Source organism: Callionymus lyra, chromosome 10 (assembly GCF_982586985.1).
Source record: "Callionymus lyra chromosome 10, fCalLyr1.hap1.1, whole genome shotgun sequence".
Lineage (NCBI taxonomy): Eukaryota > Metazoa > Chordata > Actinopteri > Syngnathiformes > Callionymidae > Callionymus > Callionymus lyra.
The window spans coordinates 2,722,501-3,000,000 of record NC_141827.1 but is presented as its reverse complement, the minus strand read 5'-3'; the positions used below and the strand labels follow the sequence as shown (position 1 = coordinate 3,000,000).

The 277,500-nt window shown below is 40.2% G+C and overlaps 19 protein-coding genes and 1 pseudogene across 32 annotated transcripts; 6 read left to right on the top strand and 14 right to left on the bottom strand.

The window, feature by feature from the left end:
- Nucleotides 1-42,416: 42,416 nt before the first annotated feature.
- mst1rb (macrophage stimulating 1 receptor b) lies at nucleotides 42,417-62,784 on the bottom strand. Of its 2 annotated transcripts, XM_087801007.1 has the most exons (21): nucleotides 62,678-62,784; nucleotides 59,410-60,684; nucleotides 54,742-54,918; nucleotides 54,570-54,689; nucleotides 53,632-53,802; nucleotides 53,394-53,554; nucleotides 50,993-51,128; nucleotides 50,804-50,940; nucleotides 50,385-50,564; nucleotides 48,604-48,703; nucleotides 48,320-48,538; nucleotides 48,113-48,259; nucleotides 47,296-47,449; nucleotides 47,111-47,200; nucleotides 46,841-47,056; nucleotides 46,705-46,785; nucleotides 45,889-46,070; nucleotides 45,724-45,833; nucleotides 45,477-45,642; nucleotides 45,289-45,425; nucleotides 42,417-43,975 (listed from the first exon to the last, which is right to left on the bottom strand). In XM_087801007.1, exons 1-21 carry the CDS (start codon nucleotides 62,750-62,752, stop codon nucleotides 43,747-43,749), a joined length of 4,263 nt encoding a protein of 1,420 aa, XP_087657133.1. In that variant the 5' UTR covers nucleotides 62,753-62,784; the 3' UTR covers nucleotides 42,417-43,746. The 2 variants fall into 2 exon arrangements, with proteins under 2 accessions (XP_087657133.1, XP_087657132.1); XM_087801006.1 differs by having other exon boundaries at nucleotides 46,841-47,200.
- Nucleotides 62,785-64,356: 1,572 nt separating this feature from the next.
- On the bottom strand, nucleotides 64,357-71,640 carry mon1a (MON1 secretory trafficking family member A). The gene is made up of 6 exons (XM_087801314.1): nucleotides 71,498-71,640; nucleotides 71,066-71,213; nucleotides 69,692-70,042; nucleotides 67,975-68,740; nucleotides 65,363-65,510; nucleotides 64,357-65,303 (listed from the first exon to the last, which is right to left on the bottom strand). Exons 2-6 carry the CDS (start codon nucleotides 71,184-71,186, stop codon nucleotides 65,163-65,165), a joined length of 1,527 nt encoding a protein of 508 aa, XP_087657440.1. The 5' UTR covers nucleotides 71,187-71,213; nucleotides 71,498-71,640; the 3' UTR covers nucleotides 64,357-65,162.
- Nucleotides 71,641-72,798: 1,158 nt separating this feature from the next.
- On the top strand, nucleotides 72,799-82,204 carry traip (TRAF-interacting protein). Of its 2 annotated transcripts, none has more exons than XM_087800535.1 (15): nucleotides 72,799-73,062; nucleotides 73,128-73,185; nucleotides 74,069-74,152; nucleotides 74,225-74,264; nucleotides 74,400-74,527; nucleotides 74,602-74,696; nucleotides 74,764-74,877; nucleotides 74,934-75,021; nucleotides 75,084-75,173; nucleotides 75,239-75,327; nucleotides 75,695-75,838; nucleotides 81,305-81,344; nucleotides 81,427-81,531; nucleotides 81,642-81,692; nucleotides 81,864-82,204. In XM_087800535.1, the coding sequence occupies exons 1-15, from the start codon at nucleotides 72,965-72,967 to the stop codon at nucleotides 82,002-82,004; spliced, it is 1,365 nt and encodes a 454-aa protein (XP_087656661.1). In that variant the 5' UTR covers nucleotides 72,799-72,964; the 3' UTR covers nucleotides 82,005-82,204. The 2 variants fall into 2 exon arrangements, with proteins under 2 accessions (XP_087656661.1, XP_087656660.1); XM_087800534.1 differs by having other exon boundaries at nucleotides 81,427-81,553.
- Nucleotides 82,205-83,990: 1,786 nt separating this feature from the next.
- grm6b (glutamate receptor, metabotropic 6b) lies at nucleotides 83,991-116,665 on the bottom strand. The gene is made up of 11 exons (XM_087800425.1): nucleotides 116,550-116,665; nucleotides 110,933-111,475; nucleotides 99,044-99,260; nucleotides 97,735-97,870; nucleotides 97,518-97,672; nucleotides 95,461-95,601; nucleotides 94,975-95,175; nucleotides 88,481-88,620; nucleotides 86,564-87,187; nucleotides 85,565-85,876; nucleotides 83,991-84,227 (listed from the first exon to the last, which is right to left on the bottom strand). The coding sequence occupies exons 2-11, from the start codon at nucleotides 111,455-111,457 to the stop codon at nucleotides 83,991-83,993; spliced, it is 2,688 nt and encodes an 895-aa protein (XP_087656551.1). The 5' UTR covers nucleotides 111,458-111,475; nucleotides 116,550-116,665.
- A 907-nt stretch (nucleotides 116,666-117,572) lies between these two features.
- Nucleotides 117,573-127,646, bottom strand: comtb (catechol-O-methyltransferase b). Its single transcript, XM_087801447.1, has 6 exons — nucleotides 127,603-127,646; nucleotides 126,116-126,287; nucleotides 121,039-121,156; nucleotides 120,754-120,947; nucleotides 120,571-120,702; nucleotides 117,573-117,957 (listed from the first exon to the last, which is right to left on the bottom strand). Coding segments are annotated over exons 1-6 (798 nt in total). The 5' UTR covers nucleotides 127,605-127,646; the 3' UTR covers nucleotides 117,573-117,777.
- A 2,147-nt stretch (nucleotides 127,647-129,793) lies between these two features.
- Nucleotides 129,794-138,117, bottom strand: LOC148069911 (SRSF protein kinase 3-like; annotated as a pseudogene). Its single transcript, XR_015712898.1, has 14 exons — nucleotides 137,835-138,117; nucleotides 136,018-136,304; nucleotides 135,852-135,960; nucleotides 135,699-135,786; nucleotides 135,049-135,136; nucleotides 134,877-134,983; nucleotides 134,661-134,817; nucleotides 134,553-134,578; nucleotides 134,432-134,488; nucleotides 132,931-133,264; nucleotides 132,764-132,861; nucleotides 131,076-131,183; nucleotides 130,945-131,014; nucleotides 129,794-130,886 (listed from the first exon to the last, which is right to left on the bottom strand). The product of XR_015712898.1 is annotated as an SRSF protein kinase 3-like (transcript).
- A 2,551-nt stretch (nucleotides 138,118-140,668) lies between these two features.
- ccdc120b (coiled-coil domain containing 120b) lies at nucleotides 140,669-162,742 on the bottom strand. 2 transcript variants are annotated; one of them, XM_087800195.1, is made up of 11 exons: nucleotides 162,655-162,742; nucleotides 149,716-149,840; nucleotides 149,561-149,653; nucleotides 148,329-148,459; nucleotides 147,195-147,296; nucleotides 146,387-146,489; nucleotides 146,273-146,332; nucleotides 145,435-145,588; nucleotides 145,277-145,378; nucleotides 143,217-144,239; nucleotides 140,669-140,825 (listed from the first exon to the last, which is right to left on the bottom strand). In XM_087800195.1, the coding sequence occupies exons 3-11, from the start codon at nucleotides 149,604-149,606 to the stop codon at nucleotides 140,735-140,737; spliced, it is 1,812 nt and encodes a 603-aa protein (XP_087656321.1). In that variant the 5' UTR covers nucleotides 149,607-149,653; nucleotides 149,716-149,840; nucleotides 162,655-162,742; the 3' UTR covers nucleotides 140,669-140,734. The 2 variants fall into 2 exon arrangements, with proteins under 2 accessions (XP_087656321.1, XP_087656322.1); XM_087800196.1 differs by lacking the exon at nucleotides 145,277-145,378.
- A 3,370-nt stretch (nucleotides 162,743-166,112) lies between these two features.
- On the bottom strand, nucleotides 166,113-179,290 carry mbd1b (methyl-CpG binding domain protein 1b). Of its 3 annotated transcripts, none has more exons than XM_087801353.1 (17): nucleotides 179,113-179,290; nucleotides 178,731-178,810; nucleotides 178,350-178,650; nucleotides 177,631-177,771; nucleotides 176,710-176,842; nucleotides 176,379-176,644; nucleotides 176,219-176,301; nucleotides 176,112-176,152; nucleotides 174,753-174,893; nucleotides 174,586-174,675; nucleotides 173,574-173,672; nucleotides 169,817-169,978; nucleotides 169,590-169,754; nucleotides 169,476-169,532; nucleotides 169,348-169,416; nucleotides 167,335-167,439; nucleotides 166,113-166,734 (listed from the first exon to the last, which is right to left on the bottom strand). In XM_087801353.1, exons 3-17 carry the CDS (start codon nucleotides 178,631-178,633, stop codon nucleotides 166,270-166,272), a joined length of 2,301 nt encoding a protein of 766 aa, XP_087657479.1. In that variant the 5' UTR covers nucleotides 178,634-178,650; nucleotides 178,731-178,810; nucleotides 179,113-179,290; the 3' UTR covers nucleotides 166,113-166,269. The 3 variants fall into 3 exon arrangements, with proteins under 3 accessions (XP_087657479.1, XP_087657480.1, XP_087657481.1); XM_087801354.1 differs by having other exon boundaries at nucleotides 178,731-178,783; XM_087801355.1 differs by having other exon boundaries at nucleotides 173,574-173,666; nucleotides 178,731-179,290.
- Nucleotides 179,291-179,828: 538 nt separating this feature from the next.
- Nucleotides 179,829-184,739, bottom strand: cxxc1b (CXXC finger protein 1b). 2 transcript variants are annotated; one of them, XM_087801276.1, is made up of 14 exons: nucleotides 184,612-184,739; nucleotides 183,857-183,972; nucleotides 183,681-183,781; nucleotides 183,459-183,604; nucleotides 183,119-183,268; nucleotides 182,813-182,959; nucleotides 182,643-182,750; nucleotides 182,395-182,573; nucleotides 181,304-181,511; nucleotides 181,133-181,243; nucleotides 181,023-181,072; nucleotides 180,864-180,960; nucleotides 180,657-180,809; nucleotides 179,829-180,111 (listed from the first exon to the last, which is right to left on the bottom strand). In XM_087801276.1, the coding sequence occupies exons 1-14, from the start codon at nucleotides 184,612-184,614 to the stop codon at nucleotides 179,965-179,967; spliced, it is 1,716 nt and encodes a 571-aa protein (XP_087657402.1). In that variant the 5' UTR covers nucleotides 184,615-184,739; the 3' UTR covers nucleotides 179,829-179,964. The 2 variants fall into 2 exon arrangements, with proteins under 2 accessions (XP_087657402.1, XP_087657403.1); XM_087801277.1 differs by lacking the exons at nucleotides 183,459-183,604; nucleotides 183,681-183,781; nucleotides 183,857-183,972; nucleotides 184,612-184,739 and adding an exon at nucleotides 183,354-183,441 and having other exon boundaries at nucleotides 183,119-183,274.
- An 8,495-nt stretch (nucleotides 184,740-193,234) lies between these two features.
- On the bottom strand, nucleotides 193,235-200,231 carry tfe3b (transcription factor binding to IGHM enhancer 3b). 2 transcript variants are annotated; one of them, XM_087800001.1, is made up of 9 exons: nucleotides 200,060-200,231; nucleotides 197,671-197,894; nucleotides 197,105-197,329; nucleotides 196,261-196,356; nucleotides 195,561-195,672; nucleotides 195,439-195,495; nucleotides 195,299-195,374; nucleotides 194,983-195,130; nucleotides 193,235-194,906 (listed from the first exon to the last, which is right to left on the bottom strand). In XM_087800001.1, exons 2-9 carry the CDS (start codon nucleotides 197,860-197,862, stop codon nucleotides 194,451-194,453), a joined length of 1,362 nt encoding a protein of 453 aa, XP_087656127.1. In that variant the 5' UTR covers nucleotides 197,863-197,894; nucleotides 200,060-200,231; the 3' UTR covers nucleotides 193,235-194,450. The 2 variants fall into 2 exon arrangements, with proteins under 2 accessions (XP_087656127.1, XP_087656126.1); XM_087800000.1 differs by having other exon boundaries at nucleotides 194,983-195,139; nucleotides 200,060-200,230.
- A 230-nt stretch (nucleotides 200,232-200,461) lies between these two features.
- On the bottom strand, nucleotides 200,462-209,092 carry gnl3l (G protein nucleolar 3 like). The gene is made up of 15 exons (XM_087799999.1): nucleotides 209,043-209,092; nucleotides 208,923-208,966; nucleotides 208,096-208,188; nucleotides 207,906-208,022; nucleotides 207,756-207,839; nucleotides 207,549-207,684; nucleotides 207,381-207,484; nucleotides 205,332-205,476; nucleotides 204,331-204,418; nucleotides 204,087-204,264; nucleotides 202,769-202,911; nucleotides 202,548-202,684; nucleotides 200,919-201,082; nucleotides 200,668-200,839; nucleotides 200,462-200,541 (listed from the first exon to the last, which is right to left on the bottom strand). The coding sequence occupies exons 1-15, from the start codon at nucleotides 209,053-209,055 to the stop codon at nucleotides 200,477-200,479; spliced, it is 1,683 nt and encodes a 560-aa protein (XP_087656125.1). The 5' UTR covers nucleotides 209,056-209,092; the 3' UTR covers nucleotides 200,462-200,476.
- A 4,351-nt stretch (nucleotides 209,093-213,443) lies between these two features.
- On the top strand, nucleotides 213,444-216,740 carry opn1sw2 (opsin 1 (cone pigments), short-wave-sensitive 2). The gene is made up of 5 exons (XM_087801778.1): nucleotides 213,444-213,822; nucleotides 213,902-214,070; nucleotides 214,136-214,301; nucleotides 215,552-215,791; nucleotides 216,636-216,740. The coding sequence occupies exons 1-5, from the start codon at nucleotides 213,444-213,446 to the stop codon at nucleotides 216,738-216,740; spliced, it is 1,059 nt and encodes a 352-aa protein (XP_087657904.1).
- Nucleotides 216,741-221,828: 5,088 nt separating this feature from the next.
- On the top strand, nucleotides 221,829-224,151 carry opn1lw1 (opsin 1 (cone pigments), long-wave-sensitive, 1). Its single transcript, XM_087800067.1, has 6 exons — nucleotides 221,829-221,965; nucleotides 222,035-222,331; nucleotides 222,394-222,562; nucleotides 222,620-222,785; nucleotides 223,746-223,985; nucleotides 224,050-224,151. The coding sequence occupies exons 1-6, from the start codon at nucleotides 221,863-221,865 to the stop codon at nucleotides 224,149-224,151; spliced, it is 1,077 nt and encodes a 358-aa protein (XP_087656193.1). The 5' UTR covers nucleotides 221,829-221,862.
- Nucleotides 224,152-225,887: 1,736 nt separating this feature from the next.
- hcfc1a (host cell factor C1a) lies at nucleotides 225,888-242,517 on the top strand. 2 transcript variants are annotated; one of them, XM_087800066.1, is made up of 28 exons: nucleotides 225,888-226,069; nucleotides 226,996-227,199; nucleotides 227,751-227,899; nucleotides 228,375-228,535; nucleotides 228,618-228,826; nucleotides 228,913-228,997; nucleotides 229,077-229,183; nucleotides 229,256-229,435; nucleotides 229,512-229,754; nucleotides 229,837-229,982; nucleotides 230,052-230,234; nucleotides 230,298-230,519; nucleotides 231,774-231,878; nucleotides 231,964-232,180; nucleotides 232,283-232,416; nucleotides 232,500-232,635; nucleotides 232,711-232,931; nucleotides 233,852-234,677; nucleotides 234,770-234,924; nucleotides 235,399-235,533; nucleotides 235,597-235,801; nucleotides 235,890-236,162; nucleotides 236,226-236,332; nucleotides 236,401-236,535; nucleotides 236,610-236,795; nucleotides 239,214-239,511; nucleotides 240,020-240,080; nucleotides 240,537-242,517. In XM_087800066.1, the coding sequence occupies exons 2-28, from the start codon at nucleotides 227,004-227,006 to the stop codon at nucleotides 240,574-240,576; spliced, it is 5,115 nt and encodes a 1,704-aa protein (XP_087656192.1). In that variant the 5' UTR covers nucleotides 225,888-226,069; nucleotides 226,996-227,003; the 3' UTR covers nucleotides 240,577-242,517. The 2 variants fall into 2 exon arrangements, with proteins under 2 accessions (XP_087656192.1, XP_087656191.1); XM_087800065.1 differs by having other exon boundaries at nucleotides 229,834-229,982.
- On the bottom strand, nucleotides 242,177-251,468 carry LOC148069902 (ras-related protein Rab7). Of its 2 annotated transcripts, none has more exons than XM_087800068.1 (5): nucleotides 251,386-251,468; nucleotides 250,424-250,562; nucleotides 248,744-248,980; nucleotides 245,564-245,689; nucleotides 242,177-242,464 (listed from the first exon to the last, which is right to left on the bottom strand). In XM_087800068.1, exons 1-5 carry the CDS (start codon nucleotides 251,436-251,438, stop codon nucleotides 242,381-242,383), a joined length of 639 nt encoding a protein of 212 aa, XP_087656194.1. In that variant the 5' UTR covers nucleotides 251,439-251,468; the 3' UTR covers nucleotides 242,177-242,380. The 2 variants fall into 2 exon arrangements, with proteins under 2 accessions (XP_087656194.1, XP_087656195.1); XM_087800069.1 differs by having other exon boundaries at nucleotides 250,436-250,562.
- A 2,075-nt stretch (nucleotides 251,469-253,543) lies between these two features.
- On the top strand, nucleotides 253,544-256,822 carry gata1a (GATA binding protein 1a). The gene is made up of 5 exons (XM_087801297.1): nucleotides 253,544-253,989; nucleotides 254,543-254,947; nucleotides 255,008-255,153; nucleotides 255,209-255,334; nucleotides 255,394-256,822. The coding sequence occupies exons 1-5, from the start codon at nucleotides 253,788-253,790 to the stop codon at nucleotides 255,655-255,657; spliced, it is 1,143 nt and encodes a 380-aa protein (XP_087657423.1). The 5' UTR covers nucleotides 253,544-253,787; the 3' UTR covers nucleotides 255,658-256,822.
- A 3,080-nt stretch (nucleotides 256,823-259,902) lies between these two features.
- LOC148069900 (bcl-2-like protein 1) lies at nucleotides 259,903-264,006 on the bottom strand. 2 transcript variants are annotated; one of them, XM_087800391.1, is made up of 4 exons: nucleotides 263,899-264,006; nucleotides 263,424-263,464; nucleotides 261,968-262,536; nucleotides 259,903-260,417 (listed from the first exon to the last, which is right to left on the bottom strand). In XM_087800391.1, the coding sequence occupies exons 3-4, from the start codon at nucleotides 262,475-262,477 to the stop codon at nucleotides 260,286-260,288; spliced, it is 642 nt and encodes a 213-aa protein (XP_087656517.1). In that variant the 5' UTR covers nucleotides 262,478-262,536; nucleotides 263,424-263,464; nucleotides 263,899-264,006; the 3' UTR covers nucleotides 259,903-260,285. The 2 variants fall into 2 exon arrangements, with proteins under 2 accessions (XP_087656517.1, XP_087656519.1); XM_087800393.1 differs by lacking the exon at nucleotides 263,899-264,006 and adding an exon at nucleotides 263,537-263,842.
- Nucleotides 264,007-265,415: 1,409 nt separating this feature from the next.
- adnpa (activity dependent neuroprotector homeobox a) lies at nucleotides 265,416-269,904 on the bottom strand. Of its 2 annotated transcripts, none has more exons than XM_087800389.1 (4): nucleotides 269,675-269,904; nucleotides 269,122-269,234; nucleotides 268,246-268,338; nucleotides 265,416-268,172 (listed from the first exon to the last, which is right to left on the bottom strand). In XM_087800389.1, the coding sequence occupies exons 2-4, from the start codon at nucleotides 269,227-269,229 to the stop codon at nucleotides 265,890-265,892; spliced, it is 2,484 nt and encodes an 827-aa protein (XP_087656515.1). In that variant the 5' UTR covers nucleotides 269,230-269,234; nucleotides 269,675-269,904; the 3' UTR covers nucleotides 265,416-265,889. The 2 variants fall into 2 exon arrangements, with proteins under 2 accessions (XP_087656515.1, XP_087656516.1); XM_087800390.1 differs by having other exon boundaries at nucleotides 269,122-269,231.
- A 702-nt stretch (nucleotides 269,905-270,606) lies between these two features.
- LOC148069898 (DEP domain-containing mTOR-interacting protein) lies at nucleotides 270,607-272,844 on the bottom strand. 2 transcript variants are annotated; one of them, XM_087800388.1, is made up of 9 exons: nucleotides 272,754-272,844; nucleotides 272,517-272,695; nucleotides 271,820-271,943; nucleotides 271,577-271,755; nucleotides 271,280-271,503; nucleotides 271,104-271,221; nucleotides 270,956-271,026; nucleotides 270,794-270,898; nucleotides 270,607-270,732 (listed from the first exon to the last, which is right to left on the bottom strand). In XM_087800388.1, the coding sequence occupies exons 1-9, from the start codon at nucleotides 272,834-272,836 to the stop codon at nucleotides 270,607-270,609; spliced, it is 1,209 nt and encodes a 402-aa protein (XP_087656514.1). In that variant the 5' UTR covers nucleotides 272,837-272,844. The 2 variants fall into 2 exon arrangements, with proteins under 2 accessions (XP_087656514.1, XP_087656513.1); XM_087800387.1 differs by having other exon boundaries at nucleotides 271,104-271,235; nucleotides 271,291-271,503.
- A 1,376-nt stretch (nucleotides 272,845-274,220) lies between these two features.
- Nucleotides 274,221-275,675, top strand: mafbb (v-maf avian musculoaponeurotic fibrosarcoma oncogene homolog Bb). The gene has a single exon (XM_087801508.1). The coding sequence runs from the start codon at nucleotides 274,328-274,330 to the stop codon at nucleotides 275,330-275,332; it is 1,005 nt and encodes a 334-aa protein (XP_087657634.1). The 5' UTR covers nucleotides 274,221-274,327; the 3' UTR covers nucleotides 275,333-275,675.
- Nucleotides 275,676-277,500: the final 1,825 nt, after the last annotated feature.

The following is a 277,500-nucleotide window of genomic DNA, read 5'->3' as shown; positions in this document are numbered from 1 at the left end:
CATTAGTGAACATTAGACATTAGTGAACATTAGACATTAGTGAACATTAGACATTAATGAACATTAGACATTAGTGAACATTAAACATTAGTGAACATTAGACATTAGTGAACATTAGACATTAGTGAACATTAGACATTAATGAACATTAGACATTAGTGAACATTAGACATTAGTGAACATTAGACATTAATGAACATTAGACATTAGTGAACATTAGACATTAATGAACATTAGACATTAATGAACATTAGACATTAGTGAACATTAGACATTAATGAACATTAGACATTAGTGAACATTAGACATTAATGAACATTAGACATTAGTGAACATTAGACATTAATGAACATTAGACATTAGTGAACATTAGACATTAGTGAACATTAGACATTAATGAACATTAGACATTAATGAACATTAGACATTAGTGAACATTAGACATTAGTGAACATTAGACAGTAATGAACATTAGACATTAGTGAACATTAGACATTAATGAACATTAGACATTAGTGAACATTAGACATTAATGAACATTAGACATTAGTGAACATTAGACATTAGTGAACATTAGACATTAATGAACATTAGACATTAATGAACATTAGACATTAGTGAACATTAGACATTAGTGAACATTAGACATTAATGAACATTAGACATTAGTGAACATTAGACATTAGTGAACATTAGACATTAATGAACATTAGACATTAGTGAACATTAGACATTAGTGAACATTAGACATTAATGAACATTAGACATTAGTGAACATTAAACATTAGTGAACATTAGACATTAGTGAACATTAGACATTAGTGAACATTAGACATTAATGAACATTAGACATTAGTGAACATTAGACATTAGTGAACATTAGACATTAGTGAACATTAAACATTAGTGAACATTAAACATTAGTGAACATTAGACATTAGTGAACATTAGACATTAATGAACATTAGACATTAGTGAACATTAGACATTAATGAACATTAGACATTAGTGAACATTAAACATTAGTGAACATTAGACATTAGTGAACATTAGACATTAGTGAACATTAGACATTAGTGAACATTAGACATTAATGAACATTAGACATTAGTGAACATTAGACATTAGTGAACATTAGACATTAGTGAACATTAAACATTAGTGAACATTAAACATTAGTGAACATTAGACATTAGTGAACATTAGACATTAATGAACATTAGACATTAGTGAACATTAGACATTAATGAACATTAGACATTAGTGAACATTAAACATTAGTGAACATTAAACATTAGTGAACATTAGACATTAGTGAACATTAGACATTAGTGAACATTAAACATTAGTGAACATTAGACATTAGAGAACATTAGACATTAGTGAACATTAGACATTAGTGAACATTAGACATTAGTGAACATTAAACATTAGTGAACATTAGACATTAGTGAACATTAGACATTAGAGAACATTAAACATTAGTGAACATTAAACATTAGTGAACATTAAACATTAGTGAACATTAGACATTAGTGAACATTAGACATTAATGAACATTAGACATTAGTGAACATTAAACATTAGTGAACATTATACATTAGTGAACATTAGACATTAGTGAACATTAAACATTAGTGAACATTAGACATTAGTGAACATTAGACATTAGAGAACATTAAACATTAGTGAACATTAAACATTAGTGAACATTAAACATTAGTGAACATTAGACATTAGTGAACATTAGACATTAGAGAACATTAAACATTAGTGAACATTAAACATTAGTGAACATTAAACATTAGTGAACATTAGACATTAGTGAACATTAGACATTAATGAACATTAGACATCAGTGAACATTAGTGAACATTAGACATTAGTGAACATTAGACATTAGTGAACATTAGACACTAGTGAACATTAAACATTAGTGAACATTAGACATTAGTGAACATTAAACATTAGTGAACATTAGACATTAGAGAACATTAGACATTAGTGAACATTAGACATTAATGAACATTAGACATTAGTGAACATTTAACATTAGTGAACATTAGACATTAGTGAACATTATACATTAGTGAACATTAAACATTAGTGAACATTAAACATTAGAGAACATTAGACATTAGTGAACATTAGACATTAGAGAACATTAAACATTAGTGAACATTAAACATTAGTGAACATTAAACATTAGTGAACATTAGACATTAGTGAACATTAAACATTAGTGAACATTAGACATTAGTGAACATTAGACATTAATGAACATTAGACATCAGTGAACATTAGTGAACATTAGACATTAGTGAACATTAGACATTAGTGAACATTAGACACTAGTGAACATTAAACATTAGTGAACATTAGACATTAGTGAACATTAAACATTAGTGAACATTAGACATTAGAGAACATTAGACATTAGTGAACATTAGACATTAATGAACATTAGACATTAGTGAACATTTAACATTAGTGAACATTAGACATTAGTGAACATTATACATTAGTGAACATTAAACATTAGTGAACATTAAACATTAGAGAACATTAGACATTAGTGAACATTAAACATTAGTGAACATTAGACATTAGAGAACATTAGACATTAGTGAACATTAGACATTAGTGAACATTAGACATTAATGAACATTAGACATTAGTGAACATTAGACATTAGTGAACATTAGACATTAATGAACATTAGACATTAGTGAACATTAAACATTAGTGAACATTAGACATTAGTGAACATTAGACATTAGTGAACATTAGACATTAATGAACATTAGACATTAGTGAACATTAGACATTAGTGAACATTAGACATTAGTGAACATTAGACATTAGTGAACATTAAACATTAGTGAACATTAAACATTAGTGAACATTAGACATTAGTGAACATTAGACATTAATGAACATTAGACATTAGTGAACATTAGACATTAATGAACATTAGACATTAGTGAACATTAAACATTAGTGAACATTAGACATTAGTGAACATTAGACATTAGTGAACATTAGACATTAGTGAACATTAAACATTAGTGAACATTAGACATTAGTGAACATTAGACATTAGTGCACATTAAACATTAGTGAACATTAGACATTAGTGAACATTAGACACTAGTGAACATTAAACATTAGTGAACATTAGACATTAGTGAACATTAAACATTAGTGAACATTAGACATTAGTGAACATTAGACATTAGTGAACATTAAACATTAGTGAACATTAGACATTAGAGAACATTAGACATTAGTGAACATTAGACATTAGTGAACATTAGACATTAGTGAACATTAAACATTAGTGAACATTAGACATTAGTGAACATTAGACATTAGAGAACATTAAACATTAGTGAACATTAAACATTAGTGAACATTAAACATTAGTGAACATTAGACATTAGTGAACATTAGACATTAATGAACATTAGACATTAGTGAACATTAAACATCAGTGAACATTAGACATTAGAGAACATTAAACATTAGTGAACATTAGACATTAGAGAACATTAAACATTAGTGAACATTAGACATTAGTGAACATTAGACATTAGTGAACATTAAACATTAGTGAACATTAGACATTAGAGAACATTAGACATTAGTGAACATTAGACATTAGTGAACATTAAACATTAGTGAACATTAGTGAACATTAGAGAACATTAGAAATTAGCAACTAAAAGAGTCAGAAGGAGTGAAACTGTAGGAAAAATCTCTGAATGTAGACCCAATGTTGACAATTATAATTGGAGGAAAATCACAGACATGGCAAAAGAAAGAACAAAACCAAGCAAAATAAAACGAAAAGAGTGTAGTCGGTGTGGTCGGAAGAACAAACACTCATGGAAAGACTGTCCAGCAAGAGAAGTAAAGTGCCGGAAATGTCAAAAGAAAATAAATTTTAACTAGTTTCTGGCAGTAGTGACGCTGCAGGGTCACGTGAAGTGACAGGAAACCACAATGATGACGCCTTTGAGGATAGTGTGTTCTGGGAGAAACTGAGACAGAGAGGTCAGAGCCCTGGGTTCAAAACACCAACTCAAATGGGGAAAATATAGAATTCAAACTTGACACAGGGGCAGATGTCACATCTATTCCAGAGAAAATGTATAGACCAGGCAGGGATTGCAGGCTGAGAAAGCATAGAATGAAACTACTAGGGCGAGGCAGTTACCCACTGAAAGTAAAGGGATGCTTTGGGGCAAAGCTAGTAGCAAAAGGACGCAGCACAGTACCAGTGTCTACCTTGTACCAGGTCTAGTACAGCCACAGGGAGCTGTACCTGTAGACCTGTCTGACATGTTCAGGTATCGTCGGATTCCCAGAGCAGATAATAAGCCCCCCAGAACATGAATGGACCTCACACCCCTCAATACAGCAGTAAAGAGGGAATGTCATATTCTCCTGTCAGTGGACCAAACATTAGCAATGATGAACGATGCTAAAGTTTGCACAAAGCTCGATGCTCAACCCAGAGTCAAGGTCCCTCACAACATTCATCACACCTTCATGAAGGTTCCAGTTCAAAAGACTTCCATTTGGAAGGAGGATGTCACAGATGCTGGAGGACTGTCAAGCAGATGATGTTCTTGTCGATGGCAGAGACTGGAGCACGACAAGAGACTTCACTGTGTTCTCAAAAAGTTCCCGGAGGTTGGACTCACTCTTAATGAGAAATGTTGGAGTTTTCCAAAAGTGAAATTTCCAACTTTGTAGGACACAAAGTTTCTGCTCACGGCATCAAGGGTGACCCAAATAAGGTAAAAGCAATACAAAGACAACCACAACCCCAGTCTGTGGAGAATGTACCGTCTCATGGGTATTGCTAACTATTTAGCCAAGTTTGTTCCACAGTTAGCCACCGTTACCACACCTTTAGAAGAACTGAAGAGAGAAAGAAACGAGTGGATTTGGGCAGAGGTACAGGAAAAGGCTTTCCAGACTCAAAAACAGATACTTCGCTCGTCTGAAGTGTTTGCTCAATACTCAGCGGACACAAGAGAAGCAGCAGACGCATCACCATATGGTTTTGGAGCTGGACTTACACAGAGACAGTCTGATGGTTCGTGGCGACCTGTAACATACATCTCCAGAGGACCCAGTGACACAGAGAAGCTCTATGAGCACATAGAGAAGGAGGCGCTCGCAGTCAGGTGGGCGTGTGAAAGACTTTCTTCTTATCTAATGGGACTTAGGTTCACCTTCCTTGGCAGAACGTTGGCATGAATCTGTTTGAGTGGTTCAGAAACAGTTCATTCTGATCGTTGATCACTTCTCCAGATTTATGGAGATAGCTGACCTGAAACATACGTCAGCAGAGTTCACTGTAAAAGCAGTGAAAGAAGCTTTTGCGAGACATGGAACTGCAGAGACTGGTAACAGATAACGGGCCGCGGTTTTCTTCGGAATAGTTCAAGCAATTTCTAACAGACTACAAATTCAAGCATGTTACGAGCAGCCTCAGGTACCCCCAAGCCAGCGGTGAGGCCGAGCTGCTCGTACCATAACGGGTTCTCGCCAGAACAACTGCTTATGGGAGGAAACCTGTGCACCTTCTGACCTAAAAACACAGTCAAACTTTTTCCTGAGTGGCCAGACTTAAATTCATTTCGTAAAAAGGATAACCAGGGGAGACGTGAGCAGGCAAAACACTACAACCTGAGACATGTTGCCAGACAAGAACTGATGACAGGCCAGAAAGTGTGGATTACATCAGATTGAACCACTGGAGTAGTTGTTAGACCTACTGAGGCTCTCAGATCTTATGTGGTAGAAACTGAAAGAGGTTTCCTCGGGAGGAATAGAAGTCACCTGAGACCAACCGGGACTGTGACTCAGTCTGGTCTGGTGGTGAGACCTCCAGAAAGAAAAGTGTCATTGTTCATGATGCCAGTGTTTAATATAGTATTATGTAGCAGAGGTTAATATCTGCAGGCTGTGCAAGTTCAAAGAAAAGATATATATATATATTAGAAATGCTCCTGTTATTTAGTGCAGTACATTTATGTTAATTTGTGTTGTTTAAGTACTTTAAGAAGGAACATGAGTTTAGTTAAAAGGAAGAGGTGCAGTGGTAGACTACATTACCCACAATGCCTTGCTCCGGGGTCAGAGTAATAGTACTTTTTGTGTGCCGAATGAAGGCTGCTTGGATCTGAGTCTACCGAGTCTCGACAAGTCATTATACAATTCCAGAAAACTTTGATCTCTTGTGAACATCAAACTGTACAAACTCTCTCTGTTCTTTGACTTTAAGTATGTTTTTTATATTTAATCTTTGACGATATAAACCAAGTCTCTTGTTTTGAATCGTCTCCTAAGAAGTGAATCATTCTCTGAGCATATTTAAGTGTGTGAGTGACTCATGGTTCCTCCAGGATCCAAAAGCCTCTCAGCAACGAGAGATTCTGATTCAGAAGGACTTTAACAACCATCAGATCATCCGGTTGAGAAGAAGCAGGTTCAGAAACGATTGAATCCTTCTTTAATTCCTCGTCACTGAACCGAGAATAATCGTGTTCTTGAGTCACCAAGTAAACAGGCACGAGTCATGTTGGCGAGAGAGTCACATGATGACGGGGAACATGTCTGAAACAAAAGTTTCCAACTTCAAACTCATGGACCTTCAGAAGACTTTAGATTGAACTTTGATTTTCAACTCGAGTTCTAACCTGAACTGATCTTTGAAGCTCTTCTTTGAGTAATGAAGACAAAAAACCTTCACTTGTTTCAGCAGCTTCTTGTCTTCAAGACGTGTTGACCGGGTTGACCAGGTGTGCAACACTTCCTGTGTCAAATGGTGTCAGAAGTAGGATGATTTACTGCTGAGTAGCAACGGATGATGACATCCTGAAGATGAGATCTTTGAGGAGCTTGTGATGGAAGGTACTGAAGGTTTCACGAAGAGATGCTGCATGTGCTACATGATGGATGAAGTCGTGGATTCAGTGGCTTCTTGTCCTGGACCATGGCACTAACGCTGAGGTAGGATTGTCGGAAAAGACAAAATTGTACTTTGATCTTCATTCATGCGTCAACACAACCGTGGTTCCATTTGTGGGATGTATTTTATTTATTATTTTAACTTTGATAGCAGCCGTCCAGTGCTTTGTGCGTCACCTCTGTAGAGCAACACATCATCAGCATAGAGACAAACATTAGCATACTAAAGTGTTGTGAAAATAAATCCATAAATGTGTCGACATCATCAGGGGTTACACACCTGAGACGACTAACACAGTAGGTGGATGATTGACAACAATTAACAATACAACTTTCAAACTTGTCCAGGGTGTCCCCTGCCTCTTGCCCTGAGCAGCTGGGATAGGTTGGATCCTAACAAATAGTGGTTTCAGCATTTACCAGTTTTTCACATGCGTAGTCGAGGGTTGTAACCGCTGTGTAACCGGTGACACGCAATTGCACTATATAACCACTAGAAGGTTCTAGGTTCTGTCTCCCATTAGAACACCTTTGAATCCCATCACAACAAAGCCCTTCAAGTAGAAATAACCATTTATTCTTCTAGACTTCAAATACTAAATTATAGTCAATATAACAGATCACATCACACAACTTTGTTTACTGTGTTTTAATGACTTAATACTTTCATTTTCTACAAAAATAAACATTACTTTTATGAGCCATATTTTTACTTGACCTTGAACTGTGACACCACGGTCTGAACCGATGACCAAAACACAGACGCCTCATTGGTCAACAGCAGCTCCTAGTCGCATGTTACAGAGAGAATCAAATGTTTCAACGTTTGTGATTCGATGTCCATGTAACTGTCGACACCTGAACCACTCATCGACCCACAATGACAAATCAGTGGAAATAAATGGACATTTGATGATTGAAACGGCTCAAATATCAGCTGATGTTCCTCGACCCGTCGTCGCTTCCTTCATCAGAGTCATCGACTCATGGTGTCACCTGTTGAGTCTTCGTTCAAGGGATGTCAGAGTCGAGAGAGAGAGTCGTAGCTGGAGGATAGAGCACGAGCTGTCAGTCATCAGGTCCCTGTGAAGAACCTGCCTCGGCGTAAAACCGGCTCCACGGGGAGCAGCGGTGTCGGGGCCTCGTGGCGAGACACACTTCAGCGACGCTAATGAAGGCAGAAATGTTCCTGATGCTCCCGGGATGTTGCTCAACACACACATTCATAACCAGAGTTACTGTAGTCCTGAGAACATCCTCGTCCATCACCTCCCATTACTGCGGATCCCCGAGGACGCCCAGGGATCCAGCGCCGGCTCACACTAATGTGGTCGTCTTACTCTTTCATTGACCACGGCTGTTTACCCCCCCGGCTTTCCTGGAACTCCACAAGCTCTGGTCCAACTTCCTTTTGTCCAACAGAGACACGTTCAGATAAACTGTGATGGTCGTAACGACTGATCTGTTTCCTGTTATTCAGGTTCTTCCAGGAAGAAATGTGACGTCTGTCAGACAGAAGTCCCACTGAAGAGTCAGAACCTGAATCCTCTTTGCCCTTTGGCTCAGCTCAGTTTGAAGCTGATCCTACAATAAAGCATGTTTTGGATACGATGCAGGACTGTCTCGTGTTTTCTTAACTGAGCTCAATGAAGGATTCCAACCGTCCTGACCTGGATTCACTCTTTCTCCGGAGCTGTCTGCGTCTAATAGAAGCTGATAATGAGGACGAGCGAGAGCTGGAGTCAGAACGGCGTCTTTAACACCGAGGGCTAATGAGCAAAGTGTTTTTCGAGAGACGATGCCAGACCCGTGGGCAGATGATAAACATTTGTTGCTCCGGCAGATTTGTGTGTCTGAAAATAGACAGAAACCAGCATTTCAAGACAGTAGATGTTGCAGTTTTACTACGACTTTCTGAACACGTGGCTTTATTTTGACTTCATGGCTGTTGAAGTTTTATATAATGTGTCTTATCGTGACTCGAAGTCACCGTCGGTTTTGACTGTTATAGTTTAAATGATACCTTTATTTGAAACATGTTATAACATGGTAAAAACCTTAAAGAGAAAAATATATATATATATTTTCTACTCATGTCGACTGTGTTTCATAAAGTATTCATTTCACAGAGTAATCTGTGTGTTAGAGGTAGAAATATATGTTTAAAGATACAACATCCAAACACCTCCAAACTGCTCGTCTGTAACGTCCCTCTTGGATTGAAGCCCCAAATGAAAAGAATTCATCAGAAATAAATTAAATAAGTCTATATTTTAAGTTGTTGTTAACATCCACTACCAAAAATCTTAAAATATGGATTTATTTCTGAAACGACTCTTACTTGACCTTTCATAACACCCCTGTTCTTTATTCATAGTTTCACGAACATGTTAATAAATGGCGTCTAAATCCATGGACACGTCCTTCCACGTCACAAACTCCTCGGGGGAAATAACAATGACCTATAAAAAAAAGCCCAAACAAACATGGCCGCCGTGGGTGGTCGCTGCTCCAGGTCTGAATATGAATTCTGTCATGAACCCCCAGTGTTTCTCTCCAGAGGTGGCTCCACTGATGGACCTGAAGGCGAGAGAACATGGAACTCCTGCTTTGACAGGCAAGACCTCCTGCTGGCTCTGACTGTTCATGGGGGGACATTAGAAGCTGTTGTTACGTTAGTCACTGTTTGTGACGTTGGTTCTTATCATGGTCATGGTTTGAATCCATCGTCCAGAGCACAAGCACCAGCTGTAATGACATTGATTGATTCACTGTGCAGTAATCTTTACCCATGAACATGTCATGGACACACCATTGACATGTCATGAACATATCATGGACACGTCATGGACATGTCATGAACACATCATGGACACCTCATGAATATGTCATGGACATATCATGAACACATCATGAACATGTCATGAACACATCATGAACACATCATGAACATGTCATGAACACATCATGGACACGTCATGAACATGTCATGAACATATCATGAACACATCATGAACATGTCATGGACATGTCATGGACACATCATGAACATGTCATGAACATGTCATGGACACATCATGAACATGTTATGAACATGTCATGGACACGTCATGAACATGTCATGAACACATCATGGACACGTCATGAACATGTCATGAACATATCATGAACACATCATGAACATGTCATGAACATATCATGAACACATCATGAACATGTCATGAACATGTCATGGACACATCATGAACATGTTATGAACATGTCATGGACACGTCATGAACATGTCATGAACACATCATGGACACGTCATGAACACATCATGGACACGTCATGAACATGTCATGGACACATCATGGACTTATTATGAACATGTCCTGAACATATCATGGACACATCATTAACATGTCATTAACATATCATGGACACATCATGAACATGTCATGGACACATCATGAACATGTCATGAACATATCATGAACACATCATGAACATGTCATGAACATGTCATGGACACATCATGAACATGTTATGAACATGTCATGGACACGTCATGAACATGTCATGAACACATCATGGACACGTCATGAACACATCATGGACACGTCATGAACATGTCATGGACATATCATGGACACATCATGAACATGTCATGAACATATCATGGACACATCATGAACATGTCATGAACATATCATGGACACATCATGAACATGTCATGGACACATCATGAACATGTCATGAACATATCATGGACACATCATGAACATGTCATGGACACATCATGAACATGTCATGAACATATCATGGACACATCATGAACATGTCATGAACATGTCATGAACATGTCATGGACACATCATGAACATGTCATGAACATATCATGGGCACGTCATGAACATGTCATGGACACATCACGGACACGTCATGAACATATAATGGACACATCATGAGCATGTCATGAACATATCATTGACACATCAAGAACATGTCAAGAACACATCATGGACACGTAAAGAAAACATCATGGAGATGTCAAGAACATGTCATGAACATATCATGGACACATCATGAGCATGTCATGAACATATCATTGACACATCAAGAACATGTCAAGAACACATCATGGACACGTAAAGAAAACATGTCATGGACACGTCATGGACACGTCATGGACATGTCATGAACTAACTCATTGATATACTTTCAACGCTCAGGACCAGAGGAGAGAAATCTTTTCAGGCTGTTGCTCCTAAGCTTTGGAACGATCTTCTCTCTCTTTGACTTGATGATCTACTGACTCCTTTAAGAAACATCTTAAGACGTTTCTATTTGTTCAGGCTTTTCCTTGAATTTCTGGAACTCCTGTGTTGTTCTCGGTGTTGTCTTGATCTTTGAAGTATGTACTGTTTTGAGTATTGTTTTGATTGTTAAAGCGCTTTGTGACCCTGGTCTGGAAAAGCGCTATATAAATAAATATTACTTACTTACTTACTTACTTACATCATGAGCATGTCATGAACATATCATTGACACATCAAGAACATGTCAAGAACACATCATGGACACGTAAAGAAAACATCATGGAGATGTCAAGAACATGTCATGAACATATCATGGACACATCATGAACATGTCATGAACATATCATGGGCACGTCATAAACATGTCATGGACACGTCATGGACACGTCATGGACATGTCATGAAAACGTCATGAACATGTCATGGACACGTCATGAACATGTCATGAACTAACTCATTGATATACTTTCAAGATCATCTTGTCAGTGAAGATATTTCAAGTCATTCTGTCTCAGTAACTTCAACACGAGGAACACAATCATTTCTCCGACTGTAACAAGCAAACATTGAAGTTAGTTCTTGTCGACAGGTTTATGAATCTGCTGAAAACATGTAGAAACACAGACAATGTTCTCATAAAAAACACCTTTTATTAAAAAACTCATTTTCACAGCCGCGTCTGTGAAGAGAAACTGATCCTGAATAAAAATCTCCTTCATGTGACGACGTGATACATCAACGACTGCTTCAAACCCAGTTACTCTCGTATAAATACATTTAAAACCTTGTGATTCTAACAATAATCAGAGTATTTCTCAGGAAGAAGTGAAAACCGATCCAGAACAAACCAAGAAGTCCAGCTGTGAGAAGACCAAGAGTCAGATCTGGTTCGTCCATCACGATCAACACAAGAGGAACAAACAAGTTTGAATAAAGAAAACATAGAAAACAAGAATCTCTCTAAACTTCCACGAACCAAAGCATCCAGTGAAACACGGAATGAAACAGGAAACAAAAGGAAACAACAATGTTCCTGGAACCAGAAAGTAAAACATGAAAACACATCATAAAAAATCCACTAAACCAACAACAGAAATCATCCAGGGAAGGAAACAAAAAACAAACAGACGCAGGAGCATCAGAGTTTGATGTCTGGAGAAATAAAAGTGTTTTAAAGGTAAAAGATAATAATAAGTATACGGAAGAGAAGATGCGAAAAGTGAAACTGAGGAAAGAAAAAGAAAATTGTGTTGAATTAAATGAGTAAATGTTTGTATGTACAAGGATAATAATCATAATAATGCCGTATGTTTGTGTATATCAATGTATTCAGAAGCTTATCTGCTGAGTATATACATATATCATGTAGTATAATATAGTCATATAGTATGTTTGTCATAAATTGTAGTTCCATTATTACTTAAATACAGTGGCGGGCCGTGGATTTCACACATAGACCTTCAGTGGTGCAGGTTTGAATGATCCACCTCTCAAGAACTACTTTAAGGTTCTTTATACACCACAGGGATCTGAGCGTGAACTGTTATAAAATACTTGAACAGTTATAAAAATGCTTTTAAGACGTTTATCATCAAATGAACATCAGTGCATTATATCAAAATATCACTCCCACTACAGTCTGTGTGGTTTCCATGGCCACGACACAAACACTGTTCGACGCGACCAGGACGTTGCGTCGCCAACTCGAATCTGATTGGTTAACACAATCCTTCGGCTGATTTCAACGGACAAGAGCCTTCTCTGAAGCGACTGAAGGCCTCGGGTAACACGTGACCGGCTGCTCAAATATGATTGGATGAAGCTCTCACATGATCGTACAATCCTGGAAGCAACAAGAGGAAAGAAAAGACTATGAGGAATAATTGAATACATATTTATTAAAAATAAACCATTTTTTATTTAAATAAATAAATGTATTTTCTGATTATGTTTAGGCCACTGCTTCAATATTATGTTTTCCTCTAACTATCTGTGTCAAAATATCCAAATTTGACAATTTGCTACAAACTGAAGAAAAGTATTTTTACTTCTTAGTACTTCTTGATTGACTCGTGATATTCTCCCGTACTTCCTGTTCATATCTTGTTATTCTTTAAACTTCAGCCTCAAACATTAAATATTAATTTATTGAAGTATTTATCGATCAATTCTTCATGTGGAGCTTCAATAACAGACGTTACAGTCGAGCAGTTTGAAGGTGTTTAGATGTTTTTAAGTGTCTTTTTGGACGAAGACTCCATGAACAACATGCTTCAAACATGTGTCAAACATGTCGTTCATGAAGAATCCGTGATCATCAGTTTCATCCTCGAACACATGAGCTTCACCAGCAGCTGGAAGTTCTTTTCAAGCAGACTCGAGGCTTCATTGACTGAGGAGACGAGCAGCCAAAAGTCACGAGTGAACATCTGCCCAGAGATTCTCGTGCAAGTATTTGATTTTCTGCCGGGATTGTTTCCTCCGCAGACTCTTGCTCCGTGGCTGGTTGCCATGGCGACAGCAGGCGGTGGAAAACACAGCTGAAAGTATGAATAAATGAACAAAATGAATCTCCTGCTATGGGGAGAATCTCAGCAACATCCTGCACGAGGGAGTGAACAGAACGCGTGACGAACGACAGAAGAAAGACTTGATTTACAGTCACTGTTGAACAAAAGTCATGTTTTGAAACTTCCAGCAACACATGTGAGATAATGAACTATTTATGAGCCTCGAGTCGTTACTGATGATCACCTGAGGAACTATCATGCATTATAAATACTTATAATAGATCGTTTTTCATTATAGTGGAAAATAGTTTGATTATAGTTGAAAATTGTTTGATTATAGTTGAAAATTGTTTGATTATAGTTTAAATTGTTTGATTATAGTTGAAAATTGTTTGATTATAGTTTAAATTGTTTGATTATAGTTTAAATTGTTTGATTATTGTTGAAAATTGTTTGATTATAGTTGAAAATTGTTTGATTATAGTTTAAATTGTTTGATTATAGTTTAAATTGTTTGATTATAGTTGAAAATTGTTTGATTATAGTTTAAATTGTTTGATTATAGTTGAAAATTGTTTGATTATAGTTTAAATTGTTTGATTATAGTTGAAAATTGTTTGATTATAGTTTAAATTGTTTGATTATAGTTGAAAATTGTTTGATTATAGTTGAAAATTGTTTGATTATAGTTTAAATTGTTTGATTATAGTTGAAAATTGTTTGATTATAGTTTAAATTGTTTGATTATAGTTGAAAATTGTTTGATTATAGTTTAAATTGTTTGATTATACTTGAAAATTGTTTGATTATAGTTGAAAATTCTTTGATTATAGTTTAAATTGTTTGATTATAGTTTAAATTGTTTGATTATAGTTGAAAATTGTTTGATTATAGTTTAAATTGTTTGATTATAGTTGAAAAATGTTTGATTATAGTTGAAAATTGTTTGATTATAGTTGAAAATTGTTTGATTATAGTTGAAAATTGTTTGATTATAGTTTAAATTGTTTGATTATAGTTTAAATTGTTTGATTATAGTTAAACAAAATCCTTTAACTACATTAGAAACGATATATAATTTCTCAGTTCACGTCATTTTCTGCTTTGATGTTTTATTATTTATTATCCACAGACGAAGATGAAGTTCTGATGCAAGATAGTTTCAGATGAAGGAGAATAAAAACGTCTTCATGTTCTCAATAGAATAAGGAATTGAAACGTCTCAGGTTTGATATGATGAATTGATAATCTTTTGACTCGTTTTCACTATTCACAGAGAGTGAGAGAGAGAGAGAGAGAGAGAGAGATTAGAACACATATATTTTATTATATCGACAGTTTGATGTTATACACGACGCTGAGAAGTCTTTAAAAATGTTGGTTAACTATGAAGCCACAACACTTTTACTCGTAGGAAGATTTAAACACTGTATAATAAAAAAAATAACGATGAGGTCAACAGCAGCTCAGCTTCATACGCTTGTTTCTATTGATGCACTTTAACCCCTGTCAGGGTGACCCGAAGGCCCAGAAACGAATGTGTTTGTGGTATCCCTTGTGTTGTCCCTAGGTCAAGGTTAACCAAAGGCCCAGAAACAATTGTGTTTGTGGTATCCCTTGTGCTGTCTCTGGGTCAAGGTGAACGACGTCAGCAACATATGTATTTATTGAAGCCAGTTTAAGGATATGACAACTTGACTTAAAGGTGACCTTTGACCCAGAGACAACACAAGTGTTAATGATGGTTCAAATTTCCATCTGGATCCACTAATTATTTGAAGATTTGCCCAAAACAAAAAACCACAAGAACTGAACTTAAAAAATCAAACACAAAACTTTATTTTCAGTGGTTTACATATTTCAGTAAAATTTAAGAAAAAAAAGAAAAAAAGTTTGTGGCCCTTGACTTGTGTTTGACATTTTATTTAAAACAAAAGTTTTATTTTGTTTATACATATCCTTTTTAAATATTCACTCATGTTTTATTAAGTTCACTCTGAGCTACTTTCCTTACTCGATCTAATGAAAGACTGGACAAGAGTTTGCAATTACAGACACTCTCTTGTACTGGGGCCCCGGGGACGACCGGCCCCAACTCCCACTCACCTTTAATGTTGAAGAGACACAACTGCATTATTCAGCTTCTCTTGAGGAGGTGAAGGTGCAGCAGTCAGATGAGAGGATGATGAGGAGGACAGAAGTGTTGTGTGGACAGAAGTGTTGTGAGGACAGAAGTGTTGTGAGGACAGAAGTGTTGTGTGGACAGAAGTGTTGTGAGGACAGGAGTGTTGTGAGGACAGAAGTGTTGTGTGGACAGAAGTGTTGTGAGGACAGAAGTGTTGTGTGGACAGAAGTGTTGTGAGGACAGAAGTGTTGTGTGGACAGAAGTGTTGTGAGGACAGAAGTGTTGTGTGGACAGAAGTGTTGTGAGGACAGGAGTGTTGTGAGGACAGAAGTGTTGTGTGGACAGAAGTGTTGTGAGGACAGGAGTGTTGTGAGGACAGGAGTGTTGTGAGGACAGAAGTGTTGTGAGGACAGAAGTGTTGTGTGGACAGAAGTGTTGTGAGGACAGCAGTGTTGTGAGGACAGAAGTGTTGTGAGGACAGAAGTGTTGTGTGGACAGAAGTGTTGTGAGGACAGAAGTGTTGTGAGGACAGGAGTGTTGTGAGGACAGAAGTGTTGTGAGGACAGAAGTGTTGTGAGGACAGAAGTGTTGTGAGGACAGAAGTGTTGTGAGGACAGAAGTGTTGTGAGGACAGAAGTGTTGTGGTGAGGACAGGAGTGTTGTGAGGACAGAAGTGTTGTGTGGACAGAAGTGTTGTGAGGACAGAAGTGTTGTGAGGACAGAAGTGTTGTGAGGACAGAAGTGTTGTGGTGAGGACAGAAGTGTTGTGAGGACAGAAGTGTTGTGAGGACAGAAGTGTTGTGGTGAGGACAGAAGTGTTGTGAGGACAGGAGTGTTGTGTGGACAGAAGTGTTGTGTGGACAGAAGTGTTGTGTGGACAGAAGTGTTGTGAGGACAGATGTGTTGTGGTGAGGACAGAAGTGTTGTGAGGACAGAAGTGTTGTGAGGACAGGAGTGTTGTGTGGACAGAAGTGTTGTGTGGACAGAAGTGTTGTGTGGACAGAAGTGTTGTGAGGACAGAAGTCTTGTGAGGACAGAAGTGTTGTGAGGACAGAAGTGTTGTGAGGACAGAAGTGTTGTGTGGACAGAAGTGTTGTGAGGACAGAAGTGTTGTGTGGACAGAAGTGTTGTGAGGACAGAAGTGTTGTGTGGACAGAAGTGTTGTGAGGACAGAAGTGTTGTGTGGACAGAAGTGTTGTGAGGACAGGAGTGTTGTGAGGACAGAAGTGTTGTGTGGACAGAAGTGTTGTGAGGACAGGAGTGTTGTGAGGACAGGAGTGTTGTGAGGACAGAAGTGTTGTGAGGACAGAAGTGTTGTGAGGACAGAAGTGTTGTGAGGACAGCAGTGTTGTGAGGACAGAAGTGTTGTGTGGACAGAAGTGTTGTGTGGACAGAAGTGTTGTGAGGACAGAAGTGTTGTGAGGACAGGAGTGTTGTGAGGACAGAAGTGTTGTGAGGACAGAAGTGTTGTGAGGACAGAAGTGTTGTGTGGACAGAAGTGTTGTGAGGACAGGAGTGTTGTGAGGACAGGAGTGTTGTGAGGACAGAAGTGTTGTGAGGACAGAAGTGTTGTGTGGACAGAAGTGTTGTGAGGACAGCAGTGTTGTGAGGACAGAAGTGTTGTGAGGACAGAAGTGTTGTGTGGACAGAAGTGTTGTGAGGACAGAAGTGTTGTGAGGACAGGAGTGTTGTGAGGACAGAAGTGTTGTGAGGACAGAAGTGTTGTGAGGACAGAAGTGTTGTGGTGAGGACAGAAGTGTTGTGAGGACAGAAGTGTTGTGAGGACAGAAGTGTTGTGTGGACAGAAGTGTTGTGAGGACAGAAGTGTTGTGTGGACAGAAGTGTTGTGAGGACAGAAGTGTTGTGTGGACAGAAGTGTTGTGAGGACAGAAGTGTTGTGTGGACAGAAGTGTTGTGAGGACAGGAGTGTTGTGAGGACAGAAGTGTTGTGTGGACAGAAGTGTTGTGAGGACAGGAGTGTTGTGAGGACAGGAGTGTTGTGAGGACAGAAGTGTTGTGAGGACAGAAGTGTTGTGTGGACAGAAGTGTTGTGAGGACAGCAGTGTTGTGAGGACAGAAGTGTTGTGAGGACAGAAGTGTTGTGTGGACAGAAGTGTTGTGAGGACAGAAGTGTTGTGAGGACAGGAGTGTTGTGAGGACAGAAGTGTTGTGAGGACAGAAGTGTTGTGAGGACAGAAGTGTTGTGAGGACAGAAGTGTTGTGAGGACAGAAGTGTTGTGAGGACAGAAGTGTTGTGAGGACAGAAGTGTTGTGAGGACAGAAGTGTTGTGAGGACAGAAGTGTTGTGGTGAGGACAGGAGTGTTGTGAGGACAGAAGTGTTGTGTGGACAGAAGTGTTGTGAGGACAGAAGTGTTGTGAGGACAGAAGTGTTGTGAGGACAGATGTGTTGTGGTGAGGACAGAAGTGTTGTGAGGACAGAAGTGTTGTGAGGACAGGAGTGTTGTGTGGACAGAAGTGTTGTGTGGACAGAAGTGTTGTGTGGACAGAAGTGTTGTGAGGACAGAAGTCTTGTGAGGACAGAAGTGTTGTGAGGACAGAAGTGTTGTGAGGACAGAAGTGTTGTGAGGACAGAAGTGTTGTGTGGACAGAAGTGTTGTGAGGACAGAAGTGTTGTGAGGACAGAAGTGTTGTGAGGACAGAAGTGTTGTGAGGACAGAAGTGTTGTGAGGACAGAAGTGTTGTGAGGACAGAAGTGTTGTGAGGACAGGAGTGTTGTGTGGACAGAAGTGTTGTGTGGACAGAAGTGTTGTGTGGACAGAAGTGTTGTGTGGACAGAAGTGTTGTGAGGACAGAAGTGTTGTGAGGACAGAAGTGTTGTGAGGACAGAAGTGTTGTGAGGACAGAAGTGTTGTGAGGACAGAAGTGTTGTGAGGACAGAAGTGTTGTGAGGACAGAAGTGTTGTGAGGACAGAAGTGTTGTGAGGACAGAAGTGTTGTGAGGACAGAAGTGTTGTGAGGACAGAAGTGTTGTGAGGACAGAAGTGTTGTGAGGACATAAGTGTTGTGAGGACAGAAGTGTTGTGAGGACAGAAGTGTTGTGAGGACAGAAGTGTTGTGAGGACAGAAGTGTTGTGAGGACAGAAGTGTTGTGAGGACAGAAGTGTTGTGAGGACAGAAGTGTTGTGAGGACAGAAGTGTTGTGAGGACAGAAGTGTTGTGAGGACAGAAGTGTTGTGAGGACAGAAGTGTTGTGAGGACAGAAGTGTTGTGAGGACAGAAGTGTTGTGAGGACAGAAGTGTTGTGAGGACATAAGTGTTGTGAGGACAGAAGTGTTGTGAGGACAGAAGTGTTGTGTGGACAGAAGTGTTGTGAGGACAGAAGTGTTGTGAGGACAGAAGTGTTGTGAGGACAGAAGTGTTGTGAGGACAGAAGTGTTGTGAGGACAGAAGTGTTGTGAGGACAGAAGTGTTGTGAGGACAGAAGTGTTGTGAGGACAGAAGTGTTGTGAGGACAGAAGTGTTGTGTTGTGTCTTCACTTCACTCCCATCAGAGGTTGTTGTTAAAAACTATAATCCGTTCATTTTTTCATCTTAAAAACCAGTTTGTGTCATAATTGAGGATATTTATCTGAAGGTGTTGCTGAAGCTTTTCTCGCTGCACTTTCACACGTCTTTCATTCCCAGAATCACACATTTGTCTCCTCGACTGTTTCCTGCCGCGGAAGAAGAAGTTTCACATCGAGTGTTATTTACCGACGATGAGAAACGTGACGAACATCAGAGCTTTTTGTTCATGAAAGCGAGTGATTCGTCTGTCGCTGCCAATATTTGACGTTGGAAACAACATCTCGTGACCAAAGCAGGTTCTGATGAAGGACGTCCACACAATACTCGCTGGTGCTTATTCATAATTCAGATTCTTCTGCTCAGCTGCGGTTTGATCTGTTTTCACAGAGAATTCCTTCAGAAGTCGATGTTGCATCTACTTATCAGAGCAAACTCTGACAACAGTAATGAAGCTTCACTCCTGCATCCTCAGCTGTTACCATGGTAACAAGATCACCACAATAAGGGCACGACGGGAGACAAACGGTTTATGTTATTTACTGAAGAGACTCACACCTTCACTCCTCTCACTCCTGTCACACCTTCACTCCTCTCACACCTTCACTCCTCTCACTCCTCTCACACCTTCACTCCTCTCACACCTTCACTCCTCTCACACCTTCACTCCTCTCACACCTTCACTCCTCTCACACCTTCACTCCTCTCACACCTTCACTCCTCTCACACCTTCACTCCTCTCACTCCTCTCACACCTTCACTCCTCTCACACCTTCACTCCTCTCACACCTTCACTCCTCTCACACCTTCACTCCTCTCACTCCTCTCACACCTTCACTCCTCTCACTCCTCTCACACCTTCACTCCTCTCACACCTTCACTCCTCTCACACCTTCACTCCTCTCACTCCTCTCACACCTTCACTCCTCTCACACCTTCACTCCTCTCACACCTTCACTCCTCTCACACCTTCACTCCTCTCACACCTTCACTCCTCTCACTCCTCTCACACCTTCACTCCTCTCACTCCTCTCACACCTTCACTCCTCTCACACCTTCACTCCTCTCACACCTTCACTCCTCTCACTCCTGTCACACCTTCACTCCTCTCACACCTTCACTCCTCTCACACCTTCACTCCTCTCACACCTTCACTCCTCTCACACCCTCACTCCTCTCACACCTTCACTCCTCTCACACCTTCACTCCTCTCACACCTTCACTCCTCTCACTCCTGTCACACCTTCACTCCTCTCACACCTTCACTCCTCTCACACCTTCACTCCTCTCACACCTTCACTCCTCTCACACCTTCACTCCTCTCACTCCTCTCACACCTTCACTCCTCTCACACCTTCACTCCTCTCACACCTTCACTCCTCACACATCTCACAACTTTCACACCTTCACTTCTCTCACTCCTGTCACACCTTCACTCCTCTCACTCCTTCACTCATCTCACACCTTCACTCCTCTCACACCTTCACTTCTGCAGGAATAAATAATTGGTTTCATTATTAACAAGGTGAGAGCAGAGAGATGCAGTTCACGGTTTGACCAGCAGGGGCAGATATTTTTCCTGATGACCAGATCAATGTTTCTGATGAAAACATCCAAACTTATCATGTTGGGAGACGTTTTGAACATCCTGGACCAAATTAAAACTCCTTTGAAGGTTGAACGCTAAACTCAGCGACAACGATACAAGAATATTAATAGTTTATTAATCAGAAATTATGTTTTAATTTAAAAAACTTTTTTATTTATTTTTCTTTTTTGAAAACTTAAAATTCCAAATTCATTCGAACTTAAAATAAAAAAACACTTTTTTTTTTTTAAATAGTAGATAAATCTTAAACACAAGAATGTTCGACCTCCGATGACTTTGGTTTGATAAGAAGCTCCTGATACTGTGAGTGACATCAACAGATCCTATAGAAACATAAACATGTCGGTTTCTGCAGGAGTCATGAGATCTTATCGCATTAATCTCAACCGAGGACGTGAAACAATCGTGGGTCTAATCCCGGTCTGTGTGTCACCATGAGGACAACATGTAGAAAGACTGTCATGAAGCCGTCATGTTGTAATTACACTCTCGCGCGACGACACTTTCATGATCTCGTTCGTACACTTTGCTCTCGCAGAAACACATTTGTCGAGTGCGACGCGTTGAGATTCTGCTCCGAGATCCCAGTGTCAGCGAAGGTTCAGTGGATATAATGACGAGGAGGAGAATCTTCACGATAACATCAGCAATGTTTCATTGTTTTCAAGTCACAATTGTTTCACTGATATCTCTGAGCACGGTTTCATGTTGACGGTTAACGTGGCAGCAGGAAGGTTGTGGGTTCGAGTCCAGCTTGAGAAACCTGCCTCAGAATATAATCAGCACCAAAGAAATCAATGAAATCAGATTCAATCCGTTTGAATTCTGGTCCATCCGTGACAAAGGAGTGAACCTCGTCGTGACCTTGAACTGTCTCAGTGGATCAGAATGTTAGGAGGTCAAACTCTGACCCCCAACTCGAACCAATGACTCTTCCTGTTCAAACCAACTTCTCCACGAATCAGAAGAAGCTCCTCGAGGTCTTTCCTGAACTCATGTTCTAAACGTACATCATGGTCTCCTCGAGCGAGACAAACGCTGGAACCATAGCTCGATATCATTGGTCCACGATAACGTCACGATCTCTGGGACAGTCTATATATTGTAAGACATTTCATCAACGATAAACATTACAATATATTTGACCTAAAAGTAAAATACTGATCAAATGAATGAGGAATAAAGTGGTTTTAAATATAAAAACATTAAACACATTGGTTGGAACAAAAACCTGAACCACCCGAACCTTTGAGGACCGGTCTGGAGACCCCTGGTCCAAAACATTAGTCTTATCTGATGATTTTATTTTGAAACTTGTTTTGCATGTATATATATTCATATACTTCCAGGTGTATTTTCAGCAGCAGTAGGATGATGACACGACTTCGCTGCTGATATCAGCTTAAATATATCGCAAATATTTTGATTCTCTTATTTTTTCTTTATTTCTTTTTCCAAACTTGCAAAACGTGCTGCCAGCAGGTGGCGCTAGTGTTCCTACAGCTGGTTGAAACCATCGTTAAATAGAAGTAGAAGAAGAAGCTGTCGCGTCATTTCCTGTTAGTGTGTAGCAGCAGAGTTTGATTTGAGACATACTATCTGTGGAGGATTAGTTACTAGTTAGTACGTACACTATCCTGATGATACTAACTTCTAGTATACTAAGAGAAGTATGTTTGAGACATACTATCTGTGGAGGATTAGTTACTAGTTAGTACGTACACTATCCTGATGATACTAACTTCTAGTATACTAAGAGAAGTATGTTTGAGACATACTATCTGTGGAGGATTAGTTACTAGTTAGTACGTACACTATCCTGATGATACTAACTTCTAGTGTACTAAGAGAAGTATGTTTGAGACATACTATCTGTGGAGAATTAGTTACTAGTTAGTACGTACACTATCCTGATGATACTAACTTCTAGTATACTAAGAGAAGTATGTTTGAGACATACTATCTGTGGAGGATTAGTTACTAGTTAGTACGTACACTATCCTGATGATACTAACTTCTAGTATACTAAGAGAAGTATGTTTGAGACATACTATCTGTGGAGGATTAGTTACTAGTTAGTACGTACACTATCCTGATGATACTAACTTCTAGTATACTAAGAGAAGTATGCGATTTGAGACATACTATCTGTGGAGGATTAGTTACTAGTTAGTACGTACACTATCCTGATGATACTAACTTCTAGTATACTAAGAGAAGTATGTTTGAGACATACTATCTGTGGAGGATTAGTTACTAGTTAGTACGTACACTATCCTGATGATACTAACTTCTAGTGTACTAAGAGAAGTATGTTTGAGACATACTATCTGTGGAGAATTAGTTACTAGTTAGTACGTACACTATCCTGATGATACTAACTTCTAGTATACTAAGAGAAGTATGTTTGAGACATACTATCTGTGGAGGATTAGTTACTAGTTAGTACGTACACTATCCTGATGATACTAACTTCTAGTATACTAAGAGAAGTATGTTTGAGACATACTATCTGTGGAGGATTAGTTACTAGTTAGTACGTACACTATCCTGATGATACTAACTTCTAGTATACTAAGAGAAGTATGTTTGAGACATACTATCTGTGGAGGATTAGTTACTAGTTAGTACGTACACTATCCTGATGATACTAACTTCTAGTATACTAAGAGAAGTATGTTTGAGACATACTATCTGTGGAGGATTAGTTACTAGTTAGTACGTACACTATCCTGATGATACTAACTTCTAGTGTACTAAGAGAAGTATGTTTGAGACATACTATCTGTGGAGAATTAGTTACTAGTTAGTACGTACACTATCCTGATGATACTAACTTCTAGTATACTAAGAGAAGTATGTTTGAGACATACTATCTGTGGAGGATTAGTTACTAGTTAGTACGTACACTATCCTGATGATACTAACTTCTAGTATACTAAGAGAAGTATGTTTGAGACATACTATCTGTGGAGGATTAGTTACTAGTTAGTACGTACACTATCCTGATGATACTAACTTCTAGTATACTAAGAGAAGTATGCGATTTGAGACATACTATCTGTGGAGGATTAGTTACTAGTTAGTACGTACACTATCCTGATGATACTAACTTCTAGTATACTAAGAGAAGTATGTTTGAGACATACTATCTGTGGAGGATTAGTTACTAGTTAGTACGTACACTATCCTGATGATACTAACTTCTAGTGTACTAAGAGAAGTATGTTTGAGACATACTATCTGTGGAGAATTAGTTACTAGTTAGTACGTACACTATCCTGATGATACTAACTTCTAGTATACTAAGAGAAGTATGTTTGAGACATACTATCTGTGGAGGATTAGTTACTAGTTAGTACGTACACTATCCTGATGATACTAACTTCTAGTATACTAAGAGAAGTATGTTTGAGACATACTATCTGTGGAGGATTAGTTACTAGTTAGTACGTACACTATCCTGATGATACTAACTTCTAGTATACTAAGAGAAGTATGTTTGAGACATACTATCTGTGGAGGATTAGTTACTAGTTAGTACTGTCAGGGAATGGTGTTCCGGTGAACACCGACCCCTCCCCAGCCTCGTACGTGGTGGTGGACAAGAAAGACACAGACACAGTATTGAGTTTAAGAGAAATAATGCTCGTTTAGTGAATTATGCAAAAGTCAGAGATAAGAACTTACGTGATCACGGGCGCTAGCAAGCAGAGAGATCTATCGCAGACGTCTTCGAATGCCAGAACGCAACGATCAGACAAAATGGTGGATCTTTATAGTAGAATCTTCAGGTTAACACCTCTAGTCAAATGTGAATGTAGGATTGGTCAGTAACTGTAAACACTTGATTCTAAAATGGCCGGTCGCACGTGATCGTAGTGGAAATTTACCAAAGTTGTTTTCTTCTCGAATCTGTTCCCAGCGACTTGTGTCCTTCAGAGTGAATTCTCAGACAGGTGTCCAGACTTCCTGGAATCTGGGATTGTTTAATCTTTCTGTGTGTGTGAGGCTTTGTGACCTCGGCCTTTGAGTTGTGAACCTGAGTTTGGTTTAAGTGAATGCACTGCAAGACAATGATGATTTAATATGAATTAAATATGAAAGATCATCAGTTAATCAAGTGACTATTTGAAATGTGTGTTAAATCTAGATGATTGATTACAGTAAAGTTGTCATTTCCTTACAGTACGTACACTATCCTGATGATACTAACTTCTAGTATACTAAGAGAAGTATGTTTGAGACATACTATCTGTGGAGGATTAGTTACTAGTTAGTACGTACACTATCCTGATGATACTAACTTCTAGTATACTAAGAGAAGTATGTTTGAGACATACTATCTGTGGAGAATTAGTTACTAGTTAGTACGTACACTATCCTGATGATACTAACTTCTAGTATACTAAGAGAAGTATGTTTGAGACATACTATCTGTGGAGGATTAGTTACTAGTTAGTACGTACACTATCCTGATGATACTAACTTCTAGTATACTAAGAGAAGTATGTTTGAGACATACTATCTGTGGAGGATTAGTTACTAGTTAGTACGTACACTATCCTGATGATACTAACTTCTAGTATACTAAGAGAAGTAAGCGATTTGAGACACATCACTGGACTTTGATTTGTTTGTGGAACTATTGTGTCTTAACATTTATATTTGTCTGTTTTTGTCTTTTGTTTACACTTGAGTCGAGCTCGAGTCCAAACCTCACAGAGTTCCAATGAAGAAGTGATTGAAGGATTAATAGAACGTTCACCTGCTGTGATCAATGAACGTCTCTGTTCTCAACATTAGTTTTTACTGAGTCTCTAAACTTGTATCTACGTCCAGGACAGTGTTTGTTGTGTGTTTTCACATCAAGTTGGTAAATGTTGAAAACTCTGTGGAGGAAAACTTATGTAATTAACTCCCAGTACTTCACACGACAGACGCTGAAACTGTGTCTGGACGGAGATGAAAGTCGTTCTGAGACGACGTCCGGATGTTCAGGAGCGACATGTTGAGATGAATGAAGCAGAAACAGGTTCTTGATTGACAGGAAGTGAGCGAGCAGGCGAGATGACGGACGTGTCGCCGAAGCTCCAGATGTGAGGACGACACTTCGCTGCTGGTGTGAATCGTTTCATCTGATGCTGTCGATCTCACGTCACGAGCTGAGACGACTTTATGTTTATTTTTTATTATTATTATTGTTATTATTGTTGTTATTGTTATTATCTGGTGTGAGATCACGTGACCGAGCTGTTGTGTCCTAAGGTCACCAGCAGGGGTCGAGAGGTCAAGTTTCAGGGAATGAAAGAGTGAGATTATAAGAAGAAAAACCAAAAACACTTTTCCACGTCTTTGTTTTCTGTACTTTAAAGACTTTTAATTAATAATGAAGTTTTATATAGAAATAATGAAATTACACGAAACACGAAACACAAAACACAACGAGTGAAGTTTGTGGTTCGGAATCATCGCGTTAAAATGATTTGAAGCGTTCGTCAGCATTTATAAAAATATATGTTTCAAAATGATTTGATTTTTATTTAAACTCATAACAAATTAAAGTCTGAGACAAGGATGTTTTTTATAATAAATAAAGTAAATTTCTTTAGGTTATTTATTCAAATCTTGATCAATAAATCTCAAATTTTCTTCTTCTCATGGGAAAGACATCTTTATATTATTTAAATATTAGCACAAACATTTTTATATTATTTAAATTATAACACAAACTTTTTATATTATTTAAATTATAACACAAACATTTTTATATTATTTAAATTATAACACAAACATTTTTATATTATTTAAATTATAACACAAACATTTTTACATTATTTCAATTATAACACGAACACTTTTATATTATTACAATTATAACACAAACATTTTTATATTATTTAAATTATAACACGAACATTTTTACATTATTTCAATTATAACACGAACATTTTTATATTATTTCAATTATAACACAAACACTTTTGTATTATTTAAATTATAACACAAACATTTTTATATTATTTAAATTTTAACACAAACTTTTTTACATTATTTCAATTATAACACGAACACTTTTGTATTATTTAAATTATAACACAAACATTTTTATATTATTTAAATATTAACACGAACATTTTTATATTATTTCAATTATAACACAAACATTTTTATATTATTTCAATTATAACACAAACATTTTTATATTATTTAAATTATAACACGAACATTTTTATATTATTTAAATTATAACACGAACATTTTTATATTATTTAAATTATAACACGAACATTTTTATATTATTTAAATTATAACACAAACATTTTTATATTATTTAAATATTAACACGAACATTTTTATATTATTTCAATTATAACACAAACATTTTTATATTATTTCAATTATAACACAAACATTTTTATCTTATTTCAATTATAACACAAACATTTTTACATTATTTCAATTATAACACGAACATTTTTATATTATTTAAATTATAACACAAACATTTTTATATTATTTAAATTATAACACAAACATTTTTACATTATTTCAATTATAACACAAACATTTTTATATTATTTAAATTATAACACAAACATTTTTTATATTATTTCAATTATAACACAAACATTTTTACATTATTTCAATTATAACACGAACATTTTTATATTATTTAAATTATAACACAAACATTTTTATATTATTTAAATTATAACACAAACATTTTTATCTTATTTCAATTATAACACAAACATTTTTATATTATTTAAATTATAACACAAACATTTTTACATTATTTCAATTATAACACGAACATTTTTATATTATTTCAATTATAACACGAACATTTTTACATTATTTCAATTATAACACGAACATTTTTACATTATTTCAATTATAACACAAACATTTTTATATTATTTCAATTATAACACGAACATTTTTATATTATTTCAATTATAACACGAACATTTTTATATTATTTCAATTATAACACAAACATTTTTATATTATTTAAATTTAACACAAACATTTTTATATTATTTCAATTATAACACGAACATTTTTACATTATTTCAATTATAACACAAACATTTTTATATTATTTAAATTATAACACAAACATTTTTATATTATTTAAATTGAACACAAACATTTTTATATTATTTCAATTATAACACGAACATTTTTACATTATTTCAATTATAACACGAACATTTTTACATTATTTCAATTATAACACAAACATTTTTATATTATTTCAATTATAACACGAACATTTTTATATTATTTCAATTATAACACGAACATTTTTATATTATTTCAATTATAACACAAACATTTTTATATTATTTAAATTTAACACAAACATTTTTATATTATTTCAATTATAACACGAACATTTTTATATTATTTAAATTTAACACAAACATTTTTATATTATTTAAATTATAACACAAACATTTTTATATTATTTCAATTATAACACAAACATTTTTATATTATTTAAATTGAACACAAACATTTTTATATTATTTCAATTATAACACAAACATTTTTATATTATTTAAATTGAACACAAACATTTTTATATTATTTCAATTATAACACAAACATTTTTATATTATTTAAATTGAACACAAACATTTTTATATTATTTCAATTATAACACAAACATTTTTACATTATTTAAATTATAACACGAACATTTTTATATTATTTAAATTATAACACGAACATTTTTATATTATTTAAATTATAACACGAACATTTTTATATTATTTAAATTATAACACGAACATTTTTATATTATTTAAATTATAACACAAACATTTTTATATTATTTAAATATTAACACGAACATTTTTATATTATTTCAATTATAACACAAACATTTTTATATTATTTCAATTATAACACAAACATTTTTATCTTATTTCAATTATAACACAAACATTTTTACATTATTTCAATTATAACACGAACATTTTTATATTATTTAAATTATAACACAAACATTTTTATATTATTTAAATTATAACACAAACATTTTTACATTATTTCAATTATAACACAAACATTTTTATATTATTTAAATTATAACACAAACATTTTTTATATTATTTCAATTATAACACAAACATTTTTACATTATTTCAATTATAACACGAACATTTTTATATTATTTAAATTATAACACAAACATTTTTATATTATTTCAATTATAACACAAACATTTTTATCTTATTTCAATTATAACACAAACATTTTTATATTATTTAAATTATAACACAAACATTTTTACATTATTTCAATTATAACACGAACATTTTTATATTATTTCAATTATAACACGAACATTTTTACATTATTTCAATTATAACACGAACATTTTTACATTATTTCAATTATAACACAAACATTTTTATATTATTTCAATTATAACACGAACATTTTTATATTATTTCAATTATAACACGAACATTTTTATATTATTTCAATTATAACACAAACATTTTTATATTATTTAAATTTAACACAAACATTTTTATATTATTTCAATTATAACACGAACATTTTTACATTATTTCAATTATAACACAAACATTTTTATATTATTTAAATTATAACACAAACATTTTTATATTATTTAAATTGAACACAAACATTTTTATATTATTTCAATTATAACACGAACATTTTTACATTATTTCAATTATAACACGAACATTTTTACATTATTTCAATTATAACACAAACATTTTTATATTATTTCAATTATAACACGAACATTTTTATATTATTTCAATTATAACACGAACATTTTTATATTATTTCAATTATAACACAAACATTTTTATATTATTTAAATTTAACACAAACATTTTTATATTATTTCAATTATAACACGAACATTTTTATATTATTTAAATTTAACACAAACATTTTTATATTATTTAAATTATAACACAAACATTTTTATATTATTTCAATTATAACACAAACATTTTTATATTATTTAAATTGAACACAAACATTTTTATATTATTTCAATTATAACACAAACATTTTTATATTATTTAAATTGAACACAAACATTTTTATATTATTTCAATTATAACACAAACATTTTTATATTATTTAAATTGAACACAAACATTTTTATATTATTTCAATTATAACACAAACATTTTTACATTATTTAAATTATAACACAAACATTTTTATATTATTTCAATTATAACACGAACATTTAAACATTAATTTTCAGGTCTTTTTAAGGATTTTTCAGGTTGAATAAATAAAACAATAGATTAAACACCAGATAGACAGTGAGTCTAGGTTTTACGCACCGCCTGTGGGCTCATGAGTTCAGATCCGGTCTCTTTCACCCGCAGGACTCCTTGACGACAAACCGGATCCCAAGAAGTGTGTTTCCTTGGATGCACATCTCCTGCCTCACCGCGAGGCCGAGTTAACGGCGAAGGCGAGCGTGTAGAACCACTGGGTCAGACGGGACGTCTCGGTCTCACTGGAGGTCTCGGCAGAGGTGGAAAGCCACAACGCTTGATCGGACCCGCTAAGTCCGGAGGAACCGTCCGCCCGCAATGGGTGGGGTCCCTCCGATGGCGGGTCACGTTGGCAGATCGGTCATCGGTGTCGGTGGAATCACAGAACGTCCATGACGCGCGAAGGTCGGCGTGAGCCTGAGCTCTTTCCCCGCCGCCTGCGCTGGAGCTCGATACTCTGTCCAAGTATCCTTCGCTCCTATTAACCTCTAGGTGGTTGCGCTCGTGACATCAAAAAGACCACTTTTTGCAGAGCAGTCACACTCGGAAAAAATTTCTTTCGTCTGGCAAAAGAACCAGAGTTCTCAGCGGTCATCCAGTCCAACCTTGTCCGACTTTGAGGCACCATGGTCGGCCACAGTCCGAGCATTCCCCCACCGACCTCACTGGTCCTCAACACTTACTCGTTTTTTCCACTCCTTCCCCTGTTATACTCGCTCCCTATTAACCTCTAGGCGGTTGCGCCCATGACATCGAAGTGGCCACTTGGGCTGAGCAGTCACACTTGGTGGAAAATCTCTTTTTGAGAACCAGAGTTCTCAGCGGTCATCCACTCCAACCTTGTCCGACGTTGAGGCACCGATGTCGGCCAAGTTCTGAGCGTTCCACCGCCGAATGTTACTGGTCCTCAACACAGCGGACTTCCAATCCAACCTTGTCCGACGTTGAGGCACCGAAGTCGGCCTCAGCCCGAGCATTCCCCCGCCGACCTCACTGGAGCCCGCCATCCAGGGACCGGCGGAGGTCGCCCGCATGACTGAAACAAAGTGTCTCAAAGTCGGGCACGACCGCTCGAGTCACCCGTCAACCTGGTCCGGGGCACCTCTGGGGAGCGGTGGAGGTCGCTCGCATGACCGCGACAAAGTGTCTCAAAGTCGGGCACGACCGCTCGAGTCACCCGCCAACCCGGGGGCGACGAAGGCCATCGCCCCGACTCTTCCGAACGGCGTTCGCCCCTCTCTTAGGACCGACTGACCCATGTTCAACTGCTGTTCACATGGAACCCTTCTCCACTTTGGCCTTCAAAGCTCTCGTTTGAATATTTGCTACTGCCACCAAGATCTGCACCCGCGGCGGCTCCACCCGGGCCCTAGGCTTCAACGGCCCGTCTCCGGTTGACAGTCGAACCAGGGGCGGAGGGGCCCCGTCCCCGCCGGAGCAGGGAGGGCGCAGAGTGGCACTGATCACGCGGCCCTGGGGAGCGGCGAGGTCGGAGGCGGGGGGGCGCTGTAGAGCACGCGGCAGCCAGGGCCGAGTGCCACCTTCGTCCCCGAGCCCTTCCAGGCCGACCCAGAGCCGGTCGCAGCGCACTGCCAGGCGGAGGAAGTGCGCTCGGCGGGAGGCCGTCCGGCCGCGGGCCCGAGCGGAGGCCTGACCCCCCGGCCGAGTTGAGTCCTCCGGGCGGACTTGGCGGACCCGTTTACCTCTCAACGGTTTCACGCCCTGTTGAACTCTCTCTTCAAAGTTCTTTTCAACTTTCCCTTAAGGTACTTGTTCTCTATCGGTCTCGTGCCGATATTTAGCCTTAGATGGAGTTTACCTGCCGCTTCGGGCTGCATTCCCAAACAACCCGACTCCGAGAAGACCGTACCCCGGCGCGACGGGGGGCACTACCGGCCTCACACCGTCCACGGGCTGAGCCTCCATCAGAAGGACTCGGGCCCCCGATCGACGCTGGGCTCTTCGCTCTTCGCTCGCTGCTCCTGAGGGAATCCAGTGGGATCACTGATAGATTAAATCTATTTAAAAAAAACTCTTGTTAGTGTTTAAAAATACAATAGTTTTGCTGAAGCTTCTCTGCTGCGTTTGATGACGTGTCAAGAGTTCAATCATGTTCTCCACAAGTGTGTGTGAAGTGGACCAGGAGCTGCTGAGTGAAGAGCTCTTCATCTGGACCATCCTTCTGAAGTGATCCGTGTCTTTTTATACTTTTGTTTTTCCACCATTGTTACCTCACCTGACCTCGGTTTAACGAAATAAATGTTTGTTCCTCATCGCTAAGACAACGTGTGTCACCACAACCTCCAAGGGACTCGTTGTATAAACAAAGTTTGATTACAGCTGGAGGAGGAGTGAAGCCATTATTACGTCATCATGGACTCTCGTAACCTCTCGTTCGTCCAGATTTCAGAGCAACTTTATAAAGTAATAAAGTGTAAAACATGGTCATGATGAGAAGTTACAGCATCTTGAAGAACATGGACAACATGAGACACGTTGACGCCGACAGTGTCCACAGGTTTCCTGCTGAAGGTCTTGTGTAACAGCAGCTGAGGGTCCAGAAGAGCTGAGCCAGGATCTATTTCCGCTCTCGAGCGGCTCTTATCTGGAGCCCACGTGAAACATGGTGACGCGAGCGCCAGAGTGACGGAGCCAGAACAGAATCTGGTTCCGTCTGGATGTGATTGGCAGATATTGATGATGTGAAGTGACGACAAGACGTCTCAACATTTGCATGATCGATGGTTTCTTTCCTCGGCTGAGGTGTATACTCTTGTACTCAGCAGGAAGGAGATGAGTGACGATGATGGACGAGAGATGAAATCTTCTTCACAGCTGGTTCTGAACGCTGACTCACCCTTTGATCAGAAGCTTTGATTCAGGAAGTATTTTGCTGACTCATGGAAAGTGTGGAGGGAAATGAAAACTGTTTTAAAAGTGAAATCTTTACATGGACCAGAAGGAACCTGGAGTTGTTGCGGTTTTTAAGGATACAAAACTTTATAACATATTTTAAATTGGAAATACAAAGCAATGTCATTCAGTTAAATGTTTATTTGTTAATTCAACATGTTTGCATGAACTCAAAATATTTATTTTCCAGACAATCTTGATAGAATCTGGAAAAATAAACGAAAAGATTTTTATAAATAACTTGCTTTATATTTGAGCTACAGATTTAATTTAGTTTAAAACTTAAACTTCATGGTAACGAGACAAAGACTATAAACAGCTGTTTAAACTTTAATTAATTAATAAAATCTCTGCAGCACCGTCAGTGAACCAGGCTGTTATAATAATAATACTTATTAATTAATGTACTTTAAATAATAGTTTATCTTTATTTTATGTTTTATTTCTATAATGTTTATCATCACACGTGAAATATTCCAATCGTAATTAATATTATTGTAGCTTTAATATGGAAAAAAGAACAAGAAAAAATATATTTTCTTAAAATAAATGAAATTGTTGAACTAAATATTTTGAAAAGTAGAATTTATATTTATTGGAGAAAAAACAAATATTTTTAAATGAAGTAAGAAAAAGAACCAGAAAAAATACATATAAACAAATGAAATGAAAAATCCTGTAATTTCCTAAATATATATATTTTAAATTAAGATAATTTGACTAAACTAAATTAATTATTCCACTAATGAATAAATGAATATTTTTGAAATGAATATCAAATGTTATTAAATTAACCAGATGTATATGTTGTCAGTATTACGTTGTTATTATTATAGTTATTAAAGTAAACGTTAATGTTGTTAACGTCTCCATCACGAGGTCGTTGAACGAGGAGTGAAAATAAACGTGTGAGTCAGTGAAGTGTGTTATTAACGTGGTAATTACAGTCGCACTAGAGCTTTTGTGCGTCAGTGTTTCCTGCTCGACAACTCAGTGTCGACACAACAAAGAAAAATCTTCAGCAGCAACAATGTGTGTCACACGTGTGTGTCGTCGAGTGTTGAAGGTCCAACAATGTGTGTGTCGTCGAGTGTTGAAGGTCCAACAATGTGTGTGTCGTCGTGTGTGTCGTCGTGTGTTGAAGGTCCAACAATGTGTGTGTCGTCGCGTGTTGAAGGTCCAACAATGTGTGTGTATTCATGTGTTGAAGATCCAACAATGTGTGTGTCGTCGTGTGTTGAAGGTCCAACAATGTGTGTGTCGTCGCGTATTGAAGGTCCAACAATGTGTGTGTCGTCATGTGTTGAAGGTCCAACAATGTGCGTGTCTTCGTGTGTTGAAGGTCCAACAATGTGTGTGTCGTCATGTGTTGAAGATCCAACAATGTGTGTGTCGTCATGTGTTGAAGATCCAACAATGTGTGTGTCGTCGTGTGTTGAAGGTCCAACAATGTGTGTGTCGTCGTGTGTTGAAGGTCCAACAATGTGTGTGTCGTAGTGTGTTGAAGGTCCAACAATGTGTGTGTCGTCGTGTGTTGAAGGTCCAACTATGTGTGTGTCGTCATGTGTTGGAGATCCAACAATGTGTGTGTCGTCGCGTGTTGAAGATCCAACAATGTGTGTGTCGTCGTGTGTTGAAGGTCCAAAAATGTGTGTGTCGTCATGTGTTGAAGATCCAACAATGTGTGTCGTCGTGTGTTGAAGGTCCAAAAATGTGTGTGTCGTCATGTGTTGAAGATCCAACAATGTGTGTGTCGTCGTGTGTTGAAGGTCCAAAAATGTGTGTGTCGTCATGTGTTGAAGATCCAACAATGTGTGTGTCTTCGTGTGTTGAAGATCCAACAATGTGTGTGTCGTCATGTGTTGAAGATCCAACAATGTGTGTGTCGTCGTGTGTTGAAGGTCCAACAATGTGTGTGTCGTCGCGTGTTGAAGGTCCAACAATGTGTGTGTATTCATGTGTTGAAGGTCCAACAATGTGTGTGTCCTCGTGTGTGTCGTCGTGTGTTGAAGGTCCAACAATGTGTGTGTCGTCGTGTGTTGAAGGTCCAACAATGTGTGTGTCGTCATGTGTTGAAGGTCCAACAATGTGTGTGTATTCATGTGTTGAAGATCCAACAATGTGTGTGTCGTCGCGTGTTGAAGTTCCAACAATGTGTGTGTATTCATGTGTTGAAGGTCCAACAATGTGTGTGTCCTCGTGTGTGTCGTCGTGTGTTGAAGGTCCAACAATGTGTGTGTCATCGTGTGTTGAAGGTCCAACAATGTGTGTGTCGTCGCGTGTTGAAGGTCCAACAATGTGTGTGTATTCATGTGTTGAAGATCCAACAATGTGTGTGTCGTCGTGTGTTGAAGGTCCAACAATGTGTGTGTCGTCGCGTATTGAAGGTCCAACAATGTGTGTGTCGTCATGTGTTGAAGGTCCAACAATGTGCGTGTCTTCGTGTGTTGAAGGTCCAACAATGTGTGTGTCGGCGTGTGTTGAAGGTCCAACAATGTGTGTGTCGTCGTGTGTTGAAGATCCAACAATGTGCGTGTCTTTGTGTGTTGAAGATCCAACAATGTGTGTGTCGTCATGTGTTGAAGATCCAACAATGTGTGTGTCGTCGTGTGTTGAAGGTCCAACAATGTGTGTGTCGTAGTGTGTTGAAGGTCCAACAATGTGTGTGTCGTCGTGTGTTGAAGGTCCAACTATGTGTGTGTCGTCATGTGTTGGAGATCCAACAATGCGTGTGTCGTCGCTTGTTGAAGGTCCAACAATGTGCGTGTCTTTGTGTGTTGAAGATCCAACAATGTGTGTGTCGTCATGTGTTGAAGATCCAACAATGTGTGTGTCGTCGTGTGTTGAAGGTCCAACAATGTGTGTGTCGTAGTGTGTTGAAGGTCCAACAATGTGTGTGTCGTCGTGTGTTGAAGGTCCAACTATGTGTGTGTCGTCATGTGTTGGAGATCCAACAATGTGTGTGTCGTCGCGTGTTGAAGATCCAACAATGTGTGTGTATTCATGTGTTGAAGATCCAACAATGTGTGTGTCGTCGCGTATTGAAGGTCCAACAATGTGTGTGTCGTCATGTGTTGAAGGTCCAACAATGTGCGTGTCTTCGTGTGTTGAAGGTCCAACAATGTGTGTGTCGTCATGTGTTGAAGATCCAACAATGTGTGTGTCGTCATGTGTTGAAGATCCAACAATGTGTGTGTCGTCGTGTGTTGAAGGTCCAACAATGTGTGTGTCGTCGTGTGTTGAAGGTCCAACAATGTGTGTGTCGTAGTGTGTTGAAGGTCCAACAATGTGTGTGTCGTCATCTGTTGAAGGTCCAACAATGTGTGTGTCGTCGTGTGTTGAAGGTCCAACTATGTGTGTGTCGTCATGTGTTGGAGATCCAACAATGTGTGTGTCGTCGCGTGTTGAAGATCCAACAATGTGTGTGTCGTCGTGTGTTGAAGGTCCAAAAATGTGTGTGTCGTCATGTGTTGAAGATCCAACAATGTGTGTGTCGTCGTGTGTTGAAGGTCCAAAAATGTGTGTGTCGTCATCTGTTGAAGATCCAACAATGTGTGTGTCTTCGTGTGTTGAAGATCCAACAATGTGTGTGTCGTCATGTGTTGAAGATCCAACAATGTGTGTGTCGTCGTGTGTTGAAGGTCCAACAATGTGTGTGTCGTCGCGTGTTGAAGGTCCAACAATGTGTGTGTATTCATGTGTTGAAGGTCCAACAATGTGTGTGTCCTCGTGTGTGTCGTCGTGTGTTGAAGGTCCAACAATGTGTGTGTCGTCGTGTGTTGAAGGTCCAACAATGTGTGTGTCGTCATGTGTTGAAGGTCCAACAATGTGTGTGTATTCATGTGTTGAAGATCCAACAATGTGTGTGTCGTCGCGTGTTGAAGTTCCAACAATGTGTGTGTATTCATGTGTTGAAGGTCCAACAATGTGTGTGTCCTCGTGTGTGTCGTCGTGTGTTGAAGGTCCAACAATGTGTGTGTCATCGTATGTTGAAGGTCCAACAATGTGTGTGTCGTCGCGTGTTGAAGGTCCAACAATGTGTGTGTATTCATGTGTTGAAGATCCAACAATGTGTGTGTCGTCGTGTGTTGAAGTTCCAACAATGTGTGTGTATTCATGTGTTGAAGGTCCAACAATGTGTGTGTCCTCGTGTGTGTCGTCGTGTGTTGAAGGTCCAACAATGTGTGTGTCGTCATCTGTTGAAGGTCCAACAATGTGTGTGTCGTCGTGTGTTGAAGGTCCAACTATGTGTGTGTCGTCATGTGTTGGAGATCCAACAATGTGTGTGTCGTCGCGTGTTGAAGATCCAACAATGTGTGTGTCGTCGTGTGTTGAAGGTCCAAAAATGTGTGTGTCGTCATGTGTTGAAGATCCAACAATGTGTGTGTCGTCGTGTGTTGAAGGTCCAAAAATGTGTGTGTCGTCATCTGTTGAAGATCCAACAATGTGTGTGTCTTCGTGTGTTGAAGATCCAACAATGTGTGTGTCGTCATGTGTTGAAGATCCAACAATGTGTGTGTCTTCGTGTGTGTCGTCGTGTGTTGAAGGTCCAACAATGTGTGTGTCGTCGTGTGTTGAAGGTCCAACAATGTGTGTGTCGTCATGTGTTGAAGGTCCAACAATGTGTGTGTCTTCGTGTGTTGAAGATCCAACAATGTGTGTGTCGTCATGTGTTGAAGATCCAACAATGTGTGTGTCTTCGTGTGTGTCGTCGTGTGTTGAAGGTCCAACAATGTGTGTGTCGTCGTGTGTTGAAGGTCCAACAATGTGTGTGTCGTCATGTGTTGAAGGTCCAACAATGTGTGTGTCTTCGTGTGTTGAAGATCCAACAATGTGTGTGTCGTCATGTGTTGAAGATCCAACAATGTGTGTGTCTTCGTGTGTGTCGTCGTGTGTTGAAGGTCCAACAATGTGTGTGTCGTCGTGTGTTGAAGGTCCAACAATGTGTGTGTCGTCATGTGTTGAAGGTCCAACAATGTGTGTGTATTCATGTGTTGAAGATCCAACAATGTGTGTGTCGTCGCGTGTTGAAGTTCCAACAATGTGTGTGTATTCATGTGTTGAAGGTCCAACAATGTGTGTGTCCTCGTGTGTGTCGTCGTGTGTTGAAGGTCCAACAATGTGTGTGTCATCGTGTGTTGAAGGTCCAACAATGTGTGTGTCGTCGCGTGTTGAAGGTCCAACAATGTGTGTGTCCTCGTGTGTGTCGTCGTGTGTTGAAGGTCCAACAATGTGTGTGTCGTCGTGTGTTGAAGGTCCAACAATGTGTGTGTCGTCATGTGTTGAAGGTCCAACAATGTGTGTGTATTCATGTGTTGAAGATCCAACAATGTGTGTGTCGTCGCGTGTTGAAGTTCCAACAATGTGTGTGTATTCATGTGTTGAAGGTCCAACAATGTGTGTGTCCTCGTGTGTGTCGTCGTGTGTTGAAGGTCCAACAATGTGTGTGTCATCGTGTGTTGAAGGTCCAACAATGTGTGTGTCGTCGTGTGTTGAAGGTCCAACAATGTGTGTGTCGTCGCGTATTGAAGGTCCAACAATGTGTGTGTCGTCATGTGTTGAAGGTCCAACAATGTGCGTGTCTTCGTGTGTTGAAGGTCCAACAATGTGTGTGTCGGCGTGTGTTGAAGGTCCAACAATGTGTGTGTCGTCGTGTGTTGAAGATCCAACAATGCGTGTGTCGTCGCTTGTTGAAGGTCCAACAATGTGCGTGTCTTTGTGTGTTGAAGATCCAACAATGTGTGTGTCGTCATGTGTTGAAGATCCAACAATGTGTGTGTCGTCGTGTGTTGAAGGTCCAACAATGTGTGTGTCGTCGTGTGTTGAAGGTCCAACAATGTGTGTGTCGTAGTGTGTTGAAGGTCCAACAATGTGTGTGTCGTCGTGTGTTGAAGGTCCAACTATGTGTGTGTCGTCATGTGTTGGAGATCCAAAAATGTGTGTGTCGTCGCGTGTTGAAGATCCAACAATGTGTGTGTCGTGGTGTGTTGAAGGTCCAAAAATGTGTGTGTCGTCATGTGTTGAAGATCCAACAATGTGTGTGTCGTCGTGTGTTGAAGGTCCAAAAATGTGTGTGTCGTCATGTGTTGAAGATCCAACAATGTGTGTGTCGTCGTGTGTTGAAGGTCCAAAAATGTGTGTGTCGTCATGTGTTGAAGATCCAACAATGTGTGTGTCTTCGTGTGTTGAAGATCCAACAATGTGTGTGTCGTCATGTGTTGAAGATCCAACAATGTGTGTGTCGTCGTGTGTTGAAGGTCCAACAATGTGTGTGTCGTCGCGTGTTGAAGGTCCAACAATGTGTGTGTCGTCATGTGTTGAAGATCCAACAATGTGTGTGTCGTCATGTGTTGAAGGTCCAACAATGTGTGTGTCGTCATGTGTTGAAGATCCAACAATGTGTGTGTCGTAGTGTGTTGAAGGTCCAACAATGTGTGTGTCGTCATGTGTTGAAGATCCAACAATGTGTGTGTCGTCATGTGTTGAAGGTCCAACAATGTGTGTGTCGTCATGTGTTGAAGATCCAACAATGTGTGTGTCGTAGTGTGTTGAAGGTCCAACAATGTGTGTGTCGTCATGTGTTGAAGGTCCAACAATGTGTGTGTCGTCATGTGTTGAAGATCCAACAATGTGTGTGTCGTAGTGTGTTGAAGGTCCAACAATGTGTGTGTCGTCATGTGTTGAAGATCCAACAATGTGTGTGTCGTCATGTGTTGAAGATCCAACAATGTGTGTGTCGTCATGTGTTGAAGATCCAACAATGTGTGTGTCGTCATGTGTTGAAGATCCAACAATGTGTGTGTCGTCATGTGTTGAAGATCCAACAATGTGTGTGTCGTAGTGTGTTGAAGGTCCAACAATGTGTGTGTCGTCATGTGTTGAAGGTCCAACAATGTGTGTGTCGTCATGTGTTGAAGATCCAACAATGTGTGTGTCGTAGTGTGTTGAAGGTCCAACAATGTGTGTGTCGTCATGTGTTGAAGATCCAACAATGTGTGTGTCGTCATGTGTTGAAGATCCAACAATGTGTGTGTCATCATGTGTTGAAGATCCAACAATGTGTGTGTCGTAGTGTGTTGAAGGTCCAACAATGTGTGTGTCGTCATGTGTTGAAGATCCAACAATGTGTGTGTCGTCATGTGTTGAAGATCCAACAATGTGTGTGTCGTAGTGTGTTGAAGGTCCAACAATGTGTGTGTCGTCATGTGTTGAAGATCCAACAATGTGTGTGTCATCTACTCATCATCTACTCATAATCCTGTCTTCTACTCATCATCTACTCATAATCCTGTCATCTACTCATCATCCTGTCATCTACTCATCATCCTCTCATCTACTCATCATCCTGTCATCTACTCATCATCCTGTCTTCTACTCATCATCTACTCATAATCCTGTCATCTACTCATCATCCTGTCATCTACTCATCATCCTCTCATCTACTCATCATCCTGTCATCTACTCATCATCCTGTCTTCTACTCATCATCTACTCATCATCCTGTCATCTACTCATCATCCTGTCATCTACTCATCATCCTGTCTTCTACTCATCATCTACTCATCATCCTGTCTTCTACTCATCATCCTGTCTTCTACTCATCATCTACTCATAATCCTGTCATCTACTCATCATCTACTCATAATCCTGTCATCTACTCATCATCCTGTCATCTACTCATCATCCTGTCTTCTACTCATCATCTACTCATAATCCTGTCATCTACTCATCATCCTGTCATCTACTCATCATCCTGTCTTCTACTCATCATCCTGTCTTCTACTCATCATCTACTCATAATCCTGTCATCTACTCATCATCCTGTCATCTACTCATCATCCTGTCATCTACTCATCATCCTGTCATCTACTCATCATCCTGTCATCTACTCATCATCCTGTCTTCTACTCATCATCCTGTCTTCTACTCATCATCTACTCATAATCCTGTCATCTACTCATCATCCTTTCATCTACTCATCATCCTGTCATCTACTCATCATCCTCTCATCTACTCATCATCCTCTCATCTACTCATCATCCTGTCATCTACTCATCATCCTCTCATCTACTCATCATCCTCTCATCTACTCATCATCTACTTATCATCATGTCTTCTTCTCATCAGTCCATCTCTTTAGTCACATTCCTCTATCATTCATTCATTCATTCATTCATTCATTCTTCGTCCTCTCGCTCCAGGGACATGAAATGTTCTTTGAAAGAAAGTTCAAGAGATAAAAGAAAGAAATTGTCGCAAACTGATCCTAAAATAATGAAGTTTCTTCAACTGTTGCTTTTCTGTTTATTTAAACGTCGGCCATCTTTGTATCCTTGGTCTTTATATTTAAGTTATTTATTAAGTTTGAGGAGATGTTTCCACGTTTCTCCCTCAGTTCTGATCACATTTAGATTTAGTTGTTCATTCACAGTCAGGAGTGTTTTCTCCCTGAAGGTGAACCTGAAGGCATCACAGAACATCCTGTTCATGTCGACTCAGGTGCAGATATTAAAACTTGAATTGAGCGCCTGTTGTTTATGTTTTTATTCATAAATACTGTTCCACAAATATATTTGCAATGTGTCCAGAAGTGTGTATTATATGTTTATTGATTGTTGAACCGGTCAAACGAGTTTCCTCTTTGAAAGGTTTGTGTTTGTGATGAAATACTAAATCATGAAGATGAAGTTTAAAGATAAAATCTTGTGTTTGTGTTTTTTTTTTTTATTTCTGTGTTTTGTTTTCGAAAACAAACGTCCCACAGATTCTCTTCGTTAGACAATGCTGCCACCCAGTGGAATTAAATCGTAACTTCAAGTGAAAAAGTTTGGCGGGAAATAGTTAGGTTACGTAGAACTTTATTGATCAATTTGTAACAAGTATTTTAACGTTAATCGCTATTTTGAGAAAAAATGTTTTCATCATAAAATAATGACAAGTAAATTAAAACTATTTCTATTCTTATTTAGTGTATTGTGAAACTATAGTTTATATTAAGTAAATTCATGGAGACAGTTAACGAAAATATCATAGATTCGGTTAAAATAATTGGAAAGAGAAACGATTGATTTTAAAATGTTGTTAAATGAAACCAAAAAAATCTAGGATAAAAATAACATTCAAACACATCTGTAAACAAATAAATACTTTAATTTACGACACTTTGGTCCAGTTACGGTAACATGGTTTGACAACAGAGAGAATCGACGCACGAGCTTCACGTGTCTCTGTGTTTAGTTTGTGTTACTTTGTGTTTCTTTGTGTCTCCAGGAGTTTGTTTAACAATTACTTCATTGTTTTAAATCGGTATCATTCAGTCACTTTAAAATGGTTTAAAAATAACGATAAAGTGCAAAATGAAACAAAAACAGAAATAAAAAGTTGCACAAACTTAAATGTTACGATAAATATCAAGAAATTACATTAAATTATTCATATTTTGCTAAAGAAGAACATTTGACACAAATACACAAGTGACGCTCACACACACACATGCATGCACACATTCACAAAGACTCACACATGCATGCACACTAACACGCACATATATACATGCACACACATATGCACACATACATATGCATGCATGCACACACTCACACATACACACACATGCATGCACACATTCACAAAGACTCACACATGCATGCACACTAAGACGCACATATATACATGCACACACATATGCACACATACATATGCATGCATGCACACACACACACATACACACACATGCATGCACACATTCACAAAGACTCACACATGCATGCACACTAACACGCACATATATACATGCACACACACATGCACACATACAAATGCATGCATGCACACACATACACACACACATGCATGCACACATTCACAAAGACTCACACATGCATGCACACTAACACGCACATATATACATGCACACACAGATTCACATACACACACACAAATGCATGCACACACTCACACAGATACACATATACATATGCATTCAGACACATATGCATGCACACTAACATGCACACACACAGAGATACACACACTCACACATATATGCATGCACACACACACACAGATACACACACATATATATGCATGCACACACACACACAGATACACACACACATATATGCATGCACACACACACACAGATACACACACACATATATGCATGCACACACACACACAGATACACACACACATATATGCATGCACACACACACACAGATACACACACACATATATGCATGCACACACACACACAGATACACACACACATATATGCATGCACACACACACACACATTCACAAAGACACGTTAATGAATAAACGCTGACTCAGCTGAACGTAACTAAAGTAACTAAAGTAACTAAAGTAAATCGACTGTCAATCATTCTCTTTCGACGCCACAGTTTCAAACTGTCGATGATTGACTTCCATTTAAATCAAACTCCTGGAGAAGGAGTTTCTCTGAACGTGACTCGTGACTCATCAGGACGAGTCCGAGTCCGAGTCCGCGACCGAGGACTCGGACTCGTCGGCCGACTCGGTCAGCGCCGGGTACGGCCGCGGCTGGTCCAGGTTGACGTAGGTGACGTTGAGGCTGATGTAGTGTTCCCCTTCCAGAGTGGAGATGATGCCGGAGACGTCGGAGGCCAGCGTGGTGAAGGCGGGCCTGAGGTCCGGCTCGGGGTCCCAGCACTGCAGCATGATGTGGTACCTGCGCAGAGAAGACCCTCAGAACCGCCTGCTCCTGTCCGCCAGAGGGCGCCAGGCGCACCTGTGACCAGGTGACTTATGACTGACCTGGTGAATCATTTGTCAACTAATCCTCAAACAACAAAGTTAGTTCAAGCAAACATTCATTCTAGGAATTCTTCGTCTGTTTTATCAGCTCTTGTTAAAGTATCAGAGAGTTGTCGGTTCAAATATATCTTCAGTTTTAGCAAAAAAAAACGTCATTTTACTTTTGAAACGTCTTCATGAAAAATGTATTTTAGTTTTTAACAAAAATCAATAATCTCCTCTAAAAAATTAGCCGCTAAAGGGAGTATTTAATTCTGCTGCTGACTGAGGACGAGAGGATACAGTGAGTCCAGCAGTTTTTAAAGCTGAAGTTTGGACATATTTTGGTTTGAAAACAAATGAAAGTAGTTACGACTTCATCAAGAGTCATGTGGTCTGTAAATACTACAACACCAGAGTCAAGTACTGGACAATACTACATATACATACTTGTTACTACAGTATCACAACACCAGAGTCGAGTACTGGGCAATACTACACATATACACTTGTTACTACACTATCACAACACCAGAGTCGAGTACTGGACAATACTACACATATATACTTGTTACTACACTATCACAACACCAGAGTCGAGTACTGGACAATACTACACATATATACTTGTTACTACACTATCACAACACCAGAGTCAAGTACTGGACAATACTAAACATATATATTTGTTACTACACTATCACAACACCAGAGTCAAGTACTGGATAATACTACATATACATACTTGTTACTACACTATCACAACACCAGAGTCAAGTACTGGACAATACTACATATACATACTTGTTACTACAGTATCACAACACCAGAGTCGAGTACTGGACAATACTACACATATACACTTGTTACTACACTATCACAACACCAGAGTCGAGTACTGGACAATACTACCCATATATACTTGTTACTACACTATCACAACACCAGAGTCAAGTACTGGACAATACTACACATATATACTTAGAAGTAAGACAGATAGACTAGTTCCTCATGTTTGTTACGAGGTGACAAATAGTCTCTACAGGTCACATGACTTCATGAAGTTTGTTGGTTGATAAACGACTCATGTGTTCATAGTTGAGTCGAGAACAAGCGAGAATATTAACTTTGTTTGAGAACGACTGGAATGGTTGATGTATTGTGTTTACACTGACACACACATTAACTTAAACAACACACACCACTCAACACACACATTTACTTAAATAACACACTCTACACACTCACAGAGGGTCCGGGCAGAACTGGGGCTGAGGAAGTCTGCGTCCCTTCAGGAGGTAGTGGGTCACGTCGTAAGGATCCACCTCGGGGTAGGGACTGGCTCCTCTGGTCAGCATCTCCCACATCAACACACCGAAGGACCACTGCAAGAGCAGGGTTACGACCTTGACCCCGTCACGGACCCTGAAACTCACCACGTCGGACTTGGACGTGAACTTCTGCGTCTGCAGGCTCTCGATGGCCATCCACTTGACCGGCAGCTTGGCCTTGCGGTGGTCCTGGACGCTGTAGTACTCCTTGTCGAACACGTCCCGGGCCATGCCGAAGTCGGCCACCTTCACCGTGTACGACTCGTCCAGCCTGGGGAGACAGGAAGTGGACGCAGGAAGTGGACACCCGAGCGTGGCGCGGCGGCGGCGGCGGCGAGGTCACGTGACTCACATGCAGTTTCGAGCCGCCAGGTCTCTGTGGACGAACTTCTTCTGGGCCAGGTACTGCATGCCTCGCGCCACCTGCAGGCCGAAGCCGATCAGGTCCTTGACGGTGGGGTTCTGAGGGGGTCACAGGGGGTCAGAGCAGAACGAGGACGGGGTTCCGGGATCTCACCCTCTTCTCGCAGCGGATGAAGTGTCGAAGGTCACCGTGCTTCATGTACGGCAGCACCACCAGGGGGAGCCCTTCCTGCGGCAGGAGGATGCCGAGCAGCGACAGGACGTTGGTGTGATGGAACCCCTTCATGATGATGCCCTCCTTCAGGAACTGCTCCACCTCCTCCACGTCCGTGATCCCTGGAACCAGTAGAGCTGGATGTCATCAGCAAAAATGTGCAGCAAGTAAGTAAGCAAGCAAGTACAGCAAAAACAGTAAAGGACCCAGAACAGAACCTTGAGGGACTCCACACAACAGATCTGCCGATTCAGACCTCATTTGATTGACAGATACACTAAAACTGGATATTATTAAGAAGATGGTTTGTAAGAACATCGTTAGTTTATAAGACATTGCTTTTGTTGAGGCTCCTTTAACGAGCAAGATATATATATATATATATATTTATATGTTATTTTACTTTGTACGGCTTCACTTAACGTTCAAATATGAGAATAATTCATGTTTGTCATCAAAAATATGACAAATATTCAAATAAATACTATTTCTAGCTTTAATTGTTGCTTGTGACTCATGTCCATCAGTTCTTATCATAAACTGTGGCACAGATGTCCAGGGAACTGGACGAGCCTGCTGTACGAAGGTGTGAGAAGACAAGAGTTACAAGAAGCTTCTTTCATGTCAAGTCTTCTTCAACCTGGAGTTTGTGGAGCTTCATGATCGTGAACTTTCAGAGAACGTCGACGGATCAAACAAAAGTTTTCTCAACAAAAGTTCAGAAGTTCTTGTGAGAATCTTTTGAAACTGACTCACGGTTCAAGGACTTGACTGCGCAGTGGATCTCTCGCTGGTTCTGGTCCGTGAAGTATCCGTGGTAGACGGTTCCGAAGTGACCTGCAGGACACGCGTGTGGTCAGAGCCTTGGCAGGTTCTCGCCCGACAGACTCACCTTTTCCTATGATGCGATGGTGCTGCACCAGCAGCATCTCTGAGGGAATCAGGACGTCCTTCACTTCCTCCAGCAGTTCTGGTCTGAAACTGGAGATGGAGATCTTCTCCGTGGGCATGAGGGGGGTGAGGGTGGAGTCCCGACCGGCCGCGGAAAAGCCCCGCCCGGGGAACCCCACGGGTCCCACCATGGGAGTGGGAGGACTCAAGGACACGACTGGAGAGAGAGAGTCATGAGCGTCGCTGTCAGAGAAGATCCAGAAGGTCCAACCTCTCCTGTAGTCTCCCACCGGCGACATCTCCACGTGGTTGGTCCTGGAGCGGCTGACGCTGTGAGACAAGCGTGTCTCCACCATGGAGGCTGGAAACACAAGCTTTTCTAAATCGTCCTCAAAGATCTGACGAGAGAAGACGTTCTGCTGAGGGACTCTCTAGACTCCGCCCCCTCACAGGTACCTTTCTTCTTCTTCCTCAAGTGCTTCATGACCACGAAGGCCAGCACGGCTCCGGCCACCAGCGCCGCCAGGATGCCCAGGATGATGCCCACCATGTAGTGGTTGCTCACCCGCACCACCGTCCCCACGTGGTGGACCTGCCCGTTGATGGAGATCTGTGGACGTTTGAGTGACACATGGAGCCTGAATATGACTTTATTTGACTAAACATTTTTTTTTTTTTAAATTCACCCAAAAAAGTTAAAAAAAAAGTGTTGAATAAAAATTAAATCATTTAAAATATACATTACTTTGACCATCATGTATGTTGGTTTCATCAGAATATTGATTTAATGTCACTTTTTTTATTGAAGTGGATTTTTTAAATATTGAGTTATTTTTTTGGAAAGATTTAATTAAAACATTTGAAACTTTGACAAATAACTCAGCCACGGTTTTTATATTGAATTTAAAGGCCTTGCATGAAAATGTATATTTAAAATGTTAAATGTTTTATTATTATATTAAACTCTATGTATAAAAAAGATCAATTTTTTTAGAAGACAAAAATATAGAATTCATATATAATTATTAAATATGTTTATTAAATATATTAAATTCAACCTTTCAATATGTAAATTATTGAAATCAATTATTGAATAAAACAAATTAATTAAATTAATATATTAGATTATAGAAATGTTGAATAAAATTATTCAAAAATATAATGAAATGCTTAAAAACGACGTTTTGAAAAAGTTTCAACAATGAAAGAACTAAAATGATGTTGAAGACATTCAGAAAGATCTTCATCAGGATCAACGATCTGAGGAACCTACCTTCACTGGGAGCCCCTCGCTGGGGATGCTCATGTTCTTGGGGATCCTGCAGGTGATCTCGTTGTCCAGGACTTTGGCGTCACAGTCGACGGCCGCCACGGTCATGACGATGGTCATGCAGGAGCTGACCAGGTTGAGCTTCTGGTGCTGCGTTCAGGAGCACAGGTTACATCCCGGCAGGATGTGACTGGACTCGTCGTGACTCACGTGCAGCGAGACTTCGTCGAAGCCCGGGTACAGGCTCAACACCTGGCCGTCCGTCTCGAAGGGGATCGGCTCTCCGTAGGGATGGTAGGAAAACTCCTTGTTCCAGAGTCCTAGAGCTCCGTCCATGTCGAAGGACAGCTCTCCCTCCTCCGTCTCGTCTCTGCTGAACACCGGCGAGACGCACTCCAGCCTCGTGGACGAAGACCTGCCGACGCACTCCTGGAACCACGTTTTGTTATCTTGTGTGACGAGTCCTTCTCTGAAACTGTTCCTCCAATCTTTACCTTCGTCACGGCCTTCAAGTGGCTCTCGTTGGGTTTGAAGCGAACAACTGTGCGGTAGACAGAGTCCAGGTTCTCTCCTTCAATGAGGATCTTGGAGCCTCTGAAGACGAAAGAACAGGCGAAGAACCAGTGAAGAACCAGTGAAGAACAAGTGAAGAACCAGTGAAGAACAAGTGAAGAACCAGTGAATAACTAGTGAAGAACTAGTGAAGAATCAGTGAAGAACTAGTGGAGAACCAGTGAAGAACTAGTGAAGAACCAGTGAAGAACTAGTGAAAAAATAGTGAAGAACTAGTTAAAAAACATAGTGGAGAACTAGTGAAGAACCGGTAAAAAAAAAAACTAGTGAAGAACTAATGAAGAACCAGTGAAGAACTAGTGGAAACAATAGTGAAGAACTAGTGAGGAAACAATGAAGAACTAGTTTAAAAAAAATAGTGGATAACTAGTGAAGAACCAGTAAATAACTAGTAAAGAACCAGTGAAGAACTAATGAAGAACCAGTGAAGAACTAGTGGAAAAATAGTGAAGAACTAGTGAGGAAACAATGAAGAACTAGTTTAAAAAATAGTGGATAACTAGTGAAGAACCAGTAAAGAACTAGTAAAGAACCAGTGAAGAACTAATGAAGAACCAGTGAAGGACTAGTAAAGAACCAGTGAAGAACCAGTGAAGTACTAGTGAGGAAACAGTGAAGAACTAGTTTTAAAAAAAAATAGTGGAGAACTTGTGAAGAACCAGTGAATAACTAGTGAGAAAACAATGAAGAACTAGTTAAAAAATATAGTGGATAACTAGTAAAGAACCAGTAAAGAACCAGTGAAGAACTAGTGAAGAACCAGTGAAGAACCATTGAAGAACTAGTGAGGAAACAGTGAAGAACTAGTGAATAACCAGTGTAGAACTAGTGAGGAACTAATGAAGAACCAGTGGAGAACTAGTAAAGAAGCCGTGAAGAACTAGGGAAGAACCAGAGAAGAACTAGTGAAGAACTAGTGAAAAAATAGTGAAGAACTAGTTAAAAAACATAGTGGAGCACTATTGAAGAACCGGTAAAAAAAAACTAGTGAAGAACTAATGAAGAACTAGTGGAAAAAATAGTGAAGAACTAGTGAGGAAACAAAGAAGAACTAGTTTGAAAAAATAGTGGATAACTAGTGAAGAACCAGTAAAGAACTAGTAAAGAACCAGTGAAGAACTAATGAAGAACCAGTGAAGGACTAGTAAAGAACCAGTGAAGAACCAGTGAAGTACTAGTAAGGAAACAGTGAAGAACTAGTTTTTTAAAAATAGTGGAGAACTAGTGAAGAACCAGTGAAGAACCAGTGAAGAACTAGTGAGGAAACAATGAAGAACTAGTTTAAAAATATAGTGGATAAGTAGTAAAGAACCAGTAAGAACTAGTAAAGAACCAGTGAAGAACCAGTGAAGAACTAGTGAAGAACCAGTGAAGAACCAGTGAAGAACCATTGAAGAACTAGTGAGGAAACAGTGAAGAACTAGTGAAGAACCAGTGTAGAACTGGTGAAGAACTAATGAAGAACCAGTGAAGAACTAGTAAAGAACCAGTGAAGAACTAGTTAAAAAAAATAATGAAGAACTAGTGAAGAACCAGTGGAGAACTAGTAAAGAAGCCGTGAAGAACTAGGGAAGAACCAGAGAAGAACTAGTGAAGAACTAGTGAAGAACTAGTGAAGAACTAGTGAAGAACTAGTGAAGAACTAGTGAAGAACTAGTGAAGAACCAGAGAAGAACTAGTGAAGAACTAGTGAAAGACTCACCTGTCGAAGCTGCAGTCTGGACGCACCGCTGTTATTCTTGGGTTCTCTTTGTAGTAAAAGACTTTGGTGTTGAGGACCGAAGACTTGTCGATGTAGACGCTGAGGGGGACGTCCCTGACCTCGGAGATGGGCTGAGACAGACAGATGATGGACGACACGTTGGCTCTCGGCTTCGTGACTCTGAAGAAGAGAATCGTTTCCATCATATGTTCTAGTTGTTCAGTCCATGTCAGCTCCGTAGTTAATAAACTATAGTGTTTGTTGACACTTCAGGTCTTCTTCAGAAGTCAGGCGTGACGTCTCCAACAATCTCTTCCATCTCTTCAAACATCTCGACGCAGCATCAAGTCAGAGCGTGTCGCTCGTAAAAGTGAAATGTTTCTCGTCCACGACGCTCCGAGGCTCCGAGGGTTCCTCACCTCTTGATGGGACACGGAACATCGTTGAGCGTCACGCGTCGTGTCCGGCCCGCGTCCAGATGGCGTCCGGTCACCGTGATGAGAGTTCCTCCCACGCGAGGCCCGTAGTTGGGCTGGACCTCCGTGATGTAGGGGATCTGAGGAAACCAACGTCAGCAAACTATCTGGAGAACCAGAGACGAGTCGCACCAGGAACGTGAAGCCTGGAATCTCTGCCTTCCCGTCGATGGAGTATCGTCCGTCCACCTTCCCCTCGTGCACGTCCACCGTGATGTTGAGCGGCTTCAGCAGGTCCGTCTCCCCGGAGCGGATCTTACACACCAGGCTGGAACCAAGAAGATCAGACCTGAGGCTCGTGGTTGAATTTAAAGTTTATCATTGATCACTTTCAAGGTTATGTTGATATTCTAGATCTAGATCTCTGTTCTTCACTAGTTATTCTCTGGTTCTTCACTGGTTATTCTCTGGTTCTTCACTGGTTCGTCACTAGTTATTCTCTGGTTCTTCACTGGTTCTTCACTGGTTCGTCACTGGTTCTTCACTGGTTATTCTCTGGTTCTTCACTAGTTCTTCACTAGTTCTTCACTAGTTATTCTCTGGTTCTTCACTAGTTATTCTCTGGTTATCCACTAGTTCTTCACTGGTTCTTCACTAGTTATTCTCTGGTTCTTCACTAGTTATTCTCTGGTTCTTCAATAGTTATTCTCTGGTTCATCACACGTTCTTCACTAGTTATTCTCTGGTTCTTCACTAGTTCTTCACTAGTTATTCTCTGGTTCTTCACTAGTTATTCTCTGGTTATCCACTAGTTCTTCACTGGTTCTTCACTAGTTATTCTATGGTTCTTCACTAGTTATTCTCTGGTTCTTCAATAGTTATTCTCTGGTTCATCACACGTTCTTCACTAGTTATTCTCTGGTTCTTCACTAGTTCTTCACTAGTTATTCTCTGTTTCTTCACTAGTTCTTCACTAGTTATTCACTGGTTCTTCACTAGTTATTCTCTGGTTATCCACTAGTACTTCACTAGTTCTTCACTAGTTATTCTCTGGTTCTTCACTAGTTATTCTCTGGTTCTTCACTAGTTATTCTCTGGTTATCCACTAGTACTTCACTAGTTCTTCACTAGTTATTCTCTGGTTCTTCACTAGTTCTTCACTAGTTATTCTCTGGTTATCCACTAGTACTTCACTAGTTCTTCACTAGTTATTCTCTGGTTCTTCACTAGTTCTTCTCTGGTTCTTCACTACTTCTTCATTAGTAATCCTGTGGTTCTTCACTGGTTCTTTACTAGTTCTTCACTAGTTCTTCTCTGGTTCTTCACTAGTTCTTCACTGGTTCTTCACTAGTTATTCTCTGGTTCTTCACTAGTTCTTCACTAGTTATTCTCTGGTTCTTCACTAGTTATTCTCTGGTTCTTCACTAGTTCTTCATTAGTTATTCTCTGGTTCGTCACTAGTTCTTAATTAGTTATTCTCTGGTTATTCACTAGTTCTTCACTAGTTATTCTCTGTTTATCCACTAGTACTTCACTAGTTCTTAATTAGTTATTCTCTGGTTCTTCACTAGTTCTTTATTAGTAATTATCTGGTTCTTCACCGGTTCTTTACTAGTTCTTCACTAGTTATTCTCTGGTTATCCACTAGTACTTCACTAGTTCTTCACTAGTTATTCTCTGGTTCTTCACTAGTTCTTCTCTGGTTCTTCACTACTTCTTCATTAGTAATCCTGTGGTTCTTCACTGGTTCTTTACTAGTTCTTCACTAGTTCTTCTCTGGTTCTTCACTAGTTCTTCACTGGTTCTTCACTAGTTATTCTCTGGTTCTTCACTAGTTCTTCACTAGTTATTCTCTGGTTCTTCACTAGTTATTCTCTGGTTCTTCACTAGTTCTTCATTAGTTATTCTCTGGTTCGTCACTAGTTCTTAATTAGTTATTCTCTGGTTATTCACTAGTTCTTCACTAGTTATTCTCTGTTTATCCACTAGTACTTCACTAGTTCTTAATTAGTTATTCTCTGGTTCTTCACTAGTTCTTTATTAGTAATTATCTGGTTCTTCACCGGTTCTTTACTAGTTCTTCACTAGTTATTCTCTGGTTCTTCACTAGTTCTTAATTAGTTATTCTCTGGTTTTCACTAGTTCTTCACCAGTTTTTCACTAGTACTTCACTAGTTATTCTCTGGTTCTTCACTAGTTCCTCACTAGTTTTTCAAAATTTCTTCTCTTGTCTTCACTAGTTCTTCATTGGTACTTCCCCAGTTCTTCCCTGGTTCTTTACGTTTCTGCACAGATTCTCCACTGGTTCCTCACTAGTTCTCCTATGGTTCTACTACGGTTCTTCTCTGGTTCTTTCCTGGCTGATCACTGGTTCTTTCATCTTCAGAGGTTCCAAGATCCTCATGGAAGGAGAGAACCTGGTCTACCGCACAGTCGTCAAACCCAACGAGAGCCACTTGAAGGCCGTGACGAAGATAATGATTTGAGGAACAGTTTCAGAGAAGGACTCGTCTTCAGATAAACATTTGAGTAAAATAACAAAAGTCATCTGAGAGTGTTGAGCAGGAAGTGTTACCATGGCAACACGACTCACTGGGTGCTGTTGCTCTTGGCTTGGATGACGGTGCAGGCCGTGGAGCCGATGCGGACCTGGTGGGTTCTGGAGGTGATGGCGGGTCTGACGGGCGACTGGAACTCCCAGCCACACACGGTCAGCTCTGTTTGACCATCGGGGGGGGCAGTCCGGGGAAAAAACTGCGTCAATAGAGCAGAGTTTGTCGCTCGCGCTTCCACTGACACGAGTGTTTGACGCGACACTGAACAAACCTCACCCCAGAGATTCCCGGCGGACACGACTCGTTCTTCCACGGACGCTCGCACTCGCTCTCCCAGGAACACACGCCCGAGCACCAGCCGCAGCCCACGAACTTGGGCGCCGTCAGGCACGCGGCGCAGGTCATGAAGTGTTGGCAGCCTGGACCTCTCTGAGGGACCTGGATCATCTGGACCACATCACAACACCGTGAGGATCTGAGAGCTCATGTCTGTGATCCACTAGATCCATTAAATCTGTTTTAGATCTTATATTATGTTGGTGTAATCACATCAAGAAGGTTTGTTTACATTTGGATCTACTTTTCAAGATCAAAAGAATAATAATATAATAATAATTGTTTTTATTATGAAACAAGAAACACATTTAACATTTGATTAATAACTTTTTTAAAGATGAATGTGTGTGTTGTGCAAGCGAGTCGAGTAAAAACACCTGATTAGACTTCAAATGCTAAAATAGTGTCTAATTATTAAAAACATAAAATGAGGTCAGAAATGTAATTATGTGTGAAGATGTTAAATGATTTATTCTCAGTTCAAACTGCTTCATAACGTATCGTTATTATTATTATTATTATTCTATTATCAATGTATTCATCATAGTTTCCATAGTAATAACGAGCTTATAGAAGTTACTTTAATATGTGTTTAGGTAACGTCCACTAAGTTCATTCAATCCATCGCTTCAGGTTGAGATTCGAGCGACAAAGTAACAAATAAATCAACTGTAATGAAGACGATGTTAAATAAAGTTTCAGAGTGAAAGTCATATTAATTATAATTATAATATTTTATATTCAACAATAAATCTGTAGATTTGTTGGTTGAATTATAACTTTCAGCTTCTCATTAAAAGTATTGATTCTATTGACCTTCAGGGTCAGGAGGTCATTGAGCTTCAGGCAGAAGAGAAGGTTCAAGAAACCGGTCGAACCTTGTCTCCGATCACGAAGAGAAGGTGCTCGGAGTGGACGGCGGCGATGGCCGACACCCTCTGGTCCTCGGCCAGGGAGTAGTTGGCGAAGATAACGGGGCTGGATCTGGTCAGCACCAGCTGCAACAGACGGCGTCAGAGGCAGGATCCCAGAGGAGTGGGCGTGGCCTACCTGCAGCAGACGCCCGGTGGACGTGCCGATGTGAGCCACCGTCTTGTTCTCGATGGTGGTGACCAGCAGGGAGGTCAGCAGCACGTCCGTCATCTGCCGGTTGAACAGGTCCACCCTATAGTAGGGCTTGGACACCATGGTGGGATGGTCTCGGCAGGTGGCGTTGTTCTCCATGCTCTGGACACCAGGAGACACCAGAACATGTTCATCTGGAGTCGACGACACTCGTCACATTATGTGTTTATCTATGATTATAGTTACTGTTTTCTTTTAATTCACCCTCCATTTAATGCTCATTTAATGTCAAAGGTCAACAACCTTCACCACTGCATATGTATTTATGGAAGCCAGGCAGGTCATTGACCTTTGACCCTAAGAAATTTTAATGTCTATATCTATTTAATAACTAAGACTAAATTGATCTTTTTTATTTTCCTTGTTGTTTGTTATTTGTTTATCTGAGTTTATTTATTATACATTTATTTTTTAAATAGTTATTACAATTTTTCCAAAATTGATGATTTTATTTCTTCTTCCTCATTATTTAAAAAATCATGTTTATTTATTTACTACTTTTAGCTCATGATTGTGAATAATTCATATTCTTTAAAAAAAATGTAATGTCTTCATTTCCATTTATATTAATTCTCTCATATATCGATTGATTTATATCGACAGTCAATCAATTGTTCATAGAATATTGTACGTTATAATTAACCTTATGTAACTAATGAGTTATTAAATAATAAGAATATGAAATAACTGTGTACAAATGTGACCCAATCATTCTGAGGATCCTCACAACATCGTTAATGTTATAACAAATCAATAATAAAGTATATAAAGTCAATATTTCTCACGTCATCATATTTGTCGTCAGTTCCTTATTAGTCGATTTAGAGACGTTTTAAAAGACACGATATAGTTTGTCATCACGGTTGTGTCGTGAAAACAAACCTGGAACTAGTCGCTGTGAACACGAACACATCATCGACACAACATTACATTTATGATCGTGTAATAACAAGCGCAGGGTCTTTAAACACACACTTGATAACGTTTGTTGAACGTCGTAAACGTTGTTCCGCATTTGTAAACTACACAATGAAGAAGTTGACACCGAGTTAAAGACGTTCACACATAAATGAAGAATATAAAGATTTAAATTTACTTTCTGCAGATGAAGGTTTCATTCAAATGTGTTTGAATCTCTATTGAAAAAACACACATTACTTCATAAATATAGAATATTATTGACTTTCTTGGAATTCCTGACGTTAGTTTTAGTCAAACTTTAATTTGCTTTTGATTAAAAGAAAATGGCGTTTGTTTGTTTGTCAAACAATTCAATCAATAAAGTTCTATCTATCTATAAAATAGAAAATAAAAACACAGATGTTTGTCACAAACAAAAACAAATAAACAAATCAAAGTCTCCATGTTAGGGCTGAACAGAAAACATCCTTATAAACACATGAGATTTCTATCAGAAGCAAACGCACAAACTTCCCACTGATTTATGGCGACAAACCACTTGTCTGTCACTGGAGCTTTAGTTTCCTTATAAGGCAACGAGATCAGATCAGATATTCAGGGTCAGAACATGTTCGACTTCATCACGACACAAAGAATGACTTCCATCTTCACTGTAACACAACATTTGACAAACATGCAAGTCACTAAGTCACTGTATTTACTTATTATATTATATATTATTTTAATATTTACACACAAGGAGGTTGTAAAAGTAAAGTTTCATCAAAGTTTTATAGAGTTTTCTCATTAAAAACACAATTTTGGTTCCAGAACCTTCAGACTGTCCTTCAGCTCATGAATGAATATAGTTAGTAACCTTTAGTCCAGTATCTTGTCGTGTCTTCACAGGTCGTTCTCAGCTGTGAGTAAATGATAAATGATCTTATTTATTCAGAGCTTTTCTGTGATTTCCAGCTTCCAAAGTTCTTCACACACTTAGTCATCCATTCACACACACAATCACACACTGATGGCAGTAGGCCGCGACGCAGCTCCAGCTCAACCCCGGGGAGGGTTAAGTGTCTTAACACTAACCAGCAACCTTCAGTCAACAAGAAAACCAACAAGAAAACCGAAAACATTTTTCATTTCTTCCTTTTACCACCTGATGTTAAATTGTCTCCTGGATTAATAATAATAATAATAACTATTATAATAATAATAATAATAATAATAATAATAATAATAAAATGATAATATTAATAATAATACCGATCATAATAATAATGATAATAAAATGATAATAATAATAATAGCAATAATAAAATGATAATAATATTAATAAAAATAATAATATTAATAATAATAGCAATAATAAAATGATAATAATAATAATAATAATAATAATAATAATACTGATAATAATAATAATGATAATAAAATGGTAATAATAATAGTAACAATAACAATAATAACAACAACAACAATGATAATAATAAAAATAATAATATTAATAATAATAGCAATAATAAAATGATAATAATAATAATAATACTGATAATAATAATAATAATAATAATAGAAATAAATACATACATAATTAATACGATTTAAAAGTGTGACACTAAACTTCTGAACCTTCTAAAATAAGGAATATCGATTATAAAAACAAATGTTTTCTTTGATAGACATTGCATTGATGTATTAAAGTTCATCTCCAGAAATACTCTGATCTACTTCCTGTGAGCTTCAGGGACCTCCTCGCGTCAGATAAATATAAAACTGACACAGGAAACAACAAGATGTTGTCAATCATTGATGGATGTGTTTCGGGAGAAGAAGAGAAAACACAGGAGTCACAGCTGAGGTTTCACTTTCATGATCAGACGTCAGGTTGTTCTCGCTGCTGCTCCACGGAGAGTAACGTGTTGTTGCAGTCGGTGAAATACAAATTCATCTCAGGTCTGTTCGTGTTCAGACATGATTCAATGAAACATGTCATTGGCTTGTTTCATGGATCAGACTCAAGTTCGTCAAACTCTGAACTCAAATCTTATTTTAGTTTCAATTCTCGCTTCTTTAGTTCCAATTTCTCGTTTGCGATAATGAAACAAAAAACACTGATTTTCACTTCATTTCTATTCCTTTTGAAACATGTTCACCCTTTTATAACCATTTTTACCAACTCTCCTTAGTCCTTACTCTACTCTTCTCTACTCTATTCTATTCTACTGTATTCTATTCTACTATGCTCTATTGTGTTCTACTCTACTGCATTCTACTATACTCTACTTCCCTTTATTATATTCTACTCTATTCTACTATGCTCTACTCTGCTGCTTTCTACTCTACTTTACTGTATTATATTCTACTCTACTCAGCTCTACTCTAGTCTACTCTACTGTATTCTACTCTACCCTACTCTACTAAATTCTACTCTACTCTACTTTTGTGTATTCTACTCTACCCTGCACTACTGTAATCTACTCTATTGTACTCTACTCTGCTCTACTGTATTCTACTCTACTTTACTTTTCTGTATTCTATTCTACTCTACTCTACCCTGCTATACCCTGCTCTACTATACTCGACTCGACTCTTCTCTACTGTACTCTATTCGACTATACTCCATTTTACTGGGCTGTACTCTAGTTTATTCTACTCTAAAGTACTCTGCGATGTTATACTATACTAAACTATTCTATACTCGACCAAATTTTTGTTTTTCCAGCAGCACAGTATGAAAAAGCAGATACTAGTACCTGCTCCGCTCTGGTTCCAAGCGAGCCGAGCCGGTACTTAGTAAGTAAGTAAGTAAGTCATTTTTATTTGTATAGCGCTTTTCCAGACCAGGGTCACAAAGCGCTTAAACAATCAAAACAATATTCAATAAAGTATATACTTTAAAGATCAAGATAAAACTGATAACACAACAGGAGTTCCAGAAAATCAAGAAAAGCCTGAACAAATAAAAATGTCTTAAGATGTTTCTTAAAGGAGTCAGTAGATCATCAAGCTGTCACAACATGATCTGGAGCTTGTAATCCATGCGTTTGTGTCTTCACGCCTGGACTATTGCAACAGTTTATTTTCATGTCTAAACCAGAAGGATGTGTCTCGTCTGCAGTTCATACTAAACTCTGCAGCCAGAATTCTGAGCCGCTCTAGTAGAAGAACTCACATTTCTCCTTCAAACTCTTCACTGGCTGCCAGTTTCTTTCAGGATCATTTTAAAAATTCTGGTTCTTACTTTCAGATCTATTCATGATCAGACCTTCCATCAGTGATCTGATCCAGACTTACACCCCAGCTCGGGCTCTGAGGTCTGTGGATCAGAATCTACTGAAATCCTTCCAGACTGTTGCTCCTAAGCTTTGGAACCATCTTCCTCTACTTAGAAGGTGACGTCGACTGTCGGCTACAGATCGGTCAGACAGCGGCGTCACTGAAGACTCAGCAGCTCCCGACACATGAAACAACTACACCAAGTTTTAGCCTGGAAGTGTGTGTTGAATCTCTCACTAACTAATCTCACCTGGTTAAGAAAATAATGAACATTTGTATCTCCAGCCAAACACACATATTTTAATATCAGGGCCAGAAAACAATCACCTGTGATGCCAGCTTTGACCCTCAAGCCATAGATCTGCTGGACGCAGATGTTCCAGCAACAGACCTGTGGGTCGGACTCACCTCGTGTGGACAGCTCTCGCAGGACTGGAAGTGGCAGAGTCCTCTGGACAGCTGTTCAGGTCCAGACTCGCAGCAGTCGTCGACGCCGTCACTGATGGCCTTGTTCACGTTGTCCATGGGGAAGGCGCACATCGCCGAGTCATGCTCCGTCACGCCGTCGTCGCCCGTCACGGCGAACACGCCGTAGAGAATGTCGTCCTCCTCCTCGGCCCCCAGCTCTTCGGCCAGCTCCCGGCCCGCCTTGCCAAAATGTGCCGCCTGGACCACGTTATACACGACGTCCTTGTACGGTTCGCTGGCGACGTTCCTCTTCCTGCGCTTGGGTTCGAAGCGACACTCCAGGATCACCTCCCGGTACCGCTTCATCTCCCACTCGTTGCGTGGAAGGCGACCCAGACGGGTTTGAAACGGGGACAGGTCCAGATCAGGACTTTCTCGTTGAACGGAGAGGAAGTAGACGAACTCCTGAGTGAAGAAGCTGTAGACGTACTCGATGTTGTAGCTTCTCCTCAGGCCCGGCAGGACGGTCAGGCCGCGCACGTCGCTGTAGAACCCGTCCTCCGTCGCCAGGGGGCGCCGGACGGAGATGGACTTCCTACCGTAGCGTTGAGTCACACTGTCGTTCACCGTGGCGGCGACGAAGAAGTAGACCGTCTGACCCTCCTCCACCATGGTGACCTTGGTCCCGAGACCACTGGCCACGCAGTCGGGACAGTAGGCGGCGGAGTTGGAGTCCTTCCTGAACAGACACTTGGAGAGAGAAGGTGGATCTCCGTCGGGCTTGAGTTGGTGGAAGTAGCACACGCCGTACTGAGAACTTCCACACGAATACAAGTACATGAAGAGGTTGTCCAGCAGCAGGACCTGGTTGTTGGTGTCCTCGGGGAAGTTGGGATCCTTGTCGATGTGACACAAGTCGCACACCTCGCACTCTGGACTTCCCACCGGCCCGGTTCTGAGCTCCCAGACCTTCTCCAGGCTCCTGTTGACGGCCTCGATGACGTTCTGCGAGGCGACGTAGACCTCCTGAAACAAGGTGTTGTTGACTATGTTCTGGATGGGCCCGCGGGCCTGGAAGACGGGCATGGTGTAAACCACAGAGTAGTTGACCGGGCTCGGGGTGTGCGAGGGACAGTTGGCTGAGGCGAAGACCAGCAGAGTCTGGAGCCAGACACATGTCCCGACCTGCCAGGTCCAGTGGACCATCTCAGCTGGTGACGTCTGGTTACCTGAAGGTCCGACGTGGAGGCAGAAGCATCCTTGGATCGGAAGATCCTGGAGACACAAAGAATAGTTTCAAGACAAGCAAGAAGAAAGTTAACGTTGTGTGTTTGTAGGAGCCATGAACGCATCACAACTCTGATCATCTACTACACAATAACAAATACTCTTAACCCCTATTGTTCAAGTTTTATTTATTTGAATGTTTTATAATGTTATTTAGATATAACTCTAACTCTTTTTACATTGAAATACTTCTTATTCATTATTTTTCTTAATATTTTTTTCATTTTATTTTCATCGTTCATTTGATTATCTTTTCATTTATTGCTAATAAAAAAAATATATATATATTTTTTCATTCGCTTTTTTCCTCGTCTTCTCTGTGACGACAATAATAATTTTTCAACTTACTTTTTAATGAGTTATTAACTGATCAATAAAAATGATGACATTCATACGTTGAGTAATTCTAGTTGATTTTGTGTCATTTATTCAACCTTTTTTGAAATTCAATAGATTTATTTTGTCGATAAAAGCTCTAAAAAGTGTTTTCTCTCTCATCCTGACTGATCTCGTGGAGGACGACAGAAGATGCTCCTGGACCAGGCGAGGCAGCCGGGAATCGTACCGTTCAGAGACAACCTTCCCCGTGAAGCCTGGACCTCTCGGTGAGTCACAGCAAACAGGAAGTGTCATTAAACAGGAAGTGTCATTAAGGCTCAGGATATTTGAGATGCGTGGCTGCAGGTCAGTCATGTTGATTCTGTTAAACGTTTCTTCAGCCGCACATGCGTCACACCTGAGGGACGACGACAGAGACGCCATCTTGTCTCTGCATTGAGATGAGTTTGAAAAGGTTTGTGGATCATTAACGTGGCCGTCGTTGTCACGACCTCTGCTGCCTCTACTTGACATTCATGTCACAGAGGAACGTGCCCAGCGGCCGGAAAGACGTCCACGGACGGATGGTCGGCGTGTCCCCGAGGATCAATATCACCTGATCGTCTTCTTATTGTCTCCCTGGCTTCATGTCTCTGGAACCACGAGTCGTCAATAATTCATGGAACGATGTGTAACAATGTAACAGTTGCAGTGAAACAGTCTGGACGTGTGTGAACATAGAAACGCTCCATTAGCTCTTCATGGTTAATAAAACAAATGTGTTTCCGTGATGCTCGGAGCCGACGCCGCTTACAAACACCTTCATTTCCAAACTCTTGGCCTGTGACGACACTTTCTGTCGTTTATCATCTGAAGCCTCTTTGTTTTGCTGCAACACCAGTCAATACTTTTATTCCCGCGGGGAAGTCGAGGAGTCAGAAGGTGAAACATCCCATAATATCCCAGCGTGATTGTTCCCAGAGGACCTGATAGTGATTTAAAGAATATGACTGTGGAACCGTTCAGTCGTTTCTTTGGTCGCTCAACCTTTATAACGACAAAATATTCACTTTATCATCGTCAACTTTCCTTTTTGACGGAATGAAAACAAACATTTGATTTGAAATGTTGGTCATTAATATAAAGGTAAATAACTTTATATAGTAAGTAAGTAAGTAAGTCATTTTTATTTATATAGCGCTTTTCCAGACCAGGGTCACAAAGCGCTTAAACAATCAAAACAATATTCAATAAAGTATATACTTTAAAGATCAAGATAAAACTGATAACACAACAGGAGTTCCAGAAAATCAAGGAAAAGCCTGGACAAATAAAAACGTCTTAAGACTATATAGATCACACCTTAAGTAAATTAGAGCTATTTTTAAAAGAACATTTAAAACAACATAAAATGTGTTTTTATAAACTGTAATCTTTATTTAATGATTTTGATTCCAGTAATGTGACGTCATAATAAATCATCTGGAAATAATCGTGATTCAACAAACAAGGATCTGAAAAACATTTTAAAAGCCATTAAAGGTTACATTGACTCGTTCTTTCGTTACTTAAATAAAATAAAAATAAAAACATTTTCATGAATCTGACTTGAATAAAAACAGTAAAGACTTTTGTAATTTGTTATTTGTTGAAGTCAACGTACCTGCGCAGGTGAGTCGAGCACGAGTCTCTGTACTTTTAAACGTGGTTCAGATGAAGTCTTGAGGCTCTGGAGCATCAGCGGGTCGCGTCTCTCTCGCTCCCCGGACAACGAGTGTTTTCTTGGGCTCGAAGTTGTCGAGTGAAGCCGCCGGTGTGATGCGTTAGCCACGCCCCCTCGACCATTGACGTCACAAGAGTTATGACAATAAACTACAGTTTTTCTGTCTCGCTGTGTTTTTAATGAATCTTTCGTGTATTTTCAAGCAAGTGCTGATTCTCGCGGGTGTTGACTGTAAACACTCTTGTCATGCTGGTCAAATATAAACGTGTTCACTCACAACAGAGAAAATATTGATATATTTAAACTTTAATCAATTGAATATTTATTATTATTCAAATTACTTTGCAAAATTTTTATTTTTTGTTTTTTATTTATGTTATATTAATCAATCTATTTCAAATTATATTTTATCTTTCAAACTAAACCAAACCCCTTCATTTGTTTTCATTTCAATATTTTTTTTAACTTTCCTCAAATATATTTGATTTTAACGATTAAAACCCAACACTTAACCCTCAACTAAAGTTTGTCAATTCATTTTTTTATTTTATTTTGCAAATCTCTTTTGAGTATTTTCTAACTGTTCCTAATAATAATACTTTTAATATTCATGAGCCTTCAGTTTTGAAGTATTGAGTGATGAATAAAAAATAAAATAAATACTTTGATCTTATATGAAGTAATTTGTCTGAACACTTGTCTGTAAAACAATTACAATAAGAGAAAGAAAATGATTTGGATTTTGTCGTGTAGAGCAAGTCATTGTTTCATAAACAAATGATACACTCGGTCAAATATATTTTAGTATAGTATAGTATTTAAAGTATATATGTATAAGTTTATAATAAGTATATAGAAGTTCAAAAGTTTTTTTCCTTATCTTGCATCAGAAAAGCAATAGAACATGCATTATAGTGTAATATATCTTATAAACACACACAGAAATGAATGACGAAATATACAAAGATGGAATATATTGAAGTATATAATGTTTTCCAAATATATATTAATTTGGTTTTTATTTTCTTTATTCCAATTATAATTATTATTGACATGTTTCTAGTCAACACCAGTTGAATCCTCTTTAATGTTTATAATAATAGTCTATAAAACATATTAATGTCTGTTATTCCAGCTTTTGATCATTAGTTTTAAACATTATAATTAATGTTAATGTTATATTTAACACAATTAAACACTTGAAATCATTTCTGCTTGAAGATGTTAGTGAACAACCACAGGTTTGAATCCAGTCATTAAAACGTTTTATTTGGTCGAAATGTTTGAAGACTTCAGGCATGAGAAGAACAAAATGTTTGAAGACTTCAGGCACGAGAAGAACAAAATGTTTGCAGACTTCAGGCACGAGAAGAACCAAATGTTTGCAGACTTCAGGCACGAGAAGAACAAAATGTTTGAAGACTTCAGGCACGAGAAGAACAAAATGTTTGAAGACCTCAGGCACGAGAAGAACAAAACGTTTAAAGACTTCAGGCACGAGAAGAACAAAATGTTTGCAGACTTCAGGCACGAGAAGAACAAAATGTTTGAAGACTTCAGGCACGAGAAGAACAAAATGTTTGAAGACTTCAGGCACGAGAAGAACAAAATGTTTAAAGACTTCAGGCACGAGAAGAACAAATGTTTAAAGACTTCAGGCACGAGAAGAACAAAATGTTTGAAGACTTCAGGCACGAGAAGAACAAATGTTTAAAGACTTCAGGCACGAGAAGAACAAATGTTTAAAGACTTCAGGCACGAGAAGAACAAAATGTTTGAAGACTTCAGGCACGAGAAGAACAAATGTTTAAAGACTTCAGGCACGAGAAGAACAAAATGTTTGCAGACTTTAGGCACGAGAAGAACGAAATGTTTAAAGACAGTGTTTGTCATCCGTTGTAAAATCACATGTTTTTTAAACATGAAATCACTAAAACAAGAAAGTAATAAATTGAAATGTGTTTTTCGTGCGTATTCAGTAAATATTTGATAAAATCTTCATTTAAAGTAAATGCATAAAAAGTAATTATTGGTCACTTTGAGGAACATATGGAGTCAAATGAATAAATTAAGGCACAAATACATCATCAATGATTTAAATAATGACATAAAAAGAGATTTAGCACCAGATTAACCTGAACGTGTTTCTGATTCACCAGCTGGTTCTGGATTATTGCAGCACGAGCAGGAGGTCCAGGAACGAGAGGAGAAAAGGAGGAAAAGATCATCAGGACTGAAGCTCAGCAACAGGTTTGTTCACTGATAGCAAACTTTGAGTCTAAATCACGGCGTCCATGATTGACAGGAGTGTTGACGACACGATAAACCGAGGCACAATCAACGGAGATGATTCTGTTGAAGGTGGATTTAAAAGATGGAGATGAAGTCGTCCAGAGAGGAGTGTCGTCGGTCCAGGGTCTCCAGACTAGTAGGTCAGCGGGCTGAGGATGAAGAGACGATCCTCCTCCTTCCGGATCCACTTCAGCAGCTTGTTGACGGACGACACCGCCAGCGCCTTGGTGCCCAGAGGACTGAAGCAGAGGTAGAGCTCGAAGCCGCTCGTCATCTGAGAGCAGATCCATCGTCAGTAAGACATTCTCTCATGACGTTCAGAGTCTCGCTCACCCAAGCCATCAGGTTCTCGCTCGCCCCGACGCGGTAGCAGGAGCGCAGGGGTCTGGTGGGGTGATGCAGGCAGCTGTGCAGGGTCTGGTACGAGGACAGGAGGCGCTGCTGCTCCTCGTCCGACGCGTAGACCGACGGGAACTCTGGGCTGAGAGAGTGAGACGGTTAGAGTGGGATGGTGTCGACAGATACACGGATAAGAATCAAAAAACTTTAGAAAAAAAAGTGCTTTTTTCTCTCCGTTCAAGTGACAAACATGTTGACCAATGAGGCGAGTGTGTTTTGATCATGTGATGGACCAGTGGTTTGAATGAATCCTCTCAACCTCTCAATAACTACTTTAAGGTGATTCATACACAAGTAGATCCGAGCGTTGTCTTAGGTCCAAGACGTTTAGATCATCATCACATCAGTGCATCACTGAAAACATCACTTCGACTAGGAGTCTGTGTGGTTTCCATGGCAACACAACACACTTCCTGCATCAAACGTTAGTAAACACAACACAAACAAACAACAACCACAGCCAGCGTTCAATGAGCAGCTGCGTCACATTAAAGATTAAATCAATGATCAACACAATAATGCAGCGTTTGACTCCCAGGAGTGAGAACCGTGTGGAGTCAATCCTCCAGAGTGACATATTGACCATTTAAAGAAACGTTTATGCAGAAAGAAGTAGAAAGAGCTGTTGCATCACAGATACTTGTGTGTCCGGAAGAAATGCCTTTCGTGAGGAAACAAAATCAAGTGTCTTTACACTGAAGCTACAGCTGTGACACTCAGAAAAAACATCACTAATAACATCATAGAAGCACAACTTTATTTAGGAAAGTTGCATTTACTCAAGTAGTTCATGGATTAAAAGTGGTTTGAACGAGTTCTTTGAACAACGAAAGGCTTTTGAAATATTATAGACAAACCTCCAAGTTGTCTTAACTTTCTTAATAATGTGCAGCTTTTCTTCTAAAGTCCTTCTTGAAAATGGCTTCGATAATAAATTAATTTCTCCTTCTCCAGCCATCGTGGACGTAAATCAACACACGTCGTCAACTCATAATCTGATTGGTTGGAAGCGCGACCAGGAGGTGGAGACATTTGTAATTATTTATTAAGTAGCTACTCATGGGAAATATGATAATACCTTTACAATTATTTGAATTCAAATAAGTCTGTGATTCAGATATTTTTCTCAGGCAGTGAAGGCCCTGATGACTGTGATGGACAAGACACTGTGGTGTCAATAAAGTTTTGATACTTTGAGAGCCACGACTCACAAGATTTTATGAACAAAAGTACAACAATATTATCCATACATACGTGTTTGTTGTACTTTATATACTTTTATACAGTTTAAAATGATCATAAATTACTAAATAAATATACTTCACATGCCATAGTGAGTAATACTAAAAGACTAGTGAAGTAATTCCATGAGAATCTACAAGAATCGTAGGGTAATACTATAAGATTTATGTATTATTACTACACTGTTTGAGGTAGTAATATTACAAGAGTCGTGGAGTAATACTACAAGAATGATGCAGTAATACTATGAGAATTATGCAATAATACTACGAGAATTGTGGAGTCATAATACAGTGGTTAATGTAGTAATACTACAAGAATCACAGAGTAATATTACGAGCATCATGGGGTAATACTACAGAATCGTGGGGTAATACTACGAGAACTATTGAGTAGTAATACAGGAATTGCAGAGTTATATTAAAAGAGTTGTGGAGTAATACTTCAGTGTTTAATGTGGTAATACTACAAGAATAGTAGGGTAATACTACTCTGTGTCATGGTGTAATACTACCGTGACTCGCAGAATAATACTACGACAATTGTTGAGTAATACCATGAAATAAATACCAGAAATAAACATCAGACAGGTGAGACTCGTGAGACAGGTGAGACAGGTGAGACATGTGAGACATGTGAGACAGGTGAGACAGGTGAGACAGGTGAGACAGGTGAGACATGTGAGACATGTGAGACAGGTGAGACTCGTGAGACAGGTGAGACAGGTGAGACAGGTGAGACATGTGAGACAGGTGAGACAGGTGAGACAGGTGAGACATGTGAGACAGGTGAGACAGGTGAGACAGGTGAGACATGTGAGACAGGTGAGACTCGTGAGACAGGTGAGACAGGTGAGACATGTGAGACATGTGAGACAGGTGAGACTCGTGAGACAGGTGAGACAGGTGAGACATGTGAGACATGTGAGACAGGTGAGACAGGTGAGACATGTGAGACAGGTGAGACATGTGAGACAGGTGAGACAGGTGAGACATGTGAGACATGTGAGACAGGTGAGACATGTGAGACAGGTGAGACAGGTGAGACAGGTGAGACATGTGAGACAGGTGAGACAGGTGAGACATGTGAGACATGTGAGACATGTGAGACAGGTGAGACATGTGAGACATGTGAGACAGGTGAGACAGGTGAGACAGGTGAGACAGGCGAGACATGTGAGACAGGTGAGACAGGTGAGACAGGTGAGACATGTGAGACAGGTGAGACAGGTGAGACATGTGAGACAGGTGAGACAGGTGAGACAGGTGAGACAGGTGAGACAGGTGAGACAGGTGAGATCGTACCTGGTGTACAGGCCGGAGCTCTTGGACTTGTACAGGAAGTGTCTGAGCTCTGGAATCCCGACCTGGTCTACGGAGTAGCTGGGACATTTGAGCGCCTCCTTCAGGGTCTGATAGGCACTGCGTTTGCTGAGCCTCTCCAGAAACTTCTGCTTGCAGTCGGACATGTTGAAGAAGTCCTCTCGGTCCGTGGAGACCAGGATCAGGCAGAGCTCTGACGCCGGCTCCAGGTAGGAGATGTGAGCGTGGAAGAATCCTGCCGTGTTGAACTTTGGCAAACAGATGGGCGTCCAACCTTCGCCCTCCCGGAACGAGGACGAAGACCCGACCAGGTTGAAGACCAGATGCAGATCTATGTGGTGCAGGAACTGTTCCTTCTTCCTCACCAGAGACACCAGGCGGTCTCCGGCCAGCAGGATGGAGAAGACCAGGTTCTTGGACTTGGCGGCCTGCAGGCTGGAGGAGACCACGTCCCGGGCGGAGCTGGCCACGGGCAGGCAGGTGACGGCGCTGATCAGCAGGCCCGGGTCTCGTTCCAGGCGATCCAGCAGGTTATCCGTGAGGTACTCGGAGCCGGACAGGAGGCGCCGCAGGTCGAAGTTCTGCTTGTGCTGGAAGATGTGGTTGAGCTGCGTGAGGGTGAGCAGGCTCACGATCTGGTAGTAGATGTACTGCAGCTCCCGCAGAAGCTCCTTCTCCGACTGACAGGTGCGAGACACGCCCACCAGCACCAGCGGACTCCGGGTCAGGAACACAACCTTGCAGCCGTCTGTCAGAACGAGAAGATTCACTTGAAAGAGTTCATAAAATATATATTTTTTTAAATGACAAAACTTTATTTTCATGACACTTCCAGGCAACATGTTTTGGAAAAACAAACAAACAAATAAAAACATGAAGAATGTATAAAATTCTACGTAGAAATGTGGTTTAACTTTGGCAGCAGTTTATGAAAAAGACTAACAAAATAATATCATCTAAAGCTGAAAGATAACAAACTAAATAAATCAGTGGTGTTTCAACTCGGTGTCACTTGTTCTTTTAGGAACACTTAGGACCTTAAATCATCATTAACTTGTGCAGCACTAGTTTGTCTTTTACTGACGTTTAAATCATAACGAATTGATCTCAAGACATTTTACCATTTTTTCATTTTCATTTTAAATTTTCATTTCTAATTTAATTTAAAAAAAATTAAATTAGTAAAACAATGATTCAACATTCAGATAATTTCAATCTCATTAGTAGTTTAATTTAACATTTATTTTTTATATTACATCATATTATATTGTAGTATAGGTGAAAGTATTCATTGTTGTAAACTACATTTAAAACTATTTTGTTCAATCATTGATAACGTTACTGTAATGGAGGCGGTTTGTTTTGACATCTAGTGGTTAATATCAAGACAACAGGAAAGGTTTTGTTGAGGAGCATCAAAATAAAACCATCAAAGTTGTTGTTTTGAAATCGGAACTTGGTGTAAAAACCTGAAGAAGCAGAAGTCATTTGATGTACAGATCATCTCGATGCCGGGATCATCATATTATATGTTATGAACTCGGTAAACGAGTGAAACTGAAAAAGTAACTACTGGTCAAATATTACCTAAATTCCATTTTTGAACGCTGGAAGTTTGCTGCCACCTTGTGGACAGTCTTGTGAATGCATGCCATGTTCTGATGAGTTAGAATCAGAAGCACCACGAGTCTGAGCTCACCTGCATGAATGGAGCGGATGATGTTCTTCTCCGCCTCCACGAACGACACGAGGGCCATCATCACGCCCATGGTGCTGGACAGAGCCTCCTCTGTGCCGTAGCGGGTGTAGATGGGCTTCCCCGCCTCGCTCAGCACAAACATGTGCTTCCTGTGGCTCCTCCACGCCTCGCTGGACACGTCCTCGTCCTTCGTCTTCGTGCCTTCAGAGTCCTGCACCACAACCTGGAGCTTCTCCTCACATTCCTCCACCTGGTCCGACTCCGCTTGTCCACACAGATCCTCGTCCGCCTCGGAGGTCAAATCCTCGAAGGACTGGGAATGAACAAAAATGGCACTTTTCTGTCCGGCTCCTGAGAACGAGAACATGGTCTTTAAAAGACACTCAGTGTTTGTGTAGGAAATCAAGTTGTATGTTGTTTTGTTGTATGAACCAATCACACGACCAGAACTTCTCCTGTTACTCTTAGTCAGCATTACTGAAGGTCAACACAAGACTGTTGAAATAATGACTTCCCTTCTGTTTGACGTTATTTAAGGAAGTCGACAAGATTATGGTGAACTTGCACGAACTTGCTGAAGGTCTGAGGCAAGAATGATCCATCAGCATTTATGGATCCAGCAAGTATCTTCACAGAAGCGTATGATCAGAGACAGCAGAGTCCAAGGATCTGATGAAAGCCTGGTTTGTTTCAAACATGTTTCTGTCTGCAGGACGAGCAAATGAACCACATGTGGTGCGAGTTGATTTCATTAAGTTACTCTGAGTCCAAACTATTGTTGATTCAACATCTTCTTGAATTCCTCATTCTTCGTCGCAAGGTCGTTCTCTCACTATCGTCTTAAAACTCCCAGGTTTCTCTCACTTTACATTTCTAATCCCAAACCATAAAACAAACAAGTCATTTTTTCAAATATTTACCGTCAATTTAAAAGTGGGAAACCAGCCGTGCAGGTCTTGTCTCAACGTGCCAGGAGAGAACTAGCGCTGGATATTTGGCACAAACACGAACGTGGAAAACCTTCTTTCCAAACAACTAAATTGTGTTTTTACCAAATGAACAAAATAGAATCAAGTTCTTTCCAAAAATGAACACTTTCCAAACGTTTTTCTTAAGATAAACGCATATTTACTGAGCACAAGTCTGTTAAAAATATATGTATAACTTGTCTATCGATTATTACTGTTTGAAAGGTGTTTTGAAGTAACTCAGTCTGTGACTCTTGTCACGTCGAGACACTCGTTTCTGTCAAAAATGAACCTGTAACCAGTGAAAATAAGTGAAACTATATCATTTATTTGACTGTTGCTCACTGACACATAAAACAACACAACAAGAGTGACTTCAAGAGTGAAAAAGAAGACTAAGACTCACCAGGTTCGGTTCCTTCCACCAGACCCGGGGTCGGACTCTCTGATCTCTCACAGCGGACTCTCTCCACACACAGACTCCCAGTGTCCCAGGACGCAGCACTCCTCTGGGGTTCTCCCTCCATCCTGCTACAGGAGGCTGGAACACAAACCTGGAAGAAGGAGAAAAATCCAAAAAGTTGGTCAAGAAACACAAGGACGTGAGGAAGTTTAACGTATTAAAAATAAACTCATTAAACAAAATGAATAAACAACTGAAGGCAAATTAAGTGAGTTCAGTCTAGAAATATTTCTCTTGAATCTGAAGAAAACAAACAACGTTGATAATGTTTTAACAGCAAAGTTGCTTCATAACTCAGTAATAAATTGTAACAAACAAGACGACAACTTGCTCTCGCTGCTCAACGACACCTCTCATCCATATTTCCATTATTACCTTTCATTTCCGATGAAGTGAATCATCGGTCAAAGTAGTTTATGAGAGAAAAAGTCAAAGAGGAATTTCTTCTTCCTCTTGTCAACATGTAGCGCTCAGGAGCGGAAGTGCTTGTTGGGCGATAATTCTGGTTCCGGTAAACAAATGCGTCTAATACACAACTAAATTACTAGATAATATTACTTTAAAAACATGATATAATCCTTACGCATTAGATGGAAAAAGCGTAGAGGAATATATTTATCTTATCTTTTATTAATGGAGCCTGTCGTCACGAGTGATGACGTCACCATCTTTCTCTCTTAAAGGGCCAGTACGATCAACTTACTGCACCGCAATACAAACAGTTCATAGTTTTACTGGTACAAGTAATTAAGTAAATAACAAATACTGTGTTTCACATCAACACTTGTTTCTTAATACTTCATATTTAATGATATAACTTTGCTAGATTATGAGCCTGAGCTTCTCTTTCCTCATAATTAAGTTTTCGTTTTCTTATATCATTTATCCCTGAGGTTAAAGTTCACTGAGAATTAAGTGAACTGTTGATTTGATGTGTTAATTTTTTTTGTGTATGTTTATTATCAAGGGCTTAGATGTTTTGGTTTTATGTATTGTTTCCCTTTTAGGCAATAAAAACCGATGACTCTGTGTAAGTCTTGAATGAGGGTTGAATATTATGTCCTCACAGAGCAAACTTGCTCCATATTGAGCAGATATTTAAATCCTAACTTGTGTTTTATTTATTGTATTTCATCAGAGCAACAGCCCAGAGGCAGCAGCGCACTAGAAATGTACTGTCAGCTCAGCAGGGCCTCCAGGCTTCATTCACATTCATAAGTTGAATATATTCTTATTTAGAAGCTGCTGGTAAAACAGCCTGGAGGTGTTTGTTATTGACAACATGGATCTTCAGGCCAAAGGTTCTCACACTGCAGTGGAAACCTGGCAACACGTCATTAAATTAGAACGTGTTAAACATTGTGTACATTTATTTATGGAGTAATTTACAGCAGCAGGTTTGACTTTTGGTGTTTTTCCAGCTCAGGTTACACAAGAACCAAATACAGTCGTTGTTCAATAATCAGTTTTGAGTTTTATTTTACTTCACAATATATTATTTATGTTATTTATCAATCATTTCACTGTTTATTCATAATTGTTTATATAGATATATATTGTGTTGCACTCGATGTACCCTGAACGCAACACGTGGGCGGGGCTTACTTTCAAAGTCCACCCGGGAAATGCTAGCCTTGTGCACCTGAAGCTAAGCTAGTTAGCACAGCTAGCAAACCGTCGCGAACACATCGATTAAAACATGGTTTATTTTCTGTAACAGAAGCTTGTTTGGGTTTGTTTAGGACTGAGTTCGCACTTGTTTCTTACTTAAGTTGAGAACCACAGACATGTTTGCTTGAGACGAGTCGGGTTTTCTTTCTTTAAAGAGACTTTAGGATAAACATGACCATCCGAGCGTTATGTATATTTTGTTCGGACTACTTCGATCACTCCAGAGACATCGCCGCCATCCACTGCGGCCACACTTTCCACCATGACTGGTAAGAGAGTGAAAAGGTTCCGTTAAAAGCCACAGTATCATGGAAACGTACCTTCTTTCTTCCAGTCTCCTTCAGTGGTTCCAGAAAGCTCCAACCAAGACGTGTCCCCAGTGTCGAAAGCAGGTACTTTAAAGTTGACGTTAAGACAACAATAACTCAAGAATATTCGTTTTTAATTCATGACGATGACAATTGAGCGAAGTGTTACTGAGCTGATCCCAGCGAGATGGCTTCAAAACCTGTCAGTGTCCAGTTGTCTAATGGTAACAAAACTGAAACAATGGTTATTGCTCCTGATGATGAGGTTCCAGGGTTGAGTGAGTAATTGTTCAACACTGAACAAAACTGACCACAAACTGTTTCCTTCAACTGAGAAAAATCTCTAAACCAGAAGGATGTGTCTCGCCTGCAGTTCATACAAAACTGCAGCCAGAATTCTGAGCCGCTCTAGTAGAAGAACTCACATTTCTCCTTCAAACTCTTCACTGGCTTCCAGTTTCTTTCAGGATCATTTTAAAATTCTGGTTCTTACCTTCAGATCTATTTATGGTCAGACCTTCCATCAGTGATCTGATCCAGACTTACACCCCAGCTCGGGCTCTGAGGTCTGTGGATCAGAATCTACTGATGGTTCCTCGCACACGGTTCAGGACCAGAGAAGAGAAATCCTTCCAGACTGTTGCTCCTAAGCTTTGGAACGATCTTCTCTCTCTTTGCACTTGATGGATCTACTGACTCTTTTAAGAAACATCTTAAGACGTTTTTATTTGTTCAGGCTTTTCCTTGATTTTATGGAACCTCCTGTTGTGTTATCAGTTTTATCTTGACCTTTAAAGTATATATTTTATTGAATATTGTTTTGATTGTTTAAGCGCTTCGTGAGCCTGGTCTGGAAAGGCGCTATATAAATAAAAATTACTTACTTACTTACTTACTGATACTAATATAAAGAGACGAGAGAAGATTGTCGGTTACAAGTATAACTTCTGAGATCTTGTGTCATCAGGTCAGCACGAGACACATCATCAGCAAACTGTTCTTCGACGTCAGTGGCGTGGAAGAGTCGACGGCAGATCCAGACTGTCTGCAGGTATCGACGTCTCACGTTCATCCAACGTTCGACCAGATTCGTTCTCACGATTTGTTTCCTCCATATCTTCAGAACGAGCTGGATCAGGTGAAGGCGCTCCTGAGTTCTAGAGGTAACGACACGAGTCACTGAAGCTCAAACACTCGTTGTTCGTCACTGTTGACACTTTATCAGATGTAGCTTCAAACATCACTGTGGAAAGTGTTGTCGAAATGTTATCGGGGAATTCACAGCTTCCTGTCGACAGAGAGAGACTGGCGGGAGAAGGAGTCTGTGGTGGAGAACCTGAAGAAGACCGTGAGCAAACACAAGAAGGAGCTGGAGTCTGTGAAGAAGCAGGTGAACCAGAAGGACATGCTGTGTTTCGCTATGAAGGTAAATCTTGTCTTCGTCGATTCCAACCTTTTCTACCAGCGTCAGAATATCAGTATTGCAATATTCCGCTCCAGAAACAGATGGAGTACCTGGAGAGTCAGAGCAGCGGCGCTCAAGCGGCGAAGGACGAGGCGCGAAGACTCCGGACGAAGATGCAAACCTACGAGAGGTCGAATCAAACGTCTATGATGTCATGAATCAGCGTGAAGTGGTGATGATCGTGTGTCTGCCTGCAGGCTTGATGTGTTGCTGGAGGGTCAAAGGTCAGAGGTGGAGTCCATGGTCAAGGACATGGGCGTGGGTCACGCTGCGGTGGAGCAACTCTCCATCTTCTGCATCTCCCTGAAGAAGTAAGAGACTGAAGCCACTATTCATGAGCAGTTCTTGAGAATCCACGTGTCCTCAGAGAGTATGAAGGTCTGAAGAAGCATCTGAGGAGCACCAGCGACATGTGCGACAAGATGAAGGCCGAAGTCCTGACGTCCAGCAACAAGGTTCTGACCTTCTGATCCCCTCGCTGGTTCAGGGTGTGATGTGTGTGTGTGTGGGTGTGTAGTTGCAGAAAGCCTCGCTGGAGGTGAGCAAGAGCAGAGACGACATGAAGTCTCTTCAGAACGAGCTGAACAACGCGGACAAAGAAATCACCGTGAGACTCGTTTATCAGACGATGAGTCCAGAAGGTCCAGAGAGTCACTGTCCGTCTGTCTGCAGAGCCTGAAGAAGAAGGTGGAGTTCCTTCAGAACACGCTGACCACGCCCACGAGGACCAACGCCGCCCTCAGTCGTCTGGTGTTCGAGAGGTGAGCCCCTGTGGTGACACACACCTGTCGTACCTGTGGTGACACACACCTGTCGTACCTGTGGTGACACACACCTGTCGTACCTGTGGTGACACACACCTGTCGTACCTGTGGTGACACACACCTGTCGTACCTGTGGTGACACACACCTGTCGTACCTGTGGTGACACACACCTGTCGTACCTGTGGTGACGCACACCTGTCGTACCTGTGGTGACGCACACCTGTCGTACCTGTGGTGACACACACCTGTCGTACCTGTGGTGACACACACCTGTCGTACCTGTGGTGACACACACCTGTCGTACCTGTGGTGACACACACCTGTCGTACCTGTGGTGACACACACCTGTCGTTGGCTCCCCAGCCCCGCACCCCTGGAGCTGAAACACCCGCACCTGCACCATCCTGTGGACAGTCAGGACATCGACCTCAACATGACCTATGACATCACCACCCCGGAGGACGTGAGCAGGAGACCCGCACACAAGATGAAGCTGGACCCTCAGATGTGAGTCTTTAGTCCATGATGTATTTATATATATATATTTATATATATATATATAGAGGGAGAGAGAGATCATACGTGTAGTATTGTCCAGTACTTGACTCTGGTGTTGTGATAGTGTAGTAACACGTATATATGTGTAGTATTGTCCAGTACTTGACTCTGGTGTTTTGATAGTGTAGTAACAAGTATATATGAGTAGTATTGTCCAGTACTTGACTCTGGTGTTGTGATGGTGTAGTAACAAGTATATATGTGTAGTATTGTCCAGTACTTGACTCTGGTGTTGTGATGGTGTAGTAACAAGTATATATGTGTAGTATTGTCCAGTACTTGACTCTGGTGTTGTGATGGTGTAGTAACAAGTATATATGTGTAGTATTGTCCAGTACTTGACTCTGGTGTTGTGATGGTGTAGTAACAAGTATATACATGTAGTATTGTTCAGTACTTGACTCTTGTGTTGTGATAGTGTAGTAACAAGTATATATGTGTAGTATTGTCCAGTACTTGACTCTGGTGTTGTGATGGTGTAGTAACAAGTATATATGTGTAGTATTGTCCAGTACTTGACTCTGGTGTTGTGATGGTGTAGTAACAAGTATATATGTGTAGTATTGTCCAGTACTTGATTCTGGTGTTGAGATGGTATAGAAACAAGTATATATATGTGTAGTATTGTCCAGTACTTGACTCTGGTGTTGTGATGGTGTAGTAACAAGTATATATGTGTAGTATTGTCCAGTTCTTGACTCTGGTGTTGTGATAGTGTAGTAACAAGTATATATGTGTAGTATTTTCCAGTACTTGACTCTGGTGTTGTGATAGTGTAGTAACACGTATATATGTGTAGTATTGTCCAGTACTTGACTCTGGTGTTGTGATAGTGTAGTAACAAGTATATATATGTGTAGTATTGTCCAGTACTTGACTCTGGTGTTGTGATGGTGTAGTAACAAGTATATATGTGTAGTATTGTTCAGTACTTGACTCTGGTGTTGTGATGGTGTAGTAACAAGTATATATGTGTAGTATTGTTCAGTACTTGACTCTGGTGTTGTGATGGTGTAGTAACAAGTATATATGTGTAGTATTGTTCAGTACTTGACTCTGGTGTTGTGATGGTGTAGTAACAAGTATATATGTGTAGTATTGTTCAGTACTTGACTCTGGTCTTGTGATGGTGTCGTAACAAGTATATATGTGTAGTATTGTTCAGTACTTGACTCTGGTGTTGTGATGGTGTAGTAACAAGTATATATGTGTAGTATTGTTCAGTACTTGACTCTGGTGTTGTGATGGTGTAGTAACAAGTATATATGTGTAGTATTGTCCAGCACTTGACTCTGGTGTTGTGATAGTGTAGTAACAAGTATATATGTGTAGTATTGTCCAGTACTTGACTCTGGTGTTGTGATATATGGTAACAAGTATATATGTGTAGTATTGTCCAGTACTTGACTCTGGTGTTGTGATAGTGTAGTAACAAGTATATATGTGTAGTATTGTCCAGTACTTGACTCTGGTGTTGTGATAGTGTAGTAACAAGTATATATGTGTAGTATTGTCCAGTACTTGACTCTAGTGTTATGATAGTGTAGTAACACGTATATATGTGTAGTATTGTCCAGTACTTGACTCTGGTGTTGTGATAGTGTAGTAACAAGTATATATGTGTAGTATTGTCCAGTACTTGACTCTGGTGTTGTGATAGTGTAGTAACAAGTATATATGTGTAGTATTGTCCAGTACTTGACTCTGGTGTTGTGATAGTGTAGTAACACGTATATATGTGTAGTATTGTCCAGTACTTGACTCTGGTGTTGTGATAGTGTAGTAACAAGTATATATGTGTAGTATTGTCCAGTTCTTGACTCTGGTGTTGTGATGGTGTAGTAACACGTATATATGTGTAGTATTGTCCAGTACTTGACTCTGGTGTTGTGATGGTGTAGTAACAAGTATATATGTGTAGTATTGTTCAGTACTTGACTCTGGTGTTGTGATAGTGTAGTAACAAGTATATATGTGTAGTATTGTCCAGTACTTGACTCTGGTGTTGTGATGGTGTAGTAACAAGTATATATGTGTAGTATTGTCCAGTACTTGACTCTGGTGTTGTGATAGTGTAGTAACAAGTATATATGTGTAGTATTGTCCAGTTCTTGACTCTGGTGTTGTGATAGTGTAGTAACACGTATATATGTGTAGTATTGTCCAGTACTTGACTCTGGTGTTGTGATAGTGTAGTAACAAGTATATATATGTGTAGTATTGTTCAGTACTTGACTCTGGTGTTATGATTGTGTAGTAACAAGTATATATATGTGTAGTATTGTCCAGTACTTGACTCTGGTGTTGTGATAGTGTAGTAACAAGTATATATATGTGTAGTATTGTCCAGTACTTGACTCTGGTGTTGTGATGGTGTAGTAACAAGTATATATGTGTAGTATTGTTCAGTACTTGACTCTGGTGTTGTGATAGTGTAGTAACAAGTATATATGTGTAGTATTGTCCAGTACTTGACTCTGGTGTTGTGATAGTGTAGTAACAAGTATATATGTGTAGTATTGTCCAGTACTTGACTCTGGTGTTGTGATAGTGTAGTAACACGTATATATGTGTAGTATTGTCCAGTACTTGACTCTGGTGTTGTGATAGTGTAGTAACAAGTATATATGTGTAGTATTGTTCAGTTCTTGACTCTGGTGTTGTGATGGTGTAGTAACACGTATATATGTGTAGTATTGTCCAGTACTTGACTCTGGTGTTGTGATGGTGTAGTAACAAGTATATATGTGTAGTATTGTTCAGTACTTGACTCTGGTGTTGTGATAGTGTAGTAACAAGTATATATGTGTAGTATTGTCCAGTACTTGACTCTGGTGTTGTGATGGTGTAGTAACAAGTATATATGTGTAGTATTGTCCAGTACTTGACTCTGGTGTTGTGATAGTGTAGTAACAAGTATATATGTGTAGTATTGTCCAGTACTTGACTCTGGTGTTGTGATAGTGTAGTAACAAGTATATATATGTGTAGTATTGTCCAGTACTTGACTCTGGTGTTGTGATAGTGTAGTAACAAGTATATATATGTGTAGTATTGTCCAGTACTTGACTCTGGTGTTGTGATGGTGTAGTAACAAGTATATATGTGTAGTATAGTCCAGTACTTGATTCTGGTGTTGAGATAGTGTAGTAACAAGTATATATGTGTAGTATAGTCCAGTACTTGATTCTGGTGTTGAGATAGTGTAGTAACAAGTATATATGTGTAGTATAGTCCAGTACTTGATTCTGGTGTTGTGATAGTGTAGTAACAAGTATATATGTGTAGTATAGTCCAGTACTTGATTCTGGTGTTGAGATAGTGTAGTAACAAGTATATATGTGTAGTATAGTCCAGTACTTGACTCTGGTGTTGTGATAGTGTAGTAACAAGTATATATGTGTAGTATAGTCCAGTACTTGATTCTGGTGTTGAGATAGTGTAGTAACAAGTATATATGTGTAGTATAGTCCAGTACTTGACTCTGGTGTTGAGATAGTGTAGTAACAAGTATATATGTGTAGTATTGTCCAGTACTTGACTCTGGTGTTGTGATAGTGTAGTAACAAGTATATATGTGTAGTATTGTCCAGTACTTGACTCTGGTGTTGTGATAGTGTAGTAACAAGTATATATGTGTAGTATTGTCCAGTACTTGACTCTGGTGTTGTGATAGTGTAGTAACAAGTATATATGTGTAGTATTGTCCAGTACTTGACTCTGGTGTTGTGATAGTGTAGTAACAAGTATATATATGTGTAGTATTGTCCAGTACTTGACTCTGGTGTTGTGATAGTGTAGTAACAAGTATATATGTGTAGTATTGTCCAGTACTTGACTCTGGTGTTGTGATAGTGTAGTAACAAGTATATATGTGTAGTATTGTCCACTACTTGACTCTGGTGTTGTGATAGTGTAGTAACAAGTATATATGTGTAGTATTGTCCAGTACTTGACTCTGGTGTTGTGATAGTGTAGTAACAAGTATATATATGTGTAGTATTGTCCAGTACTTGACTCTGGTGTTGTGATAGTGTAGTAACAAGTATATATATGTGTAGTATAGTCCAGTACTTGACTCTGGTGTTGTGATAGTGTAGTAACAAGTATATATATGTGTAGTATAGTCCAGTACTTGACTCTGGTGTTGTGATACTGTAGTAACAAGTATATATGTGTAGTATTGTCCAGTACTTGACTCTGGTGTTGTGATAGTGTAGTAACAAGTATATATATGTGTAGTATTGTCCAGTACTTGACTCTGGTGTTGTGATAGTGTAGTAACAAGTATATATGTGTAGTATTGTCCAGTACTTGACTCTGGTGTTGTGATAGTGTAGTAACAAGTATATATGTGTAGTATTGTCCACTACTTGACTCTGGTGTTGTGATAGTGTAGTAACAAGTATATATGTGTAGTATTGTCCAGTACTTGACTCTGGTGTTGTGATAGTGTAGTAACAAGTATATATATGTGTAGTATTGTCCAGTACTTGACTCTGGTGTTGTGATAGTGTAGTAACAAGTATATATATGTGTAGTATAGTCCAGTACTTGACTCTGGTGTTGTGATAGTGTAGTAACAAGTATATATATGTGTAGTATAGTCCAGTACTTGACTCTGGTGTTGTGATACTGTAGTAACAAGTATATATGTGTAGTATAGTCCAGTACTTGACTCTGGTGTTGTGATAGTGTAGTAACAAGTATATATGTGTAGTATAGTCCAGTACTTGACTCTGGTGATGTGATAGTGTAGTAACAAGTATATATGTGTAGTATAGTCCAGTACTTGACTCTGGTGTTGTGATAGTGTAGTAACAAGTATATATGTGTAGTATAGTCCAGTACTTGACTCTGGTGATGTGATAGTGTAGTAACAAGTATATATGTGTAGCATTGTCCAGTACTTGACTCTGGTGATGTGATAGTGTAGTAACAAGTATATATGTGTAGTATAGTCCAGTACTTGACTCTGGTGATGTGATAGTGTAGTAACAAGTATATATGTGTAGTATAGTCCAGTACTTGACTCTGGTGATGTGATAGTGTAGTAACAAGTATATATGTGTAGTATAGTCCAGTACTTGACTCTGGTGTTGTGATAGTGTAGTAACAAGTATATATATGTGTAGTATTGTCCAGTACTTGACTCTGGTGTTGTGATAGTGTAGTAACAAGTATATATATGTGTAGTATAGTCCAGTACTTGACTCTGGTGTTGTTAAGTCATGTTCAGACAGGTTCACGATCAAGAAGAATCAACACGATGATGAACATGTTCTTCTCACTTTCATCTGAACTTCAATCCTTTAATTTGCTCAAAAGTCTTCAGTGAATCTTCAATAGTTTTGTCAAAAGTTTATTTGATTAATTTTGTTGCTCATCGTGTGAAAATAAACTTCTGTTCTTCAGGTCGACGACCTCCAAACACAAGGAAACCACTTCGAACAAGGTAGTGTTTCTCTTCTTCTCTCCGTCCGTCCCGGGTCCTGGTCCTGGTCCTGGTCCTGATCCTGACCCTTCTCCTCCTCCAGGTCCAACCCCAGGATCCCTCCATGGACCCGTTCCTGAGGAACTCTCTCCTGTTCCGGAAGAAAACCTTCGGCAGCATGTTGGACCCTCAGAGAAGAGCCGGAGTCGTACGTTCTCTCGTCGTCACGTGTTCGTTCCTCGTCACGTGTTCGTTCCTCGTCACGTGTTTGTTCGTCGTCACGTGTTCCTTCGCCATCGTGACCACGTTTGATTTCAGGTGAGGTCGGGCTACGACGGACTCGGAGGACGAACCAAGTTCATTCAACCTGTATCCTTGAATCCATGAGTCCTGAGTCTTCAGAGCAGATTCATGTGATTTTTATCAGTCAAAGTGTCGTTTAATTGTGAAACTAAAAAGTAAACGTTGATATTTTTGGACCTCGATAACTTCTACTGCCCCCTGGTGACCGAGCCGTGTAACGACCTTGACCAGCCTCAGTCTCCTCTGAGGGAGATCCGACCTCTGCTCAAGGCCAAGAGGAAGAAGGTCAGTCGACCTCCCGCCAAGTCCTCGTCCTGCCTGACCATGGACAACTTCCTGGACGCGTCGATGACCAGCTCGTCGTCCGGCGTCGTGTGAGGATCAGAAGAACCACAGACTCTTGACCTTGTGTGTTTGTGTTTGTTTGTTGTGTTTGTGTTTGTTTGTTGTGTGTGTGTTTGTTTGTTGTGTGTGTGTTTGTTTGTTGTGTGTGTCGCCGTTACGTCAGATATTTAAGTCTAAATACTTGGTTGTAGTTTTTTAATGTCCGCTCGTGTAATAAACAAACTTGTTTTATTTCTGTGGCGTCGACGAACATTTCCCTGCGCTGAGCCGCGCCCACCAGCAGGGGGCAGCACAGACTGAGAGAAGTCCATGAGTAGCAAAAGTAGAAGATGTTGAAGAAGAAGCTGCTGTTGTTTCATAAAGTCTAGAATTTCAACATTTAAAAAACATTTATAGACAAAACGATTCATGCAGTGAACGAGTCGTAAACATCCGTGAAGACGAGTCATCGGAACCATCGAGGATCCAGACCCTCTGGGGGGGAGACCTCGGGCAGACCCGGGACACGTGAGACGATGGTTTCTGGGGTTAAAAGTCTGGGTTTCTTTGCAGCGGCTGCTGCCCCCACAACCTCACGTCACATGACCTGAAGATCAACTGTCGGTTCAAGCAGGAAGTGATCATTTGAGCAGCTCTAGCGCCCCCTGGTGGAGATTCTTTCACCTTCATAGTCAAGAATGTTAAGAATTAAAAACTCATGTCGTCGACAAAATAAATAAATATATTTTTCTTAAAGATTGAATTATAAATTATATTATTTTTATAAAATATTAAATATACGACAAATATTTGTTGAAGGTTCTCATTAAGGAATATTTTTACTTCAGAAATTCGTTTATGGGGGTCTATCCCAGCTACTACGGGTGACGGGCAGGAACACTCTGGACAGGAAGCCAACATTTTGGACAACACTTAGAGTTTTTCAATCAAGCTCTGTATGCTTTTGGATTGCGGGAGAAAACTGGAGTACCCGGAGTAAACCCTCGTACAAACTACACACAAAAAGGCCGCAGGTGTCCCAGAGTTGGAAGTGAACCGACAACCTTTTGCTGTTGTGTTTACACTGTCCTGCACCGTCTTTTGAGCCTCATCCGTTCATGTATTTATCTGTTCATCCATTCACGTGTTCATCCATTCATCTGTTCATCCATTCACGTGTTCATCTGTTCACATGTTCATCCGTTCACATGTTCATCTGTTCACGTGTTCATCCGTTCATGTATTTATCTGTTCATCCATTCATCTGTTCATCCATTCATGTGTTCATCTGTTCATGTATTTATCTGTTCATCCATTCATCTGTTCATCCATTCACATGTTCATCTGTTCACATGTTCACCCGTTCATGTATTTATCTGTTCATCCATTCACATGTTCATCTGTTCACATGTTCATCCGTTCACATGTTCATCTGTTCACGTGTTCATCCGTTCACATGTTCATCTGTTCACATGTTCATCCGTTCATGTATTTATCTGTTCATCCATTCACGTGTTCATCTGTTCACGTGTTCATCCGTTCACATGTTCATCTGTTCACATGTTCATCCGTTCATGTATTTATCTGTTCATCCATTCATCTGTTCATCCATTCACATGTTCATCCGTTCACATGTTCATCTGTTCACATGTTCATCCGTTCATGTATTTATCTGTTCATCCATTCATCTGTTCATCCATTCACGTGTTCATCTGTTCACGTGTTCATCCGTTCATGTATTTATCTGTTCATCCATTCACGTGTTCATCTGTTCATGTATTTATCTGTTCATCCATTCACGTGTTCATCTGTTCATGTATTTATCTGTTCATCCATTCACATGTTCATCTGTTCATGTATTTATCTGTTCATCCATTCACATGTTCATCTGTTCATGTATTTATCTGTTCATCCATTCACATGTTCATGTGTTCATCCGAGTCAGTAGAAAAAAGCTCCTGGGATGAAGAGTCGACATCATGAAGTTCTCGACACAAGATGTTCTAGAAGAACCAGGTTCTAGCAGAACCAGGTCCGGCCTCACTGGGATCGGTCCGGCTCGATCTTGGACTCTCCGTTCTGCTTGTCGTTCTTCTGCGACAGCCGCGTGGACACCGTGGCCGCCGTCACCACCGTCTTGAAGCTTCTCTTCCTCTTCTGCACGTTCTGCTCCGGGTGGAAGACGATGACGTAGACCTTGGGGATGTAGAGCATTCCCAGGGAGACGGTGGCGCTCAGGCTCATGGACACGGTCAGGGTGGTGGTCTGGATGAACATCTGCAGCACAAGAACATGCACTTGAGAAGAACTATATTTAAACCTCTTTCTCTGATGGTTTATTGACGAGGATCTTCTGACCCACTTTCTCCTCAACGTCTCTTCATGAAAAGACTGAGAGCACCTGAGGCTCGTTTACACTCCAGCGACTCACAACAGACTCAGATCTCAGAGTCACACGAACCTGGAGCACAAATGTTGAAGAAGAAAACTAGACTTTAACAAAACTATAATGATGAATTTTATTCAGCTATATATATATATATATATATATATAACATCATTATATATATTTTATATTCTTATATATATATTTTATATAATTTTTAATTATTATATATATTTTGTATTATTTAACATTATTATATATATATTTTATGTTATTTTACATTATATAACATTATAATATATATTTTATATTATTTTACAATATTATATATATACCATAAACATATATAACATATATATATAAAAGCATGTTTCATAGATAACATAAAGATATATAACATATATATAATAAAAGATTGTTTGATAGATAAAATAAACATATATAACATATATATAATAAAAGAGTGTTTGATAGATACCATCAACCTATATAACATATATATATATAGTATATATATATATGTTATATATATATAAAAGAGTGTTTGATAGATAACATCAACATATATATATATATATATATATATATATATATATATATATATATATATAATAAAAGAGTGTTTGATAGATACCATCAACATATATATATATATATAAAAGAGTGTTTGATAGATAACATCAACATATATATATATATATATATATATATATATATATATATATATATATATATATATAAAATAAAAGATTGTTTGATAGATAACATAAACATATATAACTTATATACTGTATATATATATATATATATATATATATATATAATAAAAGAGTGTTTGATAGATAACATCAACATATATATATATATATATATATATATATATATATATATATATATATATATTTATAAAAGAGAGTTTGATAGATACCATCAACATATATATATATATATATATATATATATATATATATATATATATAATAAAAGAGTGTTTGATAGATAACATCAATATATATATATATATATATATATATATAAAATAGTGTTTGATAGCTAACATCAACATATATATATATATATATATATATATTTATAAAAGAGAGTTTGATAGATACCATCAACATATATATATATATATATATATATATATATATATATATATATATTTATAAAAGAGAGTTTGATAGATACCATCAACACATATAACAACAGAAGTTCTGGTCCTGACCTTCTCCGTGGACTGGGCGGTGCCGAAGAAGATGGGCACGAAGGCGAGCCAGATGATGCAGGTGGTGTACATGGTGAAGCCGATGGGTTTGGCCTCGTTGAAGGTCTCTGGGACGCCGCGGCTCTTGATGGCGTAGACGGTGCAGGTGATCATCAGGACGATGCTGTAGCTCAGACACAGGATGAGTGACAGGTCCGACATGTCGCACTTCAGGACCCCGCGGGCCAACTCGGGGTTCGGGGGCTTCTGCTCCTCGTAGTCGATGATGGTGTGAGGAGGCATGACCCCGAACCAGATGAACACTCCCAGGACCTGAGAAGAAGAGCGACCAGAGGACTGGATTATATATTATAATATATTATAGTTATATATTATATGTTTATTTATATATTTATATGTGAATATATGTATTTATTTATTTACATTTTTATATATTTATTCATTTACATGTTTATATTGTTATTTATATATTAATATTGTTATTTATATATTTATATGTGAATATATGTATATATTTATTTAAATCTTTTATATTTTTATTTATTTATATATTTATATGTTTATATATATATATATGTTTTTATTTATTTATATGTTATTATATTTATATTTTTATTTATGTATATTTTTATTTATTTATTTATATTTATATGTTTATTTATATATATATATTTGTTTATTTATTTATATATTCATATGTTTGTATATATTTATTGAAATATGTATTTAGATACAGTATATATATATTTTTTATTTTATATTTATATAATTATGTTTATATGTTTTTATATTTATATATTTATTTATATATAAATGTATATGTTTTTATATTTATTTATATGTTTATTTATTGATATATCTACATATTTATTGATATTTTTATTTATATATTGTCAATTTTAGTGTCAACATTCAGGATCGATTGATTGATTGATTGATTGATTGATTGATTGACAGCTGGATGAAGTGGATCATGTGACATGAGACCTGAAGTCTCACCTGCACGGAGATGAGGATGAAGGTGATGATGAGCTGCGATGTCGGGCTGATGAACCTCGGCGGCGTCACCGACTTCTTGCCCTCCTCGAAGATGCGGTAGATGCGGTTGGTCTTGGTCAACATGGCGGCGTTGCTGATGCACATGCCGAGGCCCAGCAACAGGCGCCGGAAGGCACACACGCCCACGCTGGGCTCGGCGATCATGAGGAAGGTGATGAGGTAGATGAGGAAGATGCCGGTCAGCAGCACGTAGCTCAGCTCGCGGCCGGACGCTCGCACGATGGGCGTGTCGTTGAAGCGCACGAAGGTGGCGATGACGCCGCTGGTGGCCAGCAGGCCCAGGATGGCCAGGAAGACCGGGATGATGGCCCAGGGCGAGCTCCACTCCAGCTTGATGATGGGCGTGTCCCGGCAGCCGGTCCGGTTCTTCAGGGGCCTCATGTCGAAGGGACACATGTCGCAGCTGAACTCGTCCAGCAGGTACTGGTATCCGTCACAGAGCTCGCAGTGCCAGCAGCAGGGGACGCCCTTCACCATCTTCTTCCTCTCGCCGGACTCACACGGGAAGCTGCACACCGAGTCTGGGATGGTGGTGTCGCCTCCGGACCACAGCATCTCCTCGGCCTGATCCACCACAAGAACTCTGTCTTACTTTCATTAGTTCATTAGTTCATTCATTCATTCATTGGTTTACTCAGGCATTCATTCATTGGTTTACTCATACATTCATTTATTAGTTTACTCATTCATGCATTCATTCATTCATTGGTTTACTCAGGCATTCATTCATTAGTTTACTCATTCATTCATTGGTTCACTCATACATTAATTCGTTAGTTAACCCATTCATGCATCCATTCATTGGTTTACTCAGGCATTCATTCATTGGTTTACTCATTCATTCATTCATTCATTGGTTTACTCAGGCATTCATTCATTGGTTTACTCATTCATGCATTCATTCATTCGTTTACTGATTCATTCATTCATTCATTCAATGGTTTTCTCATGCATTCATTCATTAGTTTACTCATTCATGCATTCATTCATTCGTTTACTGATTCATTCATTCATTCATTCAATGGTTTTCTCATGCATTCATTCATTAGTTTACTCATTCATGCATTCATTCATTCGTTTACTGATTCATTCATTCATTCAATGGTTTTCTCATCATTCATTCATTAGTTTACTCATTCATTCATTTGTTCACTCATAAATTCATTCATTAGTTAACCCATTCATGCATCCATTCATTCGTTTACTCAAGCATTCATTGAATCATTAGTTCACTCATGCATTCATTCATTAATTTACTCAAGCATTCATTGAATCATTAGTTCACTCATGCATTCATTCATTCATTAATTTACTCAAGCATTCATTGAATCATTAGTTCACTCATGTATTCATTAATTTACTCATGCATTCACTCATTAGTTAACTCATTCATGCATTCATTCATTCGTTTACTCAAGCATTCATTGAATCATTAGTTCATTCATGCATTCATTCATTTACTCATGCATTCACTCATTACTTAACTCATTCATGCATTCATTCATTCGTTTACTCAAGCATTCATTGAATCATTAGTTCACTCATGCATTCATTCATTCATTCATTCGTTTACTCATTTATTCATTCATTCATTTATGCAGTTACTCATTCATTCATTCACGCAGTTACTTAATTATTCATTCATTCATTTACCAGTTACTAATTTATTCATTAATTCATTGATTAGTTAACTTTACTCACAGGCGTAATTAACATAGCATCATGCTACATGTTAGCTTGCACTTCTTAAGCAATAAAACATATTCTTCAGTATTAAATGTGTTTCATGAATTAATCCTTTTATCTCAAGAAGATGTTTTTCTTCTGAGATTTAACTTCATCAAGCAGCGTATTTACGTTGAGTCTCAGGTGGTTCGTCCACTGGCCGATGACCTTGTATCCGGGGCTGCTGACGTTCGACATCTGGTACTGAAAGATGTCGTAGCGACCTGGAGCGTCTCCGTTCTCGTTGAACATCACGCCTGTGCCGGCGCTGCCTGTGAGGAGAGACATGAACACATGATGTGGTGAACACATGATGTTGTGAAGACATGGTGTTGTGAACATATGATGTTGTGAAAACATGATGTGGTGAAGACATGATGTGGTGAAGACATGATGTGGTGAAGACATGATGTTGTGAAGACATGGTGTTGTGAAGACATGATGTTGTAAATACATGATGTTGTGAAAACATGATGTGGTGAAGACATGATGTGGTGAAGACATGATGTGGTGAAGACATGATGTTGTGAAGACATGGTGTTGTGAAGACATGATGTTGTAAATACATGATGTTGTGAAAACATGATGTGGTGAAGACATGATGTGGTGAAGACATGATGTGGTGAAGACATGATGTTGTGAAGACATGATGTTGTGAAGACATGATGTTGAAAAGACATGATGTTGTGAAGACATGATGTTGTGAAGACATGATGTTGTGAAGACATGATGTTGTGAAGAAATGATGTTGTGAAGACATGATGTTGTGAAGACATGATGTTGTGAAGACATGATGTTGTGAAGACATGATGTTGTGAAGAAATGATGTTGTGAAGACATGATGTTGTGATGACATGATGTTGTGAAGACATGATGTGGTGAAGACATGATGTTGAAAAGACATGATGTTGTAAAGACATGATGTTGTGAAGACATGATGTTGTGAAGACATGATGTTGTGAAGAAATGATGTGGTGAAGACATGATGTTGTGAAGACATGATGTTGTGAAGACATGATGTGGTGAAGACATGATGTTGTGAAGACATGATGTTGTGAAGAAATGATGTGGTGAAGCCATGATGTTGTGATGACATGATGTTGTGAAGACATGATGTGGTGAAGACATGATGTTGAAAAGACATGATGTTGTAAAGACATGATGTTGTGAAGACATGATGTTGTGAAGACATGATGTTGTGAAGAAATGATGTGGTGAAGACATGATGTTGTGAAGACATGATGTTGTGAAGACATGATGTGGTGAAGACATGATGTTGTGAAGACATGATGTTGTGAAGAAATGATGTGGTGAAGCCATGATGTTGTGAAGACATGATGTTGTGAAGACATGATGTGGTGAAGACATGATGTTGTGAAGACATGATGTTGTGAAGACATGATGTTGTGAAGACATGATGTGGTGAAGACATGATGTTGAAAAGATATGATGTTGTAAAGACATGATGTTGTGAAGACATGATGTTGTGAAGACATGATGTTGTGAAGACATGATGTTGTGAAGACATGATGTTGTGAAGACATGATGTGGTGAAGACATGATGTTGTAAAGACATGATGTGGTGAAGACATGATGTGGTGAAGACATGATGTTGTAAAGACATGATGTGGTGAAGACATGATGTGGTGAAGACATGATGTTGTAAAGACATGATGTGGTGAAGACATGATGTTGTAAAGACATGATGTGGTGAAGACATGATGTGGTGAAGACATGATGTTGTAAAGACATGATGTTGTGAAGACATGATGTTGTGAAGACATGATGTTGTAAAGACATGATGTTGTGAAGACATGATGTTGTGAAGAAATGATGTGGTGAAGACATGATGTTGTGAAGACATGATGTTGTGAAGAAATTATGTGGTGAAGACATGATGTTGAAAAGACATGATGTTGTAAAGACATGATGTTGTGAAGACATGATGTTGTGAAGAAATTATGTGGTGAAGACATGATGTTGAAAAGACATGATGTTGTGAAGACATGATGTTGTGAAGAAATTATGTGGTGAAGACATGATGTTGAAAAGACATGATGTTGTAAAGACATGATGTGGTGAAGACATGATGTTGTGAAGACATGATGTTGTAAAGACATGATGTGGTGAAGACATGATGTTGAAAAGACATGATGTTGTAAAGACATGATGTGGTGAAGACATGATGTTGTGAAGACATGATGTTGTGAAGACATGATGTTGTAAAGACATGATGTTGTGAAGACATGATGTTGTGAATACATGATGTTGTGAAGACATGATGTTGTGAAGACATGATGTTGTGAAGACATGATGTTGTAAAGACATGATGTGGTGAAGACATGATGTTGAAAAGACATGATGTTGTAAAGACATGATGTGGTGAAGACATGATGTTGTGAAGACATGATGTTGTGAAGACATGATGTTGTGAAGACATGATGTTGTGAAGACATGATGTTGTAAAGACATGATGTTGTGAAGACATGATGTTGTGAATACATGATGTTGTGAAGACATGATGTTGTAAAGACATGATGTTGTGAAGACATGATGTTGTGAAGACATGATGTTGTGAAAACATGATGTTGTGAAGACATGATGTTGTGAAGACATGAAGTTGTAAAGACATGATGTTGTGAAAACATGATGTTGTGAAGACATGATGTTGTGAAGACATGATGTTGTGAAGACATGATGTTGAAAAGACATGATGTTGTGAAGACATGATGTTGTGAAGACATGATGTTGTGAAGACATGATGTTGTGAAGAAATTATGTGGTGAAGACATGATGTTGTGAAGACATGATGTTGTGAAGACATGATGTGGTGAAGACATGATGTTGAAAAGACATGATGTTGTAAAGACATGATGTTGTGAAGACATGATGTTGTGAAGAAATGATGTGGTGAAGACATGATGTTGTGAAGACATGATGTTGTGAAGACATGATGTTGTGAAGACATGATGTTGTGAAGACATGATGTGGTGAAGACATGATGTTGTGAAGACATGATGTTGTGAAGAAATGATGTGGTGAAGCCATGATGTTGTGAAGACATGATGTTGTGAAGACATGATGTGGTGAAGACATGATGTTGTGAAGACATGATGTTGTGAAGACATGATGTTGTGAAGACATGATGTTGTGAAGACATGATGTTGTGAAGACATGATGTGGTGAAGACATGATGTTGAAAAGACATGATGTTGTGAAGACATGATGTTGTGAAGACATGATGTTGTGAAGACATGATGTTGTGAAGACATGATGTTGTGAAGACATGATGTTGTGAAGAAATGATGTGGTGAAGACATGATGTTGTGAAGACATGATGTTGTGAAGAAATGATGTTGTGAAGACATGATGTTGTGAAGAAATGATGTGGTGAAGACATGATGTTGAAAAGACATGATGTTGTAAAGACATGATGTTGTGAAGACATGATGTTGTGAAGACATGATGTTGTGAAGACATGATGTTGAAAAGACATGATGTTGTAAAGACATGATGTTGTGAAGACATGATGTTGTGAAGACATGATGTTGTGAAGACATGATGTTGTGAAGACATGATGTTGTGAAGACATGATGTTGAAAAGACATGATGTTGTAAAGACATGATGTTGTGAAGACATGATGTTGTGAAGACATGATGTTGTGAAGACATGATGTTGAAAAGACATGATGTTGTAAAGACATGATGTTGTGAAGACATGATGTTGTGAAGACATGATGTTGTGAAGAAATGATGTGGTGAATACATGATGTTGTGAAGACATGATGTTGTGAAGACAGGATGTTGTGAAGACATGATGTGGTGAAGACATGATGTTGTAAAGACATGATGTTGTGAAGACATGATGTTGTGAAGACATGATGTTGTGAAAACATGATGTGGTGAAGACATGATGTTGTGAAGACATGATGTTGTGAAGACATGATGTTTTAAAGACATGATGTTGTGAAGACATGATGTTGTGAAGACATGATGTTGTAAAGACATGATGTTGTGAAGACATGATGTTTTAAAGACATGATGTTGTGAAGACATGATGTTGTGAAGACATGATGTTGTGAAGACATGATGTTGTGAAGACATGATGTTGTGAAGAAATGATGTTGTGAAGACATGATGTTGTGAAGACATGATGTTGTAAAGACATGATGTTGTGAAGACATGATGTTTTAAAGACATGATGTTGTGAAGACATGATGTTGTGAAGACATGATGTTTTAAAGACATGATGTTGTGAAGACATGATGTTGTGAAGACATGATGTTGTGAAGACATGATGTTGTGAAGACATGATGTTGTAAAGACATGATGTTGTGAAGACATGATGTTGTGAAGACATGATGTTGTGAAGACATGATGTTGTAACGACATGATGTTGTGAAGACATGATGTTGTGAAGACATTATGTTGTGAAGACATGATGTGGTGAAGACATGATGTTGTGAAGACATGATGTGGTGAAGACATGATGTGGTGAAGACATGATGTTGTAACGACATGATGTTGTGAAGACATGATGTTGTGAAGACATGATGTGGTGAAGACATGATGTGGTGAAGACATGATGTTGTGAAGACATGATGTTGTGAAGACATGATGTTGTAAAGACATGATGTTGTGAAGACATGATGTTGTGAAGACATGATGTTGTGAAGACATGATGTTGTAACGACATGATGTTGTGAAGACATGATGTTGTGAAGACATTATGTTGTGAAGACATGATGTGGTGAAGACATGATGTTGTGAAGACATGATGTGGTGAAGACATGATGTTGTGAAGACATGATGTGGTGAAGACATGATGTTGTGAAGACATGATGTTGTGAAGACATGATGTTGTAACGACATGATGTTGTAACGACATGATGTTGTGAAGACATGATGTTGTGAAGACATGATGTTGTGAAGACATGATGTTGTAACGACATGATGTTGTGAAGACATGATGTTGTGAAGACATGATGTTGTGAAGACATGATGTTGTGAAGACATGATGTGGTGAAGACATGATGTTGTGAAGACATGATGTTGTGAAGACATGATGTTGTGAAAACATGATGTGGTGAAGACATGATGTTGTGAAGACATGATGTTGTGAAGACATGATGTTTTAAAGACATGATGTTGTGAAGACATGATGTTGTGAAGACATGATGTTGTAAAGACATGATGTTGTGAAGACATGATGTTTTAAAGACATGATGTTGTGAAGACATGATGTTGTGAAGACATGATGTTGTGAAGACATGATGTTGTGAAGACATGATGTTGTGAAGAAATGATGTTGTGAAGACATGATGTTGTGAAGACATGATGTTGTAAAGACATGATGTTGTGAAGACATGATGTTTTAAAGACATGATGTTGTGAAGACATGATGTTGTGAAGACATGATGTTTTAAAGACATGATGTTGTGAAGACATGATGTTGTGAAGACATGATGTTGTGAAGACATGATGTTGTGAAGACATGATGTTGTAAAGACATGATGTTGTGAAGACATGATGTTGTGAAGACATGATGTTGTGAAGACATGATGTTGTAACGACATGATGTTGTGAAGACATGATGTTGTGAAGACATTATGTTGTGAAGACATGATGTGGTGAAGACATGATGTTGTGAAGACATGATGTGGTGAAGACATGATGTGGTGAAGACATGATGTTGTAACGACATGATGTTGTGAAGACATGATGTTGTGAAGACATTATGTTGTGAAGACATGATGTGGTGAAGACATGATGTTGTGAAGACATGATGTTGTGAAGACATGATGTTGTAAAGACATGATGTGGTGAAGACATGATGTTGTGAAGACATGATGTTGTGAAGACATGATGTTGTAACGACATGATGTTGTAACGACATGATGTTGTGAAGACATGATGTTGTGAAGACATGATGTTGTGAAGACATGATGTTGTAACGACATGATGTTGTGAAGACATGATGTTGTGAAGACATGATGTTGTGAAGACATGATGTTGTGAAGAAATGATGTGGTGAAGACATGATGTTGTGAAGACATGATGTTGTGAAGAAATGATGTTGTGAAGACATGATGTTGTGAAGAAATGATGTGGTGAAGACATGATGTTGAAAAGACATGACATTGTGAAGACATGATGTTGTAAAGACATGACATTGTGAAGACATGATGTGGTGAAGACATGATGTTGTGAAGACATGACATTGTGAAGACATGATGTTGTGAAGACATGATGTGGTGAAGACATGATGTTGTGAAGACATGATGTTGTGAAGACATGATGTTGTGAAGACATGAAGACACAGAAGACGAGGGACTGAAGCTCTGTGACCCGCTCTGATTGGACGATTGTTCCTCTGGTTCCTTCAGGCAGAAGATTCTTTACAAGACGAGGTCGTCTCCAGTAAATCGAATCTTTAGAAACATTTTCTTTTTCTCTCTCGAATGAAGGAGTTTGAAAAGCAGGAAAGTCGTGTTCAAGGACGCGACGCCTCAGGAGGAGTTTGATGTTTTCAAGCTCAGAGTTCTTTAGATACATTAGTGCGAGTCTTTAGAAGACCTCCTCACCCCGACCTCCCCCGTGCCCTCGCCCTCCTCCTCGCCGCTCACCGTTGAAGTTGACGGCGCGGATGTACTGCAGCAGCATGCGACCTTCCACCGGGTCCATCTGCTCGCAGACGCCCATGTGACCCGGGCACAGGTCCAGGTGCATGCTGTGCAGGGCGTGAGCCATGGCGTAGACGGCGTCGATGACGAACTGGACCTTCCCTTCCTGCTCGTACTGAGAGTCTCGACTGATCCTCTCTTCGCCTGCGGACGACAAACACTCCTGTCAGATGAGCACAAGCTAGTCTGGTTCTGCTCCAGGCTTCTGCCTCTTAAAGCATCATGTAGTGAATGTTCTTCAAGACGCAGTAACTTCTCATCAGGACCATGTTTTACACTTTATTACTTTATAAAGTTGCTCTGAAATCTGGACGAACGAGAGGTTACGAGAGTCCATGATGACGTAATAATGGCTTCACTCCTCCTCCAGCTGTGATCACGCTTTGTTTATACAAGGAGTCCCTTGGAGGTGGAGACCATGAGTGTTACCTGTACATTTCCGTCTCCCGAGGTCGTACTTCACTCCAGGACGCGTCAGTTTGCACTTGAAATCGTCCTCCCAGTATTCAGCGAACCAGATGTTTCGCCTGTTGTTTTCCAGAGATCTGGACATGAAATATTCATCGAAGCCTGAAGATCAAACACACAACATCACACTTTGTTACAATCCACTCAATATTGTCCACACACACACACATACATACATACATACATACATAGACACACATATACACACACATGCATAAACACACACGTACATACACACATACACACACATATACACACACACATATACACAAACACATATACACACACACACATATACACACATACATATACACACACACGCACATACACACATGTACATATACACACACACATATACACACACACACACGCACATATCAGACATATCTAAAGAATATTTATTTTAATTTCAAAGTTCAAAACAGACAAGAGTATTTTCGTGCAAAAACACAAACACACACTTTTCAAAGGTCAGTCACTGCTGCGACATTTAGTTTTAGCAAAGTCTGCAAAAATATAAAAGTGTGTCCTGTTGTCGTGACAACCACGAGTGAACATGTGATAACTTATATTTAATGATACATTATATTATTATTATTATTATTGATTATTATTATTTTATTATTGTTATTATCATTATGTTAACGTTACACCTGGAAATATGTTTATTTTCTTTTACTCACAACAGTATTTTCCTCAACAAATTAAAAGCACGACTTATTTTGAATCATTGTTTTTCAGAAACAATCGAATGAAGTCGTTACTCAAGGTTACATCTGAGGTCAGAGGTCAGAGGTCAAACGATGAACATCGCGACACGGTTCTGATCCGTCTGGTGGCTCTTTTGTTTATGTTTTGATTATGATATGCTGGCTATTAGCTGGTTATTGACTGGTCATTGACTGGTTATTAGCTGGTTATTAACTGGGTATTAGCTGGTTATTAACTGGTTATTAGCCGGCTATTGACTGGTTATTGACTGGTTATTAGCTGGTTATTAACTGGGTATTAGCTGGTTATTAACTGGTTATTAGCCGGCTATTGACTGGTTATTGACTGGTTATTAGCTGGTTATTGACTGGATATTAGCTAGTTATTGACTGTTTTTTAACTGGTTATTAACTGGTTTTTAATTGGACATTAGCTGGGTATTGACTGGTTATTAGCTGGTTATTAACTGTATATTAGCTGGTTATTGACTGGTTATAAGCTGTTTTTGAACTGGTTATTAACTGGTTTTTAATTGGACATTAACTGGTTATTGACTGGTTATTGACTGGTTATTAGCTGGTTATTAACTGTATATTAGCTGGTTATTGACTGGTTATTAACTGGATATTAGCTGGTTACTGACTGGTTATAAGCTGTTTTTGAACTGGTTATTAACTGGTTTTTAATTGGACATTAACTGGTTATTGACTGGTTATTGACTGGTTATTGACTGGTTATAAGCTGGTTATTAACTGTATATTAGCTGGTTATTGACTGGTTATTAACTGGATATTAGCTGGTTATTGACTGGTTATAAGCTGGTTATTAACTGGTTATTAACCGGTTATTAGCTGGTTATTAACTGGATACTAGCTGGTTATTGACTGGTTATAAGCTGGTTATTAACTGTTTTTTAATTGGACATTAGCTGGTTATTGACTGGTTATAAGCAGGTTATTAACTGGTTATTAACCGGTTATTAGCTGGTTATTAACTGGATACTAGCTGGTTATTGACTGGTTATAAGCTGGTTATTAACTGTTTTTTAATTGGACATTAGCTGGTTATTGACTGGTTATAAGCTGGTCATTAACTGGATATTAGCTGGTTATTATCTGGTTATTATCTGGTTATTATCTGGTTATTAACGTAGTTTAAATGCTATTGAAGACGCGACACCAACTGAAAGTGAAGAAGAAGCTTCAGTGACGTCGGTTCATTACGATGATTCATCTTTGCTTCTTTATCTCCAGACTTCAAACCTTGTATTAAAATCATCCGTCAACGTCTCCGATTATCTGACGCACCATCGATGGACGCTCTCTTGGGCAGGATGGTGACCACGCCCTCCGCCACCTCCTCCAGGCCTTCGATGGCCGAGTTCTTGGCGCCCCAGCTGTCGGAGCCCACGAACAGGAAGTGACCGGTCAGGTTGGCCTTCTTGGCGGCTTCTAACACGCGCCTGCAGGTGACAGGAAATGATGTCATCACCAACCACCGTGACCTTGGGCTGCTTTCACCGACTTGATGTCGTCCTCGCTGGCGAAGATGATGACGCCGCGAGCGTTGGAGGTCTCCATCAACCTGTTGATGATCTTCTCGAACATGCCCGGGCGAGGCTCGCGGGGGATCTTGATGGATTGTGCGATACACAACCCTCCTGCGAACCCACAACAGACACACAACTTCAACACCACAGAACACAGTCCGGTGCTCCTGCAACATAACAGACATGGCGTCCACAGCAGTGCTGAAGCGTCGGAAAAACTTCTTAAATCTGTTGAATATTCAATAATAATAATCTTTTTGAAAACTTATTTTTGAATCAAAAATAAAGAGAAAAAACAACAAAACGCTGAGAAACTAAACCAAAGGAAAAACAAACCATGAAAATAGTTGCGAGGAAATTAAAAATGACAAAAATGTTGTTTTTTTATTGTTACAAATTATGGGAAAAAAACGATTGTTCGTAAGAAGTTCTTATGTATATATGTGTATAAAGTTCATCTATGGATCTTAATGTTCATATAGAAAATCCCAACATCTCTTCCATGTTCTAGTGACGCTGAACTAATATTACTAAAGTACTTTGAATCTGCTTTGAATTAGATCAAAAGTAGTTTTACTACAAATCATTTGTAACAAAGTGAAGTAACAAGAAGTTTTCGTGTCATAGACGTAGATTTTATTGAGCATTAACATCAAAGTGAAGTATTTTAAACTCTGCTGGTTAATGTTTGACTAGTTATGAACTATTTGAATGAGATTCTTCACAAATGAGTTGCAAACGTTGATCTTCTCGTGATGGTTTCATGTGTTTTCTTCTGCATTTATTTATATTTGCTTGTAAAATACCTGAAAACCAACTCATATATTCGATAAAGAGTCTAGAAAAAAATAACCATCTGGATCCACGAATCATTTGAAGTTTTGTCGAGGCTTCCTTTGATCGTTTTGCTCTTGATTCAGTTTTGATGATGCTTTGAGTTTTCGTCGTCTGTTGACTCGTCAGATAAACATCAGTTTGTTGTTTCTTGTAATTTCCTGCTCAATGATAAATAAAATACTTGATACTTGTTTCTAAAAACCTTTTAAAAAATACCAGTTGTGCTGCGAGCCTGTTTCCATAGCAACAGACTTGTCAAAGTCACATTCTGTCAGAAATATTTAGAAAATTATTTTGCTAAAAGACTGTTAATGATTATTTTCTGAATAAAAAAAAGTTTCATGAAACTAAAATCTGCTTCTGGATCTTCTTGTCGTTCATGTCAGAACCATCATCCAATGGTACCAGGCACTGGTCCTGACCCGCGGGTCGTGGTCCAACACTCACCTGCCTCTCTGGAGATCTGCAGGAAAGCGTCCACGCCGCTCTCGCCGTAGTTTCCCTCCGAGGCCAGCGTGGACACGTAGTTCCAGCCCATGGCCTTCACGATGTCCACCATGGCCTGAGCCTGGTACGAGTCCGGAGGCACCACTCGAGAGAAGAACTCGTAGCGGCTGTTGTCGCTCAGCTCTGGAGCCGTGGAGGCGTAGCTGATCTGAGGGATCTGAGGACAGAAGGTGAAGGTCAGAGGACAGAAGGTGAAGGTCAGAGGACAGAAGGTGAAGGTCAGAGGACAGAAGGTGAATGTCAGAGGACAGAAGGTGAATGTCAGAGGACAGAAGGTGAAGGTCAGAGGATAGAAGGTGAAGGTCAGAGGACAGAAGGTGAATGTCAGAGGACAGAAGGTGAAGGTCAGAGGACAGAAGGTGAATGTCAGAGGACAGAAGGTGAAGGTCAGAGGACAGAAGGTGAATGTCAGAGGACAGAAGGTGAAGGTCAGAGGACAGAAGGTGAATGTCAGAGGACAGAAGGTGAAGGTCAGAGGACAGAAGGTGAATGTCAGAGGACAGAAGGTGAAGGTCAGAGGATAGAAGGTGAAGGTTAGAGGACTGAAAGCGAAGGTCAGAGGACAGAGAGTGAAGGTCAGAGGACAGAAGGTGAAGGTCAAAGGACAGAAAGTGTAGGTCAGAGGACAGAGAGTGATGGTCAGAGGACAGAAGGTGAAGGTCAGAGGACAGAAGGTGAATGTCAGAGGACAGAAGGTGAAGGTCAGAGGACAGAAGGTGAATGTCAGAGGACAGAAGGTGAAGGTCAGAGGATAGAAGGTGAAGGTTAGAGGACTGAAAGCGAAGGTCAGAGGACAGAGAGTGAAGGTCAGAGGACAGAAGGTGAAGGTCAAAGGACAGAAAGTGTAGGTCAGAGGACAGAGAGTGATGGTCAGAGGACAGAAGGTGAAGGTCAGAGGATAGGAGGTGAAGGTCAGAGGACAGAAAGTGAAGGTCAGAGGACAGAGAGTGAAGGTCAGAGGACAGAAAGTGAAGGTCAGAGGATGAAAGTGAAGGTCAGAGGACAGAAGGTGAAGGTCAGAGGACAGAAAGTGAAGGTCAGAGGATGAAAGTGAAGGTCAGAGGATGAAAGTGAAGGTCAGAGGATGAAAGTGAAGGTCAGAGGACAGAAGGTGAAGGTCAGAGGACAGAAAGTGAAGGTCAGAGGATGAAAGTGAAGGTCAGAGGACAGAAGGTGAAGGTCAGAGGACAGAAAGTGAAGGTCAGAGGATGAAAGTGAAGGTCAGAGGATGAAAGTGAAGGTCAGAGGATTAAAGTGAAGTTCAGAGGACAGAAGGTGAAGGTCAGAGGACAGAAAGTGAAGGTCAGAGGATGAAAGTGAAGGTCAGAGGACAGAGAGTGAAGGTCAGAGGACAGAAGGTGAAGGTCAGAGGATAGAAGGTGAAGGTCAGAGGACAGAAAGTGAAGGTCAGAGGACAGAGAGTGAAGGTCAGAGGACAGAAAGTGAAGGTCAGAGGATGAAAGTGAAGGTCAGAGGATGAAAGTGAAGGTCAGAGGACAGAAGGTGAAGGTCAGAGGACAGAAGGTGAAGATCAGAGGACAGAAGGTGAAGGTCAGAGGATGAAAGTGAAGATCAGAGGACAGAAGGTGAAGGTCTGACAAGGGTTGGACCAAACAGAACATGCTAACACTGGAGCGACGTGTTCAGACAGATCATGCTTTTATGTTCTGCGCTTCATCTCTGGACGATGATGTCACAGCGATCTGCTGCGAGGTCACGTCACGCTGGACTACAGATGGCTGCAGTAAAAGCATTTGTTTGGGAGGAAAATGGATGAGAAGATTAATTTAGCGGCGCACTACTTCTTCGCTGACATAGTTTATGTGGACGGCGTCACCTCTGACCGTGCTAATGCGGGACGCCGCGCATGGCTTAGCGCCGGGCCCTCAGGGACGACGCGGAGAGAAAGGTAGACAAAGTGAAGGAAAGAGGCGCGAGAGAACCATTTCACAGATTATCAGGAAGGATTAAAGGGGTTTTTAGTCAAATTACGTTAAGCACAGAGAGACAGAGATCAAGAGACGCCGGCATTTCTCCGCTGTAAGCCATACAATATATTTAATTCTGCTGCCGCGCTCGTGTCTCGAACCCGCGGCCGTCGCTCGACACGATGGAGAAGTTTCTCACGAGATCGATCGAATATTTGAGACATTTTCACGAACGTAATCCTGACTCAATAATCCCAGTGAAAGCATGTGTGCCAGTTTACAAGAGAATCTGTTTGAGTCACGTTCCCACGTCCTGTCAATCACACGAACAAAAGATCGATCGAGAGTCGCTTTCTCTTCCAGGAGCAAATCAATCTTTTATCTTCTCTGTCCATCAAACACGTCCATCATCTCCGTTCTTAACTCTTCAGAACGTTCTTCTTCTTTAAGACTCACGTATACGACTCTTTGACACGTTCAGTCATAAAATGTTGAAGACGATGTTAAAGTTTTATTTGTTTATTTGTAGATGTTAAAGGTTTTATTTGTAGATGTTAAAGTTTTATTTGTAGATGTTAAAGTTTTATTTGTAGATGTTAAAGGTTTTATTTGTAGATGTTAAAGGTTTTATTTGTAGATGTTAAAGTTTTATTTGTAGATGTTAAAGTTTTATTTGTAGATGTTAAAGGTTTTATTTGTAGATGTTAAAGTTTTATTTGTAGATGTTAAAGTTTTATTTGTAGATGTTAAAGGTTTTATTTGTAGATGTTAAAGTTTTATTTGTAGATGTTAAAGGTTTTATTTGTAGATGTTAAAGGTTTTATTTGTAGATGTTAAAGGTTTTATTTGTAGATGTTAAAGGTTTTATTTGTAGATGTTAAAACGTTCGATCCATTGGTTTGTTTTGATCACATCTTGACTTATTGACGACATTTTTACACTTAAATCTGGATCATTTTCTCAGAGATGTTTTTCAAACACATATTTCATTGAACAAATACCTAAACGATCAGAAAACAGATCAATAGTCTTGGGTTAAGTGTGTGACGTGTGGTTATAACGGCAAGCCCCAAGTGGACACTTGAGGAACTGCAGCATTGGCTTCACATTTCAACGTTTGAAAAAGTGTTTTATAGATTTTGAGTGAGTGAGAGAGAGTGAACCAACAAAAAAACAAACAAACAAACAAACACACAAACAAACAAATAAACAAAAACACAAACACAAACACAAAAACACAAACACAAAAACAGACAAACAAACACACACAAACAAACACACAAACAAACAAAAAACACACAAACAAACACACAAACAGACAAACAAACAAACAAACACACACACAAACCAACAGGCAAACAAACAAACACACAAACAAACACAATCACAAACAAACAGGCAAACAAACAAACACACAAACAAACAAACAAACACAATCACAAACAAACAGGCAAACAAACAAACAAACAAACACACAAACAAACAAATAAACAAACACAATCACAAACAAACAGGCAAACAAACAAACAAACAAACAAACACACAAACAAACAAACAAACAAACAAACAAACCTCCTTCTGCAATTCTAGACTCGACATTTGAGCTGGTTTTGCTGATTAAACATATATTTGTATCAACTTCCTTGTTGTGACTGAAGCGTTTGAAAAATAGATTTAAAATTGTTATTATTGATCGAACAGATGATTCAAGTCAGAACGAGGATCTGAAGTTCATCCATTAAATCAACTAAAAATTCAACATTCAACAATCAAGAGTTAAAGTTAAAATAAAGAATATATTCTAGACCAGGACCGTGAGAATCAGTGTAAACACATTATTATTCATTCTTGTAGAAAATGAAGAGAAAAGTGTCAGAAGAAGAATGATCGTCATCTATAGACGTGAAGGTTTATTATTTATCATTTTATATTTGTTGTATTTAAGATTCTCGTACATTTCATATCAATGAATATATATTATAAATAATAAATATTTATTTCAACAATTAAAAAATAACTTTAATTAATTTTTTATTGTATTTTGAGGGAGAAAATATATATTTTTAATTAAAATATTGTATTAAAGGTTGAATTAATGAAAAGATACGTTTAACTAAAGTGAATAATTAACTGGTAAAAATATAAACAAAAGGAACAATTAAATAATTCACGATTGAAAAGTAATTATTAACGATAATCCATAAATAAATATAAATGTATGATAATTAAAGTTGTCACGACATAAACAGAGATGAAGTTAAATGTAAATATAAAAGTTTTCATTCATTCACAACAGAATGAATCCGGAGCATCATTATGAATTGATGACATCATCAAGAAAAGAACCTCAGCACAGATGTTTCTGGACATCAATAAAAGAACCTCAGCACAGATGTTTCTGGACATCAATAAAAGAACCTCAGCACAGATGTTTCTGGACATCAATAAAAGAACCTCAGCACAGATGTTTCTGGACATCAATAAAAGAACCTCAGCACAGATGTTTCTGGACATCAATAAAAGAACCTCAGCACAGATGTTTCTGGACATCAATAAAAGAACCTCAGCACAGATGTTTCTGGACATCAATAAAAGAACCTCAGCACAGATGTTTCTGGACATCAATAAAAGAACCTCAGCACAGATGTTTCTGGACATCAATAAAAGAACCTCAGCACAGATGTTTCTGGACATCAAGAAAAGAACCTCAGCACAGATGTTTCTGGACATCAATAAAAGAACCTCAGCACAGATGTTTCTGGACATCAATAAAAGAACCTCAGCACAGATGTTGCTGGACATCAATAAAAGAACCTCAGCACAGATGTTGCTGGACATCAATAAAAGAACCTCAGCACAGATGTTTCTGGACATCAATAAAAGAACCTCAGCACAGATGTTTCTGGACATCAATAAAAGAACCTCAGCACAGATTTTTCTGGACATCAAGAAAAGAACCTCAGCACAGATGTTTCTGGACATCAAGAAAAGAACCTCAGCACAGATGTTTCTGGACATCAATAAAAGAACCTCAGCACAGATGTTTCTGGACATCAATAAAAGAACCTCAGCACAGATGTTTCTGGACATCAATAAAAGAACCTCAGCACAGATGTTTCTGGACATCAATAAAAGAACCTCAGCACAGATGTTTCTGGACATCAAGAAAAGAACCTCAGCACAGATGTTTCTGGACATCAATAAAAGAACCTCAGCACAGATGTTGCTGGACATCAATAAAAGAACCTCAGCACAGATGTTTCTGGACATCAAGAAAAGAACCTCAGCACAGATGTTTCTGGACATCAATAAAAGAACCTCAGCACAGATGTTGCTGGACATCAATAAAAGAACCTCAGCACAGATGTTTCTGGACATCAATAAAAGAACCTCAGCACAGATGTTTCTGGACATCAATAAAAGAACCTCAGCACAGATGTTGCTGGACATCAATAAAAGAACCTCAGCACAGATGTTTCTGGACATCAAGAAAAGAACCTCAGCACAGATGTTTCTGGACATCAAGAAAAGAACCTCAGCACAGATGTTTCTGGACATCAATAAAAGAACCTCAGCACAGATGTTGCTGGACATCAATAAAAGAACCTCAGCACAGATGTTTCCGGACATCAATAAAAGAACCTCAGCACAGATGTTTCTGGACATCAAGAAAAGAACCTCAGCACAGATGTTTCTGGACATCAATAAAAGAACCTCAGCACAGATGTTGCTGGACATCAATTAAAGAACCTCAGCACAGATGTTTCTGGACATCAATAAAAGAACCTCAGCACAGATGTTTCTGGACATCAATAAAAGAACCTCAGCACAGATGTTGCTGGACATCAATAAAAGAACCTCAGCACAGATGTTTCTGGACATCAATAAAAGAACCTCAGCACAGATGTTTCTGGACATCAATAAAAGAACCTCAGCACAGATGTTGCTGGACATCAATAAAAGAACCTCAGCACAGATGTTTCTGGACATCAATAAAAGAACCTCAGCACAGATGTTTCTGGACATCAAGAAAAGAACCTCAGCACAGATGTTTCTGGACATCAATAAAAGAACCTCAGCACAGATGTTTCTGGACATCAATAAAAGAACCTCAGCACAGATGTTTCTGGACATCAATAAAAGAACCTCAGCACAGATGTTTCTGGACATCAAGAAAAGAACCTCAGCACAGATGTTTCTGGACATCAATAAAAGAACCTCAGCACAGATGTTGCTGGACATCAATAAAAGAACCTCAGCACAGATGTTTCTGGACATCAATAAAATAACCTCAGCACAGATGTTGCTGGACATCAATAAAAGAACCTCAGCACAGATGTTGCTGGACATCAATAAAAGAACCTCAGCACAGATGTTTCTGGACATCAATAAAAGAACCTCAGCACAGATGTTGCTGGACATCAATAAAAGAACCTCAGCACAGATGTTTCTGGACATCAATAAAAGAACCTCAGCACAGATGTTGCTGGACATCAATAAAAGAACCTCAGCACAGATGTTTCTGGACATCAATAAAAGAACCTCAGCACAGATGTTTCTGGACATCAATAAAAGAACCTCAGCACAGATGTTTCTGGACATCAATAAAAGAACCTCAGCACAGATGTTTCTGGACATCAATAAAAGAACCTCAGCACAGATGTTTCTGGACATCAAGAAAAGAACCTCAGCACAGATGTTGCTGGACATCAATAAAAGAACCTCAGCACAGATGTTTCTGGACCTGCTTCTAAAGACACGAGCAGCTCAAACACCATTTACTTGACGAGTCGCTGTCGTCCAGGAGTCGACGCTTCCATCTGCTCAGAGGCTTAGCTGTAATTCTGTGGTTAACATCTGGAGCAGCTTTTATCTGGTCGTCCAGGCAGGTGTCGTTCATTCATGTTTGAGGATCTACACACTCGTGTGATCAGGTGATCAAAGGTCAAAGGTCAACGACATGTTGATCATTGATCGTTAAATCACTTTTATTTTTAATTGTATTTACAATTAACATTCAAATATTCTCACAGTTTGTTCATTTTTGTTTTGCAATTCCAGCCTGTGGATGGCAGCAGTATGATGACTGAGGACAAGAGGATACAGTGAGTCAAGCAGCTTTTAAAGCTGATGTTTGGACATATTTTGGTTTGAAAACCAATGTACTGGACAATACTACACTTATATACTTGTTACTACACTATCACAACACCAGAGTCAAGTAATCGACAATACTACACATATATACTTGTTACTACACTATCACAACACCAGAGTCAAGTACTGGACAATACTACACATATATACTTGTTACTACACTATCACAACACCAGAGTCAAGTACTGGACAATACTACACTTATATACTTGTTACTACACTATCACAACACCAGAGTCAAGTACTCGACAATACTACACTTATATACTTGTTACTACACTATCACAACACCAGAGTCAAGTACTGGACAATACTACACTTATATACTTGTTACTACACTATCACAACACCAGAGTCAAGTACTCGACAATACTACACTTATATACTTGTTACTACACTATCACAACACTAGAGTCAAGTACTGGACAATACTACACATATATATACTTGTTACTACACTATCACAACACCAGAGTCAAGTACTGGACAATACTACACATATATACTTGTTACTACACTATCACAACACTAGAGTCAAGTACTGGACAATACTACACATATATACTTGTTACTACACTATCACAACACCAGAGTCAAGTACTGGACAATACTACACATATACTTGTTACTACACTATCACAACACCAGAGTCAAGTACTGAACAATACTACACACATATACTTGTTACTACACTATCACAACACCAGAGTCAAGTACTGAACAATACTACACATATATACTTGTTACTACACTATCACAACACCAGAGTCAAGTACTGGACAATACTACACATATATACTTGTTACTACACTATCACAACACCAGAGTCAAGTACTGGACAATACTACACATATATACTTGTTACTACACTATCACAACACCAGAGTCAAGTACTGGACAATACTACACATATATACTTGTTACAACACTATCACTATATATCACATCTTTATATACATATAATATAATTGTGGTTTGATGATTCTAAATGGTCTGTAGATGATTGTGTGTGTGTGTGTGTGTTTAGGTGTGTGTGTGTGTGTGTGTGTGTGTGTGTGTATGTATGTGTGGGGGTGTGTGTGTGTTTGTGTGTGTGTGTGTTGATGTGTGTGTGTGTTGATGTGTGATCAAGAATAATAAATATTTTAATGCAATTTGAAACTAAATCTCTGAGGATTTGAACTGAATGATTTTCATTGGTGAATTCTTATCAACGTTTTGTGCATAAAAAATAAAGTCAAGTAAAAAGAAAACATAACCAAACTAGTTTGAAAAAGAACGTTTTAAATGACCTTGACAAGGTGACCTTTAATAAGTGGGTGTTACAAGGTTATTAGCAGCTCGTATTGAGTTGACAAACGTCGACCTTGAAGTCCTCCCACACCTTCGTTCTCTCTCCACAATCTTCTGAAACATCTCTCAGCGTCTGGATGATGCTGGTGTTGTTGTAACGATCCGAAGAATTAAAGCAAAGATTTTAAATGTTTCTTCGGAAAATAATGAAACTCGTTTGGGGTTTTAATGGTTTGATATCAAGATTTATTTATATTAAAGCAACGATATTTAAACATCAACTTAACTCTGGTGTCATTAAACATCAACTAGTATCAACTCTGGTGTCATTAAACATCAACTTAACTCTGGTGTCATTAAACATCAACTAGTATCAACTCTGGTGTCATTAAACATCAACTAGTATCAACTCTGGTGTCATTAAACATCAACTTAACTCTGGTGTCATTAAACATCAACTAGTATCAACTCTGGTGTCATTAAACATCAACTAGTATCAACTCTGGTGTCATTAAACATCAACTAGTATCAACTCTGGTGTCATTAAACATCAACTAGTATCAACTCTGGTGTCATTAAACATCAACTAGTATCAACTCTGGTGTCATTAAACATCAACTAGTATCAACTCTGGTGTCATTAAACATCAACTAGTATCAACTCTGGTGTCATTAAACATCAACTAGTATCAACTCTGGTGTCATTAAACATCAACTTAACTCTGGTGTCATTAAACATCAACTATTATCAACTCTGGTGTCATTAAACATCAACTAGTATCAACTCTGGTGTCATTAAACATCAACTAGTATCAACTCTGGTGTCATTAAACATCAACTAGTATCAACTCTGGTGTCATTAAACATCAACTAGTATCAACTCTGGTGTCATTAAACATCAACTAGTATCAACTCTGGTGTCATTAAACATCAACTAGTATTAACTCTGGTGTCATTAAACATCAACTAGTATCAACTCTGGTGTCATTAAACATCAACTAGTATCAACTCTGGTGTCATTAAACATCAACTAGTATCAACTCTGGTGTCATTAAACATCAACTAGTATCAACTCTGGTGTCATTAAACATCAACTAGTATCAACTCTGGTGTCATTAAACATCAACTAGTATCAACTCTGGTGTCATTAAACATCAACTAGTATCGACTCTGGTGTCATTAAACATCAACTAGTATCAACTCTGGTGTCATTAAACATCAACTAGTATCAACTCTGGTGTCATTAAACATCAACTAGTATCGACTCTGGTGTCATTAAACATCAACTAGTATCAACTCTGGTGTCATTAAACATCAACTAGTATCGACTCTGGTGTCATTAAACATCAACTAGTATCGACTCTGGTGTCATTAAACATCAACTAGTATCAACTCTGGTGTCATTAAACATCAACTAGTATCAACTCTGGTGTCATTAAACATCAACTAGTATCAACTCTGGTGTCATTAAACATCAACTAGTATCAACTCTGGTGTCATTAAACATCAACTAGTATCAACTCTGGTGTCATTAAACATCAACTAGTATCAACTCTGGTGTCATTAAACATCAACTAGTATCAACTCTGGTGTCATTAAACATCAACTAGTATCAACTCTGGTGTCATTAAACATCAACTAGTATCAACTCTGGTGTCATTAAACATCAACTAGTATCAACTCTGGTGTCATTAAACATCAACTAGTATCAACTCTGATGTCATTAAACATCAACTAGTATCAACTCTGATGTCATTAAACATCAACTAGTATCAACTCTGGTGTCATTAAACATCAACTACTATCAACTCTGGTGTCATTAAACATCAACTAGTATCAACTCTGGTGTCATTAAACATCAACTAGTATCAACTCTGGTGTCATTAAACATCAACTAGTATCAACTCTGATGTCATTAAACATCAACTAGTATCAACTCTGATGTCATTAAACATCAACTAGTATCAACTCTGGTGTCATTAAACATCAACTACTATCAACTCTGGTGTCATTAAACATCAACTAGTATCAACTCTGGTGTCATTAAACATCAACTAGTATCAACTCTGATGTCATTAAACATCAACTAGTATCAACTCTGGTGTCATTAAACATCAACTAGTATCAACTCTGGTGTCATTAAACATCAACTAGTATCAACTCTGGTGTCATTAAACATCAACTAGTATCAACTCTGATGTCATTAAACATCAACTAGTATCAACTCTGATGTCATTAAACATCAACTAGTATCAACTCTGGTGTCATGTAGTGAATGTTCTTCAAGACGTAGTAACTTCTCATCATGAACATGTTTTACAAGTTGCTCTGAAATCTGTACGAACAAGAGGTTACGAGAGTCCATTATGACGTAATAATGGCTTCACTCCTCCTCCAGCTGTAATCACGCTTTGTTCATACATCGAGTCCCTTTGAAGTGGAGAACATTGATGACGCGTGGTGAGAAACTTCCATGCTTGACCAATCACAGCAGAGTGAGTGTGACTCTATTGTATCACACGCACATACACACTTTAACACAAACACACATACACACTTAAACACACAGGTACATACTCACTTCAAAACAAACGCACAAACGCACATACACACTTTAACACAAACACACATATACACAGGTACATACACACTTCAACACAGACGCACATACACACTTTAACACAAACACACATACACACGTAAACACAAACACACATACACACAGGTACATACACACTTTAACACAACACACATACACACTTTAACACACAGGTAAATACGCACTTCAACACAGACGCACATACACACTTTAACACAAAGGTGCATACAGACTTCAACACAGACACACATACACAATTTAACACAAACGCACATACACACAGGTACATACACACTTTAACACAACACACATACACACTTTAACACACAGGTAAATACACACTTCAACACAGACGCACATACACACTTTAACACAAACACACATACAATCAGGTACATACACACTTTAACACAACATACATACACACTTTAACACACAGGTACATACACACTCCAACACAGACACACACACACACTTTAACACAAACACACAGGTACATACACACTTTAACACAAACACACAGGTACATACACACTTTAACACAAACACACAGGTACATACACACTTAAACACAGACACACACTGATGACACAAGAAAGTCACACACACAGAAACACACACACACAATGATGACACAATCGAGTCACACACACACACACACGATGGAAATATCTTGTAGTTTCATCTGCGGTGAGTCTTGAGTCACAAATGTTAAAAACTCCACTAAAGTAAAACCTTGAGCTGCTTCTCTCCACATGTGAGGTCGAGGGTCGTGTGAGGTCGAGGGTCGTGTGAGGTCGAGGGTCGTGTGAGGTCGAGGGTCGTGTGAGGTCGAGGGTCGTGTGTCACTCACCGCGAACAGCCTCAGCACGTTGGCGACCATGATGGACACGGAGCTGCTGGACGCCCCGATCACTCCGACCACCCTCTCGGGTTTGGGGATGATTGGCGGCTCTCCGTTGGAGCAGCGCACGTCCGAGGTGTCCTTCTGGATCAGGGCCTGGACGAAGGTCAGCGACTGCTCCAGGGCGTAGGTGTCTCTGGAGCAGGTGTCCAGGATCCGGGCTCCCAGGGTGATGTTGGGCAGCAGCTCGGGGTCACTGTTGATCTGGTCCAGGGCGTACAACATGGCCTCCAGGCGGTGGATCCCCTTCTCCCTCTTGACCTCCCCGCAGGGCACGCCCACCGGACCCCTGGAGTGCACGGGGAAGAGCCCGCCCAGCGTGATGTCCCCCTCGATCTTCATGGACTGGGGCTGGGTGCCCTGCTGGGCCCGCGAGCCCACGCCCACCAGAAGCATCCACAGAAGTCCGTGCCACGTCCTGGATCCAGAGAGTCGCCCGAGCCAGTGATGGGAGGAGCAGGACTCTGAGGTCATGATGAGGTCTACCTACACCTGAGGAGACACGTCAGGAAGTGGTTATTAGATGTTTCTAGACCAGGTTACAAAGAACTTAAACAATCAGAACAATACACAGTTAAAATACTTTAAAACATCAACATAAGACAAGAGTCTCAGACAAATCAAAGTGTCTTAAGATGTTTCTTGAAGGAGTCAGTAGATCATCAAACACAGATGTTTCTTGAAGGAGTCAGTAGATCATCAAACACAAATGTTTCTTGAAGGAGTCAGTAGATCATCAAACACAGATGTTTCTTGAAGGAGTCAGTAGATCATCAAACACAAATGTTTCTTGAAGGAGTCAGTAGATCATCAAACACAGATGTTTCTTGAAGGAGTCAGTAGATCATCAAACACAAATGTTTCTTGAAGGAGTCAGTAGATCATCAAACACAGATGTTTCTTAAAGGAGTCAGTAGATCATCAAACACAAATGTTTCTTGAAGGAGTCAGTAGATCATCAAACACAGATGTTTCTTAAAGGAGTCAGTAGATCATCAAACACAGATGTTTCTTGAAGGAGTCAGTAGATCATCAAACACAAATGTTTCTTGAAGGAGTCAGTAGATCATCAAACACAGATGTTTCTTAAAGGAGTCAGTAGATCATCAAACACAGATGTTTCTTGAAGGAGTCAGTAGATCATAAAACACAGATGTTTCTTGAAGGAGTCAGTAGATCATCAAACACAGATGTTTCTTGAAGGAGTCAGTAGATCATCAAACACAGATGTTTCTTGAAGGAGTCAGTAGATCATCAAACACAGATGTTTCTTGAAGGAGTCAGTAGATCATCAAACACAGATGTTTCTTGAAGGAGTCAGTAGATCATCAAACACAGATGTTTCTTGAAGGAGTCAGTAGATCATCAAACACAGATGTTTCTTGAAGGAGTCAGTAGATCATCAAACACAGATGTTTCTTTAAGGAGTCAGTAGATCATCAAACAGATGTTTCTTGAAGGAGTCAGTAGATCATCAAACACAGATGTTTCTTGAAGGAGTCAGTAGATCATCAAACACAAATGTTTCTTGAAGGAGTCAGTAGATCATCAAACACAGATGTTTCTTGAAGGAGTCAGTAGATCATCAAACACAAATGTTTCTTGAAGGAGTCAGTAGATCATCAAACACAGATGTTTCTTAAAGGAGTCAGTAGATCATCAAACACAAATGTTTCTTGAAGGAGTCAGTAGATCATCAAACACAGATGTTTCTTAAAGGAGTCAGTAGATCATCAAACACAGATGTTTCTTGAAGGAGTCAGTAGATCATCAAACACAAATGTTTCTTGAAGGAGTCAGTAGATCATCAAACACAGATGTTTCTTAAAGGAGTCAGTAGATCATCAAACACAGATGTTTCTTGAAGGAGTCAGTAGATCATCAAACACAGATGTTTCTTGAAGGAGTCAGTAGATCATCAAACACAGATGTTTCTTGAAGGAGTCAGTAGATCATCAAACACAGATGTTTCTTGAAGGAGTCAGTAGATCATCAAACACAGATGTTTCTTGAAGGAGTCAGTAGATCATCAAACACAGATGTTTCTTGAAGGAGTCAGTAGATCATCAAACACAGATGTTTCTTGAAGGAGTCAGTAGATCATCAAACACAGATGTTTCTTGAAGGAGTCAGTAGATCATCAAACACAGATGGTTCTTGAAGGAGTCAGTAGATCATCAAACACAGAGATGGTTCCAAAGCTTAGGAGCAACAGTCTGGAAGGATTTCTCTCCTCTGGTCCTGAAGTTCAGGAACCATCAGTAGATTCTGATCCACAGACCTCAGAGCCCGAGCTGGGGTGTAAGTCTGGATCAGATCACTGATGGAAGGTCTGACCATGAATAGATCTGAAAGTAAGAACCAGAATTTGAAAATGATCCTGAAAGAAACTGGCAGCCAGTGAAGAGTTTGAAGGAGAAATGTGAGTTCTTCTACTAGAGCGGAGAACATCCTGGTCCTGACACAGTGAACTCAACCTACAGTAGAAATAACTTGGTCCAGTGATTCCAGGAAGTTTAAAAAAAGTATTTCAGGGCAGAAGAATTTGTCATGCACGACCCATAATGCACTGCAACAGTTGAAGCTTCTATGGTGAAGTTTAAACTTAATTACATTAAAATTAAATTTCACTTTGAGCTAAAAAGTGTTTGTTGTTTAAATTTGAGATGAATTGATAAACGTGAGGCAGAAACCTTTAAAGAACCAAACTGAGTGTCATTACTATGTGTTGAAAAAGCCACTGATGGTGAAAAATGAGTGCAAAAGTAACAATCCAACTGTTGCAGTGCATCATGGGACCGTCACGAACCCTTAACCCTGTCAATCAAATCATCTGAAGTTGAAATGGTCGGCGGATCAAATGTCAATCAAACTGAAGTTGTTGTCGCACCTCCGCCCTCTGCTGCCCGGGGTTCGAGACGTTCGCTCACAACGTTTTGTCAAACATCTACCCCCCCTTTAAAGAAGGAACACTCTCAGAAATGTCGTACGAATATCGTGAAGAAACCGTCAAACGTCGTGTCGGAGTGGGCGGGGCCTGTCGCCATATATGGACTTCCTTCAGTCGTGATACTTCATTGAAATGTTTATGAATGAAACGACCTTGTTGACGTGTCGATGATGTCATGATGATGTCATGATGATGTCATGATGATGTCATGATGATGTCATGATGATGTCATGATGATGTCATGATGATGTCATGATGATGTCATGATGATGTCATGATGATGTCATGATGATGTCATGATGATGTCATGATGATGTCACTCGTACAGACGTCAGCGTTGAAGGTAAGATCAGGAGCTTCTGGGTCAACCATCCAGACTTTATGAGAAAAGTGAAAATGAAGGGATTTTGAAACATTGAGCCTCAAAGATTGACAACATGTCAATCACATGTCAATCACATGTCAATCACATCACGCTGACACTTCAGTAGCTCTAGTAGCAGTAGTTACCGGGAATCTTAAAGAATTTATGAATGATTATATCATAATAATAATATCAAAATACATTAATTAATGATAGAAAATATTCAAACAAGACAAATGTAATCTTTAAAAATACAAATAATGAAATAAAGTGTATTGATTAAATCTAATGAATAAAAAAAACAAAGTTTTAAATGTTAATTCAAGCATTAACGTCTTCGCTCTGAAGCTTCATCTACAAACGGGACGATGAGGTCTTCGCTCTGAAGCTTCATCTACGAACGGGACGATGAGGTCTTCGTTCTGAAGCTTCATCTACAAACGGGACGATGAGGTCTTCGTTCTGAAGCTTCATCTACAAACGGGACGATGATGTCTTCATTCTGAAGCTTCATCTACAAACGGGACGATGAGGTCTTCGCTCTGAAGCTTCATCTACAAACGGGACGATGAGGTCTTCGTTCTGAAGCTTCATCTACAAACGGGACGATGAGGTCTTCGTTCTGAAGCTTCATCTACAAACGGGAAGATGAGGTCTTCGTTCTGAAGCTTCATCTACAAACGGGTCGATGAGGTCTTCGCTCTGAAGCTTCATCTACAAACGGGACGATGAGGTCTTCGTTCTGAAGCTTCATCTACAAACGGGACGATGAGGTCTTCGCTCTGAAGCTTCATCTACAAACGGGACGATGAGGTCTTCGTTCTGAAGCTTCATCTACAAACGGGACGATGAGGTCTTCGTTCTGAAGCTTCATCTACAAACGGGACGATGAGGTCTTCGCTCTGAAGCTTCATCTACAAACGGGACGATGAGGTCTTCGTTCTGAAGCTTCATCTACAAACGGGACGATGAGGTCTTCGCTCTGAAGCTTCATCTACAAACGGGACGATGAGGTCTTCGTTCTGAAGCTTCATCTACAAACGGGACGATGAGGTCTTCGCTCTGAAGCTTCATCTACAAACGGGACGATGAGGTCTTCGTTCTGAAGCTTCATCTACAAACGGGACGATGAGGTCTTCGCTCTGAAGCTTCATCTACAAACGGGACGATGAGGTCTTCGTTCTGAAGCTTCATCTACAAACGGGACGATGAGGTCTTCGTTCTGAAGCTTCATCTACAAACGGGACGATGAGGTCTTCGTTCTGAAGCTTCATCTACAAACGGGACGATGAGGTCTTCGCTCTGAAGCTTCATCTACAAACGGGACGATGAGGTCTTCGCTCTGAAGCTTCATCTACAAACGGGACGATGAGGTCTTCGCTCTGAAGCTTCATCTACAAACGGGACGATGAGGTCTTCGCTCTGAAGCTTCATCTACAAACGGGACGATGAGGTCTTCGCTCTGAAGCTTCATCTACAAACGGGACGATGAGGTCTTCGCTCTGAAGCTTCATCTACAAACGGGACGATGAGGTCTTCGCTCTGAAGCTTCATCTACAAACGGGACGATGAGGTCTTCGCTCTGAAGCTTCATCTACAAACGGGACGATGAGGTCTTCGCTCTGAAGCTTCATCTACAAACGGGACGATGAGGTCTTCGCTCTGAAGCTTCATCTACAAACGGGACGATGAGGTCTTCGCTCTGAAGCTTCATCCACAAACGGGACGATGAGGTCTTCGTTCTGAAGCTTCATGTACAAACGGGACGATGAGGTCTTCGCTCTGAAGCTTCATCTACAAACGGGACGATGAGGTCTTCGTTCTGAAGCTTCATCTACAAACGGGACGATGAGGTCTTTGCTCTGAAGCTTCATCTACAAACGGGACGATGAGGTCTTTGCTCTGAAGCTTCATCTAGGAACATGTTGCAGATGAGAGTGACTCTGGGATTATGAGGAAACATCACGTGGACGTCGGTTCACAGCAGCAGCGAAGAGACTCGACAGGAAGAGTTTGTAAATATCCCAACAATAGAGAATCATCAGAGACACCAGCAGGTGTTTCCTGAGCTGCAGACTCTGAACCAGGTCTCCACAGATGGTACCGTTGAACGGACCAGAAGATGAGGAGCAGGTGCAGGTGAACACAACAAGATCCTTCAAGTCTTCAGCATCAGAACATTCCCAGCAGGAAACATGTTCTTCTGAAGCATCAAAACAAACATGCGATGATGAAAGTTGGACGAGTCTCACCTGCCCATCATTCAAGTCTTCATCACATGGTCCGACAGGTGATCACATCTCCACCTCTCCTCCCGAACCTCCGTCAATCCTCGCTCTCCTCGATCTCTCCACAGAACATCCGCTGAAACGATCACTTCTCAAACTTCAGCGTATCATAGCGAGTCGAGGGGAAAAAAGCTGCAACATTACGACGGCGAGATTTTACAAATCACTGTCAAATCCCTTAAAAGCTCTCACTCGCTCGCCCTCTCTCTCTCTCTCTGTCCAGGCACTCCTCCTCCTCCTCCCTCGCTCTTGCTCTCCGCTCAACCCCTTCTCCGGGAGCACTAATGGCCACAGATTGGGATTATCATGCAGGCGTCTGTGAAGAAAGCACGAGGTGGTCCAGAGCGAGACCCTCCCCCCCCACACACACACACACAAGCACACACACACACACACACACACACACACACACACACACACACACCCCCACACACACACACACACACATACACACACACACGTCACTCTCAGAGATTAGAGTTTGATTCTCTGATCTCACCTGAAAACAACTAGAGACGCGTTTAAATAGTAACTAATGTTAGAATCACTCATCGATACATTTACTGAACTTAATAAATATATTATATTAAAATAATATATATATATATATATTAAAATAATATATATATATATATATATATATATATATATATAATATTATATTTTATTAACTTTTTCCATCTCATTGTATCAAATAAATGGAATTAAAAATACATTTGAATAGTTTTAATATATATATTGTAATTTTTTTAACTTAATTTATTGGATAAAAAAAAAACTGGATGTTAGATTTTAAGTGTTTATTTATTTAGGGTTTGATGGAAAACGCTGTAAAATAAACTTAACCTTTCACTTTATTTCACTTTATTTCACTTTATTTCACGAGAAGCTTGTTTTATTTGATTTCATTTCATTTAATATCGTATTTCCACAAAAACCCTGTTTGGTTTTTTTTAATCACTTGAAATAAACATTTTCTGATTCAGATTTTGGTTGAAAAAAAGGTTTTTATTCTTTTTTTTTTAATTCACCACTAATACAAAAACATGAATTAAAATGTAAAAAGTAAATTAACAGCAGAGTATGATGGACGTATTTCTACTTCATCAGTTTCATAAAAAACATGTTGTGTTGATGATAATAATAAAGTAAACAAAACAAACACGTGTTGTTGTTCTGGTGTTTATTGCATCTAACCTACGAAGACCGACTTCTCCAGACCGTCCTCCACTTTGGTGTACTCCAGGTGCGACTTGAAGTACTGGCTCTGGTACCGGGGGCTGCTGCGCACGTACTCCAGGTAGTCGGGGGTCCCGGGACAGATGACGTTGTCGGCCAATAGGACGCTGCCGCGGCGGAGGAGGCCGCACTCCTGCAGACACGAGCACGTCACACACACACACACACAGACACACACACACACAGACACACACACACACACACACACACACACACACACACACACACACACACACACACACACACACACACACACACACACACACACACACACACACACACACACACACACACACACACACACACACACAGTCACAGTCACAGTCACACACACAGACACAGTCACACACACACACACACACAGTCACACACACCACACACACACAGTCACACACACAGTCACACACACAGTCACAGTCACACACACAGTCACACACACACACCCAGACACACACACACACACACAGTAACACACACACACACACACACACAGTCACACACACACACACATACACACACACACAGACACACACACACACACAGTCACACACACACACACACAGTCACACACACACACTCACACACACACACAGACACACACACACACACACACACACAGACACAGTCACACACAGACACACACACACAGACACACACTCACACTCACACTCACACACACACACACACACACACACACACACACACACAGTCACAGTCACACACACAGACACAGTCACACACACACACACACACAGTCACACACACCACACACACACAGTCACACACACAGTCACACACACAGTCACAGTCACACACACAGTCACACACACACACACAGACACACACACACACACACAGTAACACACACACACACACACACACAGTCACACACACACACACACACACACAGACACACACACACACACAGTCACACACACACACACACACAGTCACACACACACACACACAGTCACACACACACACTCACACACACACACAGACACACACACACACACACACACACAGACACAGTCACACACAGACACACACACACAGACACACACACACTCACACTCACACACACACACACAGTCACACACACACACACAGTCACACACACAGTCACACACACAGTCACACACACACACACACACAGTCACACACACAGTCACACACACACACACACACAGTCACACACACACACAGACACACACACACACACACACACACACACACACACACACACACACACACACACACACACACACACACACACACACACACACACACACACACACACACACACACACACACACACACACACCAGAGGTCGTAGAAGAAGACTTGATGAGTCGAAGGTCGAACGAGGTCGAATAAATAAATAAAAAAAGAGTCTTTTATTCAGGAAGTGAAGCCGTGACGCTCCAGAAGAGAAAGAAAGAACTCAAAGGAGCTTCTGGCCCTCAAGTGATGGACCATCATCTTCATAATAACATCTCCTTCTTTTGTCCGCGGCGCCCGGAGCGGCGTGACGTCAAGACACATAAAGAAGCAAGAAAAACTGCACTAATACCGTGAAGGAGTTGAAAGAAAAACACAAGATAAAACACTGAAAAGGAGGAAAAGAGAGAAAGTAACGAAACAAAGAAGTTTCCAGTTTTAAAAAAGTATAAAAAAAACTGTTCAGACTTATTTTGATATTAACTTCAATCTTTTTAGAGGCACTAAATACTTACGTTCCTCAAATAAAAATCCTGTAGAAATATTTTTAAATGTATAATAATGAATATAAATGGATACATTTTTAGTTTCTACACGATCTTTGACGTCATAAATACAGTCGAACACGTCACTGTGCTGCGCTGAAGAAGTGTTTCCAGCGCCCTCTGCCGGGCTTCTTTGTTATCGTTAGATATTGTTGAAGTTTAAACCAGGGGTAGGTAAGTAAATAAGTAACTAAAGAAGTAAGTAAGTAAGTAAATAAGTAACTAAAGAAGTAAGTAAGTAAATAAATAAGTAAGTAAAGAAGTAAGTAAGTAAATATGTAAGCAAGTAAATAAGTAAGTTAGTAAGTAAATAAGAAAATAAGTAAATAAGTAAATAAATAATTAAGTAAGTAAATATGTAAGCAAGTAAATAAGTAAGTTAGTAAGTAAATAAGAAAATAAGTAAATAAGTAAATAAATAATTAAGTAAGTAAATATGTAAGCAAGTAAATAAGTAAGTTAGTAAGTAAATAAGTAAATAAGTAAGTAAGTAAGTAAGTAAATAAGTAAATAAGTAAATAAGTAAATAAATAAATAAGTAAATAAGTAAATAAGTAAATAAGTAAGTAAGTAAGTAAGTAAATAAGTAAATAAGTAAATAAGTAAATAAATAAATAAGTAAATAAGTAAGTAATTATATATACACAAACGTCGCAGCGGCTGCAGGTTCTGCTCAACCCGTCAAGAGTTCACGTTTCACACATATTCACTTCAAACTGGCTCGATCGGTTGGAACCAGAACCTGCACCGACCCGGACCTTTGAGGACTGGACTGAACCCCTGGTTTAGCTTGATTGACAGGTTCAGAGAAGAGATCATGTGACGCCTCATAATATTGTGTCTGAACATGATTCAAACATAAAAAAATACTTTTTTTTAATCGTGACCTTTGACACCTTGGGAGGTCATGTTCATCGTCTCCCTCGCCCCGTCTGCACTCTCCTCATCACCTGTTCATGTTGAGACGGTGGAACCTTTACCTCCATCTGTTTGGTGTCGGGCAGGTAGCGATCCTTCCAGTGATCCAGGAACACCAGGTCCAGTGATTCCACTCCGAACCTCTCCTTCATCTGTGGGATCAGGTCCCCCGACGCTCCCTCCACCAGGTCCACCTGCGGAGACCACGCGTTCCTCACTGGTCCAGCATGTCCTCGAGCGTTTACCTTGTCCTGCAGACCGGCCCAGGCGATGACCTGGCGAGCGACGGCGGCGAACTCCGGGTTGAACTCGAGCGTGATCATTTTGGCGCCGGGCTGGAGCAGGCTGGCGATCCGGATCGCCGAGTATCCACAGTAGGTCCCGAGCTCCAGCACGGTCGCGGGGTTGACCTCTGACACCACGGAGTCCATGATGGCGCCTGAGAGCCGCGAGCGAACAGGATGTGACTGTTCGTCTCTCGTGACGGTCTAAGAACAGACAACAGTTCGTACGATGGTGTTTGGACTCACCTTTCTCGTCGCCAACGTTCATGGCCCACTCATGGTTCCGGCAGAAGTCGTCGATGGCCTTCACGACGCTGCGAGGGTTCCCTCTAGTGGCGTTCTTCTGTACTGCCTTCAAGAGCCTCTGAATGAAGCAGAAAACGTGTTTGATTGTTTTTAAATGATGACACAAGTCTTGAGTGATTCCAGAATAGACAGACAGGTGATGAAAGATCACAACTTAATAGTCGAAAGAAAAACAGCTACAATTGATAAATCAAGTCAATGACTTTTGAGAAAACTTTATATTTATTAAATTAAATCACAGTTAATTTAACTTCTACCAGTACATTACATCCATTGTCTTTGTTATTTTTGATCTATGTTCTTTTTTTAGACTTAGATTGTATCATATTGTTCTTTCTCTTTATTTCTATTTCCAATTCCCCGAAGGAGACCACCTGGTCTGGAAAAGCGCTAAACAAATAAAAATGACTTACTTGCTTACTTACACCTGAGGGATCAATAAAGTTCTACCTGACCTACATACATGAGGGGGTTTGTTTGGCTGAGGATAGAAATAAATAGTCATTTAAAGTTCATCAATCTGCTCAGAGAACATATTAAGAAACATTCTAAAATATGACGCAGATTTTATTAAAGGAAAATATTTACAATTAAAAAAACACAATTTTAATATGTTTTATTTTTACTTTTACTTAAAATATGATTTGATTTATTTTCACTTGATCTTGTAAGAATCCCTTTATTAATTATTTACCACGATTTAATGTTTTTATTATAATATTACATATTACATAGTATTAAAACATATTGTTACATTAAAATCCCATTTGATCATCATTTAATAACAGTTTGTCTCTTAATAACACGTTTTTTATTACAATCTCTTACAATTCATAGTCATCTTATGACATCAGTTAAAACATTTTAAATTGTCACTGTTTTAAAATGTCACATTTGTTTGACTTTATTTTTCTATTCTGATCAGAAATTGTGTTTTTATTTCTATGAATGTTTTTGACACTATAAGAGAAGAATTAAATCTCTCGCTGCAGGTTTAAAGTCAAGTTCTGATGCTGAACCTGGACGAATGTTTAACGAACAAAAACGCCTGCAGGTTGAAGTGAAGGCGCTATGAAGAGATGAAGCTCCGGAGATGAAGCTCCAGAGATGAAGCTCCAGAGATGAAGCTCCAGAGATGAAGCTCCGGAGATGAAGCTCCAGAGATAAAGCTCCAAAGATGAAGCTCCAGAGATGAAGCTCCAGAGATGAAGCTCCGGAGATGAAGCTCCAGAGATGAAGCTCCAGAGATGAAGCTCCGGAGATGAAGCTCCAGAGATGAAGCTCCAGAGATGAAGCTCCAGAGATGAAGCTCCAGAGATGAAGCTCCAGAGATGAAGCTCCAGAGATGAAGCTCCGGAGATGAAGCTCCGGAGATGAAGCTCCGGAGATGAAGCTCCGGAGATGAAGCTCCAGAGATGACGCTCCAGAGATGAAGCTCCAGAGATGAAGCTCCAGAGATGAAGCTCCAGAGATGAAGCTCCGGAGATGAAGCTCCAGAGATGAAGCTCCAGAGATGAAGCTCCAGAGATGAAGCTCCAGAGATGAAGCTCCGGAGATGAAGCTCCGGAGATGAAGCTCCGGAGATAAAGCTCCGGAGATGAAGCTCCAGAGATGACGCTCCAGAGATGAAGCTCCAGAGATGAAGCTCCAGAGATGAAGCTCCAGAGATGAAGCTCCGGAGATGAAGCTCCAGAGATGAAGCTCCAGAGATGAAGCTCCAGAGATGAAGCTCCAGAGATGACGCTCCAGAAATGAAGCTCCAGAGATGAAGCTCCAGAGATGAAGCTCCGGAGATGAAGCTCCGGAGATGAAGCTCCGGAGATGAAGCTCCGGAGATGAAGCTCCGGAGATGAAGCTCCGGAGATGAAGCTCCGGAGATGAAGCTCCAGAGATGAAGCTCCGGAGATGAAGCTCCAGAGATAAAGCTCCAAAGATGAAGCTCCAGAGATGAAGCTCCAGAGATGACGCTCCAGAGATGAAGCTCCGGAGATGAAGCTCCGGAGATGAAGCTCCGGAGATGAAGCTCCAGAGATGAAGCTCCAGAGATGAAGCTCCGGAGATGAAGCTCCGGAGATGAAGCTCCAGAGATATCAGCGTCTGATCTCAGAGCAGGAAATGAAAAGACAAAGTTTCATATCCAGGTCTGCAGACACGATGATGAAAGACGTGATCGAGTCGACGCTGCTTCAACAGAACACGTTTGTTTAAGGCAACGATGATACGAGAAGAATTTTACATGTTTCTCTTTCACACCAACAACAAACATGGTCCAAAGATAAAAGTATTGATTCCTCAATCAAGAGATTCTACACGTCACACAACTGTAGTGATGGACGCGTCAGGAAGAAGATACAGACACATTAACACTAATCTAACTAACACTAATCTCTGCTACATTAAGTTAGTGACTGAACACCTTCAGCAAAACTATAGAATAATATTCACAAGATACATTTTGTCGAGAGAAAAATCAAAGGATGGAAAAAGAGTTGAAGGGAGATTTTGCGATTTAAAGGATGGACAAGAAAAAAAAAAAGCGCTGAACTCTGAACTCTGACCTCTGACCTGGGATTTTAACCTTTTTGTTTGCAGAGGAAATTCATCCTCACACACGACACAGACATGTGACGCCATCAGCTGCTTTACATGGAAGATCTTTACACGAGTTACATTTGTATGTTGATTATTCTTTATAGTCTTTATAGTCTTTATATTATAGTCTATTATTATGCATCAGTTCAATTCTTGTTTTGTTTTTGCTTCTCTACATATTCACACCTTTGTTTTAATGAAGTTGATATTTATCTTTATATATGAAGGATGTTAGTTTTAACAACTGTGATCCAAATTAATTTAAACTAGTATCAACTCTGGTGTCATTAAACATCAACTAGTATCAACTCTGGTGTCATTAAACATCAACTAGTATCAACTCTGGTGTCATTAAACATCAACTAGTATCAACTCTGGTGTCATTAAACATCAACTAGTATCAACTCTGGTGTCATTAAACATCAACTAGTATCAACTCTGGTGTCATTAAACATCAACTAGTATCAACTCTGGTGTCATTAAACATCAACTAGTATCAACTCTGGTGTCATTAAACATCAACTAGTATCAACTCTGGTGTCATTAAACATCAACTAGTATCAACTCTGGTGTCATTAAACATCAACTAGTATCAACTCTGGTGTCATTAAACATCAACTAGTATCAACTCTGGTGTCATTAAACATCAACTAGTATCAACTCTGGTGTCATTAAACATCAACTAGTATCAACTCTGGTGTCATTAAACATCAACTAGTATCAACTCTGGTGTCATTAAACATCAACTAGTATCAACTCTGGTGTCATTAAACATCAACTAGTATCAACTCTGGTGTCATTAAACATCAACTAGTATCAACTCTGGTGTCATTAAACATCAACTAGTATCAACTCTGGTGTCATTAAACATCAACTAGTATCAACTCTGGTGTCATTAAACATCAACTAGTATCAACTCTGGTGTCATTAAACATCAACTAGTATCAACACTGGTGTCATTAAACATCAACTAGTATCAACTCTGGTGTCATTAAACATCAACTAGTATCAACTCTGGTGTCAGTAAACATCAACTAGTATCAACTCTGGTGTCATTAAACATCAACTAGTATCAACTCTGGTGTCATTAAACATCAACTAGTATCAACTCTGGTGTCATTAAACATCAACTAGTATCAACTCTGGTGTCATTAAACATCAACTAGTATCAACTCTGGTGTCATTAAACATCAACTAGTATCAACACTGGTGTCATTAAACATCAACTAGTATCAACTCTGGTGTCATTAAACATCATTTAGTATCAACTCTGGTGTCATTAAACATCAACTAGTATCAACTCTGGTGTCATTAAACATCAACTAGTATCAACTCTGGTGTCATTAAACATCAACTAGTATCAACTCTGGTGTCATTAAACATCAACTAGTATCAACTCTGGTGTCATTAAACATCAACTAGTATCAACTCTGGTGTCATTAAACATCAACTAGTATCAACTCTGGTGTCATTAAACATCAACTAGTATCAACTCTGGTGTCATTAAACATCAACTAGTATCAACTCTGGTGTCATTAAACATCAACTAGTATCAACTCTGGTGTCATTAAACATCTACTAGTATCAACTCTGGTGTCATTAAACATCAACTAGTATCAACTCTGGTGTCATTAAACATCAACTAGTATCAACTCTGGTGTCATTAAACATCAACTAGTATCAACTCTGGTGTCATTAAACATCAACTAGTATCAACTCTGGTGTCATGTAGTGAATGTTCTTCAAGACGCAGTAACTTCTCATCATGAACATGTTTTACACTTTATTACTTTATAAAGTTGCTCTGAAATCTGGACAAACGAGAGGTTACGAGAGTCCATTATGACATAATAATGACTTCACTCCTCCTCCAGCTGTGATCAAACTTTGTTTATACAACGAGTCCCTCGGAGGTGAAGACCATTGATGATGCGCGGTGACAAACCTCCACAAACACTGATAATACAATAGAGTCACACATTACAACAACACACACTGATGATACAATAGAGTCAGACATGACAACAACACACACACTGATGATACAATAGAGTCACACATCACAACAACACACACACTGATGATACAATAGAGTCACACATCACAACAACACACACACTGATGATACAATAGAGTCACACATCACAACAACACACACACTGATGATACAATAGGTTATGGAAATAAAAGACATTATTTTAAACAGTAACTAAAAGTAAAAACTAGACCAAACCAGAAATCTTTTTATATCAGTCACTCTAATAGAAACTGGTCGAACCTTCCCTGACAATATAGAATTTAGTGAGAATTATATGAAAAACAAAAATGTCCTTTTTTATAACGTTCACCTATTTCTGTTATGTTTTGCTGAGGAATGTTTTGAAAATATTCTAAACTAAAATAGCAGTAAACGTTGAAGGCTCACCTGAGGACGCGTGGACCGGGTCAGTGTGTCCAGCAGACGCTCCACGAACACGTCGTGCCACAGCAGCGCCAGACCGGCGTGGTACTGGACCAGCGCCGGGATCAGCCATCGGTAGAGAGCGTAGAGGAGAGCGAGTCCACCGGTGCAGACGTAAACTAGAGTCAACAACATCCTGCAAGACAGGATGAGAGGATGAGAGGACGAGAGGACGAGAGGACGAGAGGATGAGAGGATGAGAGGATGAGAGGATGAGAGGATGAGAGGATGAGAGGACCAGAGGACCAGAGGACCAGAGGATGAGAGGATGAGAGGACCAGAGGACCAGAGGACCAGAGGACCAGAGGATGAGAGGACCAGAGGACCAGAGGACCAGAGGACCAGAGGACCAGAGGACGAGAGGACCAGAGGACCAGAGGATGAGAGGACCAGAGGACCAGAGGACCAGAGGACCAGAGGATGAGAGGACGAGAGGACCAGAGGACCAGAGGACCAGAGGACGAGAGGACCAGAGGACCAGAGGACCAGAGGACCAGAGGACCAGAGGATGAGAGGACCAGAGGACCAGAGGATGAGAGGACCAGAGGACCAGAGGACGAGAGGACGAGAGGACGAGAGGACCAGAGGACCAGAGGACCAGAGGACCAGAGGACCAGAGGACCAGAGGATGAGAGGACCAGAGGACCAGAGGACCAGAGGACCAGAGGACCAGAGGATGAGAGGACCAGAGGACCAGAGGACCAGAGGACCAGAGGACCAGAGGACCAGAGGACGAGAGGACCAGAGGACCAGAGGATGAGAGGACCAGAGGACCAGAGGACCAGAGGACCAGAGGATGAGAGGACCAGAGGACCAGAGGACCAGAGGACCAGAGGACGAGAGGACGAGAGGACGAGAGGACGAGAGGACGAGAGGATGAGAGGATGAGAGGACGAGAGGACGAGAGGATGAGAGGACGAGAGGATGAGAGGACGAGAGGATGAGAGGATGAGAGGACAAGAGGACGAGAGGATGAGAGGATGAGAGGACAAGAGGACGAGAGGATGAGAGGATGAGAGGATGAGAGTCAAGACCCTCCTGTCACTGCTGTGAGCGTCTATAGAGACCAGGCTTCTGACACATCATCTCACCACAGATGTCAACAACAATCATCTCTATTCTATTCTCTGCACGTGAACAAAGAGCCAGTGAGTGAAGCAGGAGAACATCTCCAGGAACAAGTGAAAGCTGGTTGAGGTAATTCCTTTTGATTCGCAGCTTGAGTTGCGTGGCAACCGGCGGTCGGGGGTGAAGAGGCAAAGTATCCGAGCGGAATATTAACCTTTTCTCCGGCGTCCTCGGAGCACGTTGGATTAAAATCACATGGCAGGATGTGTAGCTACGCTTGCTAACACGGGTGGGAAGAATCAGTAAAAGTACTATTGAGCTATAAAGACCAACTTTGACTAAAGAAACTTCAACAACAAACACAAGAGCAGAAACAGACTCACATGTGCAGCAGCAGCTCCGTCAACAAACGCTCTCGGTGTGAAGCAACAACTGCTGACTGCACTCCTCCCCCTCCTGAGCCTCACCAGGAATGCTCAACACGCTGACCTTTCATTTCTCCTTTTGAGAGGCACTTTCTCGTCATGATTCGAGCAGCTATAGGTGTTGAATCGACATTGAATGAAGTGAAACATTAAGAGAAAAATACAGAATCATCTCAGTATGTTTGGAAGGAACATTTAAACTGACCTTTTGTCAGTCGTTGAGTTGTTTTCTGTGTTTTCAGTCTATGTTTCTTGTTTGAAGTGAGACGTGACGATCATATACGTTTCTATACGATGTCAAATAATATTTAATAACTTAGTAAATACACAATTACTTTCCAAACATCCTTTTGTGACTTCAAAATACATTTTCCCAATTCTTTATTTTCTTCTAAGAATAATAACAACGGATTGAATTCATCGTGAAAAACAAGAACCCTGATAGATACACTTGGGTTTTCAAATATATTAAAACTATCGTCGTTCACCACTGTTAGCTGCTCTATAATGTTGTTGTTTATTTGATGATCTTATATTTATATTTATTTGTATCATTACCTCAGACCTGAAACTTGTTTGCAGTTTCAGTTTTTTAATTAGAAATATTCTATTAATTTTTAAATGTTAAATCAGTTATTTTGCATTTTTCTTGTTAATAAAAATATATTCTTTTTTCTTATCCTTATCAAGATAACCAAGTACATAAATACTAAAAGATAAACTTGCTCATCCACGTGAGCAGAAAAGATGTACTTTGACGTGTTGTTCCTTCACGAGTGGAAACACAACTTAATCTGAAGAGCAGCTTCAGTAACACGTCTTACATAACAACTCAAGCCAGATTGAAGCCTGAGTCACGGTAATACTTGTGTGAACATGAAGTGAGATGAAAAAAGCTCTGATATCATCACCGTGTGAACAATGTTTGGAGTGAAATCAAACCGTATTTGTATCTCGTCCTCACACTATTAAACACAACCTTCTGCACAAGAAAATCCACTTCACATGCAAATTAAATGACAAAAATAAATATTGTGTTAACGTCACATGTTTCTTCGTGGATTGAGCGACGGGACGAGGACACACTGATGCATTCTGGTTAAAGTTTAATGAGTGTATTGTGACACTGTTGACACATCATCCGAGCAGCGTGAATCTACACAATCTCGTGGACTCTTTGTTCTCATGTATTAGCAGAAAAAGCTGTCAACTAAAACTAAAATAGCACCAGATTACGTCATACGTTACCAGCCGAGGTTGAAGGTTCTATTCCCACACCTTTGATATTCACAGACAAGTGGTCATTATTCTGAGAGAATGTATTTTTCTTATCTTCTGTTGCTCGTGCGGCCGTCAGGCCAGAAGGAAAAACGTTACAAAAATGTTATTAAAACAAGGAAAAATAGAAGGAAAAATGCCTTAATACAATATATTGAATGCGTTTTAATTGAATCTATATTTCCAATGATTCCTCTTTGATAGTAAAACATTATGTGAATCATTTAGTTTAATAAAGATTTAAATCAAACATTAAAACAAGATATTCTTTGAAGAACACAAATCTTTTGTTTTTCTACAAATGATTCAATGGAAAAAAAAAGAGGAAATGAAAGCTTTGGACAAACAAATGTAACATGAACGATTGAACTAATATATCAAATGTACCATATAAAAGGATTCATCTGTGAAAAACATGTGTGCATGATTGAAAGGTTCATAAGCTTGTCCCACGAGACACAGATTTGTTTGGAAGGCTAATCTGACCTGGTTCTTTTGTTGAAGTCCAGACGACAGAGAACTGCTCCCTTCAACGTCGCCTCATGTCCTGGGAAACAGAAGAGACGCTTTAGAGACAAAGAAACTCATGGATTCATTATTAATGAATCATTTACCAGTGATGTTCTCGTATCAGGCAGCGATTCATGTTTGATCCTTTGTCTAAAAAAGATACATTTTTGTAATCCTAGAGACCAGGGCCGGGTCTAGGCAGGCGCAAGAGGGGGCCTGGCACAAATCCCCCTCAAGATTTGAGGCTGCCCCCTCATACATGCCTGTCTAGACCCGGCCCTGCTAGAGACAATAAACTATATTCGTTAAGACCATGACAAACAGACACAACATGTAAACAACAATAAACTCCACACAAGCAGAAACGTAACATTTTATCACACGTGTAGAAAAACAAATGAAAAATACAATTACCAGCAACTTGTTTCAATTCAAGTATTTCAAAAAACACTTTAATAAAATAATACTTAATACAAAAGTGCTTGAGAATAACTTCAGTCAAACGTGGACACGTTTAAGAACACTTGTGGTAAACATGCGTGAAAAGTGCACTGAATAAAAAAGAAAATGAAAAACAATTTTCAAAAACAACAACAACAACTAATTGGGTTAAAGTTATTTAAGATAACATTCACCGTCAGTAAAACTTTCAGAAATATTCTGGACTCAGAGGCTTCTTGTGACTTTTCTTCAATTATACTTTTGTGGAAAACGTTAAGAAAACAGTGAAAATGAAGTTAAAACATTAACCAGTTTATCATATTTTTTATATCGTCTCAACGTCTGAGTATATTTGAAGCATTGATCCTTCAGAGACTTTGTTTGTCAGACACACGGTGAAGAATATTAATAATAATTATAATAATGTAACGATTCATGAACATGTCGGATATAACATGACAGGTCTGTAGATTTATTTTATCACCGTGTTTAACTGGTTAATATTATTAAGGTGAATTATTTTCTTCTGCCTCGATAAGATTCATTTTCCTCGCCGTGCTTGTAGTTGCACCGCGGGCCCTCAGGGGGGCGCACACACCACTCTGGCTGGTTAAATCCATCACAAAGCTCGAGCCGACAACACAGCAAATCCAAACGTCTGCTGCACGTCCTAGGAGTTGATCCAGGGATGCTTGAGGCACTGAGCGGCGCTCGCTCTCCTCTCCGGCTGCAGCTCCAACATGGTGAGAAGGAACGAGCTGAAGCCGTCGGCTTGTTCTCGAGACCACTCGTATTTGTCCAGCAGGATCTCCAGCAGGCTCCAGGGCTTCAGCTTGGTGATGTGCCGGAGGTGTCCTGCAGCGAGACACGCAGAGCTTGAGAACATCAGAAGCGGCTGCAGAATCAAGCGTTTGAATCACCTTTACGATTGAACAACTGTTTGGACTTGGTCCCCGAGAGAGCGAACTGAGTGGGAAGAGGTCCCAGCAGCTCCACGATGTGGGCGATGTGATCTTCAGGAGCAAACACAGAATGAGTTGACGCTTCAGAGGAGGACACAAGGCACCTGACCTTCCTCGCGGCTGAAGGATCCTCCTGACTCGGGGTCGAACAGATAGTCTCCCGTGGCCAGCTCGAAGGCCTTCAGAGGAACAAATGAGTAAGACGAGGTTGTTGACACTAGGAGGGTCTTCTCATGTCACCATGCAGGCCGTGCTCCAGATGTCTGCCGGGCTGTCGTACTCGGCACCGATCAGAACCTCCACGGAGCGATACTGGCACGTCTGGATGTCCTCGCTGAAGTGCTTGTTCTGCAGCCGTTCAAACACAACACAAGGTCTCGCCTCAGTGAGCTGCTGAGAGACTAAACCTGGGCCTCTGCGCTCCTGCTGCTGCCCCCACGACCCAAGGTCAAATATGTTTGGCTGGGCTTTAAAGATGGTCCTTCTGCAGGTTTTCTTTACTTCTTACAGTAACAAACAAGTAAAAAAGCATCAATAAAAGTGTGAACACAGAAAAGTGTCACTTTATTGAGTTTAGAAAGTGTCGACTGCACTGATCATATTAGACAAAGTGAACATGAGACACAGGTTTGACAGATGTTTGGTTTTACAAAACATGATTCATTATTTTAAATATATATATATATTTATATAATGCATTAGTATTGTAAGAAAACACTGATACACTTTAGTATCACAATATGTTTTTCCATCCAATCGAGTCATTTTTCCAAAATAACTTGATTAACTTATTTTCCAGTTTCAGTTTCAGTTTATACAAATATTTAAAGCGTTCGATCATTTCTAGGTTGTAAGTCAACTTCAGCAGTCATAACTTCTACCACAGCAAGAGGGAGAATGAAATCCCATGAGATCCTGTCGATGACTGAGGACGAGAGGATACAGTGAGTCCAGCAGCTTCTAAAGCTGATGTTTGGACATATTTTGGTTTAAAAACAAATGAAAGTAGTTACGACTTCGTCAAGAGTCATGTGGTCTGTAAATACTACACCAGAGTCAAGTACTGGACAATACTACACATATATACTTGTTACTACACTATCACAACACCAGAGTCAAGTACTGGACAATACTACACATATATACTTGTTACTACACTATCACAACACCAGAGTCAAGTACTGGACAATACTACACATATATACTTGTTACTACACTATCACAACACCAGAGTCAAGTACTGGACAATACTACACATATATACTCGTTACTACACTATCACAACACCAGAGTCAAGTACTGGACAATACTACACATATATACTTGTTACTACACTATCACAACACCAGAGTCAAGTACTGGACAATACTACACATATATACTTGTTACTACACTATCACAACACCAGAGTCAAGTACTGGACAATACTACACATATATACTTGTTACTACACTATCACAACACCAGAGTCAAGTACTGGACAATACTACACATATATACTTGTTACTACACTATCACAACACCAGAGTCAAGTACTGGACAATACTACACATATATACTTGTTACTACACTATCACAACACCAGAGTCAAGTACTGGACAATACTACACATATATACTTCTTACTACACTATCACAACACCAGAGTCAAGTACTGGACAATACTACACATATATACGTGTTACTACACTATCACAACACCAGAGTCAAGTACTGGACAATACTACACATATATACGTGTTACTACACTATCACAACACCAGAATCAAGTACTGGACAATACTACACATATATACTTGTTACTACACTATCACAACACCAAGAACATTGTGTTTATTTGTTGTGTTAAGTCCATTAAAACATAACTTAAAAGGTAAAATAATAGAAAAAGTTGAGTGACTGAATGTCGTCTCTGATGCTGTCACTCACCACCCAGCAGGCGTTGCCAAGGTCAGCAATCTTGATGAGAATTTGATCAGCGTTTTGAGCGTCAAGCAGGTCCAGCGGTGAATCCCAGTCACTCACACCTGGAACGAGATAATGACCTGGTTAAAGTGGGGTCAGGGGTCAGCGGGTAAGTCATGATGAGTAATGACCGTTAAACGATGGTGAGGATGGAGGCGACTGCTGTTCTACATGCTGCTGTGGAAATGACCTGGAGGCTGGAAAAGGGGAATATTTGCTGAAATCTGGCAACGAGCAAACGGAGTCTCTGCGACCGTGACTCCTGTGGTCCAGCGTGTCCTCCAGCAGCATCGTCCGTCTCCGTAAGTCAAAGCTGGGACCCCGGAGTTTGGGCGGGTCGGTCGGCGTGTCGGAAACACCCGGGACTTGAGGTGGATCTCTTTGACTTTGAGCGGGACCCTGACCACGACGTTTCCTCTCCCTCCGGGTCAGTCGCTTTATTTGGGTCCTTGAAACTTTGCTGGACTGAGAAGACGAGTTCATGGTTAGTGAAGGACGCCACAGAGACGAGATGATCGACTGTCAATCACTCTTCAGGGCTGCAAAGATTCCACCTTCAGAATCATTCATTTCAACTTTGATGGTTTTTTATTCATATTGTTTATTGTATTTTAATAATTGGTAAATATTCTTCTTCTTCATTGAAGTAAACAGTGTCTTTGTCATAGAAATGTCTCAGAGAATGTTTCAGAAAGTGTTTCTTCCAGTAATGTTAACGAAAGTGGGTTTAAATCTGTGGTGTTGAAATACAATATAAAATAAATCAGATAAAGAAGTGACTCTTAATCTAAGGTGTGAAGACGCTCATTTGACTTCATTTAACATTGAACATGAAGTAATATTATATATAATCCATCATAGACATCATCTTTGTTATCAATGAGCTCAACAGGGGGCGCTGGCGTTTTGAAATTAACTTCCACAACACAGGAGAAGCTGTGTTTTTACTTCATCTGCACCACAGAGAGTGACCTTCACAAGATTCCTGGATGGAACTGGGAACAGCAATGAAAACCTGTTGCTTGTCCAATTATAAGCATTTGGAAATAGTCTTAATATCATTTGTTTGATGCCAGACAGGTGGAGGCACAGGTGAGGATCATTGGAAACACTGGTCGTCTTATCATCAGCAGATGTTGTAACGATGGAAGGATCAATAAAGTCTAAAACATGGCTCAGAAACTTTTAACGTAGTTTAAATTTACTCAAAGTCTCAAATGCCATCAAGGATAAACTGAAGCTCACACAGTTAATGATCAGTCAAATAAAATGATTAAAATATATAGAAATAGTTTTATTAGGACAGATCGACATCAAAGAAAATAGAATATTGGTACTTTTAAAATCAAGGTATTTAGGTATTTTTGAATCTTCAACAAATAACATTACTTTATTTAAATTAAGGTCTTTATTCTCCAGAGAATGATTGAGTAATAAAACAAAAATGAGGAACAGAATCCAGCTTCATGTCATTCAATAAGTGAAATCAATATAAATTCAATTGGTATTATTTTCTTCTTCAAATGTTTCTAGACCAGGATCTGCATCAAGGAGATGAAGGTTGAGGTCAAAGACTGATGTAGGTTAGTTTTGACCACGTGTTTCATGTTAAATGCATTGAACGGATCTTACCCACTGGCCCAGCGTGTGGAAGACGTCGACCAGCTTCCCTAGTAGGTTCGGGGAACTCTTTAAAAGACGGAGAAGTTCATGAAATGCTTCTTAAAATGCAAACGTGTGTTCAAGTCTTCACCTGTTTCTCTCCGGATCTGGTCTTAGCTGGACAGACAGACACAGGAGAAGGAGGCAGAAGTCAGTGGAAGCTCCAGAAGAATCAAGACGGTGTGATGTTCTCACTCACCTGACGAGTTTGCTAAAGCCGGCATCTTCCACAGTTTGGTGTTGGCGGCCATCTTCTGAATGTAAGCCTCGTCCACGCGCAGCAGGATGTTCTCCGGCTTGATGTCCGTGTGGATGATCTTGCATTTGCTGTGCAGGTAATCCAGACCCTGAAGAACCTGTGACGGGGACGCTCGTGTGAAAGCCAGAAGCGAGAGTGAGAGCAGAGGTGAGGAACCTGTCTGAGAATACTCTTCACGCAGGGCAGCGGGAGTCCCGTGTAGTTGGACTTGATGATCCACCTCAGCAGCTGGTGGCCCAGAACCTCCAGAACCATGCAGATGTCTGAGGACCGGCTAAGGTGAGCGTCTGCTGAGACTGAAGATGTTATCAGAGGAAGTCAAGGATACGCTCTCCGCTCTCCCCGGTGATCCTGAAATAGTCGATGAGCTGCACGATCTTCTCGCGCTTCGGGTCTTTGGGGTCACTGTCCCTCACCTGACGGACACGCATCAGGGGAGCCTCATCAAACCTTTGCAAATCAAACCATTTCAAATCTGATCTTTTCCCAAAGATAACTATTTTGGGAATTCTTGGTTGTCGTTGAGTCGTCATTTCTACTCTTGGTTTATTTCATGACGAGCAACCAATGTAAGTACAATCTAAATTGAAATTAAATTAGATTTATTGAGTCAAAAGCGCAAACAAAATATTTTCTTGATGCATTGAAATGAAAAAAACAAGCAGCACATCATTTTAAAAAACAACATACTTATATCATATCATACAGTTTATCAAAAACAAATGAATCAATGATGTTCCAGATGTTTCAAACTTTTTCAGTCACTTAAAAAATAAATCAATCATAAAACATTTGTTTGTTTATTTATCCATCATAGTGCACTAAATAATTGATGTTTCCAAAAAATTATCATAAATAATTCATGTCTGAGGCTTTTAAATGGTTTGATTTCAACAAGATAAACATGTACATGTAATGTTTGCTGCTTTAGTAAAACTAAATAATCATCTTTAAAACACATGTTAAGTTCCGACTCACAGACTTCAGGAGTTTGATTTCATCCACTGCCGTCTCAGTGAAGATTTCAGCACTTTTCACCACCTTTAGAGCCACAAAACATCCGACCCTGAGGAGTAGAGACGACGTCAGCCCTGGTTCCTCTGTGGAGCACCTGCAGTGGTCAGTACTCACAACATATCCCAGCACAGCCACACCGTGGAGAAGTGACCCCATCCTAACTTGTTCACCACCTGGTAGCGGTGAGAGAAAACCTCGCCTATTTCCACAGGATAATATCCGCCTGAAGGGAGAACGGAGCCTCAGTGGACGAGTGACGGCGACGCGACGCCAGACTCACCTCTGCCGTAGTCGTCAGGGTTCTCGTCGTCGTCGCACAACTGCTGTGGACGCTGAGGCTGAGGCTGAGGCTGAGGCTGACGTCGCAGCTCTGCAGGCGGAGGGCTGTGACGCGCCGCGCTCTGGGACGCCGCCGCTTTCTTCGGCTTCACGGCGTGATGATGGTTATAAGAAGGTCTGACCGGCGTGTTCAGGTTGAAAGAGTTGCTCGTGTAAAGAGCCGATATCGCCGCCGCGTACGCCGACGACATGTTCGGAGGACGGATCCAAGGTCAGCGACAGCGGGATCTGAAAAAACAAGTCATTTTTTTTAATCAAATATTTTAGTGGAATATACTTTAATTGAGTTGTGCTTGTGTGAGGCTGAAGGATTAGTGAGAACCTGTTGATTTACTTGATACAGTGGACCTTGTTTTTGTTTAATTCATTCATTTCATTGTAAGAACATTTTAGGAAATCTGAATGACATTAAAGGATTATATGTTTATAGGTTCGACTTTACTCTTTAAATTATCTTTCCACTGGAAATATACTTTAATTGAGTTTGTTGGGCTTATGTGAGGCTGAAGGATTAGTGAGAACCTGTTGATTTACTTGATACAGTGGACATTGTTTTTGTTTAATTCATTCATTTCCGGAGACATTGTAAGAACATTTTAGGAAATCTTAATGACATTAAAAGATTATATTATTATAAAAAAGGAGGTTTGACTTTACTCATTTCAATATTTTTCGGCTTCACTCATTTTTAGTATTTTTTAGTTGGAAAACATAGAATTGCGCTTTTTTAAAGATAAACATTTTATAATACTGTGTCCAGACCAGACAAGTGTGATCTTTTCAGTCCGTGCAGAGGTCAAATTAAGGTTTTATTTTTTATTTTTCTGATGTTGAACCAAAATGTTTATTTGTTATTGCAAAAAATGTTTAAAAAAGAAAGAAAACGACAGATTTTACTTTATACATTGAATTGGTTCCATAGTCATGTTATAGTTATATGTTGAGTATTTCTGACACATGTACAATTTTACAAATCATTTAAGTAGATAAATTAATATTAACACAAAGAAAAATGAGGAAATATTGAACAATATTTGAAATAACAACTTTTCTTTATCATATTAAACATCTTGATTTAATTTCATCTCTATATAGTTTTAAGTTGACTTCTTGTTTCCTGGCACGAGTTACTAACTAAAGACAGATCAAGTGTGTTTCCAGTCAAATAAATGTGCAAGAAAGGAAACGATCTTCTGGACTTGAGTCGAAATAAAGGTTCAGAGAATATTATTATGGTTTTCATCCTTAATGAAAGAGAACAAATCTTCAGGAAGTAATAAAAAGCTAATAAATGACTTGCCTTCAAAGCCACATCTGTGCTCCTGGTAGTGAGTTGAGTTGAAGTCACTGAAGAAAGTGAACATTTCAAACAAGCCCAGAGTGTGTGGATCTATATTTACTCACATGAATGGCACGTCAACACAAATAGCTTCTGACTGACACTGAACTCTAAAGATGTCAGACACATGTGAGGCTTGAAAACACATAAATGTGTTCAACCAGCAAATCATATTTTAAAATAAAGGTTAAATATTGTGTGTTTTAAAAAAAATAGTTTTGATTTTAGCTTGTATAGTTGAAATAATTGAGCTTTTCTTCATAATATATAAAATGTAATATATTGAATGTGATATTTTATATGATATGACTTTTATAATATTGACTGTAACTAGTTGAACAAGTGAATAGTCTTGACTCAGAAATACAAGAATTTAAATGTTTAAATACTTCATCATGTTAGACAATAAACATACGTACCAGAGAACACTGGACTTTAAAACTGCTCCAGACTGGTCTCCTGGAGTGAACGAGCAGGTATGAAGCGCCAGGTGAGTTTTTAAACCAGGTTCATGGTTATATTGATAGTTATCTGTTAGCTCAGCGTTAGCAGCTACATGTTAGCATCACTTTCCACGCCTGTTATGGAGCCTCAGCGCGATGAAGCGTAAACATGGACGTCAGGTCCGGTTCTGACACGAGAAGGTCCAGACGACGTACGAGGAATTATTTTAGAGAAGAAAATACGTTAAAATATTACAAAGTTAACTGTTGATTCACCATCTAAAAAACTTAACTATAAACTCAAAAGTAAACAAACTTTCGTAAATTCATCGCAGTTTCGAGATTTTTCGTGTAGTTTCGTCAAATTGAAATAATTAATTGTAATTATTAATTATTAAGTATAATTATTTCTGAATATAATTTGAGCAGATTTATGCTGAACCCAAACACTTTCAAATGTTTTCCTGTAGGTGGCGCTGTTTCACTATTTTGTAAACCTCCAGCTGTCCAACGTTTTTAATCCATATTGCATTTTAATAAAAGGATGAATCAATCAACGTAATCGTTTTTAAAAATGATTTTTATAAACGATTACGTTGAGCTCTGTTTCAGGACATGTTTGGATCAACAACACACAATTCATTCTGAATATTGCAGAGTAGAATAAAGCTCTGAATGTTTTTGGACAACGGGAGGAAACCAGAGTACCCAGAGGACAGAACAAGTGATGTGTTATGGTCTTTAAATATTGTCCTTTTCTCTTTTCAAAGATCATTCTGTGTCTGTCATGTGTGAAAGGATCAAGGATTCATTCATATGATGAGATCTGAGGCCGTGGTTCTCGAGAGTAAAACCTGCTAAAGACGTATTTAAGTGTCAGTGAAGCTGCTCTTAAGTTCAACACATGTTTATAGAATATAAAAATATATAATGTTTTAGATACATTAATATTCCACTAATGCTGAAGCCTAGAACCAACAATTTAAGAATCATTGTAATGAGTATTAATATATATTAACATACACTAAAAACAACTTTCTGTCGTCCTAGAAGATTGTCTTTTTAGTTTCTCCGTCAGAAAACCTTCTTAGCCTGAGACACGATATGTTGTTTGGTTTGTTTAGATTCTATACGTGTATTTAATATTTAAGGTTTTTTCATCCAGAACAAAAGAAGCGACACCTCGGCTCATTGATCACAACATGAAACTTTATTTAGTAGAATGAGTCGGCAATCTCATACGCACAGTATAGTGGAGGTCGTTTGTATCCTTGTTACTCAAGTTACCTAGTTAAGGGAGAAAAGACTGACGTGTCTTTAAATAGCTTTTTTTTTTTCTTTAAAAAGGCTTCAGAAAATGAAAAGTATTTACAGTTTAGTTTTAGCAACACTGCTGAAGAAATCATTTGAAACACACTTAAAGTTCCCGTACAGGTGAGAACAAGCTACAGTCATTACAAAAATGTCCATAAATATAATATAGTTAGAATAAATTTGCTAAATTTATATCCTTTATTCTCATCATACAGGGTAGATCTTAGGAAAAATACATTTATGACCCCCAGTGCACAGCAGTTTGGTCATGGGTTGAGATCAAGTGGACGTTGAGAGGATGAGGAACATTAAGACATCAGTTCTGCTAACATTCCACTGTGTTCTGGACTCGTGACCGGAGTAGAAAATGCAATGGTCGGCAAACATGACGAGTCTTCAGGATACATAGAAAGTCGTACATTCAAATGGATACAAAATCTGAGCATGGAATGAAATCTAAAAATAGTTCTGTTCACGACACAACGGATACTAGTTCAGTTTTGGCAGTTTTTTCTTTTTCGTTTGCAAAATGTTGAGAAAACAGAAGATCATGACGGACATGTTTATTTTCCGGCAACAAATGTACAAACACGACAATGATAATGTTTCAAATACAAAAGTCTTCAGTCTGGTGTGAGACCCGCTCACTCCTCAGAACCGCCTCAGCCCTTCTCACCGTCTCGACCGGCGCCACATCAGAGCGAAGCAGCAGGAGGCTGTTGTGGTTCGGTCGTTTGATGTGGTTAGTTCAGAGAATGTACGTCAGTTAGTACTGGAATGAAGCATCGGCATATTTACACACCCGGGACACAACAACCTCACTCTTGTTTCACTCTCTTGGGCGAAGATTCCGGGGATTAAGGCTCAATATGTTGATAAAGTGCTCTGCATGACAGTCGTTTCTAAGCTAGTATCGACGCTACTGCTCTACACTGACACTCTGGTCAAACAGGTCAAAACAGAGTTACCCAGTTATCCAGCACCAAACACCAATCACACCACATCCGAACTCATCCAGTGACATCAGTATTTTTGGATGACTTTAGATTCAAACAGTTCCCAACATTTAAACTGAGGCACTCCTGACTGCTACTTGTGTTTCGCTACAGTTCGCCGCACACTTCGTCTACAGTTCGCCGCACACTTCGTCTACAGTTCGCCGCACACTTCGTCTACTCTGAACCGCACACTTCGTCTACTCTGAACCGCACACTTCGTCTACTCTAAACTGCACACTTGGTCTACTCTGAACCGGACGATGATCACAACGTAACGTGGAGGGACAGCTAGAAAAAAGATCATAAATTATTTGAATATATCTGTCGTTGAGATAGAAAATAGGATTTGAGTTTATTACATTCTGTAAAAAAGTAAATCTTGCTATGATCTCGGGGCTAACGGGGGGTCACCAGGAGGTACGTACAGCATGACCATGATATAGAGTCTTTCAGTCGACGTGGAGGTTACATCTCACCCTGTACAGCTACAGTTACACATTTACTTTTTTCTGCTGAGGTCGTCCAGTTTTGTTTCAGTGTTGAGGTCACATGGTTTCAGCTCGGTCAGACCAGGGTTCCAGGGTCTGCGCTGGTTTCCTTTGGGGTCACCTCTTGCATCTGTGGGGTGTCCTGATAAAGAGAGAACTCCACCGACCTGTTGGACGGAACATCGGATCAGTAGAAGTACTTCATTGACCATGATTCAGGAAGAGTTTTGAAAACACTAGACTAGTGCTGTGTCTCAAATCGCATACTTCTCTTAGTATACTAGAAGTTAGTATGCATCAGGATAGTGTACGTACTAACTAGTAACTAATCCTCCACAGATAGTATGTCTCAAACATACTTCTCTTAGTATACTAGAAGTTAGTATCATCAGGATAGTGTACGTACTAACTAGTAACTAATCCTCCACAGATAGTATGTCTCAAATCAAACTCTGCTGCTACACACTAACAGGAAATGACGCGACAGCTTCTTCTTCTACTACTATTTAACGATGTCGCCGACACCTGCTGGCAGCACGTTTTGCAAGTTTGGAAAAAGAAATAAAGAAAAAATATTAGAATCGAAATATTCGCCAGATATTTAAGCAGGTATCAGCAGCGAAGACATGTCATCCTCGTACTGCTGCTAAAAATGCACCTGTAAGTATATGAATATATATATATATATATATATATATATATATATATATATATATATATATATGAGACATAACTTCCGTTTACAACGTCGCTAAGATGGAGTCGTTTATGGTAGAAAGTGTCCATCGATCCATACTCAGTTTTGTGGGCGTTTAAGTGACAATCTAGTGTGTATGGAGCACTACATTTACATACTAAGAATTGAGACGCACTTACGCACTAAAAATACTAACTTTGAGTACGCAAGTATGCGATTTGAGACACAGCATAGACATAGAAGTCGAGCAACAATGGTTTTGAAGACACTAGACTAGACGTAGAAGTCGAGCAACACGCTGCTCATCATTAGGATGACCTTAAAGACAGATGTAATGGCTTGATTAAGGAAATGATTTGAACAACAGGTGGCAGCAGTGAGCTCGAATGATCAACAACACAACAATAGAAGAAGAAACTTAAAAATATTCCAGAACACCATCACCATGTGTTTCTTTCTCACATTTGCATTATTTACAGAATAATCCACTGAAATCCACTGATCAGTGTCAGTTTGCTCACAGACGTCACTCTTGGATGAAGGGAGACAATAGTTCATTGTTAGAAGAATACCATCAATGTCCAGATTATACACTGACCTGCGGCCATATCTGGCCCCTCAACCCATTTTGGAACCATCCCATTTACCCATGAATAACATTAATACGTTTAAAAAAATTAAAAAAATAAAACTAAGGTTTATGGAAGTAGATCAGAGCCATCACATTCAAAATATTGAATAAATGAATTAAACATTTCAAATGTTGTATTTTGTATTTTATTTTATATGTTGAAAGGTTAAATTTGCTTTATTGAATAATTAGATTCAATCATTTGAAATTCAAAATAAATGATTTTTTTTTATATCATAATTCCAATACCTCGATAAATCAAAACATTTTTTTCATTTGTAGCCTTTTAAATGTTATATTCTTTTATTAGAACTATTTTTAACTCAATATAAAACTGTTGGTACCAGAAGAGCACTTTTGTTCAGGTGCGAAGACTTGGATCTCCTTGAAGCTGCGAGTTCGAAACCCTCGCTAGATCCTTTTCTCTCATGTGTCAGGAGAAGATGAATAGATCTTTAATAGATCTACAAAACTACTGCTTGTTATGATGACCCTGATGAACTTCCATGAAGCTGCCATCTTACAGTAAAGCCAGATGTTTATAAAACAACTCGTTCGTCTCGGAGCCGCTTGATGTCGACACAGAAAACAGAAGATTGAACGATGTTTGCACCGTCAACAAGGAGCGCGACGTAAGGAGACGCTTTTTATATAACATCATTTATCTAAGGTTTAGATCATTTTAACCCTGACACACACACAGAGAAACGTAAGAATCAAACAAGCAGATGTATTTGGTTCGAAGGAAGATTATCCTCCAATAATTATCTTTTCATGTTACAATAAATTGTGTTTAACAATCAAACAGTATTTTCACAATGTTAACGCTCTTGTGTCGTTTTATCTGGACACCACTCCAGAGCCTCAGAGGGTGGATCTGCTGCTGGATCTGCTGCTGGATCTGCTGGCAGCCGGAGATAATGCTGACCGTGCAGAAAACAAATGTTTCACAGGCCTCAGTCCCAGGATGATGGATAGATTTGTTCAGCGCGAGCAGAGAATCCACTCTGAGGCTAAAGCCTGATTGTTGGAGATGATAATGAAAAAAGCAAAAGAAATGTTTTAATCCTGACCGAAGATATTTTAATCCTGAATCTGTAGCAAGAGCCAATTTAATCTAAATATTAAACGTGCTTTAAGTCTCTTTTTCAGAAATTGATTTTTGTTTTTTGCTTGATGAGTCTCTGAGCCTCAGATCTCTGATGGTGAAGAACAACTTGAGATACGAACCTCCCGTGCAGTGGATGTCCATGGAAGCTGACTGACTGCGACATCTGGGTCCTGGACGCGTCCCCTTGAACGTGTTGGTTCTGGTGCATCAGGGGGTGCGGGTGCGACAGGCGGGAGATGCCGGCCTCGTGGCTCTTGGAGGCAGCAGGATACCCGAGAGCATTCCTTAGATACCAGTCCCTTAATCCCTCCAGAGCCAGCGCCTTATGCAGGCTCCGCGCCGAGTCCTCCGGGGTCGGGAGGGAGAACTGTTGGGGTCTGCGGGTGAAACCGGCGCCGGAGAGCTCCGTCTGGTAGGGCAGCAGGTTGGGGATGGAAGAGGTCGTGGTGCCCGAGGCTGGGAGCTGGGACTCATACGGTGACAGCAGAATGGCATCCTGGGGATGCTGCTGTAACGGGATGAAGGGTCCGCAAGATTTGGTTCTGGTAACTTTGACCCTGCGTAGCTCAGCCTGGGACCCCCGGAGCACCATGGGGCTGAATGGAGGAGCGGCGGTGGGGAGGTGGACCTGGGAATGGGAGAATCCATTGGCGTGAGGCGGCACGGCGGCGGTGGAGGAGCGCGGCGACGGCCCGTCCTGCCAGATCCGGCCCGTGGACTGGTACAGCTGCTGCTGCACCTGCATCCGCTGCTGTTTCCCCCAAATGTAGTCCATCAGCAGCTCGTTGTAGCCTCCGGCGCCTCGGCCGCCCATAGACAGACGCAGCTTGGCCTGCTCCACCGACCCGTCCGCCGGCTCCCCCGGGCCGCCCAGATGGATCTGCTGCAGTTTACCGTCGGTGAGCGTCTCCGAGCTCTTGTAGGGACCCCCTTTAGGGTGCATCCCGTTCCTGGGAGCGGGGTCGTCCGGGATGCTGGATCGATCCAACAGGGCCTCGGAGCTGTTGCTGCGTCTGGCCCTGGACGTGTACGGACAGCTGCGGCGGTCCGAGGCCGAGCCCTCCGGCGCCAGAGGAACCATGTACGGAACGTCAAGACTGCCCGACCACTGCTTCATCCCGTTACCGGCCGACGCGTCCGACCTGCAAGAACAAACACAAGGTGTCAAATGTGTGTTTTGAGGTGAATGAATATTTCAAATATTATTAACTGACTAGATGTGCAAATAATAACATGGTTTACATCATCCAGAACCTCCACTGTCCACAGCCAGCCCAGTGTTCCGTCTACTTCCTGTCACAGCTCAGCCACTTCCTGTCCCGCAGCACTAGCTTTGTCAGCAAGTTTGGCGGCTAAGTTAGTGTAAGTAAGTAAGTATTTTGTATTTGTATAGCGCTTTTCCAGACCAGGGTCACAAAGCGCTTAAACAATCAAAACAATACTCAATAAAGTACATACTTTAAAGATCAAGATAATACTGAGAACACAACAGGAGTTCCAGAAAATCAAGGAAAAGCCTGAACAAATAAAAATGTTTTAAGATGTTTCTTAAAGGAGTCAGTAGATCATCAAGAGCAAAGAGAGAGAAGATCGTTCCAAAGCTTAGGAGCAACAGTCTGGAAGGATTTCTCTCCTCTGGTCCTGAACTGTCTGCGTGGAACCATCAGTAGATTCTGATCCACAGACCTCAGAGCCCGAGCTGGGGTGTAAGTCTGGATCAGATCACTGATGGAAGGTCTGACCATGAATAGATCTGAAAGTAAGAACCAGAATTTTAAAATGATCCTGAAAGAAACTGGCAGCCAGTGAAGAGTTTGAAGGAGAAATGTGAGTTCTTCTACTAGAGCGGCTCAGACTTCAGAGTTCTGAATCAACTGCAGGCGAGAAGATCCTTCTTGTTAAGACATGTGACACGTCTTTGTGAAAACGTCAGGGTGGTCGACAACAACGGCCAGAAGCTATTCTTACCTGAAAATAGGTCACTTGTTTTCAAGTCAAGTAGTTATCATGAGTAACTGGACCTTTTTTAAAAATTGTAAACGTACTGTTTAAATATTGTCTTGACTGATCAGACGTGTACTGAAGGTGTATCTTCTTCACTAACAAACGGTGATCATCTGATCATTTGTTCTTATAAACGTGTGTCGATGTTCTGACAACAGTCCTCCAGACTCATTACCTGACGTGGACACTGATGGGGGCGGTCCGGGCCAGGAGGGGGGTGGCGGGAACACTTCTACCCTCAACATTGGATGCACTTCTGGGTAAGGAGTGAGTCGGGCTGTGAAGAGTGGACCAGGATGACGCTGAGGTCAGGGACGGAGAAATGAAGCCCACCTGACAGAGTTGGTGACAGAGTTGCGACGTGTCCTCATCTCGTAGTAGATTTCCACCGGAGAGAGTTTCCTGCTGATCCTGTGGTCCGGGCTGCCCACGGTGAGGCGAGGCTGGGACTGAGAGCGCTGGTCTGCAGCCACACTGGGAGACGAGTCTTCATGGAGAAAACACACAATACACATTCAAATAGATGTTTCTGTAGCAGCTTCAACAACAGCATTACTGTTTTTACAGTACAGTACAGGACAGCATAGCATAGCATAGCATAGCATAGCATAGCATAGCATAGCATAGCTGTGCTGTGCTGTCCTGTACTGTACTGTACTGTACTGTACTGTACTGTACTGTACTGTACAAGTACTGTACTGTACTATACTGTACAAGTACTGTCCTGTATTGTACAAGTACTGTACTGTACAAGTACTGTACTGTACTGTACTGTACTGTACTGTACTGTACTGTACTGTACTGTACTGTACTGTACTGTACTGTACAAGTACTGTACTGTACTGTACTGTACTGTACTGTACAAGTACTGTCCTGTATTGTACAAGTACTGTACTGTACTGTACTGTACAAGTACTGTCCTCTATTGTATTGTATAAGTACTGTACTGTACTGTACTGTACTGTACTGTACTGTACTGTACTGTAATGTCCTGTACTGTACTGTACTGTACTGTAATGTCCTGTACAGTACTGTACTGTACTGTATTGTACAAGTACTGTACTGTACTGTACTGTACTGTACTGTACTGTACTGTACTGTACTGTACTGTACTGTACTGTACAAGTACTAAGTAGTATCAGAAGATAGTCATCAGTGAATCACTGCTCACCGTTGTCGTGTGACGTGGAGTCGGACATGGAGCTGGTGCTCTCCGACATGACGGCGTCTTCTGCAACACAAACACGTGTGAGACCTGCTCGTGCTCCCGTCAGGTGCGACTCACCTGTGTGGCAGCCGCGGTGAACCGTCCTCTTGCTCACGCCGCTCTCCGAGTGTCGGTACAACGTCCCGCTGAAGATGGCCTTCGCCTGCTTCCTGTGGTCGTCCTGCAGAGCGGGTGTCAGAGCGGGTGTAAAAGCGGGTGTCAGAGCGGGTGTCAGAGCGGGTGTCAGAGCGGGTGTCAGAGCGGGTGTCAGAGCGGGTGTAAGAGCGGGTGTCAGAGCGGGTGTAAGAGCGGGTGTCAGAGCGGGTGTAAGAGCGGGTGTAAGAGCGGGTGTCAGAGCGGGTGTCAGAGCGGGTGTCAGAGCGGGTGTCAGAGCGGGTGTCAGAGCGGGTGTCAGAGCGGGTGTCAGAGCGGGTGTCAGAGCGGGTGTAAGAGCGGGTGTCAGAGCGGGTGTCAGAGCGGGTGTAAGAGCGGGTGTCAGAGCGGGTGTCAGAGCGGGTGTCAGAGCGGGTGTCAGAGCGGGTGTCAGAGCGGGTTTCAGAGCGGGTGTCAGAGCGGGTGTCAGAGCGGGTGTAAGAGCGGGTGTCAGAGCGGGTTTCAGAGCGGGTGTCAGAGCGGGTGTCAGAGCGGGTGTCAGAGCGGGTGTCAGAGCGGGTGTAAGAGCGGGTGTAAGAGCGGGTGTAAGAGCGGGTGTCAGAGCGGGTGTCAGAGCGGGTGTCAGAGCGGGTGTAAGAGCGGGTGTCAGAGCGGGTGTAAGAGCGGGTGTCAGAGCGGGTGTCAGAGCGGGTGTCAGAGCGGGTGTCAGAGCGGGTGATAGGGCGTGGACGGCGTGGACGGCGTGGACGGCGTGGACGGCGGGCGATCTTACCTCCGCCAGGACGTCAGGCAGCACGCCGGCTCTGCGCTGCACCGGCGGCGCTTTCTGACCCGTCTCCAGAGGGAAGACCCGCGGCAGCTTCCCGGTCAACTCCTGCAGAGACACAGAGGTGACAGCACATCAATCATCTGCATACGACACTTGAAACAGTTGTTGCTCTGATCTGGAAAACTTGGATTGAACTGAATAAATGTCAAACCCTGTAGTTTAGTTTGTGTGAAGAGTAAGGAGCTGATCCAGGAACAGATCCAGGTGAGCAAGAGTGACTCACTCTGAGAGCATCTGTTCCTGGATCTGTGACTTCATCAACACCTGCCGACAAACTGTCATCGCATCAGGTCGATCCATCGATTTACGACACGTTTCTCTTCACACGGTTGAGAACCCGTCGAGGTGGGAACAGATGGAGGAACTGATGGAATAACTGATGGAGAGACTGATGGAGGAACTGATGGAGGAACTGATGGAGGAACTGATGGAGGAAATGATGGAGGATCTCATGGAGGAACTCATGGAGGAACTCATGGAGGAAATGATGGAGGAACTCATGGAGGAAATGATGGAGGAACTCGTGGAGGAACTCGTGGAGGAACTCGTGAAGGAACTCATGGAAGAACTCATGGAGGAACTCATGGAGGAAATGATGGAGGAACTCATGGAGGAACTCATGGAGGAACTCATGGAGGAAATGATGGAGGAACTCATGGAGGAAATGATGGAGGAACTCATGGAGGAACTTGTGGAGGAACTCGTGGAGGAACTCGTGGAGGAACTCGTGAAGGAACTCATGGAGGAACTCATGGAGGAACTCATGGAGGAAATGATGGAGGAACTCATGGAGGAACTGATGGAGGAACTCGTGGAGGAACTCATGGAGGAACTCATGGAGGAACTGATGGAGGAACTGATGGAGGAACTCATGGAGGAACTCATGGAGGAACTCATGGAGGAACTCATGGAGGAACTCATGGAGGAAGTCATGGAGGAACTGATGGAGGAACTGATGGAGGAACTCATGAAGGAACTCATGGAGGAACTGATGGAGGAACTGATGGAGGAACTGATGGTGGAACTGATGGAGGAACTGATGGTGGAACTGATGGAGGAACTCATGAAGGAACTCACCGCCTCCTGCAGGCAGATCTGCCTCAGCTCTCCCACGCGGCTGCTGAGCAGAGCCTCCAGCGCCTGCTTCCTCTCCTGCAGAGCCGAGATCCTCTCGGCCTGGAGCTTGTTGTCCGGACCGCCTTGAACATCTGAACCAGAGCAGAGTCGCTGATGTAAGAGGATTAACTGAAGCAAAACCTCTTCATAAGAAAGAAACGCTCAGTCAGACGACAAATGAAACGGTTGCTTCTGCTGTTAGCATTTTTATCATCTACAGATGCTTTGACATTAGCTTCACAAATCTATGATAATAAATGTTATTATTCGACATATGATGGAGGAAGTTCAGTGGATCTCTTTTAATAAATAACTGTTGAAACATTCTAGCTTTAAATCAATAGTTTTCCATTTTGATTGAAAGAGCTGGAAGATGCTAACTAGCTAGCTTAGCAATGAGCTTCATTTTTAGGATTTATTGAAATCTAGAGTCACTGAGACTGTTTTTTACTTTTCTATTAAAACACAGTAAAATACACAGTTATTGGTGATTAGAATTATGTGTTTCTCCTCAAATATTTTACTACCACAATCTTTCACTTTACATTTTTTAAGTATTTATTTATTTACTTATAAATAAAGAAGAATAAACTATGATCATTCAATTATAATAACATTATTAATAATAATAATAATAAATGTATGTTATTCTAGGAGTAGGTCAATCTTATATATATTGACTTGTGAAGGACTAAAATATTATAATTTGTTTAAATAAATAAATACAATCAGATGAATACTAAAAAAACATCAATCTGATTGGAAATGTATAACAAATAAAGAGGGTTTAAACCTGAAATAGACTTTTAATATAATAATATTTTATAAACATTAGTTTAAACTGATGATTTTACTGTTATTTCATGTTTATTAATTTCTTTAACATAAATAAATAAACATGATTGTGTTGACTATATATCTTGAGACAGGTTAGTTAAACATTATTAATGATGCGTTGTCACTATAGTCATCTATAAATATTTGTTATTTTGCTGAAAGTTAAACAACGTCTCGCTCCTGCAGGTTCAGCAGCAGAATGATGGAGATAAGAGACGTTATCATATCAAAGTTTCCCGTCAACACGTCTGAACACAAGGCTTCACATCTGTTTCTCCAGCTGCTGCCTCTGAGCCGCTGTTTTCATCGCATCGTCTCCGACGTGCCCGAACACGGACGCGTCCTCAGAAGCTCACCTGGAGCCCCCGAACCCATGGTGATCAGATGACCTTTGACCTCCATGTGACGCAGCGATAGGGTCGACTTCACTCTTCTGGCCACGCCTTCACCTGGAACCAGACGAGGGGGTGAGACGGCGGCGAGACGACCATGAGGTGCATCTTTGTTTCACCTCAAAAGTATCAGCCATGTGTCGGTGTTTGCATTCCTGGGCGGTCGGCAGTAGATCAGCGAGAGGTTCTCTTCACACGCGCGTCAGATCGCATCAGCAGCTGCTCACGTATCTACAGCCCAGACCTGCAGGAGAGACTGGATTTAACAGAGGAATCACAACAACAGTCGTAACAACTTCTTTCACTCGTAAAATATTATTTTACGTTTGACGTTTGTATAAGAAGAAGAACGACAATCAGTGATAAATATGTGATAATACATTTAATATATATGTAATAATACATGTTATGATACATTAAATATATATGTAAAAATACATGTATTAAAACGTGTGATAATACATGTTAAGAAACATGAAATATATATGTAAAAATACATGTATTAATACGTGTGATAATACATGTTATGATACATGAAATATATAAGTAAAAATACATGTATTAAAACGTGTGATAATACATGTTATGATACATGAAATATATATGTAAAAATACATGTATTAAAACGTGTGATAATACATGTTATGATACATGACATATATATGTAATAATACATGTATTAATACGTGTGATAATACATGTTATGATACATGAAATATATATGTAATAATACATGTATTAATACGTGTGATAATACATGTTATGATACATGACATATATATGTAATAATACATGTATTAATACGTGTGATAATACATGTTATGATACATGAAATATATATGTAATAATACATGTATTAATACGTGTGATAATACATGTTATGATACATGAAATATATATGTAATAATACATGTATTAATACGTGTGATAATACATGTTATGATACATGACATATATATGTAAAAATACATGTAGTAATATATGTGATAATACATGTTATGATACATGACATATATATGTAATAATACATGTATTAATACGTGTGATAATACATGTTATGATACATGAAATATATATGTAATAATACATGTTATGATACATGAAATATATATGTAATAATACATGTAATATATATGTGATAATACATGTTATGATACATGAAATATATATGTAATAATACATCTAATATATATGTAATAATACATGTTATGATACATGAAATATATATGTAATAATACATGTAGTAATATATGTAATATATATTAACCTGAAACTCTATGAAAAACACCATCTTCTTGTTTGTCGTTATAAAAGTCTCGGACCAGAACCAACAAAAGGTTTAATGAGTGAGAAACACAAACACACTGAGGACAAACTTCTTTGTTGCTCCATGAACACAGTGATCAATAGTTACCATGAAATTAAACTCTTCTCTAAAAGTGTGTTAAAGACCATCTCTTCGTACATAAACGTGTGGAAGACGACGAGTATTAACGCGGCCATGAGATGAAAGTCAAAGACGACGTTGATATCTCAGCGTTCAGCCTCGACTCAGGTTCACCTCTAACTCTGCAAGTGTGTCTGCGTCTAAAATTAGCCGCGCGAGGAAATTAGTAACAATTAATTAGTGAGAGAGAAGATATGAAACATTAATGATGAGAAACTCAAATCCTGTGTGTTTTGACTTCAGTGGTTCTGGGACACGGAGCAGGAAAAACAGAGGAAACAGGAATAAACAACAGAGGTAAACGAAGGACAGACGAAAAAAACAACTTGTTTTTCCACATTTCATAGAAAAAATGAACCTTTTCAAATGTACTCAGAATGAGACTCGTTCGTAGAAATGTTTCAGAGCAAACGGATGTTTTTCAAGTGATCAACAACCTGCTCGAGCACCAGAGACTCTATTGTGTCGTCACCAGACTTGAACCAGCAACTTCAGCTCTGACTTCACGTTCTTTCTTTCTTTCTTCTGGCCTGACCTTGGTTCACACGAGACACACAAACGTGTTTGTGATGATGTTGTCATGTGTTTCTTGCCGAAGTCGTATCTGTGCGACTTGACCCTGAACGAGACTAAACAAGTCTCAGCCGAAGATGTTTTCAAGTCTGTCTTCACAGTCTTCGGTTCTTTCTTTGACCAAACATTCAACACTGACTTCTAAACATTCATCAAACAACAGAACAACTTTTTCTCTATTTCTTGTCTGTCCTTCAAAAATACATAACTTGCCGTCACCATGACAACTGAAATAGTTTTTACTTTTTTATACGTGGTTCCATATTTCATCGACTTTCAATAATCAAAGTGAGTTTTTCTCCGTTTGATTCAAGTTTGTTTCGTCACAGAACAAAAAACTTCCTCGGACTCTAGTCGGGGTCAAGGTTCGTTCACATCTGGGGTCACTAGAGGTTTTCTAATAACACATTAATAACAATAAGACATTTTTCAAGATACAAACAAACAATTAGAAATGCAGTGTTAAAATTCTAATACATATATTCCATCTACATTTTCATTAATTAAATTCTCTTTATTTTAACTTCCAAATTTCCTAAACATTAAAATCCCAGAATATATTTAAAAATAAAAAAACTTTTAAAAATTACTTTTTCTTAATAGTTAAAATAGTTTAGGTTTATTATTTGAATCATGTTTTCAGTTTTGAATTAATCTTTAAAGTAAATATACATAAACTGAATTCAAAGTTTAAATAAACAAACAAAAACTCACATTCATATGTTTGTGTTTTAATGATGAATAGCTTTAGTTAACTTTACTAACTTGTCAGTTCAGTCACCAGGTTAAATAGCTACATTAGCTTGTTAGCATCTCAGTAGAAGAGCCACGACTAGACGTCGATGTTTCATCAGAAGAAACTCTGGCTTCAAATCTAACTTTATCTATTTACTCACAACAATAATAAATGAATTAAATATTTGAACATTGTTTTCTGTTTGAATCCAAACGTCCAGAACCAGAATGTTTCTCAAAGCCACACGTCAAAAGTATGAACTTGTATCTTATTTGACGTAATCAAACGAGTTTCATTTGTCCTACTGTCTTGAACGCAGCACAATTTCAAAACTAATCTGTGTCCTTTTCATGTCCGCCCGAGGTTTTGTGTCAGTTCTCAGCTTCTGTCTTCAGCTCCGTTCAACGAGCTTCTCTAAGAAGCATTAAAGTCACTAAAGCGTCGTCAGGATAAAGGCGTTGAAGAGAGTTTGAAGAAGCAATAAAACTGCTGCAGGAAACTCAACATCTTGACCTGTCGTCCACGACAAGTGGCAGAAATACGAGCTGAACAAAGGCTGTGTTGACTCTCACCTGAGGCCCACAGAGCAGCTTGTGTCTGGGACTCGGCAACTGAGCAGTAAAAACCCGGGAGAAACATTTGGCGTCTGTGTGTGTGTTGCTCAGCAGCTGAAGGCAGCAGAGGTTGTCGTGCCTCTCAAGTCTTTGACTGGACGCCACAGTCGGAGTCTCATCTAACGCTTCATGAAAACCCTCCAGCAAAGCTCAGCGATAACACATGACAACTGCGCGTCCTTTATTCTTGCAGGACGTCCTGCTCTGACCTTGAGCTGGGCATTGAACCGACAACCATGATAAGGATTCAGAGAAGCTTCAAGAGCTTCAGGACGAGAAACAAAATATCATCATCTTTCATTTGTTGTCCAACAGAGACGAGTCTATCGGACATTAACTCTCATAACTTCTCCTTCATCATCAGGAGCAGCGAACGTTACAATGAATGAGTGAAACAGCAGAGAAACAACATGTGCTTCATATTCAAATCCAACATGTATTTTCTCAGAATCAAAGGTGAAGCTAAAACAAACGACTCGAAAACAAAAGCTTAATTATCAAACCATCGTAAACGTTTCCATGTGTGTCCAATATTATTATAATACATGTTAGAATGCATGTAACAACACATGTTATGATACATGTAATAATACATGTAATATTTATGTAATATGTATGTTATAATAAATGTAACATATGTGTAATAATACATGTAATGATACATCTAATATATATGTAATAACACATGTAATAATTCATTTAAAAATACATGTGATAATAAATGTTATGATACATGTAATATATATGTAATAATACATCTAATATATATGTAATATATATGTAATAATACATGTTATGATACATGTGTAGAAACTGTATGAGTAACACCATCTTCTTGTTTGTCGTTATAAAAGTCTCGGACCAGAACCAACAAAAGGTTAAATGAGTGAGAAACACAAACACACTGAGGACAAACTTCTTTGTGGCTCCATGAACACACTCACATGTACATGAACACACTCACATGTACATGAACACACTCACATGTACATGAACACACTCACATGTACATGAACACACTCACATGTACATGAACACACTCACATGTACATGAACACACTCACATGTACATGAACACACTCACATGTACATGAACACATTCACATGTACATGAACACACTCACATGTACATGAACACACTCACATGTACATGAACACACTCACATGTACATGAACACACTCACATGTACATGAACACACTCACATGTACATGAACACACTCACATGTACATGAACACACTCACATGTACATGAACACACTCACATGTACATGAACACACTCACATGTACATGAACACACTCACATGTACATGAACACACTCACATGTACATGAACACATTCACATGTACATGAACACACTCACATGTACATGAACACACTCACATGTACATGAACACACTCACATGTACATGAACACACTCACATGTACATGAACACACTCACATGTACATGAACACACTCACATGTACATGAACACACTCACATGTACATGAACACACTCACATGTACATGAACACACTCACATGTACATGAACACACTCACATGTACATGAACACACTCACATGTACATGAACACACTCACATGTACATGAACACATTCACATGTACATGAACACACTCACATGTACATGAACACACTCACATGTACATGAACACACTCACATGTACTATCACTGACACTGGAGCGTGTTAGCTTCAGCAGCAGCAACAACACAAGATCATCAAATGTCTCGTGACACACACGTCTGACACCATCGTTTATTTAACGATAATAACAAAACTGTTGTCACTGAAGCTCCTTCACAGGAAAAACTGTCTTGTTTGACTCAGAAATCGACTCGAGACTAATCCGGTGCAAATGTTTGACCCACAAATCATCAAAATAAAGCCTCAGGAAATGTTTTCGCTCAATAAATAGTCTTGTGCACGACTGACTGAGTAAGAAAGTAAGTAATAGTCTTGTGCACGACTGACTGAGTAAGTGAGTAAAGTAAGTAATAGTCTCGTGCACGACTGACTGAGTAAGTAAAGTAAGTAATAGTCTTGTGCACGACTGACTGAGTAAGAAAGTAAGTAATAGTCTCGTGCACGACTGACTGAGTAAGTAAAGTAAGTAATAGTCTTGTGCACGACTGACTGAGTAAGAAAGTAAGTAATAGTCTCGTGCACGACTGACTGAGTAAGTGAGTAAAGTAAGTAATAGTCTCGTGCACGACTGACTGAGTAAGTAAAGTAAGTAATAGTCTTGTGCACGACTGACTGAGTAAGAAAGTAAGTAATAGTCTCGTGCACGACTGACTGAGTAAGTAAAGTAAGTAATAGTCTTGTGCACGACTGACTGAGTAAGAAAGTAAGTAATAGTCTCGTGCACGACTGACTGAGTAAGTGAGTAAAGTAAGTAATAGTCTCGTGCACGACTGACTGAGTAAGTAAAGTAAGTAATAGTCTTGTGCACGACTGACTGAGTAAGTGAATAAAGTAAGTAATAGTCTCGTGCACGACTGACTGAGTAAGTAAAGTAAGTAATAGTCTCGTGCACGACTGACTGAGTAAGTGAGTAAAGTAAGTAATAGTCTCATGCACGACTGAGTGACTAAGTAAAGTAAGTAATAGTCTCGTGCACGACTGACTGAGTAAGTAAAGTAAGTAATAGTCTCGTGCACGACTGACTGAGTAAGTGAGTAAAGTAAGTAATAGTCTCGTGCACGACTGAGTGACTAAGTAAAGTAAGTAATAGTCTCGTGCACGACTGACTGAGTAAGTAAAGTAAGTAATAGTCTCGTGCACGACTGACTGAGTAAGTGAGTAAAGTAAGTAATAGTCTCGTGCACGACTGAGTGACTAAGTAAAGTAAGTAATAGTCTCGTGCACGACTGACTGAGTAAGAAAGTAAGTAATAGTCTTGTGCACGACTGACTGAGTAAGAAAGTAAGTAATAGTCTCGTGCACGACTGACTGAGTAAGAAAGTAAGTAATAGTCTTGTGCACGACTGACTGAGTAAGTGAGTAAAGTAAGTAATAGTCTTGTGCACGACTGACTGAGTAAGTGAGTAAAGTAAGTAATAGTCTTGTGCACGACTGACTGAGTAAGAAAGTAAGTAATAGTCTCGTGCACGACTGACTGAGTAAGTGAGTAAAGTAAGTAATAGTCTTGTGCACGACTGACTGAGTAAGTAAAGTAAGTAATAGTCTCGTGCACGACTGACTGAGTAAGTGAATAAAGTAAGTAATAGTCTCGTGCACGACTGACTGAGTAAGTAAAGTAAGTAATAGTCTCGTGCACGACTGACTGAGTAAGTGAGTAAAGTAAGTAATAGTCTCGTGCACGACTGAGTGACTAAGTAAAGTAAGTAATAGTCTCGTGCACGACTGACTGAGTAAGTAAAGTAAGTAATAGTCTCGTGCACGACTGACTGAGTAAGTGAGTAAAGTAAGTAATAGTCTCGTGCACGACTGAGTGACTAAGTAAAGTAAGTAATAGTCTCGTGCACGACTGACTGAGTAAGAAAGTAAGTAATAGTCTTGTGCACGACTGACTGAGTAAGTAAAGTAAGTAATAGTCTCGTGCACGACTGACTGAGTAAGTGAGTAAAGTAAGTAATAGTCTCGTGCACGACTGAGTGACTAAGTAAAGTAAGTAATAGTCTCGTGCACGACTGACTGAGTAAGTAAAGTAAGTAATAGTCTCGTGCACGACTGAGTGACTAAGTAAAGTAAGTAATAGTCTCGTGCACGACTGACTGAGTAAGTAAGTAAGTAATAGTCTCGTGCACGACTGACTGAGTAAGTGAGTAAAGTAAGTAATAGTCTCGTGCACGACTGAGTGACTAAGTAAAGTAAGTAATAGTCTCGTGCACGACTGACTGAGTAAGTAAAGTAAGTAATAGTCTCGTGCACGACTGAGTGACTAAGTAAAGTAAGTAATAGTCTCGTGCACGACTGACTGAGTAAGAAAGTAAGTAATAGTCTTGTGCACGACTGACTGAGTAAGAAAGTAAGTAATAGTCTCGTGCACGACTGACTGAGTAAGAAAGTAAGTAATAGTCTTGTGCACGACTGACTGAGTAAGTGAGTAAAGTAAGTAATAGTCTCGTGCACGACTGACTGAGTAAGTGAGTAAAGTAAGTAATAGTCTTGTGCACGACTGACTGAGTAAGTGAGTAAAGTAAGTAATAGTCTTGTGCACGACTGACTGAGTAAGAAAGTAAGTAATAGTCTCGTGCACGACTGACTGAGTAAGTGAGTAAAGTAAGTAATAGTCTTGTGCACGACTGACTGAGTAAGAAAGTAAGTAATAGTCTCGTGCACGACTGACTGAGTAAGAAAGTAAGTAATAGTCTTGTGCACGACTGACTGAGTAAGAAAGTAAGTAATAGTCTCGTGCACGACTGACTGAGTAAGAAAGTAAGTAATAGTCTTGTGCACGACTGACTGAGTAAGTGAGTAAAGTAAGTAATAGTCTTGTGCACGACTGACTGAGTAAGTGAGTAAAGTAAGTAATAGTCTTGTGCACGACTGACTGAGTAAGAAAGTAAGTAATAGTCTCGTGCACGACTGACTGAGTAAGAAAGTAAGTAATAGTCTCGTGCACGACTGACTGAGTAAGTGAGTAAAGTAAGTAATAGTCTTGTGCACGACTGACTGAGTAAGAAAGTAAGTAATAGTCTTGTGCACGACTGACTGAGTAAGTAAAGTAAGTAATAGTCTCGTGCACGACTGACTGAGTAAGTGAGTAAAGTAAGTAATAGTCTTGTGCACGACTGACTGAGTAAGAAAGTAAGTAATAGTCTTGTGCACGACTGACTGAGTAAGTAAAGTAAGTAATAGTCTTGTGCACGACTGACTGAGTAAGTAAAGTAAGTAATAGTCTCGTGCACGACTGACTGAGTAAGAAAGTAAGTAATAGTCTCGTGCACGACTGACTGAGTAAGTGAGTAAAGTAAGTAATAGTCTCGTGCACGACTGACTGAGTAAGTGAGTAAAGTAAGTAATAGTCTTGTGCACGACTGACTGAGTAAGTGAGTAAAGTAAGTAATAGTCTCGTGCACGACTGACTGAGTAAGTGAGTAAAGTAAGTAATAGTCTCGTGCACGACTGACTGAGTGACTAAGTGAAGTAAGTAATAGTCTTGTGCACGACTGAGTGACTAAGTAAAGTAAGTAATAGTCTCGTGCACGACTGAGTGACTAAGTAAAGTAAGCAAAAGTCTCGTGCACGACTGACTGAGTAAGTGAGTAAAGTAAGTAATAGTCTCGTGCACGACTGACTGAGTAAGTAAGTAAAGTAAGTAATAGTCCTGATTTTTATAAATGTATATACACACTTGCACATATAGACACACTGTTGTAGGAGGGGGTGAGTCCGGATGGCGGCTCCGATAGCAGAGACGTGTTGATTAAAACATGAGCAACAACCGGCGTCACACAAATGCAAACAGTCCAGGTTTAACATGCAAGTAACGTCCTGATTACCCAGAAGTCCCTGCTGCACGGTCGGTCAGCTGGGGTTTGCACCGGCAACCGTTTCATCCACAGTCTCATCAGCACACAACAGTCACACTGAGGTCCAGGAACAGGCCGAGCCGTGGACGGCGTGAGCGACAGGAAGTGCAGCAGCTGAAGAAGCAGGTGATGCTGTTGACTCAGCTGCTGCCGCGACGAGCAGACAATGACGGGTGTGAACGACCCACACATCTGTGTGTTGATCTTTGTGTGTTGATCTCTGTGTGTTGATCTTTGTGTGTTGATCTCTGTGTGTTGATCTTTGTGTGTCGTTTGTACGACAACGTCGCCTTGTCTGGCCGTCGAGGAGGAAAAAACTAACGATTCTTCTGGTTTAAGAAAAAAACGTGTTTCACAAACACCTCAATGAATGAAGCACTTTGGGAGGGAATACCTCTGCCAAGGGAATCATTTTACGTTACAATATAAATCCACGTGATAGAATGATTGTGTTAAAATAGTTCTGGAGCGAAACATTAATATCAATTAACACATTTAACTATAATTCTTGTCATTGTTCTCTGTTGGTTGAATTGAAATATAAAATATGACGAAAAAATCAGCTTGGCTGGAGTGTATCCTCTCGTCCTCAGTCATGGTGACGTTCCTTCTGCTTTAGAGGATGTCATGTGTTTGTTTGGATTCAAATGATTGTAGATCATTGATACATTATTGATGTATCGATCGGTTCATAGTTTAAATAGTTCATCAACTTTACATAAACACAAGTAACGTTGATCGACTACAATAACAACATATTCACAGAGAAATAAACTGAGTTCATGTAACTTATGTTTGTAGATTAAAAACAAAGTCTTTCTAAAAGCGTGAATCATCTCGTTCATGTCATCATTGATCTGGTCGAGTGGTTCTGACCCGAGGACTGGTTCTGCTCCGTGAGACGTTTGTTACACATAATAAACTCTTCTATTGATTATTAATGTCTGTGTTTTCATTTTCGTGTATTTTCTCTGAACGAATACGAGTCTGTGATTCTGTTTCACTGAATTTACTGCAAAAATCAACTTGTAAACTATTAACTTCATCTGGTTGAAACCAGCCGAGATGATTCGAGATGATTGGAGATGATTGGAGATGATTGGAGATGATTCGAGGTGATTCGAGGTGATTCGAGATGATTGGAGATGATTGGAGATGATTCGAGATGATTCGAGATGATTCGAGGTGATTCGAGATGATTCGAGATGATTCAAGATGATTGGAGATGATTCGAGATGATTCGAGATGATTCGAGGTGATTCGAGATGATTCGAGATGATTGGAGATGATTGGAGATGATTCGAGATGATTCGAGGTGATTCGAGATGATTCGAGATGATTCAAGATGATTGGAGATGATTCGAGATGATTGGAGATGATTCGAGGTGATTCGAGATGATTCGAGATGATTCGAGATGATTGGAGATGATTCGAGATGATTGGAGATGATTGGAGATGATTCGAGGTGATTCGAGATGATTGGAGATGATTCGTTGGTGTCTTCGCTCGTCGATATCAAGTCGACACTAAAAAGAATCTCATGATCATTTTTAAAATGGATCCATTTGGATGAAGACATTTGTACTTAAGGTGGAAGAGGAGGAGCCTGCGGTTGCCATGGTGATCCCTGGTTGTCTTGACTTTTTCTATTTTCTGTTCTTCGTGAGATGATTTCATCAAAGAACATCTCGAGGAGAAACACTCGCAGCTTCTCCTCTTATGACCATAAACTCTGATTTATAGCTCAGAGTCTCCTTCACCTCCTCACCTCACCCTCCTCCCCCCTTCATCTCTTCACCTCTCTCACCTTCTCTACCTCCCTCACCTCTTTCATCTCTTCACCTCCCTTGCCTCCTTCACCTCCTTCTTCTCCTCGCCTCTCTCACCTTCTCCACCTCCCTCATCTCTTCACCTCCCTCACCTTCTCTACCTCCCTCACCTCCCTCGCCTCATTCATCTCCTCACCTCCTTCACTTCCCTCACCTCCTCCACCTCCTCTCAGTCGGAGCCTCCATCTGGATCCACCTGGCTTTGCGGCTCAGCTCAGGTGGGCCGTAATAAAGAATGGAATGTTCTCAGACGAGAGAGATTATTTCTTTACATCGTGTCCATGAGTCCAGGGACGCTGCTGGGGGGAGTCCAGGGTCGCAGCCGGTTATTACAACACCAGGTCAGACCTTGAAACAATGTGTTCTCGGCTCAGGATCAACGGATCTACTTGTGATGTGGGATCGACTTCTTCTGTCTGGACCAGATGTTTGATGTCAAGAGCAGCAAATGTTGGAGGTTCACGTCCACACTGAGGTTCACGTCCACACTGAGGTTCTCCTCCACACTGAGGTTCTCCTTGACACTGAGGTTCACCTCCTCACTGAGGTTCTCCTCGACACTGAGGTTCACGTCCACACTGAGGTTCTCCTCCTCCCTGAGGTTCTCCTCCTCCCTGAGGTTCTCCTCCACACTTAGGTTCACCTCCTCACTGAGGTTCTCCTCGACACTGAGCTTCTCCTCCACACTGAGGTTCTCCTCCATACTTAGGTTCACATCCACACTGAGGTTCTCCTCCATACTTAGGTTCACATCCACACTGAGGTTCTCCTCCACACTTAGGTTCTCCTCCACACTGAGGTTCACCTCCACACTGAGGTTCACCTCCACACTGAGGTTCTCCTCCACACTGAGGTTCACATCCACACTGAGGTTCTCCTCCACACTGAGGTTCTCGTCCACACTGAGGTTCACATCCACACTGAGGTTCTCCTCCACACTGAGGTTCTCGTCCACACTGAGGTTCTCCTCCACACTGAGGTTCTCGTCCACACTGAGGTTCACATCCACACTGAGGTTCTCCTCCACACTGAGGTTCTCGTCCACACTGAGGTTCACGTCCATACTGAGGTTCTCGTCCACACTAAGGGTCTCCTCCACACTGAGGTTCTCGTCCACACTGACGTTCTCGTCCACACTGAGGTTCTCGTCCACACTGAGGTTCACGTCCACAGTTAGGTTCACCTCCTCACTAAGGGTCTCCTCCACACTGAGCTTCACATCCACACTAAGGGTCTCCTCCACACTGAGGTTCTCGTCCACACTGAGGTTCACGTCCATACTGAGGTTCTCGTCCACACTGAGGTTCACGTCCATACTGAGGTTCTCCTCCACACTGAGGTTCTCCTCCACAGTTAGGTTCACCTCCACACTGAGGTTCTCGTCCACACTGAGGTTCACCTCCACACTGAGGTTCTCCTCCACAGTTAGGTTCACCTCCACACTGAGGTTCTCGTCCACACTGAGGTTCACCTCCACACTGAGGTTCTCCTCCACAGTTAGGTTCACCTCCACACTGAGGTTCTCCTCCTCACTGAGGTTCACCTCCACACTGAGGTTCTCCTCCACAGTTAGGTTCACCTCCACACTGAGGTTCTCCTCCTCACTGAGGTTCTCGTCCTCACTGAGGTTCTCCTCCTCACTGAGGTTCTCCTCCACACTGAGGAACCACAGGAGGAGAAGCAGTGAAAACAAACACCAGCATGTGTCAAACAAAACACCAGCTTTTCTCATTGAATTGAAATCAATCCATGAGGTGTTTGAAGAACATGATCCATTATATTATTATTATTATATCAGATGCTTCTTCACGTCATCCCTCTGACGTCACAAAATATTGTTTTATACTCGACGGGAAGAATCGTCACGTTTCCTGCTCCAAACAATCACACAATGGATTAAAAATACCGTGTGCGTGCGTGTGTACGTGTGTGTGTGTGTGTGTCTAGGAGCGAGTGTGTTTCACGCGTGTGTGTGTCGGTGAGCGAGTGTGTGTTTTCCCTGTGTGTGTGTGTGTGTGTGTCGAGGAGCGAATGTATGTTTCACGTTTGTGTGTGTGTGTCGAGGAACGAGTGTATGTTTCTCGTGCGCGTGTGTCGGTGAGCGAGTGTGTGTTTTCCCTGTGTGTGTGTGTGTGTTTCGATGAGCGAGTGTGTGCCTAACGCGTGTGTGTGTCTGTGAGCGAGTGTGTGTCTCACGCGTGTGTGTGTCTGTGAGCGAGTGTGTTTCTCGCGCGTGTGTGTGTGTGTGTCTGTGAGCGAGTGTGTGTGTGTGTCTGTAAGCGAGTGTGTGTGTGTGTCGCTGCAACAAGACATCCTTCATCTCAGGCAGGTGAGCAGCACCAGGTGAACATCTTACCAGAGCAGCAGCAGCAGCAGCGACGTCGTCCTCGGAGTAGCGGATCCTCCTCACTCTCACATGATTCAGCAGCAGCGTCGACACAAAGTGCGCATCAGCTGCACAGAGAAGAAGAAGAAGGTTCTCCTCCTGCACCGGATGAAGCTCCTCCTGACGCCCCTCGTGACGCTCCTCCCAGATGTTTCAGACGCTAATCCTCGTTCAAGCTTGAACTAAATCCTCTTGAAACAAATCAAATCAAAGCTAATTGATTGAAAAATGCGACAGAAATTCAACAATATTTGATCTGTTTTACGCTGACATCGCGGGGGCAGCAGCAGATGATGAGAAGCCTGTATGAATCCTCCACCTTCTGTTATATATTATTATTGAGTCTCTAGACAGAAGAACACAGCAGTGAAAACTATGAAATGTCGTTGCTTGGCAACCTTTAAAAAAGCAGAGCATAGGGTGACTGTATAAATATAAATATTAATAAGTTTAAAAAAAAGTGCAATATAATATAAACAGAATAAATTAATGTTTTAAATATTGCATAGAAAGAATGTATATAAAAGTATAAATATATATAATATATATTTATTTCTCTGGACCAGACGCATCAGACTCTGAGAACCATGGTCTTAGACATGCGGGTGTTTATTACTTTTGTGTTTATTTACTCTGATAATAACATGGACCTCATGACGTCTCTTGTGTTCCTCGATGATCTAGCAGAGCACTGAGACCATTCATACCTCTGCCAAGGAACTCATTTCATTTTCCCTGATTCAAGGTTGTTTTTTTCTCTCTGCAAACAACAACAGATTCAAACTCACATCTCAAGGGTGAAAAGTGTCAATGTGTTGTATTGTAAATATTATACGTTTATAATATTTTACACATTTTGTTGTGTTATTTTTTGCTTGTGCGCAGCAGCAGTTAACAGCCATACAAGTGAACGACAGTTCCTTCAAGATCTACTTGTTCCAGATTGAACTTCAATAAAATTAAACCCTTGAGCAACAGTTTTTGAAAGATTTGTCATCAAAGGCAGATAAACCTACTGGAATTAAACTATGACATCTGCGTGTTTGGATCTGTGGGAGGAAACCTGAGTTCCTGGATGAGTTCGAACTGTTTACACTAAACATTTAAGGGTGTGAGACGCGGGTCGGGGGAGGGGAGGAGGTCGCCGAGGCGAAGGTCGTCGGGTCACTTTCACCTTTTGGCGATTCATGTCCAGCAACAGAGCTGCTCCTGTGTTTGTGACAGAAAACACACAACAGGCCAAGATGGCGACTGAACAAGACGTCTTTGTGTCCACAGGTTGTTGCCGTGACGACCGCAACCTTTAAATCTGTGTCGGCCATTTTGTCTTTGAACATTTGTCCATCGAACCCATGATTACTGTGAAGTTTTTTTAAATTTAACAGATTTGTTCTACTTTACTTTTGAGGCTGAAAATACAAATGTTTGTATGAAACACAAAAGTCAAGGAAACATTTTGAGACAAAAACACTAAAATGATTGTAAAAAAATTGAATTTCAATTTTCACTAAAGGATTTGGCGACAGTTACCATGACAATAACAAAGCTTGGTCTGAGACGCTCATTGTGTATTGACCCCCCCCCCTCACACACACACACACACACCCCCCCACACACACACACACACACACACACACACACACACACACACACACACTCACACACACCCCTGGACAAAGGACCGGCCGACGCCTCTCGGCCTCACAGGGTCATGAATTTACAGTGAGACCAGCATCACAAAGGGAAACCAAATGAAGTCTCAGCCGGGGTCAGATCCCGAGAGAGGGGGAGGAGCTTAAGGCCTCGGGTCCTGATGTGAAGGTCGTTGGTTTGAATGAATAAAAAGGTGAAACTATATTCATGGGCTAATGTTAGCTTAGCTGATGCTAAATGGCCGTTTCTATGGTAACCGCTTTTCTGTTGACTAACACTGGGGTCGACGACCTTTGCACCACAGACCAGTGGAATGTATTGTTTTCATGGTCGAGATAAAGATGAGACGGAACGAGATCATCCCTAAAAATAATTAAAAATAATAAAGAAATAAAGAAAAATAAACTATTTTTTTCCCCAAACTAAAACACTAGACAGTAATAAACAATAATAAATACAACAGTATAAATCATTTACAGTGTTATTTAGAAAATAACCATTATGTCAAACGTTCGTGTCCTTCAGTCGACCTTGAATACTTTAACATTTGAAGCCGATGAAGCGTTTATTCTCTGGACCTTCAGTCGTCAGATCTTCGAGCAGAAACGTTCATTCGCTCGTGGTCCACAGAAGATCTAGATCCACACAAACCATAGAAAACAACTTTATTCAACGACAGATGGAAGTTAAATCTTGACTCAAGATGTTATTTAACACCTTGAGACGCGACAGCATCTCAACAGCTGAAGGTTTTCCACGACACGCCTATGTTTGTGGTCCACGTGTTGCTGAGATCACTTCCACAGATGATGGTCCTCAGCCTCACAGCAGTTGTCGTCACAGCTGTGACTCCACGAGCGACTGGAGAGGTTGGAAGAAATCCTTGTGGCTTTCCATGATCCATAGGTGGCGCTCTCGGCTTGAGAGTGAAGGTTTGTGAGCACCACCTGGTGGCCTTGAGATGCAACAGCGTTGCATCATGAAACCTCATCACGGCTGAAGAACATCTCATTCGTTCAAAGCAAGACGAGTTCATTAAAAACACAAACTTTTATCTTGAATAGAATAGATTAATGTTTTAAATATTGCATAGAAAGAATGTATATAAAAGTATAAATATATATAATATATATTTATTTCTCTGGACCAGACGCATCAGACTCTGAGAACCATGGTCTTAAACACGCGGGTGTTTATTACTTTTGTGTTTATTTACTCTTATAATAACATGGACCTCATGACGTCTCTTGTGTTCCTCGATGATCTAGCAGAGCACTGAGACCATTCATACCTCTGCCAAGGAACTCATTTCATTTTCCCTGATTCAAGGTTGTTTTTTTCTCTCTGCAAACAACTACAGATTCAAACTCACATCTCAAGGGTGAAAAGTGTCAGTGTGTTGTATTGTAAATATTATACGTTTATATTTTACATATTTTTGTGTTATTTTTTGCTTGTGCACAGCAGCAGTTAACAGCCATACAAGTGAACGACAGTTCCTTCAAGATCTACTTGTTCCAGATTGAACTTGACGATCGAACTTGAAGACTGGAGAGGTTGGAAGAAATCCTTGTGGCTTTCCATGATCCATAGGTGGCGCTCTCGGCTTGAGAGTGAAGGTTTGTGAGCACCACCTGGTGGCCTTGAGATGCAACAGCGTTGCATCATGAAACCTCATCACGGCTGAAGAACATCTCATTCGTTCGAAACAAGACGAGTTCATTAAAAACTTTTATCTTGAATTAATCAAACGTTAAAAAATACAATGTATTGAGTTTCTGTTAAAATAAAGTTGTGTATTTATTGACAAACCCACACACACACCATCTGTGCAGGAAACATTACATGATCGTTGGCTCATGTCGAGGACGAACACACACAACACACCACGGTTGTGTTGTTGTGTCGCTTTGTTTGTGCGACGAAAGCGTCTCATTTGCACAGAAGTTTGCAGTTGGAGCAGATGCTGACGTTCCTCTTCACCAGGAAGAGACACGTCGCCGCTCGCTCCAGCGTCACCACCTGCCGGCCGGAGGTCGCGACCTTGGGCGGGAGTCCGTGGCAGACGGCGCAGCGCTCCAGCGCCCCCAGCAGGCGGAGGACCCGCGCCACGGTGGAGAGCGGCGCCGGGAAGTCGTCGTACAGCCAGTGGCTCGGCAGCAGCGGCTGCCGCTGGACGCTGACCTGGAAGCCGCAGCTCGGGTCGATCAGCACCGTGGTGTCGGCCATGCTGGAGCGCTTGGAGCACTGGATGAGTTGCAGCAGAGGACCGTCCACCATGATCACGTACCACAGAAGCGGAAGGTCGGCTTCTTGTAGCGACTTCAGGAGCTTCTCCAGCTGGTTCTCCTCGCCGACGCCGTTCGAGCGACTCGCCAAACTGAAGATGTGCGTGATCTGTTCGCGACAAAACATGAGGTCAGAGAGGTTTGGACTTCAAAAGCAGCTGGAAGATTGAACACGTCCGTTTCTGGCTCCCCCTACAGTCAGCACTGTGTTACTGCAGCGACTCAACATCTCCAGCCTCAGGTTCTGCTTTTACGTTTGATCAGAAAAACGAAAGAAAGACTCGTTTGTCTCTCGCTGGGAGATTTAAATCAAAGTCAGTGATAGTGAAGCAAATCTGTGATAAAATCAATGAATCAACACAGAAAACGCAAGAAAAAGTCATAGTTTCATTGTTTGATTGACGTCGATCAATAACCAAATTAAAACCCAGGACAAACTTGTCTGCGTCGGTGAAAAGACGTCGTTTTATATAAAACATTCAAAAGTAAAACTGCATGATGGGTAACACAAACATTAAAAAACACAGGTGGTACTAACACATGATAATTAAATAATAAAAAATAATAATGAGTTTTTTGTTTCACTTATTTGTTTATTATTTTCTCGACTCGTCAGAGTCACAGACTAATGTTAATCCTTATAAATGTTATGAAAGAATATAAACAAAAACTTTATCAACAAATCTTTCATTGACGACAACAAACCTACCGTTGGAAACTCCTCTTTGTCTTTAGCCTGCTTTTCTGAGAAAACTGACTTGGGATCGTCTTTGAGGTTCGAGAACTTCCCGTCGTCTCGTGGACGCGTCGGATCCTACGAGCGGAAAAAAACACTGTTTCCTAACGGCTCGTATATACTCAGTACTCACTCGTTTGCTCATGACACACGAAAACAAAACACATTCATGACAACGACAGACAAAGTATTTACAATAATGATCATATAATATACAAATATATTCATAAACTCTGACACATAAAAGTTAGTAACTGAGTTAAACGTTGATTAAGACTCACTTCATGTTCTCACGAAACAAAACACGCATCAACTCACAAACCAACAAGAACATTTTAATTCACTTGTAATTTAGCAACATGCTAAGCTAAACATTAGCATGTTGCTAAATTACAATGGTTTAATTACCAGGTTCTTCATGCACTATCGTCATAGTAACAGAAAACATTTATAGTACGTTTAGTTTTCATATTCTTCTTGAAACTGTATTTTAAGTATGTTTTGTACTTGATTTTAAAATGAAAATCTATAAATCGGTGAAACAACATCAGCTGAAGATGAAGAACTAAAGCTACGATTGAACCTGAAGCACACAAAGGACGTGTCAAAGTGTGTTATTGTGTTGGAAAGTTCAAGTTGAACTGAAAACCCTCGACATCTTCTCATTAAATCTACTTTCTTCTTGGTGCTTGGATCAGTTCTGTTGCAGCAGCGACTCGTGAGCAGAAGGTTTGTCGACACAAAGGAGATCGAATCCCTGACAGCGATATGATCGTCTGGAGGAGAGCGATGAGTTATTCATGGTAACCTGAACCGTCTCTAGTTCACGCTGATGAACAACATCTAGAAATATATCATCAGATATTTTACATCTTCTCAGGTCTCAAGACACGTTTATTTGAACTTTTTCTTCACTTTCTTGTTGCTGCTGTGTTTGTCTTACGTTTGATCTTTAAAAGAATAGATTTTAACTGTTTATTGTTTTTGATTTTTTTAGTTCTTAGTGACCCTGGAATAGACACATCTTTACTAATAATTACTAACTTATTTACCAGTTACAAGATCGCTCAAAATAATGTAACATTTAAAATGTAGAAACTATGTTTTTTTTAAGCATTTCATTACTTTTCTGAATAATTAAATTGAATCATTTCTATATTAAAATTATTAATAATAATAACAATAATCATTATTATTATGAAGTAAAGTAATAATAATAATAACAATAATAATTATTATTATTATGAAGTAATAATAATAACAATAATCATTATTATTGTTATTATGAAGTAATAATAATAATAACATAATCATTATTATTATGAAGTAATTATTATAATAACAACAATAATCATTATTATTATTATTATTATGAAGTAATAATAATAATAATGATTATTATTATTATTATTATGAAGTAATAACAATAATCATTTTATGAAGTAATAATCATAATAATAACAACAATAATCATTATTATTATGATTATTATGAAGTAATAATCATAATAATAATAATAAAAATAATCATTATTATTATTATGAAGTAATAATAATAATAATAACAATAATCATTATTATTGTTAATATTATTATGAAGTAAAATAATAATAATAATAATAACAATAATCATTATAATTGTTATTATGAAGTAATAACAATTATAATAATAATAACAATAATCATTATTATTATTATTATTATGAAGTAATAATAGTGGCACCATGATTGGATGAAGTTGGATCAAGTAGCTCGGTGCTGATAATGTCTGGTGCGTGTGTTATATTAAAATTTATGTGTAAAATGTTTGATTCTTAAAAATATAAAATTATAAAAAAATATTTCTTTGGATTCAAGCTTTCAATAAAGAATGAATTAAAATCATCAAAAAATTCAGTTCAATGTTCTGAAGCCACAGATAAACTTCAGAAAACAAAGGTTGGATGTCGTGGAATCAAACTCTACATCGAACGACGACATCACTCACGGTTTTCTTCTGGTTGAGTGAAAATATCTCATCGACTCCGTTCAACTCCTTGATTTCTGAATGATTCACCTGCGAAGAAAACAATGGTTTGACGTTTTCCTTCACGTGTTCAAGCGAACGTTTCAAACCTCCATCGACATCTTGCACTTCAGGTCGTTGCTCCCGGAGTCCAGCGTCCAGTAGTTCTGCACAGAAACATGTGTGAGCGGCGCACGAGTCGCGGCGTCTGGACGCCCACCGACCGCGGGAAAAGCCACGTTGTCGTCCTCGTTGTCCGACAGATCCGTGCTCTTGTTCTTCTTGGCGCTGGTTTTCCGACTGTAGGTGTAGTGCGGCCGCGGTCGCCCCGGCAACGACAGGTGTTCCACTCCACCTTCGACCTCCATCTCCGCAGGAAGCAGGTGCCGCTGTGGAGGAAACACAAACGCGCTCAGCGACGAGTGGACGCCGCGCGCCGTCTTCGTCGTACCATGGCCTGTCTCTGACACTGTCGCAGGCGACACTTCTGCCTCTTCTTGTTGCTGCCGCCAAACTTGGGTTTGTCGACACAGAAGTCGCACGAGCCACAGTCGCGTCTGCAGACGCAGGCTTTACATTCTCCGCAGGCGCGTCGCTTACGCTTCTTATGCCACTGAAACACAACACAACAACCCCTGGTGACACACAACAAGTGACTTTACTCCCGGGCAGCTAAAGTTACAATGAAATCCTGGGAGATCCCGTTGATGACTGAGGACGAGAGGATACAGTGAGTCCAGCAGCTTTGAGTCTTTTGATCCAACTGAGCCCCAAAGGCTGAACAGCTTAGTCAATTATTTGCTAGAAATCAAACAATGAGTGAAAACACTTTACAGCTAAATGTGGACAAAACTGAAACTCTGGTGATTGTTGATGATAAGATTCCAGGGTTGAGTCAGTATTTGAGTGACTTAGGTCAGTCTGTCAAACTGAGCCTGAGAAACCTGGGTGTTGTATTTGATAAAGACATGTCTCTTGTTCAACACTGAAGAAAACTGACCAGAAACTGTTTCCTTCAACTGAGAAAAATCTCTAAACTTAGGAAAATGTTGTCGGAACATGATCTGGATCTTATAATTCATGTGTTTGTTTCTTCTCGTCTGGACTATTGTAACAGTTTGTTTTCATGTCTTAACAAGAAGGATCTGCAGCCAGAATTCTGAGCCGCTCTAGTAGAAGAACTCACATTTCTCCTTAAAACTCTTCACTGGCTTCCAGTTTCTTTCAGGATCAACTTTAAAATTCTGGTTCTTACTTTCAGATCTATTCATGGTCAGGCTCCTCCTTACATCACTGATCTGATCCAGCCTTACACCCCAGCTCGGGCTCTGAGGTCTGTGGATCAGAATCTACTGATGGTTCCACGCACACGGTTCAGGACCAGAGGAGAGAAATCTTTTCAGGCTGTTGCTCCTAAGCTTTGGAACGATCTTCTCTCTCTTTGACTTGATGGATCTACTGACTCCTTTAAGAAACATCTTAAGACGTTTCTATTTGTTCAGGCTTTTCCTTGAATTTCTCGAACTCCTGTGTTGTTCTCAGTATTATCTTGATCTTTAAAGTATGTACTTTTTTGAGTATTGTTTTGATTGTCTAAGCCATTTGTGACCCTGGTCTGGAAAAGCGCTATATAAATAAATATTACTTACTTACTTACTTACTTTGAAGGCTGATGTTTGGACATATTTTGGTTTGAAAACAAATGAAAGTAGTTACGACTTCGTTAAGAGTCTTGTGGTCTGTAAATACTACAACACCAGAGTCAAGTACTGGACAATACTACACATATATACTTGTTACTACACCATCACAACACCAGAGTCAAGTACTGGACAATACTACACATATATACTTGTTACTACACTATCACAACACCAGAGTCAAGTACTGGACAATACTACACATATATACTCGTTACTACACTATCACAACACCAGAGTCAAGTACTGGACAATACTACACATATATACTCGTTACTACACTATCACAACACCAGAGTCAAGTACTGGACAATACTACACATATATACTTGTTACTACACCATCACAACACCAGAGTCAAGTACTGGACAATACTACACATATATACTCGTTACTACACTATCACAACACCAGAGTCAAGTACTGGACAATACTACACATATATATTTGTTACTACACTATCACAACACCAGAGTCAAGAACTCGACAATAATACACATATATACTTGTTACTACACTATCACACCAGAATCAAGTACTGGACAATACTACACATATATACTTGTTACTACACTATCACAACACCAGAGTCAAGTACTGGACAATACTACACATATATACTTGTTACTACACTATCACACCAGAATCAAGTACTGGACAATACTACACATATATACTTGTTACTACACTATCACAACACCAGAGTCAAGTACTGGACAATACTACACATATATACTTGTTACTACACTATCACAACACCAGAGTCAAGTACTGGACAATACTACACATATATACTTGTTGCTACACTATCACAACACCAGAGTCAAGTACTGGACAATACTACACATATATACTTGTTACTACACCATCACAACACCAGAGTCAAGTACTGGACAATACTACACATACATACTTGTTACTACACTATCACAACACCAGAGTCAAGTACTGGACAATACTACACATACATACTTGTTACTACACTATCACAACACCAGAGTCAAGTACTGGACAATACTACACATACATACTTGTTACTACACTATCACAACACCAGAGTCAAGTACTGGACAATACTACACATATATACTTGTTACTACACTATCACAACACCAGAGTCAAGTACTGGACAATACTACACATATATACTTGTTACTACACCATCACAACACCAGAGTCAAGTACTGGACAATACTACACATATATACTCGTTACTACACTATCACAACACCAGAGTCAAGTACTGGACAATACTACACATATATACTCGTTACTACACTATCACAACACCAGAGTCAAGTACTGGACAATACTACACATATATACTTGTTACTACACTATCACACCAGAATCAAGTACTGGACAATACTACACATATATACTTGTTACTACACTATCACAACACCAGAGTCAAGTACTGGACAATACTACACATATATACTTGTTACTACACTATCACACCAGAATCAAGTACTGGACAATACTACACATATATACTTGTTACTACACTATCACAACACCAGAGTCAAGTACTGGACAATACTACACATATATACTTGTTACTACACTATCACAACACCAGAGTCAAGTACTGGACAATACTACACATATATACTTGTTGCTACACTATCACAACACCAGAGTCAAGTACTGGACAATACTACACATATATACTCGTTACTACACCATCACAACACCAGAGTCAAGTACTGGACAATACTACACATATATACTCGTTACTACACTATCACAACACCAGAGTCAAGTACTGGACAATACTACACATATATACTCGTTACTACACTATCACAACACCAGAGTCAAGTACTGGACAATACTACACATATATACTTGTTACTACACTATCACAACACCAGAGTCAAGTACTGGACAATACTACACATATATACTTGTTACTACACTATCACAACACCAGAGTCCAGTACTGGACAATACTACACATATATACTTGTTACTACACTATCACAACACCAGAGTCAAGTACTCGACAATAATACACATATATACTTGTTACTACACTATCACAACACCAGAGTCAAGTACTGGACAATACTACACATATATCTATATATTGTATCTTTGTATCTACACACTCTTGATTAAACAAAATACTTTCTCTGAGCTTCAAGTTCAAGTTCAGATCAAACTGCACCAGATGACGATGCGTCTGATAAATTAAACGACCTCTTGGATGAAACAAATATCCTCTCGAGCAGGAAATGATGCTTCAGATCAAACATTTATAGAAATGACAGATGTTGAGAAAGAAATCTCAGGAAAATCCTGCTCAGAGTTAATCCAGATTAATCTCTTTAGCGTTTCATGAAAACATCTCAATCCAGAGGCAGAAGAAGAAAAGGTAGTTTGAGTGTTTATCTCTTCAGGATGAGCTCAAAGTTAGTTCCAATATGTTTTGAATGAATCATCATTTTCACATTTACTTCACTGATGTTGATCTTAAAAATTAAAAAAAGGATAAAAACTCACGTCGTCATCATCGTCGGTCGACAGGTCGTCGTCGTCGTCGTCCATGTTGACCGAAAGGTTTTCAGTGTCGCTGCCTTTCAGAGGCGACGTCGGCTGGTTCTTGGAAGACATTCGTGTCATTTTAACCTCAATGATCATCTTAAACTGGATGCAGATCAGTTACGACTTTGTGTTTCCATCGTAGGTGATAAGAAGAATCAGGTACAAGAAGAATCAAATAAAAAGGTTTTTAACTCATTTTGACCCACAAATGTTTGATCACTTAAACATGATGGACCAGCTGTAATCTGGATCCACATGATCTGGATTAGTAAATCCCAGGATTTAGCATCCTTGGATTAGATCTCCCTCGTTTAAGACCTCAATCTTCAAAACCAGAGCTGGAAATGTACAAAAGGTAGTGACGTCACGCGAGTGTGTATTTTCATTCATCTTGAGTCAAAACACATAATAACATGAACGTCTTCTATTTTTAAATGTATTTTACGACCACGGATCTGAACAACGACAAATAAAGCAACATGAACAAATGAATGGAGGATGTTTTCAACATGTTTTAACGTATTAAAGTCATTAAAATAAGGAATGTTTAGGGTTTGAAAATATGTTCACAGGTTGAATATACAGTGATGAAGGACAGAAATATTGAATACATTATTGTTGTTTGTTTATTTCATGGAGTCAAGATTATTATAACTTGCATAAATCCAGTTTATCTACTTCATCACTCAGTTTAAAACAAATCTAAATATTTAAAAAACTAATATAAACAAAATAACACATTGATTATTTGATCTATTTTTAAGTTTCCAACCATTCCTTCCTGAAATGTTCTTTTGGATCAGAATAATCCTGGTTTTAATAAAGTGATCCAGATTAAAACCACATGGATTCCAGAATACTCTCTACTTTGTGAACAACCTGTTTTCAACATTTGATGGCGTCAGATGACATTTGTCCTGTAGATCATTCATTTAAAGCTACAGACGCAGGACCTCACACTGGTCTCTACCTGGTCACTGACGTCCTCAAAGGCCTCCGTCGTCGCGGCGTCTTCCGTCGTCACGACGTCTTCCGTCTCCGTCTTCTTGACCCCGAGGTCCTGTGGAGACAGTTCACTCGCTCAGACACGACTCCACCAGAACGTATGGAAAATAGCAGCACAGCTCAACATCCTACTTTACGGATGGGACATGAACATCTGCGCTTCCTGCATATGCGCTTTCGGAGGTCTGTGCCTTGGAATCCATTCTTACAGTTTGCACACTGCCCACAGTTCAGTGTAGTGAGACATCCCATACACTGCCCACAGGGAATCCACTACAACGTGAGTCAAAGAAAGACAGTGTTGTTAAACGACTCGACCACACGAGTCAAACTCAATCACACGCCATCTTTCAACAGTAGAGGTCGCGAGCCAACAAACAGGAAGTCGGGGTCAGATCTTATCTCGTGCATTTTAATCTTTTATGAAACATGTACATCAGTTTGACTTGTATTAAAAGTCTCTATTACGTTAAAAACCCGCGACTGTTTATCTTCAACACTGGCTTCTCTATAGGTCGTGGTTTACATCATCTCAACGAGGGAAGAATAACGCTGTCAATCAATCACTGTCAGGACGAACATCTACTTTGAGCATCGGCCTCACAAAATGACTCGAGTTTCAAGACATGTGAACTAGATCCTTATAGTGTTAAATTAAACTTATAACTTATATTATATTTGTAGTTACGCACACAGATGTATTCAAGACAGAGTGATGTCAACGTCTCAATATTTGGTGTCTGATGTGTATTTAGTGACGGAGCTAAGATCACGGAAACAACAGGAGCGAAGAAGATAATTCATCTTTGTTTTAACGCTGCACTGAGAGAAGGATTTAAATCCAGAAAACGATTGACAGGTCGTGTTTATAGACGCTATAATACACAAGCGTGCTCAGCTGCTCGCGGTGGGCCGGAGTCGTAACATGTGTTAACATGAAAATAAGCTCCAACAGTTGGTGAAAGAGCGTCAAGTGTGTTTGGTGAAGGAACGATTGTTGCCGTCGCAGCTGGTGTAACACAAGCCTGGAGGTCAAGTGCCGTTACAGGAACGACACGCTTGCGACATCCATAACTTTAGCTCTCGTTTGTTCGTCATCGACGCCGTTCGAAAGCCTCTCAAATTAATAAAATAACTTTTTATATCTAAGACCACGGTTTTGTTACACACTATAAAATCTACATTATTGCATATTTCTCTGTGTCATTAAACACAGCAACACTAACCAACAATCTTAAGTTTAGAACAAATCATATAATGAATAAAAGAGTTAAAATCTTGTGTGAATTTATTTTAAAAGTTCTTCTTATTTCTGTCTGTTGTGCTTGTTTTGTTTGTTTTAACGCACAATGTTTTGTCCATTTTAATGCTGGGGATTCAGAAAACCATAGAAATGTATTTTTACTTCTTCATACACAAACATAGAGACTCTAATAAGTTAATCTTTTAGCTTCAAACTAAAAAAACAAGAAACAAAGTGAACAAAAATACCTTACGAAAGCGAATCATAGGATGTTCTTTAGTCTTTGACGCTGTCGACACAAAGACAACGTCAGTATTTAAGCGTTGGTTGAACACGAATCATTGGAAACACGAACCCCAGCACGAGGCGCAGCACGGCTTCTTTCTTTTCATGTCATACTGTGTTCCTGTGAAGGAGATTCCACATCTGGAGCATTCCCTGTTGGAAAACACAAATAATGACGATGATTAATATGTATCAAAAAAATAATCTTCACAGCTTGATTAGATTCTCACAGAATGCTCTCCTGACTTCCAGCTTCTCCATTGATGGCAGGAAGAGGAAAGTTTCTGGAAGCCGAAGGAAGAGGGAGCTTGATAAAGTCTCTGTTGGGTTCAGGTTTGATCTCAGGTTTCCTCTGTAATACGAGAAATGTCTGGTTTGGTTGAGAGTTTTTTGGCGTCAGGATGGGAGTGAGTCGGTGGACGGAGTCAGGAGTGTCGGCGCCGTCTCCTCTCTCGGACCAGCTCGACTCCGAAGACGAACTCGCCACCACTTTTTTCTAGAACACAAGAAGGTAAGAAAGTTGAGACGATGCTTCATCAGTCACACATCAAGACGATGAACCTTTGGCCTGCGTCGCTTTGGTGCTTGTCCGTCCAGGAAGACGCCGCTCTTGTAGTCGAACTGTGACATCTCAAGAATACCTTCCAGAACCGACACCAACTCCACTCGACTCCTCACACGGTCGCCCCGTGGGCTGCAAATGAGAGAACACACAAGTTACAAAAGTCATGAGGCCAATGTGAAGAACACAACATACAGCTACAAGCTCAAGGAACAGGAGAGAGTTTGGATGGAAAACTCAAGTGTGTGTTTTTATCACTTCTTAAATGAAAAGGCAAACAAGCAAAAAGTGTGCAAGAGTGCTGGAGACGATATTTGATTGCTGGTCACGCTCACATCTTCTGGGACTGTTCAAAAATACAGGAATTCTGAGGGAATGTCACATTAATAATGGAAAAGATATTAGGATAGAAAATTCCACTTGATGTGAGATTACTCATTTTGGGTTTATTGACAGACAATTTGTGGGTGAGATGTAAACCGATGTCAAATATTGTTGATTGCGGCAAAAAAATCTAAAACAAAAAATTGGTACAAAACTGAAGCAGCAAGAATTAAGCAATGGAGTCATGTTGTAAACGGAATCTGTGTAATGGAACAAATCACCTTCTCTCTTCGGTCGAGAACAAGATGCACAAAAGTGGAAGAAGTGGTTTTCTTATAAAGAAAGAGAGGATGCCATTAATACAAGATTGTAATGGTAAGTTTGGTCTATGAAAAGAATTGTTGTTCAAGATGTTTGGCCCAGAAGATGGACATTACAAATAACTCTATTTTTACTTTATTTCTGTTTGGGTTTTTTTTAGTTTTTTTTTATTGTTTTGGTTCTTTCCGTCTGTGTGAGTACGATTACGACTGCAAAATGTTAAATAAAGAGTAATACAAAAAAAAGTGTGCCTTAAAAGAGAAGAAATGATGTACCTTAAATAATAAACATCTTTCTGGCCAACGCTGGAACCTGAACGTCGAACAACTTCTTTGCGTTTCCATCCTTCTCCGAGCGCAGTCCAGTCCTCCCACCCTTCATCAGGATGTGACTTTCTTCCGCGCGGCAGATGAAAACTGAAGAAGGACGTTCATATAATCAGGGATCAAAATAAAGATCTAGATTAGATACGACAGGAGGATCTAAAAGAGCAACAAATATAAAAGATCTTGAGAGAATTGGCAAGAGACTGGATTAGCCGTTCCAGTAAAATCCGAGATATGAGGGCAAATGTTTTCAAAATACTTTTTTTTCAAGCCCACAAAAATGATTTGCTAAATACAGTAAATATGAATGTGTTTGTGATAATATCTGGAGTCTTAAGAGGAGAGAAGTTTTGCCTCTATTTTCGAGAAAATAAATACCAATGAAAATTACCTTTTCAAATGATTCGTAGGAATGTTTAACTGAGATTTTTTATTTAAAAGTACCATTAACTTCTCGTCTCCACTCATCCTCATAAGTTCAAACAGTAAATAATCTTTATAATCCAAGTTTTCTCGCTGCATCAGTTATTATGTTCATATTGATTTAAAATAAATCTCGGATGATGTCGACACCTGAACAGGAGTTATACGAGTAAACGAAGAAAAAAGAATAAATATATCAGTTTGTCTTTGAAACAGCAACAAGCACAAACTGAATTGAAACTTACTTTAGAACTCTTTTGAGCTTCTTCTCACTGGTCCCCACATTCACACTTATTTCACTTTCTCCTCCCAGACTTCCCTCCTCGTCGTCCTCCAGGGGTTCAAACCAGTCGACGGGGGGTTCGAAAGGTTTGAGCTCTTCTCTGTTGTCATGCGTGTAATCTAAGATGGGACCTTCCTCCACTTCCATCGCAACACTCTCCACTCCATCGCCTGTCTTCTCTGTTCTTGGACCAACATTGACTTCTGCAGGCTGGTCAGCAGGACTGTGGGGGTACACCACGTCCATGGGTGCAGCAGCTCACACTACACACAGTTTAAAGTGTGTTAAAAGACAACATTGATCTTGTTCTTGTTCACACATGACAACAGATATTCTCTCTCACCTGCTGAGGTTTGATGGGTCAGGTGTTCTGGCAGAAGCTGCCACTGTGTGATGCTAGCATGAGACAATATCACCAACACGCTTTAAAAACCAAAGGCGACATATTTTTGAGAAAAAAGTGACCAAATTAAAGGAAGAGGCGTTTACGTGTAAAATCGTTTAAACGACAGTTCTATAGAACGAGGGAGAAGGTTGACAACAGTGCTAGCTAATATTATTAGCAACATTAGCCGGTAGCGTCACGTTCATAACATATTATCTTAACTTTTCTTGTCGCCAAATTAATGTATTTATTTTTCAATGTTAATATGTTTAATGCAGCAACAGCGGCAACTTAAAAAAAATAACGAATAACAATAATAATAACAAAGAAACGCGGTTACCATATGTCACCAGCTGCGTTCCTCCATTGTTTCTATTAATAAACAAAGAAACTCCCCTGAATATCTGTCGTTAACCTTTGACACTAACAAACCTCAAATAGATTTTATATTTATAATCGGAGAAGCGACAGAAAAATGTTTACTTTGGAAGCTACTAGCTAGCCACGTCCGATGCTTACGGAAGCCGCGCGGGGACATAAAAAAGCGCGCACTGGAAATGCAGTCAAAATCCAACTTTTGATCCAAGTTCTGTTGCGAGAAAATGTGGAAAAAGTCAAGAAATGTATTCATTAAAACCGTTAATAACACTGTCCTTGTTATTAAAAACAATATTATTATTATTATAGAAACACAAACAACTTTATTATTGAAATAAATCAACATAATTTAGTTTGGACAAGTCAACAAATAGAAGAAAATAACATGACATTAGCCATTTAGCAAACATTTTAAATATATTAAATACGTTCTTAGATAATTTGACCTCCCTCACTACACTCGTCCTCTTTTTTACTCAAGTTCTTTTATTGTCAAATATGTATTAAGAGATTCCTCCTTCATCACAAATCTCACGGCTCGTCTTCATCTTTCTTTTTATCTTCCGTTTGTCTCTTCTTTACAAGCATTCTGGTTCCTACACTTCCACACATGATCTTTCCCTCTCAAATGAAAATGTCGTTTTAATAGAAGAACAAAATAGTCATCAGAAAATGTGATCGAGCTTCAAGAGTTTATTTTAGTATTTAAACAAAAAGACAGAAGATGTTTTCAAATCATGGCAGAAAAAGCACAATAATACAAAATGTGTTCTGTTGAGAGTTACATGTCGAGAATAAAAAAAATATTTCACTACTATCTATCCTTGTTGGTGCGAAGATCTGTGGTCACAGGGTCGTGCTGGATGGTCTGGTGCAGCATCAGAGCCAGAAGTCCGGCTCGGTTGGTCATCGCCGTCCGGACGTTTCTCTCTTGTTCGAAAAGTTCGTCCAACTTGTACCACTGAGGACGGGAAAGAAAGAGTCAACGAATCGAGTCGTATTTTAAAACAAACGCTGTTTGGGGGGAGTTCAATTCACCATTGCTGATAAGAGACAGTTTTTTCCAAAGGATTTAGAGACATTTTGTTTGGAAGAAGGTAAAAAGAAACCAAACCTTTGTAAAATCAAAAGTTACACAGAGGTTCCACTGCCTTGTAGTTACACCGTTCTGACACTAGGGGAGCCAGTGCTCCAGTGCAGAAGTAAACCATTCATTTATTGCATTTGTTCTCTTAACTCCACATACAGATTGCCTCCTTCCAGACCTGGACGCAAACCTGCAACCTTCTGCTCCGCAGTGAACCCTCAATATTATGTATCCTAACATGATTTTGAAGATTTTGAAGGACAAATGGAAGTGAATCGATGCAGTGCAGCTCTGGGGGTTGAACTCAAAACGTAACGTTTTGAAAATAAAACCAAGCGTCCACGACGAGTGCAGTTGAAAGTTTAAAAGGTTCAGATGTTGAACACGGATTTAAGGAAGCAGGTCATGTGACCACTCACCACTCTCACTCTCTCCAAGTCCACTTCTGCCCTTCGTAACTTCTCCCAGTTGTAATGTTTGTTGCACTTGCGTTTGGACACTCTGCAGTAGTCGCCCGTCAGCTCGAAGACATTCTTGACCAGAGGACATCCGCACACCTCGTCCACTGGGATCTGAGAAGACACGAGCGGATCAGACACGGACTCGGATGGACCTCGGGTTCTTACCTTCGGATCTCTGGAGTGCTCCGGACACAGGACCTGCAGCCTCTTGCAGTAGGTTTTGCTCTGAGGATTGTAGACGTCACAGAAGAGCCTCGTCGCTCTGAGACCAGAAGACAAGGGTCAGCAAAGCAGGTCAGTCTGATGATTTTTTATTCTGCTCACCCTTCTATTCTCGTGGGGTACATGGACCCGAAAGACGTCTGACTCTCGTACTGTCACGGACAAACGGTTATTATTCTTATGAAGATGCTGCACGGCGTCACAAACGTTACCTTGGCGTAACACCTCTCCATGTGTCTCAGAGCGACCTTGGGATTGACCGGGTGACTGCACGACACACAGAAGATCTGCAGCTCCGTGTCTTCGCCCTCGCCTTCATTCACCTGCCAACAGGAAGTGGAGATGAGGCGGCGCTAGACGAAGAGCCGGCGCTGACGACTCACCTCCTCGTCCTGCTGCACCGCCTGCTGCTTGGCTTTGGCGATGATTCCTTCGAGCTCGTGGAAGCGTCGCTCCATCTCGGTGAGTCTCAGGCGAGCGTTCTGCTGATCTCGGCGGATGCGCTCCAGCTGCTTCTTGCCGTGTTCCTCCGCTATGCACGGACTCTTCTGCCACTGCTGGATGCGCTGAGGGAGGATCTCGTAGATTCGACTTTGAAAATGAGAAGAAAACAAAAGTTTAATTTAATGAAACAAAGCATTAAGACGTTGTTTTAAGTCGTGTCATCTAAACATAACACATGTAGAAGAAATACACATCACACGCTACACGCTAAAGTCTGGAACATTGGACGCAGAACGTCTGCCTCGGTGCGTGTTTTTCTATCGCTTATTTTGAGTGTCATCGTATTTCATTTTTTAATTATGTACTAACACCACAAAATATTCCTGTTGTGTTTACAACACAATACACACTTCTGAAACAGATAAGGACACAACAAAAGAAACATTAGAAAAGCATTGCTGATATTACGCCAATTTTAAGTGATAGTTCGGCCAAAATGAACATTTCACTCATTTTCATGTCGGAAATGCATGTTCATACGACGGTAACGACCGGAGCTCACTTTTCTTTGTCCAGAGAGACGTTAAAAACATGCAACAAAGATCATTATTCATTAATGCATGGGTCGTGACTGTCATATGAACACATTTCTGTCTAAAACAGATCAAACATAGAAAAAGGTACGTATTATAAAAGGCACAGATCTATGTAAAAATACAAGTATATAAAAATGTATGCGTTTTGAAGTTTGTTTTGCATCAATGTTAACTAGTTTATGTTATTTTTCTTAGTATCGTGTCAAGTGAGGGTTTTTCTGCTTCAAGAGGCAAATGTTACAAAGAAAAAATGTCTTTAAAAAACACCTTTAAACTCTAATACTCAAACTCTGTAAACTATGTCAGACACATTGTTTGAGTGCATTATATGATAGAACATGTTATATTTCATATCGTGAGGCCACATCACAGCCTGGTTTACACGTTATATTCTAGATACACAGACACATTCCTGCGGAGTAAGAGTTTCTCACTTGGCTGCCAGTTTCATGCCACATTCCTCAGAGCAATATTTGGAGTTGGGTCTCGCTGCCTTCATACAACTCGGACCCAGACACTGATGCAGTCCTCCGTGATCCCGGGTCTCCCCTCTCTCACTGTGTCGGGTTCTGTCCTTGTGCTTCTGCTTCTGCTTGTGCCGTCGAGACTCCTTCTGAAGAGATCATGTGTTCAAACCTCGCTTTCTTAAAAATAGATATGTTTTAAAGAGTCGAGGACATACTTTCTTGTCAAACTTCTTTTCTCGTCTCTTGACATGCTTGACTTTCACCGCTTTCTTCCGCAGGACTGGACTGAAGGGCTGCTCGTCATCGTCGTCGCTGCCCCAGCCCTGGACACAACACCGTCGTTGAAACATGATGATGAAACGCAATCCAAACCAGTCCTTGCTACCATGTTGTCGTCGATTCCCGCTGCTTTGTATTGCTGGTAAAGATCTGCTTCACTGTCGTAGTCCTCCGAGTACCTCCGCCGCCTGTGGTACGAGTTCTCCCTCCTCTCTCGTAAAGAAAACTCTTCATCTTTCACTCGCAGCATTTTCTGTTCACAACAAGAGGCAACAAGTTGCACATTTCCTGAGCAAACGAGAGCAGACGCTCCAACGATTGGATTAAGAACAAAGAACAGAAGCGTCGCCGGCTCATCCCATCGTCACCAGCATTTAAAAGCATCAAATATACGGAGCTATAATGTACACACCCTCGCTCGCACTTCACACTGACGGAACCTGCACTTCTGTCTGATCTTGTTGGGCCCGCCGAACTTCTTCATGTCCTTGCAGAAGTCACACTGAGCACAGTCCTCGGTCCTCCTGCAGGGCTCGCACTCGCCGCACATGCGCACCGACCGCTTCACCTAAACAAATGATCGGAACATTAAAGTGATACATTATTGTTAAAGAAGCGGCGTGTTAGGAGAATAAAGGCGCACATACCAGCCAAGTATATTGAGTTGGCGGGTGATGACACATGGAAAACAGTCAGAAATGGATCATAGGAATGCAAACATGATCAAAGGTACATCTGTGAGTGAGACTCACCTTCGAGCCTCGTCGTCGGTCGCTCTTGTAGTCCGGAGTGCTCGGTGTGCTGTACTGTTTCTCCCCTCGGTCAGAGTCTTCGTCCTTGTTCCGGATTTTCTTTTCCTTTTCCTTTCTGTACTTTACTTCCAACAATGGATTTTTATCTGTGCAGGGAAAATAAAATCGAACAAGTCCACCACAAAAACAACAACAACAAGCGAGGAATGTGAGCGTTCCTACTTTTGCACCTCAGGCAGTACCACTCTCGGATCGCCTTCGCCATCTTCTCTGTGATGTTGATGCAGTGGCCATGAAACCACTCGTTGCAGTTGTCGCAGCCGCTGGAGCAAAAGAGACAAAATACAAGAGCTTTGGATGCGACTCTGAGGAGAAACATCTTGTCCTGATCGTCTTACATCATGAAGCAGTTGATGTCTGGTTTCCTGCAGATGCAGTAGAGAGGAGCGTTCTCTCCATCCATGCTGCTGGTCTCTGGCCCCGGAGCCAGTTCCCCCTCAGACATCTCGCTGTCCTGAAACAAAAGTAACCTTGGTTTATACATTTTAGTGTACAGGACCTGACAACAAACATTTATTATCTGAATGATCCAAGTGTTTCATCAATAAGACATTAAGGCATCATTGCAGTCTTTCTTCCAAAAAGGTCCTTAAATAAATCTTTAAAACATGTTGTTTCGTTTCTACAAACCAAACGATCCGCAACATACAAGTATATTTATTATACATTTACTTTTTGAAAAATGTTACGATTTAATTCAAGGTGCTCTACACAGGAACCCTCAATAAAATTTTGTAGGACAAAATTAAGAGGAACTTTCTTTTTATGACGATTATTTATTGCCATTTTTTATCTAAAATTACTTTCAACACAAACATGAAAAACATGTTTGTTTACACTCAGTGCTAAGCTAACTTAGCATCAAACACGAAACACCTTAATGTCAATAAAAATCGTCCCAGTTTTTACATTTTTTGTACAAAAAACTTAATAGAAATTAATATATTTTTTTACTTTAGTTTCTCAAACACAATCGGATTAAACACGTTTATCGTAGACGTTGATGACGTAAAGGCCGCAAATTCTATTGAATGATGCGACGTCTCGTCTGATCAACCTGTGCTTCTACGAAAGCAAAACCCAACATACTCACCATTTTTACTCGTTTGCTATAGTCTCGGACGATTCTTAGGAGCTCCTGACGTCGAGATAAACAGGTAAATAATCCACACTGGTCGCTACACCACCGAGCCTCAGCTAGCGGACATCGGACACGTTCGGCAGAACTCGTCTTTCTTCGTCAACTCGAAACACCGCCCTCTAGTGTTGAGTTTGTATAAATGAAGCGGATATTGTTAGTTAAAATTGGGTTCTTTAAACATATTTTATTCTATTACCTTGGTGAGTAGAACGAACATTCACGGCGAATAAAATATCAAAGTAATATTTAACTAACCATACTGAAAAAAACAAATATCAATTTATCAAAACAGATTTTTTTTCTTCCAATTTTTCGCTGTTTGTTTGTTTGTGCAGACAACAAACTATCAACACCTCACATCCGGGTTCTTCCCTTCGATCGCTATCAAGCTCGGTCATCCTGTTGCATCACAGACACTCCAGCAGAAGCTCGACTCCGAGTCTCTAAAGTACGAACCAACATCTTTAGTCAAACTTTCAAAGTTTACTGAAGTTTATCAAACTGTGTATTATTCTACTCTACCTTACATTTTATTTATTTATCAAACTGTGTATTATTCTACTCTACCTTACATTTTATTTATTTATCAAACTGTGTATTATTCTACTCTACCTTACATTTTATTTATTTATCAAACTGTGTATTATTCTACTCTACCTTTCATCTTATTTATTTATCAAACTGTGTATTATTCTACTCTACCTTACATCTTATTTATTTATCAAACTGTGTATTATTCTACTCTACCTTACATCTTATTTATTTATCAAACTGTGTATTATTCTACTCTACCTTACATCTTATTTATTTATCAAACTGTGTATTATTCTACTCTACCTTTCATCTTATTTATTTATCAAACTGTGTATTATTCTACTCTACCTTTCATCTTATTTATTTATCAAACTGTGTATTATTCTACTCTACCTTACATCTTATTTATTTATCAAACTGTGTATTATTCTACTCTACCTTACATCTTATTTATTTATCAAACTGTGTATTATTCTACTCTACCTTACATTTTATTTATTTATCAAACTGTGTATTATTCTACTCTACCTTACATCTTATTTATTTATCAAACTGTGTATTATTCTACTCTACCTTACATCTTATTTATTTATCAAACTGTGTATTATTCTACTCTACCTTACATCTTATTTATTTATCAAACTGTGTATTATTCTACTCTACCTTATATCTTATTTATTTATCAAACTGTGTATTATTCTACTCTACCTTACATCTTATTTATTTATCAAACTGTGTATTATTCTACTCTACCTTACATCTTATTTATTTATCAAACTGTGTATTATTCTACTCTACCTTACATCTTATTTATTTATCAAACTGTGTATTATTCTACTCTACCTTACATCTTATTTATTTATCAAACTGTGTATTATTCTACTCCACCTTACATTTTATTTATTTATCAAACTGTGTATTATTCTACTCTACCTTACATCTTATTTATTTATCAAACTGTGTATTATTCTACTCTACCTTACATCTTATTTATTTATCAAACTGTGTATTATTCTACTCCACCTTACATTTTATTTATTTATCAAACTGTGTATTATTCTACTCTACCTTATATCTTATTTATTTATCAAACTGTGTATTATTCTACTCTACCTTATATCTTATTTATTTATCAAACTGTGTATTATTCTACTCTACCTTACATCTTATTTATTTATCAAACTGTGTATTATTCTACTCTACCTTACATCTTATTTATTTATCAAACTGTGTATTATTCTACTCCACCTTACATTTTATTTATTTATCAAACTGTGTATTATTCTACTCTACCTTATATCTTATTTATTTATCAAACTGTGTATTATTCTACTCTACCTTATATCTTATTTATTTATCAAACTGTGTATTATTCTACTCTACCTTACATCTTATTTATTTATCAAACTGTGTATTATTCTACTCTACCTTACATCTTATTTATTTATCAAACTGTGTATTATTCTACTCCACCTTACATTTTATTTATTTATCAAACTGTGTATTATTCTACTCTACCTTACATCTTATTTATTTATCAAACTGTGTATTATTCTACTCTACCTTTCATCTTATTTATTTATCAAACTGTGTATTATTCTACTCTACCTTACATTTTATTTATTTATCAAACTGTGTATTATTCTACTCTACCTTACATTTTATTTATTTATCAAACTGTGTATTATTCTACTCTACCTTTCATCTTATTTATTTATCAAACTGTGTATTATTCTACTCTACCTTACATCTTATTTATTTATCAAACTGTGTATTATTCTACTCTACCTTATATCTTATTTATTTATCAAACTGTGTATTATTCTACTCTACCTTATATCTTATTTATTTATCAAACTGTGTATTATTCTACTCTACCTTACATCTTATTTATTTATCAAACTGTGTATTATTCTACTCTACCTTTCATCTTATTTATTTATCAAACTGTGTATTATTCTACTCTACCTTTCATCTTATTTATTTATCAAACTGTGTATTATTCTACTCTACCTTACATCTTATTTATTTATCAAACTGTGTATTATTCTACTCTACCTTTCATCTTATTTATTTATCAAACTGTGTATTATTCTACTCTACCTTTCATCTTATTTATTTATCAAACTGTGTATTATTCTACTCTACCTTACATCTTATTTATTTATCAAACTGTGTATTATTCTACTCTACCTTATATCTTATTTATTTATCAAACTGTGTATTATTCTACTCTACCTTTCATCTTATTTATTTATCAAACTGTGTATTATTCTACTCTACCTTACATCTTATTTATTTATCAAACTGTGTATTATTCTACTCTACCTTTCATCTTATTTATTTATCAAACTGTGTATTATTCTACTCTACCTTTCATCTTATTTATTTATCAAACTGTGTATTATTCTACTCTACCTTATATCTTATTTATTTATCAAACTGTGTATTATTCTACTCTACCTTACATCTTATTTATTTATCAAACTGTGTATTATTCTACTCTACCTTTCATCTTATTTATTTATCAAACTGTGTATTATTCTACTCTACCTTTCATCTTATTTATTTATCAAACTGTGTATTATTCTACTCTACCTTACATCTTATTTATTTATCAAACTGTGTATTATTCTACTCTACCTTACATCTTATTTATTTATCAAACTGTGTATTATTCTACTCTACCTTACATCTTATTTATTTATCAAACTGTGTATTATTCTACTCTACCTTTCATCTTATTTATTTATCAAACTGTGTATTATTCTACTCTACCTTACATCTTATTTATTTATCAAACTGTGTATTATTCTACTCTACCTTTCATCTTATTTATTTATCAAACTGTGTATTATTCTACTCTACCTTACATCTTATTTATTTATCAAACTGTGTATTATTCTACTCTACCTTTCATCTTATTTATTTATCAAACTGTGTATTATTCTACTCTACCTTACATCTTATTTATTTATCAAACTGTGTATTATTCTACTCTACCTTATATCTTATTTATTTATCAAACTGTGTATTATTCTACTCTACCTTATATCTTATTTATTTATCAAACTGTGTATTATTCTACTCTACCTTATATCTTATTTATTTATCACACTGTGTATTATTCTACTCTACCTTTCATCTTATTTATTTATCAAACTGTGTATTATTCTACTCTACCTTTCATCTTATTTATTTATCAAACTGTGTATTATTCTACTCTACCTTTCATCTTATTTATTTATCAAACTGTGTATTATTCTACTCTACCTTATATCTTATTTATTTATCAAACTGTGTATTATTCTACTCTACCTTACATCTTATATATTTATCAAACTGTGTATTATTCTACTCTACCTTACATCTTATTTATTTATCAAACTGTGTATTATTCTACTCTACCTTTCATCTTATTTATTTATCAAACTGTGTATTATTCTACTCTACCTTTCATCTTATTTATTTATCAAACTGTGTATTATTCTACTCTACCTTTCATCTTATTTATTTATCAAACTGTGTATTATTCTACTCTACCTTATATCTTATTTATTTATCAAACTGTGTATTATTCTACTCTACCTTACATCTTATTTATTTATCAAACTGTGTATTATTCTACTCTACCTTACATTTTATTTATTTATCAAACTGTGTATTATTCTACTCTACCTTATATCTTATTTATTTATCAAACTGTGTATTATTCTACTCTACCTTACATCTTATTTATTTATCAAACTGTGTATTATTCTACTCTACCTTACATCTTATTTATTTATCAAACTGTGTATTATTCTACTCTACCTTTCATCTTATTTATTTATCAAACTGTGTATTATTCTACTCTACCTTTCATCTTATTTATTTATCAAACTGTGTATTATTCTACTCTACCTTATATCTTATTTATTTATCAAACTGTGTATTATTCTACTCTACCTTACATTTTATTTATTTATCAAACTGTGTATTATTCTACTCTACCTTTCATCTTATTTATTTATCAAACTGTGTATTATTCTACTCTACCTTATATCTTATTTATTTATCAAACTGTGTATTATTCTACTCTACCTTTCATCTTATTTATTGATCAAACTGTGTATTATTCTACTCTACCTTTCATCTTATTTATTTATCAAACTGTGTATTATTCTACTCTACCTTTCATCTTATTTATTTATCAAACTGTGTATTATTCTACTCTACCTTACATCTTATTTATTTATCAAACTGTGTATTATTCTACTCTACCTTACATCTTATTTATTTATCAAACTGTGTATTATTCTACTCTACCTTACATCTTATTTATTTATCAAACTGTGTATTATTCTACTCTACCTTTCATCTTATTTATTTATCAAACTGTGTATTATTCTACTCTACCTTTCATCTTATTTATTTATCAAACTGTGTATTATTCTACTCTACCTTATATCTTATTTATTTATCAAACTGTGTATTATTCTACTCTACCTTTCATCTTATTTATTTATCAAACTGTGTATTATTCTACTCTACCTTTCATCTTATTTATTTATCAAACTGTGTATTATTCTACTCTACCTTACATCTTATTTATTTATCAAACTGTGTATTATTCTACTCTACCTTACATCTTATTTATTTATCAAACTGTGTATTATTCTACTCTACCTTACATCTTATTTATTTATCAAACTGTGTATTATTCTACTCTACCTTATATCTTATTTATTTATCAAACTGTGTATTATTCTACTCTACCTTACATTTTATTTATTTATCAAACTGTGTATTATTCTACTCTACCTTATATCTTATTTATTTATCAAACTGTGTATTATTCTACTCTACCTTTCATCTTATTTATTTATCAAACTGTGTATTATTCTACTCTACCTTACATCTTATTTATTTATCAAACTGTGTATTATTCTACTCTACCTTACATCTTATTTATTTATCAAACTGTGTATTATTCTACTCTACCTTACATTTTATTTATTTATCAAACTGTGTATTATTCTACTCTACCTTACATCTTATTTATTTATCAAACTGTGTATTATTCTACTCTACCTTTCATCTTATTTATTTATCAAACTGTGTATTATTCTACTCTACCTTTCATCTTATTTATTTATCAAACTGTGTATTATTCTACTCTACCTTATATCTTATTTATTTATCAAACTGTGTATTATTCTACTCTACCTTTCATCTTATTTATTTATCAAACTGTGTATTATTCTACTCTACCTTTCATCTTATTTATTTATCAAACTGTGTATTATTCTACTCTACCTTACATCTTATTTATTTATCAAACTGTGTATTATTCTACTCTACCTTACATCTTATTTATTTATCAAACTGTGTATTATTCTACTCTACCTTACATCTTATTTATTTATCAAACTGTGTATTATTCTACTCTACCTTATATCTTATTTATTTATCAAACTGTGTATTATTCTACTCTACCTTATATCTTATTTATTTATCAAACTGTGTATTATTCTACTCTACCTTTCATCTTATTTATTTATCAAACTGTGTATTATTCTACTCTACCTTACATCTTATTTATTTATCAAACTGTGTATTATTCTACTCTACCTTACATCTTATTTATTTATCAAACTGTGTATTATTCTACTCTACCTTACATTTTATTTATTTATCAAACTGTGTATTATTCTACTCTACCTTACATCTTATTTATTTATCAAACTGTGTATTATTCTACTCTACCTTACATTTTATTTATTTATCAAACTGTGTATTATTCTACTCTACCTTTCATCTTATTTATTTATCAAACTGTGTATTATTCTACTCTACCTTACATCTTATTTATTTATCAAACTGTGTATTATTCTACTCTACCTTACATCTTATTTATTTATCAAACTGTCGCATCAAAGTTTGACTCTTTCTGTAAATATCTGTATATTTGTTGACGTCGCTCATCTCGTCGTCGGCTCGTCAACATGGAACATTCATCCGGCCCAACAAAATGACTCCGCAGGCCACATTTAACCCCCGGGCCTCGGGTTTATTTTGTGGAGAAATTGATGTCAACATGAAAACAACAGCTTTGTTGCAGAAGTGACGTCTTTACATTCATAAAAAAGTATTTTAATTCACATTGAAGGTTACATTTACAAACAGGGAGCGAACGTTCTGCTGCATCTTTGCTTCCATTCATCTAACTTGTTATGATCTTCTCTCACAGGAAACGCTCGCAGCAGGACCAGGATCCGAGGTGATGCAGATATTGTTCCGGTGCTGATCCTTCACGGGTTTGACGAGCAGACGGAGGACGAGAGCTGCAGGAACATCCACCAGAAACATGCTGAACAAGAGTAAGTCCACATTTCTGATTCACATTCACCTGCACGTCGATAGAAACACTGTTTTGTTCGTCTGTGATTCACTTGTTTAGAGCTCGTTACCATTTCCATATCATTTTAATCCAACCTCATATTTTCTCTAAAAAATACTTCAAACTAACAGTAATTCATTAGCAATTAACGTTTGACAGCATCTGATAGTTTAATTGAAAGTCTATATTTCCACGGCAACCACAGAAGATCCACGATCATATCATAAAACGGTGATTAATAATTGATTAACTTCTGGAGGCTGGTGTCGACTCATCAGCGTCGGCGCCTCCATCTGACATGTAATGGAACCGAAGATCATTTATTCATGCAAGAGATTTGCTTCGACAAAAAGGGCAGAAATGATTATAAATGATCTCAAAAAATGTTTATTCTTTGTAGTTTCTGGCTCAGCTCTTTAGGAAACCATCAGTACTCCACGATGGATTCTGGTTCCGAGTCGAAAAAGCAGAACCAAAATGCGACAAATGTTTCCGAGCCTCCGACTGGACCCACCAACCCGACCGGTACGTCAACACTTTCCTGGCACGGAAGGTTAATTGATCAATACAAAGTCGTTTATCGTCCTCTGTGACTCGCAGGCACTTTCACAGATGCGTCTGGTTCTGAATCACCGGATCACGCGAGAGGTAGTGAGTCGGTAACACACGTCCTCAGCAGAGACTCATGACGTGTCCACACAGACGTCCACGTCCAGCTGGAGCTGCTGACCCGGGACCGAGAGACGCCTCCTCCTCGGAGCCAGACGTCCGCCAGCCTCGGCCCATCGGAGCCGCCCAATGAAGGTGATGGAGGCGCTTTTGATCTTCGTCCCAGAGACGTCCTGGGTCCGACCCGGGGCTTCCTCCCTCTTCTGGTCAGTCGAGAAAGACTCCAGACACTTTAAGAATCGAGGGCCTGTCGTTGTAAAAACATTTGAATGTTTGTCACGTTTGTTTTCGAGCGAGAGTCCAGGTGAGAGTGATGCAGTTGTTGGTCCAGGGTGTGTCGAAGAGGTCAGAGGTCATTCATCAGAGACTCAGACAAGAGCTTCACGAGTCAGCGTTAAGCGTGTTGACAACATGGATGACCTTCAGGTCGTATTAGTAACACTTGGACCCTGTGATCCAAAATCTTTCTTCAAAGAAGAAGTTTTTCTTCAACACACCCTGAAGCTGCTGATGATTCAAAATGAATATTTCGAAATGATTAGATGGCGACGTGTCAATCAATCTCCACTGCGATTTGACCCTCCCCCCCGACCCCTAAGAGCAGCTTTAGAGGCGTGGCCTCAGTGACTTGCTCACATGCTTTTGAAGACCATCTACCCCACCTTTGATTGAACCCCTTCCATCGTCTCCTCAGATCTGTGCGCGTCCGTCCTGCTGTCCTGCCTCTTCTGCAACCCCCTGGACTGTGTGTCGGCGACCCTCCAGGTGTGCGACCAGTACATGTGCTGCGTGTGCAGCTTCCTGTGCGGCTGCGACCCCACGACCTTCTGCCCGCCGCTCAGCCTCAGCCGCTGCTGCTGCGGCGGCGGCGGCGGCGTCCGCTGCTTCCTGTGCGACTGTCCGGTCTCAGACGTCTGCCTGCAGGCCACCGAGTGTCTGGACCTGGGCATGGAAGTGTCTCAGATGCTGTACCACTGACTCGTTGACACATTGAATGGAAATGTTGGTTTTATTAGAATCATCTGAGAGAAAACAGACGAGATGAACTCGAACGACGAGGACTTTCTGCCTCCAGTTTAGGACGAAAGACAGATCAACGGGTGGAGAACAGACGGGACCATCTTGATTATCTACTGATCTTCAGGGACGTCACAGGAAGTAGAAGAAGAGCTGCTCGACCAAAACAACATGTCCGGCTCATAGAGTATGTCTCGAAGGTAAATCTTATCTTTGCTAAATAATACTTTCATTAAAAACAACTTAATTTGGCTGAATTAATGTCTCGTGTCGAAGCTTTACAAAAACACAAATTCTCACACAGTACGTCTGATCCAAATAGAAAAGTCAATGCAGAGTCACACACATTCATGATGCGAAGTGACAGACGTCACCGTTACATTGAATAGTACTCGCAGTATTTCATGAAATAACATCTGAACACATAGTGGTGACGGCGGTCGTCTTTTAAACGTCGTAAAAGAAGCGTTAGTTTGCATTTGTTCGTCCAAAGTTAAGACGCGTCGAACAAACGCGGTTAAAGAGACGTGAGACACGCCTCGGGTATCAAAAACAAGTGTTAAAACTCTACAGTACTAAAAGGATATAGTTGTTCTGTCGTGGTGACACGGAGTAGAAATTCAAAAATAAAACATTGTTTCGTCAAACGTAGCTACACCAGAAGAGGTCCTGCTTTGGCTAACTAGGTTCAGCAGCTCGAGGATTCTTTACAAAACATGCTGCGACTCGCGCGTCACTCGGTCTGACAGAAACTGCATAGATGCAATAAAATAAGGTGCAATAAAATTGCTCAAAATAAAAATATTCTTATGTACAATAAGGAGTAATGTTCCACAAATGTGCCAATTTCATTTGAGGAAATCCCTTGTGTTCTGCTGCTGGTGACTCGGGACCCTGATGCCAGGCAGCTCAGTCAAGCTTCTTCCCTCTTTGTCATCTCACGATAAATTCAAGCAAACTTTAAATTCCTCTTACATCTCTGGATAAAATCTTTAACGTAGAATTAATTCTTAATCCAAATATATAATATATATATAATCCTCCCGACAAACAAACAATCCTGATAATCTGTTAGCAATGTCAATGCTAGCTACGTTAGCATTTTCAATTCTAAAACTTCTAAAATGAGGCTTAAAAATGATGTCAGGACGAACTCTTTTCGTACAGTCAGTGGCGGGTCCTCAGGTCATCACAAGTCCTCGTCCATGTCCAGGCTGCTCCTGCTGCTTTTGGAGGCACCGGGCGACAGAGGCGAGAAGAGCTGGTCGCCCACCGCCTCCGGAGACAAGGTGCAGTCGTCGTCCATCAGGATGTCTCCCAGGCCCACGTCGGGGTAGAGGGCCGAGCCGGAGGGGTCGTCCAGCTCCCCGAAGCTGAGGCTGCCCAGGTCCAGGGGGCTGCTGAGGGTGACCCCTGCTGGAGAGTCAGAGGACGGCGGGGACAGGAAGGAAGCCGGCAACGTCTGACCCATGGCTGCGGCGCCGAGGCTGAGGAGGGTCTGAGCCGAGGCGGACCCGTTGGGGTGCAGAGGCTGGTCGGAGTGCAGGAGCGACGGCTGCTGCAGCAGCGACGGGTCAGAGCTCAGCGCCGAAGACATACCGGCCGGGGCGTTGAGGCCGTGGACCCGAGCTTGCATTTCCAGTTCCTGAAAAAGGCAGCGAGAGATCGTTGAAGGTCGGCGTGTGACCAGAGAACCAGAATCACATCAGCGCGTCACTCGCCTGGATCCGCAACATCAGACTGTGGTTGGCTTGTTCCAGCTTCTTCTGACGCACCTCCACGTCCTTGGCCCTCTGCTGCTCCTTCTGCAGCTTCCTGATGTAGTCCACGGACGCCTTCAGGATCGTTCCTTTGTTCCAGCGCATTTCGCTGGGAAGCCAGAGTGACGACAAGTACATAGGAAGAGAGGATAAGACGGTTGCCTGGCAACAACGAGGCTTAAGAAACAACAGCAAAGGACTTCCAACCAAAATGAATTTGACTCAAGTTTAGACGGATTGGTGACTTTGGTCATTGATAACAAGAAGCAGAACTTACGGGTCACTTGTCTTTGGTATGAGGGTACCAAGCTCCTTAATGCGATCGTTAATGTTGAATCTTCGCCTCCTCTCGACTACAACGATGATCAATGTTCAATATTCTCTGGGATGATTCCGAGGTGAGGAAGTGTCACTTACTCAAGTTGTGGTTGTCCTTCTTCTGCCTTTCCTTCATCAGAGCTTTAGCGTCTGCGTCTAGAAGACGAAACCATTTAGACTCAAAAACATTATTATACTTTTTTTTTTTTTTTAAACCTTACCAGTTATTTCCCTTTTGATTTGTGGAAGGTCAGCAGGACAGGAGTTGCTGACGGCGAGGGTTGGAGCAGCCATTCCAGGACTATGGTAAACATCCAGCAGATTTCCTGGCAGCTACAAGAAACAGTGTCAAAGAAACAGTATCTGACACCAACATGTGGAACTGACAAGACCCACAGATTCCTCCTGAAAGACGGTTCTAGACCTTGATAATCACTCGAGGAAGAAAAAGTCAAAATATTGCATTTCCTTTTAAAATGAAATTACATTTTCAATATTGTTTAAAAAGCATCAAAATGATTTAAACTCATCTTAAAATCTTAAATACATTTACCATGTTGTGCTTCCTTTTCTTTTCTTCCAAAAGCATCACCATAATCCTCATTTTCTGGTGAGTGTCAAAAGTTAAGCAAGTCCTTTCCTATCCGTTGAAAACTGGAAGCTTAGCAAGCGACTTTTTCTGTGAGGAGGAGTTACTCTTGTTTCACTTCTTCCTTCATATCTTGTGTCCTCTGATAAGTCACCCCGCCCAGCCAGCACTTTTGTGACAAATGGTAAGTGAGTGCTAGAAACATGCATTCACCGTTACAGTAAATGAGTCGGGATTCCACACAACAGGAAGACTTTCTACCATAAAGCGCGATCGATCCACAATAATAAAGACTCAAAAAGTAAAGACTCGTCGTGTCGTCAGTAACTCACCGTGTTCGGCAGCTGAAGGCCTGAGTCGATCAACGTGATGATGTCATCGTTAAAACTGGATTCAAGACTAATTATGTCGTCGATCACGTCTTCAATCTGAGACACAAGAAGACGTTTGTCAAACAACTTTAGGTTTAGAAGACAAAGCAGCAATTTAAGATGCGTTTGGAGCAGAAACGTATTTTCTTGTCGACACATTTCAACATTGACTTGAGTTCACGAGTCCGCCGCGAAAAATGCCGTTCAAAAAAATCAATTCTTTCTCACAGCAAGACGAGGAAACTGAATGAGAATCTTATCTTCCACATGGTCACATAAGATTTTCAACTGAACATCAACAGAAGCACTGAAGCATTTTTTCATTCGAACCGTTTTTTCTCACTCAAACTTCCTCTTTACACAGACAAATGAAACCAGACAGAAGAAAGTCGACACATCTGTGTCTCTTCTGAAGCATCGACGCAGCCAGTGAATGAAATTAACTTTTAGATTCTGTTACACATCAGTATAGAGTCAGATTATTGTTACAAAGTCTCCGCAGGCTGAAGAGAAACGTGTTCGCTGGTCAAAGCAGAGACGCAGTATTTAGCATCATAACGTGACACCAAGCCAACGAGCTCATGATAACAACGAGCACACACCAGACGCTGCAGAACAAACGAAAAAGCAATTAAGTAAGAAGTGAGTAAAAGGCTGAAAATGCAAAGTTGCAAAAAGAAGAAGAAAAGTGACCAGAGAGGAAACCAATGTCCGTGTTGTGAAATGTGCCGAGTCAGCCGACCGGACCAACCGACAGGATCTACACAGATGTTTGAGAAAAAGGAAAATCAGGAATTTCCCTTACTTCCTCTTTGTTGGAGCTGATGTTCAGCAGGGCCATGGGGCTGTTGGGGGCACTGCTGGCGGTGGGGCCGACTTCAGGGGCCGAACTGCACTGGGGCCCCGGGGACACCCCCAGAGTTTGAGTGACGGCCCGGTTGCCCAAAGTGGTGGAGAGGTACTGCTTCACCTGCTGCTTCTGGGCCTGCTGGATGTGGTATTTGGTGGGGTTCTCCAGATGCGTCTGCACCTGCATGGATCACGCGTGTGAAAAGATGCTTTTGAAACAATTACTGGACTTAAGAAGCAGCGAGACGATCAAAATATTTGATCACAGATTACATACCTAATTATAACCAGACATTGTTCATGTTTTAACTCAAACTAGACGCATATAAAGCAACTTGTACTCGTATATATTGATTTATTAAGTTCAATCTTGTTTAATCAATTAAAAGTGACTCAACACCTCGATTCATTAGTATAATTACTTTAAAACTATATTTAAAACTGTAGTGAATTAAATGGCGTTTTCAGGAAACTGTCAATTGAAGGTTTGTTTTGCTCCAGAGATCCAAGAAGAGCTCCTACCTTGAGTACCTCCATGGGTACCTGTGCCGGGGGGGGGCGGGCAGCATTGGGGGGTAGCGTGACGGAGATGGCAGGAGTGGAGTCGGAGGCACGAAGCTGAGAGACGGTGGCTTGTTGCTGCGACTCACGTCGCTCCTGCTCCTGCGCCTGCTCCCGCATCAGCTGTTGCCGCAGCAACACTCGCGAGGACATGTTGACGGGATGGTCGAGGACCCGAGACGGCGCTGGAACCAACGGAGCAACATTTATTTATCTCAGTTTAAATATCATTTACAATCTCATGCATTTGTACTGAAAACATACAAGTTCACAGAGATAAACATCTAAAAGAACCAACAAATAAAATGTTTTTTAACATTTGCAATTTTCAAGACATGTTCCCGCATCAATCCTTTTACTTCATGGATGGACTGAAGGTGGACATGAAGGTGGACATGAAGGTGGACATGAAGGTGGACATGAAGGTGGACATGACGGTGGACATGAAGGTGGACATGAAGGTGGACATGACGGTGGACATGAAGGTGGACATGACGGTGGACATGACGGTGGACATGACGGTGGACATGAAGGTGGACATGACGGTGGACATGAAGGTGGACATGACGGTGGACATGAAGGTGGACATGAAGGTGGACATGACGGTGGACATGACGGTGGACATGACGGTGGACATGACGGTGGACATGAAGGTGGACATGAAGGTGGACATGACGGTGGACATGAAGGTGGACATGACGGTGGACATGACGGTGGACATGAAGGTGGACATGAAGGTGGACATGAAGGTGGACATGACGGTGGACATGAAGGTGGACATGACGGTGGACATGACGGTGGACATGAAGGTGGACATGACGGTGGACATGAAGGTGGACATGACGGTGGACATGAAGGTGGACATGACGGTGGACATGACGGTGGACATGAAGGTGGACATGACGGTGGACATGAAGGTGGACATGACGGTGGACATGACGGTGGACATGAAGGTGGACATGACGGTGGACATGAAGGTGGACATGAAGGTGGACATGAAGGTGGACATGACGGTGGACATGAAGGTGGACATGACGGTGGACATGACGGTGGACATGAAGGTGGACATGACGGTGGACATGACGGTGGACATGAAGGTGGACATGACGGTGGACATGAAGGTGGACATGACGGTGGACATGAAGGTGGACATGAAGGTGGACATGACGGTGGACATGACGGTGGACATGAAGGTGGACATGACGGTGGACATGAAGGTGGACATGAAGGTGGACATGACGGTGGACATGAAGGTGGACATGACGGTGGACATGAAGGTGGACATGAAGGTGGACATGACGGTGGACATGACGGTGGACATGAAGGTGGACATGAAGGTGGACATGAAGGTGGACATGAAGACGATGAGTTGGACTTTGAAGGACATACAAATATGGAGGTGATAAAGCCAAAAGACAAAAAGAAAACGATGATTTAAGTATTAATTTATCTCACAAGCCTCAAGTTGATTGAATATTACTGAAGAATAAAAAAAAAGTAATAAAACACTTTTACATTGTTTGGAGGAATACTTTGCGGAACTCAAGTGTTAAATAGGAAACATTCATGACATTTTACCATCAGACAAAAATTTTGCCAAACAAACTTCAGCTCAAAAGTCATTTCTCTCCTGCAGCGAGTTTAACCATTAAAGGATTATTGTCCACGAAGAGATGTTGTGGCGAAAAGAGAAGATAAACAGCAGAAAGATGTCTGGACACAGATTCAAATGTGTTGTATATTAAGCTGCTTGTTCAACCACTATAAACAGGTACTTACCACTGCAGTTCAGAAACAACACCAAAGTTTAAATATGTCATAATCCTTAGACTCATTTACTATCAAAGTCTATACATGAAAACATTCTTTAATTAATATGATTAAGTTCAAACATGGAATATATACTTTTTAAATCATTAATATTATTTTCCAACTTAGGCAACAGAGAAATCCCCGTTACATCACTTCTGTCAGTGGCGACACTAGATGTTATTCAAACTTTTGATTTAATTCTCGCTATAAATGACGCATTAAGAACACTTGTGTGATTTGAGTGTTTTATAAAAAGGACGTAAAGAGAAGAATGAGTTTTAATGCCAGTTTAACTCCGGGCCTACATCAACACCGCGACTATATATTACACGAATCAAGAAAATAAAACTAACTTTAAAATTACACTTTCATTCGACAAAACGCGAGCCAGGATGGAAAACAATGCGGTTTCTGTGCACTTACTTCACGTTAGTCAAAAATAAATAAATCAAGAGAAACTGGCGTATTTACGTTGTTAGCATGCTAACTAGCGGCTAACCGTAGCAGCTAACTAGCTAGCATAAGATTACGAACATACTGTGTTTTCAAGTCGTTCGTCACATCCGCGCGTCCGTCGCCTCGTCGCTCGGATCTGCCATCTTCAGAATGTTGAATAAACTCCACACACGGACGACAATAGTGGTTTCGCTGCTGTTGTTTACTCGGGCCAAAGAGCTGAGGTCATCGTCTGGTTCACCCGGAACTTCATGCGAGATTAGCCGCGAGAACACTTTCAACTTCTTATCTTCCAGGAGTTTTAGTGGAAACTTCCACCAGTGCAGAGAAACACCATCAATATAGTTGGACTGGACGTCCTTCTCGTATGACATAAATAAACTGCATTTATTCACACAGTAATAAAACATATTTGAATCACAGCCTCTGAAATGACATTCTGTAACACAAATACAGAAGTGTAGCAAAACATACGCACAAAAACTTGAATTTACTTTTTTTAATCTGCAAAAGAGAAGTCCAAGGCAGATGTTAATGTGTCCGAGAGCTTGGTGGCAATTTTATCTGCAGAAACAAAGTGAAAAAAACAATTAATTTACCTCCCAAAATAAAAGATTCCACAGTGTCTTTGTAATGTCCGTTTGAAAGCTCATTGAAATGACTCTGGTATCAAAGCAGAAGTCCACGAACCTGCTCTTTTTTGTTGTTTCTTTCTCTTCTTGCCAGCAGCCCGAAGTGCTTGACCCTGATGAAGTGGATCTATATTCAAGATCCCCTTCAGATCTGGAGCTCTGGCCACAGCCTCAGCAACAGGCTCCGACTTCGGCCTCTGAGATTTGATCTCCACCGTCATGCCTCCGAACTATTGAGCGCGACACACACACACACACACATATCGGTCAGTGACCAGTTAACTTGACAGAGCACGACACTCTTGATACCTCACAGTCCTGCTCGTCATCCATGGTTTCTGTGTCGTCCTTCAACGGCTGCTTTTCTAAAGACGCTTCAATTTGTTGGTATAACGAAGAATCCACTGGTTCACTCTGTGTCATCCCAGTGGTTTCGATGCAGATTCCCATCTGGACATCTGCACACACGGTTTCTGAACGAGAACAAACATCAGATGATGGGTATTATATACATCCGTTCAATAAAAATACAATAATTAACCTTGATTTTATTTTGCCAGACATTAAAAATGTGAACACATTTACACAAGAATAATTTACAAGGATCTAATGGAATTTCATGATTTACAAATTTTATTAATGCACGATATTTTGTGGATGTGAAAGTTGGTACAGGAACTAACTTTTCCGGAAAATAAATGGTTTCATTTGGGATATTATTACATATTTCCCCAAAATAGGTCACATTTCCTTTTCTGGGTAAAATGTTGTGCGTCTGTTTTTGTGTGAATTCCGCTCCTGGATAAGTGAGTTGTGTTGAACGATGGGATATTATGACCGACTTCACAGTCCTTACGGGTGTTTTTACACAAGTAGCTGCAATAATTTAATTCTATGAAATCAACAATCATTAGAAATGTGTCATAAAAACCACACTCTGCATATTATGGGGTTAGAATCCTTCCCGTTAGAATCTCTAGGCTGTTGCGTTTGTATTCCAGTCATTATAGTAGGAAGTATTTATTTACCAGAATTATGCTTCAAGTACTTTGAAATGAAAAGTACAATGAGTAACAAAACAATGATGAATGAATGTTTGAATTTGCCTTCATGTTTTTTGTTTTTGTCAAATACAAATTCCTGCTGCGTCGTCTGAAGTAAAGGTTCATTAAATGACGGACAGACTTCGGGAAATTGGCTAATATCAATAGCATCATGCGATTGATTGGCTGTAGATACTGACAATAACACCTCAATGCAATTGATGGAACCAAAATCCAACAAGTGAAAAAACATGTTAAAAGCTACTCCAGCAACGATATTACTACTCCTTCAAATATTACTTTGCTACAGAGAAATGAAATGAAAACAACAAAATATTTATAAGCATTACCAGAAACATCGGGTCCAAATATTATATAATAACAACTATTACAATATTATTCCCAATATTATGAGTTATATATAGTTAATGTTATAATGAGGTGACATTCTGTTTGTAATAAAGTAATCATGGGAAAATCTGCCTGTTAGAGTCAAATAATATTAGGTTAGGTAGAGATTAGGTTAGATTAGGTTGATCCTCAGCAGGTCTCCTTCGGGAAATGGTTTTTTTTCCAATTAGTCACAGCAATAAAGCAATTATTCATGAAAATAAATAAAAATTAAATAAGAACAAGAACAAAGAGAAATAAAGAGAAAGAACATAGATCAAAGAAAAATAAAGAAAAGAAAAGAAGAAAAGAAAGAAAAGAAAAGAGAAGAAAAGAAAAGAAAGAAAAGAAAAGGAAAGAAAGAAAAGAAAAGAAAGAAAATTAAAGAAAAGAAAGAAAAGAAGAAAAAGATTAATAATAAAAAAAATGAAAAAAATGAAAACAGTCGACTGGTTTCAAATAATAAACTAAAGTTCTCCAACATCCTGTTTCTAGAAGCTTTTACCTGCCAGGACCTCCTGGTTCCCCAACTCCAGCTGCTCCCAGTCAAAAGCTTTACCCATCTCTGTGACTATTTCTGCGCTGACGTGTGTGGGGAGACTGTGAGTCTCTGGAGGGTGAGTGAAGTAGCTGATCTTCCCGCTGGTCAGGAGTGAACATCAACATCAAGCAGCAACACTTATTTGAAATTCATTGCTTGTAACATTCCACAGGTGAGTGACGCACCTGGTCCAGTCCATCAACACGCTCTTGGCCGCTTTGTCAGTGTCCGGCAGACCCCCCTTCCTCAGTTTACCCTGCCGTCGAGCAAGCAGAGCCAAGAACTCCAGAGCCGTGTGAAAGTCAGGCACACCGTAGTTCTCCATGATCTGAGTCAAAACAAGGATTTATTTCAACAAAACATTGAAAATAGTTGATGCTTCATTTTTCTGTTCAACTACGGTCCAGAGTAGTGTTGTGGTTCAGTGGTGGTTCAGTGGTGGTTCAGTGGTGGTTCAGTGGTGGTTCAGTGGTGGTTCAGTGGTGGTTCAGTGGCGGTTCAGTGGCGGTTCAGTGGCGGTTCAGTGGCGGTTCAGTGGCGGTTCAGTGGCGGTTCAGTGGTGGTTCAGTGGTGGTTCAGTGGTGGTTCAGTGTTGGTTCAGTGGCGGTTCAGTGGTGGTCCAGTGGTGGTTCAGTGGTGGTTCAGTGGCGGTTCAGTGGCGGTTCAGTGGTGGTACTTGTTGTGGTTCAGTGGTGGTTCAGTGGTGGTACTTGTTGTGGTTCAGTGTTGGTTCAGTGGTGGTTCAGTGGTGGTTCAGTGGTGGTACTTGTTGTGGTTCAGTGGTGGTTCAGTGGTGGTCCAGTGGTGGTACTTGTTGTGGTTCAGTGGTGGTTCAGTGGTGGTTCAGTGGTGGTTCAGTGGTGGTCCAGTGGTGGTCCAGTGGCGGTCCAGTGGCGGTTCAGTGGTGGTACTTGTTGTGGTACTTGTTGTGGTACTTGTTGTGGTTCAGTGGTGGTTCAGTGGTGGTCCAGTGGTGGTACTTGTTGTGGTACTTGTTGTGGTACTTGTTGTGGTTCAGTGGTGGTTCAGTGGTGGTTCAGTGGTGGTCCAGTGGTGGTCCAGTGGTGGTCCAGTGGTGGTTCAGTGGTGGTTCAGTGGTGGTTCAGTGGTGGTTCAGTGGTGGTCCAGTGGTGGTTCAGTGGTGGTTCAGTGGTGGTCCAGTGGTGGTCCAGTGGTGGTACTTGTTGTGGTTCAGTGGTGGTTCAGTGGTGGTTCAGTGGTGGTTCAGTGGTGGTTCAGTGGTGGTCCAGTGGTGGTTCAGTGGTGGTTCAGTGGTGGTCCAGTGGTGGTCCAGTGGTGGTACTTGTTGTGGTTCAGTGGTGGTTCAGTGGTGGTTCAGTGGCGGTTCAGTGGCGGTTCAGTGGCGGTCCAGTGGTGGTACTTGTTGTGGTTCAGTGGTGGTTCAGGGGTGGTTCAGTGGTGGTTCAGTGGTGGTTCAGTGGTGGTTCAGTGGTGGTTCAGTGGTGGTTCAGTGGTGGTTCAGTGGTGGTCCAGTGGTGGTACCTGTGTCTTGTTGCAGCGCCGCAGGATGGCTTCCACAGGCGTCACCGGATCAACGAGCTGTTCTATCTTCACACAGTTACGGAGAATCATGGCGGCGTCGGTCGTTGAAGTTGCCATGACGATTCCCGGACAATCGAGGAGCTTGATGTGTTTGTCTAAATGCACTTCTTGGAGGCACCTGAGAACAAAACCAAGCTTTACATCGACTCGTCAAAGCAAGAAAACCAAATGTTTATCTTCTCACTTGGTGACACCAGGAGTCGCTCCGACGCTACAGGCTCGCGCTCGCTTGAGGCTGTTGATCAAACTGCTCTTTCCCACATTAGGAAAACCTGCAGAGTTCATGTAAAAATAGTATTAATAATCATTTATGAACAGATTAAAAAATAATCATTGCCTGTATTTTTGATATACTGTATAATGAGAAATCTATGGTTATTATCTTTGACTTGTCAATAAAGAAGCAGCTCATCATGTGAGAGTTCAATCATAATTTCACTCATTTTCTTCTCTCATGTCGACTTATGTGGATTTTATTTCAGATTAATCTGTCATTTTTAGCGTTATAGACGAGCATGTTTGTTCATTTTAATGTAGGAACTGGAGCTCAGCTGTTCTCATGTGAAACTCTGAATTGTTAAGAAAAACTTTAATAAGTCTATATTTTAAGATTGTTTGTAGCAGAGGATTCAGGCCAATAGAGTAAATTCCGAACAAAGAAACATAAGAGCTGTTCTGGACAGTCATATCATAATATTTAAGATTGATAATAATTGTACCTACAGTATATAGTGAGTAAGTAAGTATATAGCACGTTCTCAAGGTGCTTCACAGAAAAGCAGAAATAAAAACATAGTTATTTTAAAAATTAAACAGTACATCAAGAAGAGCACAATAGTAGCAACAGTATGACAAAAGACAAGATAAATCCCATCAGCAGATTATGAAGAGACATTTCTGCCTGTTACTCCAAAAAGAAACTGATTACTTTAAAACTTTAAGAGAAGGTGTTAACATGCATCAAACTCAAAGCCAAGGAGCCGGAGTCAGTATATGTTACTCGCTAACGTTCATGTTGAAACGGTGAGCAGGATGAACAGAGATAATAAAGAGAGATCAAAAAATGCATAGAAAATATCATAAATCCGACACACACTTGCAGTTACAGACATTTCTATGTTTACAAATGTTCATCACCTCGACTGTTTGTGACTCAGCCTTACATATGAAGTATAAAATACTCACCGACGACACCGACCGTGATCGCCGTCTTGATGTCCAGGTTACGACAGTAGTTGCCGAGTAGTTTCATCAGACAGTCTGCTCCGATACAAGCGCTGCTATTGAGGAGCTCCGTGGTCGCTTGAGTCACTGAGACGTTGGAGCGTTTCTGAGACGGAAGATAGGCTTTGTTATTCAAAATGTTGTGCCGTACTTAGGGATGCGCGAAATTGGTAAAAAGTGCGATATTAGATATTGGTATCTTAAATTGCGAGATCGATATAAAAGCAATATTTTTTTCTTTCACCTCAAAATGTAGCGGCAGGAGTGAGTGCTGTAGTGGGGGTTTAGAGAAGGAAAACGATACAATCCCTTTGGTTTATTTCCGCGCTGCGGTGCCGGCATGCTCTGATATAAATTTCACTTATAACGCTCAGTCCCGCGAAACTGAGCGACATCAGAGAGGAGCCGCCGGCGCGTGGTGATATCACCAAATCAATAATAAATCCACCTCCTTGTACACGCACACATAACACTTTATAAATGACGCTAACAACTTAGCTCGTTAGCATACGGTGAAGACGGACAGGTTTGTTTGGAAGTTCACGATCTTCTAAGAAAACAACTGAGACGAGATGAAAAGTTCTTACAATATGTTGCTTTAACAAAGAAGGTTGAAAGAGACGAGTGACTGGATCACTAGTGTTTGACTAGATCATAAGTTAGTATTACTTCACTGGATCACTAGTGTTTGACTAGATCATAAATTAGTATTACTTCACTGGATCACTAGTGTTTGACTAGATCACAAGTTAGTATTACTTCACTGGATCACTAGTGTTTGACTAGATCATAAGTTAGTATTACTTCACTGGATCACTAGTGTTTGACTAGATCATAAGTTAGTATTACTTCACTGGATCACTAGTGTTTGACTAGATCACAAGTTAGTATTACTTCACTGGATCACTAGTGTTTGACTAGATCACAAGTTAGTATTACTTCACTGGATCACTAGTGTTTGACTAGATCACAAGTTAGTATTACTTCACTGGATCACTAGTGTTTGACTAGATCATAAGTTAGTATTACTTCACTGGATCACTAGTGTTTGACTAGATCACAAGTTAGTATTACTTCACTGGATCACTAGTGTTTGACTAGATCATAAGTTAGTATTACTTCACTGGATCACTAGTGTTTGACTAGATCATAAGTTAGTATTACTTCACTGGATCGCTAGTGTTTGACTAGATCATAAGTTAGTATTACTTCACTGGATCACTAGTGTTTGACTAGATCACAAGTTAGTATTACTTCACTGGATCACTAGTGTTTGACTAGATCATAAGTTAGTATTACTTCACTGGATCACTAGTGTTTGACTAGATCACAAGTTAGTATTACTTCACTGGATCACTAGTGTTTGACTAGATCATAAGTTAGTATTCCTTCACTGGATCACTAGTGTTTGACTAGATCATAAGTTAGTATTACTTCACTGGATCACTAGTGTTAGACTAGATCATAAGTTAGTATTACTTCACTGGATCACTAGTGTTAGACTAGATCATAAGTTAGTATTACTTCACTGGATCACTAGTGTTTGACTAGATCATAAGTTAGTATTACTTCACTGGATCACTAGTGTTTGACTAGATCACAAGTTAGTATTACTTCACTGGATCACTAGTGTTTGACTAGATCATAAGTTAGTATAACTTCACTGGATCACTAGTGTTTGACTAGATCAGAAGTTAGTATTACTTCACTGGATCACTAGTGTTTGACTAGATCATAAGTTAGTATTACTTCTGTGTATAAACTGAGCCGCGCCGGCAAGACAACAACGAGACATAGAAGTACAAATTGAAAACTTTACAGAACGTGACACTGATTGGTTAAGAAATGCTCAATTTGTACAATAAAACATTATAAATGACATGTTTTCAATGCATATAGCACGTGCCAATATCACGATATCAATATTTTTTCTATATCGTGCAGCCCTAGCCTTACTCTTAGCTTTCCATCTTCTTATTGATCCGTTAAACGAACCAAAACGTGACTCACCAGGTTCTTGGACTGCTGCTGAGTCGAAGCCTTGAACGCCACCGTGGGGAACTCATTCCGAAGATAGCGGATCCACTTCTCTACGATCTCCTTTGAGACTAAATCTACATGAAATAAAGTCCAAATGAGTTAAGATGTCATTACACTTGTTACTAGAGGCAAACCCACCGATTTTATTGAGCACCAGAACAATCTTTTTATTGGTTCCACTTTGAATGACGGCCTGCTCCACCTGAGGACATCTGCAGCCCAGTGGGTCTCGCGCATCCAGAACCTCCAGAATGACATCAGCAGCATCGACCACCTTCATCGACACATAAAACATTTACACAAACTATACACTCAACGTTGACTCTTTAGTTTTTGTAACATTACCTTTTTAAACTCTCTATAATATGCTTTTCTGGAATTCTCAGTTTCAAAGTTAACATTCTTCTCCAGACTCTGCAGCTCCGTCTCCTGTGAGTTCAGGACGTCAGCAAACAAGTGATGATGTGAATCATGTCTTGATCGATAAACACTCACCCTGTGGTCAAACTCCCTCTGTCGCTGTAGGATGTCACTCTGAAAGCTCTGCAAGTTCCTCCTCTTCATCAGCTGCTGTTCTCTGGATACTTTCTGCTTCTCCTGGAGCTCCTGGAGCTGATGAAGACCAACTTTCACACTTGGAACGCTTCCCTTAAGTGATGATTACAATAAAGTGAAAGATGTTTACCCTTTGCCGTCGGACTTCTTCAGGTTTCTTCTGGATCCGTCTGTGCGGCCCAGAGGTTCTACCCAATCCTTCACCTTTGGGGCCATCTTTACTCTGCATGAAGCCACCGAGATCATCAAATAAACATCAAGTACACACATGGACACGGATTCATGCAAACTACAATTCATTCAAATAGTTTTGTTGCTTTTAAGCATACATACTTTTAACCGCAAGTAAGTAAGTCATTTGTATTAATATAGCGCTTTTCCAGACCAGGGTCACAAAGCGCTTAAACAATCAAAAAAATATTCAATAAAGTATATACTTTAAATGTCAAGATAAGAGAAAACATTGTATTAGGAAAACATCTATTTTTCAGATAATGTGGCATAAACAATAACAATCAGATTATTAATTTTTCGTCAGATCTCATTTGACTTTCAATGTTTTTAAATTATTAAAAGAAAATGTACTTCTAGTGTTGACTGCCTTTCTAAATTAAGAGCAAATCCCAAGAACAAACTATTCAAATAACTAACGAGTCTAGAATAGATAACAAGTCAGTTTTAACTTTGAAATAAAGTTGATGTTTCTGATTCAAGCCTTTGAAATACTTGTACTTTATATCAGGACTTATCAAGACAGGTTTATTCATAGCCAGCTACCATTATATAATATAATTAAGATTATTGTTGTATTTTTAACTCCAAAGACTATTTTTTAACAACAAACATTCGACAATTCGATCGACATGTTTTGTTATTAAGAATAATATTGACTAAGTTTGATCTGCTTTCGTCGAGAGTTCTTTAATGTCAACAACTTGACTCTCGAGATCTTCTTACCTTAGACTTGCCGACGAAACCAAGACGCTTCGCTCGTTTTTGCTCTGGAAGATAAAAAAAATCCCAACGTTATATTAGAAGTTTATCCACATGTGAGGTTTAGTTAGCATTAACACGTACTAGCTTTAGACATGCTTCCACATCACGTGACAGGAGCTGCTGAGCATGCGCACAAAGTCCAGGCAAAACATCCGCTATCTTTCAAAGTAAAAGCTCAGGAGCTGGTACGTATTATTTAGATTTAATTTCTTAAAACTCCGTTGTTGCCATGAAGCAACATGTAGAATAATCGATAGTTGGCGTTTAAACAAATGATTTAAACGAAACGTAAGTAGATTTCCAGAAACTGTCAGTCAGTAAATTGTACGTTAAAACGTTTTTATAGAAACAATTATAAATAACAGAAATGTACTTCAAACATTTTATTTTACTTATTTAGAACCTCCCTATAATGTTACCACACTCTTTTTTCAAGTTTTTGGTTTTCACCTTTTCAAAGGAATATTTTCATAAACATTTTTAAATAATTAACTACAATTCCGCTGGTCTCAAAAAGTTTGTAGTAACTTGATATGAAGTTACTCCATAAGTGACATGAATTTGGTGACCATCAGAGTTGTAATTACAAAGCTATTACAAAATGTATGTGAAACATTGCACAGAAATGTTGATAATTAAAAGTTCAAGAAGAAATTAAAAAAACTAATGAGTGTAGTAACTTGACATGATGGTACTCCATGAGTGACATGAATTTGGTGAACATCAGAGTTGTTAAAATTCTGGTTCTTACTTTCAGATCTATTCATGGTCAGACCTTCATGATCTGATCCAGACTTACACCCCAGCTCGGGCTCTGAGGTCTGTGGATCAGAATCTACTGATGGTTCCTGAACTTCTGGACCAGAGGAGAGAAATCCTTCCAGACTGTTGCTCCTAAGCTTTGGAACCATCTCTGTGTTTGATGATCTATATCCATAGCTGGTCTGCACCGGCAGGTTTTCCTGGCTTTAGTTCTCCTCAGCTGCACCTTCGCCTGATCCACGAGGTCGTGAAGGGAGGAGAGGACGGCAGCACAGATGATGGTCCTCGTCTGAGAGGGGCAGGAGGTGGTGGGGATGAGGGGAGGGGGACCAGAAGAAAAGGGTTGCCGGACGTAGGAGGGCTGGAGGTGGTTAGACTTGTTCAGGTTGTTGGCCCCGTGTTAATTAATTAAAGTATAAAATAAGAATATTTATAGTGTGTATGGAGACCCTCAGGCTAAAGTATGATTTTAAAGTAATAATAAAATAAATAATTATTATATGAACAAATAATTATTTCTTAATAGGTTGCAAAGAATGTAGACATTAAATAAGTTGATTTGCTTGTCATTTATTTAAATCTAAAAATATACACAGTGATGATAACAACGATAAATTAATAACTTATCTACAGTATCGCTGGTTATCAAGAGTTAACGACTATGCAAGTATTTAACTTCTAATCCATCTAAAGTACAGGCTCGTCATGTTGCTCCTCATTCAGCAACATCCGCTTCAAACGCTTGGACACGACAAGAGTGTGTGTCGTCCAGAGAGAGAGTGGATCACGAGAGATCATCCTGTGGAGCTGGACCTCCTTCGAAGGTTCTAACAAAGAAGCTCCAAGAAATGATGCATGAAGTTTAAATCCATTTCTAATGTCAAGCACAGATAAAAAAAAACATGAACATGATTTGACAGCAGGTTATAAATAACTGTGTGTCTAGTTCTAAAGGTCAGTGGAGCTCAGGCGAATATCAGGTTACCTTGGGAAGCTTCCTGGATTGGTTTAGATGTTGTAAGAAGCTCAGGAAGTCACTGAGAACCGAACTTTAAAAGCCTTAAGAGATCAGGAGGTAAACACAACGGATCAAGGCTTTGGTGTTTTTATTATTATTCAATTATAGTTTGTGTTTAGAGAAAAGGCATTAATCAAAAAATTAAATGTTTAAAATTAGTTTTACCAAATCTAGAATCTAAAATGATCACTGACAATAGTTTTTAAAGTTATTCATGCAAAACCTGTGTAAGTCCTTAAATAGTCTTTGTCTTTTCTTAAAGACAACCATGAATTATAAACAATTCATCTTCTCAGATGGTTTTTGATGATGAATCAGCATTTTATAATATTAAAACTAAGACTTCTATGTCGTTAAAGCCAAATCAAATGTAAGGAATCAGTTTGTTAGGAATAATATTTGACTCAATGATGCTGTAAATGTTCCGTTGGCATGGTAACAATGATCCAAAATATTGCTTATTTGTCACAAACCTCTGTTCCTAACACCGGCTAATCTGTCCTGATACAATGACGAAGGAGGAGATGATCCGCCCTAATCCTGGTGAAGAGATCAGCAGACGATGCCTGGATTACCTGATTAAAATGAAGCTTCTTCCTTCGACCACTTCAGGGTTCAGGTCTGACAAATGATGTGGTCGAGTCTTCTATGGATAATACTGAGGCGACGTCTCCAGCTGATCTGGTGAATCATTTATTTGGAAAATGTAGTTTAACGGAAGTTTATGGGGAAATGTTGTGATGTTACAGTTAATAAAAACCAACTAGGGAACTTGTTGAAACTAACAATTGTATCGAGCGACAATAACATTAGTACAAACTTACATCGTGAAATTGAGGAATAGTATTTTTTTTTAACTCCATAAAGCTTGTTATAACTGCAACATATGGAAACAAGCACCATTACTATGCAGTAGAATAAGTCTTAGACCTAATGTCGTCTCTCAAAATGGACCTGATGATGTTACGCATGTAACAACCAATATCTGACGTGTGTCGTGGACCTGAGGTGTTGCTCAACTGCCAGGATGTAAGTTCTTCATCGGTCTGTCGGACTTCCAGGAAACATGCCAAGACTGGAATTAAGTGAGCAGAGTGGATTACATGAGGCTGATGAGATTACATCGTTTAAGTTTGTTGAAAACAGATTAAAGTCACGGCTTTGCTCGTCCTTAAGAACATGAACCTATTAAGACGGTTTCAGATGTTGAAATGCTTTGTTTAAACCTCCATTGATGTCGATCAGGACGACCAGGTCTGTTGTTTTGTTGGCCGAAACTACAATTATTTTTTGAATTAAAAAACATCCAACGATGGTCTTGTGAACACTGCACATATTTACGGCCCCAGTTTGTTCACCCTTGTTAACTCTTGCAAGTTCTTCAATCCAATCAAATGGTAAAGAGAAGCTGGAAGTCAAAAATGATTCACACAAATTGTGAGACTCATTTTTTCTTCCTGCAATATTCTCCAGGTGTCCGTCACAGAGGGTTCGTACATGCAGACGTATCTTTTTGAGGGTTTGTTTGAGGTTCACTGCATCACTGTCTCTCTCTTCATATGTGTCATCTCCACCCGGTTACTGACAATTCCTGCCGTCAACCAAAAAGAAAAACCTTTGAAAACCAAACCAGTTCAAGTTGATTGAGTTTTAAAGTTGCTGAAAATGATGGAAATAATTTGTACTTAACATTAATATGGTGTAAATGTCATTGTAATAGGATATATTCCCTATACAGCCTCTTACGATTCGTGAAAAGGGCCATAATTCTGAAGTAAATTATACAAATCGTTCAACTTTAATCAAAATGAGAGGTAGTTTAATTTCCATGGGGGTCTTCTTGTGCCCCCTTGTCCTGAGCGAGTTGACCTCCGCACTTGAACTGTCACTGAGAGGTCAGTAGTCCAAAGGATCATTTAACAGTTGGGAGTATATGAGACCCAATATACAGTCAAATAATTCTCATTTTCTGGGTTCAATTTCTTTTTTGAAGTCTTCCCTTAAGACTTATAATGGTGCAGAAACCTTGAGAGAACCGGACTCCAGGTGCTTTATCAGGACTGAAAAAGTCAGCTTTGAAGACGCCATGGAGAGAATCTTCATCGTTGAATTTCAGCCTTTTTTTATTTTGTGAAAGTCATATTAGTGACTTGCCTTGAAAACGTTGCCTATATTTAAAGATAAAATAATCTAAGGCACAAACAAGTCACTGTCACCATATGAGTGCTTTTGTTTTTTCAAATAAAACAGATTTTTAAAGTTTTTTTTTTATTATTATTTCTTTAAAGCGGATCAGTCCTAAAGATACTTGGAGATGTAGTCGTGATCTGACATATTTCAACGACACTTTTAATGGATTCTTTGAGTCACGACGCGCTGAACTGAGGATTCATTGATTAACTTGATCAAATGTTCCGAGTCACACGAATGAAAACGATGTGATTTGACGTCACAATGACTGAGGAAGATCCAACAAGACATGAAAACGACCTAGATCTTTGAGGAAAGGATTATTTGGAGCTCAAACATCAGGGCTCATGGGCTGTGGGTGGAACCAGAATCCTTAAATCCCCCTGATGAGCCAATTAGGCCCAACGTAAGTGATATTCCAAGGAACTATAAAAGTCAGAGGAGCTTGCGATCCAGGAGAGTTTTGGGAAAGCTGGTTACCCTCGGACCGCTTGATCGAGATACTCACAAACATGAGGGGAAATCGCGAGGTGCAATTCCAAGAGGACTTCTGGATCCCCATCCCTCTTGAAACCAGCAACATCTCGCTATACAGTCCATTCCTGGTTCCCCAGGACTACCTCGGGAATGTATGGCTCTTCTATGCAATGGCCGCGTTTATGTTTGTGATGTTCGTACTCGGCGTGCCAGTGAACGTCATGACTATCGTATGTACGGCCAAATACAAGAAGCTCCGCTCGCACCTCAACTACATTCTGGTCAACTTAGCCGTGGCCAACCTCCTCGTCGCAGGCTTCGGTTCGTCGACTTGCGCAATCTGCTTCCTCAACAAATACATGATTTTGGGGCCGTTGGGCTGTAAGATCGAAGGATTCACATCAACTGTGGGCGGTAAGCGTTCGAGACATTGGTGGGATTGAAACCCTGTTCCTTCTCCTGTTCCTCCTTCAATACCCTCCTTGTGTTGCAGGTATGTGCTCCCTCTGGTCTCTCGCTGTGGTCGCCTTTGAACGGTGGCTGGTTGTTTGCAAACCTTTGGGAAATTTTGTCTTCAAACCTCATCATGCTATAGCGTGTTGTGTTTTCGCCTGGTGCATGGCCTTGGTCGCGTCCACTCCACCTTTGTTCGGCTGGAGTAGGTCAGTACCAGCACCTGAGGCCGGAGCAGCTTTTGTAGAAACGCTGACCACGGTTTTCTCCGCAGGTACATCCCGGAGGGACTTCAGTGCGCCTGTGGTCCGGACTGGTACACCACGAACAACAAGTACAACAACGAGTCTTACGTGATGTTCCTCTTCTTCTTTTGTTTCCTGGTGCCGTTCTCCACCATCCTCTTCTGCTACTCTCAGCTTCTGCTCATGTTGAAAGCGGTGAGCATTTCTCGGTTATTTCCAATTCTCTCGATGATACACAGGATCTGTTTGTTGAAATATTCAAGTAAATATTGCTCCATCACTCAATTAGAAACTTGTTTAAATGACCTATAGTTGTGTTTATCTTAGATACCGATAGAGCTTTGCATCAAAATGTGTTTTTATTGATTAAATTATTATATTAAGTGGCACAGAAAATGAAATATTATAACAGAATCCGACACTTTTGTAAACACAATAATTTGTTGTGGTGAAAGTACAGAAAAAAGTCAATCAAATGATATGATTCATCAAGTAAAAAACATTAAATATACTATTATATTACCTACTTAAACAGAATACTGTGTTCTTGAAAATGTTGAAACGCACAAATGTTCTCTGGAAAAGGCGACAATTCCAATATTAAATTGTACTGAGATCATCACGAAGCAGAACAGCTGCTGTTCGCATCATGAATACTGTTTAATTACATTGATGTATTTTGTTTTTCTTTCTTTTAATTTATTGTTGATTTATTTTTGTCATTTATATCTAATCTTGTGTTGCCGCCACAAATAATTCCAGTGTTGTGTTTAAAATACAATACAATAGATACGTTTATATTGTATTATATTTATTATTATCTATAGCATTTTCCAAAAAGATCCACAAAGATCTTCTTGAATTGTTTCGCTCAAAGAAAAAACACTATAACCTCCTTGGCAGAAGTAACAATGAGTCTCGTGTCCCCCTTAACATGAAATTGATCAAATTTATCAGCACGACGAACAAAAACATACTTTCTCTTCCATAGGTTTGTAAGAAATCCACATGTGAACAGAAACATTTGAAGTATTTGAAGTATTTGATTATCTACGAGTAAAGTTAGTTCCTCTGAAATGTTGTTATTTGATTTATTGCTTTTCTTTACTTTGGAGAGTAAACCTCCTCCATCAGCATTATTTATAGAAGATCAAACAAAACGACACTATATATATTTTTTAAACGTCAAATACTTTCTCTTCAATATGTTTTTCGTGTGAATAAAACGCATTTTTTCTGTTTTTGAATAATCAATTTAATGAGAATCTGTTTATATAAATCACTCGACCGCTGGTTCAGGTGAAGGACAACCATTGATGTCAATCAAACTGCAGTGGATTTCATCAAAGGTTTTTTTAGGTCCATGTTGGGATGACGTGTGATTGACGAGCAGCGTCGCTAACACTTGAAGCACAGAAGGTCACGGGTTCAACTTGTGTTTGCAGGCAGCCAAAGCCCAGGCCGAGTCTGCTTCCACACAGAAGGCAGAGAAGGAAGTGACCAGGATGGTGGTCGTCATGGTGTTGGGCTTCTTAGTTTGCTGGATGCCCTACGCCTCGTTTGCCGTCTGGGTGGTAAACAACAGAGGTCAACAGTTTGACCTCAGACTGGCCACTATCCCCTCCGTCTTCTCAAAGGCATCAACGGTCTACAACCCCATCATCTACATTCTTCTCAACAAACAGGTTTGAACCTTCACACATCAAATGAAATATATATACATATATACATATACATATACATATACATACATACACATATATGTATATATATATATATATATATATATATATATATATATATATATATATATATATATATATATATATATATGTATATGTATATATGTATATATATATATATATATGTCAAACTTATCCAGTCTTTTTTATATTTTATTTTCCATGTGTGTTTGTCATATTTAACTTCAGTGACAGTATTTTGGTTTTTATATAATCATACACAATTAAGTTTTCTACACATTACACTCATGCAATCATTAGAATGTGTAACTTTGATCAAACACAGTAGCACCAGCGTTATGGTGGCAGAATTACTTCCAGTATTGTACTTATGTTTACTCCGGGTACTGTGGTTTCCTCCAACAGAACAAAAACATACTGAGTTGATTCTGTAGGTGTAGATGCTTCAGTCTAAAATGAATGAATCAAACAATGTAAAGCTGATTTAAAAACATGTTCTTTAAGATTGAAAAGGAGCAGAGAGAGAGAGAATACTTCCAAGTATATTACTTAAGAATACTTTTCTATTTTACTACACGTATTATTCACTTCTTGATCAAATATATGATCCTGAACTGGTTTCTCTTGAGTTTTGAATGAATCTCTGGTTTACTAGATGATCATTTATTGTGAATGGATGAGGGGTAGAATAGAATAGAACCTGTCGTCGGATAACATGGATAACAGTGACCTCTGCTGGCCGTGATGGAAACACACGAACATGATTCAAACATAAACAAATGAATTTAACTTCAAGTTTCTCTAACAACTATATTTTCTCCTGCAGTTCCGCTCGTGCTTTAGGAAGATGCTGGGCATGAGTTCAGAGGAGGAAGATTCTTCAACCACCACTTCATCGACCACCGAAGTCTCCAAAGTTGGCCCCTCATAAGTTCTGATCTGGACCAGACACATGCACGCGCGCTCCAACTACCAGGGGCCTGTTGTCAAGCACACACACACGCACGAACACGCACGCACTCGCTCTTGACTGAAGATTCAACAGCTGCGGATGTTTTGTTTCTGGAAATGATTCAAGGACTGGCGACCATGATGTAAATACTGTGAGGAGGATAAACACTAGTATGGAGCTTTAGGACCATATTATTCATAATGAATAAAAGAATGCAATTGTTAAAAAAATGAAGAAAAAAAATAAAAAGTCATGATGAACTTGTTGTCTCCTTGGTCATGTTCAAAATATGTCCTTTAAGTGAGAAATGCTTTTTCGTGTAATTGGTATTATTCCTTCTACAGCTTACGTCACAGTGTGTCTACGTCACGGGAAGGTTGCTTAAGCATCCGACAAATAGATCGATATTTTTGTTTATAGTTATATTTTTACTTGTTTTGGTTTTTATTTGTTGTGAATCGTGGGAGCACTTTATTTTAAATGTCATTTTTTTAAAATAGTTTCAAATTGATGGTCGATCCAAACTCCTCTATGTTTCCTGGTTTAAAAAAAACTCTAAGATTAAAAGGCAACAAATAAAACGTCAAATGAAATAAAACTCTTATCGCTATTGAAGGATCTTCTTTGGCCGATTATATCGAGATGTTTCTGATGGATCTTCATCCGGAGACTCTTCATAGATCAGATCAGATCAGCTACGACCACAGCAGCTCTTTAACTCTTTAACGACTGTGTTTAGTTACCAGACACACAGTGAAGTCATTTTATTTCACCAGAAAAAAAGAGAAAATTCAAGGAAATAACAGTAAAAACGTGAAAGTGAGAAGTTACTTTGCTCTATTTATACTAATAACCATTTCTCATCATCTTCTTCTTCTTTTTCTTCTTTTTCTATTTCTTCTTCTTCTTCTTCTTCTTTTTCTTCCAATTATTTTTCTTCTTCTTCTTTATATTGAATTCACTGATCAGTAATCAATCAATGGAAGTCATTGAATTGAATTATCATCACAGAATCTTTTATATGCACAGAATCTTGGGAAACTTCTCGTCTTCATTTCTTCCTGGTTCTTGTCTTCAGTTCCTCACACAGTGATAAACAATAGCAAGAAACACTCAATATATCGTATTAAAGATACACTTCTCTGACCATCAGGGGTGATTCTTGACATGAACTCAGGTTTGTTTGATAAAGTGGACACGTGAAGAACATTGGAATGACACCATGACTGAGGTGGAGACGGTAGAACGTGTCACTACAAAGCACATTTGTGTTCTTAATAAAAACACCATTATTAGTCGTTTACTCTTTACACACAAATACACACACTGACACACACAGACGGATGAGTCGTACTATTGTTGAAATCAGACAAGAAAACTTAAAGAAATACAAACAAAACTACGGTTCAGCTCGTCACACATCAATCTGCTCAAACCTGAACCGCATACATCCGGGTCCACCGAAGTCACCTGGTGACCCACCAGATCTGGCTGCATTGGTCAGTGGCCGCCTGAGATCTGGTGAGAGTCAAAGTGTCGGATCAATGTGGGAATGACAGCTGCAGGCAGTTCTTAAAGAAGCAGAGGAGAAAGGTCAGCGACAGCTGTTCAAAACGACCTCGGTGGTCATAAAACAAAGAGAATTATCTGGTGTCAAGTCAACCTGAGGTTAAACTTGAGCAAAGACGCCTCAGTTGACCGAACACCAGGTAACTGACGCGAACAAGACCACCACGGATCACAAACAAAAGCTGAGGACGATCGTCGACGGTAATCAGGAACAAATCCGAGTTCTGCTAGTAGTGAACTTTTACTAAGAAGGAATAGTTCAGAACTAGCGGAATTCCAGACCTACCCCCAAACATCACAGCATCATGAGTTTCAGCAACAACACAAGTCAGAGCTACACACAAACCGGACAATACTTGACAAACAACACAAAAATCTCTCACACATCCAACGAAAAGAGACGTTACAGACACGTTTGTGTTCCTCTGCCCGCTCGGTCCAGACGGCGGTGGAGCTCTGATCCGGCTTCTTGTCCAACAAGGTGAAGACGATTAAAACATCAGGTTCTTAACGACATTAAGGTTAACTGTCATTCCGGAGAGATTAGCAGGTTCCACGTGGAAACGTCCAAAGCACTTACTCTTTGTTAATCTGTTTTGTGGAGCGACCTGAGTTGTCCGTATAATCGTCTTAGATGATTTGGGAAATGAGACGACCTGAATTTCATTGGGTCAACACTAAAAAGAGAACAACATTGACACCTGTTGCCCTTTAATGTGTTCTACTGATCGCCGTGCTTCACACAAGTGTAGCACGACACAACATCAGTGTCTGCCTTTTCTTTTTTAACTCTCCGTGTTTTTATAGTTTCAAGTGCAACTTGTCCAGAGAAAAAAGTGCTTTGAGCACAAACAGACCAGGATGTGAAGCAGGTGAGTTTCAAGAAATTACCTGGGATTAGCTCCTGGGTCAAAGCATCCCGGCCAGCACAGCATTAACTTATTTGACCAGAAATGGACGACGATGAAGACGTTACCCAATCAGATCCACAGAGTGGGTCACTGGGAATAGAGGTCACGGTAGAGGTCACACGGAAGGTCACCAGGAAGGCAGAGACAGGTCAAGTTCAGAGTCTTTATTTATAAGTAAGAAAGTAAGTAATGGTTATTTCTAAAGAGCCTTTTCCAGACCAGGGTAACAAAGAACTTCAACAATCAAAACAATACACAGTTAATATATAAACTTTAAAAGATCAACAAACACAGGAGTCTCGGAGAATCAAGGAAAAGCTCAAATTAAAGTGTCTTGAGATGTTTCTTGAAGGAGTCAGTAGATCATCAAACACAGATGTTTCTTGAAGGAGTCAGTAGATCATCAAACACAGATGTTTCTTGAAGGAGTCAGTAGATCATCAAACACAGATGTTTCTTGAAGGAGTCAGTAGATCATCAAACACAGATGTTTCTTGAAGGAGTCAGTAGATCATCAAACACAGATGTTTCTTGAAGGAGTCAGTAGATCATCAAACACAGATGTTTCTTGAAGGAGTCAGTAGATCATCAAACACAGATGTTTCTTGAAGGAGTCAGTAGATCATCAAACACAGAAGTTTCTTGAAGGAGTCAGTAGATCATCAAACACAGATGTTTCTTGAAGGAGTCAGTAGATCATCAAACACAGATGTTTCTTGAAGGAGTCAGTAGATCATCAAACACTGATGTTTCTTGAAGGAGTCAGTAGATCATCAAACACAGATGTTTCTTCAGTAGAGTCAGTAGATCATCAAACACAGATGTTTCTTGAAGGAGTCAGTAGATCATCAAACACAGATGTTTCTTGAAGGAGTCAGTAGATCATCAAACACAGATATTTCTTGAAGGAGTCAGTAGATCATCAAACACAGATGTTTCTTGAAGGAGTCAGTAGATCATCAAACACAGATGTTTCTTGAAGGAGTCAGTAGATCATCAAACACAGATGTTTCTTGAAGGAGTCAGTAGATCATCAAACACAGATGTTTCTTGAAGGAGTCAGTAGATCATCAAACACAGATGTTTCTTGAAGGAGTCAGTAGATCATCAAACACAGATGTTTCTTGAAGGAGTCAGTAGATCATCAAACAGAGAGATGGTTCCAATGCTTCCTCTGGTCCTGAAGTTCAGGAACCATCAGTAGATTCTGATCCACAGACCTGAACAGAGAGAGCTCAACACATGAACATGAAATCAATTAAAAACACAATAATGTAAACCAAAGACAATTTTAGGAAAATATCAACCACTAAGCCAGAGTCCTTCCTACTGTATCATGAACCTAGTGGGTACCATCTGGATCTATTCATGTTTTGAAGGTTTTGTCAAGAATGTTTGCTCAAGGCTGGTCTTCTGATATTCTTACTTCACTTAATCCTGCAGACTTTAACTATCAGTGTCATGGCAGAACATCATAAAGAACACACCAAACGTGTGACAAAACAATGATCACGTACGGGTTAAAATGAGCTGCTTGGCAGAGGTCTGTGTGCTTGTTTAAATTAAATGTAATGGTTTGGTCATCAGCTAACGATATCCTTTAGGTGGAGATTTAAAGTTATTTCTAATCTAAGACTCAGATTTTCTTGTGACTAAACACTTTTCTGTTTACATGAGCTCCTTGGCTGTGGTATGTAGATCTTATAGTCCCTATCTAGGGCCATAGTTGCAACACTGACGTGCGATTTTGTGAATTAACTTTCTGGTATATGTTGTATTTAAACATTAATTTATCGTTTCTCATGCACCTTTTAATCTGTCGCCTCATATCAAGTCCTAGTTCAAAGTGAAATGTCATCATGATTGACAGGTCAAGACTTCAGTGGCTTCTGTGAATGTGGTCGGCTTTGATGGAGCAGACTTTCCAAGAAGACCTGAGATCATTCGTTTAGTAAACCTTATACATTCAAGAAATCCCTTAAAGAGTGGTGTGTTGGTCTGTGAGGACGCTGACGTGGGGAAGGATCAGAGTTCTGCTCAACAAACCCCGTGTTCGGAGGCGAACTGTCTTTCCGGAAGGATTAGATGCGTCTTTCTATTCTCCCGCACATGTCACCCGGTGTGAGTGTCACCGCCACAGTTCAGTGCACTTTTAAGCCACTTTGTACTTGTTTAACTAAGTGGAGATCAAAAGTGAAATATCGGTCACAAACAGATATGATGTTGGATCATCCGGACACACATGATAAGAACACACACTGCTGTTAAAAATAATTGATTCATAACTTCTATTCAACTCATGTTTATATATTAATAGATTGTTTAACTCCTGTTATAAACTAACGTCCATTTCATTTCAAAGACAACCATGTGTTTTTATCAGTTCTTCAAAATAATCTGAAGGAAATCCGCTTTAAAACAAGAGTATTATGGCATTTTCTGCTGAGATCCAATTAGGGGCTGTTTTAATTACAGTTTTAGGGCTATCACTCCAGGCAGGATGGTGACTTAATCCTATCAGGGTGTCACTGCAGCACAAGTATAAAAGCTAAAGTAACTTGTGCGACGCTGTGGCAGGTGAGAAGAGAGTTCAGCCTCTGAGGAACATTCAGGACATCAGCATGGCCGAAGATTGGGGGAAATCAGCGTATGCTGCCAGGCGTTATCACGAAGCCTCGACACGAAGCTCCGCGTTCGTGTACACCAACAGCAACCACACCCGAGGTACAGTATCACGATCCCTGTGTTGTTACGACGACCAAGCTGGACCTGGTGTCTTCTCTCCTTCCTCAGATCCCTTCGAGGGTCCCAACTACCACATTGCTCCTCGATGGGTCTACAACTTGTCAACAACTTGGATGTTCTTTGTGGTGATCTTGTCGGTCTTCACCAACGGTCTCGTCATAGTGGCCACAGCAAAGTTCAAGAAGCTGCGTCACCCCCTCAACTGGATCTTGGTCAATCTCGCCATCGCTGACCTTGGAGAGACAGTGTTCGCCAGCACCATCAGTGTTTGCAACCAGTTCTTCGGTTACTTCATCCTTGGTCACCCCATGTGTGTCTTTGAGGGCTACACGGTCTCAGTCTGTGGTGAGCCTTATCTTTGTCGGGCTTCATGTCGGGAGGTCTTGATGAGTGACTTCTCTTTACAGGAATCACTGCACTGTGGTCTCTGACCATCATCTCCTGGGAGAGATGGATAGTCGTCTGCAAACCTTTTGGAAATGTGAAATTTGACGCAAAATGGGCCACGGGCGGAATTTTGTTTTCCTGGATCTGGTCTGCGGTGTGGTGTGCCCCCCCCATCTTCGGATGGAGCAGGTAAGCAGGTATTTTCAACAAACACATGTCTGGATCCTCATTGTCTTCATGCCTAAGGTACTGGCCTCACGGTCTGAAGACTTCTTGTGGACCTGATGTGTTCAGTGGAAGCGAGGATCCTGGGGTCCAGTCTTACATGATCGTTCTGATGGTCACATGTTGCTTGCTCCCTCTTGCAATCATCATCTTGTGTTACTTGGCCGTCTGGTGGGCAATCCACTCGGTAAGTCAGATTCTTTAGGCTATTATAGTTACTATTAAAGTAACTATTATATTTACTATTGTAGTTAGTATTGTAGTTACTATTGTAGTTACTATTAAAGTAACTATTATATTTACTATTGTAGTTACTATTGTAGTTACTATAAAAGTTGCTATTATATTTACTATTGTAGTTACTATTGTAGTTACTATTAAAGTTACTATTAAAGTAACTATTATATTTACTATTGTAGTTACTATTGTAGTTACTATTAAAGTAACTATTATATTTACTATTGAAGTTACTATTAAAGTTACTATTATATTTACTATTGTAGTTACTATTGTAGTTACTATTAAAGTTGCTATTATATTTACTATTGTAGTGACTATTAAAGTAACTATTATATTTACTATTGTAGTTACTATTAAAGTTACTATTATATTTACTATTGTAGTTACTATTAAAGTTGCTATTATATTTACTATTGTAGTTACTATTAAAGTTACTATTATAGTTACTATTAAATTTACTATTGTAGTTTCAATTGTAGTTACTATTAAAGTTAATATTATAGTTACTTTTGTAGTTACTATTAAAGTTACTATTAAATTTACTATTGTAGTTTCAATTGTAGTTACTATTAAAGTTAATATTATAGTTACTATTAAATTTACTATTGTAGTTTCAATTGTAGTTACTATTAAAGTTAATATTATAGTTACTATTGTAGTTAGTATTAAAGTTATTTTTGTAGTTACTATTGTAGTTACTATTGTAGTTTCTATTGTAGTTACTATTGTAGTTACTATTAAAGTTGCTATTATATTTACTATTGTAGTTACTATTGTAGTTACTATTAAAGTTACTATTATAGTTACTATTAAATGTACTATTGTAGTTTCAATTGTAGTTACTATTATAGTTACTTTTATTATGACTGATGATCAGGAACTAACTTGTGAATCGTTTCCACAACAGGTTGCGATGCAGCAGAAAGAGTCAGAGTCCACACAGAAAGCTGAGAAGGATGTGTCCAGGATGGTCGTGGTCATGATCATCGCCTTTGTAGTCTGCTGGGGTCCCTACACAATCTTTGCATGCTTCGCTGCAGCCAACCCTGGCTATGCCTTCCACCCTCTCGCTGCTGCTATGCCTGCCTACTTTGCCAAGAGCGCCACCATCTACAACCCGATCATTTATGTCTTCATGAACAGACAGGTACCAAAATCAGACACGTTTCTTTAATCAAATCTGAGTCATATTTTCTTTATTTCTGCTGCAGTTCCGTTCATGCATCATGCAGCTGTTTGGGAAGCAGGTCGATGATGGATCTGAGTCGTCCACATCATCAAGGACAGAAGTCTCATCTGTGTCCCCAGAATAATCCACTGGCTTCTCTTTTTTGCACAAAATGGCACAATTTTGACCTCTTCTGTAAATATGTAGAACATTTTCCTTATCTAGCTTTCTTGCAAACAATATAAAATAAAACAAAAAAATAAATGCAAATGAAAAATAACTGCATGGAGTCACCTCTCTTTATTGTGTGTGTCAAAGTGACAGCGATCCTTTGTGTTGTGAACTAAACTTCAAGAATAATCAAGTGTTGAATATCAGCCGATAACCATTGAACCTTCACTGTGCAGTGATGACGATGAGTTGCAGCCGAAACCATTTTCTATACTGATTTAAAAAGATAGAAAACAACATAATATGTGTAGTGTTATGTCAATATATTTTTTTAAATGAAAAAAAAACATATTTCAGTTCAAACAATTTCAATCTCAATATTCTGAATCCAGTTTTAAGTTTATATATATAAGATTTTGATTGTAAATATAATAGCATCATTTTTGGCTAACCTTTAAAACATGGAGAAATGATGCTGGAAAAGAAACAACAAGCCTAATCTAACTTTTCTAACTCTGAGTTTTAAATTAAGAACATTGTTGTCCCATCAATTTATTTGATGATCATGTAGAAACATATTCTAATGTATCACATACGTCAGATTAAATTAAGTATAGTGAATTAAATGTTTAGTACTTAAATAATAAAGTAAGCCTTTTTGTTTGTTTGTTTTGTTAATGCATTTGATTCCTTGAATATTCAGCGGTTTCAAGAGTGTTTACCATGTATAAATGGAACCAGGAAAAGGGACCAGGACTGCCACCTGGAGGACTTTAGAAGTTTAGTCAAGCTTGTTATATAGAATAAAGTTTATACTTATTTTGTTACCTCATGAAAATATACAAAATACATTTAGTTTCTTATCTGAAACAATAGTTGCCATAAGATTAGAATATCAAAGAATTATTCGTACGTATAATAGGTTGACGTTTTGTTTAACATCTGGATAATGACACAAGACCAGGCTGGAGAAATACTGGTAAAGCTGAAGAAACTATGTTTGTTTTGTGCTTTTAACTCAGTGATGACTTTTTGACGCTCGGACAGAAGAACGAACCCGCAACTCATTGGTATGGAAACAAAAGTACTCAGAAAGGTTACGTTTTTAAAGATAATGACGTCAGCTTGTGCAATGGATGACGCTAGAACCAAATAACTTTGTTAATTTGACAACTGTGAATATTTTTCGTGGCGCCAAAACCGTTATAGACTGGGCTCTATTTCGCCAACACAAGGCGCTCTGTGCTGCCGCGCTCTAACGGCGCGCGGACGGCGGAGTGATACTATTGTTGACGGTTGTGCTTCACTTGAAAGCGGAGGGCGCACAGTCGATACATGTGGGCGTGGCAAGTGTAATATTAGCGATAAATAAACGCTCAAATAATGACATTTACACTAATATTGCACATTTATGTCGATGTGTGATTGTGTTCGGCGGAGACACACACGCATCTGTCCTCTACAATAATAAAACACAGGGCTCCGTTTAGCGGCGTCGCCATCTTTACTTTGGGACAATAAGCCAATAGAGCGGTAGCCCAACTTGTTCTAAATTTCAAAAACTCACCCTAGATTCACTTTGCAGCGACTTTAACTGCGCAGTGAAGAACAACATAGTGAAACATCAACGCCTGTCTTTTCTTAATAGAGAAAAATAATTTTAGTTAAACAAAGCATTTTATGTAAAGTGGGCAGCCGGCTGTCCCGGGCGCCATGTTTGGTTTGGGTGACGCCGACTCTCTTCCATTTTCCTCCGCCTCTGGTTGTCAAGAAGATGGCAGCTTCCAGGCAGGCATGAGAGGAAATACTTCTTCACTAATTGAATGAATTTGGATTATTGCTGCGAGATAATTCCGCCCGCTTGTGCGTTTGTGATCCCTGCATCGAAATAGGTGAGCTTATATCGGAAATGTTTAGCTTGTGGGGGTTTGTTGCGGCCATTTTTCTTGTGGGAGCTTGTAGAAGAAGAAGGCCGATAGTGGAAAAGATGGCTGCTTCCACTGGCGGCATGAAACACAATAACACTCTGTTTATGCTCTTTACGCTTTTGTAGTTTATTCACTGTGTGTTTTTGCAGTGACGTTCTTGTCGTGTAAGTAATGCATACCTGATCGATTGCTTTTACTGATGCATTTAAGTGTAAAGTGAGGCGATGGTTTGACAGATGATAGCCGGATGGCTAACGATGTTAGCTCGGTCAAATAGCAGCTAAAAGCTAACGGTTGAATTTGTGAAGATACTCCGGGGAAGCATCTAATATTTCACACTTTTCCTACATAGTTCGATGTGCCTCGTCATTTGATGGCCTCTCGCACTCCTCAATTGTTTAAAATATACACGACCGTGGTGGGGTCCGGTCCAAGCTAAACTAGCTAGCTACAATATGGCGAGAAATAGCTACTCTTGCTAGCGCCACAAAACGGATTCTCGGTTGTTATTTTGGACACGTAGGGTTTCGTTTCTCTGCGATTGTTGTATGTTTTGTGTTGTTGTGTTGTGGATGCATTAGTCGTGATTCGATTTTCAATGAACCGCCGTTAAGTTTTCTCTTCCGCCATTTTTCTGAGTGAAGTAGCTTTAGCGGGGGTTTGTTTGGCTGAAAGATGAGTAGCTCGATAGTGTCTCCAACTGGCTTTTATTAATAGATCTTTATTCCTTTCGTCTTTCTGCCGCACGAGTCATCTCAGCCAACTTATTTATTTCCCTTTTTCACTCAACATTTCTCTGAGTCGTGATGTTTGAACGCCACAGCATTTCATGCAAAGTCCAGACTTCCATTCAAGTGCTAACGTTGCTACACGATCCTGTCCTCTGACAGATTCAGTCATGTCTGTCCCTGGTTCCGCGGTGTCCGGGGCCACGCCGTCGGTCCTGCAGCCGCGGTGGAAACGGGTCCTCGGATGGTCCGGTCCCGTCCCACGACCCCGGCACGGACACAGAGCCGTGGCTATCAAGGAGCTAATGGTGGTGTTTGGCGGTGGGAACGAAGGGATCGTGGATGAACTGCACGTCTACAACACAGGTAACGCTCTAAGATACATGTTCTCTGTGCATTTATTCCAACCTGTTGGTTCTGTGAACATCGGCAGTTAAAGTGTTTACATTTTTAAATCATAATAGTTGATAATTCACGATCAAAACTGAGGAACAGACGGGCCTCTGGGCTCAGCGCGTCCCGGGGTGTCGCCCTCTACTGGACCCACAAGGAATTGAGCTTTAAAAAAGGCGGGCTTAAAAAAAATGGATGATGTTGTGAGCAGCACGGAAACATGTCTCTCCTCCTTGACCACAATAGTCATCGCTCTCTCGTCTCGAGGGAGGCTTTTGGTTTTCTCTCGAACAGAAAGTGACTACTCGTGAAAAAAAGTGTACTTGTAGATGTTTGTATATACATTTAATCTTGGTGTATATAGATAAAATAAGTTGATAACCCACAACAGCAGTATTTCAAATAAGTTTACAGTTTCCTGAGCGAAGTACATTCATCTCAAACATTTTATATTCCACACAAATATCTTATTAAATGAAGATTGAAAGACTATTCATCGTGGGTTTTGCTTCTTTGATTTGCAGCCACGAACCAGTGGTTCATCCCGGCCGTCCGAGGCGACATCCCTCCTGGCTGTGCTGCGTATGGTTTCGTCTGCGATGGCACACGGTTGCTTGTGTTCGGTGGCATGGTGGAGTATGGAAAGTACAGCAACGATCTCTATGAGCTACAGGTAAGTGTTCAATATATGTTGTAACTTTTAAGCTGTTTTGTTTTGTGTCGTGAACATTTTTCTCACTTTAATTCCGTTTCCATTGTCATAATAATACCATTTGGTTATTCAAACCCTTTCTTGAGTATTGATGTGTAATGTGATTAGACAATGCTTTTGTTTGCTACTGCTTACCCGTTTTTCATTTAAATACCTTATTTTTTTTAATCCTGTTGTTGTTTTCAACAAGTGTTTATTATGTGTTGATGCTTTTTTTGTTAGTCTTTCAACTGAATGTATTCCACAAATTTTAAATTGGATTACGAGCTTTAAAACAACTTATTTTCATACCCACTTACAAGCTTTTAGAAAATGATGTGATGTTATTGTTTTTATAATTGGATCTATAGTGTATTTTATTTACTCTGTTTCAAGCCTCACAAATGGAAAATATGCACGACAACTTGTTGTTTACATTTACAAACGTGTGTCACAGGCCAGCAGGTGGGAGTGGAAAAAGCTAAAAGCTAAAAACCCCAAAAATGGGCCTCCTCCCTGTCCACGTCTGGGCCACAGTTTTTCCCTTGTGGGAAATAAATGCTATTTGTTTGGTGGACTGGCTAATGACAGCGAAGACCCCAAAAACAACATCCCCAGGTAATGATGCCGACACTTGCAAAGGACTTAATATGTAATCATTATCCAGTTTTGAGGTTGTCTGATTGTTTCTTGTTCGCAGATACCTGAACGATCTTTACACATTAGAGCTCCGTGCTGGCTCCAGCGTGGTTGGATGGGATATTCCAATCACTTACGGTGCTCTGCCTCCTCCTCGTGAGAGTCACACGGCTGTGGTTTACACAGAAAAGACGAGCAGGAAGTCCCGCCTCATTATCTACGGGGGCATGAGCGGCTGTCGTTTGGGGGATCTATGGACCCTTGATATCGGTTTGTTTTTGAATTGATGTTTAACAAGGTTCTTGAAACTTTCCTGTCTAATTTAATGTAGTAAACTGTCTAAATATTGTCAACAGATTCTCTGACGTGGAACAAACCCTCTGTAAATGGCACAGCACCACTTCCCAGAAGTCTTCATTCTGCCACCACAATCACCAACAAGTATGTGGTCAAATACATGTTTGGTCTGGACGACGGATCGTTTGGCTGCATCTCACTATGCCATGTTTCCTTACTGCAGGATGTATGTTTTTGGAGGGTGGGTTCCTTTGGTGATGGATGACGTCAAGGTGGCCACACATGAAAAGGAATGGAAGTGCACAAACACTCTGGCCTGTTTAAATCTTGGTAGATATAATTCCACACTCTGGTTAGCAAAGCTCTGTTGAGCAGTTTTCATTTGTGTTTTCATTATTCCAGACTCCATGTGTTGGGAGACCGTTCTGATGGACACTCTGGAGGACAACATCCCGAGAGCCCGTGCAGGCCACTGTGCCGTTTCCATTAATTCCAGACTTTACGTTTGGAGTGGCCGTGATGGTTACCGCAAAGCTTGGAACAACCAAGTCTGCTGCAAAGACCTCTGGTACTTGGAAACTGGTAAGAATCCTCTTTTCCTTTGGTTGTGTCTGTTGATGAAAAAGTACTCTGACATTTCTTCTCCAACTCCTCCCAGAACGGCCACATGCCCCTGCAAGGGTGCAGCTAGTCCGTGCCAACACAAACTCCTTGGAAGTGAGCTGGGGAGCCGTTTCCACTGCAGACACTTACTTGCTGCAGCTGCAGAAATATGACATTCCTGCAACTCCGACTGCTGCCTCAACAGCCATGAGTGCATCTCCCTCGCAGCTCATCAATTCCCCCAAGAGCCCTGCCCCTGCTGCTGCAGCTCCCACGGCTCAGAGCCTCACACAAGCTGGTACTTTTGCCGCTCTCTTCCCAACTTTTTCAATGCTCAACAGAACAATGTACCTAAGACATAATTCCCTTTATTTCAGCAGTATTGAAAGTTGCTGCGCAGCAATCAGCCACTGGCCAATCTGTTGTGACGGTTCGTCCTAGTCAGCCTGGAAAATCTCCAGTCACATTGACAACGCTTCCTCCTGGGGTCCGAATGGTGATGCCCGCTCAGACCACTCAAGGATCGGTGAGAACATTGTCGCATCGCTTGACTGGAAAAGTGATCAAATAGATTAAACTATATTCTCTGTTTTAGCCAATTGGAAGTAGCCCTCAAATGAGTGGCATGGCGGCTTTAGCTGCAGCCGCCGCAGCAACACAGAAGATCCCACCTTCTCCAGCAGGGACTGTCCTCAACGTCCCAGCAGGTGCTACCATTCTTAAAACTGTAGCCGTGACTCCTGGCACAACCACCGTGAAAGTTGCTTCTCCAGTCATGGTATGTTTTGCTGATGCCTTGTGTTGAAATGTACTGATTCTTTTTTTCAAATTTCTATTCAAGGTCAGCAACGCGGCCACTAGGATGCTGAAGACGGCTGCTGCCCAAGTGGGCACTGCGACGGCCTCCTCCCCCACGACCGGCCGACCCATTATTACTGTGCACAAGTCTGGACAGGTGACCGTGGGTCAGCAGGCACAGGTCGTGACGACTGTTATGGGCGGAGTCTCTAAAACCATCAAACTGGTGAAGAGTCCCCTCACCATGGGTGGAGGTGGAACTCTGGTAAGAACATTTGATCAGAAATACCTTTTGATGTGTGTAAGTTGTGTGTGTGTGTGTAGTTCTAACCCAATTTGGGATTTGAGAAATGGAAGGAAAAAAAAACTTTCCAAATACGGCCGATGGAATAACATGATATAGAATTTCAGAAAATAACCCACATAATTTCCTTTTCTTAACTTTGATTAAAGAAAAACACCCTGAACATGACGTGAATAAAAATTACATAAAAGCACAAATAATCAATCATTTTACATTCAAAGTTTGGTAATGCCAACATTTGTTTTCTTATTAATGTGCAAATAAGCAACAGAACCAACAACTACTATATATTAAAAAAAGGAGAGCAGCCTTCAAGGATAATAACAAACCTTAACATAGTCTAATTATTTGTGCAAATCAATAATGAAACTTACAACTATTGTCCATTTAAATCAGGTTCAAGAGCACTTCAGGTATAAAAAAAGATAACATTTTTGTCCAAGAATGTGTAAATCATTTTTTTTAAATTACACATGCACAGAAACTGACATGCACTATTCATATTTTTAACTTCCTTAATTTCTTTGCCTTTCAAAGGCTGTAAAGGACAAATAAGGTTCTATTTAAATGTGAGTTGTAAGGAATAATCTTATTTAATAATCTCTCATTACATAACTGTATCGTTGCGTCAGCCTCGATGTATATTATAAATATGCACCTCTGTAGTGAGGTCACGTTTAATGGGTTCCTTTTATGTTTAGCCTGACCTAAGTTTTATTCAACTGAAGTTCACTCACCATGATCTCTTTTAACAGGATGTCTTTCAAGTGTTTGTTGGTTCTTCGTGTTTCCTCCTTTTAGTTTCCAGACCTCAGAGACAAGTTTGCAGGTTTTATAGGTTAAAATTACTCAACATTTATGTGCTTTGAACCTAAAGTATTTCCCAATGCGACTACCGATGGCAGGTTTATCAATAAGACGAGGTTCTTGTTTTAATTGGAAGTAGCACAATCTTTTGTTTTAAAGAAGGCAGATGTTTTTCTTCGGGGCTAACGGCTCAGTCTGTTCACACATACACTGTCCCTGTTGCTCCCGACAACAACACACTTGTTTATCCAGTCATAGTGGTGCCGAAGCAAGATGTTTTCTTTTTTGTGTACCAAATTGATGCTAAAACCAAATCAAGAATTGAAGTTATCTGTTGAACAAAATGTTTACATACAATGTCGCGTACATTCTTATTGTTGCTTAATTAAAATACTTTTGTATCTGCAGATCTCCAACCTTGGCAAAGTGATGTCTGTGGTTCAAACTAAGCCAGTTCAGACGTCATCGGTCTCGGGCCAGGCCTCCACGAACCCTCTCACACAGCTCATCCAGGTCAGCCATCCGTACATTCTCGTGCTAAATGAAGATAACATCCTTGTTCTGCCTTGTATTATGCATAACTTGTCTGCCTCTGTAGACCAAAGGCGCTCTCCCTGCTGGAACCATTTTGAAGTTGGTGACCTCGACAGATGGTAAACCAACAACTCTCATCACCACTTCCCAAGCAGGAGGCACAGGAAACAAGTCCACAATCCTCAACATCAGTGGTGTTTCTCCAACCACCTCCAAACAAGGAACCACATTTATAAAGACCATCCCGATGTCAGCCATTATGACTCAGCCTGGAGCCACAGGTCTGTTATAACTTTATAATCTTACAGAGACTTTAGGAAACATAATATTGTAATGATAGAATCCATAGTGAGAGCTGTTTAACATAGAATCTGCTAATCCAGGTGTCTCGGGCAATGCAGGCCTTAAAACACCAATCACAATCTTGACGACAAAGGTGATGACGACCGGGACTCCTGGAAAAATACTCACCACCGTTCCTAAACTGGGGGGTGCGGGTCAGCAGGGATTGACACAGGTACACACAGAGCTTCCCGCTCTTGTCAATGATCTCTTCATCTGTGTGCATGATTAAATAATAATAATGTCTATATATTTCAGGTCGTGATCAAAGGCTCCCCCAGACAGCCTGGAACTTTCTTGCGTACCGTGCCCATCAGCTCTGTAGGTGGTGTTCGCCTTGTTAGTCCATCAGTCAAGCCTACTCTCACAACTCTTGTCGTCAAAGGAACAACCGGTATGTACATCTTTATGGCAAATGAATGACTCTTCACTTTGAACATCTCTACACTAAACATCCCTTTGATTGAAGGTGTGACTACGCTGGGAACCGTGTCCGGCACAGTCTCTACCACCCCCACAGTGGCTACTGTGGACAGTTCCACTGCTTCGCTGGTGACTCCCATCACCACTTTGGGAACTATTGCTACGTTGTCCAGCCAAGTCATCAGTCCGTCTGCAATCACAGTGTCCACCGCGCAGACCAGCCTGACTGTCGCCTCAACACTTCCCACCTCCAGTATCACTGTGCAGGTGAGGTTTACCTGCCTTATGGGAAAAGGATAATGAAATGAGTTAATTAGACTTATTTTAGAGTGTTTGTTAAATATATTTCAGTGGATGTGTTTTAAAGCCATTTCTAAGGAGGGGGTGGAATTTGAGTGAACTTCACTGAATCAGAAATGCATGATATTGGATCCAAATCGCAGCAAACACAGTCCACTGTTGTTGAGAACTAATTGAATTGATATAAAAAAGAAATGTAGGTTTAAATGAAGAATGTGTAAAAAAAAAAGTTCATTTGATCTCTAGGATATACGTGGTGTGTGATGAGATACAGATGGATGTATCTATAGGTTAGGTAGAACTTTATTGATCCCTCAGCAGGTCTCCTTCGTGAAAATGTTTTTTTTTCCAAATTATCCACAGCAAATACAGCAAATTTTCATAAAAAATAATAAAAATAAAATGAGAACAAGAACAAAGGGAAAGAACAAGACAATCTAAGTCTAAAAATAAAGAACATGGATCGAAGAAAAATAACAAAGACAAAGGATACAAAGATTAACATAGACCAGAACCTCATGATACTTTTACTCCACTCCTGCCCCGAACTCAGAATTGTACAATTTAATAGCCAGAGGAATGAATTGAGTATTTGTTTTGTACATGGGAATGGAGCATTCGTGCTGCATCTGCTTCTCTGTTCACTGATGACAGTGTTCAGAGGATGATGTCATCATCATGATGGACAGTAGTTTGTTCAGTGATCTCCTCTCAGCAACTTTCACCAGTGAGTTCAGCTTCATGCCAATATATATATACTGTATATATATCGGTGTAAGACGTGCAAGTCAAGTTGAAACAAAATCTGTGAATATTTGCTGTTAATTGTAAGTTTAATTTCTTACACAAATATAAACAATAAAATAACTAATGATTTTATATTTTAGAACCAGCCAACCCAGGTGACTCTCATAACCACTCCAAGTGGTGTAGAAGCCCAACCCGTGCAAGATCTGCCTGTGTCAATTCTGGCATCTCCAACATCGGAGCAGCCCAGCTCCTCTGAGACCGGAGCAGCAGGAGAAAGCTCCGGAACAGTCAACTTGGTCTGCTCGAACCCACCATGTGAAACTCACGAAACGGGAACAACTAACACTGCCACGACTTCCTCTGCCACCATGGGATCTGGTCAGGTGTGTTCCAACCCACCTTGTGAAACTCACGAGACGGGAACCACCAACACCACCACCACCTCTTCTGCTGCCATGGGCGCCGGCCAGGTGTGCTCCAACCCACCCTGTGAGACGCACGAAACTGGAACCACGAACACCGCGACGACATCTTCTTCCAACATGACGGCACTGCGCATGTGCTCCAACCCTCCGTGCGAGACCCATGAAACGGGGACTACTAACACGGCCACCACGGCTTCCGTTAACATGGGAGGATCAGGACAGGTGTGCTCCAACCCACCCTGCGAAACCCACGTGACCGGCACCACCAACACAGCAACACAGTCGTCCTCCATCATGAACACGGGGCAAGTCGGAACCACGCAGAGGGTTTGTTCCAATCCGCCGTGTGAAACCCACGAGACGGGGACGACCAACACCTCCTCCACAGCCACCTCCAGCATGGGAGGAGACCAGACCAGCACAGCACCAGGCACAGTTCAGAGAGTCTGTTCTAACCCTCCTTGTGAAACGCACGAAACTGGGACCACCAACACAGCTACCACTGCAACCTGCAGTATGGAGACGGGCGAGGGAACAGGTATGACTTCATGGGGAGTCACTTATCGAGTGACACCTTTGTGTTGTCACCGGTGACACCTTGATAATACTTTGACTTTGTTTTACGATAAGCAGCCCAACAGACGGAAGAGGAAGCTGAGGGCACCAGCAGCACTGAAGTGGCCTCCACTACCACTGCTGCTGCTTCTAGTCCGGTCACCAGCACCCAAGGCAGAGCAATCACAACTGTCACCCAGTCCACACCAGCACCTGGACCGTCCGTACCGGTCAGTCATGCTCTAAGAAACTTGCTCAAATAACAATGTTTTGGAGAGAAATTTAGAATTAGGAAAAAATAGTAAAACTAGCATTACTTAAGAAATATCGATGCAAGAATGTTCAAAAGTCCAATAACTGGTCAATGGGTGAAAGGCAAAAGTATTCTGGCCCTTGAAAGGTTTACTTTCTTGGAAAGAAGGAATTGCATTCATTTAATGTGACTTTGAAACCTTTTTATTAAGGAAACCTTTCAGGAATAGACAAAAGTTTTTTTTTGTTTTCTTTTTTTTACTTCTATTTCTTTTACACTGATGGGAAGTTATGACTTTAATTGGGTGGGAAAAGGAAACTTTGCACCGTTTTATCTGTTTTTTATTATTGACAATTATGAATCAAAATCAATAAATGTTTGTGTGAAGATAAAGAAACCATGCGACAATAATTGCGTGTCAGAGTTGGTCATATTTTTTTTTTCTTTCCAGTCGATCTCTTCGATCACAGAGGCTGTGAATCCTGCGGTCAGTTCCACAGAAGAGCCCATGCAGACGGAAGACATGGCATCGGCTCAAGCTGCTCCTGCAGAGGAGCCGGCGACTGCCATGGAGACACAAGCAGAGGTAGAGATTCTTCTGAAGCGTTGTGTCCAACACTTTACTTTAAATGGCATCTGCGATCACCAGGGTGATGCTGCAGGAGCAGCTTTGAATCTTCCTTCAGAACTCATGTCTGAGGGTCAGGGAGCCACGCTCATGGTGACGGGGCTTTCGGACGAGGAGCTCGCTGTGACCGCAGCCGCCGAAGCAGCCGCACAGGCAGCAGCGACCGAGGAGGCGCAAGCCCTCGCCATCCAGGCTGTTCTCCAAGCAGCTCAGCAGGCAGGGATGAGTGAGTCTAATGTTTTTATCACTTCAGGACGTGACGAACACAGTGGATGTTTCAACTCGTTTCCCCGCGTCTATGAAACGTGTTACAGATGAAGGAGACGCTTCAGGAGAAGGTCAGCAAACCACCACCATCCCCATCATGTTGACCCAGCAGGAGCTGGCGGCTCTCGTTCAGCAACAGCATCAGCTCCAGGAGGCTCATGCCGCCGCACAGCAGGGGGCGGTAGACACAAGTTTGCCCACTGAGGGTCTCGCACCTGCAGACAGTCTGAACGACCCTTCAGTGGAGAGCAACGGACACAACGAGATGGCGGCAGTGGCCAGTGCTGTCGTGACTCTCCTTCCTCGGACCACCGCCGAGAGTACGACCTGACGACTGTTATCCGTTTGGTTTGACCAGTGACTGACGCTCGTCTCTCTTCCAGCTCTCACTCCCTCCAGCACGTTTGCTCCGTCAATATCTGTGGCGAGTCCAGCCAAGCTGCAAGCAGCAGCTGCTCTGGCTGATGTTGCAAACGGCATTGAAGGAGAGGTGAGTCACATGACCGGCAGCACTTTCCCGCTCACTCTCTAAACCCCCTGTGACGCTGCCTTCTCCAGAAACAAGCCCCCCAGCCCACCCCAGTGAAGGCCGTGGTGAAGAAGGAGAACCAGTGGTTTGACGTTGGAATAGTGAAAGTGACAAATATGGTCGTCACACATTTCTATGTTCCCGGAGACGACTCTCACGGAGACGTAGGTTCTACACACTCGCACAGACACGCGTGTTGTTGTGATTTAATATCGGGATCCATCCCTTTGATTGACAGGATGATTCTGGCGTCATGCCTGATTACGGCCAAATGAAGAAAATGGAGCTTCAACCCGGAACTGCTTACAAGTTCCGTGTTGCTGGAATAAACGCTTGCGGCCGTGGAACCTTCTCCGAAATCTCTGCTTTCAAGACCTGCCTACCAGGGTTCCCAGGAGCTCCATGTGCCATCAAGATCAGCAAGGTACTGCATGTGATCTGTAATAACATCGCGTGCACGAGTATAACCCTGTAATAAGATCGTGTGCACGAGTATTACCGTGTAATAACATCGTGTGCACGACTATTACCGTGTAATAACATCGTGTACACGACTATTACCGTGTAATAACATCGTGTGCACGACTATTACCGTGTAATAACATCGTGTGCACGACTATTACCGTGTAATAATATTGCATGCACAAGTATTAATGTGTAATAACATCGCGTGCACGAGTGTAACAGTGTATTAACGTCGCGTGCACGAGTATAACCGTGTATTAACATCGTGTGCACGAGTATTACCGTGTATTAACATCGTGTCCACGAGTATTACCGTGTATTAACATCGCGTGCACGAGTATTACCGTGTATTAACATCGCGTGCACGAGTATTACCGTGTAATAACATCATGTGCACGAGTATAACCGTGTAATAACATCGCGTGCACGAGTGTAACCGTGTATTAACGTCGCGTGCACGAGTATAACCGTGTAATAACATCGTGTGCACGAGTATTACCGTGTATTAACATCGTGTCCACGAGTATTACCGTGTATTAACATCGCGTGCACGAGTATTACCGTGTAATAACATCACATGCACGAGTATAACCGTGTATTAACATCGCTTGCACGAGTATAGCCGTGTAATAACATCGTGTGCACGAGTATAGCCGTGTAATAACATCACGTGCACAAGTATAGCCGTGTATTAACATCGCTTGCACGAGTATAGCCGTGTAATAACATCGCGTGTACAAGTATAGCCGTGTAATAACATCGCTTGCACGAGTATAGCCGTGTAATAACATCGCGTGTACAAGTATAGCCGTGTAATAACATCGCGTGTACGAGTATAACCGTGTATTAACATCGCTTGCACGAGTATAACCGTGTATTAACATCGCTTGCACGAGTATAGCCGTGTAATAACATCACTTGCACGAGTATAGCCGTGTAATAACATCGAGTGTACGAGTATAGCCGTTTATTAACATCGCTTGCACGAGTATAACCGTGTATTAACATCGCTTGCACGAGTATAGCCGTGTAATAACATCGCGTGTACGAGTATAGCCGTGTAATAACATCGCGTGTACGAGTATAACCGTGTATTAACATCGCTTGCACGAGTATAACCGTGTATTAACATCGCTTGCACGAGTATAGCCGTGTAATAACATCACTTGCACGAGTATAGCCGTGTAATAACATCGCGTGTACGAGTATAGCCGTTTATTAACATCGCTTGCACGAGTATAACCGTGTATTAACATCGCTTGCACGAGTATAGCCGTGTAATAACATCGCGTGCACGAGTATAGCCGTGTAATAACATCGCTTGTACGAGTATAGCCGTGTAATAACATCGCGTGTACGAGTATAGCCGTGTAATAACATCGCGTGTACGAGTATAACCGTGTATTAACATGGTGTTCACAAGTATTACCGTGTAATAACATAGTGTTCACGAGTATTACCGTGTAATAACATGGTGTTCACGAGTATTACCGTGTAATAACATCGCGTGTACGAGTATAGCCGTGTAATAACATCGCGTGCACAAGTATAAACGTGTAATAACATTGCGTGCACAAGTATAACGGTGCAATAACATCGCGTGCACGAGTATAACCGTGTATTAATATCGCGTGTAGGAGTATAACAGTGTAATAACATCGTGTGCACGAGTATAACCGTGTATTAACATCGCGTGTACGAGTATAACAGTGTAATAACATCGTGTGCACGAATATAACAGTGTATTAACAGCGCGTGTACGAGTATAACAGTGTAATAACATCGTGTGCACGAGTATAACCGTGTATTCAAATCGCGTGCACGAGTATAACAGTTTAATAACATCGCGTGCACGAGTATAACAGTGTAATAACATCGCGTGCACAAGTATAACCGTGTAATAACATCGCGTGTACGAGTATAACAGTGTAATAACATGTGCACGAGTATAGAAGTGTAATAACATCGCGTGCACGAGTATAACAGTGTAATAACATCATGTGCACGAGTATAACAGTGTAATAACATCGCGTGCACGAGTATAACAGTGTAATAACATCGCGTGCACAAGTATAACCGTGTAATAACATCGCGTGCACAAGTATAACAGTGTAATAACATCATGTGCACGAGTATAACAGTGTAATAACATCGCGTGCACGAGTATAACAGTGTAATAACATCGCGTGCACAAGTATAACCGTGTAATAACATCGCGTGCACAAGTATAACCGTGTAATAACATCGCGTGCACAAGTACAACAGTGTAATAACATGCCGTGCACGAGTATAACCGTGTACGAGTATAACCGTGCAATAACATGCCGTGCAAGAATATTACCATGTAATAACTGGTCACTCTCACTCTCGTACTCAGAGCCCTGATGGCGCTCACCTGACTTGGGAGCCTCCGTCTGTGACGTCGGGCAAGATCATCGAGTATTCCGTGTACTTGGCCATCCAGAGCAACCAGACGGCCGAAGCTAAAGCCGCGACGCCGGCGCAGCTAGCATTCATGCGCGTGTACTGTGGACCCAACCCTTCCTGTCTGGTGCAGTCGTCCAGTCTGTCCAACGCACACATCGACTACACCACCAAACCAGCCATTATCTTCCGCATCGCTGCCCGCAACGAGAAGGGCTACGGCCCCGCCACACAAGTCCGATGGCTGCAGGGTAAGAACTCGTGACCAATCAAGTCCATCGAACGTGGAAATAAAACCTCAGTCGTCCCCAGTTTAGCAGTCGTGTAGCAAAGTGTTTAATGTTTAAACATTTAAACCTTTTACAAACTTTCTCATACTTTAAAAACATAAGATCATTTAATTATGTTTAAATATTAGAAAGTAGATAATCATTGTTTAGATTAACATTTGTTTGAACTTTCAAATACTGATGTCAACAACCCTCACCCCAGTAACAGTCACACCAACGGTTCCCATAATGCTTTGCTGCCCAGCCAACCAATCACAGCTGTTGATGACTTTTGACAACATAGACGTAGAGTTGGCCTTCAATAGATAGTGCAGTTTGTAGCAAGGCATCATGGGAGGTCAGTTGGGTGTGGTCATGAGTGTCTCCTAATAATAAATCATGTGTTTGTCAAGACGTAAAACAAAGTTCAACAATCTCGTCGTTCTTTTGAAAGAAAAGAGAACAATCTTTTTTTTTTTCTCATTTGAAGAATCTGGCAAAGATGCAGCTGCAAAACCAGCTCCCAAGAGACCCGGCGCCTCCCCTGATACGTAAGTGTGACGCACACACACGCACACACACTCGCACACACACTCGCACACACACTCGCACACACACACGCACACACACTCGCACACACACTCGCACACACACTCGCACACACACTCGCACACACACACTCACACTCGCACACACACACACACTCACACTCGCACACACACTCACACACACACACACACACACTCACACACACACACACACACACACACACACTCACACACACACACACACACACACACACACACACACACACACACACACACACACACACACACACACACACACACACAGACACACACACACACACACACAGACACTCGCACACACACACACTCACACACTCACACACTCACACACTCACACACACACACACTCACACACTCGCACACACACACTCGCACACACACTGTCAAGTACTCATCCTGGTCTCGTCTGTGACTCCGCAGTAAACCTACTGGTCCAAAGAAGGCGAGGACGGATCAGTGAGGTCCAGACCCAGAAACGCCCCCTTCAGTCTTTTGTCTCCTCCCTCACTGTCCTTTTATCAGGAAGACTGACCTTCACCTCTTCTCACCCTCATCCTGACCTTCACCCTCGAGTCTCGCGACGACACTGGAGGCAGAACAAGCGTATGAAGCCCAGACGAGTCGAGCCCAGAGATTCTTCTGTAGATACCCCCCCCCCCCCCTGCCCCCCCTTTTTAGAGCAACACAAACTTAGAAGCACATTTTGGTTTCAGCCTCATCTTAACATCTAGTTTCGTTTCAGTAGAGCAGTAGAGAACGACATCAGCAGGAGCTGAAGCTACTTTTCTCTTTTGGTCCGTTTGGTGGGGTGACCCCGGGGGGGACGTAGAGAGAGACTACAATGATGTACAGTTTTGGAGGCATTAGTCTAGACGAGATGAAAACACGGCATGGAAACAAATAAAGCACTTGTCCTGGACGACAGAGGACATTTTTTTCCTTCATTTTGCTCCGACCTTCTTCATTGAGAACCAAGTCTGTACAGACTCCAGTCCCATGGTTGCATCATCACTGTGCGCTTTTGATTCTTTTGTTTTTTACCGAGATGTGGACGATGGAAGAAGAGATTTGAACCGACAGACTTTGCCTGGACTGAGACTTGCAAACACGCGCAACAAGAGAAAAATCTTTCCCAAAAAAAAAAGAAAAAAAAAAAGCAAGCAATGATGACACAGATCTTTTGTGTAGTTTATTTTTGTATTTTTAAGCTTTTCCCCTCCCCCGTGTGAATGTTGTCTGCATTTTAAGAGCGTCATTTTTTAAAAAACTTGTTCATCCCCGTAGTGTTGTGTTGGTGGGACGGCCCGGGGGCCGCGGTTTGCCACTGTCTTTTTAAAACGACTCACGTGTTTTGTGTTGTTGTCGTCGGAGGTTCGCAGACGTGTGCGTCGGGAGGGAACCGTCGACCCCCGGGGGACACTTTTCTTTTCTTCAGTTCGTCGTCGCCCCGACAAAACCTCATGAATGTCATGATTATATATTCTTTTGTAGACGTCACATCATATACGTAGACTCTCCCAACCATTGATGTCTGTGAATCCAAGTAATACATTTTTAAGTTTTTTTTTTTTTCCTTCCATGACTCTGTATCCGACTGCTGATGGTGTGCAAGCTAACTGACTGTGACCCGAATGTCTTTGAATGGGTGTGTTGGGGAGAGAGCTAACATAGCCGCAGTGTACTCGCGTGTAAATTAGTTCATATAGAGCAAGAATAAAACGAACAAAAAAACAACAACATCTTGGCCTTTTATATAATAACCTGTAACAAACCGTTTCATCGCTCGATTGCCTTTTGTGTTTGTACTTCTCAAAGAAATATATATAAATATATATTTAATATAAGCTCCCTGATCCAACCTGCTTCACTGTCTCTCGTCACGGCGGCACCGGCTTGTACAGGGAGCATCACAGTTGTCATGGTAACGGCCAGAACAGTTAGTCAAGGTGTTTTTGTTTTTCTTCTCCTCCCGCGACCTTGACTGTGGTTTTTTTTTTTTCCTTTCCTATGCGTTCATCGTGTCGGTGTGTCTGTTGATGATAGACATGCATGCAAATGTATTTGAGTAGTGACGCCTTACGTTGGACCAGAAGCTGAAGGTTCTCAAAAAAAGGAAAAAACAAAAAAAGAGTTTGTTCCTCTCTCTCTCTCTCTCTCTCTCCATGTGGTAAACAGTTGTGTCCTCTTCTTCCACAGAACCTTTGCTGGGTCTCTTTTCTGCGCCCCGGTTAGATAGGTCATCATCAGCAGTGTCGGGTCTGACCTCAGCACTGACAGTTGTCGGCTTCTTTCGGCTGTTTGCAGGTTATCTGGAAATGTTCTGTATTTTCCAATGTGTGTTTTTTGTACTGTAGGGAGTAAATGTATCTTTTATCATCGAAGAATAAACATGGTAAACAAACACCTGTGTTCTCTACCTGTCGTAACGCTCTCTAAACAAACACCTGTGCTCTCTACCTGTTCTTACGCTCTCTAAACAAACACCTGTGCTCTCTACCTGTTCTTACGCTCTCTAAACAAACACCTGTGCTCTCTACCTGTCATAACGCTCTCTAGACAAACACCTGTGCTCTCTACCTGTTCTTACGCTCTCTAGACAAACACCTGTGCTCTCTACCTGTTCTTACGCTCTCTAAACAAACACCTGTGCTCTCTACCTGTTCTTACGCTCTCTAAACAAACACCTGTGCTCTCTACCTGTTCTTACGCTCTCTAGACAAACACCTGTGCTCTCTACCTGTTCTTACGCTCTCTAAACAAACACCTGTGCTCTCTACCTGTTCTTACGCTCTCTAAACAAACACCTGTGCTCTCTACCTGTTCTTACGCTCTCTAAACAAACACCTGTGGTCTCTACCTGTCGTAACGCTCTCTAGACAAACACCTGTGCTCTCTACCTGTCGTGACGCTCTCTAGACAAACACCTGTGCTCTCTACCTGTCATAACACTCTCTAAACAAACACCTGTGCTCTCTACCTGTCGTGACGCTCTCTAGACAAACACCTGTGCTCTCTACCTGTCATAACGCTCTCTAAACAAACACCTGTGCTCTCTACCTGTCGTAACGCTCTCTAGACAAACACCTGTGCTCTCTACCTGTCGTGACGCTCTCTAGACAAACACCTGTGCTCTCTACCTGTTCTTACGCTCTCTAAACAAACACCTGTGCTCTCTACCTGTCATAACGCTCTCTAGACAAACACCTGTGCTCTCTACCTGTCATAACGCTCTCTAGACAAACACCTGTGCTCTCTACCTGTCGTGACGCTCTCTAAACAAACACCTGTGCTCTCTACCTGTCATAACGCTCTCTAAACAAACACCTGTGCTCTCTACCTGTCGTAACGCTCTCTAGACAAACACCTGTGCTCTCTACCTGTTCTTACGCTCTCTAAACAAACACCTGTGCTCTCTACCTGTTCTTACGCTCTCTAAACAAACACCTGTGCTCTCTACCTGTTCTTACGCTCTCTAGACAAACACCTGTGCTCTCTACCTGTTCTTACGCTCTCTAAACAAACACCTGTGCTCTCTACCTGTCGTAACGCTCTCTAGACAAACACCTGTGCTCTCTACCTGTCGTGACGCTCTCTAGACAAACACCTGTGCTCTCTACCTGTCATAACGCTCTCTAAACAAACACCTGTGCTCTCTACCTGTCGTGACGCTCTCTAGACAAACACCTGTGCTCTCTACCTGTCATAACGCTCTCTAAACAAACACCTGTGCTCTCTACCTGTCGTAACGCTCTCTAGACAAACACCTGTGCTCTCTACCTGTCATAACGCTCTCTAAACAAACACCTGTGCTCTCTACCTGTCGTAACGCTCTCTAGACAAACACCTGTGCTCTCTACCTGTCATAACGCTCTCTAAACAAACACCTGTGCTCTCTACCTGTCGTGACGCTCTCTAGACAAACACCTGTGCTCTCTACCTGTCATAACGCTCTCTAGACAAACACCTGTGCTCTCTACCTGTCATAACGCTCTCTAGACAAACACCTGTGCTCTCTACCTGTCATAACGCTCTCTAAACAAACACCTGTGCTCTCTACCTGTCATAACGCTCTCTAAACAAACACCTGTGCTCTCTACCTGTCGTGACGCTCTCTAGACAAACACCTGTGCTCTCTACCTGTCATAACGCTCTCTAAACAAACACCTGTGCTCTCTACCTGTTCTTACGCTCTCTAAACAAACACCTGTGCTCTCTACCTGTCGTAACGCTCTCTAGACCAACACCTGTGCTCTCTACCTGTTCTTACGCTCTCTAGACAAACACCTGTGCTCTCTACCTGTCGTAACGCTCTCTAGACAAACACCTGTGCTCTCTACCTGTCATAACGCTCTCTAAACAAACACCTGTGCTCTCTACCTGTCGTGACGCTCTCTAGACAAACACCTGTGCTCTCTACCTGTCATAACGCTCTCTAAACAAACACCTGTGCTCTCTACCTGTCGTAACGCTCTCTAGACAAACACCTGTGCTCTCTACCTGTCATAACGCTCTCTAAACAAACACCTGTGCTCTCTACCTGTCGTAACGCTCTCTAAACAAACACCTGTGCTCTCTACCTGTCATAACGCTCTCTAAACAAACACCTGTGCTCTCTACCTGTTGTAACGCTCTCTAGACAAACACCTGTGCTCTCTACCTGTCGTTACGCTCTCTAAACAAACACCTGTGCTCTCTACCTGTCGTGACGCTCTCTAGACAAACACCTGTGCTCTCTACCTGTCATAACGCTCTCTAAACAAACACCTGTGCTCTCTACCTGTCGTGACGCTCTCTAGACAAACACCTGTGCTCTCTACCTGTCATAACGCTCTCTAAACAAACACCTGTGCTCTCTACCTGTCATAACGCTCTCTAAACAAACACCTGTGCTCTCTACCTGTCATAACGCTCTCTAGACAAACACCTGTGCTCTCTACCTGTCATAACGCTCTCTAGACAAACACCTGTGCTCTCTACCTGTCGTGACGCTCTCTAGACAAACACCTGTGCTCTCTACCTGTCATAACGCTCTCTAGACAAACACCTGTGCTCTCTACCTGTCATAACGCTCTCTAAACAAACACCTGTGCTCTCTACCTGTCATAACGCTCTCTAAACAAACACCTGTGCTCTCTACCTGTCATAACGCTCTCTAGACAAACACCTGTGCTCTCTACCTGTCATAACGCTCTCTAGACAAACACCTGTGCTCTCTACCTGTCATAACGCTCTCTAAACAAACACCTGTGCTCTCTACCTGTTCTTACGCTCTCTAAACAAACACCTGTGCTCTCTACCTGTCGTAACGCTCTCTAGACAAACACCTGTGCTCTCTACCTGTCGTAACGCTCTCTAGACAAACACCTGTGCTCTCTACCTGTCGTAAACAAACACCTGTGCTCTCTACCTGTTGTAACGCTCTCTAAACAAACACCTGTGCTCTCTACCTGTCGTAACGCTCTCGCCGACGCTCTCTCAAACGTCTTCTCCACGTTCACGTCTTCTTTGGCGCTTCCTTCCATGTACTCGGCGCCGACCTCCTCGCTCCACTGCTGGGCCTGCCTGCCACTCACCTGTAAGTCATCAGTACCAGATTAACACGAGCTGAAAACTACGAAAGTTGATATTCACTACTAGTTATTAACTAGTTAACAGAAGTTACTTTTTTCTGATTAGTTTCTGCTTTTAAAACATCAACTTAACTCTGGTGTCATGTAGTGAATGTTCTTCAAGACGCAGTAACATCTCATCATGAACATGTTTTACACTTTATTACTTTATAAAGTTGCTCTGAAATGTTTTCAGTGGGCGGAGCTTAAGATCATTTTCTAATGTCAATATTTTAATGAAAAGAGAGTTTTGTACAAACACACACTGATGATACAATAGAGTCACACATCACAACAACACACACACACTGATGATACAATAGAGTCACACATCACAACAACACACACACACTGATGATACAATAGAGTCACACATCACAACAACACACACACACACTGATGATACAATAGAGTCACACATCACAACAACACACACTGATGATACAATAGAGTCACACATCACAACAACACACACACACTGATGATACAATAGAGTCACACATCACAACAACACACACTGATGATACAATAGAGTCACACATCACAACAACACACACACACTGATGATACAATAGAGTCACACATCACAACAACACACACTGATGATACAATAGAGTCACACATCACAACAACACACACACACTGATGATACAATAGAGTCACACATCACAACAACACACACTGATGATACAATAGAGTCACACATCACAACAACACACACTGATGATACAATAGAGTCACACATCACAACAACACACACTGATGATACAATAGAGTCACACATCACAACAACACACACTGATGATACAATGGAGTCACACATCACAACAACACACACTGATGATACAATAGAGTCACACATCAAAACAACACACACACTGATGATACAATGGAGTCACACATCACAACAACACACACACTGATGATACAATAGAGTCACACATCAGAACAACACACACTGATGATACAATAGAGTCACACATCACAACAACACACACACTGATGATACAATAGAGTCACACATCACAACAACACACACACACTGATGATACAATAGAGTCACACATCACAACACACACACACTGATGATACAATAGAGTCACACATCACAACAACACACACACACTGATGATACAATAGAGTCACACATCACAACACACACACACTGATGATACAATAGAGTCACACATCACAACAACACACACTGATGATACAATAGAGTCACACATAACAACAACAAACACACACTGATGATACAATAGAGTCACACATCACAACAACACACACACTGATGATACAATAGAGTCACACATCACAACAACACACACTGATGATACAATAGAGTCAAACATCACAACAACACACACACTGATGATACAATAGAGTCACACATCACAACAACACACACACACTGATGATACAATAGAGTCACACATCACAACAACACACACTGATGATACAATAGTCACACATCACAACAACACACACACTGATGATACAATAGAGTCACACATCACAACAACACACACACTGATGATACAATGGAGTCACACATCACAACAACACACACTGATGATACAATAGAGTCACACATCACAACAACACACACACACTGATGATACAATAGAGTCACACATAACAACACCCACACACACTGATGATACAATAGAGTCACCCATCACAACAACACACACACACTGATGATACAATATAGTCACACATAACAACAACACACACACACTGATGATACAATAGAGTCACACATCACAACAACACACACACTGATGATACAATAGAGTCACACATCACAACAACACACACACACTGATGATACAATAGAGTCACACATCACAACAACACACACTGGTGATACAATAGAGTCACACATCACAACAACACACACACACTGATGATACAATAGAGTCACACATCACAACAACACACACACCCTGATGATACAATAGAGTCTCACATCACAACAACACACACACTGATGATACAATAGAGTCACACATCACAACAACACACACTGATGATACAATAGAGTCACACATCACAACAACACACACACTGATGATACAATAGAGTCACACATCCCAACAACACACACTGATGATACAATAGAGTCACACATCACAACAACACACACACTGATGATACAATAGAGTCACACATCACAACAACACACACACTGATGATACAATATAGTCACACTACACAACAACACACACACACTGATGATACAATAGAGTCACACATCACAACACACAAACTGATGATACAATAGAGTCACACATCACAACAACACACACACTGATGATACAATAGAGTCACATCACAACAACACACACACTGATGATACAATAGAGTCACACATCACAACAACACACACACTGATGATACAATATAGTCACACATCACAACAACACACACACACTGATGATACAATACAGTCACACATCACAACAACACACACACTGATGATACAATAGAGTCATACATCACAACAACACACACACACTGATGATACAATAGAGTCACACATCACAACAACACACACTGGTGATACAATAGAGTCACACATCACAACAACACACACACTGATGATACAAAAGAGTCACACATCACAACAACACACACTGATGATACAATAGAGTCACACATCACAACAACACACACTGATGATACAATAGAGTCACACATCACAACAACACACACACTGATGATACAATAGAGTCACACATCACAACAACACACACTGATGATACAATAGAGTCACACATCACAACAACGCACATACACACTTTAACACACACGCATATATATATTTTCATTTAATTACGTCTTAACTTTTCTTCACAACTTAAGCTAAGTTTCTATTTTCTTTCGTTGCATTATTTGCGTCACTGTTGCTTTAACTAATGTTTCATTAACTAGTTACTAAAGTTAATACAAAGTCAATCAAAAGTCGAATGTTATTTAGTCACATTAACTCCTCACTTCTCAAGTCTGACTGACCTCTCGGTTGCTCCGGTCGCTCTTGTTTCCGAGCACGATGAAGGGAAAGTCTTGTGGACTCTGGATCTGACCCTGGTCCAGGATCTGACCCTGGTCCAGGAACTCGTCCCTCCAGCGGCTCAAGGCCGAGAAACTCTCTCTGGACGTGACGTCGAACACCAGGAGGCAGCAGTGAGCTCCTCTGTACAGCGGAGTACCCAGAGAGTGGAACTTCTCTGTGCCGGCCGTGTCCCAGATCTGACACACACACGTACACACACACGTACACACACACACACACACACACACACACACACACACACACACAAGCGCAAACACACACAGGTGAGGCTGTGAATAGTGCGAAGCTTCCTGGCGAGTCTCACCTGCAGACTCACCTGTGCTGTGTCTCAAATCGCACACTAGCGTACTCAAAGTTAGTATTTTCAGTGCGTTAGTGCGTCTCAATTCTTAGTATGCGAAATTTAGTGCGCCATGCACACTAAATTGGCGTACTAACACGCCCACAAAACTTAGTATGGATCGATGGACGCTTTCTACACTAAACGGCTCCATCTTAGTGACGTTTTAAACGGAAGTTACTTCACATATATATATATATATATATATATATATATACATATATATATTCATATACTTACAGGTGCATTTTCAGCAGCAGTAGGAGGATAAACACGTCTTCGCTGCTGATACCTGCTTAAATATCGCGACAAACTTGCAAAACGTGCTGCCAGCAGGTGTCGCTAGTGTTCCTACAGCTGGTTGAAACCATCGTTAAATAGTAGTAGAAGAAGAAGCTGTCGCGTCATTTCCTGTTAGTGTGTAGCAGCAGAGTTTGATTTGAGACAAACTATCTGTTGAGAATTAGTTACTAGTTAGTACGTACACTATCCTGATGCATACTAACTTCTAGTATACTAAGAGAAGTGTGCGATTTGAGACACAGCACTGCAGTCTCACCTGCAGACCCACCTGCAGACTCACCTGCAGACCCACCTGCAGACCCACCTGCAGACTCACCTGCAGACCCAACTGCAGACCCACCTGCAGACCCACCTGCAGACTCACCTGCAGACCCACCTGCAGACTCACCTGCAGACCCACCTGCAGACCCACCTGCAGACTCACCTGCAGACCCAACTGCAGACCCACCTGCAGACTCACCTGCAGACTCACCTGCAGACTCACCTGCAGTCTCTCCTGCAGTCTCTCCTGCAGACTCACCTGCAGACCCACCTGCAGACTCACCTGCAGACTCACCTGCAGACTGACCTGCAGACTCACCTGCAGACTCACCTGCAGACTGACCTGCAGACTCACCTGCAGACCCACCTGCAGACTCACCTGCAGACCCACCTGCAGTCTCACCTACAGACTCACCTGCAGTCTCTCCTGCAGACTCACCTGCAGACTGACCTGCAGACTCACCTGCAGACTCACCTGCAGACCCACCTGCAGTCTCTCCTGCAGTCTCACCTACAGACTCACCTGCAGTCTCTCCTGCAGACTCACCTGCAGACTGACCTGCAGACTCACCTGCAGACTCACCTGCAGACCCACCTGCAGTCTCTCCTGCAGTCTCACCTACAGACTCACCTGCAGACCCACCTGCAGTCTCACCTGCAGACTGACCTGCAGACTCACCTGCAGACTCACCTGCAGACCCACCTGCAGTCTCACCTGCAGACTCACCTGCAGACTGACGCTCTCTCCGTCCACGGCGACGCTCTTGGACAGGAAGTCGGTGCCGACGGTGGATCTGTAGAAGCTGCTGAAGCGATGGTTGACGAATCTGTTCATGAAGCTCGACTTCCCGACACTGACGACACACAACACACACACTCAGACCTTGACACTCCTTCTAGGTACTGACCACTGCGGACCGCTGCTACAAACTACACAACTCTAGCTCATCTGTCAATCACTTCCTTAAACCAGTTAAATCTAATTCGATAAATGGACTTTACAAAATAAAATAATTAAAAATATTATAGTATGTAATAATGCAATTAAAAAAAGAACAACTTAAAATACAACACATTTGAATAAAATAAGACACTGAAATGAAAATGACATCTTAATACTGAATAATAATGAACAATTTATAAGAAATAAAATATATTCAAATGTATTTGAATAATGTTCATGATTCGGATGGAACGAGTTCTTGAACGTTCTGGACTGGGTTAGCATGTTAGCATGTTAGCATGTGACTGCTAACCTATTGCTTTAATCCTCCTTATTGCATATTGTTAAAGCTCTAATGCAAGTTTAAAAACCATTGTATCACTGATATATAATTAATCATTAATAATCGATACATCATTGTATAGAAGCTACAGCGGTTATGACTTCCGCTTTTCAAAATAAAACAAGGCAACGAACGAAGCTTTAAAAATAAGTATAAAAAAATAAAAAAAAGTTCCTTATTTAATAAACTTTAAAGTGCAGAAAACATTTCATATACTTTACTACATTAACATATACGTTGAAAACCGGTCGTTATCGGGAATCAGTGATAGGAATAAATCCGTGCATCGAAATCGAAACCAAACCGAACCAAGTGACAAATACTTCAACGGTATTTTTCTTGAAAATACTACAGTATTTGTCTTGAAAATACTACAGTGTTTATATTTTACCCGGAGTTTCCTATGAGAATGATTTTGAGGGTCGTTTGTTTTTCCTTCTTCATGTTTGCTCTTGTTTCTGCTGCTGCCTTCAGGGCCTTCAGGAACTTTGACTGTTTCACGAGGAAACCGGTTTCAAAACAAAACAAAAGTGAACGATTAACGTTATTATAAATATTTATGTTTATATAAATATATTATAAATATTATAAATATTTATGTTTTAAATAATAGTGTATATTTTTCCACGTATTCTACATTTTCATCTATCGGTTGTGTCTCCGTGTTATAAGTATATAAGTACATATTTGATGGTTATCATGGTGTTAAACACGTGTTTTTTAAAGGATATTTAATAAATAAACGGAGAAATATTTGTTCTAAACCAATATTTACATGCAGATCATGATATAGTTGCACTTGAACGCATCACAGCAACTGCTTTGATCTTGAAATGACGAAAATTGTAAACCTTTGTTAAACTTTACTAAAAGAATCTAAACGTGGCTTTGATTCGATTTTTAACCATTTCTGAATAAAAAAAACGAATAGAACATGTTTTTCCTCTTATTGTTCTTCACTCGATCATAAATCCATTGAAATGCTGCAAGAAAACAAACATTAACTTTTCCTCATAGTAGGAGAAAAATCTTATTTCGTTCATTTTGATCATATTTAAGTTGTTTTAATAATAGTTTTGCTGAGTTTAAACTTAACAGCGAGATTCACTGTGGACGATGCGCCACCTAGTGGTCAACTCAAGTCATGACATGTTAATAACTTTTCTTCATCGAAGCAAATGTTTTATTTTGAAGGAATTTCAAGTTATTGTTGTTTTTTATCTTTTGTTTCAATAAAGTTCTTTTGCAGAAACAAGTGTCACGTCTTTGTGTGTCCGTGTGAGGGTGGAGGTCTTATCTGGGCCCTGCAGACGCACACACACACGCAAACCCATACACACACATTCAGTCACTCACGCACATTTATACACACACACACACATATACACACCCACATGCAAGTGCACACACACACATTTATAGACAAACGCACGCACACCCATACAATCACTCACGCACATTTATACATACACGCAGGCACACACACACACACATATTCACACACATAAGCAAACACACACAGTAACAGAAACGTACACACGCAGACACTCATATATATACACACACATACACAGAGTAATTAATAAAAAACAATCTGATCCAATCTAACATATACACAAAATCACGCACACGTACATACACACTCATATTCAGACACATATACTCCTACATGTACACACAAACATTTACTTCACACGCACCACACACATACCCACACACACACATATATATATTCACATTCCGACACACACACACACATAAATATATACACATTCAGACACACACAAATATATATACACACATATATATACACACACACATTCAGACACACATACTGTATATATACACACTCAGACACACATTCAGACACAGACACCCACATATATATGCACACTTTCAGACAAACACACACCTAAATATACACACACACATTCAGACAGACACATATATACACACACATTTACAGACACACACACATATACACACACATTTAAACAGACACACACACATTTACACAAACACACACACACATGTATACACACACAGTGAGTGTGAGGCCCCTCCTCTCATCTTGATAGTTGTTATCTCTCTGAAGCAGATTCTCTCTCAGTCACATCCACAGTTTTCTTCAAGTTCTACAAACATGACCTTCAACAAGTCAAGGACATTCATTAAGTTCAAACTAATCATTCAATGAAGACAAAAACTGGCGTCATTTTGTCAATAATTGTGTATTTGTTTTGATACAAACATATGAAGTTTTTTAATCAAGTTATTAAAACACATTCTTTCATAAATAAATCATGAACTTCTTAATGTTTACACTTCATTTCATTCAAAAATATTTAAATAATTGTTACATATTTAGTTGTTTTTTCACTTTATTTCAAGACTTTAAATATATTTTACAGAGAATAAAATGATGAAAATAGATTAAATTAATAAATTATGAACAAAACAAAATAAATGATGTTCTTTTTTCAAATTATTTATATTTGATACTTAAACATGGATTGATTGACTTTGATTGACAGTTTTAAAAATGTTTTAAAGTTCATATTATTATTATTCTTCTATGTTTTATTGATCCATCAATATTGATCGTGTTCCTCTAACGTCTCGGGGTCAGGGGGCGTGTCCTGCGGTCGAGGCTCCGCCCCCTGACTCTGAAGAAGAGCGTCGGTTCGAACCCGAGCCTTCATTCATCTCTGCTCCTCAGGTGGGTGACGCTGAAGGTGAGAAGGTGAGAAGGTGAGACCTCACGCCGTAACTTCCTGCTGATCCTCAGCCATCATGGACGAGTCCTCGGATCACTGGGTCTCTCCGGGTCTGCTGGGCTCGGACCCGCTCGCCTCCTTCTGCTCCGAGTCTCCGCTGCTGTCCTCGGGCGAGGACCAGGTTTTCTTCTCGGGCCACGACTCGGACTTCACCTGCCTGCCCTCCTTCTACTCCAGCCCGCTGCACGGTCGCCCGCCGGCCTACAAGCTCAGCTCAGGTCAGAACCAGAACCGGGTCAAACCTTCAAGAGTCTCAACCAGTTCTGTGTGAAGAGTTTTCAAAACTGCATCAAAAAGTCTTTGAAAAATCCTGCAAAAATGAAATCTTCATTCATTTTGTTAATACTTTTGTAAACATGTTTCATCATAAAATAACTTTGAACTGTAAAAGAAATGTGACATATTTTTAATCAAATGATTTTTGTAGTTTTTTGATAGTCGTTACAAAGACACTGTTTCTTTAAGTGACCGAACCACATTTGTTTTGTTTATTAATGTAAAACTAAACTTGCAGGTGAAATATTTTTCTGAAAAACTTAGTGAACAAATGTGTATTTTTATCTTTTAAAGGTTTTCAATGGATGTCAAACTTTTCTTTATTTAATTGATTTATAGTTGAAAGTATTTTCTCCCGTAGAATGTTTTGTTTTCCTTTTTAATGTTTGCACTTTTATTTTGTATTTATTAATCAATAGATTCATTTATTCTCTCAAACCACACACTAAAGTGTGAGGATGCGTCTCGAGGGTCTTCACGTCTCTTCTGTTCCAGCTCGTCCGACCTTCTCGTCCCAGACTCTCCTCACGAACCTGCTGGACGGCCTCAGCCCCCCGCCCTGCACCTGGACCAAGACCCCCCCGCCGAGCCACAGCCTCTCCTCGTCCTTCGCCGGCTCCAAGGACGGGTACCTGACCTCGGAGGGCCGGGAGAGCCCGTCCATGCCCGAGGCCCTGAAGGCCGAGCGCGGGAGCCCCCTGGAGGCCCCGGGGTCCGGGGGCAGCTTCCTGAACCTGACCCCCTCGGTGGGCGGCATGTACTCGCCCCACATGCTGAACCCCTACAGCCCGTACATGACGCCCTCTCAGGACGTGGGCTCGGTCTACTCCAGCCCCGGACCCTGGATGAGCCCCGGGTACTCCCCCGCGCTCTGCTCCAAGATGAGGATCTCCACTCCAGGTGAGCCCCCGGTCCTGCAGACCCATGCAGACCCGTGAGTGACCCCTGTGCCCCCCGCAGAGGCGCGAGAGTGCGTCAACTGCGGCGCCACCGCGACCCCTCTGTGGCGGCGAGACGGGACGGGCCACTACCTGTGCAACGCCTGCGGGCTGTACCACAAGATGAACGGCCAGAACCGACCCCTGATCCGGCCCAAGAAGAGACTGGTACGACCCCGCGACCCCCCTGGTTCTCGTCTAACCCCGAAGGTCTTGTGTTCAGATCGTCAGCAAGCGAGCCGGGACTCTGTGCGCCAACTGCCACACCAGCACCACCACGCTCTGGAGGAGGAACTCCAGCGGCGAGCCGGTCTGCAACGCCTGCGGACTCTACTTCAAGCTCCACAACGTCGGTCCCCCGATTACCTCGGTTTACCCAGCATGCACCTGACCTCCCTCTCCCCGCAGATCAACAGGCCGCTCACCATGAAGAAGGACGGGATCCAGACCCGCAACAGGAAGGTGTCGAGCAAGAACAAGAAGAGCAAGAAGACGTCGTACGCGGACGTCGGACCCTCGACCTCGCTGGAGGACAACTTCTCGCTCATCCCGGGGACGCTCCTGACCTACAGCCACCCCCCCCACCTCATGACCCCGCAGCTCAGCGCCCCCAACACTCTCCCCTACACACACTACACACACACCTCCGGGCTGGTGCCCACTCTAGTGTGACCACACACACACACACACACACACACACACAAGTTTATGTGTCAGAATATTGAATTTATTTAATGTTAAAACTTTAATTGAAGTTGTTTTTTAAGATTTTAATATATTCATTCAATCAATTCTTTATTAAAAAAGTTTGAGCTTTTAAAAATAAATATTTTAATTACAATAAATAAAAAATACATTTTCTAATTTAATGTTTTTTAATTCACCGTCTTTTAAATTCAATATAAACGTTGTTATCACAGAGTCTCCAGACATCACTAGAAGAGCACCGAGCTACTGGATCAACTGTCAGCCAATCAGGCGACGCGCAGACGATCATGTGACGACGCAGAATCTCTCGAGCGTCGATTCATCGTCAAAGACTCAACAGTGACGCGAATATTAAAGGATCTGTTTTAAACTTAAAAGGTTCAGCTCTGTGCTCGACTGGATGAGTCTGAACTATTATATCAACATCCATATTGAGTTTAAAATGGTTCAGATAAAGAAAAGAACATTTAGAATTTTTATTTTTTAATTATTAGAATATCAAAGGCCATGTTTTTTATTGAAATGATCATAAACAAACCATTTTAATCTTTTGATATAGAATTTATTACATTAAATTGTTTGAAAAATCATTGAAAAAACAACTTTTCATTACAATATTTCAAAGTTTCAACATTTGAAATGTTTAAAATCAATAATTATTCTGACGACGCTGATAAACTTTAGTGCCGCGAGAACAAAACTAGTCACATGATCACGAGTCGGTTCATTTCTACACCTGACCTTCTGATTGGTTCACTGTATTACGGATCATTGACGTCGTAGTTTTCACCGCGAGGAGTTTGTTGAACATGTTAACGATAAGAAGTTGATTTCTTTATCACTGCACGATCGAATAAAGACATTTAAAAAAGAGATTTGTTAGAGGATGTGTGTCAGTTCAGAACCTGCTACACAAGTGTGTGTGAAACAAATGTACTACATTGAAAACATTGAGAAAGTTACATTTAAACTAAACTACTGACTATGAAACAGGATGTTGTGAGTCTGTGAGCTCCAAGTGTGTAACCATACATTTAAACACAACCTTTAGTTCTTTTAACCACTGATTTGTGTTAGTTGTGTGAGTTGAATTGTGTGTTTGATTAAATTCAATCTTTCTTTTGATGGATTCTTGTCACTGTTTTGTCAATAAAAAAGAAAAGGTGAATTAAATAAATAAATATATGGTTATATGGTTGCAGCAGAGAACCAGACTGTGATTGAACAGCTTAGATATGTGAAGATTCAAGACTTTAAGAGATAAAAACTTGTGAAACTAATCTCCAATGATGTCATTCGTTCGTCTAAACATTGTTTGTCAAACGTTAAAAATCTTTTCATTAAATGAAAGAATATCGTGACATGAGCGTCTGATGCCAAGTGTGGCTGCAGCGAGGGCTCATGGGTAGTTGCTCTGCAGGACGTCTGATAAGGTATCACGCCATCGCAGACGACAACCATCCACTGCGGCCTTCACCCTCACAACCACCACACACCCGCTGACAGTTAGCCGCCAACACACACCCAACTAAATAAGAAGCTAAATAATTGATACTTACTATCATGTTCTATTTTGTTATGTTTCCTGTAACATATTTAGAATAGAAATAATAAAATAACAAACACAATAGTAACCCTCATGTAAAAGTTATTTAATAAAACAATGGTCGACAAAGTAGCTCAACTAACTCTAAAGCAAGGGATTCATTATTTCTCAAGAAGGTGCAGTTTTTTTTTTTACATTAAATAAATATTCTTGAACATTACATTCACTTTTATATGAACATAATATTCTTAATCATGACATTAACTTATATATGAACATAATATTCTTAATCATGACATTAACTTATATATGAACATAATATTCTTAATCATGACATTAACTTATATATGAACATAATATACTTAACCATGACATTAACTTATATATGAACATAATATACTTAACCATGACATTAACTTATATATGAACATAATATTCTTAATCATGACATTAACTTATATATGAACATAATATACTTAACCATGACATTAACTTATACATGAACATAATATTCTTAACCATGACATTAACTTTTATATGAACATAATATACTTGAACATAACATTCACTTTTATATGAACATAATATACTTAACCATGACATTAACTTTTATATGAACATAATATACTTAACCATGACATTAACTTATATATGAACATAATATACTTAAACATAACATTCACTTTTATATAAAAATAATATACTTGAACATGACACTTACTTTTATATGAACATAATATACTTAATCATGACATTAACTTATATATCAACATAATATACTTAACCATGACATTAACTTTTATATGAACATAATATACTTAATCATGACATTAACTTATATATCAACATAATATACTTAACCATGACATTAACTTTAATATAAACATAATATACTTAACCATGACATTAACTTATATATGAACATAATATACTTAACCATGACATTAACTTATATATGAACATAATATACTTAATCATGACATTCACTTTTTTATGAACAGATATTATTTTCCAACCTCAGGCATAAATAATATTGTGTTTTTTATTGAAACCCAGATTATGTTACAAGATGGACCACATTTTAAAATTAATATTTTCGATAATAACAGTTTTGCTCTATATGTAAACATTTAGATATAATAATATTGATTTTGAGGTTCAAGATAAACAAAGTTTGACGGTAAGTTTCACCTGCAGCTAGCAATGCTATCAACTAGCTTAGCTAGCAATGCTATCAACTAGCTTAGCTAGCAATGCTATCAACTAGCTTAAATAGCGATGCTATCAACTAGCTTAGCTAGCAATGCTATCAACTAGCTTAAATAGCAATGCTATCAACTAGCTTAGCTAGCAACGATATCAACTAGCTTAGCTAGCAAGTATAGCGTTCAGTTCAAGATGTCTTTGAGTCCACAAAATAGTTAAATTAATAAAAAACAAAAGATTATTATTAATTATAATTATTGAGTTTCTTCTTGTTGACAATTCTAAACATTACTGTGAATGTTCTCATTTAAACGTATCTTTCTTTAGATTTTGCCGCTGAAACTCTTTGATCTGTTTAAGACACAGTATGTATTATACGGGTGGTCATAATGATACGGCTGACTTGTTTGATGGAAGGCGTTGACAAGTTGTCAGGGATGAGAGAATTCTTCTCCTCTTTTCTTCTGTCGCGCTCACGTTCATCCCTCGCCGCCGCCGACTGTGACAGGAAGTGACGCAGGAGGACCGGAACAGGTGTATTACAGGTAAATGACGTTACAGACATGTTGAAGACTCACCTGAATAACGGAGGTAAAAAGAGTGAAACACCTGAATAGCGAAGGTAAAAACAGTGAAGAAGGCGTGACGTTATATTTAACACGACATGAACATGAACTGCTAGCATGGAGCTACAGCGCCACCTGAAGGAAACAAGTGAAACAGCAGCTTGAAGGAGGATCTGACAACATAGTGATGGATTTGATCAGGACTTGACTTTTTAGTGTTTTCAACATAATGGGCGAATTCAATGAAATATTCTTTTAAACTAAGCTAGCATGTGTTGTTAGCATGTGTTGTTAGCATGTGTTCTTAACATGTTTGCCAAATTCTTAATTTTGTGATTTTTGGGGAGTCACGTGTTTGATTCCATTTGAAGTCTACGATTCGTAATAATATGTTTGTTCTTTAGTTTTCCTGAACTCAAGTTTCCTCCCAACATTAAAAAGACAGAAGTCGACTGATCGATTTAAGTCGGTTCTGAATTCTTGTGCCTTGAAATAAGAAGTGATTCTACGCTGACGTCATTTTGTTTACTTTCTTTATTTGACCTTTTGCATGATTGACATCACAGATGGATGAGAAATGTCTGAACATAATATTAGAAGAATTAGCTGCTGCTCCGTCCATACATTAAAATGAGTTTTTTATAGTAAGCAGAGATGTCGCTTACTGTCTGCTTTATTTCTTGTATTTAAAGGAACTTTTTTGACGACTTTTTCGTCGAAACAGAAGAAAAGCAGAGGCTCACACACGATAAAGATGTTTCTGTGGAAACACTGGGACATCGTGAGTCTATTTTCACGTTAATAAGGGTCGACAGAAATGAGAAACAAGAAAATATATATAAAAGTTTGTTTTTTTGTTCAGTGAACTCAAACCAACTAAAATACGATCAATAATTTGTTAATTGTCTTTAATGTACCACATTAAATAGAGTACGTTGTGTGTGTTTGTGTGTGTGTGTGTGTAGTTTAAACATCCAAACAAAAACGACTCAAGTCAACCACATCAAGTCTTTCTTTCAATATAAAAAACATATTGATAATTATTCATATATACGCCCAGGTCTGCTCCACAGGACAACTGGTCGACATGGAGACGCATGAAAACATAAATATATTTTTTATTATCACACAAGCAGCGAAAAGGAGACACAGTGATGATACAGAGATCTGGTCGTGAGAAACGAAGAACAACTTCTTGTGTGTTCAAACCTAAAACATCTACGCAGACACCGAGCCACATGTTGAGTCTCTGTCCAGCTGTAAACAATAAACCTTCATGATTTCCTGGCGAGGAGGACGCCGATGGTCACGCCCGTCAGCAGCACCAGACCCACCAGCATCCACCGCCACTGCAGCTCCGTCGCTCTCCTCGCCGCGTCTTCCCCGAAGATCTTAGCGAAGGATTCCTGGAGGAAGAACGAGAGAGTGAGAGATGAGAGAGTGAGAGATGATAGAGTGAGAGAGTGAGAGATGATAGAGTGATAGAGTGATAGAGTGAGAGATGATAGAGTGAGAGTAAGAGTGAGAGAGTGAGAAATGATAGAGTGAGAGAGTGAGAGATGATAGAGTGAGAGATGATAGAGTGAGAGTAAGAGTGAGAGAGTGAGAGAGTGAGAGATGATAGAGTGAGAGTAAGAGTGAGAGATGATAGAGTGAGAGAGTGAGAGATGATAGAGTGAGAGTAAGAGTGAGAGAGTAAGAGAGTGAGAGAGTGAGAGAGTGAGAGATGATAGAGTGAGAGTAAGAGTGAGAGAGTGAGAGATGATAGAGTGAGAGTAAGAGTGAGAGAGTAAGAGAGTGAGAGATGATAGAGTAAGAGTGAGAGAGTGAGAGATGATAGAGTGAGAGAGCGAGAGACGAGAGAGCGGAGGAGAAGGAGGAGATGATTCACGTTGGAAGGAAACACAATCAAAGTGAGTTTTGAGAATAACTTGTCACACATTTAGTGGAAAAGTCTCAGAATTCACTGCAACGGTTTTAATTGGAATTTTAAAAAACATAAAAAGTTAATTAGAAACTTTTTGTTCAATGAAACTTTAGTTTTTACTGACACAGTATGTTTTTGTCTTAACTTTAATTTGATGTATGTGTCAAAATTATTTTCTAACTGTTTTGTTTTTGATTTGCATGGATTTGACTCAAGAAAACTGAAAAGCAAACATTAATTTACCAACCAACACGTTTTTCTTCATTCACACACAAAATCACACACTGGTGGCAGTAGGTTGCGACGCAGCCCGACCAGCTCAAGCGTCAGGCGCCATCAGTGTTGTCAACATGTGTTTGACAGTGTTTTTAATCACGTGACGCTGGTTCGAATCCCTGTCAAGACACTTCTATTTTGTAGTAATTCTTTAATCAAGAGTGTTTTTAAAATGTATACGAGCATAAAACTAAACACTGATATATCGATGGCTTTTCACGAGACTGTACTGATATTCCAGAGAAGTTTTTTTGATTTTTATCATAGTTATTTTATGGTTTATATTTAAATAAAGTGTGTAAAATAAAGTAATTCACAGCATCTGATCATTTGTGTTGCAGTTCAAATTCCAGCCGCTAGATGGCAGAAGTAAATACATCATCCACAGGATCAATAAAGTTTTATCTATTCATCTAAAGGAACATCGAAATCCAGAGAGATCCCAGCGATGACTGAGGACGAGAGGATACAGTGGAATCCAGCCGGTTTTAGAGCTTATGTTGGGACAAATTATTCAGTTTTATGAATTCAATCACAAGATGGGACTAGACTTAAAATATTTCATAAGGAAAGTATGAAAATGTATCGTGTGAATCATGTGGTGAGATGAATGTATCGTTACAGCCCTGATGTCGATGTTGTTCTTGATTCGGTTCTTCACTCTGGCTGTAACTTCCAGGAAGATCAATCGAAAACAAGCTGGATCAGGAGAACGTATGGAAGGAAACATCTGGTTCTTGTTCATTCACTCACCCAGCCTCCGTGACTCTGGATCCACGGGCCCAGGTTCTCGTCCAGGTAAATGGTCATCCAGTCCACGACGCTGGACACCATGTCGTTCACTCCCTTCTCAACACATTTGACACAAATGACGCCGCCGAAGAAGAACAGGCCGACGATCCGTCCCCAGTTGATCTCGTTCTCGAACATGTTGTCCATCACCGCCTTGAAGTCGTGGTAGACCATGTACGGGCTGATGTTGATCTGGGAGGAGAGGTCGCTGTAGGCCCGGAGGAACATGTCCTCGAACTTCTCCGCCGAGAGCCGAAGCGCTTCCTTCACGGCTCCTGCACAGGGCGCCCCCTGCTGCTCACGCGGGGCGACGCCGTTGTCCGTCGAGCCGTTGCTGGCGCTAGCGTCCGTCTTGTCGGCGTCCGTCCTGCCGTCGGCGCTGTCCGACCACAGCAGCGAGGTCGGGTAGTTGTTCTGAGACAGCTTGTGGCCCACGAAAAACTCCACCAGCTCTCTGTTGCTGCAGGACATGGTGTCGCCGGGAACTCTGGCTGCTCTGTGGCTTCACTACATCGTGTCTTTGTTCTGACCTGAGATCACAAGAGTCGTTAAAGACTTTAATACGTCAGAATGACAACAGTTTGTTATGATCTTTTCAAAACTCCAGATCTGAATAAAAACACATTTATTGCCAGTGCTGTCACAGAATATAATTAATTTAAGCAAAAACACATATGAATAAATGAAATAAAATGATGCTCGTCTAACAACAAGGTTGAACTGGTTACATAATCCTGCTAATCGACCCATGTTTGCTGAACTGTGAACGGTTCCGACGCATCCGAGTAAAGCTGGGAATATAGAGGAAATGATTTACCTCCTTAAAAAACAAACAGGTGTAGAAAGAGAATTCTTACTTATCTATATTTGTTGTGTGTGTGTGTGTGTGTGTGTGTGTGTGTGTGTGTGTGTGTGTGTGTGTGTGTGTGTGTGTGTGTGTGTGTGTGTGTGTGTTCTTATAAAAATCGTGCTGCTCAACATTTTTAGGGACATTGGACTACAGTCTATTTTTAGACATTCTGTTCCATTTTGAACCTTCAATTGACTATTTATACATTTTTCATATAAGTGTTTAAAGCAGCTTTAAAAAAAAAGAACAACTTCTTAATCTTTCATATAGAACTATTAATGAAGTTTTATATGTTGCCAACAAATCATAAACGTGTGTCACTGTGTGTAAGTAAGTCAGTAATTTGTATTTATATAGAGCTTTTCCAGACCAGGGTCACAAAGCGCTTAAACAATCAAAACAATACTCAATAAAGTATATACTTTAAAGATCAAGATAAAACTGATAACACAACAGGAGTTCCAGAAAATCAAGGAAGAGCCTGAACAAATAAAAACGTCTTAACTGTGTGTCACACTGTGTCACTGTGTGTGTGTCACTGTGTCCAGGCTGATAAACCAGACTTACCTTGACTGTGATCTATCAGGTCCTGGATCACCTACAAAGAACTGGACAACAGAGTTTATTATTAGATCAGACATGAAGAAAATTAATTCAATTGAACAAATGACATTTCATACCGATCTATGATAGTGTCTGTTTTACTTTTAAATGATGTCAGATGACAAGTGTGAGTCACAGTGAACACACAGGAACACCAGGTGACCTTGTGATGGTTGTGGAGCATCTTTAGGTGAAAGTACAACATGTCACTTTGAATGAGATGTTGAACATACATGTGGAGCAGCTCGTGTCAGCGGTGAGCGATCGACATGCAGACAGTGATGACGAGTCAGATGAGATAAGAAAGTCTCTTCTGTTCTCACACAATCACACACTTTGATGACAAATGGATCCAATGATGACGATTCTACGCACGAGCCACACGGACGACCCCCCCCACGATGACTCGCCTCGCGTGACTCCTCGACTTCATACTCACTGCTGCTCTGACGTCTCTCTCCTAAGAACAGGCCGCTAAACCATCTTAAAAGGCAGGAGATGATTTTAAGCACAATACAGTCATTCCTGCAACTGCACTCCAGCGGTTGGCCAGGGCAGCGAAATGAAACAGGAAGTCCCGCCCCTCGATGACGCCACCGGATCCGGAAATGAAGAAGTGCCGGTATTTTTTGAAAAATTGGACTCTCGCCAATGTATTTAATTTTAAAATATGAACTATATGATGAAACTAATTATAAACACAGGAGACATGTCAGTGATGCATCCTTATAAGAAAGTGTTAATAACCATCGAGCCATTTCCTCTTGTGTATCGCGGAGGCAGCAGCCTGAGTGAAGACGTCCACACATTCTCCTTAGATTCCAAGGATGAAATACTAGGAAAACATTTATCACCAACGTTGCAAACAAAACACTGGAATTTGTTGAGGTGGCGTTACATAATATAAAAAATAAAGTCATATTAATAAAATGAAAATAAATTAATTAACTAAAGTAAAATGAACAAAAATGGTTCTAAAAATAATCATACTCAACTTAAAAGTAACGTTTTACACAGCAAGGGTGAAATCAAACTCTTTCAGGTGATAATCAGAACGATGCACTTCATTTCTACAAAAAGTAAAGTGTAAAAAAATAAAAGATTTATCCTCTTGTGGATCTCATGAAAAATATATATGTTCAAAAGTCTAATCGCAACTCATTCCAAAATCTGCAACTTGTTGTGAATGTTGATGATACATCCAGTTGTTATCTTTTCTCACGTTCACATGTTTACAGCTGCCACGTGAGCGCAGCCATAACCATTATGATCTCTCCAGCAGGTCCTAGGCCTCCTAATTGAAAATGATTTAATTAAAAACAATTAGCACAAAAACATGTTTTCCTTAAGTGAACGTTCACCAGTACGGTGGCTGAGGAGTAGAGTAGAGTACAAGTACAAGTACAAGTACAAGTACAAGTTGAGGTTCTCTAGCGCGTGCACAGCGACATCCTTTGGTCAAACTGATGGATCGACACAAGCTCGTACGTCACGTCAAGATAAAAGTCAGACCTTATCTTATTTTTAACAAATCTAACGATCTTTAATTATACGTATTTTCATGTATTTAAACACATTTGTAATAAAGCATTAGTTTTAACACCAGTTGAATATCATTTAAAATGTGAAAAACATTTCAGCGGATTTACCATAAAACACATCTTTGTTGACCAGGAGAGCAAAGTAATTATTTTAAATGTATCGTTTTAATTAATTAATTTACATTGTTGTGCTCGTTTTATTCTACGTGCAGCTGTAATGTTTGTGATTCTAAGAAAACGTGTATTATAAATGGAAGCTGTATTTTCTACTAATAAAAAATGTACAACCATGAATACATATTTACGCACTAATTCGATAATTGCATTTAACCATAAAATAGCGCTGCTGTGAATGATTCTATATTTTTATTCAATATTCTTTAATGGAAGGGATCAAAGTCAGATCGAACACAGATTATTATTTAAATGTTTATTTAATTGTGTACATGGAGAAATAGACACTCATTGAAATGTAGTTACATGAGTGAAGTTAAAAAAAAAAAAAAAATACTACAAAAAAAAGGATGAAGGAGCAAATCAAAAATAAATAAAAAAGCATTTTTATATAAAAAAAAGAAACCTTACCCTCGCAATAACATGAACAAATGCCCACTTGTTTGCTGACGTTTTTAAAGTCATTATCCAATCGTCGTCTTTAAACAGGAAGTTAACAAACAGGGAAATGTTTGGAACAGTATAACTTGCAGCCATGAACCGGTTCCAAGCCGTCCTAGTTGACCGGCGACCCGCTGACACAGGAAATATATACAATGGCACACGAGGTGTCTGTTCGTTGGCTGTGAACATCGGCAACAGAAACAAGACTAGTTAGTGGCGTGACCTTCCGTCCAAAGGTTTGCAAAATATTATTTCTCTGCCGCTGAAGCCACTAACACTGAGAGATCATAGCGTTTTCTTTCCCATCTTGCAAAGCGATCTCTGGGTCCACCTCGTCCACGTCGTCCACGTCCGAGCTCGTGTTCTCAGTCAGATCCGTCAAGTCCGTGGCTTCCTTGACCTCCTCGTCCTGCAGCGTGTTCTTGTCTTCATCCTTGGTGGGAGAGTCTGGATCGCCGTCGGACTCGATGCAGATGGTCTCCAGGCATTCCACGGGAGCCTTCACACAGTTCTCCGCTTGTTTCCCGGGTCTGCTGGGAGTGCCAGACTTGAGGCCACCGGGTCTCCTGTTGGGGTTGGCCACGGATACAGTCTGAAAGATCATGTCGTGTTTCAGGCCCTGAAGAGCCTCCATGTCGAACCCCAGCAGCACCGACGCCGCCTCGCTCTCGCATCTCTTCTGACAAACCCTCCTCTTGGTGGCGAAGTGCCGACAAATGTCGGACTTCCACAGATACAGGCTGGCAGAGAGCTTCTCTTCTTCTGCGGAGGAGGGGTACGGACGTTTGTTGAAGTAGGACGTCAGGAAATCCTTTCTGGCCTCGTAAGTTTTATGCTCGTGACTACTGGGGTCCAAGGCCAGGCTGACGGGGCGCAACTGTTTTCCATTACTCATGGAATCATTGGACCCCTTGCCAAGCTTGGACTTCTTGATATAGGAGGTTAACTGTGTGGGCATCTGCCTCTTGAGAGCACCAGGATCGGGACCAAAGGTGGAGTTCTGACCCGTCTGCTTCCGTCCTACAGCTCTGCACTGCACCAGGTGCAGCGTGATGGTGGAGGCCACCATGTTGCTGGTGTACACGCCCAGACAATGGATGCATTTGTAGGTCATCTTCTTCTCAACGGGGTGCATGGTCTGGAGCACCTGGTGGCGCTCCCTCAAGTGCATGGCCAAGGCTTCAGAGACGGGCCCTTTGAGGATGCTGAAGCACAGCGGACACAACGTCTTCCCCACGTCGTTCTTCTGCTTCGGGGCCATGAAGTTTTTGACCACCGGCTCCATCTTCTCGATCATCTGAGCCGTGACTTTGCTCAGAGGAGCAACACTGTTCTGGTGCGATGTGGTCTGAGCCTTTCCATTGACGGAGTCCTTCACATTGAAGGGCAGAACCAGGAGCTGGATGTTCGTGGACTTGCCTTGTTTTAGGGTGAGGTCAAAGGTTAACGGCGCTGTCCCGGCTGGCTCGACGAAGATGGTGGAGTGAGCTTGACTCACGTGCTCGATGAGCTTCTCGACGCTGTGGAAGGCCGAGTGGCACTGAGGACAGGTCAGGCCGTGGATCAGCATGTGGTTGAGCAGCGTGTCGCTGGGCAGGTACCGGTTGCACACAAGACACTTGCTGGTGAAATTATGGATCTTCATGATGTACTTGGCCAGCGCCCACACCTTCTTAGCTTTGTGCGCGTTTGCAAAATGAGCGCTGTAGAGGTTTTCAGGGAAAAGCTCGTTGCACACCGTGCATATCTTCCACTTCTGCGTCTGCGACGTGTTGACGCCGGTGCCGGGTCGTGGCGAGCTGTTGTTGACACGGAGCGTCGCTTGTTTCTGAACGACGGCGTTAGAAGACGAGGTTTTGGCTGCAGGGGCGACGGGTCTTATATATCCAATCACGGGTTGCGCCGGTGACTCCGCCGTCTTCTGGCCCCTGTTGGTCATCATAGACGCTCTCTGGGAAAAGTCTTGCTTCCCGGCGGGAACGATGGTGTGAGCGATCATCTCGCTGATGACGTGCAGACCAATGCGTTCATGAAACTCCAGAGCATGTTGCACGAGTCCCTCGTAGGTGCGAGTGGAAAACTGGCAACGTTTACAGACGATGCTGTTACCGTTAAATTGACCGTTAGTATTTTCAATCATGGATTTAGTCACCATGCCGAGGTACGGCGAGACAATGTGTTTAAAATGTTCCCTGTAGATGTGTCTTCTCACCACGTTGAACAGAGGGTCCCGAAATGTGCATTTTTTGCAAAAGTACATTCCTTTCTCTGGGCTCGGTTTTGGAACCACTCTGTCGGGATTCCGCTTGTCATTGGGGGCCACGGCCCCTGAGGCAGCCCCGTAACCCGCCTTTTTGGGCCTCTGCGAGTGGAATATCCGGACATGCGTCTCCAGCGTCTTCTTGCTCGCCGTGAAGGTGCAGTACGGACAGTTGAGCAGGATGGTGCTCTCGAAGAAGAACCGGTGAACATTTCGAAAATGATTTTTGTAGCCAGAGTAGAATTTGGATGAGAATGAGCACTCGGTGCAGCAGAATGGTTTTGATCTGTACTCCTGCGCAGGAAAACAACAGTTAGCTGCTTTCATAAGAGAATGTATAGAAAACATCGGCGTGAAAGACCATTACCTGCGTTTTTGTATGAGACGGATCCCACTCGCAGACGTCGCCCAAAGTCGTCTCTCTTAGAGTTTCATCATCAGGACTGAACTCCTTGAAATCCTGTGAAAAAAGAAACATGATTTAAAACGAGAAGATACAGTTTAAACATTTGCCAACATTGTTTTTTTTCAACTTCCATATCCGACTATATTTCAGTGAAGCGGATTCGAAATGAATCCTCAAAAATGATAAGAAGAAGGCCATACCTAGAGCTGAAGGAGTCACAGGAACCTGAAGAAAAACTGTACTGCAAGTGTAACTAGTGCCAGAATACTTGACTACAGTTTCACCGTGGCTTCGTAGATAAAAATGATAACAATAAAATAAATGAAATTATGCATTTCTGATACACAGCTAGAATCAAGAGTCAACTAGTGAAATTAATAGTTTCAGTTTCATCTGTGACAGTTTACTTCATCACATAGAGATTAAACTTTTCTCCCTCAGTTTAATCAGCTCAGTCTGACTGGGAATCTGAAGCGTTCCTGATCCAGAGTGACGAAGAAATGTCACCATCGTGTTCTGGGCTGAAAACTATTTTTTGTCCCCGTTGACATCAAAACATCAGCGTGTTATAACAAGCTATCAGACCAAAGACAAAGAGGCTCATCCTCGACCCCGACCCTCCATCTCAGGTGTGCTACAGTCCAGGTGCTCGGACTGACCGCCATGACTGGAGCGTTGATCTGGATGCGTTTGTGTCAACGAGGAGTCAACGTTTACTTGCCAAGTCATTGGTTTCAACTCTTCATGTGAAGAATGAGCTTTTGTTTTCTACAGAACCGAGATGGGATCCACAACACAGAAGGAACCCCTGTAGTCGAGCGTTGGTTCTGTACGTACCTCTGACGCTTCCTTGCAGAACTCCAGGCCAATGTCTCCAAGAGCCAACTTGACTTTCTTCCTGGCCTTCCTGATCCTCGTCAGGTTATAAACTGGAAGTTGATACATTTCTGCTGCACAAAGAGACCATCGCTGTTAATGGCACACGTAGAAATATGATATAAACATCACATATAAACTCAAATATACACTTATTAAAAACTAAAAATTCGTGATGTTTGGAGCACAATGTATGTTTTGACGTAACCGATTGTTGTAATGTTAGCACACAGGCCCGGTTGGTTCCGATCATTCTTTTCGCTAATATATCCAGAGATACGTCATGGTTCGCTCGCGACAATAACACACTTCGGGTGAAATAAACACGAAGCTCACACTCGATCACATTCGCTCACAAAAGAGCATCTGCCATCACAGCATCGTGTGCTAACGTTAGCATGCTAACCCAAGTTGGGGGTTTATTTATCTGTTCATCTTCTGCGCTGGCGGTGTTGTGTCAGTGAAGAGACCCTCCTCGGGGTCTCCATCGAACACCCCGCTTTATTGTACGCACCTTGTGATGTCTGTGGCGTCAGTTAAACATTGATCTGTAGACGCTTCTTCTCCGGAGCCGGTAGAGACTCCACAGCCTCCAGCTAGCGCCGTGCTAACGTCTGGTTTATACCCGCGAGTCAGGTTTGTTTTTCAAAATGATTCACTTTCTAACACGACACTCCTGAGGTGATAGTGTGCGGGAGGTGGTGTGTGAGCGCGGGGTCTGAGGCGGACACACTCGCTGCTCGGCTGGAGCAGATGGAAAAGCAAAATGGCGTCAACAAAAAGAAGGAAGTGGTCATGTTGGTGGAGAAACGAGCGGCAACTGCGATTTTGAAAAAAAAAAATTGAAGAAAAAGTTAATTAATTAACGAAGATCGACAGTATGTGGTCTGAAAATCTGAGGTTAATTAATTGTTTAAAAATGTTGACGGCAATATTTGTACTTTCGAATTTAAACACGTCATTTTACATCCAAGTCAAGCTAACCTTGAAGGTAAATGACTCAAAAAAGGAGGATTTGTTTATACAAACAACATAGTTTGACCAGAGGGAGTGAAACTACAAATGAGCTTTTATGTCTTGAAATCCTTCTTATTTTTATTCATTAAAACTTTTGCTTTTGCAGTTTTTCAAACTTCCATTAACCTGGAGTCTTAATAAACAAATGTTTTCATAATCATCTGTAAATAAAAACCAACAGATTGTAAGTAAGTAAGTAAGTAAGTAATTTTTATTTGTATAGCGTTTTTCCAGACCAGGGTCACAAAGTTCTTAAACAATCAAAACAATACTCAATAAATATATACTCTAAAGATCAAGATAATACTGAGAACACAACAGGAGTTCCAGAAAATCAAGGAAAAGCCATTATGAATCTAATGAATAAGTTGGAGAACACAAGGTCAAGTAAATGGATATATTTATTCATTTTAATCAGGCACAGCTGGATCACTCCAATGGTTCCAGAACCTCGAGCACGACCGTGCGAGGTCCAGTCATGACCAGCCTGGTGACGGTCCTGTAGTCCAGGTGCAGAACACACCGACCGTTCACCTGGAAGATGAACTGTCGCACCTGAAACAGGTTGTGACGTGAGACAGAAGCTCTCGTCGTAGAATGTTGTGTAAACACTTGCTTTGACTCCGGCGGCTGCTGCCGGGCTGCCGGGGTCCACGGCCTGCACGAAACAAGGAACCAGACCTCGGACCACGAGCCCCCAACCCAGAGCGTCTCCGATCACCTGGTGAAGTGAGTCTTTAGAGCGTTTGTTTCCTTGTGTCTGGAATCACCTGCTGACCGTCAACACTTTCTTGATGAAGGGCGCTCCGGGCGCCAGCAGCTCCTGACACGTGTAGCGTCTGCTCAGAACTGTCCAATCATTCGTCAAACATCTCAGGTCATGTGACGCGTCGGTAAAATATCATCCGTTTGACGCGAGGACTTGCCTGAGCGAGGGTTGCATCTGGGCGAAGAAGACAACTGCATCATGGGAAGGAACCCGACCGACTGAAGCTGCAGAGAGTTCAGGCTTCCACGGCGCAGACCGGTGACCTGTCTCACATCCTGCCCTCGACTCTCTGCCGACACACCAACATCTTAACAACGAGGAGCAGGCGTGTGCGGACCTCATACCCGATAGAAATCCTGAGTTGTCCTCCCGAGGACGGCTTCTACGCAGAGCGAAGGGACTCTCTGGGTGGTTGTCCTCGGGCGTGGACACGAGCGACCCCTCGTCGGGGTCCTGGTCTCGCTCGTGCAACAGCTGAGACAGACGGCGTCGGCGGCGGAAGTTGATGCAGAACTGATAGAGGAGCCCGCTGTCGAAGAAGTCATGTTTCCTCGCCACTGATGGAGCGAGAAGCTGAGATGAAACCACACATCCAGACCTGGTTCCACAGGGTCGTGGTCCTGGTCTCACCGTGTTGGATGATGCCGTGCTCCTGCAGGGCCCGACACAACTCCAGGCCCTGACACCGACCCTCTGCCTCTCCGTTTTGCAGCAGCCAGTCGATCAGCTCGCAGCCGGGGAAGGAGCGCTGGTATGCGACGCCGTGTTCCTCGCGGAGCTGCAGGATGGAGCTCTTGTCTCCTACGAGACTGAGGAGAGCAAGGTTTAGAAGAGCATGTTTCTGTAGAAGAACATGGAGGAATCTTTGCTCACTGTTCAAACAAACGCTGTCCTCTCATGAAGATCTTCACCTCCTTGTTGAAGGGGAACGTGCCGTCGTCTTTGCGGAAGCGATAGAGCCACTTGGCGTCTTTGAACACCGGCCTCTTATCACACACTGAGGAGGAAAACACACAGTTTCTGCTTGAACTCAACGAGCCGGTACAGATTATTCTGGGACAGATACGTGCTGCTTGGACTGATAGGAAGATAAACAGAACATTTAGAACAAAGTAGACAAGTTCAGTAGTTTTCTTTCTTTTGAATAAACTTCTAAATCATTCATTAATTCCATTTGAAAACTTTGGTTTCAAACTCAAATACCTCCAACTTAACTGCTGTAACACTGAAGGTTTTATGAATGATCTTTGAGACACAGTTTGCTCCTAAAGTCTGCCAGGATGAGATCAAAGGACAAATCTTTATGTCTTTTGTCTTGAATTGTGTCTTCATTGACTTGAGAGCTATTATTGATTTTTACGCACCTTAATCAATCTTTTTTGTTTAATGATCAGTTTCTTGATTTGATCACAAACACTCGTTGTTCATGTTTGTGTTTCTTTCTAAATCATTGGTCGTTCTTGTTCCTCCACAGATCAAACGTTTGCTGGATTGAATTGAACTTGATAGAGATTGTGACGAGTTGGAGACACTTGTCTGTGTGTGTCTTCCAACAGGTGAGTGTTCTTACCGTGGTGAACGATGTCGTGATCTATGAGGTGCTGAACTAGACAAACAGCTGTCGCTCGATCCGGAGCTTCTTTGTGGCCGACCAGCCAGTCGATCAGCTCCTGAGCTATGAAGCAGTTGGGGTACGTGCGGAGGTGATACCTTCTCTCCTTGATCAGCTTGCCGTCGTGGAGCCTCAACCTGTGGACACACACCTGCTCTGAAGACCAGCCCAGTTGAGGTTGAGATTGAACTTCACCTCAGTTGTTCGCCGGCGATCATCACCTCCGCCTTATGCTGTCTCGCCATCGCCTTCCTGCGAACGCTGCTCGCTCGTTCCATTTTTATGATTGACTGGAAAGAACAGTCGACTCTGAGCTGATCTTTGTTGTGTTGACACAATAGACACTGACACACACAGATGTTGTGTCAACAGAGAGAAGAAAAGAGGATCTATCGAGTGATTAGCTTCGTGCTATCACTGGTATCTTATGTCTTCTGACTAATAAAATGTCTTGTTCTATTCTAAATAAAATCTGGTTTGAGGACATTTTTAGTCAAAGACGTTCACTTTACAGGCCAAATGAATATTTATAAGATAGTTTGAGACACAAACATGTCTGACTCTAAATCCCCTTTATTAGATTTAAAGTCTCATCTGCGATTGTATTTAAGTGCAGGAGAAATGACACTTAAACTAGAGGGATTTACTGTAAATATATCAGGATGATTTAATTTCCATTATCAGTGAATGTTTGATCCATTAGGAATGTACTTTGGTAGAGTCGTTTGAAGTAAAATCTTAAACATAAATACAGTTAAACTATTCACACAGTGTGTGTAACTATCAGTTTGTTTTCAAGAGTCTTATTGCAGAGAGGAAGAAACTGTTGTTGTGGCGAGAGGTTCTTGTTCGGATTGGACCAGAGTCTCCTGCCCGAGATCAGAGGTTTAAAGAGTGACCTGTGACCCCACCTGCACGTCCTGAGTTACAACCTATAGTCGATCACCTTCTCAGCGGCATGATATATATTTAGTTATATAATACGCTGGACCTCTAGATGAAGAGCTCTTTCTTCGAATAATTATTTTAAATATTAGACTTAATTGTTTATAAAGTTCACTTTGAGATTAACGTCAAGTTTGCTGTAGAATTAAAGAAGATAACAGATAAAGGCCTCTTATCAAGATATATATATATATATATATATATATATATATATATATATATATACAAACAATGGTAATGTAGTACTGGACGTGGCAATAAAAGAATAAAATACTTCAACATCCTCCAAACTATTTTGAAGTTGTTATTGTTCCTGTGGAGCACAGTCTCCAGCAGAGGTCGCTGTTTCTTCAAAGTAGTGTCTTTGTATGTTTACAAACAAACTTAATCGTTATAATATACCACAGTGAAAAAACAATCGCCAATATAAATGTTCACAAACCGCTTCTATAAAAAGTGTGGTTTTAATTAATTAAATTTTAACCATTTTTTCCCACACTTATCCTTTGATTTTATTCGTATATTTTAAAACCGTCAAATATATTCCCGGACGTTGAATAAGATGTTTTCCTGTCGTTGAATGGAAACCTACTCGCAGCGACAGTGTCGCGTCGTGATTGGATCTCGGTCTGGAGGTGTAGCTCCGGAGGGCGGGTCGTCCACTCACGCATCTTTATGAAGAAAGTGCGCTCGCAGCAGATTCAGAGGTGCGTCCGTCCTCTGTCTCTGCGCCTCACGAGCCAACGCAGTCACGAGCTCACGTCAGCCTCCGAGCGAACTTTGGATTCTTTCTCCCTCCGCGAGTGCATGTGTTCAGTGCGTGCATGAGACACCCCCGGAGCGCAGAGAAGCGACGACTGGTGCCCACCATGACTTCTGATCCACACCTGGCTCTGCAGAAACACCCGCTGGACCTCGTGGGCGAGTACGAGCTGATGAAGTTCGGCGTGAAGAAGGAGACCATGCAGGCGATGGAGAGGTCCTTCATCGGACCCTGCAGTCAGCTGCAGAGACCGGACTCCGTCTCGTCCACGCCGGGCAGCACGCCCTGCAACTCGGTGCCCTCGTCGCCCAACCTGCACCCGGGCGAGCAGCGGCACAACCCCGAGAACGACCCCTTCTGGATACCCAACAACGGGGTGTACCCCAACCACATGTACCCCCAGTCTTTCGGGCTGACGCCGGAGGACGCAGTGGAGGCCCTCATCGGGGCCACGGCGCAGCAGGGACACCCGGCCGGACCTCACGGCCACCACACGTCCACCTTCCAGGCTGAGTATGACGGCTACGGTCACATGGGTGAGGCTGTGCCCCAGTACTCAGACCTGCCCAGTCACCCCGACATCCAGGGAAATACAAACTGCCAAGACCAGTATCTGAAAGACGACCTGGACTCCCCCGAGTCCCCCGAGGCCCAGATCCTCCACCACCACCTCCAGGGGCCCCAGAGCCGCCACGAGCGCCGCATGAACGCGGACATGCACTTCTCGGACGACCAGCTGGTGTCCATGTCGGTGCGGGAGCTGAACCGGCTCCTGCGGGGCCTGAGCAAGGACGAGGTGATGCGCCTGAAGCAGAAGCGCCGGACCCTGAAGAACCGCGGGTACGCGCAGTCCTGCCGCTACAAGCGCGTGCAGCAGAAGCACATCCTGGAGCACGAGAAGACCAGCCTGGTGACCCAGGTGGAGCAGCTGAAGCACGAGCTGGGCCGGCTGGTGCGCGAGCGGGACGCGTACAAACTCAAGTGCGAGAAACTGTCCGGAGCGAACTGTTACCACGAGACCGGATCCACCAGCGACACCCCGTCCTCGCCCGAGTACCTGATGTGAAGTGGACTCCTCTGACCCCCTAGAACAGTTCGGAGCATGCAGGACATGCTTGACTTAGAAGGAGATACTTGAAGTCCAAGAATATTTGACGATATGCAATTTTAATCTCTGTCTGAAAACTTCTGATCGTTCGCTAGAATGTTTGAAATGCAAAATATGATTTTCCTGAACTGAAAAAATCTGATTTTTTTAAATTGTATTTTATGTGACGCAGATTCTGCTGGACAGATATATTGTTTGTTTCTTTTTCATCTCAAGATACTGAAGTTATGCAAAAAAAAGCTTTCCACCTGTTTTTTTATTTACCTTGAATCAATAAAAAATGTTGACTTTTTCAAAATAACGTCTGGACTCATGGTTTCATTTACACGTCTGAACATTATGACCTGATGTCGGGTTAATGCTAAACTTTATTATTCACCATAAAGTTAATGATTTAAATGACAACACATAATTAAAGAGCATTTGAATACTTTTGACGATAAAGTCCAGGCCGGGGTTCTTGAACTCGGGTCCAGTAATTGAGTTTTGTGATTGAAGGAACGACTCTCTCTCTGCTGACCTTTGCCCTTCAAGGAGTGCTCCTTCCTGTGGGATCCCAGCATGTGACAGGGTCTGCAGGCTCAGATAAAAGCTGGAAATCAAGCTTCCCTTTGCTCTTTTGCTCCCGAAAAACCTCGGCGACAGCGGAAGAAACATTTCTGCACTTGATCACTTTTCTTGTTTTGCAGCGTCGGTGCCACTGAGCAAACTTCCTGCTCGCGGATCAGCGCTGCAATAATATTTGGATGACCGCGGCGGCTCCAAGGCCAGAGTGATAACGTGTGATAAGTGGTCACATTGTAAATTGACTTTATAACCAGCATCACGGCTTGTTAGCGACGGTTTCTTCATTAGCGTGAGCAGGTTCTTGTGTGACCCGATGTTACTTCACTTTAATAAAGATTCAACTGATGAGTTCTGTCGTCCTGCTCTCACTTCCTCTTCTTATTAGTGGAGCCTCTCATTTCTTAGACCCATTCAAGTATTTATTTAGGGACCTTTAGCTGAAAACAAATCTGTTGTTGTGTGTTTCTCCACAAGTGATCGGCTCCACCTGACTCTCCAGGTCCAACACATGATTGAACGACAGCAATTAAATGGAGTTTTTCACATGTTTATCTCTATAAAGTTTTATCTCTGGATCTATTTTATGAGCAAGATGTTGATCCACAGTAGGAAACACCCTCTGATAGTTATTTATAGACGTTGTTGAGCTGCTGTGTTCAGCGACACAAAGACTCTTCAGGTGTGAATGTGTCCGTTCGTGATGGACGTGATTGACATGATCGTGTCACGTGACCATCGTCTCGTCTCTGAACCGGTTCAAACCGGCCTTCGACGTTCAAGACTCGACTCCGACTCAGCGAAGGGTCGTCGTGAACAGTTTTGTTGACATAAATAAAGTCTCAACCTAAAGTCTCCACATGGAAACAAGTGACATCATCATAATAATAATAATAATTATAATAATAATAATAACATGACATCAGTTTCTAATCCAGACTCGTTCTAGTAAAACCTCTTCTCTGTGTTACTTTAAATTGAAGGTAATATTTCACATTCTTCTTCTTGATATTAAGGCCAGTGTTGAAATCCATCACCTGAAGAAGAGCGAGTCGCTTGTGTCACATGTTTGCTCTTTGATTGATTTGATCATCATTTGTTTCTTTGAAAACCCTTGTTACTGCGTCACGTTTGCAATGGAAAATATCCTGATTATTAATGACATTAAAACACGTTTCTTCTCTTTCATTATACGATGAGTCTCATTTCTTCCTCCTCATGTGTTCATGGGTATCAACGGTAAATGAAAGGCTGTGCTGGTCGTGTGTGACGTGAGCGGCGTCCGTGTGTTGGCGAGCAGCGTTGTTGTCGGTTCAGGACGCCGCTGTAGAATCGTCGAGCCAGCGCTTTCTGCCGGCCTGTGATTGGCTCGTGCACCTGATGTGGGAGCTTCTCATCCCCCCTCCCCCTCCCTCCTCCGACGGCCCACAATGCCTCAGGCCGGCGCCTGACTCAGCAGGAGGGAAAGGTGTCTGCACGACGGTGGCATCAGAACCAGAGACAAAAGACTGGAGGAGACGCAGCATGTTTGGTACCGAAGCCGATCTGGAATCGTCTCCGTG

Excerpts from the sequence above, each read along its gene's own strand:
- mst1rb (XM_087801006.1), bottom strand. The coding sequence starts at position 62,752 with ATGCTCCAGAGCCTCAAGACTTCATCTGAACCACGTTTAAAAGTACAG. Across the intron at positions 60,685-62,677 it reads TGCTCGACTCACCTGCGCAG|GATCTTCCGATCCAAGGATG; the intron begins GTACGTTGACTT and ends TTGTGTCTCCAG. Across the intron at positions 50,941-50,992 it reads TTCCAGGCTTCACGTTCCTG|ATCCCCTACATCACGGAGGT; the intron begins GTGCGACTCGTC and ends TGGTTTCCTCAG.
- mon1a (XM_087801314.1), bottom strand. The coding sequence starts at position 71,186 with ATGGAGGGAGAACCCCAGAGGAGTGCTGCGTCCTGGGACACTGGGAGT. Across the intron at positions 70,043-71,065 it reads GGTGGAAGGAACCGAACCTG|GAGCCGGACAGAAAAGTGCC; the intron begins GTGAGTCTTAGT and ends TCTCGTTCTCAG. Across the intron at positions 65,511-67,974 it reads AGCTCCGGCCTGTACACCAG|CCCAGAGTTCCCGTCGGTCT; the intron begins GTACGATCTCAC and ends TCACTCTCTCAG.
- traip (XM_087800534.1), top strand. The coding sequence starts at position 72,965 with ATGACCATCCGAGCGTTATGTATATTTTGTTCGGACTACTTCGATCAC. Across the intron at positions 73,063-73,127 it reads CACACTTTCCACCATGACTG|TCTCCTTCAGTGGTTCCAGA; the intron begins GTAAGAGAGTGA and ends TCTTTCTTCCAG. Across the intron at positions 75,328-75,694 it reads AGTCGTCTGGTGTTCGAGAG|CCCCGCACCCCTGGAGCTGA; the intron begins GTGAGCCCCTGT and ends TTGGCTCCCCAG.
- grm6b (XM_087800425.1), bottom strand. The coding sequence starts at position 111,457 with ATGACCTCAGAGTCCTGCTCCTCCCATCACTGGCTCGGGCGACTCTCT. Across the intron at positions 99,261-110,932 it reads ACGTGCTGAGGCTGTTCGCG|ATCCCTCAGATCAGCTACGC; the intron begins GTGAGTGACACA and ends TTCTGTCCTCAG. Across the intron at positions 95,176-95,460 it reads CGGGAGACGGAAATGTACAG|GCGAAGAGAGGATCAGTCGA; the intron begins GTAACACTCATG and ends TGTCGTCCGCAG.
- comtb (XM_087801447.1), bottom strand. Across the intron at positions 121,157-126,115 it reads CCCGGTCCACGCGTCCTCAG|AGGCTCTTGAAGGCAGTACA; the intron begins GTGAGCCTTCAA and ends TGCTTCATTCAG. Across the intron at positions 120,703-120,753 it reads GGGCCGGTCTGCAGGACAAG|GTGGACCTGGTGGAGGGAGC; the intron begins GTAAACGCTCGA and ends TGGTCTCCGCAG.
- ccdc120b (XM_087800195.1), bottom strand. The coding sequence starts at position 149,606 with ATGGAGGTCAAAGGTCATCTGATCACCATGGGTTCGGGGGCTCCAG. Across the intron at positions 148,460-149,560 it reads CATGGGTTCGGGGGCTCCAG|ATGTTCAAGGCGGTCCGGAC; the intron begins GTGAGCTTCTGA and ends GCTCTGGTTCAG. Across the intron at positions 145,379-145,434 it reads TCTGTCACCAACTCTGTCAG|CCCGACTCACTCCTTACCCA; the intron begins GTGGGCTTCATT and ends CACTCTTCACAG.
- mbd1b (XM_087801353.1), bottom strand. The coding sequence starts at position 178,633 with ATGGACGTGGTGTACCCCCACAGTCCTGCTGACCAGCCTGCAGAAGTC. Across the intron at positions 176,302-176,378 it reads GGAAGTCAGGAGAGCATTCT|GGAATGCTCCAGATGTGGAA; the intron begins GTGAGAATCTAA and ends GTTTTCCAACAG. Across the intron at positions 169,755-169,816 it reads AGTGTCAGAGACAGGCCATG|CGGCACCTGCTTCCTGCGGA; the intron begins GTACGACGAAGA and ends TTTCCTCCACAG.
- cxxc1b (XM_087801276.1), bottom strand. Across the intron at positions 182,960-183,118 it reads AGTGTGAAGTGCGAGCGAGG|AAAATGCTGCGAGTGAAAGA; the intron begins GTGTGTACATTA and ends TGTTGTGAACAG. Across the intron at positions 181,244-181,303 it reads CGGTGCAGCAGGACGAGGAG|GTGAATGAAGGCGAGGGCGA; the intron begins GTGAGTCGTCAG and ends TCCTGTTGGCAG.
- tfe3b (XM_087800000.1), bottom strand. The coding sequence starts at position 197,862 with ATGTCCTCGCGAGTGTTGCTGCGGCAACAGCTGATGCGGGAGCAGGCG. Across the intron at positions 197,330-197,670 it reads TACCCATGGAGGTACTCAAG|GTGCAGACGCATCTGGAGAA; the intron begins GTAGGAGCTCTT and ends TGATCCATGCAG. Across the intron at positions 195,673-196,260 it reads GCCTTCAGCTGCCGAACACG|CTGCCAGGAAATCTGCTGGA; the intron begins GTGAGTTACTGA and ends TGTTTCTTGTAG.
- gnl3l (XM_087799999.1), bottom strand. Across the intron at positions 205,477-207,380 it reads AGCAGCAGTCCAAGAACCTG|AAACGCTCCAACGTCTCAGT; the intron begins GTGAGTCACGTT and ends CTTCCGTCTCAG. Across the intron at positions 200,542-200,667 it reads GAAACAACAAAAAAGAGCAG|ATAAAATTGCCACCAAGCTC; the intron begins GTTCGTGGACTT and ends TTGTTTCTGCAG.
- opn1sw2 (XM_087801778.1), top strand. The coding sequence starts at position 213,444 with ATGAGGGGAAATCGCGAGGTGCAATTCCAAGAGGACTTCTGGATCCCC. Across the intron at positions 213,823-213,901 it reads ATTCACATCAACTGTGGGCG|GTATGTGCTCCCTCTGGTCT; the intron begins GTAAGCGTTCGA and ends CTTGTGTTGCAG. Across the intron at positions 214,302-215,551 it reads TTCTGCTCATGTTGAAAGCG|GCAGCCAAAGCCCAGGCCGA; the intron begins GTGAGCATTTCT and ends TTGTGTTTGCAG.
- opn1lw1 (XM_087800067.1), top strand. The coding sequence starts at position 221,863 with ATGGCCGAAGATTGGGGGAAATCAGCGTATGCTGCCAGGCGTTATCAC. Across the intron at positions 222,332-222,393 it reads CTACACGGTCTCAGTCTGTG|GAATCACTGCACTGTGGTCT; the intron begins GTGAGCCTTATC and ends TTCTCTTTACAG. Across the intron at positions 223,986-224,049 it reads ATGTCTTCATGAACAGACAG|TTCCGTTCATGCATCATGCA; the intron begins GTACCAAAATCA and ends TTTCTGCTGCAG.
- hcfc1a (XM_087800065.1), top strand. The coding sequence starts at position 227,004 with ATGTCTGTCCCTGGTTCCGCGGTGTCCGGGGCCACGCCGTCGGTCCTG. Across the intron at positions 228,827-228,912 it reads TCTATGGACCCTTGATATCG|ATTCTCTGACGTGGAACAAA; the intron begins GTTTGTTTTTGA and ends TATTGTCAACAG. Across the intron at positions 236,333-236,400 it reads CAAACGGCATTGAAGGAGAG|AAACAAGCCCCCCAGCCCAC; the intron begins GTGAGTCACATG and ends TGCCTTCTCCAG.
- LOC148069902 (XM_087800068.1), bottom strand. The coding sequence starts at position 251,438 with ATGAAGAAGGAAAAACAAACGACCCTCAAAATCATTCTCATAGGAAAC. Across the intron at positions 245,690-248,743 it reads GCGACCGGAGCAACCGAGAG|GTGAGTGGCAGGCAGGCCCA; the intron begins GTCAGTCAGACT and ends GATGACTTACAG. Across the intron at positions 242,465-245,563 it reads CGGCGAGAGCGTTACGACAG|TACAAAAAACACACATTGGA; the intron begins GTAGAGAGCACA and ends TACTCCCTACAG.
- gata1a (XM_087801297.1), top strand. The coding sequence starts at position 253,788 with ATGGACGAGTCCTCGGATCACTGGGTCTCTCCGGGTCTGCTGGGCTCG. Across the intron at positions 254,948-255,007 it reads GATGAGGATCTCCACTCCAG|AGGCGCGAGAGTGCGTCAAC; the intron begins GTGAGCCCCCGG and ends TGCCCCCCGCAG. Across the intron at positions 255,335-255,393 it reads TCTACTTCAAGCTCCACAAC|ATCAACAGGCCGCTCACCAT; the intron begins GTCGGTCCCCCG and ends CTCTCCCCGCAG.
- LOC148069900 (XM_087800391.1), bottom strand. The coding sequence starts at position 262,477 with ATGTCCTGCAGCAACAGAGAGCTGGTGGAGTTTTTCGTGGGCCACAAG. Across the intron at positions 260,418-261,967 it reads TCCAGAGTCACGGAGGCTGG|GAATCCTTCGCTAAGATCTT; the intron begins GTGAGTGAATGA and ends TTCTTCCTCCAG.
- adnpa (XM_087800389.1), bottom strand. The coding sequence starts at position 269,229 with ATGTATCAACTTCCAGTTTATAACCTGACGAGGATCAGGAAGGCCAGG. Across the intron at positions 268,339-269,121 it reads TCTGCAAGGAAGCGTCAGAG|GATTTCAAGGAGTTCAGTCC; the intron begins GTACGTACAGAA and ends CTTTTTTCACAG. Across the intron at positions 268,173-268,245 it reads CGTCTCATACAAAAACGCAG|GAGTACAGATCAAAACCATT; the intron begins GTAATGGTCTTT and ends TTTCCTGCGCAG.
- LOC148069898 (XM_087800387.1), bottom strand. The coding sequence starts at position 272,836 with ATGGAACGAGCGAGCAGCGTTCGCAGGAAGGCGATGGCGAGACAGCAT. Across the intron at positions 271,756-271,819 it reads GGACAGCGTTTGTTTGAACA|TCTCGTAGGAGACAAGAGCT; the intron begins GTGAGCAAAGAT and ends TGCTCTCCTCAG. Across the intron at positions 271,027-271,103 it reads CAGATGCAACCCTCGCTCAG|TTCTGAGCAGACGCTACACG; the intron begins GCAAGTCCTCGC and ends ATGATTGGACAG.
- mafbb (XM_087801508.1), top strand. The coding sequence starts at position 274,328 with ATGAGACACCCCCGGAGCGCAGAGAAGCGACGACTGGTGCCCACCATG.